This window comes from Lepidochelys kempii, chromosome 1 (genome assembly GCF_965140285.1).
Source record: "Lepidochelys kempii isolate rLepKem1 chromosome 1, rLepKem1.hap1, whole genome shotgun sequence".
Taxonomy (NCBI): domain Eukaryota; kingdom Metazoa; phylum Chordata; order Testudines; family Cheloniidae; genus Lepidochelys; species Lepidochelys kempii.
Genome location: NC_136380.1, coordinates 343,856,273 through 344,070,471, shown reverse-complemented (window position 1 = coordinate 344,070,471; position 214,199 = coordinate 343,856,273). Strand labels below are relative to the sequence as shown.

The 214,199-nt window shown below is 42.1% G+C and overlaps 1 protein-coding gene across 6 annotated transcripts; it reads right to left on the bottom strand.

Annotated features, from left to right (window-relative positions):
• Positions 1–12,439: 12,439 nt before the first annotated feature.
• MKLN1 (muskelin 1) lies at positions 12,440–192,422 on the bottom strand. Of its 6 annotated transcripts, none has more exons than XM_073328850.2 (18): positions 192,308–192,422; positions 156,890–156,959; positions 145,840–145,982; positions 144,168–144,256; positions 128,512–128,621; positions 121,278–121,470; positions 113,667–113,744; positions 112,825–112,890; positions 98,721–98,833; positions 66,492–66,704; positions 64,713–64,934; positions 56,802–56,931; positions 40,766–40,913; positions 39,462–39,576; positions 35,662–35,801; positions 28,274–28,376; positions 16,674–16,728; positions 12,440–15,874 (listed from the first exon to the last, which is right to left on the bottom strand). In XM_073328850.2, the coding sequence occupies exons 1-18, from the start codon at positions 192,409–192,411 to the stop codon at positions 15,753–15,755; spliced, it is 2,214 nt and encodes a 737-aa protein (XP_073184951.1). In that variant the 5' UTR covers positions 192,412–192,422; the 3' UTR covers positions 12,440–15,752. The 6 variants fall into 6 exon arrangements, with proteins under 6 accessions (XP_073184951.1, XP_073184952.1, XP_073184953.1 ...); XM_073328851.1 differs by lacking the exon at positions 192,308–192,422 and adding an exon at positions 163,367–163,445; XM_073328852.2 differs by lacking the exon at positions 16,674–16,728.
• Between the last annotated feature and the right edge of the window lie 21,777 nt (positions 192,423–214,199).

The window sequence follows — 214,199 nt, the reverse complement described above, 5'->3', positions numbered from 1 at the left end:
TTAGACAGGCCCCACCCGTTCCTGCACAGGTGAGCCTGTTCCTCTAATTAGGGCTTTCCTCTCAGTGTTTAATCTACTAGGTTAATTAGCCCATCTGGCCTCCATGAACGCCTCCTAATCCTGTGTGAGGTGGACACCTCACCACAATCCCTGTACAGTGTCTGAAACCCAGAAACATGCTAGTGAATGGGCTGACTGTTCCATGGAGGGTGGGAGGAGTGTCTCCTGAACATGTCACTGTTTGCATTTTATCCCACTTATGCATCTTCCCCCCACCCCCAACTTATGCTCTGACTCTATATTACTTACAAATACAAAAGCTGTGATTGATTGTTAAGCACCAGATCCATGGCACACAGACACAGCTAAACACGGATTTCAGTACTCAGGATACCCTTTCAGCTCTCTCTGTGGCATATAAGAACGCTAGACAGACTTGCCCCAATTATTTTTGAGGAAACCTGTAATACACATTCAGTATGTACCAAAACACTCACAATTTCCATGTGCCCCCTCCAAAAGGTGCGTTCAGTTCCTAAGAGAAAATGGTCCTGGAATGAACACACAGTAGCCAAAATATCACATCCTGTTGGTATATATAATTTTATTAAGAAAAAAATGAAAATACATTCTTTCCATATGTACATTACATACAGTAGAATTCTACATTTTTCATTGTTCACCAGCTCACCCATTCATTTATTCACAGAACAGTGCTTACACATTTATCAACCCAGGAATCATAACATGGCCAAGGGCCAGAGAAGGGAAATTAACATTCCAAGCCGCAAAAAAAAAAAAAAAAAACTCAGTAGCTGAGGTGGTAGGTCAGGAAGAGGTGACAGATGCAGATAGTCAATTCTGTCAGTATCTCGGAGCATTCATTATTACTGTGGTGTGTGTCCTAAGAGCTCTGCATGAGTATTCAGTACGGACCTTGACCTGCTCATGAAAATGTCACTGCAACTCACAGATTGTCTTTCTGCAGGACCCTCGTTGATTCAAATGTTCTCCTGTAACTCACAGTCCAGATCTCCTACGGCAGGGGTTGAAGGTAAGGCAAATGATCAGTGAATGTCCACCTAACAGGACTCAAATGGGCACAAGTGTACTTAGGACTGTCCTAGAAATGCAGCTAGGCACCATGTCCAAGATTAAACAGAAATGTAGATGTGCCAAATTCTTGACTAGGGGAAGTTCAGATCTCAAAGCACCATATGGGGGACAGCTTTTGGGGGCTTAATGTGGGTGGAGGGTAAGGAATGGGGTTCTATTTCAAAGACTATGACAACAGTCAACATATATTCTCTTTGTGCAGGCACAAGTCGTGTTAGCATTCATGGGAACCACGCAATGTAAGATTCAATCCCCCTCCCAGATTATCATGACTATAAATCATCAATTAAGCAGGTGCTACTAACTCAAGATAGCGGGATGAAGGATAATGGCCGTTTGCCCAAATGGTACAAGGGGAAAAGTTTGCGGTGGGCAGCATTAAAATCTCTGCAGTCACTGTCCAAGGTACTGTAAATAACTATAGCCTCTCTATATACATAGGGCTTGGTGCATCTCTGTCCCACAACTGTTGGGTGTGGAGATTTTAATGACATCCACTGAGACTGCCACAGCTTAGTCCAAGCAGCCAGTGACCCTAGAGATACGAAACTTGCTCTAGGTGTTTTAAGGTGAGAGGGAAAACATTTACAAAGACCTGATGCCAGGTCACACCTCAAAAGTTTGCATGTGTAAAATCAATCTGATAATCATATGCAGAAGTTGCTGGAATGAAATCTCGCAATATCCCAGAGTGAACTAGAGAGTCCAAGTTAGTAGACTGAAAACCCAGCCATCAGGCCATTGATTTGAAGTCAGACTCTGCAAACAATGCACAGAACTCATATCAGCTTCACCATGAACTCTGCAGGAACAGTTTGCAAGATTAAGCCCTACAACCAGAGCACAGGGTTGTAGCTGCCCAGAGAATGACATGAGAGGTAAGCAAGGTGCTCACTCTCACCTCAAGGGGGCAACCTTAAGACATTAACCTGCAGCAGATGAGGACAAAAATGAAGACATTACATTTTCAATGCTATTCTGCCTTTTAAAATATCCTGGTAATTGAAAGAATCATAGAATCATAGAATATCAGGGTTGGAAGGGACCCCAGAAGGTCATCTAGTCCAACCCCCTGCTCAAAGCAGGACCAATTCCCAGTTAAATCATCCCAGCCAGGGCTTTGTCAAGCCTGACCTTAAAAACCTCTAAGGAAGGAGATTCTACCACCTCCCTAGGTAACGCATTCCAGTGTTTCACCACCCTCTTAGTGAAAAAGTTTTTCCTAATATCCAATCTAAACCTCCCCCACTGCAACTTGAGACCATTACTCCTCGTTCTGTCATCTGCTACCATTGAGAACAGTCTAGAGCCATCCTCTTTGGAACCCCCTTTCAGGTAGTTGAAAGCAGCTATCAAATCCCCCCTCATTCTTCTCTTCTGCAGGCTAAACAATCCCAGCTCCCTCAGCCTCTCCTCATAACTCATGTGTACCAGTCCCCTAATCATTTTTGTTGCCCTTCGCTGGACTCTCTCCAATTTATCCACATCCTTCTTGAAGTGTGGGGCCCAAAACTGGACACAGTACTCCAGATGAGGCCTCACCAATGTCGAATAGAGGGGAACGATCACATCCCTCGATCTGCTCGCTATGCCCCTACTTATACATCCCAAAATGCCATTGGCCTTCTTGGCAACAAGGGCACACTGCTGACTCATATCCAGCTTCTCATCCACTGTCACCCATAGGTCCTTTTCCGCAGAACTGCTGCCTAGCCATTCGGTCCCTAGTCTGTAGCTGTGCATTGGGTTCTTCCGTCCTAAGTGCAGGACCCTGCACTTATCCTTATTGAACCTCATCAGATTCCTTTTGGCCCAATCTTCCAATTGGTCTAGGTCCTTCTGTATCCTATCCCTCCCCTCCAGCGTATCTACCACTCCTCCCAGTTTAGTATCATCCGCAAATTTGCTGAGAGTGCAATCCACACCATCCTCCAGATCATTTATGAAGATATTGAATAAAACCGGCCCCAGGACCGACCCTTGGGGCACTCCACTTGATACCGGCTGCCAACTAGACATGGAGCCATTGATCACTACCCGTTGAGCCCGACAATTTAGCCAGCTTTCTACCCACCTTATAGTGCATTCATCCAGCCCATACTTCCTTAACTTGCTGACAAGAATACTATGGGAGACCGTGTCAAAAGCTTTGCTAAAGTCAAGAAACAATACATCCACTGCTTTCCCTTCATCCACAGAACCAGTAATCTCATCATAAAAGGCGATTAGATTAGTCAGGCATGACCTTCCCTTGGTGAATCCATGCTGGCTGTTCCTGATCACTTTCCTCTCATGCAAGTGCTTCAGGATTGATTCTTTGAGGACCTGCTCCATGATTTTTCCAGGGACTGAGGTGAGGCTGACTGGCCTGTAGTTCCCAGGATCTTCCTTCTTCCCTTTTTTAAAGATTGGCACTACATTAGCCTTTTTCCAGTCATCCGGGACTTCCCCGGTTCGCCACGAGTTTTCAAAGATAATGGCCAGTGGCTCTGCAATCACAGCCGCCAATTCCTTCAGCACTCTCGGATGCAACTCGTCCGGCCCCATGGACTTGTGCACGTCCAGCTTTTCTAAATAGTCCCTAACCGCCTCTATCTCCACAGAGGGCTGGCCATCTCTTCCGCATTTTGTGATGCCCAGCGCAGCAGTCTGGGAGCTGACCTTGTTAGTGAATCAAGCATAGTGTTAGTGAATCAAGCATAGCTACAGGATGGAAAGGGTTAAAAAAATCCAGCTTCTCACTCAACAAAGCTGCTCCCCAGGCTTCACTAAGTCTTACACGTAGAGTTTAACCAAAGCAAATTAATGAATTCTCTTCACCCCTGCAGCAGAGTCAACATGGCTACAGGAGAGCAAGCTGGCTACTCTCCTGTCTCATGCAGCAGCAAAGCCGACAGCAGAAATAGGTATTGGAGGCAGAAAGAATGGCTGGTGTTTGGATTCCAGAATCTCTTCAGTTAGTCATTTTATGCACTTGTAAATTGAGCAAAGTTCATCAGAACTGAAGACGGACACTTTTTAAAAATCACTTCTCTCAGAACAGAACTAAGTCGTTTCCCAAAGATTTCGAAGATCAAGACAAGAGACTCTGTGAAAAGGCAGTTGTAGCACCCTGCAGCAGTTCTGTGTTTGAAGGAAGTGTGTATCAATTCGTTCAATACCTTGGATAGCGATGTATTAGGTAATTATACAAAATGAATTTTTAAATCAACATTGAGAAACGTGCCATTTAGTGTCTACAAAGCTTGGAACAGTGTAGGTGTGTCCGTGGGAGCTGAGATTTCAGTACAGACCTCTTCTTCTGTTTTCAGTTAAAAGTAGTTCACTTAAGTTAGCCCACTTTTTTTTTGTTAAGCTTTAAGTATAAGGAACCTTAGAACATCTTCCAGTTGGATCTCCCTTGCTTCCAGTTGTCAGATGTATTTTCTAGGTCCTACTTTTCATCTTTCAAGATGGCCGCTTCTGGTTGGTTTGTTGATTATTCTGTATTGCATCTGACATGTCCTAACAGGTTCTAAACAGATTTGCTTCTCTTTGCAGCTGGGCACAGCGAGCGAAAAAGCATGGTCTAACATTATACATCAATTTAATGCTCTCGTGTGGAGAAGAGAGGCAGCAAAGCCTGCCTGAAGTGCAGCCCTGGCCTTTGGAAGATGCTGCTCTTGGACTAATTTCATTTTTAAAAGGGGCCAGGTGGGTAATCTATAAGGAATCTGGATAGTAGGAGGACACATTCATTCCTAATGGTGCAAATTTTAGATTGGAGGTGAAAAGGGAGGGGAGAGGTTTCAAAAATTTTTGCATATGGAACAGCCCAGTTAATAAAGCAGTTTATGAGGCCTACCCTCCCTCCTGTCCCTACTCTATTTCTCTTCCTATTTGCAACAGGGAAGGAGGGCAGAGGAGTCTGCAATTTAGAATAAACCCTGGAAGTTGATAATTAACTGTTTTGACTATTAATATCTTCAGGACACAAGCATAATCCTCAATCCATTATTTAACTTGTTAACTTCAACACAAGATCTCTGTCCTCATACTTCTGCAAAGAGGCCAGCACACTGCTAATGCAATATAAAATCATATGCCACCCTAGGAATGCGGGTTTATTACAGTCTGGGGCCTCTAGGTCCTGACCAGAATGTTGGTCGTTTGGAGGGATGCGAATAGCCAGCTGTCTCCTGTACAGCAGTATAAGTGGCAGAACATAACACTATTGCTGGGGGGATCAGCGCACATGATTTCGTGTCCTTTGTTCTTGGGCCAGTAGGCCTCGAGGAGAGTGTGGCTCAGGGCTGGCACAATCTGTAGCAACTCCTTATTTTAGGAGTGATGTTGAGGCGCTCTGGACAGAAATGGTCACAATGATGCCCTGATGAAAGGAAGGGAATGAACATGATCCACCACAGCCTCCATTCAAGAAGAGTCCCCTTCAGTACATCAGTATCAGGAAATCAGACGTGCACTGGACCTTGGCGAGCAATGAATAGCAACAATGGAGAAGAACATGCTATAGAGTAAGGAACTGGGAAGAAGGCCTGGATGATCAACTGCTGTCCATTGGAATGTGCAAAAAAACTAGCCACAAACATTTTCATTTTCCACATATGTGACTTTAAAAGGTCAATAGTAAAGCAGTTTATCCTGACCTGTGTTCACCTAGTTAATGAATTATGATGCCACACTGATGTTGAATGCTGCTAATGAAATTCAAGCAGCCCTCAAATAGTTAAAACTCCAAACCAACCAATGGAATCTCAGCAGGCTTGTTACAAGGAAACAGATGCAGGGCTGTTCCCCCATCTTGCTCTCCCTCTCACTGACATGCCAAAGCCTGAGTTGAAAGTTCTCTTCCTCTGATGCAATAGGTGATGGCATGCCAACACCTAGAAGGAAGGTGCTCACTGGGGTTAACTTCAGAAACAGAACCCCAAACTCAGGTCACTGCAGGTAGAAAGAGCTTGGAGTTCACCTGCACATAGAAACTGGCCCAAATTAACAGTTTAGGACTCAAAAGTAAAATGGACTTAAAACTAAACAAGGTCGCATCAATGCTAATGTTTACATTTATTTTTTAATGACAGTGTTTGTGAAAGGTGCTGTACTGGCAATCCTGGACATTTAAATCCTCAAGTTAACCTCAGGCACAACATAGACAACAGTAATACAAGGTCCCTGCACACTACTCACTATTGGTAGGACATAGCCCTGTTCTGGAGGCCTAGGGGTGTAACCCCAGGCATACTTGGGTAACCCAGGCTTCATCTCCATTCAATCCTTTGCTCCTCTACTGAGGATGCCAACACAGACCATCTGAACTAATTGGAGTAATTTGTATTGGGGTCACTTGAGACGGTAGTGAGGACTTCATCAGATGGTACCATAACCATTCTCTGCTGGATTTCAATAAGTGTCCTAGAGGTGAAAGATTCTGTGGCCAAACTCCTGAGCCACAGTGTTCTTATGCCATGTTAACAGTTTCCCCAAATTATTATTATTTTTTTTTTGGATCATCAGAACATAGGTGGTTTCCAGAGAGCAAAAATCTTGCATAAAAATTCCGATTACCGCAACCTAATGTTTTTAGCACGACCCTTTCATGACAGTACAGTGATTAAACACACACAGTGCCCATGTTAATAAATATTAAAGAGCTCCTCACTGTAATACTGTGTTACCACACATTTACATCAATCTAATACACCAATATTCACAGCTGTGGCATAAGCTACACCACTGTCAGAACTATAGCCAAAAACAAACAAGTCATGTGCTTCCCCTCCCCTCCTCTTGGGCATGAGGCCTCTCTCTAGTACACCACACATGAAAAATAGTTTTGTCAACGGGTCTAATTCTCCAGGGACTAAACAATGGATGGAAAGGCAGTTTTGCCTTCTCTCGGAGGATGACTAACATTTTAACCTCTCCCTTTCAAAGAAATCAAAGAATGGCACCACTAAAAACACATAGGTTAACATACTGGAGAAGTTGCTGAAAGAGTAGGGCAAGGTATTATCCCTGGTTGTTTCAGACCAGTGTCAATGTGTCACCACTTATTTTCAAAGTTTAGCAAACTGACATCCATCAGTATGGTTAGATGGCACAGACGATATTGGAAGGGAGAAAAAAGAAACCCTGTTTCCCGAACACTTAAATTCACTGAAGTGGCAAAATGATTACCCATCAAAGCAAGACATCTTTTTAAAAGGCCAGAAACCTGGAAGCGAATGACTGATTCCTCAAGTGTCATTAGTATTACATGAGCAAAACAGAGCCTACACCTGGCAACACCGATTACCAAACAAACAATCCTATTTCTCCAGGAATTTGTAGTGCAGGGGTTCTCCAACTTCATTGCACCGCAACTCCCTTCTGAAAACAAAAGTTATTTCATGACCCCAGGATGGGGACCAAAGCCTGAGCCCACCCGAACCCTGCCTCCTGGTTGAGGGGAGCCAAAGCCCAAGTCTCACCACTCCAGGACGGGGGGCCAAGCTGAAGCTCAAGGGCTTCAGCCCCAGGCAGGGGGCCTGCAACCTGAGTCCTGATGCCCTCAGGCTTTGGCTTAGGCCCTGGGTAGTGGGGCTCGGGCTTCAGCAAGCCCTGGTGACCCTATTCAAAGGGGGTTGTGATCCACAGTTTGAGAACTGCTGTTTTAGTGTATATACAGAATCCTCATTTTCCAATTCAATTAATGGCACTAGCCAAGTAAGAGCAATAATTAAATACCTTAAAGCTGATGTCCTTATGCTGCAGACAGTATAAAGCTGCACACAGTATCTTCTAAAATCACATTCACAAATAAACGAACCACGCCCAGTGGTTTTCAGAGGAAAGTGTTAGCCACTGATAATGCACTTGGCCAACTACGCAGTTAAAAAAGTGCTTATTTAGTAAAAATTACCAAGACTCAGGATTTCAAGGAGGGCACTTTACTGAGTTACGTTATGGCTTCAATACTGTATTTTCCTCTTATTCTCTATCCCCTTTGTAATGCGACCCATCATCTTCACTCTTTGGCTCTGAATCAAGCAGAACTTTCTGTTAAGCTGCCGGGTACTTTCCGAGTTAGTTGCAACTACTCTACATGCACATTAGCATCGTCCCAAGCCAAAAGTTAGGGCTAGTCTACGCTACCACGCTACGCTGGTGCAGCTGCATCGCTGTAGTGTCTGGTGAAGAAGCACTATGCCAACAGGAGAGTGCTCTCCCATCAGCATAACTGTCCCTCAATGAGAGGCGGAAGCTAGATCGGCAGGAGAGCATCTCCCACCAACACAGTGCTGCGTGGATATCACTCTAAGTCAATGCAACTTACATTGCTCAGGGAGGTGACTTTTTCACACCCCTGAGTGCCAGAACTTACATCGACTTGAGCAGTAGCGTAGACAAGCCCTTAGTTGCTTATTCCTGTCTTTTCTCTCTACTACTAAACCAGCGTTTGGTCTGTGACAGCTTCCCCTCCTTCCATGCCATAGTTATCAAGATTCCTTAGCAACCTCTTGAAAGATTTTTATAACTTCTTTTGAAGTCCAGATGCAATTATATCTTCCAGGGCTCTCTTAGCCGCTATTTTAAACCCCATGCCCTTGAAAGAGCAGTCGTCTTTGCTTAATTCAACCCCACTTCATCGTGTCTCAATTTCCCCCCACACCCACAGCCACATCTTGCCTCTGCTTCTCCTCCGTCAAGAATAGCTATCATCTTCAGAGAGAACCAGGCCTCAAACTGATGGGAGGAATTTGCTGTAAAGCAGCGTCAGGAGTCCCCATGTCCCAACACCATATAGGAAAAAACTCCATCTCTTTGACAGTGTATCCCTTGTGGCAGCACACAGCGCTTCCCCGAAGCCACAGAGCTGGCTTTTTTTGTGGCGAAGAACAAGGCAACAATACAGTAGCTGGGATTTGGTTTCAAACTGTAAATAAAGGGTCGCTAACGAAATATTTTTTATTTTAAATCCCTTGTTACTAAATCTACCTCAGAATAGTACAGTAAGTTTAACTACCTGTTTTACTCTTTCCCATTTATGCTGACTTAACTTCTCCCCCTACACTCAGCTACCCTCAACAATAAAATTGGACGTGGCCATGGAGTATGCACTTTCCACATATCAATTAGATTCACTTTCTGGTGCTCCTGCACCAATGCAATGGGTATTTGTTTCCCACATTGCTCGGGTAGTGGGGAGGCATTCAACTAAAAAACCTTTGCACTATAACTCCATCAGAAGTGTATTAATATTAGGGATTGTACATTCCTCATTACACAACAGGTATTTTTTATGTAGAAACTTTTTGACTTGTTTCCCTTTAAATTACTGTAATCTGCCCAGGTTACATAAGCAGTTTATTCCCTTACACCAAGTCACCTGCTCTAAATTCCTTCACCAACACCTACTCCCAACTCACTAAGAGATAAATCATTTCTTAACACAGCAAAATTCTACTTGCCCAGTCATCAAGATAAGGCCTGGGGCAGATATACTGCATGCCTGTGCTAGGTAATTTCATGACAATTTTGCTGATGGGAGAGAGCTCTCCCGTCAATTTAATTACTCCAGGCCCTGCCAGTGGTGGTAGAAGATCATCCACTGATATGATGCTGTCCACACCAGCACTTAGGTTGATGTAACTTACGTCACGCAGGGAGGTGGCTTATTCACACCCTCGAGCGACATAACTTATATTAACTTAAGCTGTACTGTGTACATAGCCTTTGTCTAATCACCTCTGAGTGGAGTTTACACTGGTGCTTGTTTTGTAATGCTTTATCATCTGTGTGGTACTCTAACTCAGCTGATAGTGGGCTATAGCAAATTTATGACTTTTTTATACTTCCCATCTCACAAGAGAAATAACTACTGAAGGAAAAAAACGTAATGTCAGACATGCAACCTACTACACTGGATATAGGATTAATTCATGAGCAATGTAAGACTTCCTGGTTTTTGTTCCTAGAAGAAACAGGTGAAAAAAAAAACTCAATATACCAAATCTGTTTCCTCCAGCAACTGATTTTATAAAGTACATTTCCACACACGGGATTACAGATCTTTTTAGCTTCTGGGAAGAAGAAAGGAAAAGCAACGACCGTAAGAGATGTGACAATATCTCCCATCCAGAGATAATGGATTCTTTACTGCACTTCATTCTTAGGAACAGAGCTATGCGAACTTAAAGATGAATTATACTCTGTTCACCAGTTTTCACATGACTGATGTCTCTGGCAAGAAAGATGGTTTCCTCAAGCAACTCCATGGTCAGGGAAAAGAATGCCTAAATTGGATGCCAGCTCCGTGTCACAGTCAAAACTATTCTCAGAGAAAGAAATCAGTGCAGAGGTTTTTCTGAAGTACATTATCAAGGCAGATCTACCTAGAAGATCTATTTGCAAACCCTTTGCAACTGTGTCTGCATGCACTGTTTTTTCAAAATAAATGCTTCAACATGGTTTTGAAAACAACTCCATACACAGTACCTGTGGCCTTACTCATAAATTAACCTGCAATTTACATATACACACAAAATCATAGGCAACCTAACAGATCAGTATTTATTTACATTTCTACTGTTCCCATCTAATACTACATATATGGGGTACTGTGCATGGGAGCAGAGGGCAGAATAAGCACATCTTCTGATTTCAAGGAATGACCACCCTTCACTATGATCAGCAAGAAAAAAAGAGTTTGAATTATGACCAACTATACATTGAAACTCTCTCAGCAAGAGTCAGGATGGATAAGAAATGTAACTAGTTAAAATAATTACCACCCTGCAGACAGGTGTAGACAACATTAATGTCCCACCACTGTAGGAATGCTGCCATTGAGACCTTTCACAACAGATAAGAGTCAAATGGAATGTTGGTCAATTTGATTTCTTAAAAAAATTAAGCAAAAAAAGCTTCATTTTGTCCCTTGCATTTATATGCCTCATGCAAAATATGTTTAAACATATTACAATGGTGCTTTAACCTGAAGATACCATTTCTGAAAGAATCCAAAAGATACAGGTTTACCTAAAACACATGGACATCTATGGATTTCTGCCTTCTGACCCATTGGCAATTGGGGTGATACAGAGATTGTTTCCACTGCCCCAAGTTCATGATCCATGTCTAAGACTATACATTCAACATTGGATTCAGTTTTGGCGATTTGCAGTAGGTAAAAGGCCGTGTTTTCTGAGGAAGATTTATACACAGCTTCTCAGGAACATTAACATAAAACAACCTTTGTGCAAACAAACACTTACCTACTGAGCACCATCCCAAGGACAAACATCCTGAAGACCAATATCAGTACTCATTGGCTCAGTTTGTCTCAGTCTCCACTAGTTAGAAAGCACTGAGAATAGCAGACATTTAAATTATCGCTTCTGATTCTTCAAATTGTTGGTGCAAAGTTTTTTGCCTTATAAATCGTTACAAATAAACCAGCTATGTGTTAAAATAGTCTTTGTTTTACAGACTTCAGTTGGTAGGGAAAAAAGTGTTCACTTAAGCAAATGGGACAAGGTTTATTTTAGAATGCCCAATTTACATTTCCATGTAATGAAGTGGCCTAGAGTTGCAATGTGGATAATATGTGGTAGTAAATTTACGAAGTAGAAATCATGTATACTACATGTTCTTTCATGTGCTCCACGCCGGGAAGCAGGCTCTCTGTTAAAGTGTTTTGAGGCACTTTGTAATCAGCAGGATCAAGTACCGAGATGGTACCAAGTAAAGCATGTGTTCACACTTATGCTGTTATCCAGTGAGTGCCTATATCACGAAATGTCTTCTAAAATGACCCTTCCAAACAAGAAGGTGGATCTCTTCTGTTTGGACTTTTGTATTTCCATAATGCTTTAAGCTAATAAGTTCCTGGAATGACACAACTTAAGCCCACGCATAATACAACCTCAAAATCTAATATCACAATTATACTTTAACAGGCTATTACAGGAATTTCTGTACATTCTCAGGAAACTGAGCAGTAAGTTTTTTTATACTATCTATTTTTATCAGCTATACAAGAGATGCAGTGTATATTATGACAAAGCACCAATCATTGAATTATGATTACTAACCATGAAAATGGCACGGAAGTAGTGGATACCCTTTAATAAATCCATAGGAAATACTCATTTTGGATAAACCTGTCTTGCCACAGGGTGCCTCTATTGCTCCACAAATATACAGCAGCCAATACATTTGCTGTGTCAGGTTGTACATAAAGCAGTTCTTAAAAAGGACGAGAGCTGTGGAAATGGCAGCTGGTTAATCACCAGCTAGAAGCAATAAAGTGCACACTGAGTGGTGTGTGTATGGGGGGGCAGTGTGTGTGTGTGGGGGGGATTGGTAAACCTTGTCTGTGTACACAGCAAAGGTGTGTCAATATTTGATATTCAAGTACTCCCATTAGCTCGGGATAAGAGACAGGATGGTCAGTCACTGTGTAGGAAGTACTAAGCTAGCAAATTTAACTTTCTGCACTTGCAGGCATCCACAACCTCCCCTAGCACAGAGCAGGTTTAAGCCCATGACTGAACATTTGCCGTTGTGTGTCTGTCTATATATAACAGAGAACTTTAAAACTAAGTAGGGGCATAGCGAGCAGATCGAGGGATGTGATCGTTCCCCTCTATTAGACATTGGTGAGGCCTCTTCTGGAATACTGTGTCCAGTTTTGGGCCCCGCACTACAAGAAGGATGTGGATAAATTGGAGAGAGTCCAGCGAAGGGCAACAAAAATGATTAGGGGTCTGGAACACATGAGTTATGAGGAGAGGCTGAGGGAACTGGGATTGTTTAGTCTGCAGAAGAGAAGAATGAGGGGGGATTTGATAGCTGCTTTCAACTACTTGAAAGGTGGTTCCAGAGAGGATGGTTCTAGACTATTCTCAGTGGTAGAAGAGGACAGGACAAGGAGTAATGGTCTCAAGTTGCAGTGGGGGAGATTTAGGTTGGATATTAGGAAAAACTTCTTCACTAGGAGGGTGGTGGAACACTGGAATGCATTACCTAGGGAGGTGGTAGAATCTCCTTCCTTAGAAGTTTTTAAGGTCAGGCTTGACAAAGCCCTGGCTGGGATGATTTAATTGGGGATTGGTCCTGCTTTGAACAGGGGGTTGGACTAGATGACCTCCTGAGGTCCCTTCCAACCCTGATATTCTATGATTCTATAAAAACTGAGAATTTTAGTCCTCGTAGTTTTCAGCGAAATCACAGCAAACACACACCCTAGTCAATTATGTTTGCAAATCTCTCATCAGATCATGCTTTACTTCAGTGAAGTGAATATGTTGTCACTTAATCACAGCTTGATTTGCAAGATATGCTTCTCAATGAGGTTACTACCCCGAATACGTTTGGTGTTTTTATTAGATCCTCCACTAAACCTACTCTTGGGTTGCTATTTAATGTAATTGTTTCACTTTGGGGTTTTTTTGTTACCTTTTAACTTTATTTTTGTTTAAATAAAATTGAACCAAAAAACCCACCAGCTAGAAAAATGAAAATTAGAAAAGTAAATGCTTGGGTAAACTGCTTAGAAAGATTTTTTGGGAAAAACAAACCAACCCAGCCCAAAAAACAAGAATCACCCGCTTGAAGTTGTGAGCAAGTTTGTTTCTGTGAACAGAATGCATAATCATACTCCCAAGATAAACGGCACACAGCATTGTAAACCTCAGTACTTGGACTGAAAAATTTAGTTTAGCTACAGAACCTCAGTGCTATGGCACAGAGCTATTGGAAGCAACAAGATTAACAAAGCCATTATCTAGCAAAGAACCAGAAGGTTACAACATGCAGTAAAAAAAACCTGTGGCATGGCACTTTTTCATGTCACTTGAGAATTTTTTTCTCTTTTTAGACATTGTTCCTTTGGAACATTTAACCAGATTGTATTTGCTAAACTGTATTCCATTGATTTTTTGATTTGCTCTCTGTTAACTACATTAACTTACTTGCCAAACAGTAAGTTAGCGGTAACTTAAAAAAAGCAACATCTATAATCCTTTCAAGAAAAAAAAAAGTCAAGTCTAATCATTTAGTTTTTAAAGTAAATTCAGCCTCTAATGTACTGTTAATTTCTGGGTGTTTAATAGCTTAATAAGATAAATATTACACATTTTTTCTTCATGATTTCCAATGTATTGATACTGGAAATAAAATGTGAGGAAGGAGACTAACTGAATGAAAGCACAAAGATACTAGAACTATGAAAAAATATTCTTGACTGTCATTTCTTTTCATTTAAAAACGTCTAATCCATCATCCCTGCACATACAATACTTCCAGTAAATTCAGTGGAAGTTACTCAGACACAGGAAATTCAGGATTCATGTCCTATGGGCTGCTGGCCCTCTAGACATGAATCTCTACAGTCTTTATATAACTTGTCAACCAGTTTGAACTGCATGCTTTCTGGCACTGCAGAATTTAAGTATATGCTAACACTAGGCGCATGTGTCCTTCATTATACTTTACGGACACAGTGCAGCTCCAAGCCCTTAGGCCTACATACAAAGAATGTTTTCTGCAAGGGAGAAAATAAAGTCCTCTTTCTGGACGTATGCATTCAACTTATTTTAATAGATCCATCCTTTAAATGAAGGGAGAGGCCTTTGTGCATGGAATAATTCGAAGATGCACTTAAACGAGCTGTGCTACATAGGACAAAGACAAAAAACAAGCTGTTGAGAACAATCCTCATTAAATTTCACATTCACACAAATATATGCACAGAGTCAACATGTACGTAAATGCAGACATTCTGCTTTGGAAAACTGCATCCAGACTGAAGTGCTTTAGAGGTGCAGCGTGTGCATGGGGGATGTGGAAGATCCAATTCTGTAGAACTTTACAAGGACTTGCAAAGTGTGTCATGAAAGCAGCACAGAAGAGGCACAGACATAAAACCATCCCTGAAGAAATGCTTGTACCAGCACCTCCTGCACGCTATTTTCAAAGGTTTCTCTGAGGTTCAAACTTGACTGCCAACTTTAAGGCTTCAGAGAATGGAAGCCAGGCATTTACCGTAGCACCAGCTAAATATTTATGTTCACACTCTATAGGAAATCCAATTACACGCTAGTGTTAGTCAGTTTCTCAGTCTAAGAGGGTGGAAAATTTGAGAGACATCCTCCTTCACACTGTACATTACAATTACAGGACTCAAATCAGTGAAGACACATTACCTTAACGAACAGCAGTGTCCTGCTGCCAAGTTACACAACTGCTGTGAATAAAGCCAGTAGGGCAAAGCAAATGTCATGATTAGTTACAATAAAGCAAGGGGCATTTTAAAAATAAAAAAAAAACAAAGTAAAACCATCTTCAGTTTCCAGGAGCCTGAAATATCTTAGCATTTCCCCTAAAAGCAAAAATGACTGCATGATTGATTTCTTCTTGTATTTGCTAACTCTTAAGTCAAAATCAGAAAATATATACATGTCAGTTACATTTTATTAGCCTAATTCAACAAGGGGAAAAACCTCAGGTATTCATTATACAAGTATAAAGCCCCTTTCAAAGACCCAGGGGTCACTATATTACTGCACACAGCAGTCAATCAATGCAGTAAAAAATTAAAATACTGAAAATGGATGCTTTTTTCTTCTTTCACATGTCCAGTGATTTTTCTGTCACAGTGTGATGAGGTCTACCAAGTTGCCTTTAGGAGGAGTCATGTTGTCAGGAAAGAAATTTACTAATGTATCAAAGAGCTGAGTTCTTTGCGCATAGGTATGATCAACATCCGAAAATCCTGGGGGAGTGAGAAAGACAGGAAAAAAGTCAAATTTAAAACATGAAATAAATTAAGCAATGAAATATGCTAAATGTATACATTTGAAAGGAATGCGGAATATCTGCAATTCTCTCTTCATCCCCTTTTCTGAAATGCACATCACTGCACTGGCTGTGACCAAAAGTCTTTCCCAACGTTGCGTCACATCAGCATTAACAGTCCAGGCTGTTTATTCAGCCCTGCTATCCACTGCCACCAGTCTATCCATTATACATACTCTAAATCAGCCTGGAGTTGGTCTGCCCCACATGCAAGCCAACATCGCTCAAGGGCAATGGATTTATATGTAGGGCCCTACCAAATTCGCGGCCATGAAAAACATGTCACGGACCGTGAAATCTGGTCTTTCATGTGCTTTTACTCTATACTGTAAAGATTTCATGGGGGAGACCAGCATTTCTCATATTGGGGTTCCTGACCCAAACGAGAGTTACGGTGGGGTCACAAGGTTATTTTAGGGGGGTTGCTGTGTTGCCACCCTTACTTCTGTGCTGCCTTCAGAGCTGGGTGGCTAGAGTGGTGGCTGCTGACTGAGGGCACAGCTCTGCAGACAGCAGCACAGAAATAAGGGTGGCAACACCATCCCCAGCCATCCTTAATTCTGCACTGCTGCTGGCAGCGGCTCTGCCTTCAGGGCTGGGCTCCTGGCCTCCAGCTGCCATTCTCCAGCCCCCCAACTCTGCAGGCAGCGCGGCCATCAACACCAGAGAAGTAAGGGTAGCAGTAATTCATCTCTGGTTCATAATAATATACTCACCCAGAGTGGTGAAATCTGAACCAGACTTGAACAGCGCTGAAGCAAGAAGCTGAAACTGTGGGAAAAAAACCAAGAACCAAACAAAATTATCCAGATGTCCACGTAAGGCAAACAAAAGCTTCTTAAAACATCAAATTGCATTAAAGGTGGCCTGTGCTGTGTTTACCTAGCACGATGTTCATTCAGATGTATGGTACAGTGGTGGTTGTAACAGAGGCAGGTAGAGTCATACAGGATTTTGTGAAGGCTTTTTTTTTTTTTAAACTATAACCATATAGATTTTACCTGTGTCCATCCCTCCTTTTCCCTTTGTTTTTAAGTGAATTCAGTGTTTAAAATTTAGCATGGATGTCATGAAAGGCAAGAGAGAGAATCCTAGAGATCAAAGTCCTACTTATCCAAAGAAGACACACATCGTAAAGGTAATGGAAGCTCCTCCCGAACTACCTCTCCAGACCATTTCTGTCTTGGAATGGCCCCTTCCAGGTATGAGTTATGAGTGCGACACTGTCTCCATGCCCATTCAATCCTTGGTTGCCCAGCTCAGACAATTAAGGGTGCCAATTAGCACTGAATGAGATAGATGTTTGTGATGGGCAGAAGGAACTCAATTACAACCACCAACTTTTGTTCATAGGCCAAGCAACCTTTAAATGGTTCATAACTTCTGGTCACTACTAACCTGGGCCTGATCATCAGTATCCCAGTGCCAACCCCCATCCATTCAGTTCCATAAGTTTTGCGTTTTTCATTAAAAGATTCTCAGGCTGGGAGCATGAGGCTCAAGAGCGAGAAGGCGATAAATAACTTCAGTGTAGTAATATTTATCCTTCATGTCTGCACCATTCAGCTATTGGGAGGCAGCTCTGAATAGCAATGCCCCTTTACCATATCACTAGTCACCAATTAGCAGAGCTATACAAACAAAAGCCAGTCAGCTGCGAACCAGCTGAGCAGCGAACAGCAGAGAGGCTAACAGAGGGAGTTTGCCTGGGATCTGCCTGAGAGGAGGTACGCTAAGGGCTGCATTAAGGAGGCTGTGTTGGTGAGTATCTGAGTGTCTGTTGTGGGGACAGTTTGACTGTGTGCTTGACTGGTTGTTTGAAAAGTGTGAATTGGGAGTGCTATGTTCCAGGTGAGCCTTGAGTGGGCCTGACCGTTATAAAAAGCCAGTCAGCTGCGAACCAGCTGAGCAGCGAACAGCAGAGAAGCTAACAGAGGGGGTTTGCCTGGGAGTTCACCTGGGGAGAGCCCACTGAGGCTTACATCTTGCCGGCTTCTCTGAGTAGTTACAACAACTCCTGAGGAAGCTCGTAGAAGGAAGGTAATATGGATGGGGAGTGTTCAGCTGTTGTGACCTGCACCGGATGTGCCATGTTAGTCTTTCTTCCACAGGAGAGAAGCAACTTTGTCTGTACAAAGTGCAAGCTGGTCTCCACATTGGAAGAGAACGTTCAAGGTCTGGAGCAACAGGTATCGACCCTGCGTTGCATAAGAGAAACTGAAGATTTCCTGGACAGACATCAGGATATGCTTCTACGGACACAACGTTCTGAAGATTCAGAGCAGGCTGCACTGCGGGGACAGGATGACGGTGAAGAAATTTGGCAGCATGTGACCTCCAGAAGAAGAAAGGGGAACGTCCGTGTACCAACAATGCAGATACAGGTAAGCAACCGTTTTCATGTTCTCTTCACAGGTACTAATGCGGAGAGTGGATTAGATGATACATCTGAGGGAAGGGAACAGAAGGAGACTCTGCCGATTGGAAGGCATGAGATGCACTGTCCTAGGGTTGGGGGTTCCACAACAACCGCTTCCAAGAGAAGGAGGCGGGTGGTGGTGGTCAGGGACTCTCTCCTCAGGGGGACTGAGTCATCTATCTGCCGCCCCGACCGGGAAAACCGAGAAGTCTGCTGCTTGCCAGGAGCTAGGGACGTGCTGGAAAGACTGCAGAGACTCATCAAGCCCTCGGATTGCTACCCCTTCCTGCTTCTCCACGTGGGCATCAATGATACTGCCAAGAATGACCTTGAGCGGACCACTGCGGATCACTACGTGGCTCTGGGAAGAAGGATAAAGGAGTTTGAGGTGCAAGTGGTCTTTTCATCCATTCTCCCCATGGAAGGAAAAGGCCTGGGTAGAGACCGTCGAATCGAGGAAGTCAACGAATGGCTACGCAGGTGATGTCAGAGAGAAGGCTTTGGATTCTCTGACCATGGGATGGTGTTCCAAGAAGGAGGAATGCTAGGCAGAGACGGGCTCCACCTAACAAAGAGAGGGAAGAGCATCTTCGCAAGCAGGCTGGCTAACCTAGTGAGGAGGGCTTTAAACTACGTTCAACGGGGGAAGGAGACCAAAGCCCTGAGGTAAGTGGGGAAGGGGATACCGGGAGGAAGCACGAGCAGGAGCGCGCGAGAGGGAAGGGCTCCTGCCTCATACTGAGAAAGAGGGACGATCAGCGACGTATCTCAAGTGCCTATATACAAATGCAAGAAGCCTGGGAAACAAGCAGGGAGAACTGGAAGTCCTGGCACAGTCAAGTAATTATGATGTGATTGGAATAACAGAGACTTGGTGGGATAACTCACATGACTGGAGTACTGTCATGGATGGATATAAACTGTTCAGGAACGACAGGCACGGCAGAAAAGGTGAGGGAGTTGCATTGTATGTAAGGGAGCAGCATGACTGCTCAGAGCTCAAGTATGAAACTGCAGAAAAACCTGAGAGTCTCTGGATTAAGTTTAGAAGCGTGAGCAACAAGGGTGATGTCGTGGTGGGAGTCTACTATAGACCACCAGACCAGGGGGATGAGGTGGACGAGGCTTTCTTCTGGCAACTCTCAGAAGTTACTAGATCGCAGGCCCTGGTTCTCATGGGAGACTTCAATCACCCTGATGTCTGCTGGGAGAGCAATACAGCGGTGCACAGACAATCCAGGAAGGTTTTGGAAAGTGTAGGGAACAATTTCCTGGTGCAAGTGCTGGAGAAACCAACTAGAGGCAGAGCTCTTCTTGACCTGCTGCTCACAAACCGGGAAGAATTAGTAGGGGAAGCAAAAGTGGATGGGAACCTGGGAGGCAGTGACCAGGAGATGCTCGAGTTCAGGATCCTGACACAGGGAAGAAAGGAGAGGAACAGAATACGGACCCTGGACTTCAGAAAAGCAGACTTTGACTCCCTCAGGGAACTGATGGGCAGGATCCCCTGGGAGAATAACATGAGGGGGAAAGGAGTCCAAGAGAGCTGGCTGTATTTTGAAGAATCCTTATTGAGGTTACAGGGACAAACCATCCCGATGTGTAGAAAGAATAGTAAATATGGCAGGCAACCAGCTTGGCTTAACAGTGAAATCCTTGCTGATCTGAAACAAAAAAGAAGCTTACAAGAAGTGCAAGACTGGACAAATGACCAGGGAAGAGTATAAAAATATTGCTCGGGCATGCAGGAGTGAAATCAGGAAGGCCAAATCACACCTGGAGTTACTCTTAACATCTCTTGCTAGCTGCAACAAGAAGGGTTTCTTCAGGTATGTTAGCAACAAGAAGAAAGTCAAGGAAAATGTGGGCCCCTTACTGAATGAGGGAGGCAACCTAGTGACAGAGGATGTGGAAAAAGCTAATGTACTCAATGCTTTTTTTGCCTCTGTCTTCACGAATAAGGTCAGCTCCCAGACTACTGCACTGGGCAGCACAGCATGGGGAGGAGGTGACCAGCCCTCTGTGGAGAAAGAAGTGGTTCGGGACTATTTAGAAAAGCTGGACAAGCACAAGTCCATGGGGCTGGATGCGCTGCATCCGAGAGTGCTAAAGGAGTTGGCAGATGTGATTGCAGAGCCATTGGCCATTATCTTTGAAAACTCATGGAGATTGGGGGAAGTCCCGGACGACTGGAAAAAGGCTAATGTAGTGCCCATCTTTAAAAAAGGGAAGGAGGATGATCCTGGGAACTACAGGCCAGTCAGCTTCACCTCAGTCTTTGGAAAAATCATGGAGCAGGTCCTCAAGGAATCAATTCTGAAGCACTTAGAGGAGAGGAAAGTGATCAGGAACAGTCAGCATGGATTCACCAAGGGCAAGTCTTGCCTGACTAATCTAACTGCATTCTATGATGAGATAAGTGGTTCTGTGGATCAAGGGAAAGCAGTGGACGTGTTGTTCCTTGACTTTAGCAAAGCTTTTGACACAGTCTCCCACAGTATTCTTGTCAGCAAGTTAAAGTAGTATGGACTGGATGAATGGACTATAAGGTGGATAGAAAGCTGGCTAGATTGTCGGGCTCAACGGGCAGTGATCAATAGCTCCATGTCTAGTTGGCAGCCGGTATCAAGTGGAGTGCCCTAAGGGTCGGTCCTCAGACCGGTTTTGTTCAATATCTTCATAAATGATCTGGAGGATGGTGTGGATTGCACCCTCAGCAAGTTTGCAGATGACACTAAACTGGGAAAAGAGGTAGATACGCTGGAGGGTAGGGATAGGATACAGAGGGCCCTAGACAAATTAGAGGATTGGGCCAAAAGAAATCTGAGGAGGTTCAACAAGGACAAGTGCAGAGTCCTGCACTTAGGACGGAAGAATCCTATGCACCGCTACAGACTAGGGACCGAATGGCTCGGCAGCAGTTCTGCAGAAAAGGACCTAGGGGTTACAGTGGACGAGAAGCTGGCTATGAGTCAACAGTGTGCCCTTGTTGCCAAGAAGGCCAATGGAATTTGGGGATGTATAAGTAGGGGCATTGCCAGCAGATCAAGGGACGTGATCGTCCCCCTCTATTCGACATTGGTGGGGCCTCATCTGGAGTACTGTGTCCAGTTTTGAGCCCCACACTACAAGAAGGATGTAGAAAAATTGGAAAATGTCCAGCGGAGGGCAACAAAAATGATTAGGGGGCTAGAACACATGACTTACAAGGAGAGGCTGAGGGAACTGGGATTGTTTAGTCTGCGGAAGACAAGAATGAGGGGGGATTTGATAGCTGCTTTTAACTACCTGAAAGGGGGGTTCCAAAGAGGACGGATCGAGACTGTTCTCAGTGGTAGCAGATGACAGGACAAGGAGTAATGGTCTCAAGTTGCAGCGGGGGAGGTTTAGATTGGATATTAGGAAAAACTTTTTCACTTAGAGGGTGGTGAAACACTGGAATGCGTTACCTAGGGAGGTGGTGGAATCTCCTTCCTTAGAAGTTGTTAAGGTCAGGCTTGACAAAGCCCTGGCTGGGATGATTTAGTTGGGGATTGGTCCTGCTTTGAGCAGGAGGTTGGACTAGATGACCTCCTGAGGTCCCTTCCAACCCTGATATTCTATGATTCTATGAGTAATGAATGTTTCCATAAAGATTTAATCAGTCCCTTAAGGCCCTTTATCATTTCTGTTGACCTTCCTCCTGTTCGCCTGCATCCCTCTGGTACGGAGATGTGCAGATTCCAAAGGAAGGGTGAGGTATAAACATACATAAAACAGAACTAAATCAATCATTAAGCTTAGTGTGCTTGCAGTGCTAAAGATGAGCTTCATTGCCACAGCAAATGGCAATTTATGAAAAAGTGATTCTGGCCCTGATTCAGCAAGGTACTTATTTATTACTTGTATTATCTTAGGGCCTAGGAGCCCCAGTCATGGACCAGGACCCTCTTGTGCTAGGCACTGCACAAACTGAACAAAGAAACAGTGCCTGTCCCAAAGAACTTAAAATCTAAGTAGAAGACAAGAGTAAACAGACAGATACAGACAGAGGAATATAAGGAAACAATGAAACAATATTAGTCAGTATAAAAGACTGTGGTCTTAGCCCACCAACAGCCTAACCACTGTCAAATTTTTTGATGGCATCAGGCTAAAGGGGAGTTTAAAGAGGGATCTGAAGGAGAACAATAAAGTGGCTTTGCAAATATTTACAGGGACCTCTTCCCAACCTGGAGGAGACCAGCTTTACCCCTGCAGCTCCGGGCTGAAGGGCGCATGCTCAGTTGCTCTGGAGGGATGGCACATGTGCAGTCCAGTCATATTTAGGAGCTATGAGAGGCTCAAGCAAGCTCAGTGTGGATGGACACTTAGATTTTAGCAGCTACCATCTCAGATGTTTCTACTGAGCATGTGTGAACTGCAATTTTTCAAAAGGTCTATAACTTAGCAAAATTTGGGCAGATTTTTGTCGAGATTTCAAAAGGCACATCCCTGACACAAAGATCACCACCTCCCTTTTACCCAGGCCAAATTCAAGTTCTTGTTCCAAAGCATAGCGGTGCTGGAGATCTTCAAAGAAAAGTTCACCGGTATTTATTTTTTTCCCCCCAACATGGGCAAAACATACTTTTCCCTAGCCTTGTTCTCAGAAATGGCTGACCTGTTTTAGCTGGAGTTTTCCCAAAAAATGCAGACTGGGGCACATGGAAAATTTCAGCTCAAATGGTTACAGTTTGGCAAAGTTACTCACACTTGAAAAAATGGTCTTATAATGGGAAGTGTAGGGAAATAATTATAAGCAGATTGACTCAGTCCTGTCTATACATAGCACCACCTACAGCCTAGCACAAAACATTTCCTTCTTTAGTTACAATGCATTGCTCCTTCTACATCTTCTGAGTGTGACTGATTCTCTTCATTTATACGGTTACCTTGAATCTATTTATAGAGTGATTATGTGTCCCCACTCAAGTTCACTTTCCAATGTTAGGGAAGTTTCACGCTCAATCTTGCCCTACAGAATTATTTTACTCTCCATTCCTTAGATACTTGTGTTCTGTGTTTTCTCTAGGTTTGTTTATATCCTCCTGAACAACAGTAACATTCCAAGTATAGTCACATTAAAGCTTAAGAATCTACTGCCTCTGGAGCATAACAGACAAGGAGGACTTGTGGCACCTCAGAGACTAACAGATTTATTTGAGCATAAGCTTTCGTGAGCTACAGCTCACTTCATCGGATGCATGCAGTGGAAAATACAGTAGGGGGATTTTATAAACACAGAGAACATGAAACAATAGGTGTTACCATACACACCGTAATGAGAGTCATCAGGTGAGGTGAGCTGTTACCAGCAGGAGAGAAAAAAACCTTTTGTAGGTATAATCAAGGTGGGCCATCTCCAATAGTTGACAAAAACGTGTGAGGAACAGTAGGGAGGAAATAAACATGGGGAAATAGTTTTACTTTGTGTAATGACCCATCCACTCCCAGTCTTTATTCAAGCCTAATGTAATGGCGTCCAGTTTGCAAATTAATACCAATTCAGCAGTCTTTCCTTGGAGTCCGTTTTTGAAGTTTTTTTGTTGAAGAATTGCCACTTTTAGGTCTGTAATGGAGTGACCAGAGAGATTGAAGTGTTCTCCGACTGGTTTTTGAATGCTATAATTCTTGACATCTGATTTGTGTCCATTGATTTTTTTACGTAGAAACTGTCCGGTTTGGCCAACGTACATGGCAGAGGGGCATTGCTGGCACATGACGGCATATATCACACTGGTAAATGTGCAGGTGAACGAGTCTGCTAGTGTGGCTGATGTGATTAGGCCCTATCATGGTGTCTCCTGAATAGATATGTGGACACAGTTGGCCATGGGCTTTGTTGCAAGGATAGGTTCCTGGGTTAGTGGTTTTGTTGTGTAGTGTGTGGTTGCTGGTGATTATTTGCTTCAGTTTGGGGGGCTGTCTGTAAGCAAGGACTGGCCTGTCTCCCAAGATCTGTGAGAGTGATGGGTCGTCCTTCAGGATAGGTTGTAGATCCTTGATGATGCGCTGGAGAGGTTTTAGTTGGGGGCTGAAGGTGACAGCTAGTGGAGTTCTGTTATTTTCTTTGTTGGGCCTGTCCTGGAGTAGGTGACTTCTGGGTACTCTTCTGGCTCTGTCAATCTGTTTCTTCACTTCAGCAGGTGGATATTGTAGTTGTAAGAATGCTTGATAGAGATCTTGTAGGTGTTTGTCTCTGTCTGAGGGGTTGGAGCAAATGCGGTTGTATCGTAGAGCTTGGCTGTAGACAATGGATCGTGTGGTGTGGTCTGGATGAAAGCTGGAGGCATGTACGTAAGTATGGCGGTCAGTAGGTTTCCGGTATAGGGTGGTGTTTATGTGACCATTGCTTATTAGCACCATAGTGTCAAGGAAGTGGATCTCTTGTGTGGACTGGTCCAGACTGAGGTTGACGGTGGGATGGAAATTGTTGAAATCATGGTGGAATTCCTCAAGGTCTTCTTTTCCATGGGTCCAGATGATAACAGGTGACCTGCTAATGTTTACATGCATTAATAGCACTGTTTTTTTCCCCCATCACAGCAGTACCAGACTGGGAGCTTACAGTCAGCTTCTAATTTTATCATCCTTAGGTCTGAGTCACTCCTTTTCAGATACATGAATTTGGGGACAGCTGTGTTGTTTATATGGAATAGGAAAAATATATATGTACACATTTTTTTGTAATCAGTATTAGCAAATTCCAGTATCTGGTAAGCCTTTCATCTCATTATCTGCCAGGAAGCCATACCACACGCTGGTGCAGTAATCAATAGCTTTCTATTTGCCCTAGAGACCTGCTAGTCACCTCACCTACAAGCATACCACAACTGTCAGGTCTCCAGTCCAGTAACACAGAGACCCATTTCTATCTGATAAAATGATCAACTGCCTGGAGGGCTCTTAAGTGACTTCAAGTGGGATCACCACTAATTTGCGCAAGTCAGAACCGCATTACAAATCCATTGTATTGGTGAGTGACAGCACAGCCAGGACATGTACATTGCCTGTGGGTGGAGTAATGAGCATTCATGTGCTAAATGATGACAAGAGGTTCTCAGCTACATTCCAGAATTAAAAAAATAGAAAATAAAAAATAATTCCCTTAACCTGATAAATTCATAACAAATGCTAAAATTCTGGAGGTGCCATGCTGTCTCTCATTCATACTACATTAAAACAAAATTAGTTACCAAAGCCAGAGCAAGTTTTTCAAGAACAAATTGTCTGTTTTCTTTGGCACTCAACTCAAAACAGTTGAAAAGATATGAAATGAAGTTTAAAAACATGAAATTACTCCTCCTAAGCTAGGATCCTTTTGGGTAGGATTTTACCTTGGTGCAATCTTTTACAGCAAGGCTTACAAACATCTGAAATATGTGGTTCACAACCTGATCACACTATACTATATCAGGGACAAATCCAATCAGCTTGCTGCTTTTCAAGACTGTGACAAGTGAATGTGAGCTGTAGACCGACGAGATGGAGAAGGTAAAGGAGAGAGGAAAGACAGCTGTAAGAGGAGATCTGAAGATAATCAAACTTAGCAGTCCTACAATGCTGAGCTGTATTCAGCACAGAGTCAACAAGATATATTGCCCTTGCTATGAAATAGACCACATCTCTGTTATAAGTGGTGCCAGGGATCATACAGGCATCTGTGCTAGGAAACAATGAAACTTCTTCTATTTTGATCCAAAATATGGCATCAGTGCTGAGACCACTGCACAAGAGCCATTTGGAGATGATGTACCAGTGCCAGAAGCAAACTCAGTGAGATAACCGGAAGGGAAATTGACGTCATGGAAATACACCCAGTCAGTATCAGCGCAGCTGGGGCTTAAAGCCATCTGACTGGCAGCTCTGTTCTGATACAAGTCTATGAGAGTTGAAGCTATTTGAACAGAAGAGATTGTAAAGGAAGAAGTTTCAAAAGGTTTTCAGCAGCTGCTCTAACTCTGCTAAACAGTAAATATTGTTCTGGCAAAGAGAAGCAAGAGGAAAAAGTCAAAAAACTCAAGCATTAGGCCTGAAAAATAATGAGGCGTAGTGAAATTACAACTATTATCCTGAAAAGCCAGAGAGAGAGGCCCTGCACATCAGGATTGAAACCCTTCCCTGGAATTACAGGTTCACATGGTAGCATGGTCAACTCAAAAATTTCATGCTTGCAAGGTAGATAAATTGAATAGCATGCAGTTTACTGTGCGAGTGTCTTGCAGAGACTTTGTGAAAGATTTTGGGATCCTCTATGCACTATATGAAATTTAATTCAAATACTTTTTGGGTTGAAAAATAGCAAGAACTTCCTGTTATTTTTCTTCCTACTCCTGTCCCAAATGAGAGAAAAGATGTGAAGGTAGCTAGTATGAGTCAACTTCAGTGTGAAGCTCATAATTTAAACATGTTGTATGGATACATCTTATAGTTGGCAACATAACCTTAGCATGTCAATTATGTTACTGAAAATGAATTGCAATCTATTGTAAAGTAATTAAACAACAATTTCCAGGATCCTGATACTAGCAAATTATTTTCCAAAGTCCTGTCACCCTATAACCCCAGCACTATATTGCATATGGCCTTCAGTAACAGCCCCACAAAAACAAAGCTTATAGAGGGTATACTTAGACAATTTCTAGTTGCTTAGAACAATTACATGATCTAGCCAGCACACTAAGAGGCTCTGAGCCAGAGACTCCCCAAGTTCTTATCACAGCTTTGATACTGACCTGACACATGAACGAGGGAAAGACATTTAGTTATTGAGCCCAATTCTTGTCTCATACCAGCTTTACAACTGTAGCTATCCACTGATTTCAGTGGAGATACTTCTCATTTGCACCAGTGTAAAGAACACCCTAACCAGTTAAAATGGGGCAACTGAGACAGAGTGATAAGGGTTACATGTTTGTACAGCACTTTGAAGGTCCGAAGTGCTATACATAAGTGCACATAGAAGCAAAACCCAAAAGCTTATCCTAAACTTCATAAATTCGGTAAGTTATCTATGGCTGCTACTAGATTTCCTTAATCCCTTTTGTAAAGTGACACACGTAACGGAGAGGCGCAGTCTGAAATTCCTATCAGCCCTTGGGAGTTTATTGCTTCATTTGTGCTTTGGGAACAAATTTACTCCTAGAAAAACCAAATATATGCATTGAAAAATGTGATAAAGCCATATAAAAGCCCTAGTGATCGACATACATTAAAAAATCCAGAGTGAGAAATGTATATTCTGGAGAAGAGCTCAATTTTTTCCTTCAGAACTACTTAAATATATACAATCCAAATGAAAAAATATGCTGAGATCATCACCTTCAGGGGAGATGTCTGATAGAGTATCCTTTTACATCTTAATACAATACAATAGCAGCATTTCCCTTAATTGGTTGGTTGTGCTATGGAAAGTGCATTGCACCCAATAAACTATAAGCCTGTGCCATTTTATACAGAGTTTATATTTCATTAAAACCCCCACAAGACAGCACATTAGAATTAAATCTAAGGCCACCTCTGCATGCAGTTTTTGTACTGATAGCTATTTTGGTATGGGGTGTGGATTTTTTTTAAAAACAGAAATAGTTATACTGGTACATCCCCTAGCCTAGATGCAGTTATACTGGCATAAAAGTGCCTTACACTGGTGTAGCTATTCCCATATATAAGGGAAATAAGCTATACTGGTATAAGTACCTTCATACCAGTGTAACTGCAACCACATTAGGGAGTTGTACCTCTGTTCTGGTATAGTTAAAGAAATACAATGTGTGTGTAGACAAGGTCTAAGAGAACCTAAGGTACTTCTAAAAGTTCCACAGTATGAACCTTTACATTCTATTACTAAAACAAGGAGGTAGTTTTCACCCTTACCTCTTTTGTCTCCTCAGGGTCAGAATGATCCACAGTCACATACAAGTCATTCTGTAAGTATTTCAGTGCACTGAGTGGGTCAGTTTGGGCCTTTTCTTCAAACCTGTAAAGTGGAAGGAGATAAGACACATTCAAAACAAGCACTATTTTCATTTACTTTGAGCTCAGTTACTAAACATACTCCCTACTCTTTTGTAGGAGCAAAAGTCACACATGCAAATTGTTCAGTGATAGCTGCTTAAAGCACATGAATTCTATGACAGTTCAGCCCCCTCCTGCTAAAAGTCTGGGCTCAGAAGCAGCATTCTAAGGTGCTCAGGGGAAATCAAAGCTAGTGACTTTGATCCCTTTGCTAAAACAACCAAGCATTTCAAAGCTGTGTAAGTTGTTGTTCGTAAGGTACTCTGTACTAAAACAGACAAATAAGTGTGGTGTATCCATTTCACAGATAGATAAACTGAGGCATGAGGAAGTGAAGTCACTTGCCCAAACAGCAGAATCAGAGATAGAACTCAACATTCCTAACATCCACTACCTACAATCAAGACAAAATGTCCAAACCCTGATTTAACCACCTTTAAAAACCAATAGCACATTTTAATCCAAAATATTCCCTTAGGAATGAATACAAGGGCTGCAAATGTCTTAAAAGTATGGTATTCAGGCACTCACCGACCAAAGGGAATAAACCTAGGACTTCAAATTGGTCTGACCCAAAGACAACAAATGGACAGAATCTTGCTTTGGAGATCGATTCTCTGTTACACAGACTTTTCATTCGGTTGCTTGAAGAATTAGTTTGCCCCCCCCATGTCATTAACTGAAAGGCCCTTCCAGTTCTATGGTTTGTAATATCAATCAAAGCAGCTACTCTCAGACAGCTTATTGACAAGTCACAAAAGAAGCTGCTGTGACTCTTCTGTACCAAAAGCACTTAATTGTTATCTACCTTGTTCACTGTGGATCTTGGAAGGACAGAACTTGGGATAATCTGCTTCAGAAAGCACAGGTCTTTTTAGAAGCTGAAGGGAGACTTCACTGCAATAGGCCACTCACACACTTGAGTAGGTCTGACATTCCACCCAGCAGAGGGCAGTGATGACAATCAGTCAACATAGTACTCAGTTTAAAAAGATGCCAAATTGAGAATCACAGCAATTTTTTTTTTCAAACAGATGCAGTTTTATATCTACATTTTTCAATGGGCTGAATCTCCGTGCCAACCCAACTGTGCTATGCTAAGGAGTTTCTTCAGTTTTGGTTTAGAATATCTCCTTTGATCAGGGTGGATAAAACTGGTTTAAAATAAAAAACAAAACAGTTTCTTTACATTGTATTTTATTTATATTAAATGCAATTTTCTTTTTTTAAAATAAATGTATTGGAAATTGGGACAACATATGTTAAGGCCTAAACTTACTACGACTTATTAAAATAAATTAAATAAAAATATTTCAAGTATCACATTTACTGCCAAAGTTTTAAAGAAAGTCAAACTACTGAACGGATGGAAGTCACTGGATAAGCACCTGGAACCAGAGTCTGCTGACGTGCACTAGCCTCTTCTGCAATTGCAGAGAGAATATTTTCTTTATTTCAGCTTATTCAATTCAATGACTAGTTCATTCTAAGTTGAGAAACCGATTGAAAGTTGAAGCTTGTTCTCTTCCACTCTACAAACAAAAATGAGGTAAGGGGACGAGATCTACTAGTTCTAAAATCTTGACGGTCATGGTGGCTAGAAACAACCAGTTCAATTCACTACCTACAGATATACTTCCTCTACTTAATCAATTAGTTTTAAAAGCAAAACATGTTTTGGCTCTTTTTTATGTAGCCAGCACATTTAAGGTAGCATTATTTAACTAACGGAACAATTTGAAAATACTGTTTTTGTCATGAATAAAAAAGATCAACCAATAATTAAGAAATGCGTCATTCACCATTTTCTAAAAAGTAAAAATTAAGAAACGGAATACATTTATGTTAAGCAATAACTGCTTAAATAAAATGTGCATATAATATATTCTTTTGGTTAGCAAAAAGTATCAAGTTTAATGTAAAAGCTACATTTAGTTGCAAATCAATATGTATTAATGGTTGCCAACCAATGAGAATCAACCTTTTTTTTCACAAAAATAAAGATACAAATGCAAAACATGATTATAAAACATTATTTAAATCAAAGTTACTGCTTGCTGATTTAAATCAGTAATATAAATGATTTTGGTTTAAATCAAGTCACTCTGTCTTTGATTATCTCCTTCCTTTAAAAATATACCTTGTAGGAAGCTGCATGGATAGTCCAAAGGCAGAAGTCACCATGAATTAGCAGACAAAGGGTAGGAGAGATTGTTTGATGTGATCTTGACAGTATACCAGACTCACCAGTAATAAGTGCTGGTTAAGCTTCAGCTCCATTTCATATGACTAGAAGCCTCAGTTATTGTACAGTACTAAACAGGACATTCAAGCCCAAATTTTCAAAGTAATTTTCAAACGTGAGCATGCCTGACTATGCAAATCTACCTGTTCATGCACTGTTTTCCACATGGGCATTTGAAAAAAAGAGCTCTTACTGAAAAGCTAAACTGAAACTTTAGCTAACAGTTGCATGATACGAGCACACACTTCTACTGCACAGTACGACATCACAGAATGCTGCCATTTCCCCAAGGGATGGTTCCAATCTCCATTTATAGTAACTACACAAAATGTAGAGCTAGATTCAGGCTATCAACTAATAAATGCAGCCATCCTCAAAAGGATCATTCTGCTAATCAAAATACTAACTGAACTGCAGCTGTCATTTTACCATGAACCTAGACCTCATCTCCCTATCATGAGAATAACCCACACCAAAAAGTAGGACTAATAAAAAAAGTCCCGTCCCCCCCAAAGCCTGATCAACCTAACAGAGCTGGACTCTAGAGAGGAAGCAATAAAGAGAGTTGCTAGGGGAATGCCTCTTGTCCCATTGCCCCCTCGCCTATTTGCTGTAAAGCAGCAGTGACCCTGAAATAGCACAGACCATTTGTAAACCTGTCCTTAACAAATCACTTGTCAGTAGCCTTAAGCATGAGTCTAAGCAAAGATGCCTTTTAGCAAAAGTGAAATAACCCTCAAGCTGTACTATTAGGGCTGGTGGGGAGAAAGAAGTGCACTTACTCCATATGATGCATTAGCACCCTCTTTAAAACAAGAGTTCCAGGGCCCACTCTAGGACACACAGGGCCTAAAACACTTCAGTTAAGAGGCATGTCAATCATCTCTAGACCACCACCAGCAGGAACAGATTTCTTAAGATCTTGTCATCACGTGTATGTCCCCAACAAGAGGGAGAAAAAATGCAGAATCTCCAATTTTATGGTCTTTCGGCAAGTGGTTTCATTTAAGGAAGTTTCTAGCTTTCTCCCTCACTACCATCCTTCACAAGGTATGTTTCACAATCGACAGACCCCCCAGCATGGTTAGCAGAGACGTGCAGAAAATATGTTTCTAGCTAAACAGCAGCAGTGGTGTGAACTAACTCCCACCATGACTATTATGAAGTGTTAAATCTTTGTCTGTCCAAGGCTTTAGCACAGCTTGATGACACAGCAATGCTCCTATCTGCACTACAAAATATAACTGTGTTGGAGATTACATTATGGTTATCAGCTTTAATGAAAACTAGGGCTGTCAAGCAATTTAAAAAATTGTGATTAACCACACTGTTAAACAATAGAATACCATTGATTTAAATATTTTTGGATGTTTTCTACAATTTTCAAATATATCAATTTCAGTTACAACACAATACAAAGTGTACAGTGCTCACTTTATATTATTTTTTATTACAAGTATTTGCACTGTAAAAAAACAAAAGAAATAGTATTTTTAATTCACCTAATACAAATACTGCAGTGCAATCTCTTCATCATGAAAGCTGAACTTACAAATGTAGAATTATGTACAAAAAAACCTGCATTCAAAAATAAAAAAAAAACAAAATTTTAGAGCCTGCAAGTCCACTCAGTCCTATTTCTTGTTCAGACAATCGCTCAGACGAACAAGTTTGTTTACATTTGCAGGAGATAATGCTGCCCGCTTCTTGCTTATAATGTCATATGAAAGTGAGAACAGGCATTTTCATGGCATTGTTGTAGCCGGTGTCATAAGATATTTATATGCCAGTTATGCTAAAGATTCATATGTCCCTTTATGCTTCAACCACCATTCCAGAGGACATGTGTCCATGCTGATGGCAGGTTCTGCTCGATAACAATCCAAAGCAATGTGGACCAACACGTGTTCATTTTCATTATCTGAGTAAGATGCCACCAGCAGAAGGTTGATTTTCTTTTTTGGTGGTTCAGGTTCTGTAATTTCCTCAGAGTGTTGCTCTTTTAAGACTTCTGAAAGCATGCTCTACACCTCGTCCCTCTCAGATTTTGGAAAGCACTTCCGATTCTTAAACCTTGGGTCCAGTGCTGCAGCTATCTTAAGAAATCTCACATTGGTATCTTCTTTGCGTTTCATCAAATCTGTAGTGAAAGTGTTCTTAAAATGAACAACATGTGCTAGATCATCATCCAATACTGCTATAACATGAAACATATGGCAGAATGTGGGTAAAACAGAACAGGAGACATACAATTCTCCCCCAAGGAGTTCAGTCACAAATTTAATTAACACATTTTTTTAACAAGCATCATCAGCATGGAGCATGTCCTCTGGAATGGTGACCGAAGCATGAAGGGGCATACGAATTTTTATCATATCTGGCAAGTAAATACATAGCAATACTGGCTACAAAAGTGACATGGAAATGCCTGTTCCCACTTTCTGGTGACACTGTAAATAAGAAGATAGGATTATCTCCTGTAAATGTAAACAAACTTGTTTGTCTTAGCGATTGGCTAAACAAGAAGTGGACTTGCAGGCTCTGAAGTGTTATATTCTTTTGTTTTTGAGTGCAGTTATGTAACAAAAAAAATCTACATTTATAAGTTGCACTTTCATGACAAAGAGATTGAGCTACAGTACTTGTATGAGGTGAATTGAAAAATACTATTTCTTTTATCATTTTTACAGTGCAAATATTTGTAATAAAATATATATACTTTGACTTCAATTACAACATAATACAATATATATGAAAATGTAGAAAAACATCCACAATATTTAATGTATTTCAATTGGTATTCTACTGTTTACCAGTACAATTAAAACTGATTAATCACGATTTATTTTTTTAATCGCTATTAATTTTTTTGAGTTAATAGTGTGAGTTAACTGTGATTAACCGACATCCCTAACGAAAACCAAATAAACTCCTGTAGTTCAGCTAGCAAATTAAATAATAAACACAAAAGTGGAATGGTGAGAAGATTTCTTTTCCGCATGCAGAGTCTATCAGTTTGCAGTCCTCAAGCATGAAGACTGATATGTTTTGTAACTTTTTGATCCGGTTAACACAGCTGAAAGTGCCGGGGGAAAATGGATCCCTTTACCATGGGGCCACCCTTTCCCAATCACATAACTCTGCAAGGGAGACTTCCCAAACAATATGGAGGCACGAGGACAAGGTGGTATCTTTGCCCTCCCTCCAACGTGGGCTTGGAAGAAAGCTGCGAAGAGAGGCAGGCCAGAGACTCCAGCCAATGGGGGCAGACGCAGCTAAAGCAGAGATTGCTGCACTCAGGGACGGGGGAAAACAGGGCCCAGCCCAGGCCACCCCTCTCTCCCAGCAAACTCCTGGAATGGTACAGTGGAGCAGAAAAGACCCCCTCTCCGCCACGCACTCTGGGGGCACTAGGACCTGATGGTGTCTCCCCTCCCCCAGGCACCATGCTGGCAGTGGCTTGGAAGAAAGCTGCAAAGAGTAGCCAGCCAGAGACTCCAGCCAGAATTGGCAAAGCAGCCAAAGCAGGGATCTTTGGAGAACTTCCCCTAGTTTTGACTGGTCTTTCTCTGCTCTGTATGGAAAGGGTTGGAGTAAACAGCTAGTCTCTTCATCCCAGCTTCACGCTTTTCTTCTCCCATTCTGTCCCCTCACCCCTCTTCCCTTCAGTGTCTCCTCTGTCCCTTCCCTTTAGCTTATCCCCTTCTAAGTAAACCCACCAACCACCCTCCCACCAAAAAATATGGAAGTAACATGACAATTTATCACTTTGCTCAGTCTGCTTGTGTGTTTTGTCCCTTCCGTCACGCTGTGTATATTTAGACTGTAAACTCTTTGGGGCAGGGACTCTGTTCTGTGTTAGTACAGTGCCTAACACAATGAGTCCCTGGTCCATGACTAGTGCTCTTAGGTACTACAGTAAGATAAATAATATTGTTATTTCAATGTTTTTAAATTCTGCTACATTTACTTGGCAACAAGTTACAGAGGTAGCCTTAGGCTTGTCTTTAATCAGTCTTAAATGGGTTGGTTACATTTTAACATTTCAGTTTCACCCCATTGCCATTTTATAGGTCTGAATAAACAGGAGCAGCCAAATGGTTACCACTAAGCAAGTCACTGTTCTATACACCTAGCAGATTCATAGAGCTTAAGGTCAGAGGAAACTATTATGATCTAGTCCAACTTTCTGCATATGACAGGCCACAGAGCCTCACCAATTAACTTCTACATTAAGCCCATAACTTTGAGCTATACCAGATCTTTTAGAAAGATATTCACTCTTATTTTTTTAAAACAGACTTCAAATGGGGAACCAACCAATATCCCCCTAGATAAGTTATTCCAATGGTTAAGTGCCCTCAATATTAAATAATTGCACCTTATTCCTAGTCTGAATTTGTCTAGCTTCAGTTTCCAACTCCTGGATTTCATTCTCCCTTTTTCTGCTATATTAAAGAGCCATCTACTATCAGAAATCTCTTCCCCATGTAAGTACTTATAGACCTTCATCTACTTTCTTCTTAACCTTTTCTTTGATAAACCAACTAGGTCCATATGAATCCGAGAAACATTTACAAGTGAACCAATAAGGGGGTAAATTTTCAGATGTGCAAGGGAATTTGGACACATGGCCTTGTTAACTTGTTAACATTCCTGCTTTAGGAATGTGTCATTGAATTCTTTAAGAGGCAACGAGAATATCAGGGTTTATTTTGAAAAGCAGCAAAATAGGGGAACCTATAACAATTTTCAAAGATTCTCCCTATGTCCCCACAAAACTTCTATCCAGATACTCCATGAATGTTCAGTATACCCTTCTGTATATCTTGAAATATACACAAGTGAAAAATAATTGGGAAACTTATGACCCATTACATAATCAGGGCAATTACATGTCTACAAAATAATGAAAGATAATATTCAAATTCTCTAAAAAGCTTTTGGAAAGGCTACAACTTGTAATTAATGGTCTCAAAAGAAGCCATCTCGGCTATTATACCTGTGCTTTCTTATGAGGTATTTGCAGTGTCTCAACAGGTATTCCTTCGAAGGCCGACAGAGCTTCAGTGACCAGAAGTCATCCAGCCTCATCTTTGGAGAGCAGGATTTGCCAGGATTTCCTCCAAACAAATAATGAACCTATGTAGGCCAGAGACATTTTTTAAGTTGATATGGGCACACGTATAAAACATTTGCTGTACATTTGGCAAGTCACGTCTCTGAAGATGTTATTCTAGTACATACACAGGTGGGGGTTTTTGTAAACCTACTCCAAGTTATTACTAGGCTTGTTTCATTCTACTGAATCTGCTGATTAAGAAATTGAGAAATAGTAATTCTCCTCACGCTTACTGTCTAGCATGGTGAAAAATAAGTCTACTGCCAAAGACTAGTATGTATCTTACTTTAAGATGATATCTTGAAATGATCTCTAATATCCATAAACTACATAACTTTTCTTTAGGTTACTGTATCTATTGAAGAGAGAAGCCCATATTAATGCAACAGCCCTTCAAAGTGAATAGGATAGTGACTATGTGGAAGTAACAGTAGAAACGCAAGCTTTTACTGTATATCGTCTCCCAACACATTTTGCTCATTAGGCTTTTCTGGCACTGCTGCTCAGAAAGACTTATGGCATAATGACCTCCCAACAGTGACAGAGTGCTAATATACTCTCCATTCTTGATCTCCAAGACCCTGACTCTGAAGTAGACTTAAACAGTTATCTGCCAGAGGCAGACCACCAGTATGTGGTAGGGCCACATTAAAGCATAGCTACTGTAGGGCCTAGGGCCCAGGTTCCTGGAGTCAGATGACAGAAGAATCTCTCTTTTGGTTGCAAAGAAAGTCTTGAAAACATAACTTTGCAGGCAGCCTGCAATAATGGTGCTCTGAAGAACTAACTATCCTAGTCTCCTAATGAGTTACCAACTTGGAAACCCACTACTCTGGAAGTGCCATCAACACAGCAGAGGGCATTGGGGGGATCCTCACTGCTACCACTGAATCACGATTCTGATGGAGAGATGCATGCAGCTCTCTGGGTTTGTGAGAGCCAAGTCCTCTCTCTTCTGAGTTAGACCCCAACTCATCTGAAGACAAGGACCAGTGGTCTAGGGCAGTGGTTCTCAACAAGGGGTCCAGGGCCCTCTGGGGGCTGTGAGCAGGTTTCAGGGGGTCCACCAAGCAGGACCAGTGTTAGACTTACTGGGGCCTAGGGCAGAAAGCCAAAGTCCCACTGCATGGGGCTGAAGCCTGGGGCCCTGAGCCCCGCTACCTGGGGCTGAAGCAGAAGCCTGAGCAACTTAGCTTTGTGGTGTCCCCTGCGGCATGGGGCCCTGGGCAATTGCCCTGCTTGCTAACCCCTAACACCAGCCCCAGCTTTTATATGCAGAAAACCAGTTACTGTGGCACAAGTGGGCCATGGAGTCTTTATAGCATGTTTGGGGGGCCTCAGAAAGAAAAAGGTTGAGAACCCCTGTTCTAGGGAGGCCTAAGAATGCTCAAAGGATAGTGATTGTGTGCTGAGCCCAGTCCAGCAGAATGCTTTTAAGAGTAGAGGTATCAGGAGCTACCCACACAAACAGGGATGGGTCTACAGGGACTGCTAAGGCCCCCGATTGTTTTAATATGAATATGGTATATGGACAAATACTCAAGTAGCCTCTTGAAGTACAGATTTGTATTCTCATAACCAGGCTATTATATTTGTATCTTATTATACAATAGCCTGGTTATGAGATGTTCTACATGGTGAACTCCAAGAGGCTTGTTCACTTCAGCTCTTACCTTAACTGGAGGCAAAGCAAAGAGCTAATGGGATAAAGTATCAAATTAGAAAGGATGCATCCTGAAATGAACCAGCCCCACCCATGATTTCATAAGTGATTGTTATTATTGCATTGGAACAGATAAAGCATCGATGATTATTATAATCCACTGTAAAAGAGAGAAGAATTAATTGCACACAGTCAGTTCTAAAGAGTTGGTATGAAAATGGAAGGAAAAGCCAAGACACTGAAAATTAATACATTTGAGAAAGGCCCTGTTCCCATCTCCCACTGTTTTTGATCATCTATGGGTATACAAAAAGATTTAGATGTATAAACAACAAGTATGGTGTACAGTTCACATTCTTCTGGTTTGCATCCTGCAGTACCACAAACTCAGCGTTACAACTTTTAGTCTCTGACATCAGAAGGCAGTACAGGTGAGTCTTCCTACATACCCAAATTATTAGAACCTGTGGCACTAATGACCCGTTAAATGATACAGCACTGGTAAATGCATTACAACATCTCTGCTATAAGCCTCTATTTTTGCCAGCGCTAAGGGCAAGTTTTGAAAAATAAAGTCATGTTGAAAGCACTTCAGGATAACTAAGATGTTTCCCTCTAATTATGAGGACGAGTCCATGACCTCTTTACAACAAGGAGATGTAAAGCACAAGGAAAGTGGAAAGCAAGAAATACCGATTTTTTCCCTTCTTTTACTAGATTTAAAAAAAAAAAACCCACTTATCACCTGACAACTCTCATCTGCTGAATACTAAATAATCCACAGAGGATTTTGCAACTGCAGAGACTCAAAAATTTCTCCTCCTCCTCCATATATTCATTTCCTCACCCAACCCCCAAATTCACTGTTTTAGAGTCCATAGAAGGGAGACTCCTCATTTATATCAGGGGAGTCCAGAAAGGTCATTTGAACAGAGGCTTCTAAATATATGTATGGCTTCTCATACAGAGTGAATTCAAGATAGGAGCCATGATTCAGCAACACTGTGGCACTTAGAATTCTGCTCTCAGTCTTGTGTGGTCTATGACATTTAGGATATGTCTACATTGCAATCTAGAGGTGTGATTGCAGCATGGTTAGACACATGCTAGCTTTAACCATGCTAGCATGGCTACAAACAGCTGTGTGTATGTAGTGGCACATGCTTTAATGCAGACTAGCAATGCAAGTATATACCCAGGGGTCCCCAGCACACTTGAAAGCCTGCGCTGAAGCCTGCAATGCTGCACCCACACTGATGTTCTTATCCATGCTGCAGCTGAGTTCTGGATTGCAGTACAGACCTATTCTTAAGTGACAGCAGTTAATTTTGCTTCACCAGTTGTCTGTTCTGCACAGTATTTTGAATGGCAAGTTTCCCCTGCACAAGCAACGTTTATTCTTCCTAAATTAATACAAGATTTTCAAGTTTGGAGAATTTGAATTACGTGCCTCAAAACTGCGTTGTTTCTCACAACGCCATTTGCTGGGAGCCCACAAATGGGTATGTGAAACAGAAAAGATTGCAACCACCCTCATCGGTACTATGCAATTGAATATGACCGCATAAGACAGCCAGCATGTGCTGCTCCATATGGATTGAGCAGATTGAGACGGAGTGCTGCATGCATGGACTTAGCCTCCATGGGCTTCACCTATGTTTTAAACATGAGAATGATTGTGAGCTAATCTCACTACAGAACTTTATAGGCAGCATTTGTCCCATAGGCTGCTTTTTTGGCTGCCTCTAACTTAGCACTATCATGCCTATTATTATTATAAAGGGAGAAGCAGCTCAGTAACTTGTATGTTGAATTGATACACCATCACCTGCAAATCTTCCCACCACTCATAGGGCCAAACTCTAATAGTAGACGACGCTAAGTGCGTTACACCATGTCATATCATCATCAGCTTCTGCTTTATCACAGGCAAGCACACAACCAGCTTATTTTTTAGAGCTGCAGTTATGCCAGCTAAATACAACTGAAATCTAGCACTGAAAATAGATATCCATACCTTGTGCAACTCATCATACACCAGCTGATGGGCAAACCTCGGGCAGGGCTCCTCCTCCTGAAGGCTTTTACTTGGATTGTCTTTTGCTGCTTGATCATTCTTATAGACACAAGACCTGAAACACAAATATTCAAACATTCTCCCACTAGCAAATCAGAATTAGCTACAGGCAGAACAAGCAGTTAAGTTATTGAAAGAGAAGGTTGCATGAATGTGGGTGGTTGATTAAAACTCATATTGTGTGCAAGGCAGGTATCTGGCTCCTTAACGGAGGGCTGTGGGAGAGTATCAGAGAAAAGGCAGGAGACAATGGCCATTCCCAGGGTACAGGTGGTCTTATTAGTTTCAGTTTGCCCCACCTCATCCCAAATTAATGTACCATACAGGAAATGCTTAACCTCTTCCTTGTGAACCAGAGTTTTATAACAACTGGATGGCAACTTTACTTCAAATCTGGTGTTGTATGAAACACTGTCACTTCCAAAGGGTAATATGTAATACAGCATCAGAATGTAATATTTGCTTTCCACAACCTACTTTCTGTATAACTTTTCACAAGTGATGTACCCGAGTATTCGGATTCTAATATCTAAACTGCATTGTTTAATTTCTTCACCTAAATTTGGTTATTGCTGATTGTGTACTATATGTATTTTAGGACTTTTAAAACAAACTTTCTATTTGCGGATAATCTAAGCACTATAACCAGATGTACAGACATTTCTTAACCTGTGCGTTATATACTTTAACATTAGCTTTAATAAAAAATGTTAATTGGTACTGCAGCTACATTTTGCCTTATGCATGGTAGCTGTTACAGTACTCAGTAGGAAAATGGTTAATTTGAAACTGCTATAACATTTTAATTACATAGGGCAAAATTTTCAAAGTCCTTAGGTGACACGACCCATTCCCATTAATTTCTGTGGGACAAGGGCTTCACCCATTGACTTTCTGGGGTGGGGTAGTGTCACCGAACTGGTATACATCACACTACACAGAAGCAAGAGGAGAGATTTGGATCAAAGATGCTATCTGGGAAGTGACCCTGGACCATAAGTTTTTAAAGGTCTCATTGGAGGCCGCCCACACAGTAAAGCTGCAGGGAAACCAAGTTGTCCAACTCAGTCGGATGGAAGCCTGTGTCAACCCTGCCTGCATCTGAACAAGCTGCAGGGGGAAGAGGTTTTTTAAATATACTACTTTCCTACCATCCCACAAGTACACAATGGAATAGCCTCCTGAATTTGTAAAAATTAGGAACAACTGCACCTTACTTTCAGAGAAGCCTTTAATTTACTTACCAACTGTTCCTCACAATGTCATAAATCCAGAAAGAGTTTCTAACATTCTCTTCCCGTTTCTCTTTGTCTTTACTGAGCCCAGACAACACATGGATTTCGTTCAGTTCCGGATCAATGGTGGCTCTCTGAGTGAAACCTGTCATAGGAACTGTTCAGTAAGAGAAAGTAAATGTTACATCCTAAACAGAACAATGGAGGAGGATACCGGAGAAGGGAGAATTGAAGGAATCTGATATATCATATGAAAATGAAATGTAACCTGCAAGCCCAGAGTCTGCTTGTGAAGCATGGGGACCTCTATTTAGCTAGTTTGAGAGTAACAGCTGTGTTAGTCTGTATTCGCAAAAAGAAAAGGAGGACTTGTGGCACCTTAGAGACTAACCAATTTATTTGAGCATAAGCTTTCGTGAGCTACAGCATCCGATGAAGTGAGCTGTAGCTCACGAAAGCTTATGCTCAAATAAATTGGTTAGTCTCTAAGGTGCCACAAGTACTCCTTTTCTTTTAGCTAGTTTGGTATTCCTTATTTGGCAGGGATTGTTTTTCTCTCGTGTCCTGTACACTGCTGAGACACACTGGGCATTAAATAAATACACAATTTACAGGCTTGCTACAAATACTGTGTCCAAAAGCTGCACTGATAGAGAAGTAGAGGCACACAGGAAAGTATATGCATCGTTGCCACCTGATGTGTAGTGTACAAGCATGCACACGTGAAGTTTTCCTTTTAACAGTTAAGATTTTTAGCTTTGGTTTAGCAAGATCTAGTGTAACCAATCCAAGGAAGAGATGTTACAATTTTGAATCAGAATAGGTTTGAAGCACCAACACAGTGACCAGAAAATGTCCACACCTAGCACATACAACTAAGTTCACAGAATACCTTCCCTCTCTTCTTTTGCAACACCTACTTTGCTAATAGCATCTTTTAGCATACGTGTGTCCTGGGATGTACTTGGGATATTCAGCAGCATGCCAGTAATTAAACAGATATTGAACACCAGTTGTCTAGTGTTTTAAATAATGCCCATGCACATTCTGATCCATTCGGATAACATATGCGATCCTTAAGCCTTCCTTTTGGCCCTTCTGAATGAGTGAACTAATGCAGCTTGAAAATCCTTTGAAGCTTCTTGGTCTCTTAATTTTAAGGTAATAAGGTGCCTCATCTCTGCTAGAGGGAGAAAATTACAAAGAACCAAGGGCAACTGCTTCATTTTGATAAAATTCAATAGGGCACAATTTTTATTTTTTTTAAACCAAGACAAGTTTAAGTGTTTTGTTTTACACAGAGTTGCACCAACTGAAGCTCAAGGTGTGGTTTTAAACAGTTAAATCAGTGCAAAAAGACATTTTGGTTTAAACCAGGCTTATTTTGATTTAGTTTAAATCTATTAGCAACAGGTTTAAGCTAAACTGAAATGCGTGTGCTGGGACAGAGGTTTCTACCAGTTTGTCTGTGAACTATGGCTGCTATATCTCAGCAAGTGAGGTACAAGATACTTTAACTGGATACTTTCTTGCTTGAAACAGTTTGCGTGAATAAGTGTTCTCTTTTAGCAATTTTCTTTCTGGGAATTTTCTTGCTATTTTAAGATATATAGAGAGGTTACACAGAAGATATGTGCAGACTCCTTTTCCCCCTCAATACTATATATACACACACCGCAGATAATTTTAGAGACAACCAAAATACGTATAAAAGTCAAATCAACATTCGCAGTTTGTACCTGCATAATAAAGAGATTAATCTTAATTGAGAGGTGAAGGCCATACATAGTAGAAAAACGGCCTTGAAGATTAAATGTGTAGCAAGGACCTCAAAACTATGTACCAAAGAACTAAAAAGATATAGCAGTCCCTTTACATTATTCACAGATTTCAAAGCCAGAGAGGACCACTGTGATTATCTAGTCTAACATCTTTTCTAAAACAAGCCACGGAACTCCCCCATAATAATTCCTAGAGCATAGATTTTAGAAAAACATTATGTGCTACTACATCATAATTGTGCAAATAACTGCATCTCTTTTCATTGATTTTCTTCCATTTAATATTAAATGTTTGCCTTTTAAAAACATTTAAATCGTTTTAAAATGGCACAAAGTACAAAGACAGCTGAAAAATCATTCTAAGCATTCACCTCTAGAAAATGTGTTTTATGACTGGCTCACCGTAATAAAGGTCATCTGCTGAGGAACCAGGGAGAAACCCATTTTTACTGAGTCCAGGGCCTTAACTACAAGAGCATCCTATATAGCAAATAGCCTTTGTTTAATAAAGACCATCACCTGTGTTTATGTCAATGCTTCCTAGAGGCAGGTATGTAGAAGTAGCCACATTTTACAGAGAGTATGGCCAAGCATGTAGCTACTGCCTCAGATAGGTCAGTGGAAGAGACTTGGATCTCCTAGAAGAGATACTTTAGTTCTACTTCCAAAGATTATGCAAGATCAGTACTGCCAGAGCAGGGTTACCTCATCTGTCAAATGGGGCCTTATGATACATGAAGCCTTAATTAATGATAAGGGCTGTGATGCAAACAGATTAACAGTAGTCAGAAGAGGCGACACTTGAAGTCACGGTCTCTTGACTCAGACTAATGCACTTTCCTGTAAACTATAGCAGGGGTAGCCAATAGGTAGACTGCAGGCCATATCCAGAAGTCAGATGCTTTTGAATGGAGCCAGAAATCTTTTTATTTACTTATTTTTCACTTTTCTCTAGAGTCTGGACCTTGCCTATACCTTGACCAAGAAATTTGGACTATGACAAAAAATAATTGACTACACCCTGGACTACAGGGTACTGTGAGGACATTGTATTTTTTTCACTAAGAAAAATGGTCATGTAAACATCAAGTTATTCCTCTCTTTAACTTCAGATATAGAAACATTGAAATACTGAAGATTCCTGGAGGTTTCATTGTATATAGTTCTCCGAAACAGCGTCATCAAATTAGCAGTTTGGCAGTCCTAACTGTTTGTTGTGTAATTCTTATTTCCTGTTTTCCCAGGCAACCATCCTTTCAAATGCACTCATGACCAACACATGATCTTTGTTTATTGATTCTGTTTGTCTCATTTTTCTTTCTGGGTCAGTTTACAAAGGCTGGTGAAGGTTCCTGGCTCTCAGTCAAGTTGCTTGGCAGGAGAATTCTCAAGGCGCTTACATGTTGCAAATTCTCCCTCCAACTAACTATGAAACTGCATACACGTATATACAATCTTGCTCTTCCTTGGAAGGGAAGCCGTGCACTAACTTCCTTTTTACATTACTATTAAACAATATACAGAATTGCATTTTACAAGCCTGTTTGCAACAGATTTTGGTATTATGCTTCACTGTTTTCATATGCTGGGTCAGGAAAGTAATCTACATTGATTTTAAAAAAATCTGGATGGTACTCATTTCTCTACAAAAAGACAAATAAGCCATTCAGTAAGTCTCATTCAAACCTGTAGTCAGATAAAAACACAGATATACGCAATACATCTAGTTCACACTTGAACATGTACAACCCACCAGTGAAACTGCACATTTGAGCACCACTCATGGTTCTTTCCAGGCTCCAGTTATGCTCCTCACTGGAAAGCACAAGTCCTTGGAGATCTTTAACTAGCCTAGTCTTTCCCTGCTCCTACCCATAGCTTTTGTCTCAATTTCCATGTCAAGTTTATGAGTAAAAGTTTGCCTCTAGCTGGCAGCAATGCACATTTGAGCAGTTTCTGGCTTGTGCATCATCTTTAGTGATGAGTAGAATTTGGTCAGAAATGTCATCACTATCATTTTTGGCCTTGCAACTGAGGCCCAATTGGCCCAAAGGCCCAGTATCTCACTCTCCAGTACCTGTGTTGGCTCTGTAGGACTACCCAGAGTAAAGAACAGTTAAAAAAAATAGTGTATACACAAGACTCTGAGGTCAGAGCTGCATTACAGTACAATTGAGAAGATGATGATGCATGTATTATGCTACTATTCATATTGGAAGTATACGGACTTGTTTATAGAGAGGTAGAGTACGTCAGAAAAATGTGATCTGTGGGGGGTTAGATATGTTAAAGAATCTTTTACCGTGACATTTGTTTTCTTTTAAGGGCTTATGTGAGTGGCTTTTCCCTTACCAGAAATCAGTTATGGTTGCTTCCAATTTTTGTCTTTGTGTGAACATAAATATATTCAGAATAAAAGAGGATGAGAAAACTGGGATCCTTGAAGAACAGAATATTTAGTTATAGCCTCCCTCTTTAAATGTTGCTGTAAAACACCTGCATTGTCCCTTTGGACTAGGGTTGATTCTCTGTAGCGAATGAAGAATACTATATAAAGTCAGTTTATTGTATTTAAATGAGGAAGAAGAAAATCTCTGAGGAAAGGTCACCCTGTAAGAGCAAAGAAAATAAAAAGCTTATTGGCAAAGGTAAAGAACAAAAGGCACTAAGACCAGATGAGATCCACTCAAGGTGAAATTTCAGGGTTCACCTAGAATGAGAATCAAAAATAGATCAAATTCACTTAACACTTTTTACCCCCTCAAAAGTGTCAGTCAACCACCTCCTGACAAAACGTTCAAAATGGAGGGAGTTTGGAGATGGATAGGAGGTAGGCCGCTTGCCAAAGTATTAGCATTTTAACATGGGGAAAGAGGTGGAAGAGATAACCACAGAACTAGAACCTCACACCTTGACCACACACACAAGCTGTACTGCTTCAATTCACTCAGCTTAGAAACTGAAGTGGTTAAACACAGACGTCAGTGTCGAGACAAGGCCTTTTACTGAATCCTTTACAGATGAAGAGAATGAGAAAGTAAAAATATTATTACAACAGAATGCAAAAAGGCTTTGGACTGAACAAGTTCCTGAAAACAACAAAATTGATCAGACAGCAGTGGAACTAGGGCACACTAATTGGAAGATGCTGGGTAGAGTAACATTTCAGCCTAGAAAACATTAAAACTTTTAAGGGTGTTTACCAGATGTTTGTTTGATTTCTATCAATGAGCACAAAAGCATATAAACCACCAACCTGTACTGTCATAACCATACAGCTAAGAATAGCCTAGAACTCCTCCTTACCTGTAAGGGGTTAAGAAGCTCAAATACCTGGTTGGCACCTAACCAAAAGAACCGATGGGCAAAGAAGATACTTTCAAATCTTTTTTTTTGGACGGGGGGGGGGGGGGGGAAGGGGCGGAGGCTTTGTTTTGTGTGTTCTCTTGGGAAGCAGAGAAGCATCAGGTCAGAAAATTCCTCCTCCTATAAACCATCCTAAAAGTCTCTCATATTACAAATATTGTAATTAAAAGCCAGGCAAGGCATGTAGATTATCTTTTGTTTTGCTTGTGAATTTTTCCTTTGCTGGAGGGAGGTTTATTCCTGTTTTTGGTAACTTTGAAACTGAGCCTAGAAGTTCTGCTGTGTTTCTGAATCTTTTGTTACCCTGTAAAGTTATTTTCCATCCTGATTTTACAGAGGTGATTTTTACCTTTTTTTTAAATAAAATCCTGCTTTTAAGAACCTGACTGACTTCTCTATTGTCCTAAGACCCAGGGATTTGGGTCTGTGATCACTTTGTAACCAATTGGTTAGGATACTATTCTCAAGCCTCCTCAGGAAAGGGGGTGTAAGGGCTTGGGGAGATATTTTGGGGGAATAGGAACTCCAAGTGGTCCTTTCCCTGATTCTCTGTTAAATCACTTGGTGGTGGCAGCGTACCCTCCAAGGGCAAAGAATTTGTACCTTGGGGAAGTTTTAACTTAAGCTGACAGAAATAAGCTTAGGGGGATCTTTCATGCGGGTCCCCACATCTGTACCCTGGAGTTCAGAGTGGGGAGAGAACCCTGACATGTATGAAAAACTAACTGTTCCTATAGGAGGTATAACAACTTCATTATCTACGTCTGCAGCACACAATGTATTAAGTACTTGATGGTAATTAAACTATAATGTCGTAACCTCAGTCATTTGAGGGGTACACGAGGGGAGAGCTTTTGAAAAGATGTGTTCTTGGTATTCAGCCAACAAAAGTCTCTTTAAAAGGACATTTAAAAACGTAAGTATATAAAAATATTAAACCTTACTAAGACCACAATTACTTGCTTGGGATCTACCATTCTGACGTCTTAGCATAGCATGTGATGAATAATATGGGGACAGATTCTCTCCTGCAGCAAAATACATTCAAGATAAGGAGAGTGCATAGCTGTTTAATTTACCACAAATGATTATGATCCCTCAAGGAGTATATATGCTCAGAACTGCTGTTCAGAGGTTCTGTTCCCCCTCTCCCTACCTTCTCCCCCACTACACTGGGCGGGAGGCAGCTGACACTGGAGCTGACTCCACGGGTTTCACACCTGCTGAGAATTCCCCTCAGCCAATGGTATCCCTCATGTGGTCAACTACAGCCAGTTCACATTGCCTCTGAGCCACTCACACGGATCAAAGGGTACAGAACTGGGGCTCAGAACCTGGCCCATGAGGTTTTGTGCTATGCATTCACAGAAGCCACTGGGCTCTCAATGCTTAAATCAACACTAAATCAAGGAACTACGCCCACCTAATAGATGGAGGTGGTTTTCATGGATTAACTCCATTATTTGTCAGCTCAGTGTCCAATTATTCAGAAGACGACGACAGCAACAGGTGACTGTGAAACAGTTTTACATTTCAGAATTTTCCTCAGAAACTATAATATAATGGTAAAAACAAAGACTATTAGCATGTACGGTGCAACCCTCCACATCTCGGAAACTGGCATATTTCTGAAACCGGAGGATGTAATCTGAGCTCTGCTGCAGCGAGCCTTGATATTCAGTGGGAGAGGTACACCAACCTACTGGCAACACAGTTAGATACACTGCGTTATCCATGTAAGATTCTTTGTGACGAGATGGCCTGGCCTTCGGAATGGCCAGAGATAGCCAAAAGTACATGGGAAGACAATCTGAATGGTTTGGTTCTGTTGATGTATTAAAGTAAGACTCTAGAATCATCCAATATACACTACTTCTCTACCAACGTACATGTGGCTTCAGAGAGACGAATGATACATTAAGTGACTGATTCAGATGGAATTCAGACCAACTTGGCGAAAGACCTGGTATGCGCTTTCAACATTACCATGTCCCTGTGAAACACTGCATAGGGAGGTCAGCCATAAATCCTTGGCATTCACTCATTCTCCCAGCCAAAGCGATAGCAACTAGAATAGCCATCTTCAGAGTGAGATGAAGAAAGAAGCATTCTGAAAGGGGTTCAAAAGGAGTCGCCATGAGTTTCAAGAGGACAAAGATGAAGTCCCAGGCAGAGGCAGGTTTTCTGACCTGTGGTTAAATATGTAGGAGACCCTTGAGGAATTTCAATATCATCAGGTGGGAAAAGACTAGCACAACCGCATGGCAGATGGGAACACTGAGAATGTGCGAGGTGAACCTTAGTGAAGCTCAGTGAAAGGTTAGCGTGTTTTAGATGCAGCAAGTAGTTGAGGATCTTCAGTATCATAGCCTGCAGAGGATCCAGGCCATGTTGGGTGCCCATATAGAGAACTACTTCCATTTTGCCAAATCATTTTTCTTGGTGGATGTCCCTGCTCTGCACCAGAATCTCCTGAATTTGTCTGGAGCAGTCCCTGTCCATGGTACTTAATCAACCAACATCCAATCTGTCAGATAGAAGGCCTTTGGGAGCTGGATGTAGTACCTTACCATCATGTTGTAAAAGCAGGTCCAGATAGTTCTAACACTTGGCATTGTCCTTTGCAATGAACAGACCACAGGAACCCCAGAACATTTATGTGAATTCTCATGTCTTTTGTGAACCATGTTGGATGCCAAACCTGCCCCTGAGGTGTCTAATTAGAGTCTGTCTTCTTATGTTCTTGGGTTCTAGACACCATCCCAGTTCTGCAGGGATGTGAGATGGCATTAAGCCCATTCTGTCCATCCGGTGATCGATAGGAGAGAAGACTGGCTTGAGCCTGAGTTGCAAGGGTTGCAGGAGAAGTATGGCAAGCGACATCATGCATATGCACACTACCATACTGCCTAACATTCCAAGACAAGTCTGTACACTGTAGCCAGGCTTGATTTTATCTGGAGTAATATCAATTATAAGGACAGGAACTTGTTTGGCAAGTATGCTCTCTCTGACCTGGAATCAATCACAGCTCCCATTAACTTTCATCTGTGATGGGATGAGAAGTGATTTTTCTTAGTTCAGTAGGAGACCCAGATGGCGAGCGAGAGCGTGTGTGTAAGTGTAATCGAGGCTTGTTACAGTCTCCTGCTGGAATCTACCCTGATCAGCCAATCAATTTATGGGTAGATGTGGATGCCCCATCTCCACAGGTGCATGCACCACGACCACCAGGCACATTTTGCAAAAACTCTCAGGCCAATGGAGTGTCCGAAGGGAAGTACCTTGTACTGGTAGTCATTTGGCTGCAGAGTGAATTTCAAGTGCTTTCTGTGGGCCAGTGGATGGCCACTTGTAAGTATGTGTCCTACAAGCTGAGAACCATGAACCAGTTTTAAGTCTGCTGAAAAGGAATGGTGGAGGCAAGCCTTATTCTGAATCTCAGGTGGCATATGTATTTGTTCATTCTCCTCAGGTCTAGGATAGGAGTAAGACTCCCCCTTCTTCAGGAGAAGGAAATATTAGGAGTAGAAACCTATTTCCCTGTACACCTGAGGTACCAGCTCTATGGCTCTTAGATGTAGCAATGGGGCCACTTTTTCCAACAGGCTCGCATGAGAAGGGACCCTGAAGAGGGCTAGGGAAGCAGGTAGGCTAGGGAGTAAGTGTGGAAATGAAGCCGATGGCAGCCATGGGAAATGATGTCCAACATCCACTTTCTGTTGTAAGAGCAGACCAACCCCGGTAGGTTTGACTGAGGACAACAGTGGGTGTCTCCTGCAGTAATGGAATCTTTTTATTGGCAGGTACTCTGCCTGTCTGCTCTGGGAGTAGGACTAGGTCTTCTGCTGTGATTAACATAAGAGCCTGTGTATATTTCCCAAAAGGATCGTAGCGTGGCCCTCGAGCTTTCTGGCAAATGGAGCACTTCATCTAAAGAGTGGGAAGCTCTTCGGGCATAAGGCATATTGCTACAGAGCTACATCCCTTCAAAGGGAAGGTCCTCTTTTGGGATGCCTGATACTAGCTACCATGAAAAATCATGGTCTTATTTAATGGAGTACTTGTGGCACCTTAGAGACTTAGTCGATCTTTTCTTAGATTGCTGACACTGACAGAAACCCAGGATCTGGGCATGCACCAAAGTGACAGAAGTGCTTTGGAGACAGCAGGGTAGCTGTTTTCCCCACTTGCTGATATGCAAAGGTCAGATTAGCCAGGGTCTGCCATAGCCCCTTCACTAGCTTGAATAAGCCCTTGTTGAGCAGAAGGGAGATCCTGGCTGAACTCTCAGACCTCACTATATCAAACAGCTTACAAGACCTTGTCTGCAATACTGTGGTTTCAATGGCAGGGTCTCTGTGGTCTGTGACAGGAGGTCCTGGAAAGCCTTAAAGTTGACCACCTGTGCCAGGGCCACTGCTTCATGTGGGGACTATGACAATTCCCTCGGTTGGGGCTGGGTTTGTTGCTGTCCCTTTGTTGTTTGACTGAGTCAGTGGCCTTCCTATTGATGCTGCTGGGGAGCAGGATATCTTCCTCTTCACTGTGGAACAGGAGGAGAATTTGCTCCAGTACATATAGGATGATAGTCCCCAGTATGGCCAAGGGAGCATGCTATGGGGTACTGGCTAGGCTGAAGTTGGCCAGCCCAGTGCCATTAATATCTTGCTTGAAACAGGGCTTGGAATGGGAGTCCTCCGACAGTAAGGGATAGGAATCCCTACTTGATGCCAGCAAGAACTAATAGGTCACGGAGGGTGATGAGTATTCTTCCTCAAATGGTAGGGACACAGAGTGGTGTTCCCCTAGGGCCAGCTGCTGTTTTGGTGCGGAGCACCTCTCCAGTTCTTCAGTTGAGGTATAACAACTCAGACCCTTGACAGGCTCAGCTACTGGTGCAGGTGTCAGTAGTGAGATTGGCACTGGACCAAAAGCTCCTTGCCTCCTCCAATTTCGGAGATGTAAGGAGTTTGGAGGCTGTGTCTTTGGAAGAGTGGCACTGACGTCCTCTTGCGGGATCTTTCCACGTGGCGCTTGGAGCCATGGAATCATAGAATATTGGGGTAGGAAGGGACCTCAGGAGGTCATCTAGTCCAACCCCCTGCTCAAAGCAGGATCAATCCCCAATTTTTGCCCCAGACTCCTAAATGGCCCCCTCAAGGATTGAACTCACAACCCTGGACTTAACAGGCCAATGCTCAAACCAGTGAGCTATCCCTCCCCGATGGAGCCATGTTTATGCTCCATCTGGTCTTGCCTCTTGAAGCTGCCCTTTGGTGTGACGGGACCAGCATGGTCAGATTCAGTACCAAGGTAACTTGTGCCATTGCTGCCCATGCTGAGATAGTTGGTGTTGAGGTTGCAATGTTATTGGCATCTTCTTTGATGACTTCTTCTCTCCGGAAGCCCAGAGTATGGTGTCTGCTCAAGGGAGCACTAGCCGAAGATTTTTAAGCTCCAGTCTGGCTGTTGGCATCTCCTCAGGGTTCATGGTATCCCACAGATTGGTCTAGAAGATATAATTTGAGCCAACTGTCCCTGGACTTTTGAGTCCCTGAGGAGACAGACTGGTACAGAGCACCTATTGGGGTTATGGTGCTCTCCCAAGCAGAAAAGGCATCAGATGTACATTGGGCTAAAAATATAACTGAATTGTAAGACTTTGGGATCTGATACAACTGAAAACCAGGAGCAAAATGAAAGTACAATGCATTAAAGATACTAACATGTAAATCAGACTAAGGTTTCTAACCATCAGAGGAGTGAAGTTCTGGAACAGCCTTCCAAGGGGAGCAGTGGGGGCAAAAGACCTATCTGGCTTCAAGATTAAACTAGATAAGTTTACGGAGGAGAAGGTATGATGGGATAACATGATTTTGGCAATTCACTGATCTTGAACTATTCAGGCTAAATAGGCCCAATGGCCTGTGATGGGATGTTAGATGCGGTGGGATCTGAGTTACTACAGAGAATTCTTTCCTGGGTATCTGGCTGGTGAATATTGCCCACATGCTCAGGGTTCAGCTAATCGCCATATTTGGGGTCGGGAAGGAATTTTCCTCCAGGGCAGATTGAAAGCGGTTCTGGGGGGTTTTCGCCTTCCTCTGCAGCATGGGGTACGGGTCATTTGCTGGAGGATTATCTGCACCTTGAAGTCTTTAAACCGTGATTTGAGGACTTCAATAGCTCAGACATAGGTGAGAGGTTTGTTGCAGGAGTGGGTGGGTGAGATTCTGTGGCCTGCGTTGTGTAGGAGATCAGACTAGATGATTATAATGGTCCCTTCTCACCTTAATATCTATGAGTCTATAAGCATTCTTAACCACATTTAAATGGATGGGTCAAGTTTATATTAAAGTGGCCTGTCACAGAATTATTTTTACTAAACCAGTGCCTCATTACTAAACATGCTTAAAGGGGCTCCAATCCAGACTTGCTTTCTTTGACCAAAATAATTCTGACAGCATTTGTGGTTTCGAATATAATAGGCCTTTCTTCTGTTCTTGTTAAAAGCAAATAATTCTAACATTTCCTTTCACAAACAAGGGAAATGTTCAAAGTTGTTTATTTACTTTCTCAGACATGAGGACAGCAAACTGGAAATCTATTCATGAATGATTTCTAATGAGTCATTTAGTCACAGTCTGCTATTCAACATTAAAGGGGCTGGAGGGAGGGGGGAAAGAGGGCTAATTATTATGTTCTCACTTGTCTGACTAACTGAAACGTGCAATTAATATACTTGGCCAGAGAAATGTGGCTCATTGTGCTCACTAGTCATAAGACAAGTCTGGTTTCTAAACTCTGAACTCATCACAGGTGTTCATTAAAAAGCACCCCCCCACACACACACACTAAAATGGTTGCCATTTAGATTTTCAAAACAATTCCCCTCAACAACCAAGTGCAAGCAGACTAGTAAAGGATATTCTTTCCTTTTAACTGTGGGCAATGTCTTTTTAGAGGGGGTGGGAGGGAAGAAGGATCCGCTGCAGCTCCAAGCACAGAGAGAACATTTAAATAAGATTGTGAACATAATGCAATCTGGATCTCCCCCAGGAACACAGTGAAGAGAAAAAAAATCACTTTGCAGGAAAAGTATCATGAACTTTTATCCCTTATTTGGAGATTTATTCAATCTTTAGATGACCAAATTAACCCAAGTGAGCAAACAGCAACTTATGAGAGTCTATGATTGAAATAACCAATAACCAATGTACTTGCCTTTTAAAAAAAAAGTGATCAAAATAAGGGGTGGAAGCTTGTTTTTAAACGTGATTTGTTTTTCATAAGTAAACAGAAGGCAAAATTAGCCAATTGCATAAATGAGAAAGTCTTACAAATATACACAATAGTCTCAAAGAAATGTAATGGCACACAGCAGAACAACAGTTTTAAACTTCCCTGCTGAGGGTTGAATGTGACAGGGAATTTCACAATGAAACAACAGGCACTAGCTCTAGAGAGTTATGGCCCTTCCTTTACTTGGCAAGGAAGGCCAAACTGGTGTTTATATACTTTAACACAGTTTGTGCACATACAGAAAATTTCTCCCTTCCTTCGTAAAAAGGGAAATGTACATCAGCAATTTTGTAACTTTACCATAGAGGGGAAAGTAAGTGTCAGACTGAGAAGATAAAAAATGATTACAGTGTTGCTGATTCTGTTATAATCATTCTTGCATGTTCTGTTGTTGTAGCTGTTTTGGTCCCCGAATATTAGACAGAGGTGGTGAGTGATATAATATCTTTTACCGAACCAACTTCAGGTCTTCTTCTGAAGCAGAGCTCTGTGTAAGCTTGTCTCTCTCACAAACAGAAGTTGATCAAAAAAAAAAAAAAAGACATTACCTCACCCACCTTCTTTCTCTAATAATCATTCTTAGGTATTTCTGAAAGCACCCGCCAATAACAAACAACAAGGAGTCTGGTAGCACCTTAAAGACTAACAGATTTATTTGGGCATAAGCTTTCGTGGGTAAAAACCCCACTTCTTCATAGAGTGGAAATCTATCAACTGCATGAAAAAACTTCTTCAAATGGGTTTTTTACCCAAAAAAACTTATGCCCAAATAAATCTGTTAGCCTTTAAGGTGCCACCGGACTCCTTGTTGTTTTTGTGGATACAGACTAAAACATCTACCCCCCAATACAGTCAACATGGCATTCTTGACAAAGGTTTAGAACCAAAATTATTCTCTTTATAGATCATAATAGAGATGGTTGCAAGCCACATGATCCATTCAAACAAACTTGAACTGCAGGATTTCTCTGCCAATGTCAAGGGAAGGAAAAAAGAAAAACTAAGGAAAGACTTACGTAGGAAGTCTTACTAAAAAATGCTAATGAGGCAGAATGGCCCCAATGCAAAATTCACTAAGGCCAGTGGGAGCCTTTCCATTAATGTCAATGGGCAGGAATAGTAACTGCATTGAGTGTGGAGTGCCACTCTATGTGTAAGTCACTGCCTCAACTGCACCTCTGAAGAAATCCTGATCTAGGCCTTAATTTCCTTTTGCCTAGACAATTGCAACTTTTCCCCCCTATGGCTTCCCTGAAACCCCTTTCTCCCCATTCCAAAATACCTTCTACCTGCCTTTCAACAGAGAAAAACTGCATCAAATCACCCACTGATTCTCACACAATTCCATTTGCTTCCCATTTGTTCTACGGATCAGTTCAAAACTGTTCATTCTCCTTGGCAAATTCTACATAGACTTGACCCAGCCTAACTCACAAACCTGTTCTCCTCTACTCCTTTAGTCCCTTCATTTCCTTTAGCATAAAAGTTCTGTCCCATTACAGAAGCTGGTTACTATTGAGCAGCTTGTGTCATCTGGAATACCTTCCCTATAACTCTGCCTCATCAATTCTACAGCTCATTTCTTGTCTTGGCTGACTTTATATATTCCTCAAATCCTGAACTGGAAGAGAGACTCTTTACTGTTTTGGAACATTCCTTGTTTGAAAGACGCTGTAAAAAATAAGAAAAGGAGTACTTGTGGCACCTTAGAGACTAACCAATTTATTTGAGCATGAGCTTTCGTGAGCTACAGCTCACTTCATCGGATGCATACCGTGGAAACTGCAGCAGACTTTATATATACACAGAGAATATGAAACAATACCTCCTCCCACCCCACTGTCCTGCTGGTAATAGCTTATCTAAAGTGATCATCAGGTGGGCCATTTCCAGCACAAATCCAGGTTTTCTCACCCTCCACCCCCCCACACAAATTCACTCTCCTGCTGGTGATAGCCCATCCAAAGTGACAACTCTTTACACAATGTGCATGATAATCAAGTTGGGCTATTTCCTGCACAAATCCAGGTTTTCTCACATCCCCCCCACCCCCATACACACACAAACTCACTCTCCTGCTGGTAATAGCTCATCCAAACTGACCACTCTCCAAGTTTAAATCCAAGTTAAACCAGAACATCTGGGGGGGGGGGGGGGGTAGGAAAAAACAAGAGGAAACAGGCTACCTTGCATAATGACTTAGCCATTCCAAGTCTCTATTTAAGCCTAAATTAATAGTATCCAATTTGCAAATGAATTCCAATTCAGCAGTTTCTCGCTGGAGTCTGGATTTGAAGTTTTTTTGTTTTAAGATAGCGACCTTCATGTCTGTGATTGCGTGACCAGAGAGATTGAAGTGTTCTCCGACTGGTTTATGAATGTTATAATTCTTGACATCTGATTTGTGTCCATTTATTCTTTTACGTAGAGACTGTCCAGTTTGACCAATGTACATGGCAGAGGGGCATTGCTGGCACATGATGGCATATATCACATTGGTGGATGTGCAGGTGAACGAGCAGAAACTGGGAGTGGCTAAGTCATTATGCAAGGTAGCCTGTTTCCTCTTGTTTTTTCCTACCCCCCCCCCCCCCAGATGTTCTGGTTTAACTTGGATTTAAACTTGGAGAGTGGTCAGTTTGGATGAGCTATTACCAGCAGGAGAGTGAGTTTGTGTGTGTATGGGGGTGGGGGGGATGTGAGAAAACCTGGATTTGTGCAGGAAATAGCCCAACTTGATCATCATGCACATTGTGTAAAGAGTTGTCACTTTGGATGGGCTATCACCAGCAGGAGAGTGAATTTGTGTGGGGGGGTGGAGGGTGAGAAAACCTGGATTTGTGCTGGAAATGGCCCACCTGATGATCACTTTAGATAAGCTATTACCAGCAGGACAGTGGGGTGGGAGGAGGTATTGTTTCATATTCTCTGTGTATATATAAAGTCTGCTGCAGTTTCCACGGTATGCATCCGATGAAGTGAGCTGTAGCTCACGAAAGCTCATGCTCAAATAAATTGGTTAGTCTCTAAGGTGCCACAAGTACTCCTTTTCTTTTTGCGAATACAGACTAACACGGCTGTTACTCTGAAACCTGTAAAAATAAGGTGGTATTACACTGCATTGGTTTAAGGAACAAACTACATGTAGGACTTTTGTTTTCAGTATTTGCCAGAGATTGGGACAAAATATTTTAGCAAATACTTTGCTAAGATTCCATTTTTATAGGCTGCAAGATGAGCATTGATCATCTGCCAGAACGAGGGAAATAATAAGTCACATAGCTAGAAGGCCATCAAGACTGTGGTGAATGGTAAAACCTAACAAATTGTGATTTACTTGTAAGCCTTAAAAATAGTACTGGTGAAGATGTCAAATTGACAGCTCTGGAGAATGAAGTCAGCCATTTATTTAACTAACAGGTACAGAGTGGGCAAGGGAGTGCAAGCTCTAGTTGAATGTCATTGTTAACAAGCCATTGTGATCTAACAGGACCACAACCTCTCTCCTGCGTCACTGAGGTCTTATCTGCTGCTATATACCTTAAGTCTTTCATCTATACCAACAAAACAAAATTATACAGTGAAGCTCTTACCCATTCCTGAATCTTTCTTGGTGCCATCTGATATGATATCCACGTGATCGCTGTCAACATCATAGCTGAAGAAATCATTCAAATAAGTCTTCGATCTCTGCCCACCAAATACATATAAACAGCGATTTTTCTGGAGAGGAAGGAAAGCAGATGCTTAACTTTTGAACTGTGCTCTAGAAAACAAATTCTTAGCCCACCAGCGTTCAGTGAGCATTTGCAGAAACATCAACGAATCATGGAAACAAGCAATAGTTCAGGCACATTTTTAGCTGGAGAAGGGAGAATTGTTTACATTAGTTTGGCTATTTGGGCATATAGGAAATGTACAAAAAAAATTAAAATTGTGTTCACAATATATTTTTATTCCTGCCCCCCGCCAAAGATTTCCCCAGATAAAGCAGTTGATTTAATTTGGCAAACAGTTTGCTCTTAAAAGAAACATTTACTGGGGGAACCTTTCAAACATACTATGCTTACAAATCCACTCATCTTTCAGCTTTTTATGTTGTTTTGATGACATGGGTAAACTATGAAGACATTTGTTTAAATAAGCTCTATGAAACTATAAGCCCTAAAACCAGAAGGGACCATAACATCACCTAGTCTGACCTCTTGTCTATCACAGGCCGTTACATTTTAGCCCTTTACCCCTATATTTAGCCCAATTATTTAACTAAAGCATTTCAGTCCTCAATAGAACATGCTGTGCCACAGGCAATGAACACAAGACTAAAGTGCCATTAGTGTCCATGACCTTGCAAAGGCAGGGAATTGACTTGGTGTGATACGCGCCATGATCTGAGCAGGCAATTCCCCACACTGTAAAAGATGATGAAAAAAAACAACCAGGGTTCCTGCCAGTCTGACCTGGAGAAAATTCCTTCCCAAACTCCAACTATGGAGGTTTGACCCTGAGCATGAGAGCAAGATTCACTAATCAGTCATCTAAGAAAGAGGATTCACGGTATCACTTCAAAGAACTGGTCCACCCCACATGGTATCCTGTCTTCAGCTATGGCCCATCTCTGATGCCACAGAGCAAGATAAAAAAAACCAGAATATTTCTGGCCAATTGTATTGGGAATAAAAATTCCTTGTGGACCCCTGCAGGTGACCAGCTGAAGCCCTAAACCATGACAATAAACCATGTTTATGGTCTGAATGTAGAGCTGCAAGTGTTATGACCATGCGGAGGGCGATGTGTACAACCCTATTCTCTCCCAGGCCCATGAAGGAAGGTGATGAACAGGAGGGTTTTGCAGATCCCAAGGCCAGAAGGCTTCACCACAAGCACACAACCCGAAGCTGGACTAAGGCATCTCTTTTACAAATATCTCTAATCTCATTTTAATGACATCAGCGAGGAGTCCACTGTCTCCCTTGGTAAGATGCTGCAATATTTAGTTTATCCTCACTGCTAAGAAACAACATTTTATTTTAAGGTTCATTTTATTTAACTTCAACTTCCACCGACTGGATCTTGTTACGCTCACTGCGTCACAACTCAGATCCAGGGTCAGATCCTGAAAGCCCAGCGTGCGTGTAACTCTCTTGAATTACAAGTTCTGCACATAGAGGTCAGCAATATTGGATCCTACCAATAAATATTAGATCAGCAATGAAGTGATCTAGTAGGAATTTTTCCATGTTTAACTACTATGACCCTGTTCGAACAGGCAGTAAAGCTGCAATGCTGTACTTGCAATATAATCATTCTCCACGGTAAACAGTCTCATAGTTAAATACACAAGATCATGACTTCACTACAGAAACCAAAAGAAAAACTGGATCACGAGAGAGAAAAGTAATCCAAATACAAATGTATTCATTAGACACAAAATGGACAGAAATGACTAGTCAAATATATCAGTTTTATGTTGTTTTTTCCCCCAACCATGACTAATTAAGTCCCTCCATATAGGTACCCTGCTTTTGCTCTTTTTCAAATAATTTTTTGAACAGACAATGGTCTAAAATGTCCATAAGCTGGAGTTTGTGCTAGGGTGGATTTGATTTAAATGACTAGTCAGAAAGACTCGATTTAATCATGAATTTCTACATAAAGGACATGCATGCCAGCCGCACCGCCCTGAGCTCCTTGACGTTTATATGTAGGATCAGGTCTTGAGCCGACCACAGGCCTTGGGTCTTAAAGCTCCCCACGAGTCCCACAACCTAGGTCCAACGCATCAGACACCAGCTCCAACAACGGGGCCCTGTCCCTGAACGGAACCCCTTAGAGCATGTTGTTTGGGGTGGACCACCACTGTAGGGAGGGGAATCACAGAGTCAGGCACGGTGAAGACCTCGTCCATCCTGTCCGTGGCCTGGGAGAACTTCGAGGCCAACCAGAGCTGGAGGGGCCTCATCCTGAGTCTGGCGTGACGGACCACGTACGTGCACACTGACATGTGACCCAAAAGTTGCAGGCAAACCCTGGCTGTTGTCACCAGGAACCTTATGACCAAGTCAATGAGACCTTTCAGGGTCTTGAATCTGTTTGGCGGGAGAGAGGCCCTGGCCGACACTGCGTCTAGAAGCGCCGTGATAAACTCTATGCGTTGGACCGGGACTAACGTGGACTTGGTGTTATCAACAGGCCCAAGGCAGTGCACGTGGACAGAAGGAATGCCACATGATCCCTCACCTGTGACCAGGAGGTGCCCTTGACAAGCCAATCGTCCAGACAGGGAAATATCTGGACCCCCCCCACCATCTGAGGTAGACCGCTACCACTGACATGCATTTTGTAAACACCCTGCGGGCAGTGGACAGACCAAACAGGAGGACCGTGAATTGGTAATGATTCTGCCCCACCGTGAAAGGGAGGAAGCGCCTGTGCCCCTCGAATATGTGGATTTACGCATATGGAAGTACGCATCCTGTAGATCGAGAACAGCGTACCAGACCCTGGATCCAGGGAGGGGATGATGGAGACCAGGGAGACCTTGCGGAACTTGAGTTTCACCATGTACTGGTTCAGACCTCAGAGGTCCAGGATGGGCCTGAGCCCCCTTTTGGCCTTCGGGATAAGGAAATAACGGGAGTAATATCCCTTGCCCATGAACACTTCAGGCACCGCCTCTATCGCTCCTAGTCCAGGGAGCCGCCCCACCTCCTGCTCGAGCAGAGCTTCATGCGAGGGGTCCCCCAAGAGGGATGGGGGTGCGGGCTGGTTCAGCGGGGAGGAAGCAAACTAGAGGGTGTAACCCCGGGAGATGGTGTTGAGGACCCATGGGTCTGAGGTTAGCCTTAACCATTCCGGGAGGAAAGCACACAACCTGTTGGAGAAGGGTAGCTTTATTGGGGGTTGACTAGTGAGGACTAGCGGGGTGCCCCCGAGCGTCCCGTAAAAAAGCCTTTTCCCCACCAGCTTGCCCTTGGAGGGCCCAGACTGGGGGACAGGCTGAGACTGCCTCTGAGAGCGTCTCTTATAGTCCCGCTTCTTCTTATGCGCGGCCTCATACTTCAGTAGGGCAGCCTGGGTGGGAGTCTGCTGCGGCTTGAACTTAGGTTTTACTGAAGCCAGGACACAGAGGCCCAGAGTCTGGAGAGTTGTGTGGGAATCCTTCATGCCATGCAGCCTTGTATCTGTTTCCTCCGCGAACAGAGCCTTCCCATCGAATGGGAGATCCTGCATGGAAGACTGTGCCTTGCTGGACAGCCCAGAGAGCAGGAGCCATGACGCCTGTCTCATGGACACCATGGAGGCCACTGATCATGCGGCAGTGTCTGCAGCATCCGAGGCTGCCTGCAGGGACGCCCTAGCGGCCGTTGCCCCTTCCTCCACTAGCGCCTGGAACTCCTTCCTATCGCGCTCCTGGAGGGAGTCCTCAAACTTGGGCAGGGAGCCCCACAGATTGAGTTCATACCAGCCCAGGAGAGCCTGATGGTTTGCCTCTCGTAACTAAAAGCTCGAAGACTAATAAATTTTCCTTTTGAAAGAGTCCAGTTTCCGAGGTTCTTTGGGGTCGGGGCTGGCTGACCCTGCCGTTCCCTGTGGTTGACCAACTCGACCACCAGGGAGTTGGGCGCCGGGTGGATATACAGGTACTCATGCCCTACAGTGGGTACAAAGTACTTGCATTCCACCTTTTTAGAGATGGGGGCCAACGAGGCTGGTGTTTGCCACAGGGCATCTGAAATCTTAGCCATCCCTTCATGGAGACACAAGGCCACCCTACCCAGTGCCGATGGGGACAACACGTCAAACAAAGTCTGAGGGCTCCTCCATCTCCTCTGCTTGGAGGTGGAAGCTTGCTGCCACCCTCTTTAAGAGTTCTTGGTGGGCCCTGAAGTCTTCCTGAGGGTGGAACCGCAATCACCTCCTCTGGGAGGGGCAAAGAGGCCGGTGCGGTGCTCTGGGTATTGGTCGACACCGGAGGGTCCACCATCTGGTTGGACTCTGGGCACGGTGCCGAGGACGTATGTCCCACCAACTCCTTTCTTGGGGGTCTGGAGAGGGAGGCCGCCGGTGCTTTCCATTGCTCCGGGCACCAAGCGAGCTCCCACCAGGGGCTCACTGGAGGCCACGGTGCCCACTGATACCACTGGGCCGGCCACAACACTTAGTGCCACTGCACCTGCTGTGGCACCGGCGGGGCCGTCTGTTCAGGTTGGCTAGCCTAGCCCAGCCCATTGAAGGACAGCTACAAATGGAGACCGGGCTGGTGTAATATCTCCTGCTGTCTCTGGACCGGGAGGAGCAGCAGTGCCAGGATCTAGGACAGCCACAGGGCCACGATCTTGACGTGGAGGACCGGTACCGACAGTAACAGCTAATCCGCAAACGGCCTAGACAGGCGGACCTGGGACGGCAAGATGGCGGCGACTGATGCCCGGGGCTGTGATGCCTTGGCAGAGACTTGGAGTGGGAGTCCGAGCGGGAACAGCATCAACGACCGTGCCATGACCAACTGGAGTACCCTCGCCGAGACAAGGACCATTAGCAACGCCCGTCACGGTCCTGTCAATATTCGCTCCTTGAGGATGAGCGGTACCAAGAGTCCTGGCCGGCTGGAACCCAGCCAGACAGCCTGGTCAGCGTTTAGGGCGATCCACATGAACTCTGCCCCGAGCAGCTGCCGGGTTGTGAACGGCGTTGGGAACACTCCCTCGACCGGTACTGGGCCAGAGGCGACTGCAGAGATCCCAACAGCGGCTTGCCTCTGGAGCATGGGGCTGACGTAGGCGGCACTCCGGGCACTGGCATGGACATAACGTCCCGGGCCACCTGTAGGGCTTCAGGTGTGGATGGCATCCGGGCAGGTCTGTTCCAAAGGGGCCGGGCTACTCAGCTCAACGTGAGTTGGAGGCCTGGGGCCCGAGGACTACCCGACATGGGCCTAGCCTCTGTCCCAGACTTCCCTCAGTGCCGCTGTAAAGAGGGAGTCTTCCTGGCCCTCTTGACATGACCTGTGGATGGGGAGCAGCGCCAACTGGTCGATGGCATCGGAGGGTCGCCGCGTACCGACACCGCGCCAGGTACTGGTTTCGAGCGCCGTGCCAGAGTCGAGGTCAGCGCCGACTATCAGGATGGCTCAAAGCCTAATGTCCCTCTCTCTTTTGGTCAGACTTAAATGACTTGCAAATCTTGCACCTTTTGCTGATATGGGTTTCTCCCAAACAGCGCAAGCAGTCTGCATGCAGGTCACTTCTTGGCAAAGAACACCTACAAGAGCCACACAGCGTACCCCGGCCCGGGCTCACCGACTAACTAAATGGCTAACTAACTACAGGTACTAACACTGAACGAACCAACAGTTCCGGGGGATGAGCTACAGCAAAACTGGAGCAAAGCAGTTCCGACACCTTTACTGGCGGCAAGAAGGAACTGAGGGTAGTGGGGAGCGTGCAGCTCCCCTTATACCGCGTCAGGTAACTGCCACTCCAGGGGTCACGGGAGGCGCTCCCCACTACGAGTACTGCTGGGGAAAAACTTCTGGCACTGGTGCACGTGGCGAGCACATACAAACATATTGTGGAATACACATGAGCAATCACTCGAAGAAACATTTTTGCTGTTAACAAGCATGTTATCTCTGGAGACAAATCCACAGTTTGAGAACTAAGCATCTGTGATGGTATCTTCTAGACTGAGCACTGAGTCCCACTGGGTAGATGGAAAGATTAACCTAAATAATCTATATAGAAGACACTAGAACCCCATAAAATTGGGTCCCTAATCCATGAACTATTGGAACTCATTTACAAAATGTTTCTTAAACATGACATGAATATTCTCAATACTATAGAATTAGAATTTATAATCCCTATTCCATGATGAGATCTTTGATCTATAATGTATCTATCCTTAGATAGGTTTTTTCCCCTCAAAAAGCATTTTATCAGATTTTTTTTTTTTAATCACTGATTTTTATCCACCCTGGTTTGTGCAAAAATGTATGTGAGCACAAAACATACACAAGTTCACAGAGTTACCTGAAAGTATTTTGTGGAAATAAATTAACAGTTTTTCTAAATCTTTAGAAGGCAATTTGAAACAAAGTGGAACTTTGAAAAAAGTATCTTCTACTAAATGAAGAGAGATAGGAATTCCTACGGGACCAAAATACGAACATAATAAATGACTGCAATTTAAATTATGTTTTCAGTTGGCAGTATTAAGACAGTGAAAAATGTACTACTAAACTATACATACTGTGAAACTCTAATCTCAGAGGCCTGGGATATGTAAAAACCACACTTCAATCAAAGTTCATATTGTCACCAAAATTCTTAGATAAACCTATAGCTGTTAGGCATTTAAGGACACATTTTTGAAAATCCTCAGTACCCACAATGGAGGGGAGATTTTCAAAAAGCTCTGATCACATTTAAGCCCCTAAATAAATACTGTAACCAGTTCTGGTACCCACAATCCAAGAACGATGTTGATAAAGATGTAGGGGTTCAGAGAAGAGCCATGAGAATGATTAAAAGATTAAAGAACATGCCTTATAGTTATAAGCTAAAGAGACTGAGCTGCTTGAATTTAACAAAGAGAAGGTTAAGAGCGGACTTTATAAGTAGCTACATGGGGAACAAAAATTTTATAATGGACTTTTCAACCTAGCAGACAAATGTATAACAAGATCCAATGGCTGGAAGTCAATGCTAGACAAATTCAGCCTGGAGATAGTGCACACATTTTTAATAGTGAAGGTAATTAGCCATTGGAACAAAGATTGTGGCAGACTCTCCAACTTTGGCAATTTTTCAATCATAGCTGGAATGTTTTTCTTAAAGATAGCTTTAACTCAAACAGGAATTAATTCACGGACATTCTATGGCCTGTGTTACACAGGAGGTCACACTAGATGATCACAGTGGTCCCTCCTGGCCTTGGAATTTAGGAAGTAACCCGACTTAAAAGAGTATTCGGCACCCGGTAGCACCTTTCAAGAACAGAAGCTGCTGGGTACTGAACACTTTTGACAATCAGGCCCTTACTTTCTCAATACACTCAAACACATGGATATAATCTGCAAGTCACCAACTGCTTCCATTAACAATATGCATCATCTATCAGGCCAAAGGATCCCAAAATGCTTTACCAACTTTTAGCAAAGATCACTTCAGACTCCACAGAAATGCACCATCGCTGAAGGGGGAGGGAGAGGGGGGAATGCAACAGTTGTTTAATGGCAGCGCACGACTGCAGTCAGTTCAGATGATGACTACCATTTCCAACTAAATCACAAGGTGAATTTTAAAGTATACAAAAACATACATTACTACCACTGTCTCCTACAAACAGTGCCAGTGTTATTAATTATAAGTGGCGAATATCTGTTTTACTTCTCACCCAAAAGACTAATCTGAAGAAAGATTCATGTGCTCAGTGAAGTTAAACAGGTATCACCCCCGAAAATCAGGCATTATGACTTAAAATCCAAAGTGAACTCTTACCGAATGGAATAACATGCAGTGTCCTATCCTGGATTGGATGTCCTCAGGTCCAGCATTACACGAATCTTCTCTCAACAGTTTCCACGTCTGACATTGACAGTCAAAAGCAAACAATCCACTAAATTGAGGTTCACTGGCTCTGCTGTCATCTACACTGCCATTACATGTCAAAATCCTACCTCCAAACGTATAGATCATGTGTTTTTCTGAATCCATACACATCTGTAGGAAGCAGGAGATATACAAACTACATTAGTTTAATCAAGAATACATTAATATTTCATATCAGCCAATAAAAACCCTTAGCTCATTGAGGTAACCAGCAGACCAGCAGTATTCAGCATGAGTTAATATCAGCACATCCTCCTTCCTTAATCTGTAGTAAATGAAGCAGTTTACAGTTAACTCCATGTGTAATACAGATGCAGTGCACAGAGATTACTGGCCCCCAGTTTACAATGTGGCTTGGCTGCGCACATGAAGCAATACTGCATGCCAGGGTCTAGTGTCTCCATTCTCCCCATCTGTGTAAGATGAGGGCAACCACAGACTGCACTTTGATCACCTCTGAGTATTCAATAGCATATTCAAAATTTTATGTAGCAGAGTAAAAATGAAGAAGTCAGTGGCTTGCTTTTTTACTCTGTTTGCAATAACCTGTTATAACATATACTAAAAGCTACCATCTGATAACGGCGAGGCGGGGGAATCAGGATTACTGATGACTGGCCAAGGACTGTACACACAACTAGGATTAAAACAGCCTATGATTTTTGTTACCCCATGCTCAGCTCTGCCCCTCTTCCTCCAGCAGCCTACCTATTTGTCTTATCTACCTGTTATTTCTAAAACAGGGCCCTGACCTTGTAAGGTCTCTAGGTCTTATGGCAATAGAGACATTAAGGGATATGTACTGTTATTAAACAATCTCTAAAGCTTGAAACATAACTGTATTCTACAGCACCCAAACAGTGCCTCTCAGTACAAAGATGACAATGTGATCCCTGTCTCCAAAAAACTTATTTCAGATATGAAACAAACGGAGTTACAAAAAAGTAGGAAAAAGCAAGAGACGCAAGGAAGGAGGACAGATGGAATTACAAAAACATTCCGTGGCTCCTCAGCACAGGTTGGCACAAAAAGTAGCAAAAAAGTATCAATTCAATTTTAATTTGAATTCTGCAAGGTACAATATTCCAAAGGAAAACTGGCAGCCAATTCCATAATGAGTTCCTATGCCTATGAAGTGCATATACGTGTATGCACACGCACACGTGCACACACCCCCCCCCACCCCACAAGTCTTTTTAAATGAAAGGTAGGCCAAATTTTGATCAAAACCCAAGCCCTTTTTCCAATATCTCCATTGTCTCTTGCATTGTTGTCCACAGGAACACCCAACACTGGCTACAATATGGTTGTGGTTCCACAATCCCAGTGATGAGCACCTGTTACTCACTAACAAGACATCACTGTGCAAGACGAGCTTTCCCAGACATAGCTGCATTGTTTCTTAATCTTTATAGGAGATTACAAGATACTAAACAAATAACTTCATGTTCTTGAAAAAAGAGTAGTTTTTTTATACTGTAACATTTACATTGTTAATTAGGAACATACGTTTTTAAAAAATACATCCTATCCATTTCTCCCAATATATTTTTTAGTTGCATTACCTGGTGAAACACTTCTCAATTCTAGTAATGGGCTATGGTAAGAAATGTTTTAAGCAAAGCCCAGGAAATAAAAGTGTACTCAATGTTTCTCTCTACACCTGACCTGATGATCAAACACCAGCTTGGGACCTCCATCTGCTGCAGTGTCTTCACTTAGCAACATCCATGTGTTGGTGTCAATGTCATAGCGGTAGAAATCACTTTTCAGAGATTTACTGTTCCTCACGGAGGAATCGAGATAACGGCCCAGTGTGTAGATTTGCCTTCGCTGAATATCGATGCACATCTTGTGACAAGATCTGGCACTAGGACCATTCTATTAAAAAAGGAAGTCAGAAAACATTTTAATAGGCACAATACATTAGGGCCCCAGATATTTTCTCAGTCAGGGTAAATAAGTACTTAACAATTACATATCCTTATAAAAGAATCTGCTTTAGAGAATACATAAAATTCTTTATTTCCATCCCCAGTGATATTCCCTACAGCAATCTATCCAACCAAGAGGGCTGAACACAATCAAACCTGCATACGCAAGACATAACAACCAACATGTCTATCCTTGGTTGAGAAAACAAGAAAGTTTAAAAATAGATGAAGTATCCACTCTGCTTTCGCAGAGCATAAGCCATAAGGTGACTCCATACTCCAATGTAGGAGTACACATAAAAGTGATGTGTTTGTGTGTGTATATATACAGAGTTGTCAGAATCCCAAGATGTGCCAAGTCTTATTCAAAGTTTCATGTACTTTATTATTCACATCAGATTTTACAAGAAGAAAGTCTATAACCTGGAAGGGCAAAAAATGCCTAACAGTTTATTTGATCTTAACCTTGGCTTGCTCTGAATCACTTGGAACAACATCTGGAAGCGATGTGAGAGCTTAAGACATTTTGCTTTTGTCAGCCATTTTAGCTGTTTGGTGGGGCATGTGAAAGAGTTCCTTGAGTAATTAGAGCATTCTGACAAAAAGAAACAAAAACACTGAATAATATAGCTCTCCAACAAGCTCAATATTAGAGCTGGAGAGTCTAAAAGCTAGGAGGTGAGAAGTACAAATGACCCAAAATGAGAGTGAGTGAGTGTCAGGAGCCAGCACTGATACGCAGAGGTTTAACTAAGAAAGCTTAGCCCAGAAACCTCCATGAGCAGTGAAAAAAATCAAGCTCAAATAAAAAGTGAGATGTTTTAGTCTGTAGTAGTGTGACAGGATTAAAATAAGCCAGTAACAAATCTACCTTTATTGAAATATACAAAAATCCTCTGCCCCGCATGAATTGTGTGTGTTATATAAGCTTTCCCTTATTAAAAGATCAGTTACAGAAGAAAACTAACTGCATCTTATGTACCTCAACTTTAATAAAAAACAATTAGGGAATCCCTCATTCAGAGGTGGAATTAGGACACTTGACATAGCAAGCAGCGTAAATAAAATTAGTCCATTATATAAAATCTTATCTAAAATTTCATAAGACAAATCACAATTATACAATATCAGGACAAGAAATAGTTCTAAAACTACTGCTGAAGTCTTAGCACACAACGTGAAACTGCCTCAGTATATTTTAGAATTAATAATCACAAAACTTAAGTGTTGGCCTCAACCAAGAGACTTAATGTTAGAGTTTTCAAGGACAAGAATTCAAATTGTGTTTAAAAAAAAAAGGAGTGTACTGCAAGCACCATTTCCTGCAACCCTAAATTGTTGAAATGTTATTTAAAAACCTGTACTGAATTTCTCTTGCATTTTATAAATAGGATATGCTATTATATCACAGGCATGAACACAGCTTTCTAAAGATTACACAGCAGTTATATTACCAATAGGCAACAAGATTCTTTTAACTAAAAGCAATATATAGCATTGTGACAATTTGAGTAATCTATACAACTTATTAATTCTGTGTGAGACTGAGCTTTCTGCAGCCAAACTCCAGTTTGAAACATGGGGCTAGTCTTCTAACTTTCAAATGACACTTGAAAAGCAACAGGTTGAGATAATTGACTCTTGAGATTTGAAAGCCATTTTAATACTTCTAGGGTAGCTAGGTGGATCCTCCTTCTGCCCCCACTGTAAGCTAAATGGGGCAGTTGCCATTATGTATCTCATGGTTTGTACCACAGAGTCAAAATTTGGTGATTCCTTAGTTTTTCATTTGTGGAGGACTTATCCACACCTTCGTGCGTTGTTCAAAACGCAGTGGAGTATAGTCCACTGCCTATGAGAAAGACAAAATCCCAGGACTTCTTTTGTTGGATCTTCAATCAGGTCTTTGTTTGAGATGCCATAAGAAGCCCACAATTCGAGCCAGAGTGCTGGCATCCTTTCATTTGGCATGTAGGGTTGACATACGGATCCAGAAAGACTTCCTGGATTTGAGTCAGAAGAATGGCAGTGAATTAAGGTCTGGAGCCATCAGGATCTTGTACTTCCGGACCACAGCAACCTCTCACCTGATGTTGGCTGGCACAATGCCCGCCAAAACTGGGAGCCATAGTACTGGTGTTGATTTGAGAGAGCCAGTAACAATCCTGAGCACAGCAATGATTTCAATGTCAATGAGATTGGCATGGGAGCTGCTTGCACCAAAACTGGTGCGTAATACTCCACATGGGCAAGACCAGGGCTTGTACTGATGTTCGAAGTGTGCATGTATCACAACCCCAGGATGAGTCAGCGAGCTTCTGGATGATTTTAACCCTTGTCTCTATTTTCTTTTTCGTCTGGTCAAGGTGTTGGAGATACCTTTGATTGGATGCTGAGCTAACACCAAGATACCATGGATTGTGGTCAGGCAAAAGCAGCAGACCACAAAAGTCCACTTTCAGCAGCACTTTGGCCTCATGGTTATTTGAGTGGAAGCCACAGATGTGTGTTTCTGAAGCACACTGTTTCAGTTGCCAAGCTCTGAAATACATTACAAGTGTCTGGAGCTCATTGTTCATGACCTTTGATGTGGCCTTTAGAGAGGACGTTCGCATTGTTGGTGCAATGTCATCTGCACAGATGAATTTACAGGATGATGTGGCTGGAATGTCGCTGGTATAGAGACTGAACAGTGAAGGTATTAAAATATACCTCTGTGGGAGGCTGTTCAATTACTGTAATTTGTGGACAGATTTACCAAGGTGAATCTTCGGTTACTCAGCATCTTGGTGATGAGTCTGATGATTGACTGTCATGGAAAAGCTAACAACTTCAGCAGGAGACCTTTGTGCCATACAGTATCACATGCAGAAGACAGATCAATGAATGCTGCCCATTTTAAAATTTCACTGTTAACCAGCTACATAGAATCTGGCTAAGACCAGCACTTGATCACAGCAGTTGCGACTGGTTCTAAATCCAGCCTGCTCTTTGGGGACCAGTTGCTCCAGTATTAGATGCAACCTTTGAAGCATGAGCCACTTCAACAGTTTATAGCAATGGCTAAAGAGGGAGTTAGGCTGGTAGCTTTTTGGATCAGTGGCCTCTTTTCCAGGCTTCAAAATGGCTATGAGCCTGGCTATCTTCCACTCTTTTGGTATTACAGCAGAAGACTGGATGTTGCTGAAAATGTCTGCCAGCCACCTTTTTGCCTTTTGACCAAGTTTCTTCAGGAATTTTGGATATACTCTGTCCATTTCTGCCACTTTCTTGGACTTAGTGTTGGAAAGACCCTTATCCACTTCATTTAGTGTTTAGAGGGTCAGAAAGGGGTGAAGACAACTGGCACGGATTTATTGCGTGATAAAGTTGTTTGTGGACTTACCACCAAATGTTTTTATCCATTGCCACACAGGATTTGGCAATTAACTGTGAGGAGATGGCATCTTCACTACCTGTGGTGGTCTGAAAAGGAGGCATTTTCAAGTATTGTGGCTTGACCTTGTAAAGTCAAGCACCGTCACAGTTTCACACCACCTTTTCCTTGCTGAGTTCAAAGACTCAAGCAACGCTACTGCAGTTTCAGGGCTTTTGTCAGCTTGATATTGCCAGAAGAGTGCCTTGCTCTCTTCCGTCCAGCAAAGGAATGAATGCTTTTCTGAAGCCCCTTGCAATGTTCAATTTGGCACCGATATTCGTACACCTACAAACTGGTGGTAACAAGCCAGATATGGTGGGATTTGGTTTACCGAGCCCTCTACAATCGCCACATAACAGGACCAGTCAGCAGACTGTAGATTCCAGCATGGTTCCAGGAGAGACCAAATAAGTAGAACTTGTAAGCCTACGTAAATCATTTCCAGGTGGTGTTGGCTGTTGGGAAAGTCACTGAGAACTGACCTTGTGGATGGTATTAGGTGGCTGCTGATGTCACACAAAACAAAAGGTCAGGAGTGTAGCACTTCCGCCATTGTGCCAACCTAAACATGCCAGTCATTGGCTTCGTAGAGAAGGTGGTGGTCTTCAGTGAAAATGTGGGGCTAGTTATCTTCCATTGTTCTGTCAATGGCCTAACAATAGAGGGTCATTTAACTTAAATATTCAACTACTGACATTTAATGCTCTAGACAACAGACTGGCTCCCAACCAGGAAAACCTAGGTCACCTGGGCAATGAAGTCTCCTTGTAAGGGAATCTCTGGTCACGTACTGAGGCTGACTAGGGAGTCACCTGACAGATGAGACAAAGGTTCAAAAGAAAGGGAGGAACTGATCTATTCAGGGTCATTTTTCTCCAGCTCAAGAGGAGGGAGAAGCAATCCAGCATGTGGGATCTGGATGAGGCAGAGGACCGCAAGGACTCCCCAAGGAAAGGGTGAGCTAGTGAAAGGCATTATGTTGAGGATGTTCACAGTTTTCTAAATTATCTGTATTCTAATTCCTGTGCTATTAAAGAGAAAGCATGCCTTAGATTTCTATGCAAAGTCTATATGTTAAGCATTCAGACCCACTATGTTGCCCCTTTAAGAGGGAAACCAGAAGAATCATACCTTTGAGTGGAGTTCTAAGCGAGGGCATGTGTAAGCTACAGAAAAGACTGAAGCCTCAGCACTGAGACCAAAGTCTAGGGGTAGCACCCACTCAAGAGCTGGAAGACAGAACATTTGTGTTCGGAGAGCATGCCTAGGGACCCCAAGACTGGGGCAGTGGCTGGGTTCAGTTCAGAATCCAGAGGCTTAACACACCCACTGACCCACCACTGGGTTTCCTTGTAGCAGTCTAGCGAGTTGTGAGAGGGGCACTCAACTGGGATCTGTGACAAGCCTTAAAAGAACATTTCAGCAGTACATCTATGACATGCAGCAAGGTTCACTTTCACGTCAAAGCTTAAATGCCCTTCTCACATCCCTTCTCTGTCCATATTTCTTAATCCTTTTTCCTCACAACGCTCTTTCTGCACTTCTTCCATTCTTATCTTGAGGAAGGACCAGTACGAAAGGGGAGGGAGGGAAAGAAATGCACTACAGCCTGATTATCTATGAGAAACATTGACAACCGTAGCTTCCTGAATGACATTTATATTGAAAGGGCGGGTTTTCCAATTAAACAATACTGAGTTTTTATTAGGACTGTCGATTAATTGCAGTTAACTCATGAGATTAACTCAAAAAAATTAATCATGATTAAAAAAATTAATCTCATTTAATCAGTTTTAATCACACTGTTAAACAATGGAATACCAATTGTAGAAAAACATCCAAAAATGTTTAATTTCATTTTCAAATATATTGATTTCAATTCCAACAGAGACTACAAAGTGCTCACTTTATATTACTTTTGATTAAATATTTGCACTGCAAAAATGACAAACAAAAACAGTATTTTTCAATTCACCTCATACTAGAACTGTAGTGCAATACATAGCCCTTTGACGGGGCAAACTATTTGCACTCCACACCTTTGGCCTTGGAGCGCTGGAGGCCGGGGTCTGCCATATATAGTCATATATATATATATATATATATATATATATATACACACACACACACACACATATATATATCATATATAGAGAGTCTTATAATTCGATTGGATGGTCTTAATGAGCAGGAGCACTATTCTAGATGGACCTTTGGGGTTCAAAATGTCCACCTTGGAATCCTCCTGCTCAACCGTCTCCTCGGCCTGCAACCCCAAGTTCTGGGTGACCCTACACAGTAGCTCCTGGTGGGCTCTGTGGTCTATGGGTGGAGGGCCGGACACCGTTGTACCTGTCCCTGCCTCATCCGGGGATGACGAGGAGGTTAGCAGCTGCTCAACCCCCCTCTGGCTGGTCCTCCTGCTCCCCTTCTCCCATGGAAGGGGCCTCCGGCTTAAGCCGGGGCAGGAGACCTTGGGGCGGCACTGGACTCAGTGCTGGTCTCTCCGGTTTATCCTAGGGGGGGATGCTGGAGGCCTGAATACTGTAGCTTCCGGCACCGTCGGTGCGGAGACCGGGACTGCTGCACCGAGTAGCTCGGCCTGGACAGGGCCCCTTGGCGCTGTTGATAGGTCCAAGGAGTCCAGAAGGGCCAATGACCTGGCGGCCCCCACTGTGCGTGCTAACCCATCTGATGGTCCCTGCTGTCTGGGAGAACGGTGCGAATAACTAACGGACGGAGTCGGCGCCAAACTGTGGCAACGCCAACCACGAAGGCCACGGCGGTGCCAACGACCTGCGCTGGCGGGAGATCGATGAGCGGCTCTTAACTGAATGGGAGCAGGACCAGTACCGATATCCCCGGGACTGGGAACGGGATCTGGACTGGGACCAGCATTCCCAGGATCGGCATCTGCGGGAGTCCTCCGGCAAGGGCTGTCTCGACTCCTCCTGGTGCCAGTCTTTAAGTGGTGCCGGAGAGCGTGGTGCTCCTTCCATCACTTCCTCGCACCAATCCACTCCCGGTACCGCGACTTCCTTCTGAGCTGCGGGTAACTGGGAGTGGAACTCCAGGAACAATGCCGGGACGGTGCCCTCGAACGGCACACCAATGCCAGCTTACCCCTCGACAGCACCCGTGGCATGGGTGCCGGAGGATTCTCCTTATACAGGATGGGGCTCGTCACCAACAGCTCAATGGAGGTCCTTCACTGCCTCAAAGGTGCCAGGCATGGAGAGCTGATCCATTATGTCCTTGAGCCCATTGTCTGCACTGAGCTCACCTAGGCCTGGACTCGGTGGGACTTGTGGTGCTGAAGCCACTGGTGCCAGCATCGGTACAGCGGCCGTCCCGCTCTTATTGGTGCTTGGGGCCTTGGAAGGTGCCGGCCTCCTATGCAGGGAACGTCTGCACCTTCCTTTTGGCTGTGCCGTGGGCCGCACCGGGGAGGACGAGCGGTGCCGGGGCCTAGTCTGGTGCTCTGGGGCCGGCAGCTTTCAGTGTTTAGCTGGTGCTGGGTCTCTCAACAGCTCCGGGGCACTACGCACCGAGGAAGCCGGAGCAGACATTGGGTGCTCTGGGCCCAGTGGCTGCAATGCAGCCTCCATCAACTACTACTTCAAACAAAAGTCTTTCTTTCTTTGTTCTTGGCTTGAACGCCTTGCAAATCTTACACCGCTCAGTTTGATGCTCTTCCCTCGGGCAATGTAGACACGAGTCGTGGGGGTCACTAACTGGCATAGGCTTGCGGCACATGGCACAAGCCTTAAAGCCCTGGGCCTGCGGCATACCCTGCGGCCCAGGGTGGGTGCTGGAAGCCTCCAAGCACCTAATCACTTAAGTGTCCACAACAAAGGTATGCTAACTAACTGATAACAGCTCTCTAACTCTGGGAAAGGCTAAGGGACTGCTCTCATACAAGAGAGACTCAGAGGGGTTCTTCCAACACCGGCACGGACGGTAAAAAGGAACTAGAGGGGATCAGGCGGCAGGGGTATGTATGCATGGCGCAATGGTGCCACTCAGGGGGCCCCCCACTGGCCCAATGGGAGCCACTAAGTGAAAAAGTTTCCGATGCTCGTGCACGCGGCGCACGCACACCTAATGTGGAATGCACATAGACAAACAACTTCTTCTTCAAGTGCTTGTTAGAGCAATTGGCTGAACAAGAAGTAGGACTGAGCAGACTTTAGGCTCTCCAGTTTTACACTGTTTTATTTTTGAATGCAGGGGGTTTTTTGTACATAATTCTACATTTGTAAATTCAACTCTCACGATAAAGAGATTGAAATACAGTATTTGTATTGGGAGAATTGAAAAATACTGTTTGTTTTTTTTTACAGTGCAAACGTTTGTAATATAAAGTAAGCACTGTACATTTTGTATTGTGTTGTAACTGAAATGAATATATTTGAAAATGTAGAAAACATCCAAAAATATTTAAATAAATTGTATTAAATTGTTTAACAGCGCGATTAATTATTTTTAATCGCTTGACAACGCTAGTTTTTATACTTCAAAGAGGTACCCTCAGCCTCTTTGGCAGGTCATCCCTGTAACACAGAAGTGAAAGCCCATCTCTGAGTACATTTATGCAGTTGTGACACTTATGGATGCTCTTTGGCAAGGGGAACAGTAGAACATTTTATGCTTTGTTAAAGAGGCCATTTAGATGGAATGTTAAGATCAATGTCTGTATTTCAAGTAGATGTTTTATGGATCCTCCATTTGTTATGTCACTTGCAAGGGCAATGAAGTCCTTTTTGTACTGAACTGGAGATGATTTGAGTGCCATTTTTGTTTTCACATGAAAGGCTTTTGATGTATAGGCAGAACATACTTCAAAAATTCATGCAGTAATTTAAAGAAGCATCTGCGTCATCAAGATATTGCATCAATTTGCAGTTGAGACAACCAATAATGCTAGGTATATGGATACTGACACATAGCTGGAGAGTCCCTGTCCCCAAAAGTTTACAGTCTAAGGCAACAAGACACAAGAAGCATCTATCCTCATTTTACAGACAGTGAATAGAGGGCACCATGAGAGTACACGATTTGCCCATGGTTACAACGTCTGTGACGGAGCCAGGAATTGAACTCAGATGTTCTAATTTTGAAATTAGTGCTTTGTCCATAAGAACATCCTTCCTCTCAAGTGATATTTCTCTGAAATGTAGAAATAAATCTTAAACCATTGATACCTTAAAATACCAAATTCTTGGCATTGGTACCAATGGTAAAGGAGTTTGTTTACTTTTGAGCAGTACACAACACAATGTTGCAAACCATAAAAAGATTCTTATAAGATAAAAATGAACAGCAGTAACACATTTCATTCCGATTATCTAAATGTAATACCAAAGTAAAGGCACAGTGATCCTTCAAGTCTCAGAATACAGATTTTTTATTTATTTTTTTTTTAAGTACTAATTGCATGTGCTGAATTAACAGCTTCTGTAGACCTAATTCCCCTTTTCATGTATTCAGATAACAGGCACAACAAGGGTAGTAACAATGCAAGCTTCCCCAGACCGATCTCTAACAACATTTAATCTCTAACCTGAAGGGTACACCTTTAGGGAAAGGAAGTTAGTTCATTTCCATGGCTTGTTCCATCTTTTCTACTACAAGCCCTTGCCCCCCAGAAGAGTGCTTAATTGGTAGCTTATTCAAAAACTCAAGTTGTGCATGCATGAAAGCATTAACAACCATGAAAAAGGGTATAAGGAACCCACTGGAACCTTCCAATCAGTAAGTCTACCACTTTTTGGTAGCGATGGAAACAGCTCCTTAGAAATGGCTTTAAACAATGGTGTCGTTTATTTTGAAATCGAAACCAGAGTGGAAAGGTCTAAACCTGCACTTGCTTGAGGGTTACTATATTTGTCTACACGTCCTTGTAATATGAACACACTTCAGTGCGGGACACAAGGTCCATTTATGAAGAAAGATATGTATAGATACTCTGGACAAAAGAAAATGAATAAGACACTTACAGCAACACGTGATGAAATGAATAAAGAGCCTGTGGGCAGTTGAGAATGTTCATCCAAAGAAGTCTACTTCACATAGCTACAATGGCAGGCCTGTTGTCCAGACAAAGAGTACAGTGAAACAGCTTGTTATGGAGAGAGTGACCTGACTGAATTCAAATTGGGAATGAGTTTGCTGATTCTGGAAGTGTTTAAAAATCTTGACTCCTTATTTATTAGGCACCAGGGGAGGAAGAGAGACTGTAGTAGATAAGACTTTCCTTTTAAATTAGTAATGGAAGAGACAAAATAGGGTGAAAGGGCTACAAACGAAAATTTTTCCAGAGTCTTGACTGGCACAAATTTCATGAGTCAAAGGTCACAAGATGGCTAGACCCCACTGAGATTATGCCCACTTCTGAATCTGGGCAGAACCACAAAAACTGCAAACTGATTTATTAAGTATTTAATACTCTCACCACACAGACCCGCTTTGTATGGTGCACATCCATTGACAGAGTGAAATTTTACACATACCTCTCCCATCCATAGATGGGAAAAGAGAAAACTTACGACCAAAAACATACATACCACACTCTTTTGAAACAGATTTTCCAGTGGAAGACAGCAAGGAAGGTAAATCTTGATTAGTTTCTATTCATCACAGCCTCCCACTCAAAACAGAATTGTCAAATAAAAAGGCATCTCTACTGTAAGAAGGCAGTCTGCACTGGAAGGCAGAGCATGGGACTAAGAGACTTTGGGATCCGTGGTCGAAAAAAATTTAAGTATCATGGATAAGTAAATAAACAAAGGTGTTTAAGGCTAACTTCTACTTATCTATTACTTTGGATAGCTAAAGTGCTAGTCAATTAGTAGTAAAGGGCACATATTACATTAAAAATTTCCTCTAAATACCTAGATTTATAATAGTCTCTTTTTAAAAAGTTATTTGCACATGTGAATTACAAGCTTTGTTAGTGGTAATTTCAAAAGAACATGTTAGCTAGTTTAACAGACAATTATGAAATAGGCATCTCACTTTTGACTACTTGCCACACACAGTAACATTTAGTGACTTTTAGCCTACAAACAAATTAACAACAAATGTTAGCTGTGGGAATCTTTTCCATTTTTCTTCCGAGACTTCTGGTGTGCAAACTAAGGAACAGACAAGAATCCAAGTAAATTAAGTGACAAGGATTGTAGCCATCTTGGTCTCAGGATATGATAGAGACAAGGTGGGCGAAGTAACATCTTTTACTGGACCAACTTCTGTTGGTGAAAGAAATAAGCTTTGAACTCCACAGAGCTCTCCTTCAGATCTGGGAAAGGCACTCTGCCACAGCAGAGCTTTAACATGGCTTGTGTGGTCACGGAGCAGCACTGGGAGAGAGCTTTCTCCCAGCGCTCTAAAAAACTACCTCCGCAAGGGGCATGGCTCCCAGCGCTGTTACACTGTCTATACTGGCATGTTACAGCACTGAAACTTGCAGCACTCGGGGGGAGGAGGGCGTTTTTTCACACCCCTGAGCGAGACAGTTGCAGCGCTGTAAAGTGCAGTGTACACAAGCCCTCAGATACATTATGTAATGAAATTAACGTACAAGTGAGAGGTACACCTATGTATTCCTCAAAATAAATATTCTGCAATTTGAATTTGATCAACAAATCTGTAGATTACATATAAGGAAGAAGATAGTCTGCTCTCCCTCTTCCATATCTGTAGTGGCTCTGTAGGACCCAGAGAAAAAGAGAAGTAAAGTCATTTTTTCCTAAGTAAAGCAAGGGGATAGTCTGCTGTGACTAAATTTTGAGTACGAAAGTAAAATTCTACATTCTGAATATATCTGCACTTGAAAGGATTAAATATCCTCCAAGACTTGCAAATGAATAATCTCAAGGGATATGGAAGGCATTGCCATCAATAGTACGATTTTATCTGAACAGTTGCTCTCTCTCCTGGTGAAGATTTGTGCACCAGCATTTTGTACTGCTACCTGTGTCCAGAGATGCCAGATTCCCACACTGATGGAGACCAATATCACCACAGCTTGGATGATTCTCTGAGTTAGACAGTGGAAAAATTACAACACTTCTCTTAATAAAAAGAGCAACTAAAACCAATAGGATCTTACAACATAAGTATGTCACACAGCTGCTTGGTGGCATGGAAAGTTACACAGCAATATCCGATTTGCCATGGAGCAGAAGAATGGTCTGCTGGCTAGGGCAATAGTCTGGGTCTCAGGAGACCTGGCTTCAATTCCCTGCTCTGCCAGACTCCCTCCGTGACCCAGGATAACTCTCAGTCTATGTCTCAGTCTCCCACCTGTAAAATGGGGTTAATAGCACTGCCCTCACAGTGATGAAAAATTAAAAGGCAGTCAGATACTGTTGTAAGGGGGCCATGAAAGTACCTAAGATACACAGGGCCTTCAAGTCCACTATTTCTCCAACAGTGACCAATGCCAGAGACTTGAGAGTGGTTTTTTGGTATTCCTCAAATACCCAACTGTGCCATGCAATGCCGAATCATTGCATATGTTTATGAAAAATATCTTCTGAATATGCTACACCACATTATAAAATACAGTTAAGACTTAACTTCATTTAACTTGCAAATATGGAAACCAATTATCCTACTTAAGGACTAACTTATGAAATATTTTCAAAAGTTCAGATATTTTTGCTCTGGATCACCATAGTGGGCATTACCTATAGAAAATAATTTGTTTCTCTACAAGAAGGAGAAAGGATTGTAATAACTCCTTAGGGTCTGCTCAAACAATTATCTATGCCACAGTTACTATGCATCATTGTAGCAACACAGCCCTGGCATACTACAAGCACAAAAAAATGGTTTTTTCACTTTACATCTTTTAAAAATAAATGTTCACACGAAAATAGATTCATTGTAACAAGGCAGGAGAAAACCAATTCTCCTTCCCCTAAAGAAAAGGCTGCTTGGGGAATCTTAGCTGTTTTTGGATGTCATAACCTCTTGCTAATAAAGAGTTATAAGTGATGATCTGCTGTACGCAGATTGAACCAGATGAGAAGCCTCAGGAGCAGGTCTTCACATTGTTTAAAAATTGGGCAGGGGGAGGGGGATATGAACAGCTAACTATTTATCCCTTTTAGATGCTTTAAAAGACTGAATGGAATGTGAACACTGTCTCCAGTTCAGAAATAAGCATCATGAGATAAACACTCTTGTCCTGAAGCGAACTAGGATGAGGACATTTAAAAAAAAAAAAATCAACTCTTCCTGTATCTCAGATGCAGAAATTCATTGTTCTCCATTTCCCTTAATAGGTTACAATTCATAAATATACAGAGAAGTATAATTTTTTTCCCTGGGGAGTGGAATGGTAAATCATCCACTCAGTGTAAGACTGTGATCCCTTGGGGGTCTGGCACACTAAGGCTATGTTTACACTACAAGCTAGGGGTGTGATTTTCCTGCTAGCGTACATATACTCGTGCTAGTTCTCATCAGGCTAGTGCAAGTATAAACAGCAGTGTAGCCGCAATAGAATGTGTAGGGGCAGCAAAGGCATGGCTTAGCCATGCAGAGTACATACCCACTGGTTTCAAGTAGGTTCACATGTGGCACAGCTAAACTGTTCCACTGCTCCATGCCTACAATCCTATTTATACTCATGTTAGCTAGGTCAATGAGAGCTAGTTGAAGTATGTGTATGTGAGCTGGGGAATCACACACCACCAGCTTGAAGTTATGTCTACGCTATAAGGGGCATTCCCAGGAAACTGTGTACAGGCCAGGGCACACCACAGATCCTGTAAATTCATGACACCATCCCACTCAGCTTAGAACCTGCTTCAAGTCCCTGGAAACCAAGGATACTAAAGACCTAGTAGAAGAATTGAAGTTGGTGCTTCCAAATTGTAGCATAGAGCACTTCTATTAGCACACAAGGCCAAACTATAAAATAAATTGGATGTTGGATAAATGCTAGCGAATTAAATAAAAGCACCATAACATGAATGATTAGCAAGCCTTTTTCAGAATGTTCACACAATGGATACCTAGGGAAGATTGTGATCTGTTACAATGGTGTAAGTCAGGAGTAACTTATGTCTTAAGTGGCTTTATAAAAGTGTAAGACAAGAATCCAGCCAGAAGTTTGTTTTGAACTTGGAAGTTACTCTCATTACAGCCACAAATATGAACTTCACAAACATACCACAAATATGAACATAAGCAATCAAACATGTGACATCCTTTTGCAACAGTTCAAAACCTATAATAATTTCACCCACAAGGTGCTTTTGTCCATCTGTGCTTTTAAAAAAAATTGCAAGTACTGTAGCTTTAGAGGTACTGTAAGTTATGATCTTGAAGTATAAAAAAGGGCTGTAAAGTAGCATGTAAACAGGAAGTCTGGCTAAAATTTGAGACATTTAAAGCTCTCTCTAAATACTCCTTTGGAAAGAATGGTTTGAGACCATTTCCACAAACAGTTTGGGGATTTTTTTAGATTCAGGTACAAAAAGAAAACAAGTAAAATTTTTGCAAGCAACTGTCCACTTACACATCTAGTCACAAGTGAAGGGGAAAGGATGAAGAAATATTCTTCATTCAGGCAGAAAATACAGTACTTTGGCTCTGGCTGATATACTTACAAGTACTCTCATATGCAAATAAACAGGTTTAGTCATGCCTAAAGTCCTTTCTGGGCATCTGACTCAGACATGCAGGAACAGGATTAAAGTCAGACGCAGCTTTTAGCATGAAGTTATGATTTGTTTAGCAGCTCTCTGATTTAAGATGAAAATTAAAAGTAACAGAGGAAAGCAGTATGATACAAGAGAACCTCCTATTAGACTTTATTGTGTGTACATACTAAAGTTTCTTTTGAATATTCAAAGCAGGAATGAATGATTTATAGTCTCACAGTTACACTCAAATACTACTCCTGTGGGAATTCTGAGCAAAAAATTTTAAAATTCTGAAAATTCTACATATTTTATTTGTCAAAAACACACCACTATAATCACACCAGTTTCAATTATTTTGGTAAATTTATTTTAAAATACCTGTCAGCAAATGTCTGCAACAATACAGACAACGAAAGATTCAGGAAATGTTTTCTGACAAATGGATTCCTTACTAGGCATATAAATACAGAACTTTGAGTAATTCATTTGAACTGCAACACAGACCCATATTCTCCCCCACCCCACAGAAGAAGTGCAAAGGCTTGGGGAAGTCAGGGTTAATGCAGGAGCTGACAGAGAGGGAAAGAGACTGGGAGTGACCCTGGATCATTGTTGGGTGTTAGTGGGAGAAATATGGAACAAGGGTTTTTTTTGGAGGAAAGGGAGGGATTGTTAGGGAGCCTCCTCCATGCAGACCCTGGCCTCTCCCATTCAGTCAGGCACATCTGCCCATCCCCATGTGTCCCTGCAACCCGACACCCACTCCCCCCCATCCCCATATGCCCTTGCACCCCACTTAGCCACCCCCTGTTGCTCTGAACCACCCCCCCCCACCATTCCTATGTGTCCCTGTGCCCTCACTCAGTCACCCCTCTTCCCCCATGTGGCCCTACACCCGCTGGCCCGTCCCCAGGTGGCCCTGCATCCCCTCTCCCATCCCCATATGGGTCTCTACCCCCACTCAGCCACCCCACCTTCCCCATGTGGCTCTGCGCCTCCCCCCCTTCCCCATGTGTCCCTGCACTCCCTCAACCAGCCGCACTCCCTCAGCCAGCCCCACCCCCCAGCCCCATGTGTCCCTGCACTCCGTCCCCATAAGGTCCTGTGCCTCCACTCCTATTCAGCCCCTGCCCCAGTCTGTCCTCCCCCAATAGCCCTTACGAAGCCCAGTCTGTTAACCCCCCCGCCCCTGCTCCATGTGCCCCACACTGTCTGTCCTCCCATTTCCAGGCTCCTGACCTGGCCCCACAGGCAGGGCACTGCAGGAAGGCAGCGTCTTCTCTTCCCTATCAGCAGCTGGGGCTGCTCCCACCTGAGAGCAGCTGCTCTGTTCTAGCACCACAGCGGCCCCTGGTGGGCAAAAAGCAGAGCTGCAGTAATTTGGTGGCAGAACGTATTTTCTGCGAAAAAATAATGTGCATGCACAGTGGTGCACAGGTCACCCAGGAGTATAATAAAAATGACATCACTGCTCATAGATTAGATGAAAGACACAAAAGTCCTACTAGGGCCATCTTGTTCCATCTCCCAGGAGGTAGTGAAGGACTAATGCAGTATAGCTGAGCAAATGTGCGTTTTACAATAATATTTACTAGTAATAGTTTTACTAGAACTAAAATTAACAGGAGGGTTAGGAGTAATAGCCAGCTAAGAATCTGAGTTAACTCTGAAGTGAAGACAATCTACAGTTCAGGAAGGATGCTGATAAGTTGGAGGGGGTTCAGAGAAGAGCCACGAGAATAATTAAAAGATTGGAAACATGTCTTATAGTGAGATTTAAGGAGCTCAATCTATTTAGCTTAACAAAAAGAAGGTTGAGTAATTTGATTACAATCTATAAGTATCTACACCAGGAACAAACATTTAATAATGGGCTCTTCAATCCAACAAAAGATATAACATGACCAAATAGCTGGAAGTTGACGTCAGACAAAATCAGACAGGATATTGGGTATACATTTTTACCCGTGAGAGAAATTAACCATTGGAACAATTTACTAAGCGTTGTGGTAGATTCTCCATCACCGGTAAGTTTAGAGAGAAGATTGGAATTTTTTTCTAAAGAGATCATAGACTCATAGAATATCAGGGTTGGAAGGGACCTCAGAAGGTCATCTAGTCCAACCCCCTGCTCAAAGCAGGACCAATCCCCAACTAATCATCCCAGCCAGGGCTTTTCAAGCCTGACCTTAACAACTTCTAAGGAAGGAGATTCCACCACCTCCCTAGGTAACGCGTTCCAGTGTGTTTCACCACCCTTCTAGTGAAAAAGTTTTTCCTAATATCCAACCTAAACCTCCCCCACTGCAACTTGAGACCATTACTCCTTGTTCTGTCATCTGCCACCACTGAGAACAGTCTCGATCCATCCTCTTTGGAACCCCCCTTTCAGGTAGTTGAAAGCAGCTATCAAATCCCCCCTCACTCTTCTCTTCCTCAGACTAAATAATCCCAGTTCCCTCAGCCTGTCCTCATAAGTCATGTGTTCCAGACCCCTAATCATTTTTGTTGCCCTTCGCTGGACGCTTTCTATTTTTTCCACATCCTTCTTGTGGTGTGGGGTCAAAAACTGGACACAGTACTCCAGATGAGGCCTCACCAATGTCGAATAGAGGGGAACGATCACATCCATCGATCTGCTGGCAATGCCCCTACTTATACATCCCAAAATGCCATTGGTCTTCTTGGCAACAAGGGCACATAGCCAGCTTCTTGTCCACTGTAACCCCTAGGTCCTTTTCTGCAGAACTGCTGCCGAGCCATTCAGACCCTAGTCTGTAGCGGTGCATGGGATTCTTCTGTCTTAAGTGCAGGACTCTGCACTTGTCCTTGTTGAACCTCATCAGATTTCTTTTGACCCAATCCTCCAATTTGTCCAGGGCCCTCTGTATCCTATCCCTACCCTCCAGCATATCTACCTCTCCTCCCAGTTTAGTGTCATCTGCAAACTTGCTGAGGGTGCAATCCACACCATCCTCCAGATCGTTTATGAAGATATTGAACAAAACCGGTCCGAGGACCGATCCTTGAGGCACTCCACTTGATACCAGCTGCCAACTAGACATGGAGCCATTGATCACTACCCGTTGAGCCCGACAATCTAGCCAGCTTTCTATCCACTTTATAGTCCATTCATCCAGCCCATACTACTTTAACTTGCTGACAAGAATACTGTGGGAGACCGTGTCAAAAGCTTTGCTAAAGTCAACGAACACGTCCACCGCTTTCCCCTCATTCACAGAGCCAGTTATCTCGTCATAGAAGGCAATTAGATTAGTCAGGCATGACTTGCCCTTGGTGAATCCATGCTGACTGCTCCTGATCACTTTCCTCTCCTCTAAGTGCTTCAGAATTGATTCCTTGAGGACCTGCTCCATGATTTTTCTAGGGAGTGAGGTGAGGCTGACTGGCCTGTAGTTCCCAGGATCCTCCTCCTTCTCTTTTCTAAAGATGGGCACTACATTAGCCTTTTTCTAGTCATCCGGGACTTCCCCCAATCACCATGAGTTTTCAAAGATAATGGCCAATGGCTCCGCAATCACATCCACCAACTCCTTTAGCACTCTCGGATGCAGCGCATCCAACCCCATGGACTTGTGCTTGTCCAGTTTTTCTAAATAGTCCCAAACCACTTCTTTCTCCACAGAGGGCTGGTTACCTCCTCCCCATGCTGTGCTGCCCAGTGCAGTAGTCTGGGAGCTGACCTTGTTCGTGAAGACAGAGGCAAAAAAGCATTGAGTACGTTAGCTTTTTCCACATCCTCTGTCACTAGGTTGCCTCCCTCATTCAGTAAGGGGCCCACACTTTCCTTGACTTTCTTCTTGTTGCTAACTTACCTGAAGAAACCCTTCTTGTTACTCTTAACATCTCTTGCTAGCTGCAACTCCTGGTGTGATTTGGCCTTCCTGATTTCGCTCCTGCATGCCCGAGCAATATTTTTATACTCTTCCCTGGTCATTTGTCCATTCTTTTTTGTGTTCAAGATCAGCAAGGATTTCATTGCTTGTAGATATGTTCTATGAATTAATTTCAGAAAGTTCTACGGCTTGTATTACACAGGAGGTCAGACTAGGCCATCACAGTGGTCCCTTTTGGCCTTGAAAGCTATACATCCCATATTTTTAATATTCGCAACAAAATGCTTACAAATCACCTCCAAACCAACAAGCATTCACTAGGTGAAATTAGAACCCTGTGGAAAATGAGAACAATTGCAACCTGTTCAAACCATCACAACCTAACAACAAAAATTAGGACATGTTTAATGATCTGCTATAAGCCACTTGCCCAGCTCCAATTCCAACAACACTATACAGCACTTTGCCCTGTTAGTTCCATGGCAGTTAGACTGGTAGGTTAGGGACCAAGCACGTGATCAATCATTTTGATGTTCTCACCATTTGTTCATAGTGGCAGCAAACAGAGAGAGAGAGAATTGTAAGGGGAGAATGGCCCTTCAATGTGAGACAGTGGGTGGGTTTTTCTTTAAGATGTCTTTTTCAACCAGCTCTAGGGGTCACTACCCAGCCAACCAACTACATGCATTTGATCACCATCATCAAGTATCACAGAGAGTGGGACAACACTGCCATATAGTGGGAATATGGAAGCCCGAGGCTGGATTGTATGGTTGTGGGGACTTTGTATTCTCAATCTCTGTTGTAGCTGACAAGGAGAGAAGGTAATAAAATTTGTAAGGTGGTTTAATTTCTGTTCCAGTGGTTTCACCTCAGGAGGTAAAGTTGTCAGGAGACAAGGAACCTGGCCTTTGTTCACAATTATTGGTTGGATGGTGGGAAATCAACCAACCATCTATCATTTAATAAAAGATGAGACCCCCTCCCTGACTTTGTGTACATTACACAGACTTTGGTAGATGCTGCTGCTGGGCCAGTTTTAGTTTAGCTATCAGCTGCTGGGTAATAGTACATCATAAACCAAGGGGGGGGGGGGGAGAGGGAAGAGAAGAATTCAGTGGAAAGGAGGTGTGACCATGTTGATTGCAGCCAGCCTTAAACATAGGAGCTCTTCTCCAAAACTGGATCTGATACAGTATTTCAACTTATATGAGAGTCAGAGGATGAGATTAACATGGGGCTGGTATTTGTGTATCACTTGCACCATGGTACTACCAAGTCACTTCATGAGCCAACTAAATTCCTCACTACAGGGGCATTAGAATGTACAGATTGATGGTTCTCAGCAACTTCTGAGAATCTTTTAAGACAGCTCAGGATTTCCTGGTCACCATGACGACCATGGGACTATCCCAGGTAGGTACTGGCTCACCTCATACAGCTGGTCACATTTTGGAACTGGTTTTTGGACTTGGAGTGAAGGTTAGGCAACTGGATCCTAAACCTGTATCATGGACCAACCATTTCATCCTGCATTTTGAGGAGAGGGCTCATCCCTCCTGTTGGGGCAAGAGGTTTGTTTTGATGGTTTGCTCTCAAAGATTAATGGAACCAGAGATTCTAGAGAGCAAAGGAAGAAGAATCATGTTCCACAAACAGACCACTCCTTCAGTGGGTTGGTAGGAAACATATAATACTCCCATTTTGTCTCTCATTGATGGGGTGCCATCTTGGCCAGCTTCATTTTCACAGGTTACCCTGATTTACAGATCTGCAACAAGTGAAGACAGCTAGAGCACTGAAAGTGGAAGCCTCGTGCCATGGCTGATCAGTTGCAGCATAAAGACTTTTTAAACTCTTACAACATAGCTGTGTAAGAGACCAAAAAAAAAAAAAAACACCACCTTTCCCTCCATCATAGCATCTGCAAAATTTCAGATAGATTTGTTTCAGGTGATAATCTGGTAAATCTGGATTGTCTCCACTCAGATGCTGATCTGAGTCCCTCCCACTGAGAAGAAATTGTTTTGTGGACAAGATTGATCATTTTAGGGATTGGCTGTCTATTTCTGTGATAGAGTAAGGTCCTAAGGGAACAAGGGCCTTCTCTTCTCCACAGTTTCAATCAGTGATGCTCCATGAGACACTGGAAGTGTTGGAAGAACTTCACCCCACCACCTGTACTTTGGATCCATGTCCTTCCAGGCCAGTGGGGAAGTACTAGCCTTTACTTGTGGAGATTGTCAGTGCCTCTCAGAGAGAAGGTAGGTTGCCTGCTGCTATGAAGGAAGCAATTACAAGGTCTTTCCTTAAAAAGTCATTGCTTTCACTAATCATCAAAAAGTATCACATCTTACTTTCTGGGTAAGACTGTGGAGAAGGTTGTGAAATAATTCAGATGCATTTGATCTCTCTGACCCTTGTCAGTCTGAGTACAGACCTGGCAATGACACAGAGACTGCACTGGCCAATGATCTCCTGGCAATGCATAAAGATGTCCAATGCTGGTATTAAATCCATCAGCTGTTTTCATTACCATGAGTAGGGCTGCGTGTCTGTCACGGAGGTCACGGAAGTGATGGATTCCATGACTTTCCGTGACTTCTTCAGGGGCCAGCGTGACTGACTCTGGGGCCAGTTGCTCAGGTGGCCCCAGGAACAGCCACACCAGCCGTGGCCCCTGGCTGGCCAGAGCGTCCGTGGTCTGTGACTCCAGGCAGCTGGTGCCCCTGGCCTCATGCATCCCTCCCAGCAGCACCTCTCGAATGCTTCCCCCCCCACCCCCAAGATTATTTTTAGTATAAGGCCATGAATTTTTGATTTTTGCACGTGATCTGTCCATGACTTTTACTAAAAATACCCGTGACTAAATCACAGTCTTAATCATGAGGGGTCACTAACTCACCTGTAGACTCCGGAGGGGTTGACGTTCAGCAACTTAGTTCTCTTCTCAAGGAGAGCTTAATGTATAGTTGTAAGCAACTGCTCTTACACCCAAAGAGCTCAAGTGCAGGGTGCTACAGGGTCCCATTCTGTCACCTCTCCTGTTCAATATGTATATGGGGCCAGTAGAAAGTTTAGTAAACAGGCACAGGGTTTCGAGTTTTGAATAGACTGATGACACCCACTGTATGGTTTCAGAGTAGCAGTAGTGTTAGTCTGTATTCGCAAAAAGGAAAGGAGGACTTGTGGCACCTTAGAGACTAACCAATTTATTTGAGCATAAGCTTTCGTGAGCTACAGCTCACTTCATCAGATGCATTCCTGTATGTGTCTATCGCATCAGATTTAGGTAACATAGAACAGCACCTCAGACAGTGTCTAACTGATGCTTGGGCATCGAGGAGAGTTAGCTGTCTGAGGCTCAACACAGACAAGTCTGAGGTAATGATGGCCAGTTGGGAGAAGAAGCCGGAGGAGGTATCACCACCCTCCGTGGACTGCAGAAGCACATCCGCCATTAGTTAATAGTGTCTACAAATGAAGGGGTAATATTAGACCCCCTGGCAGTGTTGGACAATCGTATCACAGCAGTGACTCAGTCAGCTTTTTACCATCTGCATCAGGCTAGGAGGCTGCAACATTTCCTTTCAGATGTGGACCTTGCAACTGTTATCCATGCTTTTGTTGCCTCAAGATTAATCTACTGCAATAAACGCTACATGGGGCTATAACTTAAGCCATTTGGAAATCGAAGGTGCAGAACACAGCGGCTCACTTACGTAAAGGGGGGCATCTTGCTGGAAACAAACAAAACTGCACTTGCTGCCCACTGAGTGGAGTTTAAGGTTTTGGTTATGACCTACAAAGCCCTAGATGGCCTGGGACTGCATCTACCCCATGCCACACTACCACAGCTGTGGTCAGCATGGGTGCTCAAGCTAGAGTCCCTCGTTGTAAGTGAGAGAGACTGGCACACAAGATGTTTCTCTGTGAGGGCTCAAACTCTGGAACTTGCTCTCTTCACAATAGTCTGAAATAGCCCCAACTTGGCAACCTTCCAGGCATGCTGCAAAATAGATGTTTGATAGAGCCTTTGGAGAAGGCTGAGGGTTCATTTTCTAGATGAAAAGTAGCTGGCTGGCTGATCAAATTCCTGTGGAACTGATTTTAGCACTGCTGAGGTTTAATCTAATTGTATTTATTATATGATTAAGTTAGCATGCCTAGAGCTCTGGATAGGCATCAATTTGAAACCTACATAAATAATTAAAATAAATCAAATAACCTGCAAGTTTCATTGTAGATAACCCTAAAAAGTGAACACAAATGTAAGATCCCTAAGCTGGTTCCAAAAACACCAATTTAGAACCTAAAAATGGAAGGTGACAAGAATCTGGATCACTTGTCTCATAACAGAGTAACCCATCTGCTCAATCATACAGGCTAACAAGAACATATCACTCTAGTGCTTCACTTTCTTCACTAGCTCTCTAAGGAAGATCAGGTAAAATTCAAGGTTTCAATCCTCATCTTCAAAACACTGTTACAAAAAGTTACCCTCACCACAGATGATCATGCCCTTCCATGACAGATAGATTGCACTGGAACAATGGAGCTATCAACTTAAAGCATTAAACCTTTGCACCCAGGAGACTTGTCTCAGAAACTGCTCAGAAGTTTTTAACTCACTCCAGTAAACATCAGAACCATGGTGATCATTAGCACTGTTAAAAACAAAATACCACTTCAAGAAAGCCTTACCATGACACCAAACGAATAAAATATCAAAGTCCTGCTCCCTGAATAAAAACCTAGACAAATTTTCATTTAATAACTTCCTTTGGGAATGATTAACTTATGTACCACTGAAAGATAAAGTTCTAATTATCATGATAATTACACCTTTGCCTGCTCTACCTGCAACAGGAGGAGGCAGGACACATCGAAGAACCAGACTTCAAAAAAAACCCATCCTTGAAGTAATTCAGATTACACTTCAACACAAAGCAAAGTAACTGGCCATAGCCTCACTAGTTTACAGCATGATGAATAACTTATGAAAAATGCAAAACCCTATGAAGATTAGAAACATCCATTTCTAAAACAAGTCAAGAAAGAGGTGAGGTGGACTGGGGTTCTCAACCCTTTCTCTCTCTGAGGCGCCACAAACATGCTCCATGGCCCACGTGTGCCACAATAACTGGTTTTCTGCATATAAAATCCAGGGCCGGCATTAAGGGGTAGTAAGCAGGGCAACTGCCCAGGGCCCCACGCCACAGTGAAGCTAAGCTGCTCAGGCTTCTGCTTCAGCCCCAGATAGCGGGGCTCAGGGCCCCAGGCTTCAGCCCCATGCAGTGGGACTTCGGCTTTCTGCCCCGGGCCACAGCAAGTCCAACATTGGTCCTGCTTGGCGGACCTCCTGCAACCTACTCTCGGCCCTCCAGGGGGACCTGGACTGCTGGTCGAGAACCACTGATCTAACAGATGCTTTTCTACCTCTAACTTCTATGCAATACCACCCCTCTCAAAGGAAAAAGATGTTAACAGGTACTACAGTTAATAAACTGTAATAATAAAGCGAGTTAATAAACTGCAAAAGTTATTAAACGTTTAACAGATGTTTAAATGACCATAACAGTATACAGAAGAAAAAAGATACGTCTTCTGTCCTCAGGAGCTGAAAATTTTACATATATAAAACACACAGAAGACATTGTAGGGCACGAATGTATGAGAGGGAGGGTCTGGGAAATAACTAACGATGACAGGAGTAGGGGGATTTCCCAAGGAGGTATACATTGAGTAGAGAGGATGCTCATAGCACTTCCATTTTTCTACACATTTTGCATGTATAACTAAGCCAAAATCACAAGGACGTTATGAATAAGTGTTATTTTACCGATCGGGAAGATGTGAAGGGCTGTCAAATCACACAGCAAGTCAGCACAGTGCTAGGATTAGAACTCAAGAATTCCTGGCTCCCAACATTAAAGTCAAGCTTCTTGCCCATGTTACCTCTTATGGTGTCTAACCAATCACATGCTTGCTATGGAACATTCATGGATTAAGTTCTATTAAACATACTGGATCTCTTTCAAAGCCTAAAATCCTGTGCGGGGGGGGGGAGGAGGGGGGGAGAGATGATGATGCTCTTTCAAGCAGCATGTGCTATAGGGAGATGCCAACAAACTTAAGAAACTGAGTTGGTTGAACTTTAATACCTCACTAACCACAAACTGAGTATAATCATCTTAATACACAATTATACCCTTTCCTGCCAACAAAGTCACAAGAGATCAAGAAAGAATATTGTTAAATTGAAGGTACATTTCATCAAATTAGCTTAGTATCTGTCTACAGCTCTGAAAATCAATGGTTCCTCCTTTTTACCAAATTGGGATTGCTATTAACTTCACTTCTGTCAAATCTCACTAATCTGTGCAATTTTAGTTGTTGCATGAGTCCAACACAAGGACTCTACTAGTCAGAAGAAATGCAAAGACGACTGAAATTTTACAGACAGATCGGAACGCTGTTTTGGAGATACGTTCCCCCTGACAAGCAAGAAGTGTTTTTTAGTCTGGTTGACTTTTGTTAGTCTTCACATTGGCTTATAGACCACCAACGGTGCTGAAGAAATTTGTTCTCATCTACTGTGCGCACACAGAACAAGGGGAATAGCCTTTGGCACCAGCCACTACTCAGAACTAGTGCCTGTCAATACTAAAGTTAACATGCTAAGATTCCCCTCTAGCAGAAATTGGAAAGATCTGCTCCCCTCTTAAAAACTGTCTATAATAGCCAGTTGAAAATGCTATAATACTTTTAAATGAAATCCAAGGGTCTTCTGCTCTGCACAAGGAGGCATCATGAGGAGGAGTTTCAGTTTATTGCAGAATCCTTAAGATACAGAAAACCGATAAGTGATCTTCCAAATAAGGTCAGACAACTAGAACAAGACTACTATTCTGTGGTGCCTCATCAGGAACATAAACCTTAAGATCTAACAGAGACCACTGTTTTAGTTGTAAGACAAGCTTTTCAGAGAAATTACACATGCCACATGTGGTATTACACACACATAAAAGAGTGGCTCTTAATTTAGCATGTCATAACTTATGCTACCACATATCTTTTATGCCACTTGAGTATGCAACCTTAGCCTAGACACAAACGATTGAGCCCTCTCAGAAGAAGGATGATCCATGTGGAGAACTGGTTCCTTCACAAGATCTCCAAGGATCAAGGTTTGGGACCCTTCACAGCATGATGCATAATGCATTTATTTAAGTATTCTCTTCTCTGTGAAGCTGCTGTGAAACTCTCCATGTTTCAGTGGAAAGATGTTTATTTTGGACATTTGGAATTTTGAAAGTGCCTGAAGTTTGGATGCTATTATGCAGTTTTCAGAAGTGGGAACTGTAAGTGCCAGGTGATGGAGAGCAGTGGAGTGGAAGCGAATAGCTCTAGGTACTTAGTTGGGCTGGGAGAAGCAGGGGTGAGCTTTTCTTCAATGTTGTAGGGTTAGAAACCTTCATAAAAACACGGTGGGGTTAACAGAAATCATAGCAGAGGTTACAAGTAAAAAAATAAGCAAGGGCAATAGTAAAATTAGTCCCTGATCTTGCAAACAATTACCTGCATGAATAACTCATGCGGGTAAAAAGTATTCACTTGCATATTTGCAAGATCAGGGCCTACACGGTCAACTCTCTGGGGCAGTGACCATCTCTCCTTATGTGTTTGTAAGGTAGCTAGCACAACAGGCACCCGATACTAATTGAGGTATTTCTGTGCAAACTGCAACAGAAGTAATACCTGACTCTTAAATTATTTCATTTATTTACATTTAAAGTCTACAAAAATCACTACACAAATTTTATGCACCTTAACAATTAAAAACTCACCATCACTTAAAATAACTAATCTGACATGCTTGAAAAAAGACAGAAGGGCTAATATTAGGGATGGGTTACTTTCCCATATACTGTGAGCAGCGTGACTATGAACTTTTCTTTTATAAAAGTTTGTATTGTGCCCATGGTGACAGATACCACAAATCTCTGTGTACAGGATTTCTAGATTTTAAAAGATTTAATGTAATCTGTCAGACAGCACAAAGCTGCAGCTCTCTATGGGACCCCTTTGTGCTAGGCACTGTACAAATTCATAGCAAGAGAAAATCCTTGTCCCAAAGATCTTACAATCTAAATGGAAGACAAAGGTTGGGAGAAAGGGAATATTATCTTTGTCGCCTCCAATGAGCCTATTCCCATGCTTAGAGTTAGGCATGTGCCTAAATACCTTGCTAAATCAGGGCCCTGGTGAGGAAGGATGCTCTTATGGTTAAGGCACTACACAAGGAGTCCAGAGATCTGGGTTCAGTTCCTCGCTCTGCTGAAGACTTTCGATGCAATCCTCAGTAAGTTACTTAATTCCTCTGTGCCTCAGTTCTCAGTCTTTTGCTTATACATTGCATAAGCTCTTACCCTTTTTCTGTCTTGTATATTAAGATTGTAAACAGGATTTTAAAAGGTTCCTGTGACTGTACAGCATCTATGACATTGGAGCTCATATCAGTTGGAGGTCGCCAGAAGCTACTGTAATACAAATAAATTGGTTAGTCTCTCAGGTGCCACTAGTACTCCTTTTCTTTGTGCAAATACAGACTAACACGGCTGCTACTCTGAAACTTTAAATACGATCAGCTTACAACAACTGCAGTCTTTCATACAGCTACCCAATGAGCCAAAGCTTTCCTCCTCTAATTACTTTCACTAAATTCACGTATGACCTCTTCTAGGAAAACTAAACAAATCTGATATTTGAAAGTTATTTGTTACAGTGCCAGTTTCTAAGCAAAACGCAAAAACAAGAAATATTTCATACTTATCAATTGATAGTAAAACTAGAGACCAAGCAACATACAGATATTTAATGCAAGAATTAACTGGATATTGGGTGAATGAGGATAACATGACAAATGTGATAATATAGGCTCGAAGACTCCGATTTTCAAAGTTGTCTAGACGATTTGGGTATCAGATTTCCATTAAAAGTAATGGGTATTGGGTGCCCTGATCCCCTAGGAAGGTTTGAAAAATCTCAACCTAAAATATATTAATATTAAGCATTGTATGGCTGCTAATTATACCGTCAATTGATTGTTTGTAGGCAGTGTATTCAACACAGTTCAATGTAAGACCCATGATAAGGCTTCCTCATGAGGTAACATGTTTGTAAAGTTACCATATATGCAGAAACCCTGTTACAGGGGGAGGAAAAAAGACGGAATGGATGCTGGGTCCAGGTGGTGGTCAGGGGCTCCCCGGAGATGGAGGGACCTGCCCTCACATGGTGCTCTCAGAGTGGGAAGATGGGCCATTGGGTCCATGCACTGAATCCATGATAGGGAGAGGGGGAGTTAGCTCAGCCCTGCTCACTCCACTCCGCTTCAGCTGCTCTGGCAACAGCTTGCTTGTCTACTCCCCAAATTCTGAGCACAGTATCATCTGCTGCTGCCATGTTGCTGTGTGGGCCTAATGCTTTAAAACATTAATGTTCTGTTATTTTGGCCAGCCGCCCAAATTTTGCTGACAGCACCAGCCATAGAATAGAATTTTCAACAGTTTATAACTCAGCTAAACATGAATGGAATTTAATGGGACAAAGAAAAGGCATTTCTCTAGCCTGATGGCGCTCTCACTAATGAATTTGACAGGACTGCCGCAAACAATTGAGGCAATACAACTTCTTAAAAAAACCCAACACAATATCTTTCATAAAAGAAACGCTAGGCAACCTAAATATATGGACCACTACTGTCTCCCTTATAGTTACACCTCTTTGTCCTAGAACTGGTTTATTTTATATTACCCTTGAGATTACAGGGATAAATGGGATATGTTTATTGCATTCTGCTCATATTTTAGCTCAACACTTTAATTTATTGTGGATAGCTAAACCAGTGCCAAATTAATAAGCACTAAAGGCACAGAAATAAAATACATACATACATACTACAATATGAAGGGCAAATAAGATTTTAAGTTCTCTTGGGAACTATTGGAATATTTTCAGCAATTCCATGTCAGACTATTGCTTATAGTGACTTGTTTATGAATATTCTGACCTTTTTCGAGGAATATCTGAAGTGTCTTCTTTAGCATACCTATCCAGTTGAGATGCTAACCTTTCCATTTTTCACCTCGTTTTACCCATAGTTCATAAGAAAGAAGGGCATTATTAGTGTGTAAAGACATATATTATATCGTATATACTGACAGTATATTTTATTTTATTTTCAATCAATAAAATCCCCACATCACACTGTAAACCTCCCTCTGCTTCAAATTGCCCTCAAAACTTTGCATGAAGTCTTCCCAGATTTCCCCATAAAACTACCCTAATGTCTCTTTTCTCCTCCAAGCCATTTTTTTCCTCTTAGTTCTGATTATCTCTCCCCCGCCCCCCAAAACCAGTCACTCCTTTCCAAGATCCATCCTCCTTACACTCCCCCAGTCTCTCCCTTTCCCCAAATTTATCTCATTCTCTCCCCCTCATCCCCAACCCTTACTTTTCTCCTCAAACTGTTTTTTGGTACCTGTCTCCTTTCCCTCTTCTATATTGAGCCGTTTTCTCTTTCCTCAATAGCTGCCCCCTAACATCTAGCACCACTAGTGCCTGTCATCTCAGCGGTTTCCTAGGGACTGTCCTCCCATAGTACTTTGTCATCACAAAGTGTCCACCGTCCATAGCTGTCGTCCTCCACTATATCCATGCCCCTCACAGCTCCTCCTTCCTCTCCCGTTAAGGCGAGAAAGGGGAAGTGGAGGAGCAATTAACTCAGGCAGAAGCTTCTACCATGTTCCAGCCAGGCCCCTCTTGCCCTACGGATGCTCAGAGCTAGCAGTAATGGTGTCCAAACAAAGACGGAACGAAGGAAATGAGCCCAGTGCAAGCATGAGCTAGAGCTATAGGCTCTTATTTGTCCAGCAGGAGGACATGGCATAACTTTCCACCTATCCCTCCCTCCCCACAGCACAAGACAGGAACTGCATCCTGCCTATTAAGCTATTAATAGCTAATCAGCAGCCAGCAGGAGGAAAGAGGGGAGAAATAGAATGCTGAGCATCGCTGCAAAAAGCAACTTCAGAATCTCTTCTCTGCCCTCTCTACTGCTTTCACACCCTCCCCTTTACAGCCTCCAAAAGTTGGAGGAGGGGGGGAGAGAAGTATGAAAGATATTCACCAATCCTGCCTGGTAATTATGCCCATGCCTCATTATCTTCAGTTGGGTTGCACAAGTATGTGAACCATGATGCACCATAGGTACTGCATTTCAATACAGACAAATGGGAATTTATACATGTAGAAACAAGGAATGCAGGTCATACCTATAGAATGGGGGGGGGGGGCTGTATCCTTGAAAGCAGTGATTCTGAAAAGTACTTAAGAGTTATAGTGAGCAAGCTTCTCAACAAGAGCTCTCAGAGCAATGTTATGGCAAACAGGGCTTATGTGATCCTTGGATGTATAAACAAGGAGTTGCAAGTAGGAGTAGGGAGGTGATTTTACCTTTGTATATGGCACTGGTGAGACTGATACGAGAGTACTGTGTACAATTCTGGTGTCCATATTTTAAAAGAGATTTTTAAAAATTGGAGACTGTCCAATTGAGAGCCACAAAATTGATTCAACCACTGGAAAAAAATGCCTTACAGCAGAAAACTTACAAAAAACTCAACCTGTTTAGATTATCAAAAAACAACAGTGCATAAGAACCATCATGGGGAGAAAATACTGAGTGATAATGGGATTTTTAGAAAAGACAAAAACCATGGCTTGAAGTTAGAGACAAAAACTCACATTACAAATAAGGCACGGATTTTTAAACAGTGAGGCTGATTAACTTTTGGAACAAACAAGAGAATGGTGGATTTTCCATCTCTTGATTGGAAGACATCAACAATGGGTGCCTTTCTGGAAGATACATTTTATCTAAACACAAGTACTTTGGTTTAATACAGGGGTAAATGGATGAAATGTAATAGCCTATGATATATAGGAAGTCAAACTAGATGATCTAATGGTCCCTTCTGGCCTTGAACTATGAATCTATAAATCTTATTGCTGCTTTCTACTAGCCCAAACTGCAGCAGGTCCAAAAGCTTCATGCATCAAACAAAGCAAAAACAGGATGAAGGTCATGGTGCAAGCAAAACCACTAAAGTTCTTAGGATTCCAAAGCCTCTGGCACTCCTCCCTTTTAGTTAGGTTCAAATTTTTAAGCGTCCCTTTTATTTGTGTAGCTGAAAGAAGCTGAAGGAAGTAACAAGTTCTTTCTGTACTGATGTCACATTCCAGCACTGGTTCCGAAGCTACAGTAGGCAGACTGCTTGTTCAGTGCTGTCAAATTATTTCTACACATGCTACTTGCTGAATTCCATCTTGTTGTATGAAGAAGAATTTCTGGACAAAAGAACCACAAAACCAATATATATATATATACACACTGTATAATACATTGATGATGATTTCATCCACTGGACAGATAAACTTCCTCATTGATTTCCACCACAACTTCAACAACCACCACCCATGCATTAAACTCTTCTCTGGACCACCCACACCAGCATCAAGCTCCTGGACATCATGATTAGCTTCAACAATGGAACCCTACTGACAACGATCTACAAAAAAATCCCTCAGATCACTACACCTACCTTCACAGATGTAGTAACCACCCCAAACACACCAAGTAACCTGTTATCTACAGCCAGGCACTCAACTATCACAGAATATGCTCTGAGGAGAAAGTCCGGCATATACACCTAAACATACTCAAAACCACCTTTACCAAACAAGAACACTCCACCAGAGAAGCAGATTGCATCAGTGAAGGGGCCATCCAAATACCCTGATAGAACCTGCTTCAATTACAGATATGAAACCCCCTCTGACCGCCCACCCTTAGTTGTCACCTTCCACCCCACACTGGAACCCATATGGGTAACATCTAACAACTACAGCCCATATTCAACGGGGACCCTATCCTGAAAGAAATATTTCCTGAAACTCCCGCCCCCCCTTCTGGCCTTCAAACAAACCCCAACCTCATCATCAAAAGCAAGCTCTCCACAGACCAGGGCACACCAGTTCAAAATGGGACCAGACCCTGCCAGAACAGATACAAAACCCGCAGTCATATCTCCACTGCTACAATGATCAACATCCCCCCCGAACACATCTTTCAAGATCCATAGGTCTTACACATGCCTATCACAACATGTGGTGTACCTCATGCGGTTCACTAAATGCCCCAATAAGAACTATGTGGGTGAAAACAGACAGACACTCTCTACGCTCTCGAATGAACTCATGTAGGAATATGATAAAAGACAAAAACACCCATCGCCTGTGGGTAAACACTTTTCATAAAGCGATCTTTCTGTATCTGACCTTTATGTCATCTTCAAATGAAACCTGCACAACACTTTCAAAAGATATACCTGGAGTTTAAATTCAAAATCATGGTTTTAATAAAGACCCTGGATTTACAGATTATTACAACAATCTGTAGCCCAACCACCCCCATTTTTATCCTATGACTAAAGAGGTGTTAAAAGGCCACATCACCTTGAATGGTCCTTTAGCATATATTCTAACTACTTATGCTAAACCTGTTCAATCTTTTATTTAGCTGTGACACTGAGTGCCTTTCCCAGACCTGAACAAACACTGTGTAGCTGGAAAGCCTGCCTCTCTCATCAACAGAAGTTGATCCAATAAAAGATATTACCTCACCCACCTTGTCTCTATCTTGTGGGTTATTCTGCTATTGACAAATAAAACCACTTCTTCCCTCCTCTACTCTGAAAAGTTTGAGGCTGAGAAGCCACTTTATTTCACATTCTCCAATATAAGCACTGCAAAAGTCCAGTAGATCAGCAGCGTCTGAAATCTGAACCTTAATGTAAGCAATACTCTAAACACAAGTATTACAGAAGCATGACCAATTTTGTAACTAAGAGAGGACACATTTAATCAGATACCAGTAATATGAATGTTTGGGGGAAATTTACCTCTTTTTCGGTATCTCTGGATATACAGGTCCACTGGTTTTCCTTCACACTGTATGCCCAGAAGTCAGCCAGATCCTGAGTCCCATCCCAGCCACCGAACAAATAAACAGTTTCTATAAAAATGTAAGAACATACATGGATTTTAAAAAACACAAAGCCAGTTAATTTGAATGCCTTGAAGAGGTATGATCTACCTAGGATGAAAAGACAGCACGCATTAATCAATTTCTAAGTCAGTGGACATGAAAATTCATACTAATTTCAAGCCAGTTCCTTTCTGGATACAATTCTCTCTCACCTGTTAATTGAAAGAGCAATGGGAAGGAGGTGGTTTATCTAATAATTTAGGTTTTCAGAGGGGCTTGACGCAGCCCCCTTAGATATACAGCCAATTTTCTAGGCTATTCTGATTTTATTTATAATGTCTGTCTCTATCTCAGAAGGGAGAATCAAATCCAGTATTTCACTGTATAAGAACTGGAGAAAAAGGACAAAAATTTTTTTTTTAAAAATCAACCAATATTCATGTTCAGGATACTGTGAATAAGTACCGCTTGTTCAACAGGGTGTTAGGCTTTTGTATTGTATGTGGTGCAGGCTATCAACTAGAACCTGAAATTGGGTTCTATTCCAAGCTCTGGCAGGCCTGATATTCGACATGGACTCAGTTACAAGTGTTCTAGCTTAGTCTGCCCTTCTGTAAAACAGATATACTTCCCTTAACAGTGAGGTAATTACAATTTATGAAGGGCTCTGAGATTGACAAGTGAGGAAGGCCACACAAACAAATTAGTAGCAGAGACAGAAAATTCCATGACTTCAAGTTCCAAGCCGATTCCTCCAGAGCTTGCTACCCCCAAGAGTTAAATGTCAGAGATAGAGGCATATTAAAACTATGACCCCATCAACCAATTAATGCCCAACATAATGGGCTCCAACAGACATCCATGCTCAGATGTAAATGAACGACTCTTCTGGGTGTGGGAGGCATAGAGTCTCTGCACAAAGGAGAAGTGAAAAAGAATCTCAGTGCTCTGATAGGAGGAGTAGGAGTAGGAAGCATCTAGTCTTACTGGCTTGGTAGCTTTGAAGTCTCAAATCTCCTCAAAAGAAAATTTGATTTTAATACCAAAAAGCAATCAATTAGTGAACTAGAATTCAAATTTATTTTTCTCAAAATGTAAGAGCATTTCTAGGGGGGGCAACTTTCAAAACCCTTTAAGTATTTACTTAAGTACTTTTCTTAAAAAATTGTGCACTAGTTTACTATAACTGTCTGCCAACTTTCAATCCGGTACCAATTAAACAGCACAGTTAAAAATGTGATATAGAATTTAAATGGCTATTGACCCTTGTCTATAATTGTGCTAGTGGGCACCACCATGAAAAGGTTATCCTGGTTCATTAACTTTAATTACCCTTCCTCTTGGGCTCAGGGCTCCCAATGTTCCCTGCGAAGAGCAAGTCCCTTTGTGCACATAAATTCTCACAGTTCACAAAACCCACATTACCACAACAGCTTCATTGATAGCTGAAGAAAATAAAAGATTTGGCACAGACCACGTATCCTATTGGGTCGCTGCCAAAATGTCATGCCTGCCTATGAAGGCTTTGTTGCTCCAGTTGAAGTTTAATAGCAAACCTGAATAAATCTAATGAAAGCTAAACCTTTCATCTACCTTAAAAAAACCTGGTAAAATGAAATAATCTTGCAAGCGTTCAAAAGGAGTGAAATACCATCATAAAGTAAATGCCAATGGTAAGCACCTCAGTGCTTACAAGTGGCAATGAAAAGACAAATGTACACAAACAATGTCAAATTTGCTTTTATTCTTACTGCATAACCACATTCCAGCTCAGCAATAAAGGCTCCATCATTACCCAGTCCAGAATGACTAACATTCCTTCCTTTCTACTGGCTTTTTAGCTGATGCACAAAATAAAACCCAACATCTTTTATTATTTATTGTATTGCCAGCACAATTTTTGTATTGTAATTTATTTATTACAGGATTTTTTTTAGAAGGACATCGGTGTTTCCAAACACAAATTTATCTGCCGCCAAGAGATTCATGGTTACTTTTTTTTTTTTTTTAATGTTTTTTTCTAATGTTTACAACTATTCTTCCAAGGTTTAAGTAAAATGTATTTTTATCCTTCACCAAAAATCCAAAGTAACTCAATTTTGCAGCAACAGTTTCACTTCCTAGCTCCCTTTATATATGTGCACTATTCCACCATCAAATTGGATATCTGTGACATTCTCCATAACTCTGTGCTTGCCATTAAGTCATCAATTTTATTACATTCATAGTCTCTGTCATACTGCATTTATCTCTGTTCACAGCGTAACAAAACACACTGTGGTATTGGAAATACTGTGGTAACAGTTGGTAAATGATGATTATGCTGCATTGGCTGTTCAGAACAATCACAGTATCTGTTTTCCCTAAACACACTTACACATACAGCTACTAGGCCTATGATTGCAGTGAAAATGTTTCAGCAGGATCCAAGATTTGTGAGGGAGGACAAGTCTGGTGAATGCATTTGGAGCAGTCTGATGGTGATACTGACCCTCTTAGTCTTGGCTTAGGCAACATATCATACTTATGGGTACAGAGGCTGCACTTTGAAACTTTCAGTTGACCTTTAGAAAACACAATACTAGTATTAGTGGTATTCCCCATTTTAAGTAAATGGACTAGCTAGTCAGGACAGGGACCACATGTTCCTATGTGTTTGAAGACTGCCTAATGCAATAAGGCTCCAATTCCAATTGAGACCTCTTGGTAATCTAGTCAATTTAACATTTAAAATGGCAAAAAAAAGTAATGTGTGTCCTAAAAGTACAAAAAGGTAAAAGGAAGCTTCACATACAGCCATTATAGGGAAACAATTCAATCTCACAAGGATTTGTGAGACTGAGGAGAGAAGATAAAATTGATCCATTCCCAGTGGTGCTATTCTGATAATACAAGTTAAAAGATGAAAATACAGAAGTGCAGGTCGTAGCAAACCTCATCTTCACTCAATTCTTCAGATACTTTAGATACAACTGAGAGTCAGACAGTATTCCAGGACAAGGTCTGCAAGTCTGATACAGCATTCCAACCTCTGTGTCCAGAAAGGCTCACTGGCAGCCTTATCGTTCTGTCTGATGCGATTAAAGATCACTAAAAGTATTAATTCTAAGGTGGTACAAAAGAGCTATAACTACATATAAGAACACGAACAAATTCATCCCAGGCAAGGAATCCTATATTCTCACTTGCTCCCTCAGAACTCTCAAGCAGACCAACCAGACATACATAAGATAGCAAATGTCCAAGTTAAAGCTGCTTGTCTTCAATTACTAAGGAACACTGCAACTCTTCAAGGACGCATGCTGCTTCCACTGGGCTGCTTTTCTAAATATCAAATATTTGTACTCTGATCAAGACCAGTTTTGCATGCAAAAGGCAGGAGAGGAAGTGTCTACTGTGTATCAAAGTTTAACAGAGACTGATGCAATATCAGCTTACATAGTAGATATTTTCTACCATGTATCTGAGATGTGAACAATCCTTATGTTTAGTACTATGGTAGCACCAAAAATGTGCTAGACGCTGCACAGACATATAGGGAAATGATCTGTGCCTCACAGATTACAATCTAAAGACTAAAAACAAAGGGGAGAAAGGGGCACTGTCTTATTGTTTCTTTGTGCTCCCATGTCTGTAACCACGTACTGTCTCTTGTCTTATACTTAGACCGTACGCTTTTGGGGAAAGGGGCCATCATCTTTCCCCTCAATGCGTGTACAGCACAATGGAGACCTGCCAAGACTGTAGAGCTCCCACAACAACAACATACAAGTAAAGTGATCAGAGAAGATAAACCAAATTACTTTACATTTTTTCTTTTAAAATGTCATTTCTTGCAGGCATTGCAATGGGTACTGAAGATAAATCTGAATGGACAGAGGGCAGTGGCCTGGCATGTCAAGGTAATTATATTGTAGTAGCACCCCAACAGCGCAATCAAGATCAGGATTCCACTGTGCTACATGCTGTAAAAATATATAGGGAAAGACTCTCCCTGTGCCCAATAATATGTATTAGAGATAATGCTGCATCATGCCCAGCTCAACTCTGCCTTTCCTACTCACGGCCCAAATTTAGAATTTCTCTAGGTCAACTAGTGAACATTTGCAAGAGGCTATAGCACTGTTACATCCATCCAAAGCCCTTATCAGATATAATTTGGAGGTCAGAGTTCCCTACTGTTCTTGCCATGCCCCAAACTCAAAATTTAAGTATTTCTTAAGAGAAACTATATTCAAGAGCACTTCTAAATTGCTTATTCTGGCAAAAAAGCAGTCCCTAAGAGGCCTACTCTGTTCTCCCACTTTCTTCCCTTACTCTCAATACTGTTGCTATTGTCAACAACTCCCCTTTCCCAAGATGGCAAGAAGCTGCTAGACTACCACTAGTCTGTCCATCCTTTACCACCACGCCTTAACCTAGATACTGCCTACCAACTTCTCACTAAGCTTCTCTTTTTCAGAGGAGGTATTTAGTAACCCTCTCCCATCACCTGCTACACAACAAATCAGTCAGGTCTATCTCCAGAGAACTTGTGCATTTTACACATTGCAGCCATTTTCATGTCATTATTAGTCTGCACAAAAGATTACACTCCTCACTGGAAGCGTAAATCGAGGGCAATGTAACAATCTCATACTAAGACGACTCTGGGTAAAATTTTCAAAAGTGCTTAAGTCACTTAGAAATCTAAACCACACTGAATCAATGAGATTTAGGCACTTTTGAAACTTTTACCTTTTTTCCCCCCCACACAATATACTGCAGTGTATTTAATAGCACTAATACATTATGAATCACAGATCAAATTAAAATTGAACTAGAGTTGTCAAAACAAACATTGTAATGAGTTACCCTTGCTCTTTCATTAAATTTGTCACTTGCTATCTCACAAGAATCACAACATGGCTCCTCAGACAGTTTGAATTAGCTAGATTCTAATGTACTGAAAAGGAGAACAATCACGAGGTTCACTCATACATCATAAGGTACCAATGAAGTAGTTCCCCCTCCCCAAATTCTCTCAAAATGCTTACCAACTTTTCAATAGGGTAGGCAAATACTTAGACAACTAGGGGGAGGGGAAGATTAATGTTTAGTCATATTAATTGTGTTACAGTAATGGAACCAAACAAAACGCTTCTCCCAATACCTTTGATTATACCTTGTGCGCCCTTCTTTCCCCCTCAACCAAGTAAACTCATGTCTTATTCTCAGCTTTCACGTAAGCATCCTGAGACAGAAGCGCTTTTATTGGAGTAAAAGCAGCATTTTTCTCTCCTTCCTTTCTCAACTTAAACCTCTCATCTGCCTCCACCATCCCTACCCCAACCTTGGTGTCAACCTCTGCTTCTTTTCCTGTAATTCCTTTGTCTGAATCTGACTCACCAGATCTCTGCAGCATTGCCCATATGTATTGCTGCCTTGATTCCATGTCTGCTGGAACCTTTAACTACGCCTTCATCTGTGGTCAGCTGACTATTGCAATTCCCTTTCCATTGACCTTCCCACTGCTTAGCTACCTAGTATAATTTGCCTGCCTTCTCCAATATAAAATGGTGGTCCTTCCTGAAGGACAGCTTGGTTTCATTCCCTTGAGAAACAATGGGAGGTGGTATCCATTTTCAAAGAGAGCCATTCTTTGTTTATCTGCTTCTCCATAAAGAAGAAGCTTTCACTCACAACACTGTAGTCTACGCATGAGATATTAGTGAGCTTTACCTTTGCAATGTCTGAAGTGTCTGTTTATTTAATTGAGATCATTAGGAACAAAAATACAGTGACACTGACAGCTACATTTCATAACGGAAATATTTTTAATTAATGTTAACTTCTAAACCAGTTAATGATTTTACTTGTAAATCATCAGAACATTCATTCTATATTCAAGAAGCAAATGCTGTAATTTGGGGGGACACTACATCATATGCTTCATATATAAAATGATTGAATCCTTGCTTTTAGTGCAAAACTCAACTCAACCCAACCTTAACTATGGGGCTGCAATGAATGATTCCACAACAAAATGTGCATTGTATTCCTGTCAAAGATAGGTTTCAAGGAATAACAGTGCATGTTTGGTATCCTGACATTAAGTAGCAGAATTTCTTCCTCAAAAAAGAATATAAAAAAATTAAAAAGTGTTGTTGCTATGCTGAACCAGCCTCTCGTTTGCTCAATAAAAGCCCTGACAAAGCATGATTAAGGTCATTTTGATACAGATACCAGCAGTAGATGTCTGAATCCTCTTACAAAATGCATCAAGGCAATGACTCTGCTACTTGCAGCTCTGTTCAGCTGGGAATGCAGCACCGAAATTAAAGTCTGTTTGGGTATTTTGTCAGAATCTACATAAGTAAGAAGGTATTGTAGTCCTGTTACAGAACTAGGCAGAGCACTTACCTCTAATATCCTTGGGTGAGGACACGTTTCCTTATATTAGAGCTTCCCAAATGCAGTCATAACTTTCTTCCTCTAAAAAAGATACAGAAAACTGTCCTGCTTCCCATATAAAGAGTTATTTAAAAATACTGTAGGTCCTTCTTGCAGAAAAAATGGAAATGGCACAATATATTCTATTTTAAACGGTATGTGCCTGTGGATGTACAAAGTTATTTTCCCTGATTTAAGTCGGGCATGACCTGGTTAATGAATATAATTCTGTATAGATATGTTAAGAGTGACTGCTGTGGTGTTCTGTATTTGACTGGAATACTGTCTGGTCCTAAAAAGATTATCTCACCATAAAGCTACAGTTACCTTAAGTCAGGAAGGACATTATGGATTATAGCATGAGCATCAGACCTTTCTGCACCATGCATATCAGACTATACTCTTGGGATACAGAATTGAGTTGCCTGTCCCCTCCATCATGCCACCTTGTGCGTAAAAAAAAAACAAAAACACACACACAAAAACACAACACACCCAGATTATTACACAAGAAGTAATTTTAGCCTCCAGCTTCACTCTCAGTGTAGCATTAGAGTAGTCCAACCAGTTTTAATCACCCATTCCCTTAAAGGAGAGGTAACCTAGTAACCCACAGAATCTTTAGTTAACATATTAATGTATTTATCCACTTTCATGTCCACTCACCAAAAGTCTATTCCCAGAAATACTTGTAAGAGGGCAGAGTTAGTATTGACTTGTCCTGCATGACTAAATTGTTAGAAGCAACTGAGACATGGAGCAAGCCACTTAACCTTTTCCTACCTCCATTTTTACAGTCGGTAACAAGGATAATGCCAATCTTTGAAAGGCACTTGGATCCAGTGATGAAAAGTGCTAAGCGCAAATTATTATCCCCTCTCATCCCCAGGTCCTCTCCAAAAATGATGTGGACAAATTGGAGAGAGTCCAGTGGAAGGCAACGAAAATGATTAGGGGTCTGGGGCACATGACTTACAAGGAGAGGCTGAGGGAACTGGGGTTATTTAGTCTGCAGAAGTGAAGAGAGAGAGGGAATTTGATAGCAGCCTTCAATTACCTGAAGGGGGTTCTAAAGAGGATGGAGCTAGGCTGTTCTCAGTGGTGACAGATGACGGAACAAGAAGCAAGGGTCTCAAGTTGTAGTGGGGAAGGTTTAGGTTGGATATTAGGAAACACTATTTCACCCGGAGGGGGGTGAAACACTGGAATGGGTGACCTAGGGAGGTGGTGGAATCTCCATCCTTAGAGGTTTTTATGCCCGGCTTGACAAAGCCCTGGTTGGGATGATTTAGTTGGGGTTGGTCTTGCTTTGAGCAGGGGGTTGGACTAGATGACCTCCTGAGGTCTCTTCCAACCCTAATATTCTATGACCTACGTGATAACAGCTCAGCAAGTGGGGCAAGGCATATGTTCTTTTTTTCCTTTTTACATTAACATTAGGCATGCTTGAGGCTGCCCAGAGAGACTAGCTTCAGTTTGTAAAATACATCCCAAAGCCATGCCTAGACAAATTCCCACAGCTTTGATAAATGGGCCCAAGCACAAAAGGAAGCTTGAGCAGCCATTAGTAAAAGCAGCAGGTTTTACAACACAAACAGAATCAGCAACCTTCCTGGCTTTCTCATGAGCCAAATTAAATACCAGAAACACCCAGAGCTTCCTCATGAGCAAAACCACCACCACATAAAACATACTGACTTTGCAGGCCGAAACAGGCCCTGAAGCAAAACGGATTACAGCCTCCCAAGAAGCTTACAGGGAATCTCTGCTCCAGAGCCGTAAGAATGATTCAAAGTTACCCTCTGTCACTAGAAGGCATAAACCTTGGGGGTGAAATTGACTAAAGGAATGGGAGGAAGTCCAGGTCTCCCAGAAAACAAAGTACATGTGTTTAATTTAGTGAGTTACTCGCTAGTCAGTTTAAGAAACTGGAAGACTGACTCAGTTTCACTGCCTTATTTAATATCAGAATGATCTCATAGGTCAAAGCCTGAGCTAGACAACTTGCTCTGAGTGAGGGAGGAAGAATCACACTTACCAATGCATTCATTCCAAAAATGTTTCATACATTTCCTGGCAAAATGCATATATCCCTCTGTGGAGAAAGAGGTGGTTAGGGACTATTTAGAAAAGCTGGACGTGCACAAGTCCATGGGGCCGGACGAGTTGCATCCGAGAGTGCTAAAGGAATTGGCGGCTGTGATTGCAGAGCCATTGGCCATTATCTTTGAAAACACGTGGCGAACGGGGGAAGTCCCGGATGACTGGAAAAAGGCTAATGTAGTGCCAATCTTTAAAAAAGGGAAGGAGGAGGATCCTGGGAACTACAGGCCAGTCAGCCTCAACTCAGTCCCTAGAAAAATCATGGAGCAGGTCCTCAAGGAATCAATCCTGAAGCACTTACATGAGAGGAAAGTGATCAGGAACAGTCAGCATGGATTCACCAAGGGAAGGTCATGCCTAACTAATCTAATCGCCTTTTATGATGAGATTACTGGTTCTGTGGATGAAGGGAAAGCAGTGGATATATTGTTTCTTGACTTTAGCAAAGCTTTTGACACGGTCTCCCACAGTATTCTTGTCAGCAAGTTAAAGAAGTATGGGCTGGATGAATGCACTATACGGTGGGTAGAAAGTTGGCTAGATTGTCGGGCTCAACGGGTAGTGATCAATGGCTCCATGTCTAGTTGGCAGCCGGTGTCAAGTGGAGTGCCCCAGGGGTCCGTCCTGGGGCCCGTTTTGTTCAATATCTTCATAAACGATCTGGAGGATGGTGTGGATTGCACTCTCAGCAAATTTGCGGATGATACTAAACTGGGAGGAGTGGTAGATACGCTGGAGGGCAGGGATAGGCTACAGAGGGACCTAGACAAATTGGAGGATTGGGCCAAAAGAAATCTGATGAGGTATCAATAAGGATAAGTGCAGGGTCCTGCACTTAGGACGGAAGAACCCAATGCACAGCTACAGACTAGGGACCGAATGGCTAGGCAGCAGTTCTGCGGAAAAGGACCTAGCGGTGACAGTGGACAAGAAGCTGGATATGAGTCAGCAGTGTGCCCTTGTTGCCAAGAAGGCCAATGGCATTTTGGAATGTATAAGTAGGGGCATAGCAAGCAGATCGAGGGACGTGATCATTCCCCTCTATTCGACATTGGTGAGGCCTCATCTGGAGTACTGTGTCCAGTTTTGGGCCGCACACCACAAGAAGGATGTGGAAAAAATAGAAAGCGTCCAGCGGAGGGCAACAAAAATGATTAGGGGTCTGGAACACATGACTTATGAGGAGAGGCTGAGGGAACTGGGATTATTTAGTCTGCAGAAGAGAAGAATGAGGGGGGATTTGATAGCTGCTTTCAACTACCTGAGAGGTGGTTCCAGAGAGCATGGTTCTAGACTATTCTCAGTGGTAGAAGAGGACAGGACAAGGAGTAATGGTCTCAAGTTGCAGTGGGGGAGGTTTAGGTTGGATATTAGGAAAATCTTTTTCACTAGGAGGGTGGTGAAACACTGGAATGCATTACCTAGGGAGGTGGTAGAATCTCCTTCCTTAGAAGTTTTTAAGGTCAGGCTTGACAAAGCCCTGGCTGGGATGATTTAATTGGGGACTGGTCCTGCTTTGAGCAGGGGGTTGGACTAGATGACCTCCTGAGGTCCCTTCCAACCCTGATATTCTATGATTCTATGATTTGTATTAGCATCACTCCTCCTGCTTTGAAATAAGCATTCAATCTTGAAAACTATATTCTATGGCCACTAGAGTGCGCATCACAGCTTTCGTTTCACATGGTAGTGCTTCTCTCAACACAATCTCTAATGAGGCAAAAAGAAAAGGAGTACTTGTGGCACCTTAAAGACTAACCAATTTGAGCATAAGCTTTCGTGAGCTACAGCTCACTTCATCGGAAATCTAATGAGGCAAACTTATCTTCATAGATCTTCCTCAGATTCTTCTACCTCTCTCCAAGAAGAATGTTTGCCAGCCTCATACAAACGGAGTACTTCCTCTCTGGGGCAATAATTATATATTGGATGACAAAGGTCTAGAACTTTATCAACTCAGGAAACCATAATAAAAATTCATGGTGAACAGGAAAGTTATTTTTAGGGCTGTCAAGCGATTAAAAAAATTAATTGCACTGTTAAACAATAGAATACCGTTTATTTAAATATTTCTGGATGCCTTCTACATTTTCAAATATATTGATTTCAATTACAATACAATACAATACAAAGTGTACAGTGCTCACTTTATTTTTGATTACAAGCACTGTAAAAAAAACAGAAATTTTCAATTCACCTAATACAAGTACTGTAGTTTAATCTCCTTATCATGAAAGTTGAACTTACAAATGTAGAATTATGTACAAAAAACTGCATTCAAAAATAAAACAATGTAAAATTTTAGAGCCTGCAAGTCCACTCAGTCCTAATTCTCGTTCAGACAATCGCTCAGACAAACAAGTCTGTTTACATTTGCAGGAGATAATACTGCCAGGTTCTTGTTTACAGTGTCACCTGACAGTGAGAACAGGCGTTCTCATGGCACTGTTATAGCCGGAATTGCAAGATATTTACAATCTTTATTGCCAGATGCGCGAAAGATTCATATGTCCCTTCATGCTTCGGCCACCATTCCAGGGGACATGCGTCCATGCTGATGACGGGTTCTGCTCAATAAGAATCCAAAGCAGTGCGGACTGACATGTTCATTTTCATTATTTAAGTCAGATTCCACCAGCACAAGATTGATTTTCTTTTTTGGTGGTTCAGGTTCTGTAGTTTCCGCATTGCAGTGTTGCTCTTTTAAGACTTCTGAAAACATGCTCTACCACCTCACCCCTCTCAGATTTTGGAAGGCACTTCAGATTCTTAAACCTTGGGTCAAGTGCTGTAGCTATCTTTAGAAATCTCACATTGGTACCTTCTTTGCATTTTGTGAAATCTACAGTGAAAATGTTCTTAAAATGAACAACTTGCGCTGGGCCATCATCTGATACTTCTATAACAGGAAATATATGGCAGAATGCGGGTAAAACAAAGCAGGGGACATAAAATTCTCCCCCAAGGAGTTCAGTCACAAATTTAATTAACTTTTTTTCCCCAACAAGCGTCATCAGCATGGAAGTATGTCCTCTGGAATGATGGACAAAGCATGAAGGGGCGTACAAATGTTTAGCATATATGGCACGTAAATACCTTGCCATGTTGGCTACAAAAATGCCATGCAAATGCCTGTTTTCACTTTCTGGTGACATTGTAAATAAGAAGAGGACAGCATTATCTCCTGTAAATGTAAACAAACTTGTTTGCCTTAGCGATTGGTTAAACAAGAAGTAGGACTGGGTGGACTTGTAGGCTCTGAAGTTTTACATTGTTTTGTTTGAGTGCAGTTATGTCACACAAAAACATCTACATTTGTAAATTGCACTTTCACAACAAAAAGATCGCACTACAGTACTTGTATGAGGTGAACTGAAAAATGCTATTTCTTATCATTTTTACAGTGCAAATATTTGTAATCAAAAATATACACTTTGATTTCAATTACAACAGAATACAATATATAGGAAAATGTAGAAAAACATCCAAAATATGTAAAATTTTAATTGGTATGCTATTGTTTAACAGTGCAATTAAAACTGCAATTAACAGAGATTAATTTTTTGAGTTAATCCCGTGAGTTAACTGCAATCAATCAACAGCCCTAGTTATTTTGACAGCCCTAGTTGTATTCTGTCCTCATGCCCATGCACCTCAACTTGCTACAGCCTTCAACTCCCTATCTATATGCCCACAACCAATATAGCCACTCTCAGCTCCCCCAGATTTTCAATAATAATCCCACATTCCTCCTTGCCCCTCAAAGGGTATCACACTGTAGCTGGGGGTATGATTTGAAAGCTTTCATGGACATACCCATGGTAGCTTTAATCCAGCTAACCCGCTAAAACTAGTAGTGAGGACGTGGCAGGCAGCATGGTCTTCAGTGCAGGCAGCACAAGTACCTACCCATAGGGGTAAAACAGGCTCGTGCAGCCCGCACTGCCACGTCCTCACTGCTATTTTTAGCAACCTAGTTAGATTAAAGCTAGTGCACGCACAACTACAGAAGCTGCAAACTGCACCCCGACCTGTAGTCCAGATGTACCCAAAGGCTTGGCACCCGTCCCCTCTCCCCACTAACTGTAAGTCACCTTTATTTCACTGTATTAATCGTATGGGTTAGGTAGAGAGAGGGTTAGAAACCATGTTTGTTAGGAGTATTTAAATAAGGAGTTGAGGGCAACATGAAGTCTTTTGACTGGTAACAGCAAGGGTAACCAGCAATTGAAGACAGTGTATTTTATTACATATCAACCTATCAAGATATGGTCACTCAAAACCCTAACCATCCTACTTGCATCCCCCTTTCCTCTACCCTTTGACAGACTAAGTTATTTGTGGCAGGGACTGTACCATTCTTGTGTGTTTACATGGAACCTAACAGGTTTTCTTCCTCCATAGCAATACAAAGTAGCTACAGGGTAGGGATTTGTATATTTATTACAATTAGACAGCCACAGTGAAAAGGTTGTTAAAAGGGGGGAGAGAGAAAAATTGTTCTTAACCTCTGAGAATAGGACAAGAAGCAATGGGCTTAAATTGCAGGTTTACGTTGGACATTAGGAAGTTTTTCCTGTCAGGGTGGTTAAGAACTGGAATAAATTGCCTAGGGAGATTGTGGAATCTCCATCATTGCAGATTTTTAAGAGCAGGTTGGACAAACACCTGTCAGGGATGGTCTAGATAACACTTAGTCCTGCCATGAGTGCAGGGCACTGGACTAGATTACCTCTTGAGGTCCCTTCCAATCCTATGATTAGGCAAGGAGGTTTGGGGATTTCCTCCAATGCTCCCCACTCCCATTCTCCATCCATTGTATTGTAGTTTATATAAACTACCTAAATAATTGAAGCCAGCATGATTATACTGCATTTTGACAAATAAAATATGCAGAATTTTAAAATATTGTGCACCATTTTAAATGTTTTGGTGCAGAATTCCCCGAGGAGTAAGTTCCTAGAAAAGTGGGGCTCATAGCACATGGCCCATCATTTTAAAAAAAATGATTGCTTAAGTTTTAAGATCCCCAGCTCCCTTTCTCAGGAAAAACCCCTGGCTCTTAATTAGAAGGTTCCTAGGTTATCAGTGTGAGTTAGGGACCAGTAATACTTGGCCAGCAAAGGCTGAGACTGCTTCTAGCCTTAAGACCTGCAGCAGGTAGGGGCGAAAAGGGCACCTGTAACACATCCTCCCCCAACCCAAACATCAGCTCACCTATGAAAGAAGTCACTCCTGCATCAACAAAACAAGCAGACTGAAATCTAGAAAAGTGGAGTAGGGCTCCACAGAGGGAAAGCAGAACAACAATCTAGATGCACTAAGAGCAGAGTTTTGTCCAAACACTAATAGAAAAAAATAATATACAAAGGAACCAGATACGTTTGCATATTTATAACTGAGCTGGTATCCACTCAACATAATTAAGTCCCAAAATAAAAATAGGACAGAACTTTCTTCTTAAAGAATAAATGACCATTCACCTGTCTGTACATCAATGACCATCTGATGGCCTCCTCTCATTCCTGGTCTGCTGTCTTCTCCATCACCTAGTTAAAGACAAAGGAAAGATTTTCTATTATACATTATTTTTTAAAAAATTATAATTCATTCATTCATGCCATAAAAGCTGAGTGGAGGCAGCACAACTTAAATAGCCCACAGTCCTTCAAACATTCAAAACATACATAGCAATTATCTGGAGAACAGCATGTTTATACTCAAAGCAACCAAGATGTTTTTTTTTAATTGTCCAATTGCTTTTTGTGTTTATCTTCCAGAGAAAAATCATTGTCATATGTAAATCAGTGAATACAATGCTCTCATTCAGTACATGGAGTCTCTTGCAAGAGGAGACCTTAACAGTCCCTGGATGTGAAAACATATCCTCAGGTCCATAAAAACTGTTGAGCTTAAACCAACCTTTGCAACCCCCAATGCTGGGGACAGCCAAAGGCTAGTTCAGTTCCCAGCATGATAAAGAGCAGCCTCAGAACTGCCTGAAGACAAGTCAGCTAGAATGGCACCTTAAATGCTACTCCACCACCCCAGAAAAGCCATCTTGTATAACTTTTGGTTTAAAGCTACTGTTTTGTGAACGGTTCCTTACTGAACTGTACATTCACATAATTATTTTAGTATCTGAAGATAAATGCATCGTGCCAGAGTGAAAAGTAAATGACATCAGTTGCACCTGTAAAAAGCAGGATTAAGCTGTCCTATAACCTACCTTTTATCACCTTCATGCACTGTATCCACAAATTACTATAGTGGCAGTTACTAATGCATGGGTAATTTTTAACAGTGTTTCCATTTAGACTCTTACCTTTGGTACTTTTGGGGATAATCTGACCCCACCGCGGTTTGTATTCCTGCTGACTGATGTACTGATTGAACAAGCCATCTGCAAACACAGGAAAAACAACTTATTGCTGCATGTAATGTTGGCAGTTACATTATGTTGTAGCAGAAATTTTTCAGATTAAAGTAAGATGCTCTCACTCAAACCTAACTGCTACTCTAGAGCTCTCTTCAAACAACTGTCATATGCATGTCAGTTTCTAATAACATTTTCATAAATCATACCTGATTCAATTTGTATTTTGACAAAATAAAGAGAGTAAACATTAGTCACTATATCAATCAAGAATCAACCTAGCTTGATTGCCATGTCATGCCAGTTATCCATAAATCTGTAGCGTGACAGGTTTTAATTAAGAATGGGTTCTATTTCCGTTATTTAAGCAAGAAGGGAGAAAGTTGCAAGTGCTTATAAATTCAGCCATTTCGGCTCATGTTGAGCTGAAACTGCGTCAGATGGTGTCTCCAGAGCTTCATCTAAGAAAAAAAGGCAAAGGCAGACTGCTGTAAATGCTGAGAAGAAACAGGCACTGGATCAAACTAGAAAAGTAAATTAGTCTTAAATCCCATCTCTCTCCTCGGTTTACCTGAGGGTGTTTTTTGTTGGTGGACTTCCCCCCCCCCCTTCTTTTTGGAGAGGAGGGGGCAGGGACACAAAAATGGGACTGGTCTTTTGGGGCCCTTGATAAAAAGCAAATTTATACAGGGTTAGATTATATACATGCTTCCTGAACCACAGGATGAAGTTTATAAATCTAAACAAAAAAACTTAACACCCACTTAAAGAAAAGGAGTACTTGTGGCACCTTAGAGACTAACCAATTCATTTGAGCATAAGCTTTTGTGAGCTACAGCTCACTTCATCGGATGCATACTGTGGAAAATACAGAAGATGTTTTTATACACACAAACCATGAAAAAATGGGTGTTTATCACTACAAAAGGTTTTCTCCCCCCCACCCTCCACTCTCCTGCTGGTAATAGCTTATCCAAAGTGATCACTCTCCTTACAATGTGTATGATAATCAAGGTGGGCCATTTCCAGCACAAAACCTGGATTTGTGCTGGAAATGGCCCACCTTGATTAGCATACACATTGTAAGGAGAGTGATCACTTTAGATAACCTATTACCAGCAGGAGAGTGTGTGTGTGTGGGGGGGGGGGGGGAGAAAACCTTCTGTAGTGATAAACACCCATTTTTTCATGGTTTGTGTGTATAAAAACCATCTTCTGTATTTTCCACAGTATGCATCCGATGAAGTGAGCTGTAGCTCACAAAAGCTTATGCTCAAATAAATTGGTTAGTCTCTAAGGTGCCACAAGTACTCCTTTTCTTTTTGCGAATACAGACTAACATGGCTGTTACTCTAACACTCACTTATTCATCCCTACCCTTTTTTTTTTTTTTTTTTTTTAAAGTGTGGAGACCATCAGTCTGGGGTGGTTGGGGGGGGGTATTTTTCCCTATTCAGGAGCCCAGGCATCTTGGGGTAAGGCAAGGACTTTAGAAGTTATGAACTTAGCTGATAGGCATCCACTTCCTAAAAATACAGCTGTAAATTCAGAAGTGTATTTACCTACCCCAGATGGCTCTAAGTGGAAAAATTAAAATCAAAACTGTATAAGCTCTTAATTATGTGTTGTACATGACAAACTTTCTCCACATCATATTTTTAATTTTTTTCTGGTCTTAATTTGTCAGGACTGAGATCTAGGTTTAATTATATGCTTAATTCTGTAAGTCAATGAGTGCTTCCTGGAAGAGGCTGAGCGGTCTAAGGTTCTGAAGTCTGGTCTCCCCAAACACTACACAGCATTTACAAACTCAAACAAGAGTTACGTTGGTCAATTCTAGCTAGAAAAAAAAAACTTTCAAATGTTTTCAGGCATTTTGATTCGCTCCAGAGATACATGCACAGTATATGTTCTGTTATTTGACGCTAGTAAAAAATTCCACATTAACAGAATCAGACACATTTTACTAGCCACAAACAGGTAGAAAAAAACAACATTCTTTTACGGAACATTAGGATGGTTTGGTCTTCAAGAAAGGAGCTAAACAGCATCATCAATCCCTTTGGCAGCAAACAGATTATTGGACACACAGAACAAGAGGATGAATTGCACCATATGACCTGAAAAGGGTGGTTTTAACTTCTCTCTCATACTCAACGCCCACAGGCTGCACTTGTCAAGACAACAACACTTCTCCCCTGCTGTGCCTTCAGCTTCTTTTAATAATGCTTCTTTTCTTCCATGGGACACTGGTTTGGAGATACTCCAGCTCTCTTCCCAGAAATGTTTCTTTCAGCTGGGAGCAGTTCCACATTCATTCTACTTGTGCTATAAATCAGCAGTGGCTTGTTTTGGAAGCTGAACCACTCACTAGTGGTTTGGCACATAGGCAGAAAGGGGCCTAGGTGGATCTCCTACCGGGTATCTGATCTATTCTCGTACCTTGCTCATAGTTCTTGTTTTATCAGCTAAACTGACCTGACACATCTAAAGAAAGACAACGTACTGCACAGGCCCTGTGAAGGATCAGATCTAGGCCAGATTAGGTTTTTATCATCTGTTTCCAATGAAACAGTAACAGTGGTTTAGAACAATATTTTCAACTCCATTGCACAAACAATTTTTAAGAGCGCTTACTAGTTTTAAAGGAAAATCAATTTCTAGAGCCCATGAGGCCTTTCACATGGGTCAATGCCCACGTCTACTCTACAATTATGTCCAAAGATTATTCATTATGTACCATTATCTATTAACTCCTTTACACCTACACTGTGATGCATTTTGCATACAGTAACATCCAACTCCTAGAGATTACAGGTTAATCATCAGTTAGGTACAATTTACTAATATTAGAGACTTTATTTTGTCAGCCAGTTGAATGTTATGTAGCAAGAGATTTTACAGAATAACCAAATGAAGGGAGTATGCATGGCTTAGTATTGCCCCTCAAAACTGCAGTGCATCTAGAACTTCCAGGAAGATTCAACCATTCCCTTCTTATACACCCTAAGCACTTTGAGCACAGTCAACAAATATTATAAGACTTTTCGCTAGTGACTTAGTGGATGATCAGACATCAGATATTGACATGAAAACAGCCAGATGGAACACCTCCTTGAAAAAAAGTGAAACCAGAACACTACCTGTAGCTTGCACGGAGAAATCTAATCTGTAAGTATGTTTTGCAGTAGTTTCATGCAGTTCCATTAAGAAACTTGGATTCTGCATTTGCTGTACAGGAATATTAACCAGACTTGTCTCTCAGAGTGTAGGCTGTCTGCAAGATGCAGGAATGAATCCAAATGTGAGGTATTTGAGCTATGTCTGAGCACCCAATTGAGATTTAGGGAACCTTTTCTTTTTGAGAGGCAGTCAACCAGTTGTCAGAGTTCAATATGCCCATTTTCTGAGCATAATGCACATGAGTAAGTCCTAAGAATCTGTGGGAAGAGAGTGATTGCCTGCCAAAAAGTTCTCAAAAGAAATTATCCAGTGAGGTAGGGTGGAAGGCATCAGTGTTCAGCACTAGGAATACAAAAAAAAAAAATCTACTTCCACTAAAATTCATTCTCATCCATGCAGACCCATTCTTGCCATCTAATAATATGGTGACCACCTGCAAGAGGTATGGCATGTCACACTTTAAAATCTAGCGTTACAAATATTTGCTCCCTATTTAAGTCAATTTGTGCTAAACTAACTGCGGCATCCGTGTTAAGAAAAATGTAGTGGTGAAATGAAGTTAAGGCCATGAACCTCAAGATCAACATGCAGTCAAAAGTTCATATGCCCAGGTTTAGGCTATGTAATGTCCAGGAGAGTTCAGAGTCTCTGAAAGCCTTGAAAGTTAACTGCGCATTTATATATATATTTCTCTTTACATGTACATTTGCACATCATTGGAAGTATACACAACACTATACTGACCAAAACAGACTTATTTGAAAAGCTAATACACAGGACAAGAGTTCAGGAATGAAAACGCCCCAAATTCTGCGTAAGAAGAAATTACTGTAGAAAGGTTTCACAAAAGTTTTAAGCAGGGAACTTAAGAGTGAGGTGCATGAGAAGGCATTTCAAACACAGAAGACAGCATGAGAGTATAAAAGAGCTTGGTGAGCAGGTGGTGGTAGAAGTCCAGAATGAAACATAGTAGGCCAGAATGAAGTTGTTTGGCCTTGAAGGTCAATGACAGGAAGGATAGTCCAGTGGTTCAGGGCACTAGCCTGGGACCCTGGAAGTACAGATTCAATTCCCTGCTCTGCCAAAGACTTCCTGTGTGACCTCAGGCAAGTCACTTAATGTGCTTCAGGATAATACTACTTCCCCACTTCACAAGGAAGTTGTGAGGATAACTACACACAGGTAATGTGGCTACACAAAGAAGGAAAGCTAGATGGAAAGATGGGTGAAAAGTGGGATTGAGGAGCTGCAACCTAATGTGAAAGCCAGGGAAGCCAGCGAAGGGGTTGAGGGATAACGTGGCCAAAGCAACAGAAGGGGAAGCAGTAGAGGATAAGAAGGGAATAATGCAAGTTAAACATTACTGTTGACAACACCAGCAAACCTTCAGTTAACTAGGAGCTTCAATTAGCCAGGTATTGGATATTAGGATTATACCATAAAAGTATTGATATCAGATTTATAATATCCCTTCAGAATCACTGACAGAATGTAGAATAGCATGTGTAAATAAAAATTAATGCTAAGTCATTCAAATAGATTGCTAGTGAAAGGGATAGCTCACTATAGTTTTATAATCTGGAACAAGAACAAAGGACACAAGACCACAACATGCCTAACGCTGCAGGTGTCAAGTTAACTACGGCTATGTCTACACTACCACTTATGTTGGTATAATTTATGTCACTCAGGGGTGTGAATAAGCCACCCCCCTAAGCAACACAGTTACACAGACATAAGGGCCGGTGTGGACAGCACTATGTCAGTGGGAGAGCTTCTCTCATTGATGTAGCTAACACCGCTCGTTGGAAATGGATTAATTAAGTCGACAGGAAAGCTCTCTCTCATCTTAGAGCAATTACACAAGTAGAGAGCTTGCAGTCGCAGAGCTGCATCAGTGCAGCTATGTCACTAAGCTCTCTATAGCAGAGCCATAGCCTAAACGCCAGGTATACACCAGAAACTTTTGCCAACAGTGTCAGTTTACAAGTCCTTAAAAAAAAAAAAAAGCAGCAGCAAATTTCTATATTGGCAAAAGCCGTAGCGTAGACGCAGTTATACCAACATAAAAGTGCTTTTCCCAGATTAGTTTATTTTGCTCAAGGAACCAGTATACACTATGTCTAACACTGGGAGCATTTCCCAGTATTGCCATACCAGCAAACCTCTTCTAGTGTAGACCTGGTATAGAGTTAGAGTGCCAGAGTTCTTTTGCACATTGCATAGGTGCAATTGAAGCAAGCAATCAATTGTTCAAGGCCATTGCTCTATGCCAATAGATGTCAGAAGCCAATGCAAACCTGACATTTAAAACTGTGTCAGAAACTAGGCAGGTTAACCGTTCACCACAAAAAGATTATTAAACTGGAAAGCAACAGTGATTTGTTAACCAGTGAAATACAGGATCTAGGAATCGTGTCCTTTGCCAATACTTCTACACTGGATAAGCGGGAGAACACTGCAGCAGTTACAAATCATTTGTTCAAGCAAGAGAAAGTACTCAACACTTCCTAGAAAAAGTACAATCTAGAAGGCTGGAGAAAACAGAGCAGTCCCAGAGGAGTGGAAAACAGCACAGCAAAATCTCACACAGTAAACAGAACATGTTATTTGATATACTTGATTTTTAAAGGAGACACAAACTATGAGGCTATCTTTAGTTACGCTTCTTTTCACTCCCACTATACCCCAGGAACCAATCACTACTTTGATAAAACTGTATTACTGATATTGCCAGCAGGCACACACTCACTTCTGGAAATTGTGTTTATTAGCAGCAGGAGAGTTTAGCCCAGAAAGACTAAACTCTGGGCCCGACTTGCCATCATGCTACGTTGCTATTATGCCACTGAAGTCAAAGGAGTTACTCAAAGATTCTCTTTTATTATGCCAGTAGGAGTTTCACCTAGACCAGAGGTGGGCACACTTTGGCCCAAGGGCCACATCGGGGTGCAAAATTGTATGAAGGGGCAGGTAGGGAAGGCTGTGACTCCCAAACAGCCTGGCCCACGCCCCCTATTTGCCCCCTCCCACTTCCCACCCCTTGACTGCCTCCCCCAGAATCCCTGACCCATTCAACCCCCCCAACTCCTTGTCCCCTGACTGACCGCTCCCAGGACCCTCTGCCCCAATCCACCTCCCCCAGGACCCCACTCGCTATCCAACCCCTCTGCTCCCTGTCCCCTAGCCACACCTCCACCCCTGACAAACCTGCCCAGGACTCCCACACCCTATCCAACCCCCCTGTTCTCCAACTGCCCAACCCCCAGAACCTCTGCCCGATCCAACTGCCCCCGGGATCCTCTACCCCTTATCCACCCTGCCCCCCTTACCATGCAGCTCAGAGCTCACAGCCCCGGGACCCAGACAGAGCCAGCCGCACTGTCCACAGGGCAAGCTGAGGCTCTGGGGGAAGGGGGACTATGGGGGAGGGGCCAGGGGCTAGCCTCCCCAGCCAGGAGCTCAAGGGTCAGGCAAGGTCAGTCTTGCGGGCCGGATGTGGCCCACGGGCCATAGTTTCCCCACCTCTGACCTAGAGAGAGCAAATGAACATAGAGCACAATACTGAGAGTCAGGAACTGCTGAGTTTTAACCATGGCTGTGCTCCAAGCTTACTGTGTGGGGAAAAGACACTTCAACTCTGCTACTCAAGCTCCCTCTGCACTCTAAATAAAGCGCTAAATAAGGGTTTATCTTAAATTTATTTACAATGAACCTAGCCACTGGGCCTCTGCTCCAAAAGTCAGAGCCTTTCTCCCGCACCTACCTCAGTGTCCTCCTGTAAGCTCCTATTACAAGGCATATTGTCCCTACTCCCATTCACAAAGCCACTAGCCTAATTCAAATCCCTCCTAAAATATTATTTCTGCTGTGTTGCCCAACTAGGTGGGTTTAAAAAGAACAATCCACTAAATTTAACAAAATTTATCATAATGAAGAGATGGCCTTGCTAATTGGTGAGTCTTACTGAAATTTTGTCCTTCTCTTACACTCCTCCCAACTTCTCTTATTTATTACATTCTCTTTTAGTGTTGTCTGACTTTAGGTTGTCAGCTATCTGGGTCACAGACCTTGTCTTCACTTGTTCCTGGAAGCACCTTTTAAACTCTTGGGGGGTAGGGGCTTCAAAGTAATAGAATGAAAAGGGAAAATGTTAGTACATCTTGTCAATCTTTACTAACTCTTCTCATGCAGAGTATAATCATGTGTCCAGCAAGAGTTTACAAGGCATCATGCTTCAGATACTAATAGCTCCCCTTACATAATGCAAAACAAAAAGCTATCACAATACAGCTGTGTACATTTTAATGTACATTATGGAAAGAGTTTATACATCAATAGGCTTTCTAGCCAAGATGCTGCTTTGGAGTCACTTACCATTTACAGCTTTTTCTATCAGTTCTTCACAAGCATCAAAGTCTCCTTTCAGCACTAGTTTGTCATGCAGATCTGTCAGCATTGGGTGCTCTAGCGCAATCTTGGTTTTCTTCTGCAGTGATTCAAAAGCCTCAGTGTAGTTGTGCTGGCGAAAATGCTTTAGACATAGACGAATGGCTTCCTGTTCACGGTACTACTGGAACACAAGAAAACCTATGAGAAGGGTAGATTTCCCTGGCTGGCACCAGCAGGAATTTCTCACAAATTTGTTGGGATGACAGGAAAGTGGAAGCTCTCATACATGTTGCACAGGTTAACTGTTCATAGCCTACAAAGCTATACTAAACGTAATACACTTTCCATGGCATCTGTCTCCCAATGAGATGAGACAAAATGATGTGCTATTTCTTTCTTTAAGATGATTTAATTTGATACAGTTACAAGATGTGATTGCACACTTCACCAAAAAACCAAATCTTTAAAATCACTGCCATTCCTTTATCATCTCTTTGGTCTTGCTGCTACTGAATTCTACATGAAAATGGAAAAAAGTGGGAAAAAACCCTTCACTCCCAAAGTTATGTGAGCATCAAATTATAACACAAAATACTTTAGAACAGTAAGTAGGTCACAGCTTCTCTAAGTGAAAAAACATAAGGAAAAAGAGTATTAAACAGAATATACACTATATACACACACACACACAATGACCATTAACCACCATTACTTGAAAACAAAGACAGAGAGCATGAAAACCCATAGCCTCAAAAGCCCAGCTGTCTTGCATAACTGTATTTGGAAAAAACTGGTGTACATGTCAAAACTAGCACTGCAGGCTATTCCCTCACACCAACCCCCTCATCTCATCCCCCAGTATATCAATGCTGCCCACCTGCCATCCAAGAGTGCAGGATTTTGACAATAAGGCCTGGAGGAGATCCAGTGAGTTACAGTACTCAAAACTCAAAAGACAGCATACAGCATCTGAAAAAGCTACCGTTTTAGTTGTCAGAGAGAGGGAAGATCATCATCATTAGGGCTGACAAGCTATTAAAAAAAGAATCGCGATTAATCGCACTGTTAAATAGAATACTACTTATATAAAAAAAGTTATGTTTTCCACATTTTTAAATATATTGATTACAATTACAACACAGAATACAAAATGGACATTACTTTATATTATAAATATTTGCACTGTAAAAATAAAAATAGTATTTTTTAATTCACTTAGGTACTGTAGTGCAATCTCTATCATGAAAGTTGAACTTACAAAAGTAGAATTATGTACAAAACCGCATTCAAAAATAAAACAAATGTAAAACTTTAGAGCTTACAAGTCCATTCAGTCCTACTTCTTGTTCAGACAATTGCTCAAATAAGTTTGTTTACATTTGCAGAAGATAATGCTGCCTGCTTCTTGTTTACAATGTTACCTGAACATGAGAACAGGCGTTTGCATGGCAATGTTGTAGCCAGAATCGCAAGATATTTAAATGCCAGATGTGCTAAAGATTCATATGTCCCTTCATGCTTCAACCACCATTCCAGGAGACATGGGTCCATGCTGATGACTGGTTCTGCTCAATAAGAATCCAAAGCAGCGCGGACTGACATGTTCATTTTCGTTATCTGAGTCAGATTCTACCAGCAGAAGGTTGATTTTCTTTTTTGGTGGTTTGGGTTCTGTAGTTTCCGCATCGGAGTATTGCTCTTTGAAGACTCCTGAAAGCATGCTCTACACCTTGTCCCTCTCAGGTTTTGGAAGGCACTTCCGATTCTTGGGTCGAATGCTGTAGCTATCTTTAGAAATCTCACATTGGTACCTTCTTTGCGTTGTGTCAAGTCTGCAGAGAATGTATTCTTAAAACGAACAACATGCTGGGTCATCTGAGACTGCTATAACATGAAATATATGGCAGAATGCAGATAAAACAGAGTAGGAGACATACAATTCTCCCTCAAAGAGTTCAGCCACAAATTTAATTAACACTTTTTTGTTTTTAAAAAACAAGTGTCATCGCATGGAAGCATGTCCTCTGGAATGGTGCCCAAAGCATTAAGGGGCATATGAATGTTTAGCATATCTGGCACGTAAATACCTTGTAATGTTGGCTACAAAAGTGCCAAGCGAACATCTGCTCTCACTTTCAGGTGACACTGTAAATAAAAAGCGGGCAGTATTATCTCCCGTAAATGTAAACAAACTTGTTTCTCTTAGCGATTGGCTGAACAAGAAGTAGAACTGAGTGGACTTATAGGTTCTGAAGTTTTATATTGTTTTGTTTTTGAGTGCAGTTATGTAACAAAAATCTACATTTGTAAGTTACACTTTTACGATAGAGAGATTGTGCTACGGTACTTGTATGAGGTGAATTGAAAAATACTATTTATTTTGTTTATCATTTTTACAGTGCAACTATCTGTAATAAAAAATAATATAAAGTGAGCACTGTACCATTTGTATTCTGTGTTGTAACTTAAATCAATATATGTGAAAATGTAGAAAAACATCCAAAATATTTAATTAATTTCAATTGCTATTCTATTGTTTAATAGTGTGATTAAAACTGCAATTAATCACGATTAATTTTTTTTGAGTTAATCACTTGAGTTAATTGCGATCAACCAACAGCCCTAATTATCATCAGCTTTAAATATGCTAACAGCAATAATTAGATGGAAGGAATTTAGGGAGACATTTTCCAAAGTGTGTAAACAATTTAGCACACCCACTTTCAATGAAACTTGTGCTCCCATATCTCCTTAATGAGATTACAAGTTTGGTTGCAAGGCATCTGACTAAGTACCACATGAAATTTTGATTAATAAAATAGAATACAAAATTAACATGGCACACATGAAGTGGATTAAAATATGGCTAATTAATAGGTCTCAAAATTTAACTATAAATGAGGAATCATCATAAAAAACAAGTGCGTTTCTAGTGGGATCCTGTAGGGATCAGTTCTTGTCCCTACACTATTTAACACAACCTGGAAGAAAAAAATCAGAGAAAGTTTGCAGATGACACAAAAATTGGGGGAGTAGTAAATAGTGAAGAGAACAGATCTCTGATAAAGAGCAATATGGCTCACTTAGTAGCAGGGCACAAGCAAACAATGCACGTTTCAATATGGCTAAATGTAAAAGTATACATCTAGGAACAAGAACATATGCTATACTTACAAGATGGGGGATTCTATCCTGGGAAGCAGTGACTTTTGAAAGATTTGAGAGTTGTGGTGGATAATCAGCTGAACATGAGCTCATAGTGTGATGCTGTGACTAAAGACCTAATGAAATCTTTGGATGCATAAACAGGGGGATCTCAAGTAGGAGTAGAAAGGTTATTTTGGCTCTGTATTTGGCAATGGTGCAACTGCTGCTGGAATACTGTGTCCAGTTTTGGTGCCCACATTTCCAGAAGGATGCTGATAAATCAGAGAGGGTTTAGAGAATTAAAATGATTAAGGGACTGGAGAACATGCTTTACAGTGAGACCCAAGGGGAACAGTCTAACTTAAAAAGAAGGATAAGTAGTGATTTAATCACCATCTATATGTGCCTTTATGGTGAACAAATATTTAATAACGGGCTCTTCAACCAAGCAGAGAAAAGTAGAACATGAGCCAATGGCTAGAAGTTGAAATTAGACCAATTCAGATTACAAATAAGGTGTGATTTTTTTTTTTAAACTTGGTGATTAATTATTGGAACAATTTACCAAGGGTCACAGTGGGCCCTCCACCACTGGATTTATTTATTTTTAATTCCAACTTAAATTACAGGTATGCTCTTGTTCAAAAAGTAATTTTGGTGAAGTCCTATGGCCTGAGTTATACAGGTCAGACTAGATCACAATTGTTCCTTCTTACCTTGAAAGCTATGAATAAATCACATAGGCACTTTTGAAATATAGCTGAATGTAAGAAAAAACAACATAGAATCATAGAACATTAGGGTTGGAAGAGACCTCACGAGGTCATCTAGTCCAACCCCAGGCCCAACCACAACTAAACCATCAACTTAAAAACCTTGAAGGATGGAGATTCCACCACTTCCCTAGGTAACCCATTTCAATGCTTCACCACCCTCCTAGTGAAACAGTTTTTCCCTAATATCCAACCTAGACCTCCCCCACTGAACTTGAGACCGCTGTTCCTTGTTCTGTCATCTGCCACCACTGAGAACAGCTGAGCTCCATCCTCTTTGGAACCCCCCCACCCTTCAGGTAGTTGAAGGCTGCTATCAAATCCCACCTCACTCTTCTCTTCTGCAGACTAAATAACCCCAGTTCCCTCAGCCTCTTCTCATAAGTCATGTGCCCCAGACCCCTAATCATTTTTGTTGCCCTCCGCTGGACTCTCTCCAATTTGTCCACATCCTTTCTGTAGTGGAGGGCCCAAAACTGGACGCAATACTCCAGATGTGGCCTCATCAGTGCCAAACAGACGGGAATAATCACTTCCCTCGATGTGCTGGCAATATGCCGTTGGCCTTCTTGGCAACAAGGGCACACTGTTGACTCATATCCAGCTTCTCGTCCACTGTAATCCCCAGGCCTTTTCTACAGAACTGCTGCTTAGCCAGTCGGTCCCCAGCTTGTAGCAGAGCATGCGATTCTTCCATCCTAAGTGCAGGACTCTGCACCTGTCCTTGTTGAACCTCATCAGATTTATTTTAGCCCAATCCTCCAATTTGTCTAGTTCACTCTGGACACTATCCCAAAGCTCCAGCGTATCTACCTCTCCCCCCAGCTTAGTGTCATTCACAAACTTACTGAGGGTGCAATCCATCCCATCATCCAGATCATTAATGAAGATGTTGAACAAAACCAGCCCCAGAACAGACCCTTGGGGCACTCCGCTTGATACCAACTAGACATCGAGCCGCTGATCACTGCCCGTTGAGCCCAATGATCTAGCCAGCTTTCTATCCACCTTATAGACCATTCATCCAATCCATTCTTTTTGTACTTGCTGACAAGAACAACACTGTGGGAGACCGTATCAAAGCTTTGCTAAAGCTGAGATATATCATGTCCACTGCTATCCACAGAGCCATTTATCTCATCGTAGAAGGCAATCAGGTTGGTCAGGCATGACTTGCCCTTGGTGAATCCATGTTGACCTTTCCTGATCACCTTCCTCTCCTCCAAGTGCTATATATACACACACCATATAACATCTTGGTTTCTAAGAGTTAAAGTTAGAACTTTAGAAGTGTTCACTTGTACATCAGTAAAATCTACCGAGTTTTAAGGTGAAACCAATATAGAAAAGTCCTAAATTATTAAGTGATGGAAGTATAAAAAAGCAGACTGGAGCACATTCAACTCCCTAGTTTAGTCATAAGGCCAAATTCAACCGTGGTGTAACTCCACTGAGGGCATTAATACATTTGATGTATTCAGTCCATAAAGTTTGAAATTAATGTTGCTAGTTTTGACGGTCAATATTTACAGTGAAATGCTCCTATGAGCATAAATGGTTATTTTAAAACACCAAGCAGAGGTCCAGCACAGCTTTTATTGAGAAAAGCTATGAATACACTACACACTTTATATATTTCATTATCTCCCGCCCTTCATATGTTGCTCATCTTCTTAGACTGCAAGATCTTTTATACACAGACAGTGAGCACATCTTCGCTGGTACAGCTTCTAGTACAACAGGGCCCCATTCCTGGTTGGGGCTTTTGGGTACTATTATGAAGACCCTGTTTAACTTGCAGTATTTGTGGAAATTGTGGATTCTGCAATATTAAGCTTCCATCGCAATGTTGACAGTGGGGGCCCTCACTCTCAGCCCTGGACAGCCAACAGCAGAAAACTGCAGAAAAGTAATAATGGACTTTATTACTGCAAATAAAGCAGGTCCATTAAGGTCCATTATTACTTTTCTGAAATTTTCTGTGGCTTGTCTGCAACTCAGCTGCACATTTTTTTTTTGACAATCATCCCACAATTCAAGTGGCGCCTTAATCACGATATGAATGCTAGAGACTAATTTAAATTGGTTAGTCTCTAAGGTGCCACAAGTACTCCTTTTCTTTATATAATTGTCAAGGTCCAAGTAGACAACCCAGAGTATAGCTGTAGACTGGCTTTTAACAAACGTCTCATAATTTACAGACCAGGATAGGAAGGCAAAAAAAGAAATCATGTTAAACAGTCCATTGCAGCTAACCTTAAAGTTTAAGTAGTATCAAAAGTGTTCTACTATTCACTAGCAAATGCAGGAATGAGAACAGGAAATATAGTCAAGCAAAAGCAATCTAGAAAAATGCTCTGATGTTGATGAGTGTGGCTAATTGAAGTAGGAAATGTGGAGAGGAGTTTCACTTTTTTTTTTTTTTTTTTAAAATAAAACTTCATTTAGAGTCCATAAAAGTAACAGGGTTTGAGGCTGACCTATCAAAGTAAAGTATTATAAAGATGTAATGACAACACTGAGAATTCAAGAACCTAGTGACGGGAAGAATGACAGATGAAAGGGGAGGTGAAAAGTTGCATGGATTACTATTTGGATTGACCATTATCAACCATTATTGTTTCCGAGAAGAGAGACCGTGTGTGCACAAGTTCATGCACAAGCACATACTTTGTTGATGTTTTCTATATAAACTGCTCTCTTGTACACAACGATCACATCTCACCATACTGACAAAAGTGTGTATGAAAACGTGTACATCTACATACACGCACTTGTCTTGGTCAGTATGACAAGATTTGAAATTACTCTATAATAGAGCACTTTACATGGAAATGTAAGTTGAAAACCACCACCAAAGATCTTTATGTGTTTAAGCTTGAGTGTTTTGTCCTGGAACAACAACTTTTACTGTGGTTTGTGTTATAGCAGTGCCCTAGAACAGATCACGTAGTCCCTCTCCCACCACGCTGAAGCCTATGCCTACAATTATCCTGGCATGTGTAAAGCCATGAAAACCAACTAGTCCATTTACTTCAAATAACCAAGTGTTCAAGTTTATACAACACCCTTTAAAGAAAGGGTAATATAGGACAAAAAGTCTGAAATCAAGCTTCCGCACTTGCCTTTAAAAATAAATAAATAAATAAATAAAAATAAATAAAAATAATAATGTCTGTTTAAACAGTTGATACCTGCGGAACAGAACAGAAATAGTGCAATTCCACAAGAGTAAATTTTACAGTGTTTTGAGATTACACCACTCTCAAAGCAAACAGTCATTTATAATGCAGGCCTACCTTGCTGTACCAGTTGAGGCAGGGTTGGACCACATCTGGATCATCAATGCCATTAAGTTCAACATACCAGATACTAAAATTGAAGCTGGGCCCCCATGATAACAGTGGAACTGGAGGGGTAGAGGGTGGGGAAAAAAAGAAAGATACATAAATGTCAAATACTTGTTAGATTATTGATCAAACCTACAACACTATTCAAAAGAATGCATTTTTAGCTCAAAGAGAATAATGATTTAACAAGAATAAAATTCTCTTCCTTTACACACACATTTTTGGTTATTGATTTTCTGTAAGGTTAGAAAAATTACCAGCCATACATCATATTAATCTGTGGCTCAGAACAGCTTGCAGTGGGGAAAAAAGATGAAGACAGCAGCTCTTTACAGACTAGACGCTTGTACACAGGTAGACAAAAGTAGGGTCAGAATGCTGGAATCTGAATACAATAGCTCAAATGGCCAGTGGGTTTTGACACCGATGGACATTACCTGGGCAAACTGAGGGCAGTACGGGATACTTAAAGTATGTGGTTTATTTCATTTTTACCAGCAGTAGAACCACCACCCCCTGGTTAAGAAAGAGGATATCAAGTTTGGTTATTTTTTACTTTACATGATTTGCAACAACCTCTTGGAAGCTTGGAGGCGGGGTGGGGTGCTTTTTCCAGGTTCACAACTTTCATCCATACTATATTTCTATCTAATTGCATGTGAAACCAATTTGGCTTTCTGGCAGTTTTACTTCCACAATTGTGTACCTCTCTCCCTAAAACTCCCCCCATCAAATACTATTATTCTCTCCCACCCCATTTCGAACATCAAGGACATCAGGTTAGCTGGCAGCCTGCTTAGAGCTCCCCTTGTGCCCTCACTCCAAGTTTGGGCAAACACACTGTAGTGACATAACTTCACTGCATTTGGCTTTTCCCTCAACAGCAGGCAGCACTAGTAAGAACTACCACCACAGCAGGTCTATACCATGGCATACTCCTGGGGGAATTCTGTGCCACTGTGCAATGCAGAATTTGTGCAGAGTTCCAGGTTTCCCCTGCAGAATGGGGGCTGCAGAGCTGCTGAGCACCACTAAGGGACACTGGACTCTAGAGCCCAGCTTGCAGTGAGCAGACTGCGCAGCCCAGTAGGGATGGAGGCTCTGCATGCTCTGGCTACCCAGCTTGATCCTCCTACTCCCAGGGACAGGAGAGGATCTGGGAGACCCAGCTAGGGCAAAGGGTGAGGAAGGGCAGAGTTGCACCACACGACATACCCCAGCGGGAGAGTAAAGAAGATGCAGGGAGTAAAGGCTCTGAGGGTGCAGGTGCCTGGCCAAGAGAGTGCGCTGCAATTGGGCTCTGGGGGGATGGAAGGGTGCCATGTGGCTGGGCTCTGGGGATAGGGGAAATGCAGATGGCTGGGCTCTGGGGGTGCCACACAACCCCCTCCAAAAACCCCTAACTGGGTTGTCATAAGGGTTTCTTTAACTCTACTCCTGGGGAAATCTTTTTTGTTACCTGTATTGTTGACATACTTGTTGCAACATATTTTGAAATAAATTACCAAAAATAATTGAATGGAGTGTATATTGTGTTATTTTGACATATAAAGAATTCTAAATTTTCTGCACAGAATTTTTAATTTTTTGTTGCAGAATTCCCCCAAAAGTACACTGTGTTCAAGCCCACAGCAGCAGAGAGCTGCTAATGAAGGTTAAGGAATAAATAGTACACACATTTAGAAAATGTGAAGCACTACACGAACAGTTACGGAACATGGAGAACGTCCTCCTTAATTTTCAAGGTACAATAAGATAGCTTTGGGGCCTAAACTATTTGATACTATCCCTTTAAAAGTGGAAAGAGCTATTAAAATGTTACACTTTAAGGAAAAGTGACATGTTTTCTCTTAGGAAGAGCAAAGGATGCCAAAATCCAGGGCAAAATTTGAACAGCAGGTCTGTAGGCAGATCTAATATGAATAAAGTGTAATGCTGTAGATCTATAGCATTTAGCTATGTTAACTATACAACACAAGCCAAGACAGAGGACTCTACACTGAAGTTGCAGCATAGATCTGAAACTATGGAGAGATACAGGAGGTACAGAAACTCCATCCCAACTGATCATACTAGTGAGTAAAGGAATCATTTAATCCGTTTTATGAAAAGATGAGCTGCCAAAATCTTAACCTGTTCCCTCCTCATCCCACGAGGGGGGCATTGCCCACCCCCCTCCGGGACTCCTGCCCCATCCAACCCCCCCACGTTCCTTGATGCCCCCCCCCAGAACCCCTGCCCCATCCACCCTCCTCCCCATCCCCTGACTGTCCCCAGAACGGGGCAGGAAGGTCTCATGGGCCACCATAGTGGGTACCCATCCCGCCCCGCCCCTAAGAGCCAGAGGGACCTGCCAGGGGGCGAGGTCAGGAGTCCCGGAGGTGCTTACCTGGGGCAGCTCCCAGGAAGTATCCGGCAGGTCCCTCTGGCTCCTAGGGGCGGGGGAACAGCCGCTCCCCCACCGATCACATCAAAAGTGGCGCCATAGGTGCAGACTCCCTGGGTGCTCTGGAGATGGAGCACCCACGAGGAAAATTTGGTGGGTGCAGAGCACTCACCGGCAGCTCCCTGCCCCGCGCCTGGTCCCAACTCACTTCACCTCTGCTCCACCTCTTCCCATGAATGTGCCGCCCCGCTCTGCTTCTCCACACCCCACACCCCGCGAATCAGCTGTTCGGCAGGAAGCCAGGGAGGGCTGAGGGCGATGGCTTCCCGCTCAAGCCGAGGGTGGCAGAGCTGAGCAGGGGCAGGGAGCGGTTCCCCCTACATGCCTCCCCCGCCCCGGTTACCTGCTGTAGCACAGGCAGCCCTCCTCGCAGCCCCCCGCCCCAGCTTACCTCCATCTCCCTGGGCCTGCACAGGAAGCCGCAGCCTGCTTCTCAACCCGCCCCGGCTTCCTGCGTGAACAGCTGATTCGCGGGAAGCCTGGGGAGGGGGAGAAGCAGAGCGGGGCAGCACGTTCAGGGGTGGAGACAGAGCGGAGATGAGCTGCGGCCGGGGGTGGGGTGGGGAGTTGTCAGTGGGTATTCTGCACCCAGCAAATTTTCCCCTTGGGTGCTCCAGGGCTGGAACACCCATGGAGTCAGCCCCTAAGGTGCCACTTTTGGCCGGTTAAATTTAGAAGCCCTTTTAGAACCGGTTGTTCCATGAGGGACAACCAGTTCTAAAAGGGCTTCTAAATTTAACAACCGGTTCTAGTGAATTGGTGCAAACCGGCTCCAGCTCACCACTGATTTTATGTACACAGTTACCATATGTCCCGATTTTATAGGGATAGTCCTGATTTTTGGGTCTCTCTCTTATATAGGCTCCTATTTACCCCCAACCCCCGTCCCGATTTTTCCACATTTGCTGTCTGGTCACCCTAGTTACAATCCTGATATCCTCTGACCGCTTGTGGTAATTAAAAAAGTGTTACTGCACTCTTAAAAACAGGAATATTGACACTTGTGTCCTAGCCAAATTCTCACCTGATGGATCTTTAGTTGTGCAATTGTAACTATCTGTAGTTTAAACTTAGACTTCACTTCCTCTCCTAAATAGCATTGTTTTTAAAAAGTGTTTTTTGGTAGATACACAAGCTCCATACAGGAAGCCAAACATACCAAGTCAACATAATATACTATGTTTAGAGCTTGCTGGGAATTTTCTGTCCAAAATCATTGACTGAAAATGTATTTTCTGGAAATTTCTGATTGACATTTTTTCAGTTTTTCTCAGAGAAAAACTGAAACAAGGTGTTTAATTTTGGCATTTCAACACAAGTAAAAATATTTTGGTTTGCTTAACTGCATCTTTCTATACCGCCACGTTGCATCACAGAAGTTGTAATTCAGATGCCTCTTGCCCCTAGTCTCCCTATGAAGCAGGCTCCCTGGCCAGACTACATCTCATGATGCAACATGATCTCCCTTGACCACACTGTGTGGTGTATCATGGAAGTCACATGACTGCAGATGTATCACAGAAGCCGTAGTCTGGGCAAGGAGTCCAGTCCGTAGAAGAAAGAGGGCATCAGGTACCTGCTCTATAACTCCTATGAGGCAATGCAAAACTATAAAAATCTCCCTAATGTTGAACTGACTCAAAAAGTGACACATTTTGGGTCAGTTTATTTAACTGACATTAAACATTCCAATTCAGGAACATCAAAATGTTTTGTTTCAATTTAAAATTTCAAAATCAAAACACTGCTATTTCCAAATGAATTTTTTTGTGGACTAAAACGTTCTGAAAAAATCTTGAATGTTTTGTCCCAGTTCAGGACGTGGGGGGGAGAGAGATTACATTGTAATCAAAATAAAAGTCAATCCTTTCCAAAGAAACACCAGAACCAAAGTACCTGATACCACAGCAAATAGCTCTCACCAAAAAACAAAAACAAATATCACTGCATGAAAGGGAGCAACTACCAAACAAAGGAGAGGGATGAAAGTGATTGCAGGGAAAGGCAACCTCTCAAGCGGGAAAAAAGGGAAAAAAAATAAAATCTTGTCCTTGCCAAAATTAAAATACTCCTTTCTGATTGCCTTTCAAGACATGATGAAAAATGGTTTAGGCTCCTGGGCTACTTCTGCGCTGCCCTACAGCTCAGACTTCTAAGGCGTGAATTGCAGTACGCAGCAAAATGCTGAGCCTGTGTGAACACTGCAGGCACAAACTAAAAAATTCCCAACTCACTTTAAGACCATGTTAATGCGAACTAGGAATCTTTTTACTCACTCCCACAGCATCCACATGGAGAAATTTAAGTGCAGTACTTCAGTATTCACACATCCCACTCCACCCCCATAGTCCAAACTGTGGGGCAGCACGGAAAAACCATGGGTTTGCCGGACTAAGGAAGTCCTGGCCCCATTCCAGACTGATCGTACGGAGAGCAGATTTGTCTCAACTGATTGCCCAGCAGTTGCAGGCTCACTTAAGAATATTTATACGTGACAAGAAACAAATGGGTGCAGTGTGAAAAAACACAAACAAACGGGATGCAAAGCAACTACTGAAATACGCAATGCCTAGATTTTACTATGTCCTTTCAGAACTTTCCAGATGAAAATTGTTACCCAAGATTCTAGGAATGGCCATCGAAGATTGTTACTTCATAGGTTTCTAGGGGAGATCTAGAGGGTCCTCAGCAGGTTTTGATTTTTATTACACCCTCTCTTTCCCCATCACTGAAACCCTCGCTCTTCACTCAAAGTCTCAGACTCAATTAGGACATTTTCTGAAACATAAAAAAAGGGGCTACCTCCAGAGTCCTGGACACCTTTATGTCCCTCAATTGAATATATCTTAGTATCCAAGTGCTTCTCCTAGTTATTACAAAGGGGAAAATGGCTGCAACATTTGCATATGTTGTTCAAGTGCTAATCTGTGACACCTCTAGTAAATAAAGTGCTATAGAAAACCAAATTCTACAACACGAAGTTGAAGGTTTTTTTATACGTGCCTCCATTCATTGTTTTTGACTATTTTCATTACCAAAGATGCCCTATTAAAAACTGGTTTCAGAGTGGTAGCCGCATAGGCACCGACTTTGTGGGTGCTCAGCGCTGGAGCACCCAAGGGGAAAAATTGGTGGCTGCTCTGCACCCACTGGCAGCTCCCCACCCCGCCCCAGCTCCACCTCCTCCCCCGAGCATGCCGCATGCCCGCTTCCCCCCCCCCCCACAGCTCTCAGCACTTGCGCTGTGAAACAGCTGTGGCAAGTGCTGGGGGGGGAAGAGGGGGAATGCGGCACGCTCGGGGAAGAGCTGCAGCAGGGATTTAGGGAAGGGGTCTAATGGGGCGCAGAAAGGGTGGAGTCAGGGCGGCGCCGGGGGCACGAGCTCCCACCAGCACCTGGGAAAGTTGACACCTACAGGTAGCCGTGTTGGTCTGTATCAGCAGAAACAACGAAGAGTCCTTGTGGCACCTTAGAGGCTAACAAATTTATTTGGGCATAAGCTTCCATGGGTGAAAAATACAGTAGGCAGGTATAAATACACAGCACATGAAAAGATGGGAGTTGCCTTACCAAGTGGGGGGTCACTGCTAACAAGCCAATTCAATTAAGGTGGAAGTGGCCTATTCCCAACAGTTGACAAGAAGGGGTGAATACCAAGGGAGAGAAAATCACTTTTGTAGTGCTAAGGAGGCCAATGCAATCAAGGTAGCCCATTTCAAACAGCTGACAAGAAGGTGAGTATCAGCGGGGGATATTAGTTTTTGTAGTGACCCATCCATTCCCAGTCTTTATTCAGGCTTAATTTGATGGTGTCCAGTTTGCAAATTAATTCCAGTTCTGCAGTTTCTCAGAGTCTGTTTTTGAAGTATTTCTGTTGAAGACTTGCCACTTTTAAGTCTCTTATTAGGTGTCCAGGGAGACTGAAGTGTTCTCCTACTGGTTTTTGAATGTTATAATTCTTGATGTCTGATGTATGTCCATTTATTCTTTTGCTGTTCTCCTCACCACACTGCATGGCTCTTAATCTTTCATTTGCCAAATGCCTGCAGGCTATGTATTACGCCCATTTTATTTTGAAAAATAAACATTCCCATAAAGTATTTTTTTTCACGTCTTCCAAGCTTTTGCAATCAAGACCTTTGGGTTGCCTTCCTCCATTCTTCGCTAAACTTGCAAATACAACCTGAAATCACTTCACAGAGTACAGTCCTCCCACCTCAATGTTCAAATACTTTGAAAGTTAAAAACCTCTAACAAAAAATCCAAACTGAGAAGATATTACACAGTAGCTACTCCCTAGTGCAGCACTAGAACCTGCCCCCTACTCTGAGTGGGGCATACTACAGCAGTATCAAAGCTATGCTTGTGACTTGATAACTTGTGGAATTTGCAACATGTATGACATAAGCCTTCAGGCCATCTGTTCAAATTCATCAGTTTGGAAAGTGACCCATCATCTGATGGCTTTTCAGAGTTCCAAGAGAGTTACTCTCAGTCCAATTCCTAGTGGATAGACGTCACATCACCAAGCCAGTATCTTTGTTGGGTACCACAGATGAGGCAAAAAGGATTGAACAGCAAAAGCCACCTCTAGATACGAGACAATTTTTCAGGTCAGAACTGATCCACAGTGCAGGTGAAAGTTAAGACAGCAGGAGCAAACTATATTTGTCCTTTGAACAGAGGACTTTAGTAACCAGTCCTGTTAGTCAGCAATCACTACTAACATTCTTCTCTTGATTAGAAGTGGATTTAATCCAAGAGCATACATAGCAATTTATCAAATTCTCTCACACAGATTTGCATTTAAAAAAAATTAAGGATTAATAAAAGTTTTATATGATTTCATTTAGTTCCTTCTCTACAAGAAAAAACAAAACATTGCTCCCCATACTACAATTTTAGAGTCTATAAAACACAAAATAAAAAGCACCAACAGCACTTAATAGCTTTTAGGTTGTCTATCCACCACAGCCCCCCGAAAGGAAAAACAAGTAAGAGCCATGAAGACCTGAAAATGCTAGAACTGGTGTACCATTCAGCATCCTCTCTACTAAGCAAGTCAGACCATCAAGAACATTCCACCCCAAGCATCTTCCTCAGAACTAAAAAGAAAAGGAGTACTTGTGGCACCTTAGAGACTAACCAATTTATTTGAGCATAAGCTTTCGTGAGCTACAGCTTGCAGAACCACCTGATCAACATCCTCTACAGCAAACAGGGAAAGATTAAGAATGAGCTCTCAAAAATGGATACTCTTATAAAAAAACAACCTTCCACACAAACTTCCTCATGGCTGGACTTTACTAAAACTAGACAAGCCATTTACAACACACACTTTGCTTCTCTACAAAAGAAAAAGAACACTAAACTTTCTAAACTACTACACGCCACAAGGGGCCACAGCAATGCTTCCCTCAACCCACCCAGCAATATTGTTAACCTATCCAACTATACTCTCAGCCCAGCAGAAGCAGCTGTCCTATCTCGGGGCCTCTCCTTCTGCCCCTCCACCCCCACGAACACGATACAGTTCTGTGGTGACCTAGAATCCTATTTTCGATGTCTCCGGCTCAAGTGAGCTGTAGCTCACGAAAGCTTATGCTCAAATAAATTGGTTAATCTCTAAGGTGCCACAAGTACTCCTTTTCTTTTTGTGAATACAGACTAACACGGCTGTTACTCTGATTCCTCAGAACTAGTTACCTACCCAGTTCCAAGTCCAATTCAAGGCATTAGCTATCATTTGCTAAATAAGGGGCTGTGGCCCATTTATCTCAACAGTTGCCACTTGTCCCTCACACTGAAACATGAGCTGATGGTTGGAAAGCTGTCAGAGCACAAGGTACATCTCACAGGACTGGGACAGAACTTCCCAGAGAGTTCAAACTGTAGCACTGGCTTCTAGCAAAGATTTAACAGCCCAGGTTTAACACCTGACTCAGAGAAGACTACTTCTCCTTACACAGGCATTTTAATTGAATAGCAGGTTCCCCACCTTACCCCACTTTACTTGGAATCATGCTCTGGGAGGCCATGAAATAGAGGATGCGGTTGGACAGCTAAAATCCCATTTAGGGATAATACTTATTTATGTACATGTCCTGTACATTTATGTACAGCTATTAGGGTGACAGGTACTTCAGAAATGCGAACCATAAATACCACAAGGATGTAAGACCACCAACAGTTCAATAGCTCTATTAAACATTCAACAAGGTCTTACATTTGTTCATAAATAAAACAGAAAACAGATGAGCAGTGGTGTTTTTACTATCAGAGTTCCATCATGCAGGATCATTCTATTTCAGAAGAATTTAAAAACCAATTAGCATTAAAACAGAATTTATACCACATATGGTAAGGATGATAGACGCCTCGCAGGGGCTACAAAGCCCAAGAAAATTTAATTAGATATTTTAAAGTTGCTCCAAAAGATGAAAATGGAGGGGGATGGGGGGAGAGTATGAGTTGAATGGCAGGATAACCTGTTCTTTAACCCTAAAACATACGACATTTTAAGATTCCTTTTCCATCACTCTAAACGTATCTCCTCAGTCTTGAATCTCTCCCCTGGTTCCCACTCTCCTACATTAAGGGCAAGCTTCTCATCTTCACTTTCACACCTTTCTGCTCTCTCATTTATACAGCTCCTAGAGATGTGCACAGCATTTCAGACAAATAAAATGTCATATGGTTGGGGTAGCAAGCATTTAAATTAGACATGACATAAGGAGAGACAGACGGTGGGATGCAGTTTGAAAGAGCGGTGAGATTCACACAAAATAAGGTCACGAGGGTAACCCTGTTTTTGTTATGTACTGAGCTAGTTTTCTTTTAAATTTATTTTATTCGTAATTTTGTGCAAAAGCAACAAAGTAGCAGGCTTTGAGGAGGGACCAGGAGGAGGTTAAATCCTATGTCCCATCTAAGTTCTTTTCCCAACCGTTCCCTTTGTTTCCTTCACCCACCCCGGACCATGTATCTTCTTCTGTGTTGCCCTACAAGCCTGTAAAACCTTCCCAAGTATTTGAGAAGTAGCCCCTGTAAAAATGAAGTCCAAAGATTTGTTCTGCAAAGGTATTCTCACTGCAGTGGCCACACCCTATTATGTGTATGTTCTGTACTGGATTATGCTGGGCACTCCCATCCCTTTGGGGTAGAGCTTTAGTTATCTTTGACTCATTCTAGCCACAGTAAAAAACTTCAGAACTCTACCTAAAGATTTTCAGCATATTTTGTTGCAAGTGCTACAGCAGTCAGTACTGAACATGTAAACAATAGTTCAGACCAACTGAATTGCTGCTACACAGTAACAAAAAACTGGTGCAGAGCAGAAATCAATATACTTTTTGTAGTAGGAATAGAGCCTGAGACATAAGCCCTTGTATTAGAGGCCTGGTATGAGGCAGGACCTGCTCACAGAATCTGGCAAGAACAGGGCTTATACTGCAAAAATACACATTCCCAAGAAGTGTTAAGTACAGAGTACACATGCAAACACATCCTGATATCAACAATGGTACAAAAACGTTCCCCAAGGATAACAGAAACACACTTATCCTAAAAGATAAGGTCAGGATGACAGTACGTAACTTGTTTGTATCAGGGTATAAAGATGAATCTCAAAGGGATTATCTTTGGCCAGCCTAGGGAGCAGTGGAAACTCCCACCATTGACTGAGCTGCCTCCACTTTCATGGGCATCCATGTCTTAATATCCTCATGGAGTCTGCCAGGTGCTATTACCCGTGCTTTGTCGATAATAAACTTGGCTGGATGCCTTCACACGTTAACGAATCTTGTGGTCATTGGGCGCTTCACTCAAGGTCTGCTGTGCCAACTGTCTGTGCAGAGCTGGAACAGCCAACCGGGAAAACACATACACGCAGCCAAACATCTGACCACACTTTTAACAAGATCAAAAGCAGTGCAGATATTTAGGGCACTTACAAAACATACAGGTATTTTTACTGGCACTAAGGTTCTTTTGTTTTCATAAAACGATGTAAGAACAGGCCTACTGAGGGAGCATATGATAGAGGATGGAAATAAAACCAACATTCAAAATAATTATGCCTGGGGAAATGTGAATCAAGTCCGAGTTCATCTATTTCAAACGTAATCTTAAATTATCTACAATTCCTACAGCAACCTTAACTGTACCCTTGCAGGCCAACATTATGGTACTTGCCCACACAACATACACATATACAGAAACATATGCTACAAGGCACAATTTAGATAACATTACAGTCAACTTATTTACAAAGACTTACCAGAGAAGCAACAGTAAAGCAAATATAGTTCCATTCCATTATACCAAAGCTTATGGCACATGCGGACTGATTAACACATGCCAGTTATTTGGTATGTCAGACGCTCCTCTTAATAAGTTTTCACCATAACCACAATAGTCACAACACCCTCCCACACCCTCAATGAAGAGCTTTCCCCAATCACAGCTTCCTGAAACCAGGGAAGGTAGAAGGGCCAGAAATGAAAGCGTTGAGATAAAACATGAATATATGAGTTTTCTATTGGTATAGGACATGTCCAAGTAAGCTGCTTCCCTCACCCACGCCCAGTCTTTCAATGAACAACTAGGCAAAACAGAATTTTATTATAAGGGTTAAACATGTCCCATTGCTCTGTTGCATGGCCTATGAAGTCTGAACAACGTCAAGTGGCCAGAATTATAAAAGTGAAGCTCAATCTAAAAAGAGATTTTTTTTTAAAGTTACCTTCTTATTCAACTGCTCTGCTCCTTTCAAGTTAGGAGGCATGTCTGAACACTTAAACAAAGGCATTTGACTGGGTTTTTCCCCCACACTGTTTTCCTTCTGCTAACAGTATAAGCCCTGTTCTTGCCAGAGCTCATTCAACTACAGGAGTGGAAGTTTGAGTCTATCGTGGCATGCTTATTAATAGAATTGTTAACCAAATTCCAACCACAGAGGCAAATTATGTCTTCATTTACACCTGTGCAACCCCACTGATGAAAACGGGTGACTTTGTTGGAGTCAGGATTTCACCCAATAGGCTCATATAAGAGCAAATTTTGGCTTACAGAATCTTGATTGGTGATGTCACATGAAACACAGCATAGCATTCCTATCCCAAGTTGAATTACCATGGCTAGCAAGTAGGGAAAAGTTTACTTGTAAATTGAGCACATTTGATCTGTAACCATGAAAAAATAACGGAATTTCACACCACCATTTTCACAGTAATTTCATAGTAGAAACACTTTCATGTCACATTATTATATGAACAATGCTGCATAAAACAAAATAGGAAGTATTTTAATAGGTTTCAGTCTAAAGGCCACTTGTAGTTTTCAAAAGCCTAATCTTTCTCAAGTGCTATGTAGACTTTCATCAATTTTCCAAAACCAAAATTTACTTCTGGGCATGCAGCAAGCATAAAAAATTCATCCCAAAGATAGAGGAATCAAGAAATTAAGGTACTAAAAAAGGGGGCTTAGAATGGAGAGTCCCATCTCAATCAATGTAGAAAGGTAAAATGCAGATTCTCTGTGTATAAGCAGCATTATAGGCAAGGTTGTTCTCATGCTAAGACTTCTAGCTATACTCTAACAGTCGTGCACAAAACCAACAGATTCTTTTTTCCTCTGATATATTTCATCCAAAGACAGACCAGACCTAACTCTACTTAGCTTTTGCCTATTGCATATGTTTACAAGTCCAGAACAGCATAGATCCATTCTTCTAAGTTATCCAGCCACTGTTTCTTCAGCAGTGACTTTTGACACCCCACAGTTTATTCACTCCCAAGTCCATGCACGCATCTGTTATGTAATTGTTACATATCACTAAACTAGTGAAGAGTTGAAAAGCTGAGGATTGTTGCAAAAATAAAATGTTACACGTTAATCACAGAGCAAAATACCATGCTCTTTACAAAAGATACACTATCTGGTATCAAGACAGACTTCAAAGCTCTTTGACTGGCATGTCCTACGCCTGGGGGAATTCTGCACCAAAACATTAAAAATTCTGCATATTTTATCTATCAAAACAACAATATAATCATACAGGTTTCGATTATTTTGGTAATTTATTTCAAAATATCTGTCAGCAAAAAAAAGATTCTGATAATTACCAGGCGTGTTAGTACAGAACTTTAATTTAAATTACAATACAGAAGTGTGTTTCCTGCACCCGTCAGAAGCAGTGCAAAGGCTTGGGGGAGTGAGGGGTAACGGAGGAGCTGAGGGAGAGGAAAGGAGCCTGGAGTGAACCTACAAGTTTGTTGGGTGTAGGTGGTAGAAGTATGGAACAGGTGTTTTTTGTTTTGTTTTGTTTTGTTTGGGGGGGGGCGGGGGTGAGGGGGAATTGTTAGGCAGTTCAGAAGCCTCCCCCATGCAGACCCTTGCTGACCCCAAGTTCTCCCATTCAGTCAGGCACACCTGCCCCTCTTCCCCAACCCCCATAGCCATGTGTCCCTGCAACGCTCCTCCCCTATCCCCATGGGGCCTTGCACCCCCCAACTCCCATTCAGCCCCTGGCTCAATGCCATCACCCCTCCAGCTGATGAGCCTACACCCCAGTCTGTCCCCATCACTAGCCATTCTGAATCCTAGTCTGTGATCCCCCCGCCCCAGCAGTCCCATGTGCCCCACTCTGTCTGTCCTAACCTGGCGCCGCAGGCAGGGTGCTGTGATGGACTTCTACTCCTGGGGGAATCCTGCACCATTCTGCATTCACAGAATTCACCCGCCCGCAATCCCCCGCAGAAAATACACTGTGCCCAAGAAGTGCTGCAGTTCCACCTTTCACCCACCATTGGCTATTCTGGTGCCACAGCAGCCTCCGGTGAGCGAAAGGCAGAACCGCAGCTCTTCCTGGGCAAAATGTATTTTCTGCAGGGGGGGAAAAATCTGCAGGACACACAAATTCTGCATGTGCACAGTGGCACAGAATTCCCCCAGGAGTAATGTTCAAATCATCCTACACCTGATCTATGAAAAATGCTGGGAATAAATATTCACTTGTGGGCATTCCAAACCCCTCTCTCTGGTGCACGCATAAATTAAAGTACACACATTCCACACGTAACTGTTAGATATTCATAACCTATCAAATCAGTTTCCTTCAACCACAGAAAAGCACACATTCAGAATTAGCTTACAATAACGTATGTCAAGCGTGACTTTTTAAAAATAGCCATTTGTAAATTTGAGCTCAAAAATCATTTTCTGAATGGCAAAGCAGCACACATTTAATGCTCCAGTCACTCAAAAAATGACCAAAAAGTTACTGGTGTTACTTTTTACACCTTGTATCACAACATATGAAAAGTAATACCATAATATAACACTTTTATCCTGAGACAAAATAAAAAGGCCACCGCATGTTTAAGGGCAATAAAACTTTACTAATACATTCAAATATTCTATACTCAACACAGTATTTGTGTTGCTTTACCTTGCTCTTCCATCACTAAGTATCTCAGAGCCAAATTTGCAGATTATATGGCCAAGATCATAGGGGGAAAAAAAAAAGATAGTTAAAAAATACACTTGCACACTTATGGGAATTAGGGCTCCTGGTTATCACACAAATGACAGATTTAAATTCCTGGGCCTAAGTTTTCACTTCCCTGGGTGCTGGCACACACTGGAGACAACATCTTCACAAAAACTCTACAGCAGAGGTATGAGTGATATAAAGGGATTCCAAAAGGAGCCCCATTCAGACAGTCGCAGCAAAGTCTGGGTGAGCGAGGTAAAATAAACCAGGACCTCAAGATTCACAGTATATGAATTATGTAGCTTGAGTAAGTTATATTAGTAAACTGTCTCATTCCTCCACTTTTCTGCAAGTATGTCCTTGCTGTTTTCCTTTCAAAGAACAGCCACTACAGCAAAGCAAAGAACATAAGAACATCAGAATGGCCATAATGGGTCAGACCAAAGGTTCATCTAGCCCAGTATCCTGTCTTTCAACAGTGGTCAATGCTAGGTGCCTTAGAGGGAATTAACAGAACAGGTAATCATCACATGATCCATACCCTGTTGCCCAGGCAAACAGAGGCTAGGGACACCATCCTTGCCCATCATGGCTAATAGCCATTGAAGGACCTATCCTCCATGAACTTATCTATTTCTTGACCTGAGAGTATGTGTAATACCACAATACAAGACCAGTAGCAGAGCCACAGCTGGCCCCAGATCAGCCTTGTTCGGCTCACAGGACTATAAAATTGCTATGTAAAATATTTGGGCTCAGGCTGGAACCCAGACTCAGACCCCACAAGAGGGGAGAGTCTCAGAGTCTTGACTCCAGCCCAAACATGTACTCTGCAATTTTATAGCCCCACAGCCAAAGCCCTGTGAGCCTGAGTCAACTGATCTGGGCTCAGACTCAGTGCAGTGAGTTTTTTTAATTGCAGTGTAGACATACCCTGAGGGACCAGATAGGTCAGCTAATCCATAAATTGGAATCTTTCACCTCTAGGTCACTCACTGAAATGCAGCAAAAAACAGTGACCAAGTGTTATTTTGCTTGGTAGCCCAGGTGAAATGAGGAAATGACTCAGTCCAGTTCTCAGTGGACAAATGCTCCCATTGCAAAAACCACCAACACAAGTGGCCTTAATTGTTAGGCTAATGACTCAGAACATCATGGGGACTGACCTGCCGCTTCCCCCAGATATTGTCTCTTTAGTCAAGGTGAGTCTAGGTGGTATGGAAGGGGCAAGGGAAGCTTCTGTTCCTGCTAACCATGCTGTATCTGTTTTGGGAATAGAAGAATTCAACTCTTTTCAACCTTGAAGGCTGTCAATGCTGAACTTTTTACCAGCAGTAAACTTCTTGAATTTTTTTTAAAGCTCTGTACTGTAATTCATAGTAGGACAGTAAGCAGCTTCCCCAGCAATATTACTTGGCCACATGATCACATTTCTTTAAGTTTGTATTCTACTTTGCTTGCAGTCCATAGGATTTAAAATATTAAGCTATTACTCCTTGGCTACAAGGCTTCACTGTGTTCTAGTCTAACCAGTCTAAAAGACCATGAAATGGAACAGCTATTTTGAATATTTTGCCTGAATACAGCATAGTCACAAGTGCCAAGACTGGCACATGTATAAGAAGAGATTATTTTCTACTCAGAATGCTGAAAAAATGCATTTACCTATCTTAATGAATCGACAGGGGAACATCTGTTCATCAATTTTATGCTTCAAGGAGAATGTTTCTTTGTTATAATCATTCTTTAAGCCACTGTGGAAAAAATAAATAAAGTTACTAAATCTTACCTTGTATTTTAGAACTAACTAGTAAATGCAACCTAGGTCATGTCTGAAATGTGATGGTTTCATTTTACTACTGATTCATAAGTATGCATGTTGAACCAGTGTCTGGATTGAATCAGCCACTTTACCTCCCAAGGAGGTAACATGTCTAGTGATATGAGTAGGGAACTGGAGTCAGGAGATATGGATTCTGTTCCAGTCTATGCGGACTCAAAATGTAACTTTAGGCAAGTCACTTCTCTGCAACTCAGCTTTCCCATTTGTAAGCCATAGATAGTACTTGCCTACCTCACAGGAGCATTATGAGAATTAACTGATTTTAAAAGTGCTCTGTGATTTCCAGATGAAAAAGTACTACATGAAGTGCAAGGTATCAAGATTCGTAATAAAATAAACCTGGACTTTAGTATAGTTACATCAAAAATAATACATGAAGAAATAATTCCTGAAAAATTGAGAAGTCAAATGACACAGACTGCTCAACTATACCAGCAAACTACTAGCATACTATTTCAGTCCTTCCCTCTTCCTATCAAGTTGCCCCACAATTCAAGCACTAAGCAATAGCAATTTAAAATTACTAAACTGGGGCAGCTCAAATCTGAAGATGCTTTTGAAATCCTACTACATGGTCCTGTAGGATATCTATGCTAGGTTCTTCATGTCACATGGTTTCACCTGGTAAGGCAGCACTAGTCTGATTCTTTGATCAAGGAAGTGCAGCCAACAAATACTGACTACTTCAACAAACCAGCACACACTCCCTATAACTGGGCTTTCCTGTTGCTGGCCTCCAATTAACATTGGCTCTTGCTGTATGGCTCCTCTGCACTTGAAGTGCAGTGAGTGATCTAAATATTATCTCTCCCTTTCAACTTAGGAGGCAGAAGACTGGCTAGGTGGCCTTCTCAAATTTAAATTAGTAATTATTTTAAGATCTATGATAAGTCTAAAACTGGTAATAGGCTGCCTTCCGTAAGATACCTACCACTGGACTACCAAATCAAGTGATTTAAGACAAAGAAGAAATTAGTTTTGTACTCTACCCTTTGACAGAGCAATCAATATGAAGGTAAAACAGCTGAGTAGTTCAGACCTGTATTGTTATAATGAGTTTCTATACATATGCAGTCGAGAACACTTACTACACAACTCCTAAAGAACTATTAAAAGTTTTCCACAACTGTAGCTCAAATTTAGGGGCATGTCTCAGGTATGCAGAAGAAAGGAATCTCAGCCCACAAGCATTGCACCCTGGCTCTTCAAAACCTCCAGGAGCTCACCCTCCACAAATCCTCTGTGGTTAGAACAAGGTAGGGAAGGCTTCCCAGAGCTAAATTTTGGCATATATGCTCCTTGGCCTGACCATATCACATCAGTTATCTGCGCAGGGGCTGTACATGGGGCCACAGGAGCCAACAGCAGGCTTACACTAGCAGCCTTTTTGCACTGTTAACCGAGTGCCATCTGGGAGAAAAGAGGGAGGGAAGAACACTGTGGTCCAGCCTTTGATTTAGGATGGATTTACAAGTTGCTGAAATCATCTCTTACCTGGATAATAGGTCTGTCATGTTTTCTTCATTCATCCCACCAAAGACTTTAAACTTCTTTAAATTGCAGACATGAGTCTTCTCATATTTGCCAAAGGTGATACTTTGGACTATAGCAGGTCTTTCAAGTTTCAGAATCAAATACTGTGAAAAGAGGAAAAAACGAGAAAATTCTGAGTACAAAAATAAATGCTGCAGAGCATGCACCTAGAAGGAGGAAAATTACAGCCTTCAAATTTTCATAGGTAACGCCAAGGCTGAAGGACAACAATTATTAATGTTGGTACTCCAAATTATATGGTCCCTGCCTGTGAATGAGATTAAACAGCCTTATGTGGGCTGCATATTAGGAAGTACTCCTTTAAAAGAAATCTACACAAGCAGAAAATAAGTCATACCCAGTATGCTATTCAAGACCTCATGTATTCCTTCTGGGAGTTGGAAGAAAGACTCCAGAAGGCATTGCATAATATGGCCAGGTGCTGGATAACTGACTCAGCTATGCACTAATGCTTGAACTGAAGCTTAACTCTGGAGTACATTCTGTTGATTCAATCTCTTAGATGCTAACATACAACTTCCATTAACTATGTCAGCTCAGAGACTACCTGGTCCCAGAGAGCAAAATGAGCCACTAAAAGCTTGGCTCATAGGTAACAGGTGAACCAATTGCCTAAAAAGCATATAAAATTATATTTGGCCATTTCATTTGCTATCAGGAGCTTCTCCTAGTCCATAAGGAAACTGATCAGAAGGGTTTGGCTCATGAGGCTCTCCTTTCAGCTGTTCCCTGTGCGCAGAGGGGTTGGCATACTTCACATTTTCTGGCCCTATCAGTCACCTTAACCAGCACTGCCTGAAGGAAAGAATCCTGCTTAAGTGCCTCTGAAGAGAGATGTTCCTACTGAATAGTCTGGTTGGATACCAGGAATCAAGACATTTAAATATTGAATAGCTGAGAGTAAAAAACAACTCCCTTCTCCCTCTCTCTCCCTCCCTCTGAGAGAGGATCAAAAGAAGGGGTTTTTTCCCCTAACAAAAGCAGAACAATCTAGAATTTACTCCAGAGTAGCAGATCTTGTTCGGCTCCCTACTTTCACGACGAAGATCTACAATAGGCTTGTCATGCCCACACAACAGAACAAGTGAGAAGAGGTTGGAAAACGTACAATAAACTTCACATACACTACCTTCCCCTTGAGTCTGTCACAAAAATCTCAATAGAAGCTACTATATGAGCAGACGTACGATGTTCTAGAAACCTTTTCGCTACAAGCTACACAGGGGGGCCCTAGTCCAACCGTAAAATGGTGCAGCAGATTCAAACATGACTAGCATTTTAAGCTGAACTATTTTGATAGTAAGTGACAGACTCCACAGAATTTAAATACAAGTGACTGCTTTCAAAGATCACAGATTAGAGACTGAAGTCTTAACTATCCACAAAGCAAGTACAGCACAGAAAACGGCCATGCAAACTTTGTTGAAACTGCCCTGCCACCATGCCTCAAACTTGACCTAGAATTACAACTTCCAGGGTGATGGAGGAATTTGTTCTCCACAACCAGTCAGATAGACAGACTTTGGTCTTTCTGCTGTGACTCCATCATACAGTGTCTAACAGTCCCTAGAAACTGGACTGAGATCAACATCACATTGTAACTAGGGCAGTAAAATTGTGAATTTAGACTAAGTTCCTGACGGCAGGAACAGGCCCACACTATGTGTTTATACAGCACCTAGCACAATGGGACCATGATTTCAATGGGCACCTCTAAGTGCTACTGCAAAACACACAGGCTTGAAAGGATTAGACTAATGACAAAAAATATTTCCATTAATAATCATCGAAGTCTACAGATAAGCAGAGTAAGAAAGGAACAGAGTTTGATTTAAGGATACTTACTTTGTATATTTTGACATGTTGACAATTTGCGTTTTAATGGTTATAAAAATTTTAAAAATGTTTGAGTCTCATCTGCTGTCATTAAACAATTATGGTCTGACCCCATACAAAATTTCCCACAACTGAAAACTGAAATAGCTAACATTAAGAAAACTGCTTTAAACCCATAATTTTGCACTAATTATAAAAAATACAGTTGAATGCTGCCAAACCTAAATACACATCATAGCAGTGATTATGTATTTTTAAAAACTCACATATCTATGCACTGTGTCACTACGCTAACTAACACAACACGAAGAAGCATTCATGCTAAAGGCATTACTATAAAGCATCTGGTTAACACTAAATGAGGGAATCTTTAAACATGATTTGGTTAGTTATTTTTTAGTAGTTCAGGACAAAAGAGGTATGCCATCCATCACATTGCCATCCACCCACACACCTCACAAAAGAGGTATGCCAATAGCTAGTTACAACACGAGGTGAGGACATGGTGCCTTTCCAGTAGTTCTCTGCAAAGCCTCACAACTCAATACCATATTTCAACACAAGTCTCTCTCTAGCCACCAGCACATTTTTAATTACATTTACATGCCTCTTCATCAGAGTATCCCAAAGAACTTCACAAACCATATAAATTCAGCAGCACTGAACTCCAACTTTTTCTGGAATGGACGCTAGTCAGCAAGCAGAGCGAACTAGTGTTTGGCATACTTGAAGAACAAAGGAGTAGATGGGGGACTTTTGGCCAAGGACACTAGCACAAATCCCATGTGATCTTATGTTCTTTTCCAAAAATCTCGTACCATAAGTTACGTATTACACAGTTTTACCTCAGAAAGTTGGAGGACTGGAATTGACCTTATCAAGATTTGAACTTGTGGTTCCAAGGAATTTAAGAATTCCATATCAGATGCTTAGGTTACTAAGATACACCCTCTGGCAAATATTAATGCCAGATTTTCAGAAGAGCCAAACTCACATGTAGCCTACATGCTTATTAAATGCTGTAGTTTTTATTATTTTTAGTCCAAAGGAAGGGAGAGAAACAGTGGGGAGGAGACATGGATTTTAGTCAAAACCAGTCTCTGCACAACATGTGCAGGGCATCTTAGTTGGAAGGGCAGAGACATCTAGAAATGAGGTGTGGTAGTTGCGGACACGTTTACTAACCGCTTTAGAAGCTCTGCAAAAGGTTTCATTGGGAATGAGCAGTCTTGAAGGTTCTACACCCCCACCATCGGAGAGAAGAGCCAAAGAGAGCTCACGGGGTGAAAGTTATAAACATAGGAGCTGGAGACAGCCCTGTGGACTCAGTGGCTGACCAACACAGGATCAAGAAATGCATCTGCTGTGAAGGCTGCATTCCAATACCTCTACCACTTTAGATACAGGCTGCATATTCCTAATCTTGTTGGAAGAGGAGACAGACTATTACCTCAGGAACTGAAATTGCTGCTGATTGTGAAGATCTCCTGACTGTTGTGCTGAGAAGGTTCTGAGGTGTTTAGAAGGGAACTGAGGCTCCCATTTTCCTTTGGCTCTGGAGGATCTAGGTGACTGACACACACACACACACACACACACACACAGAGTGATGCCACACTACAGAGACTGAAAAAATCAGAGAGAAGATCAGAGCAGAAAGTATAAAAGGGTATATGCGCTCTGTTGAAATCTTGCACTGAATTATATGTAAAGGTAACAAAGTGGGAGAGTTTGTACAAGGAGCACCAGTAGCTTCAGTGCCTAACATTTTTATTAAACCAGTTATTCAAAAGTATTCCAAAGGGTTTTGTTTCGATTAAATGTTTGTTCTCTAAGAAAATCATACAGTACTTTCCCTGAGGCTGACTGACAACTGCTAGTAGCACCAACATTCAGGGGACTGCATTATAATCCTGAGGTTTAACTCAGTTTAATTATTTTTCTGAGAAGTCCTAAAACCGCAGAAACTTCGGCCTGTGCTTCAGCAGAGAAATAAACCGAGGTACAGTGGAAAAGGGGAGTGTAACGAAAGTTATACATATTACCTTAGCATCCACTACCCAGTCACATAGGCATCAAAAAAACGTGACCCCAAGTGTCATAGCGAGAACTGAGTTCTTTTGAAGATCTGGCCCATGCCACATGTTGAATGTACATTGTGTTTAACACATACAGTTGAACAAGTTTTAATATACTTTAAATCACTCCCTGATATGATCTGCACAGCAGGAGAAGAATCAAGAGGTAACATTTTGGGATTAGGCAGAAGAACAAAATCTGCCTTCACTCTGCAGGGATAGAAAAATCTTTTGAAACAGATGACTGTTTATGTACTTGGCAAATCAAAGTTGCTCCTTAGGAAGTTTTATTTTTTATAAGGATAGTTTGAGCTAATACAGACCAGAAGTATTATATGAATTCTCCAGAACCAACAGGCTGAATCAAACATTTAAAGTCTTATCTACCTAATATTACCCCTGCAATTTGATTCACAACATACTCTGCTAGTTTTTCAACATAAACAATTTCACTTCATTAATAAGCAGTTGTCACAGTTTCACCCTGGAGGTAAATGCATTTCATTAACACACGAGGAACTGTATATAAAAAAACAGAAATACAAGATCATAACTTTTTTTTTTTTTTTTTTTTTTTTAAAAGTCAGGCATAGTGACTGCGGACAGTTCACTGCATTAAAGGCTTACTCTATGTTTATAACAAGGATTATATCTAAAAACCTGTTCTTTTATATATTAACTGTCATCAACCACAGAAATCCATATCATTGTACATACATAGTACTTCAGAATAGAATCACAGCTAAGATTCTCTTTCATAAAATGAAAGTCTGGTCTCCAATGCTATCAATTTTATTACATTTCCTTTGTAAACCTCGAACTAGTAGGAAAATAGAGAATATACCAGCTTCTGCCTAAGTAGACTACTACATCACAGGTTTACCATTGTACATATAATTTCTGTCATTCTATTTCAAGAGTGAATCCAGAAAGTATCCAGTTTAACAAACAGCTGAAGTGTATTTCCTTTTGCTGGCACTCATTCATAATCAACTCCTGGTCTTCAAGGCCACAAGAGCCTTTTAACTCTACCATAACCACATGGCTGGAAAACCCCTTTACTAAATATAACCCAAGGGGTAGTATTTCAGATGTTTCAGTGGTATGCTGAGGTTTTAGACTTCCACTTTCAATTTCTTTTTCAATGAACAACCTGACAAACACCCTACTGCACCAATCAAATGACATTTTATTTCCCTCAGCTACTCTGCAAATTGGTGGATTTTCTCCTGTTCTACTCAGATTCTTTATTATGCCCATAGACTAGAAGTTCATAAAATATCAGGGTTGGAAGGGACCTCAGGGGCTCATGTAGTCCAACCCCCTGCTCAAAGCAGGACCAATCCCCAATTTTTGCCCCAGATCGCTAAATGGCCCCCTCAAGAACTGAACTCACAACCCTGGGTTTAGCAGGCCAATGCTCAAACCACTGAGCTATCCCTCCCCCTTATGCGCTTTTCAAATTAAGAAGTTTCTTATGGACCATTCCTTTTTTCCAGCAACAAGGAGGAGGAAGAGAAGAGAAGAAAACGCATGTGTAATTCAACATAAAGAACAATTAAGTGGTGAAGATTCACTGAGCAGACTTTTTAGCCTGTGAATCAGCACAAAACTAGTGCCCCAAAATGGCATTAGAAAACACTGATTTTGAAGGTGCTGCCTTTCTGAATAGACAAACCCTACTGGTCAGGACTAGAGCTGGGCAAATAATGGATTTTTCAGTTTGCAGGCAACTTTGGGAGAGAGGGAAAAAAAAAAAAAGTAAGTAGTAATTTGGGGACAAACAAAAAATGATGTTTTTATTTGCTGAAAATTTTCAAAAAGTGTAAATGTTATTGAAACAAAAAATTGAGTTGAAATGTTTCAGCTATGTTTCCCAAAACAGCAGGAAGAGAAGGAAGTAGTACCTTCCTTACAAGCTTTAGCCCAGCAGTTGGAGGCATCAGCTGGAATATAGGAGGCCTGATTTCAATTCCCCCTTCCACCCACATGGAGAAGGAACTTGAACTAGGGTCTCCCCCGCTTGCAGGAGAATGCTCTAACCACTAGGCTATTCTGGAATGGGACTCAATCTCTGCTCTTGAAGCTGCTCCACTTTCTGTAACTACATATGTACAATAGTTGTAGCTATGTTGGTCCAGGGATATTAGAGAGACAAGGTGCGTGAGGTAATATCTTTTATTGGACCAACTTCCATTCAAATTAATAGTTCACAGTCAATGAATAGTCTTTGGGCCAGGGAAAGAGTTTGAGAATGACTGCATTCATTCATTCATCTATCTACAGGCTGCTAGTTAGAGCGCTCACCTCGGATGTGAGAGACCCAAGTCCTAGCTCCAACTACTTTTTAATTTATAGAAAGTAGAGCAGCTTCAAGAGCAGAGACTGAGAAAGCCCCATTCCAGAATAGCCTAGTGGTTAGAGCACTCTCCTGCACAGGGGGAGACCCAATTTCAAAGCTCTTCTCTACATCAGGCAGAGGATGAGCTGGACCCAGGTCTCCCACATGATTACCTTAACTGCTGGGCTAAAGCTTACAACTATGCACCGCCATCTATCTGCTGTTATGACCAGCTTTTACTTGCTTTTGTCAAAATGCCTGAGATTCAAAACAAAATATTTTATGTTGAAATGAAATGTTTCATTTTGGCATTACTGAAACATTATACATATAAAACATATAAAGTGTTCTATAATGTTAAGTACTCAAAAAAAATCAAGGCCTATGTGCTTCAAATTGGGCATCCTAAATTAGTGGATACTTCGGACCTTAATTTTTCAGTTCCAACCTGTAAAATGGACCAGGACCCCATTGTGCTAAGCGGTGTATAAATGAACAAAGGGATGGCCCTTGCCCCCCAAAATGTTATAATCTAAGTATAAGACAAGAGACAGATTGGTAGACAGACAGATGAGGAAGATCAAGTAAACAATGGGACAACAATTGTCATCTTGACAAGCAGAGGTATCAGTAACTCATCTCCTCCACCAGGGGTATTGTGACTATAAATTCATTAACATTTGTGAAACAGTCAGATACTATAGTGAAAAGTGCCAAGGAGAAGCCCATGAGGAAATTAATAATGCTGTCTTCAGAGCAAGGTTTGCATAGTGTATAATAAATAAGGCCTGGGGCTACACACTGAACAAATGAGGAGAAAACTAAATATTGAATAGCTGCTCATTAAATTGAGTACTGGCCATTCTGTGCACTGAATGAGGCAGTGGTCCAAAAGAAAAAAAACTGTGTGATCATGTAATTAAAGACAATCATAATGTACACAAATGGCTGAATTAAGGGACAAGGAAACAGGGTTGGGGAAGGGAACCTTAATTATAGCTTTTCCTAACTTCTGTGTGCTTGACTTTTCAACGCTGATATTTTTAAACACAGTTTTGTGTGTAATATTATATAAGGCATGTTTGATTCCTTGGAAGTGAACAAAAAAGCTTCACAAAAAGAACACCCCAAAATAATACTGATACTTGCGATCTCTACCACACAGCTCTCATTACATGCACACAATTGATTAGCCTTTACTATTGTGACCCCAAAATTATAAAGCTTCTTGGCTCGCCAAGTTCAATGAAATGAAAGGGCTTTATTTCCTCATACCTCACTTTTAAATGTTAAACATGGATGAGCAATGCCAATGAAAACTTGCGCTAGTTACATTATATATGTAAATACAATTAATTTCTTGAAAGTACAATTTTGCTTCTTTCATCTGTGCATGTTTCAATATCCTACGGCTATCAAAACAAATTTTTACGTTACAGAAAATTTACTGTACTAGATTGTGTTTGTCCACAGGAATTTTCTTGCTTTAGACTCTACACAAGAACCTGTTAAAGTATTTCTTTTCTGAAAACTGGGCTTGTGACTCAGATCCACCATTCCACACTGATAATATATCACAATTCTTGAGAGTCACATGGAATTCAGCTTATCAAACAGAATTCTAATGCCAAAATTCATTTCACTACAGGCATGTCGAGAGAAACAGCAAGGAGGAACAAAACTAAGTTTTTCAGTGCCAAACCATCCCAACCTTTCTCCCTCTCACATGCACGTGCAGTAACCCTCCTCAAGCCTTGCACCAAAGGACATCTATACATAAGCGGTATCCTGATCTTATTAGGAGGTCTGACTAAAAACTATAGCCAAGAGAAAAATATTTTAAATTGATTTAATGGCCGACTTCATAAGAAAAATCAAGCTCACTTCTAACTAATCCAGTTTTGACAGAGCTTAACAAACTAAGGCAAAATATGTCAGAGAAAGAAAAAAGTTCACTGTAGACAATCCCTTCCCCAAACCAGACATCCCTTTTTATTACCTGTTAGAAAGAATTACTAGGCAAAGAGGAAAATATCTCTACATTCTTAGTAACCATATTAAGCTTAAGAAATGGTTCTTACTCAGCTGGATTCCAATTTGACCCTGTGGTCAGAATATTTTCTCTCAGTGTTTGCTTTTTTTTTTTTTTTTTTTTTTTTTTTTTTAACAGTTATGAAGTCTCTCAAAAACATTAGGAGGCTGAATGTTCCATCTACTGATGTCAGTTCTGAAAATAGGAATGAGTAAACTTCTAATTACCCTTCACAATGAGAATAAAGGTGCCTAAGTCTGAAGGGTCTAAGCTATAGAATCAAAGTGAAAAACACCTATGGGATAGGAGCTTAATTTCAAACAAAGTTTTTGACCCCAAGCCATGACAGAAATACGAGTCTCCAGTTGCAGAGAACTAGATTCTTGCCAAACACTCTAGGAAAGAAAGTGAGGCTGAATGCTCTGAATATACCACATGATATTTCCTTACTAATTGATACTACGAAGTAAGAATATGCTGCCTGCCACAGCGGTTGTAAGGAGGAAAAAAGCAGAAGATTATTTGCTATCTCAATTTTCATTACCCTGTAAACATTCTAGGATGGATTAAGATTGCTTGGAAGTGGGGAACAAAAATTTTTTCTACATTTACAAAATACATTTGTGCTATACAAGATAAAAAACAAGTAATTTTAAACTGAGCAGATGTACTGGGGATCAGAGGAAGTTGGTATGTGAAATATGCATGATTTGGTTTTCCTTAAATCTCTGGCCTTGTAAAGTCAGAAGACAACACAGACATAACAACCAAATAGGTAAAAATTAATGTTCCCAAAACCAGAACAGGTGCTCATAGTTCAGTGATGTGGCCGTGTATGTACCTAAATAGCAATCCCAGAACAGAAACCTTGGCCAACAGGATCCAAAAGGAATCAGTCATTCTTCATCATAGCTGGATGGCACTGGAAAGAGCAGCTTTTGACAACTGTGAAATGTTTCTGAACTCCAAAACCTTATGGTGTATAAGACTTCTTGTAGATTAATTTTGTGCCAACGGAGGTCATTGAAAATACTTTTTGCTGAAAGGCCCTAGACTTGTAAACTTGAGGACTGGAGACAAGGTATTCACATTGGCTGATCTCACTGCTGTAGAACACTGTCAGTCCTGTGCATGTTCGTTAGCCTTCAGACTGAAACAGAACATTCATCTTTCCAGCCAAGCATTTGCCCCAAACAGACTAAATCTTGCACTGTTTTCTCTTTTGATTAATTTTCTGATGTTCCTTGGGTGGGTAAATGGAGGGTTACTATTGCTGCACATTATAAACATTCATAAATCTCTTGTGTGGCAGCAGGGTACCTTATACGCTAATTATATGAATTTAAAAGCAAATCATAAACAGAAAAAAAAAGAGAAGTTGTGATCCAGTGAGGTAAAAGTGACAAGGAAGTTTGTGAATAATACTGGTCCTGGGGGAGAAAAGAAAATCTCTTGTTGCCTGGATCAGGAAAAATGTAAACTCAGAGTAAAACAACCAGGCTAGAAAACAAAGAAAACAAATGCAGCCAAAAGCACTGTGAGGTCATAAGTAAGGTTAAGACTGTGTCATGGTTATTTTTAGTAAACGTCAGACACGTAACTGTTTGTTAAAAATAACAGTGACAAAATGTGGAGGGAGGGGTCCAGCACCCACCACTGCTGTTCCCAGGGTCGCTGGAAACTCTGGGTGGATGTGTCTGCCACCTAACAGCTCCAGTCCCACCGCCTGAAGCAGAAAATGTCATGGAGGTATCGAAATTACAGATTTTGTGACTTCCGTGACATAATCTTAGCCTTATATATAAAGTAGGACAAAATCTGTGATCTTAAAGTGGTCCCAGAAGACTGATAAAAAGGAGCACTTTCTACCAATATTACTAGACTGTTTAAGAAGTAAGCGGGATAGCAGAATTTGCAAACATGCAAATCTATTTGCTTAACAGGAGAGCTTACATTTATTGGAGAAAAAGCCGAACAAATATTTTGAAAGAAAAGTGGTAGGATGAACAGATTTTACATCTCTCAGAAGTTCCAGAAAGCAAAATACCATAGTATAGGGAGGAGTTCAACACTAAAGTTGTGACATTAAGACAAGTGAACAAACAGAACCATGTTCTAACAAAGTAATCAGGCAAAAGAAAGGGAAATACAATTTACTGTTTCTAACAGCTTCCATGTTTAGAAGTCTGGCAGTGTTTAAGTGATGAATATGAAGAGTATGTGGTCTATTCTAGAAGACAGAATACCCTCACTGAAACAAGACTGGTGAGCACAGGAAATCTATCACAGCTTCTCATAGTGCTGAGGAGATGGGGCCTGCATGGCATATTCCCACCAATGCTCAATGACAGCATAACTTGAATCACTTTTAGTTGGATTCTTGAAGTTTGAAATGAAGAATTAAAAAGATACCTGCCAAATTCACTTGTGGTAACATGACATTCTGCCCCAAAAAGGAAACTGTTTTAAAAAAACAAGGAGGCAAACATGCCCTTGGTGGAAATGTAAATATTCCTGCCAAGAAGAACAGAGACAGAAAAGCGAGTAAAGTTTTAGGTATCAGATCACTCAGTCCATACCAACATGAATAACCCAGTTGTTTAGATTAACAACAGTCAAGATGTAATATAAGTTGCAATTTAAAATCTGGGCCTTTGGAAGCCACAACAGGTCTAAGTACTAATGTAGAATTAAAATGCTTACCTGGGGAGGATAGTTGCTTTCTGAAGACCACCTTGAAGACTGATCATTAGGCTTGTCCACTAAAATATTCCTAAAAAATGAAAAACAAATGTAAGTTTACAATACTAATTTTTAAACCCCAAACGGTTAATATGCAGAGAAACTACTACACTTTAGCCAATAGCTCCTGTAGTTTGAACACAAACACATATGGCTCAGTCAACAATGCATTTATGAAGCTACCTATGTTGCTATATAGTTGTTTTTTGAATTTGCTGCATAATAGTGTTGCAGAATCTAATTTTTTTTTAAAGATAAGTCAAGCCTCTAGTGCTTGTGGTTGTGAAGATAATTTCACATGAAAGCCAACGCATTTATGTTTACTCAAGTCTGCTGACAACTCGAAACCTTAACTCAGAGAGGCATGGACTGTCTCATTCACTTCAACAGGGCATGAATTTTAAAGCCCAATGAGGTGATATATGATAACATTAACCATTTAGCTAGATTATGCTAAAATGATAGTCAGTGAAAGTATACTTCTATTTGTTAGACACTAAGTACTGGAATGGAGAGGAATGGAGAGCAATGGAGCTGCTACCTTGCTTTCAAGTTTTGCCACAGTGGGGAAATTAGAAATTCAACTCACCCTCAAATTTGAAGTCACCTTCACCCCTGTCAATAAGTCTAGATTGATGCACAGGATATGAGGACTCATAAAATGCTTAACCTGCATTGCCTTCCCATGCATTAAGAGACACCTGTGACCACTGTGTCCTCCTTTGTAATTTAGCGTACTGAACTACTTTGGCTTGAAAAGAAAGCTATATGAATGTGTGATGGTAAGAGGCACAAAGACCAAGTTAGGTGCCTGAACCTCAGTGGACAGAATTTATCCTATTCGATTTTTTCCTTTACTCAGGCGGAGACCAGCTGAATTCTGATCTGGGAAGCCCCTAGTAGGCAAAGGAGGAGGATGTAAAAATATTTATTTTTTCTCCATCTGCCATGTAGAAGGAACTGTAATATATACTGACTAGTATAAAAGATTGGAGAAGGGAAAGTTTATGTAAAAGCTTCAAGGGAAAAGGTTAAATGAGAAGTTTAACAGGGTCATTCAAAAAGAGTAGCTCTCTCCACATACTAGAAACAGGAAGAAACACCAACATGTAAGGAGCCACCAGGCAGTCCAGTACAGGAGTAATGTTTAGGAAATACGCAACAGATGGTCTAAGATAGATGCCTGAGTTTGAGGACATAGCAAAGTAATCTGGGTACATCAATTCCCTAAACCAGAGGTGTTCAACCTACGGCCTGCAGGCCGTACATGGCTCACCAGAATATTTCATAAGGCCTGCAGCTTGCTTCAATACAATATACTAAAGACCGTTTCATTAGTGTTTGTTCTCATATTTACAGCATTTTAGTATGCACAAGTGTGTAAACAGACAATACTGTACATAGAAACAACCTATCTAAATACATGTGGAACAAGCTGAATTTAAAGTATTAATACAGCTGACTTTAAATATTATGAAATATGCAGAATCTGTAGACTAAGGGGGGGGAATATGACAGAAGTCTATAAAATCACGACTGGTGTGGAGAAAGTAAATAAAGTGTTATTTACTCTCTCATAACACAAGAACTAGGGGTCACCAAATGAAATTAACAGGCAGCAAATTTAAAACAAACAAAAGGAAGTATTTCTTCACACAACGTAGTGGCAACCTGTGGAACTCTTTGCCAGAAGATGTTGTGGAAGGCTAAGACTACAGAGTTCAAAAAAGAACTAGATAAGTTCATGGAGGTTAGGTCTATCAATGGCTATTAGCCAGGATGGGCAGGGATGGCGTCCCTAGGCTCTGTTTGCCAGAAGCTGGGAAAGGGCGACAGGGGATGGATCACTTGATGATTACCTGTTCTGTTCATTCCCTCTGAAGCACCTGGCATTGGCCACTGTTGAAAGACAGGATACTGGGCTAGATGGACCTCTAGTTTGACCCAGTATGGCTGTTCAAGGTTGTGCTGAGGTTTATGTGGCCCTCCTGTCATAAGGTTGGGCATCACTACCCTAAACCCACTGAAGTCCCAAGAAGGAAGAGTACACGATTGCACTGGATGGACCCTCCAAAAAACGTCTGAAAATTTTTTTTAAAAAAGTACCTCAATAAAGAGTGACTCACAGATTAGGGAGAACAAGTGAAAACACAGCAGATAGTAGGGAAGAACCAAAGCCAAAGAAAATCAACTGAGCATCAAGGCGGACAGTAGGGGAGTTGATCTGAATTTAAGGCCAAGACAAATGATCGGATATCTACGATTATAGCAGGGGGAAAAAAAAGGGGGGGTTACAGTGGTTTGCTCTCAAATCAGTGTTAGAAATTGGCCAAGGAGAAATAATGAAGACACAGAGCTGCAGAACTGCTTGGCACTAAAGGGGGGGGGGGGGAGGGTTTAGGAGAGCGAGAGAGATTAAATCTGATAAAGAAAATAGAGGGGAAACATTAGAATTAAGAGATTGCCTGAAAACGCAGAGGGAGGAAACCCAATATGGGCAGAATATTTTAAACATGTACCTTTTCAGATTAAAGATCAATTTCAGGATAAGGAAGGACAGTTTCTCATTAAAGGACACAACTACTGGGATATTAACAGGGGGCTCAGTGTATGCCCCCAATCAAAAGCAAAAAGCTTTAAGCCTCTTTAAGAATTTATTGAAAATATTACAACATTTTGGGGAAGGGAAATTATACTTGGAGGAGACTTCTATTATACACCAAATTCCTTACTGTCCCAGATCTGAAGACAACATAGGAGAGAAGGAAACAGGCGCAGCATTAACTTTTCTATGACAACTCAGTTGCTCAGATTTCTGGAGAGAACTGCACCCATGGGAAGGAGATAATAAGTTTTATTCACACCCGCGTTTATACACTAGAATAGATTTAATGTTAATCTCTAAATCCTTATTGAAGGAGATCTGGTCTGCAGAAATTGGTGCTATTACATGGTCAGCTCATGCCCATTCAAAGTAATATTTGCTAAAAGGGATGGACGGATCCCAAAGATCATTTTTATGGGAAATTAACTGTTTGCTGCTCCAGGTCAAAGATCCGGTTGCAGCAATTAAAAAGGATATTGTTGAATACTTCCAAATAAATGATAAAGACAAATATAAAGTGAGATCTTCTATGAAAGGCAGGAAGTTGTATTTAAGAGTCAGTTGATTGAAAGAGCTCAAGAAAAAATTAAAACTAACAGGAGATAAAAAGGTTGCAAGGGATTCGTACAAACAGGTTCAAAAAAGTATATCAATAGGGAGTAACCAGTGTTTAGACACCACTGAGAAAGATTTTGCTAGACGACAGTGGAAATTTCTGTTTGAAGACCTGACTCAAAGCATACGTTTTATGAAAAAGGAAATAAAGTGACAAGTTATTGGCCCAAATGCTTAAAGAGATGAGAGCAATACATTATTTCACCAACTAAGAACAATCAGCAAAGGTAGCTACACACCCTATTGAAATATGTGCAGATTTTCCCTGCTTCTTATAAAAACCTATGTTGTGATAAATGAAGCGGGGATAGCTCCCTTTTATGGACACACAGCCAGTTAGCTACAAAACCCCTGTTAGTAGCTGTTCTCTACTTGCTTTACCTGGACAGGGTTAAAAAAGCCCATAGGTAAAAGGAAGGGAGTGGGAACTTGACCAAAAGAGCCAATGAGAAGGCTAGAACTTTTTTAAATTGGGAAAAAACTTTCCTCTGTGTCTGTCTATTGTTCTCCGGAGAGAGAGGAGAGAACAGCAATGCTGTAAGAAGCTTTAAACCAGGTATGAAAAAAAAAAAAACCCCCACCAAATCATACCTCAAAACTACTTATCGAAACCCCAGATATGTAAATAGATCAGGGAATACGAAGAGGTGATTAGGTTTCTCTTATTTCTTTATGGCTTGTGGATTCCTCTGTGCTAACCCCAGGTGCTTTTGTTTTGATTGTAACCTTTAAGCTGGACCTCAAGAAAACCATTCTTGATGCTTTATTATTATATTTGCTCTTTTTTAAATCTAGCAATAGCCTACATTCCAGATGTATTTTCTTTCTTTTTGTTTAATGAAATTTACCCTTTTTAAGAACAGGATTGGGTTTTGTGTCCTAAGAAGTTTGTGGATAGGTTGTTTAATTAGCTGATGGCAACAGCTGATTTCCTTTGTTTTCTTATCTCAGCTCTTCTCCAGAGTGGGTGTGAAAGGGCTTGAGAGTACCCCACAGGGAGGAATTCTCAAGTGTACCTTCCTGGGTCCAAAGGGAGTTTTTTTGCACTTGAGTGGTGGCAGCATCTACCCATCCAGGGCCAGAGAAAAGCTGTAACCTTGGGAGTTTAATACCAGACTGGATTGGCCAGTATTAATTTTTAGAATCCTTGCAGGCCCACACCTGCACTCAAAGTGCCAGATTGGGGAATCAGCCTTGACATATGTACTTCACATACTCCAAGCTATGAAGTTATTCAAAAACATCTGTAAGCAGCTGGCTTGCCAAAGATAAACAAAATAGATAAAGAAGCTTCAGATAAAGAAATAACAGAAGACTTCTTATAAACAATCATAAGTATGAAGAGGGGTAAAACTCCAGAACTTGATGGCTTCCCAGCAGAATTTTTACAAGATATTTAAAGAGGTATTAACAAGTCTGTGGAGGGGTACCTTTAATGACATTCTGTTAAGGGAGGAACTTACTCCATGAAAGAAGCTACTAAAGTTGGAAAGACTTTATCATGATTAGCAGTAACAAGGGCCTATAAAGAGGTGCATATGGTAAAGAATTTAGAAAAATATTACCTAACCAAATGTACTCCACGTTCTTGGTTTACATAAACTCAGATCAAACCGGATTAACTGACAGACAAGTGTCAGATAATACTATATTCTCAGAGTACTTGGACTCTTCCATGGTGCCACACCAAAAGAGATATTTTTCTTCTATCACCTGATGCACAGAAAGCTTTTGATAGAATAAAGTGGAACTTTCTGTTTGAAGTCCTGTCCCATAAATGGATAACTTCTCTTTATACCAGCTGTAAAACTGTTGAGTGAATCAATGGGGTTAAATTTTCTGTTTGAATTACACATGGAAACTAGGCAGGGATGTCCATTGTTTCCTTTATTTTCCGCACTGGCCATGGAACCTTTTACATACAGGAAAAGCAATAATGAATTCATCATAGGGATAAAACTTACAGGGACACATCAGAAATTAGCTTTATAGTCTGATGACACAGTATTTTTTAACTAAATGAAAATTTCCTGGCTTTAAAGTAAATTATGCCAAATCTGAAACATTAGCTCTATCTTTGCTAGGCTCTAAAAAGTCATCCCTCCAGAAAACATTTAGTACAAATGGACAAGTTCTATAAAATACCTGGGGATTCAAATATAAAACAAAACCAGAAGAGCTGTATAATTTCAATGTCAAAATCACGACTTCAGCAAATGAAAAAAAAATAGAGTGTGCTGGGAAAATTATACAGTTTCACGGTTAGGTAGAAAAGTCACAGTCAAAATGACTATTTTGCCAGAGATATCTTTCTTGTTTCAAAGTCTTCCTATAATCATCTCAGATAAAACTAGCAGGAATGCAAAGAATAAAAGAACTTATATGAAATAAACAGACCAAGAGTGAGTGGAGATACTCTGTAAGCACCCAACAACAGGTGTTCCAATTATATAGTAATATCAAACCAGACAACTCAAAGCAATAACAGTTTAGGGGTGCTCGAATCCAGCGGTTCTCAAACTGTGGGTTGCGATCCCAAAGTGGGTTGCAACCCCATTTTAATGCGGTAGCCAGTGTTGGCATTAGACTTGCTGGGGCCGAAGCTCAAGCCCAAGCTCCACTGCCCGGGGCCAAAGACCAAGGGCTTCAGCCCAGAGTGGCAGGGCTCAGGCTTCGGGCTCCCCCCTCCTGGGGTCGTGTAGTAATTTTTGTTATCAGAAGGGAGTCGTGGTGCAATTAAGTTTGAGAACCCCTGCTCTAATCCACCCAAACACTTGATCTTTATTCGGCAAGAAAATTGTGGCAGAGTATATACTGCTAGGTTACCTGGGTTTAATTTAAAAAAAAAAAAAAAAAAAACACACACCACACACACCAACCAACCACCCCCACACCTCCAGAAAGGTATAATTACCCCTCTGCAAAGGCTACACTACGATTTGGGCTAGAACTAGAGAAAAAAATTCCCTTTGCCAATGTTTAACATTTGCAAATTATCCAGATTTGAACTTAAACCACAAACCATTGTGTTTTAAAGATTGGAAGAGCCAGGAAATACATATGCATGGCAGGGTGTCTAAGAATTTTATCCTATTTAGAAATCAAAAACTTGTCTAGATAAATTGTTTCATACAGAAAACTAACTTTAGTACAAGCAATGGCTTCTGATCCATTAGGAAACAGAGTTATAATGTATATCAATCACTGCAGACACCTACCCAAAAGAAGAAATGTCCATATAGGGCACTGTGGGAAAAGCATCTGGACAGACATTACCTCACAGGTATGGGATTCTGTCTGGAAAAGAGGAGACCAACCTGAGTCTGCAGCATGATAAAATTTCTTTAAGATACTATTTGAATGGTACCTTATAGCGTCAAGTAAAATATATAAAGACTGAAAGAGGATAAAACGTTGGAGAAATTGTGGTAAAAAGATTTTATGCATATATGGCAGACATCTCCAGTCAGAATGTATTGGAATGCAATTCATAATAAAATCCAGCAATTTGTAATGTTTGGTTATCAAATGATCTTGTGATAATCTTCCTGGGGCTTCCTAGCCAGGGTGGATAAAAATCAATGATTAAAAAAAAGTTTAAATATTTATTTAAATAGGTTTTTTCCTCAAAAAGCATCTTCAAAAAAATCCGATCTAAAGATAGTTTTAATTAAGATACATTATAGGTCAAAGATATCTCACCATGGAATAGGGATTATAAATTCTAATTCTATAGTATGAGACAATATATTCATGTAATGTTTAAGAAAATATTTTGTAAATGAGTTCCAATAGTTCATGGATTAGGGACCTAATCTTATGGGGTTCCAGGGGCTTCTATATAGATTTAGGCTAATCTTTCTATCTACCCAATGGGACTCAGTGCTCAGTCTGGAAGATACCATCAGGGATGCTTAGTTTGGCAGTTCTCAAACTGTGGATTTGTGTCTCCAGAGAAAACATGCTTGTTAACAGCAAAAATGTTTTTAAATAAATAAATAGAAGTGAGAAATAACAGACCTCAACCTTATTGTCCTCTGCAAATTTATGTACACAGAGTCAATCCCTTACTTCTCTCTAAAAGTGCAAAGTTTCAAAAAGCTCAATGAATAGAAGATTGTTGAGGACAGAATAGATTTAGACAAGGAGAAGAAGTCTCCAGATAAAGGTGAGAAGGGAGGGAAAGGCAGTAGAAACAAAAGTGGAACTGTTCAAGCAGCATATTCCAGAATTCTCGAGGTCTTTCTGAGTATAGCCTCCATTGATTTGAAATCTTCCATACCATTCTCTCACTAGAAGGGAAAACCTATAATGGCAGCAGGCCATAAAAGAGAACCAGTTTGGGAATATTTTATGAAGTTCCTCTATCTCTGGGTAAGACAGGCATGCGTGCAAAATGCAAACAGTGCAACAAAGAAACGCAAGGCCTGGTTGCCAGAATGAAAAAATATCATAAGTGTTCCTTCTCAGGAGGAACATACGCTGAAGATGAAAGGAACATGTCTGAACATTCAAGATCTTCAGGTTAGTAAACTTTATTTCATTACTTTTCCTAAGGACTGCCTGTCTTCCTTCTGGACTATTCTTGAATTCTCACTTTTGAGCAAAAAATATACTTGTTACTCTATGATACTATCAATTTAGATGCAGCTGTGATAAAAAAAATGGCTGAAACAGGCAGATCTTCCTTTTACAGTTTCACTTTTAAAGTAGTACTGAGTGTCCGTGAATGCAATGAGTAATACTAAACGAGCGGTATGGTAATAACAACTGCATTGACTTATTTTATTTAGGAGAAGCCATCCTCAACATACAGGATTTTGAAGACTATCCACCTTTGCGATCACCATCATTTTCTATAGTTTCAGCATTATCTGCCAATCATAGTGTTTCAGTCACATCATGTATGTCACGTAGCCATAGTATATCACCCGTAGCCAAAAAAAAAATCTCCATTATCCAGAAACAATCATAGATAAGTGTGATAAGAACCATCAGATTACAAAAAGAAGTAACTGATAAAAAAAATCACCCAGTTTGTTTATGCAACAAACTCTCCTTTGCGTATGATTGAGAACCCACACTTCATTAACATGGTTCAGTCATTAAGACCAGGATACAGTCCACCCAATAGAGCAGATGTCGCAAGCAAATTGCTGGATAAAGTGTATGAAAGAAGTTGAGCAGTGTGCAAAAGGGTAAAATTGTTAATCTGAGTCTTGATGGGTGGAGCAATGTCCACAATGATCCTGTAGTATGTGCTTGTGTGGCAACAGAAGAAGGGAATGTCTTCCTTACAGAAACAATGGATACATCAAGAAATGCACACACAGCAGAATACTTACAAGTAGCAGCAGTAAAAGCTTTAACAAACTGCGAAAAAAAATTCAAATGTCTAGTATGCCGTTTGGTCACAGACAATGCTGCAAATGTATCCAAGATGAGAAGAAACAGAGAATAGAGTCCCAAGCTAAAAACATACAGTTGAAGTGCTCATTTGATGCACCTTCTAGCCAAAGATTTCAGTGTTCCAGAAATAAAGGCTAATGATGTTGAAATTGCAAAATACTTCTGTAACAACCACTTTGCAGCAGCTGCTCTGAAAAAAGTGGGAGGAACCAAGTTAACTCTCCCATAAGACGTGCAATGGAACTCAGTGGTGGACTGTTTTGAGCACTAGATCAAGAACTGGACTAATCTGATGAGTTTGTGAACAAAATCGTGAAAAAATAGATGGCACTATCACAGCCAAAGTTCTCAACATTGGGCTTAAGAGAAATGTTGAACACATGCTGAGTACCCGGAAGTCTATTTCCGTAGCCTTGAACAAAATGCAGGGAAATAGCTGTTTTATTGCTGACGCTGTAGAAATTTAGAAGGAACTGAGTGAGAGCTTAAAAAGAGAAATATGCAATGACTGAGTTAAATTACAAGCATGTAAAAAACAAATGGGACAAGCACTATCTCCAGCTCATTTTCTTGCAAATATTCTCAATACTCAGTACTGGGGTCAAACCTTAACTGCTGAAGAGGAGGAGTTGGCTATGACATGGAAATCCAGCAATCATCCCTTCAGAATGCCAACTATTATAAACTTCAGAGCTAAGGGTGAACCATTCAAGAAACATATGTTTGCTGATGATGTTTTAAAAAAAGTCACACCAGTGAACTGGTGGAAGTCACTTAAGCATTCGGATTCCAAGACTGTTGAAGTCATAATCTCAATTTTTAACAGCAGTAGCTTCTTCTGCCAGTGCAGAAAGAATATTTTCTTCCTTTGGATTAATTGATTCCAAATTGAGAAATCGTTTGCGACCTGAAAAGCAGGAAAGCTTGTTTTTTCTTTTCCAGATTACGAACAAACAGGAAACTGAAGGTGAAGACAGAGTTAGCTACAGAAGCCAAAATTTTAAGTTTCTCATGTTGACCTGGCTGATATAGTAAATTTAATTTGTTTTTGTTTTTAAATTCATTTAACTATTTTAGTTAACAATTTAACAAACCTGATTTCAAAAAACTAGAATGTTTTAACAAAATAAGCATATGAATTCTTGAATTTAGTTGTTTATTATATGTTTGCTGTTGAAGAAAAAAAATCCAGAATACATAGCGTTGTTTTAGTTAATTAAAAATTTAAATGTCTGTCCAGAGCTGATCCAGAGAACAGAAGGGTGTGCTGTCTGTCGGGTGTTAAGATGTGGAACTGAGGCAGAAGAGGATCCTAACAGGACCGGGAAAGAATCCACTGATGGTCATATAATTTGTTTCCACATGAAGGACAAGATTCTCACTGGACTGTATCAGGGGAGACTATGCCAGGCTGGGGAAGGCACTTAAGGAAATCGAGGCTCAGGTGACCTTCAGTGGGACTCTGCCTGTTCCTAGAAAAGGGCAACAAAGATGTGACAAGGTGATGATGAACAGATGGCTCAGGCAGCGGTGCTATAAGGAGGGCTTTGGGATGTATGGCCACTGGGAGGCATTTATGGACAGAGGACTATTCTCTCAGGATGGACTTCACCTGAGTAAGGAGGGAAATAGACGTCTAGGATGGAGGCTGGCACAACTGATTAAGAGAGCTTTAAACTAGGAATTTGGGGGAGACGGTTGGGAGATGTCCAGGTAATCTCCATGCTGGATTTTAACACTGAGCGGTAAGAAAATGAAATAAGAAAGGATACAGCCATGGGTAGGAGAATGGACATAAGGAGGAAGGGTAGCATAAATACCAGTCTAATAGGTGATACTGGCAGTAGAATGTCTGGGCCTAATCAGGTAAAAAATGTGAGCAAAGCCAAACAGCAAAAATTAAGATGTTTGCACACCAGTGCGAGGAGCCTAGGTAACAAAATGGAGGAACCAGAGTTACTGGTGCAGTAAGTGAAATCAGATATTATAGGGATAACAAACATTGTGGAACAGTAGTCATGACTGGAGTACAGGTATTGAAGGGTATGTGCTGTTTAGGAAAGACAGAAATAAAGGTAAAGGTGGTGGAGTAGCATTGTATATCAATGATGAGGTAGACTGTAAAGAAATAAGAAGTGATGGAATGGATAAGACAGAGTCTGGGCAAAAATCACAGTGGGCAAGAAAGCTCCCCTGGGACCGTGCTTGGGGTGTGCTATATACTGCCGGGACCCGATTTGGATATGGATAGAGACCTCTTTAATGTTTTTAATGAAGTAAATACTAATGGAAATTGTGTGATCATGGGAGACTAACTTCCCAGATATAGACTGAAGGACAAGTGCTAGCAATAATAATAGAGCTCAGATTTTCCTGGATACAATAGCTGATGGGATTCCTTCACCAAGTAGTTGCTGAACCAACAAGAGGAGATACCATTTTAGATTTGGTTTTGGTGAGTAGTGAAGACCTCATAGAAGAAATGCTTATAGGGGACAACCTTGGTTCGAGTGATCGTGAGCTAATTCAGTTCAAACTAAATTAAAAGATTTAAAAAAAAAGATCGGTGACTAGGATTTTTTATTGCAAAAGGGCTAACTTTAAAAAATTAAGGAAATTAGTTAGGGAAGTGGATTGGACTGAAGAACTTGTGGATCTAAAGGTGGAGGAGGCCTGGAATTGCTTCAAGTCAAAGTTGCAGAAACTATCAGAAGCCTGCATCCCAAGAAAGGGGAAAAAATTCATAGGCAGGAATTGTAGACCAAGCTGGATGAGCAAGCATCTCAGAAAGGTGATTAAGAAAAAGCAGAAAGTCTACAAGGAGTGGAAGATGGGAGGGATTAGCAAGGAAAGCTCCCTTATTGAGATCAGAACATGTAGGGATAAAGTGAGAAAGGCCAAAAGCCATGTACAGTTGGACCTTGCGAAGGGAATTAAAAACCAACAGTAAAAGATTCTATAGCCATATAAAGAAGAAAACAAAGAAAGAAGTGGGACAGCTAAACACTGAGGATGGAGTGGAGGTTAAGGATAATCTAGGCATGGCCCAGTATCTAAACAAATACTTTACCTCAGTCTTTAATGAGGAGCTTAGAGATAATGGCAGATGGGAATGAGGATATGGAGGTAGATATTACCACATCCGAGATAAAAGCCAAACTCTAACAGCTTAATAGGACTAAATCGGTGGGCCCAGATAATCTTCATACAAGAATATTAAAGGAACCGCCGTATGAAATTGCAAGCCCATTAGCAAGAACGTTTAATGAATCTGTAAACTCAGGGGTTGTACCGTATGGTTGGAGAATTGCTAACACAGTTCCTGTTTTTAAGAAGGGGAGGGGGGAGGGAAGTGATCCAGGTAACTACAGGCCTGTTTGTATGACATCTGTAGTATGCAAGGTCTTGGAAAAATTTTTGAAGGAGAAAGTAGTTAAGGACATTGAGGTCAACGGTAATTGGGACAAAATACAACATGGTTTTACAAAAGGTAGATCATGTCAAACCAATCTGATCATCTTCTTTGAGAAGGTAACAAATTTTTTTAGACAAAGGAAACACAGTGGATCTAATTTATCTCTATTTCAGTAAGGCATTTGATACTGTTCCACATGGGGAATTAGTTAAATTGGAAAAGATGGGGATCAATATGAAAACTGAAAGGTGGAAATGGAACTAGTTAAAGGGGAGACTAACAGGTCATACTGAAAGGTGAACTGTCAGGCTGGAAGGAAGTTACTAGTGGAGTTCCTCAGGGATCAGTTTTGGGACCAATTCTATTTAATCTTTTTATTACTGACCTTGGCACAAAAAGTGGGACTGTGCTAATAAAGTTTACGGATGACACAAAGCTGGGAGGTATTGCCAAAACAGAGAAGGACCGGGATATCATACAGGAAGGTCTGGATGACCTTGTAAACTGGAGTAATAGTAATAGCATGAAATGTAATAGTGAAAAGTGAAAGGTCATTCATTTAGGGATTAACAACAAGAATTTTTGTTATAAGCTAGGGACTCATCAGTTGGAAGTAACAGAGGAGAAGGACCTTGGAGTATTGGTTGATCACAGGATGACTATGAGTCTCCAATGTGATAAGGCCATGAAAAAAGGTAATGAGGTCTTGAGATGCATCAGGCAAGGTATTTCCAGTAGAGGTAAGGAGGTGTTAGTACCATTATACAAGGCACTGGTGAGACCTCATCTGGAATACTGTGTGCAGTTCTGGTCTCCCATGTTTAAGAAGGATGAATTCAAACTGGAACAGGTACAGAGAAGGGCTACTAGGATGATCCGAAGAATGGAGAACTTGTCTTATGAAAGGAGACCCAAAGAGCTTGGCTTATTTAGCCTAACCAAAAGAAGGCTGAGGGGAGATATGAGTGCTCTTTATAAATATATCAGAGGGATAAATACCAAAGAGGGAGAGGAATTATTTAAGCTCAGTACCAATGTGGACACAAGAACAAATGGATATAAATTAGCCATCAGGAAGCTTAGACTTGAAATTAGACGAAGATTTTTAACCATCAGAGGAGTAAAGTTCTGGAACAGCCTTCCAAGGGGAGCAGTGGGGATAAGAGACATATCTGGCTTCAAGACTAAGCTTGATAAGTTTATGGAGGGAACAGTATGATAGGATAGCCTAATTTTGGCAATTAACTGATCTTTGACTATTAGCGGTAAATATGCCCAGTGGCCTGTGATGGGATGTCAGATGGGGTGGGATCTGAGTTACTACAGAGAATTCTTTCCTGGGTGTCTGGCTGGTGAGTCTTGCCCACATGCTCAGGGTTTAGCTGATCATCATATTGGGGTCGGGAAGGAATTTTCCTCCAGGGCAGACTGGAAGAGGCCCTGGGGGTTTTTCGCCTTCCTCTGCAGCGTGGGACACAGGTCACTTGCTGGAGGATTCTCTGCACCTTGAAGTCTTTAAACCATGATTTGAGGACTTCAATAGCTCAGACATAGGTTAGGTGTTACAGGAGTGGGTGGGTAAGATTCTGTGGCCTGCGTTGTGCAGGTGGTCAGACTAGACGACCATGATGGTCCCTTCTGACCTTAAAGTCCATGAGTCTATGTTCTCCTCCTAATACAGCATGGCAAGAAAATCCTCTATATATCAATGATTAACCTGCTGAATTGGAGATAGTTCACCTCCCAATGACTTCATAAATATCTGCTTCAATGACCTTTGGTAAACGAAACAACCAACCGTTCATTTTCTATTATAGCTATAAAACTAATCTGAAAATTTTTCTAAATAAATCACTTTAAAAATGTATAGTGTGTAACTTCTAAGAATGAAACCTACATCTGAGTTGTGAAGAATATATATTTAGGTTATAACCACCAACAAGAATGCACTTTTATATAGAAATCCATGATTAAATTGAGTCTTCCTGACTAGTGATTTAAATCAATTTGATCGAAATCAAATCCACCCTGTTCCTAGCAGAAATGATCACATACCAAAATAAATAAATAAAATAAATAAATAAAGGCATAATCATTTCTCATTCGCTAATAGCAATGAGACTACTAATAGCATTTCAATGAAAAGGGGAAAAAAGTCCAAAAGCAGCAGAATGGTTCCAAAAAAAAAAAAAAAAAAAAAAGATTATGGAAAAGTTATCAATTATGGACCCAGCAAATTAGACAGAGGACAAACAAGTACTTCGGTATTTAGTTATCACTTATTCACTACTCAAAGTCTATTTTCCTGCAAGAGAACAGCACACCAGTGAGTACAGTCAGTATTTACACTCAATTTAATAAAATCACAAGAAACAACATCTCCTGGATGGGGTAAAGATGCTCTCTCTGTAATGTGGTAACATCCTGTTAAAGGGAGATTTGCTATTGCTGCACAATTTGTTTCTCTTAAAAAAAAACAAAAACACCACCACATACACACACAACCTTCAGGTCATAATGATTACCATTTTGTTTGATATTCACATAGCAAAAAGATTTGTAAGGCTGTTAAAACTTCCTAAATAGTTTCAAAAAGGAGTAAAATCACAAGAAAAAAAGCAACGTTTTTATATCTCCCCATCTGTCAGAAAGGGAACTTTTATATACTGTCTAAAATGACATAGAAGGATATTAGAGAACTGAACGATGATTAATTCCTGCAACAGTCTAGTGGTGCAATAATTCATTCTTTTAACATTTGGTATATTTCATTTAGTAAATGAACTAGGATTAACTATTACCCAAAGGCCTTTTCTATAGAGCAGTAAGTAAACCACTACCGGCAAACAGCGATCTCTATACATTGGACAAAACGCCTGCTCACTCATGAAACAGGCAATTTGATTTTTAAACAGCACTTAGTAAACTTCCAGGCTCATTAGAACTACCTAAAGGCCTGTCATATGATGGGATAAAAATCAATAAATCCTGTCAGTCCTGATTATTCTGCATAGCAAGCCATATTTTTAAGTTTCAATGTCCACATTTAATGTTTTTGCCCATTTTTATATAGTATCACTCCACCTCCTGATCATTGATTTAAGGGTTGTTTCCCTCAACTTGTAATAAGTTGCAAGAAAATCCAATTGTTTCTGCCAAAAAATAAAATGAAGTAAGAGAACGTGTGTGTGCACACATACTGTATGACATACAAGTGTAATCTGAATATATCCACGTTGAGAGGCGTTAGTCAAATCACATTTAGTAGCAATGGACAAATAATCCACTCACTAACTCAAGGAGGTGCAGAAGTTGTGGTAACTGTCTGGTTTGCATACATGGGGAAAGTAACTGGGAAGGGGATAGCATTACTTAAAATTCTTGCTGGCAGATTCCTATCCAACAGTGATACAATGGTTATAAATATAGTGCCAAATCCGAAACCAATTTCAAAGTATTACACAGACAGACAGTCTGACTCTACATAGTTAAACACCTCAGCATCTAGGGAATGAGCTGGTGAAGCATTGGATTGCTCGACTGCCATATTGGTCATGTTGCAGAGGATTCCAGCATGATCATTTAAACAAAAAAAACCCCAGGTTTTGTTTTTTTACTGTATTCCCCTTTACTCAAAAATCCCTTATGTAGGACAACATTTTCTAATCTAACATTTTTCAGAGAGTTTAGGAATTCCTGGCACGTAAGGAAAATTGGCTTAAAAATGCTGAAATAGCGCAAATCTATGCCCAGTTTTTCACAATCATAGATTATCAGGCTTGGAAGGGACCTCAGGAGGTCATCTAGTCCAACCTCCTGCTCAAAGCAGGAACAATCCCCAACTAAATCATCCCAGCCAGGGCTTTGTCAAGCCTGACCTTAAAAATCTCTAAGGAAGGAGATTCCACCACCTCCCTAGGTAACTCATTCCAATGTTTCACCACCCTCCTAGTGAAAAAGTTTTTCCTAATATCCAACCTAAACCTCCCCCACTGCAACTTGAGACCATTACCCCTTGTTCTATCATCTGCCACCACTGAGAACAGTCTAGATCCATCCTCTTTGGAACCCCCTTTCAGGTAGTTGAAAGCAGCTATCAAATCCCCCTTCATTCTTCTCTTCTGCAGACTAAATAATTCCAGTTCCCGCAGCCTCTCCTCCTAAGTCATGTGTTCCAGTCCCCTAATCATTTTTGTTGCCCTCGGCTGGACTCTTTCCAATTTGTCCACATCCTTCTTGTAGTGTGGGGCCCAAAACTGGACACAGTACTCCAGATGAGGTCTCACCAATGCCGAATACAGGGGAATGATCATATCCCTCATTAGCCTTCTTGGCAAGGACACACTGTTGACTCATCCAGTTTCTCGTCCACCGTAACCCCTAGGTCCTTTTCTGCACAACTGCTGCCTAGCTGCTCAGTCCCTAGTCTGTAGCAGTGCCTGGGATTCTTCTGTCCTAAGTGCAGGACTCTGCTCTTGTCCTTGTTGAAGCCCATCAGATTTCTTTTGGGCCAGTCCTCTAATTTGTCTAGGTCCTTCTGTATCCTATACTGGAGGGTAGGGATATCTACCACTCCTCCCAGTTTAGTGTCATCTGGGAACTTGCTGAGGGTGCAATCCACACCATCTTCCAGATCATTAAATGATATTGAACAAAACCGGCCCAGGACCGACCCTTCGGGCACTTCGCTTGATACCGGCTGCCAACTAAACAGAGGGAGCAGTGCAGTGGGAGAAGCTGTTTCAGACAGTCAGGAACCAAGCTAATATGCATGTGCAATTATGGCCTTAATAACATGGGACCTGCCAATTTCAGAAGTCACATCTCTCCTTCTGTCATATTACCAAAAGTTATGTCAGCGGATGTACACAAGCTGAGGCCCCCTCAATTTAAAAGGGAGGAAGTTGTTAGCAGCATGCTATCTGAAAGCAGCCCTGAACTCTGAGTTCACGCCTCTCCCTTCAACTTGTCCAAAATAGCCCACATCTGTCCACCTGCAAGGCATGCTGCAAACCCCATTTATTTTCAGAGGCTTTGGGAGAGACATGAATGGAGTCTGTGCACTAAAGATTGAAATCTCTGGCAGAGGTGGCTTTTTCACTTCCTTTGCTTGGCTTCCAGGTCTCTGCTGAATGTGTGTGTGTAGTTAGCAGTTGGCTTGTATTTTATGGGGCAAAAGCAACTAAAGATAGATTTTTTTGTTTCATGTATACTTAAATACAATAAATTAATTCAGTTAGCCATACGGGATTAGAGATTTACCCGCTATATGGGAAAGCAGTTAAAGGGCTTGCCTCCACTTAAAATGGCGCCACTGTAGCACTTCAGTTTAGACACTACCTACGCTGACGGGAAAGTCTCTCCCATTAGGGTAGGTAAAGCACCACCCCAAGAGGCAGTAGCTAGATCAACTGAAGCGTTCTTCCGTCACCCTAGCGCTATCTACATGGGGAGTTAGGCTGGTTTAAAAACACTGCTCAGGGATGTGGATTTTTCACACTCCTGACCATCGTAGTTAAACCAACTTAATTTTCTAGTGTAGACCAAACCAATGCAAAAGAAGTCACAAATCAAACTCTTCATCTTTGTAACCACTTATGCCTCAATTAGTCTTCATTCAGCGTTCAACCTGACAGCTTATCCCATCACACTTCCATAAATTCAGAAAACAGGACCAATTTCTGTCAAACTTTGCAACCTACACAAGTTTGCATTTTCTTGAGCATTCCTGTGAGTACATTATATGACTTGCAAATTTCTTAACACTGTAGGAATGGGAATGGGCAAAGCAGGATCAAAGATTTGTCACAGCAGCAGAAGCAAGACAATACACTGAAGAATACAACATAGTACTTACAGTTGCTACAGGTGAAGACGAATAAAATGAACATACTAAGGGAATTCTTTACCATATGACTGTCATACAGAAAAAGGGAGCATTTTCACCACAGGATAGCAGATGCACATTACTTATTCCACTACAAAATCATAATGGAGACAAAGCACTGTTTAGTTTTTACCATGTGGTAGCTAGGAGAAACTCCACCCTGGTTGACTTTGGAGTAAAAATGACAGTGCCTTGTCTCCACCAGGATTTTACAGCAGGATAGTAAATGGGAGTTGTCCCCCGCTTAAGATAACTACCATTTTTTTGCAGCAAATACGTAGCCACAGACTATTCACCATCAAAAATAGGTTCCATTTGACTTGCAGAGGTATCACTCATTAGGTCTTCAAGAAGGATATAGAAAAATTGGAGAGGGTTCAGAGAAGAGCCACAAAAATGATTAAAGGATTAGAAAACATGCCTTATAGCGAAACTCAAAGAGCTCAGTATAGCTTATTGAAGAGATAAAGGGTGACTATCACAGTCTATAAATATCTACATGGAAAACAAATTTCATAAAAGAGCTGTTCAACCTAGCAGACAGAGTATAGCAACATAACAGGGTTCAAAAAAAAGAACTAGATACGTTAATGGAGGATATTCCATTCAATGGCTATTAGTCAGGACAGGCAGGGATGGTGACCCTAGCCTTTGTTTGCCAGAAGTTGTGAATGGGTGACAGGATGAATTACCACCTGTTCTGTTCATTCCCTCTGGGGCATCTGGTATTGGCCACTGTCGGAAGACAAGACCCTGAGCTATATGGACTTTTGGTCTGACCGAGTATGGCCGTTCTTAAGTTATTATATGACTGGAAGATGAAGCCAGATAAAAATCTGGGCCATATTTCTAGTCTGAATTTATCACGGAGGGCAATTAACTACTGGAACAACTTACCAAGGGTTGTGGTGGATTCTCCATCACTGGCAATTTTTAAAATCAAGATTGATTTTTTACTAAAAGATATTCTTTAGTTCAGGCACAGCTATTGGACTTGAAGCAGGAATTGACACAAGGAAATCCTATGGCATCTGTTATGCAGGAAGTCAAACTAGACTTTCATGACCAGTCCCTTCTGGCCTTAAAAATCTATTCATCTATGAAAAATATCTTATCACAGTCCCCAAAATGAGAAAAATCTACATCAGCAAATCCATTAGAGGAGCAAAGAATTAAATGATGCCCCCAAAACATTGACACAAAGTGACCATCACATACATTTCTTCAGTAATCCACAGCTCCCATTTCTCATCTCCACCAACCCAAAATCCAGTTGGGAAGCACTGCGCAAATCTACTCTGCCACCCTCCCAGCCTTGCCCCTCAATCATCCAGGACATAGGAAAACAGTGTTGTGATTCTGTTCATAAATGTTGGTAATACAATGAGAGCTTTTACCTTTTCCTCAGCAATTAACTGACGTAAAAAGTAAAAAAAGGGTTAGATTAAAATATGGATTTTTTACCTTGGAGTTAATTAATGGAAAAATACAAGCAGAATAATTGCAGACTAAGAAATGCATAGAATCATAGAATATCAGGGTTGGAAGGGACCCCAGAAGGTCATCTAGTCCAACCCCCTGCTCGAAGCAGGACCAATTCCCAGTTAAATCATCCCAGCCAGGGCTTTGTCAAGCCTGACCTTAAAAACCTCTAAGGAAGGAGATTCTACCACCTCCCTAGGTAACGCATTCCAGTGTTTCACCACCCTCTTAGTGAAAAAGTTTTTCCTAATATCCAATCTAAACCTCCCCCACTGCAACTTGAGACCATTACTCCTCGTTCTGTCATCTGCTACCATTGAGAACAGTCTAGAGCCATCCTCTTTGGAACCCCCTTTCAGGTAGTTGAAAGCAGCTATCAAATCCCCCCTCATTCTTCTCTTCTGCAGGCTAAACAATCCCAGCTCCCTCAGCCTCTCCTCATAACTCATGTGTTCCAGTCCCCTAATCATTTTTGTTGCCCTTCGCTGGACTCTCTCCAATCTATCCACATCCTTCTTGAAGTGTGGGGCCCAAAACTGGATACAGTACTCCAGATGAGGCCTCACCAATGTCGAATAGAGGGGAACGATCACGTCCCTCGATCTGCTCGCTATGCCCCTACTTATACATCCCAAAATGCCATTGGCCTTCTTGGCAACAAGGGCACACTGCTGACTCATAACCAGCTTCTCGTCCACTGTCACCCCTAGGTCCTTTTCCACAGAACTGCTGCCTAGCCATTCGGTCCCTAGTCTGTAGCTGTGCATTGGGTTCTTCCGTCCTAAGTGCAGGACCCTGCATTTATCCTTATTGAACCTCATCAGATTTCTTTTGGCCCAATCCTCCAATTTGTCTAGGTCCTTCTGTATCCTATCCCTCCCCTCCAACGTATCTACCACTCCTCCCAGTTTAGTATCATCCGCAAATTTGCTGAGAGTGCAATCCACACCATCCTCCAGATCATTTATGAAGATATTGAACAAAACCGGCCCCAGGACCGACCCCTGGGGCACTCCACTTGATACCGGCTGCCAACTAGACATGGAGCCCTTGATCACTACCCGTTGAGCCCGACAATCTAGCCAGCTTTCTACCCACCTTATAGTGCATTCATCCAGCCCATACTTCCTTAACTTGCTGACAAGAATACTGTCAAGTTCAAGTATACTTCCGAAGTGTTCCATGAAACAGCAGCACTCACCATAAATTACTAGTGACAACATTTAACAAAACAAAGCTAGCACAGTATTTGCTACTGCAGCGATTTCAATCCAGAATTGCATACAGACTGCCTCTTATAAAAAAAGAGGTACCATAAGTTTCTGTACCTTATAAAACTTGTGTTGTGACCCAATTATGCAGTTCCTTCTTAAAGGACAAACCAAGTTTAGCTTCACAGGGAATTTTATAGACCGATTCCTAATTTCTTATTGATATGAACCAAAACAAATAGGTGGCTTGTAGTTACAATGTTTTTCCATAAACAAACTTGCTGCTCAGAATAGTAGAGCTTGTGCTCACATTTTGCATTACAGCTAAGAGGTTTCCAAGAGCACCTTCAGAGTTAACTCCTCACTAGTTCTTTCTTTTCATGGACCCAAATAAATTTACTGTAATTTATGTAGCTTCAAAGCTGTGATGCACATTTACAAGCATTTACAAGGCTTGTTTTATTTTTAAAATTAATCAGATTAATGAGGTTTACATTGTTCTGTGTCACTCTGAATAAAGATGAACACAGTATCAATTTAGACAAAGGGATAACTAATGTTATTCCTGACTTACACCAAATGAAGTTACTCCTAATTTACACCAGCAAGAAAGGAGAATCAGGCCCCTAGAGTCTTTTTTTGACATAAGCTTTATCTGTTTGCATTCTCTTAAACCTCTACTAATAGTTTAGGCTCAACACAGAGTCATGACATGTTTAAGACACTACAGGACTGTCTAAGCTATGCACTTCCATTCTTACGTTTCATCTATACAGAAATGATCTCTTGGTATCGTCTGTTGCATTACTATGGTTTTCTGGCAACATACACCTGTGTGGATCTCCAGTTATTCTTTGCACAATTTTGTAAGATCTCCAAAGAAGTTGGGCAACTGTCAAACAAAAATATCCATAAAGTAAGCTTTTAATGAAAGCGAAGAAAGAATTTTAAGACATTCAGCAGTGATTCTGCAATAGTGTAGCATTGTTCTTACACAAGCATCACAATACTATTAACACTTCACTACATAGGAAGGTGTGAATTCCTGCTTTCATAAATCTCACTGCAGAGCTGTTCACTTGTATACAATCTCTCTGCCATAACCACACCTGTTAATATGTACCAGCCTTATAGCTCACTCTTAACTCCCCCAAATACGGTGCATGCTCAAGACTTGCCTATAAAGCACTTAGAAACAAACATGTACAGTAAAACTCATTTACAGAAAACTGATACAGTGAAATTCTAAGTACAGTGAAGTCAAATTTAAGTCCCCAATGTGCTAAAATGTGCAAACTAATTCTGAATAAAGTGCATTTCCATCTGTGAAAACATGACCTCACTCTAGGAGTTACCATATTTAACGTTATTTTAAATAAAATGTTAGATACAGTTATGTTCAATTACAATGAAGTTATGGTTGTGTTTTACTTTGTTCAATTGGATTTTGAACTCAAAAAATTCCTGGAAATTAATTTCATACCAGGTTGTCTTCAGTAAAGTGTACTTTGGACATTTCTGCCACACAGTAAGGTTTGTTCCACCCTTGTTATTTTTACCTGGAGACAAGCTTTCCCGTGCTTTGAAATCCGCCTTAATAAATAGCTTGAAAACTCTCTCTCTTCTCCGCAACTAGTCAAGAGAAAATTCAGGTAAAATATAATAACTCACGGGAAGAAGTTGCAAGATCCCCTGTCCCCACAACCCACCTTTAAATTTATACTTGACCGTTTTCTTAGCAGGTACATCTTCAGAAATAGTACAGATTAAGGTGATTAATTGATCGAACTCAGCCATGAAAAGCAAATACTTCAAGTAAGTTATCCTTACTCTCACAAGCCAATTAACTCTCATCCAGAACTGGCTTTTCTTAAATCTTAATGATGCTTTTGTATCACCAATGAAGAGATGCTACTGGAAATCCAGCAACTCTAAACTTTGCAGAGTACGATGAAGTAATGTAAGAATATCTGTGTAATAAGAGGAAAATACTTTCAAGTATTACATGTGCAAAAGAGGAGACCATAAGTAACCAGGAGCTGGAAATTCTTCATAAACCCTGCAGGTTTTGAACCCATATTGCTAATTTGGTCCCTAAATAATCAGTTGGTGTTGTTACACAGTAAGAAACGCAGCCATCTTTTTAAGAAAAATGTTCCAATTAAAATTTAACCACAGAAAAGGCTGATCATCAGAATAATTGGGCCCACCATATTGGATCAGATCAATGTACTAACTGGATCAGTAACTTGTTTCCAACAGCAGCCTGTACCAGATTCTTGCTTTTCCTCTGAAGTATCTCTTTACCAATTGGAAAGTTTCTTTCTGATCTGGTCACTTAGTGGCCAATTCTACACTGAATCGTTAAGCTTTGGACTCTAGTAATGTAACTGTATGTCCTCATTATCCAGAAATGGAACATTTTTTTTTTTTAAAATCCTGCTAAGCTCTTGGCCTCAATATACAGCAGCCATGACTGCCGGAGGTTAATTGTTCATTGCATAAAATCGTATTTACTTTTATCAGTTTTAAGGTTTCCACTTTCCAATTTCATTAGCTGTTCCCTTGTTCATCCATTATCGGAAAAGATAAGTAAGCACAACTAACTTACCTTCTCTGAACCCCTCAATAGTTTTGTATACTTCTATCATGTCCCCTTTAGTCATCCCCCTCTTTAAAGAGTCCTAATATTTCACTCTCTCCTCATTAAAAAAACTCAAAAAATAATCATTTTTGTGGCCTTTCCTTGAACCACATTTATTTCTACTCTCTTTAGATGGGGTAACCAGAATTGAACACAGCAGTCCTGGTGAGGGCTACCTTCAATTTAAATATGACTTTTTTTATTCTATTCTTTATACATCTCAACTTTGTTTGCTTTTTTGACCATTGCTAAGCACAGAGCAGTTGTTTTTAATAGAGCTGAATACGATACCCAAGTCTTTCCTGTGTGGTTACAGTTAGTTTGGAATATAGTGACATTTACAACTTATTTAAATTATTCCTCCCCATGTTGACCTGGCATTTAACCACAATGGATTTTCATTCGCCATAACATTGTCATTCAGTTAGCTTTGCTAGATCCCCTGAGGTTCTTCACACATTTCTAATCTTTAATATCCTAAAGAATATTACTAATTTATTTTACAACAGCATAAAAAAAGGAGGGATTGTGGTTCCACTGCACTAGGTGATATATAAATGCAGAGAGTCCCTGCCTCAATGAGCCTCAGTCTAGAGCTCTGAACCTGTAAGCACTTATGTTTTCAACTTGGACAGAATGGATAAAGGAATTTTACAGCTGGACTATAGAATAACTAGACTTTAAAGTCTCAGTAACTCCATTTCCTTTTGTAGAAACACACTTCAAATTAAATGTTCTTGATTGTTCTCCAGTTGAAAAAAGTATTAATGAATACAGTTTCATTTTATATCAGTTGTGTATAAATGCCTAGTTTTAACAGCATTCTATGAATAATTAACAGATTTTAACACCAGAAGGGACCCACGTATTCTGGCCTCCTGTATGACACAGGACACAGAATACCACTACAGTGACTCCTGCTACAAGCCTAATAAATCATGATTAAACTAGAGCGTACATTGTAGTACCCATCATTTTGGGGGGAACCTACCATGTCTCCAGGTTTAAAGAGATCCAATCTGGGGATATTTTTAAGAGCTTCCTGTATCATTCACCAGTGTTCGGAAAGGATCACATGCATGTAAAAAGACAAAAAAGATAGGGGATTGATAGCAACAATGAAATAGCATTCTGAGAAGTGGGTTACTGACATGAAGGATGACGGCAAAGATAGTGTGTCACTCAGGTAGTCATAACTAAAAAGTAGAAATCACTGGCCAGCCACATTGGTCATGAGTTAATAGAAGTGACAATCCTGCTTATGTTCCAGGAGGAGTCTGTTCTAAAGGTGTTGAAATTTCGTTTCCTAAATTTGGACTACTTCATCCTAATCTGAGAAACCAACTGGATGTAGAAAATGCAAGGGGAGGAAAAAAAAAACAGTCTATCTTTAAACTTCCACCTCGTTTTTGTTCATTGCTTAGCAAAGGAAAAGAAATATAACACTTGCTAATTTATATTTGTTAACAATGAAGTCTCTGAAGAAGTGTAATTTAGTAGAACAAGCCACTGATTAAAGAAAGCAGGTATATATTACCAGACAGTATTACAATCTTTCAAGCAGTTATACTTTTAATACATCAAATAGGTAAAGCTAAGACTGTTAGAGAAGAGTTAAAAATTTGTTTCTAAAATGTGTACTGATTTTATTTAAAGTCAGTATACCCCAAATATAAAGCTAACAGTGATATAGCCACGCAATTAAATGGAACATCAAATTTTGCATTATCTAGGCTAATTCAATTAAGAGTATTGAGGGGGATACTTTCCTAAAATCTCTCACTATAAGCGTTCATCCTAAAATTGTCAGAATCTTCTCTCTCAGACCAACCCAGACAGATGTGACGGGGAACTGTTCCAACACTCCCAGAGCATTCATCTACCAAGTCCAGCAAAGCTCTACCCTGTCCCCCATCTTACTGCAGAAACTAACACTTGGGAATCTGGCAAGACCCTACAGTCTAAAATGTCAGCAATATGAAGAGGATACCCAGCTCAAAACATCCTTCAAATCAGATGTAAGCATCACTATCTCCTAGACTTCCCAATGCCTTTAGAAGACCCACCACCCCGGTTAAAGCGAACCCAGGTAAGGCTGGTGTTCAGAAAAAGCAAACACTTTGAAGAATTTGCCTACTCCATAACATCCCTTTCTATCAACGGCATGGGCCCACTGATAATGAAGCTTCTTGCAGCTTTGTGAACCTCCCAGACACTTCAGTGCTTTTATTTAGTTTTTCCATGGATGGGACCTCTCTAATTTTTTTTCAATTCCTAGGTTAGTTTGAAGTATTCACATAAAGATAATATTTAAAATGTTTTTGATGCTATAAACATCAGGTTCCAACTTCAGTCTGTGACTGAGAAATTACCAAGTCTAAAACAGAAGTTATTAAAAAAGCACAGTATTTTTATAGGACTACTAGGAAACAATAAATCAATTTCTAGAACTGTCTGGGGCAGGGAGGGAAATGGGTGGAGTCACTGGAGAGAGCAGGGCACGACTAATGGGCAAAATCACTTTTCATTGGGTGTTGAAAAGGAGGAAGAGGGTAAAGTCCTGAACTATTAAAAGCACATTGCTTGACAGAATCAAAGAACAACTTCAAGGTGGGTTGTGCATCTGATAATGTGATAAAGCTCACTAGCTCATCTTATTTTTCAGTAGTCAGTATCAGAATTCACTGTATGGTTGTTTCTGATTCCAACAATAAATGTTAAAGCTGCTGATCAATATTGAAAGCAGGTCATTAGTGCATAGGGATTACCAGACATTATCAAATAGTGTGTGAATTTATTTAACTCTGTATTCAAAATTGAAGGAAGAAGTTGGAAACAATCAATTGAATAAACTAAAGAAATAAAAACATATGTTTTCAAAAAGTAAAATGTAAATGTTGACAAAAGCTGTTAAGTAGTAAGATGGAAGACGTTCATTCTCATATCAAGGAAAAAAATAATCAGATGCTTTGGATAACACAAGGTCAAATTCATTATTGAAGGAAACTTGTCTATTGACATAGAAGACCAGAACACAGAGTTTTTGATGACCCAGCAAGGGATATGCCACTATCAAAATATTGCCAGGATGATTTAAAAAAAAAAAGTGTCTGGTTCCAAGTTTCCAGTAGCAATTCCATGCCAACTGCATTCAGGAGTGGTCTCCATTCATCTTCAACACCCAGAAGTACAGTAAAGATTAATCAGTAATTATGCCATAAAAAAAGACAGACTTGAAGTTCGAGCTGCAACTTTCTTTTATAACCTTCAGTGCAGCACACACAAAAAATCCATTTATTTAAATTATTCAGACACTTTGCCCTGGATATACTCTTCCAGACTGATTTAAACTTGCTGGTTCACTACTAGATGCAGCAACAGAAAAGCTAGGGAAAGAACAGAGGAATAAAAGAATCAGGTACAATAACGCATATCACTTACTGGGTCAATTCTCATTTTCAGCAAGTATTATAAAATCTCTAAAGGGAAAAATGCGCTCCTATTTAATAGAAGTGATTCTATACATTAAAAGGAAAACCTCATTAGCATACAAGTCACTGAAGATGCCATCTAAGAATGCCGACAAAAGCATGATATGGTCTTTTATTTACTCTGAAAACAAAAATGAATTAAGGATGAAAATTTAGGTACAACCACCTAAACTTCTGACACATGAATGGAGAGCACACTTCAGCTCTCTGAGAAAGTATTAAGACCTAAAGTGATCTAAAGCACACTATGGTGGTTCAGAGTAGCAGCCGTGTTAGTCTGTATTAGCAAAAGGAAAAGGCGTACTTGTGGCGCCTTAGAGACTAAAATTTATTTGAGCATAAGCTTTCGTGAGCTACAGCTCACTTCATCGGATGCATTCAGTGGTACTGAATGCATCCAAGGAAGTGAGCTGTAGCTCACGAAAGCTTATGCTCAAATAAATTTGTCAGTCTCTAAGGTGCCACAAGTACTCCTTTTCTTTATGGTGGTACAAACATTCTTCCACAATTGCCATTAGCAGCATAATTGAATGAAAGAGGACAGATGGACGGTTGAAATGCAGAGACACTCAGGAAAACCGTTTCTCTACATCTGCATCCAACTGTCATTAAGTATGTTGACATTTGCACTGTGTACAAGGATGACTGATCAAAATATAGCATGCTTTTTACCTAATGGACTCTACATAACAGCACTAAATATATACAGTAGAACCTCAGAGTTACAAACACTAGAGTTACGAACTGCGCACTCAACCACACACCTGATTTGGAACTGGAAGTATGCAATCCGGCAGCAGCAAATATAGAAAGTAAATACTGTACTGCGTTAAATGTAAACTACTAAAAATATAAAGAGAAAGATTTTAAAAATGCTTTAATAAGGTAAGGAAACGGTTTCTGTGCTTGTTTCATTTAAATTAAGATGGATAAAAGCAGCATTTTTCTTCTACATAGTAAAAAGTTTCAAAGCTATATTAAGTCAATGTTCAGCCGTATACTTTTTTCCAAAACACCTATACATTTTGTTTAGATTTAAGAACATGTCAGAGTTACAAACAACCTCAACTCCAGAGGCATTCGTAACTGAGTTCTACTGTAAAGCCAACAAAGGTATTTTCAGAGGGACCTGACAGACTGCAATCTGATGACACTACTGTTGCAGTCCCAATGGAAATCTGCTTTCATCTAACAAACAAACTGGAATTACTTAAGCAAAGTCCAAAAACAAGCTTCAGGAACTTCTCAAACTTAGTCTTGACTGATCACAAATCAAAGGTGAGTCCAGTACAGGAATAAAAAGTTGATTTGTGACCAATGGAACATAAGTGAGTTCCTCCTTCTACCATTTAAAATTAGAATACAAATTCCGACTCAGTCTAAGAAGCAGCTTGTCACATCAGTTATTTAGAAAAACTGTGGAAATATAATCTCAAAAAAATAGGACAGCTGAATTCATAATGTTACCAGTTTTCAAAAAAAAAAAAAAAAAAGAAAAAGCCACTCCAGCCAGCTTAGAATCAATCAAGAACATTCTTAGCACTTTGACTGTTCTGATCAAAAAATTTTAATAGGTTAGATTGTGAAAAAGCAAGTATATACATATCTAATGGTAAATACAAGAATGGTAGGTAACAGTTTACTCCTGGGGGGAATTCTGTCTCAAAAAATTTAAAAATGCACCAAAAAATTAAAAATTCTGCATATTTTATTTGTCAAAACACCACAATATAATCACACCAGATTCAATTATTTTGGTAATTTATTTCAAAATACCTGTCAGCAAATATGTCTGTAACAATACAGACAGAGAAAAAGATTCAGGAAATGTTTTTTGACAAATAGATTCCTTACTAGGCATATTAATACAGAACTCTGAGTAACAGTTTATTTAAAATTACAATACAGAAACATATTTCCTGCAACCCTCAAAAGCACTGCAAAGTCTTGAGGAGTCAGAAGTAATGGAGGAACTGAGGGAGAAGGAAGTAATTGCTGGGAAGGAGCCTGGGAGTGAACCTGGAGGGTTGCTGGATGTCTGAGAAAAGTACGGAAAAGTACCTTATATGGCAGATGAGCCAGGTACTCTCTGTTCTGGTGCCACAGCAACCCCTGGTGGGCAAAAGGCATAACTACAGCACCTCTCCATCAGAATATTTTTGGGGGGCGGGGGACGCACAGAAAAGACAATCAGCAGGGGACATGAATTCTGTGCATGTGCAGAATTCCGCTGGACTAAAACAATTCTGGACAATTTATGCATTTTTGTGTCTAAGGAATATATATGCTTATGAAGTGAAACACAGCACACCTTTTCTGTTTCACTTAATAAAAACCCTGAAGGGAATTTTCTAGTTTTATCACTTTACAGGAAAAAATATGGCATTTTTAGGGGTGGAAAAAAGTCACAACAAACCAGTCAGCAACATGAGACAGGCCTTTCTTCCCAGGGGGCTGAGCCTGTCAACTCTTTGGCAATGTCAGTCTACAGTGAATCAGAGCAAGAGATGGAAGGAAAAACTGGATTTTCCTTCTTGTGTTGCAGATATCAAGCTACTCCAACACCATAAAATGACTAAACTAGGCACTATTTGGAGGTTCAGGCCGCTATGTGCTAGAAAGAGCCACAGTGGAATACACTTATGGGACATTAAAAGGTACCAATGTCTATCCCCTTCTTTCCACATACTATATTTAATACACACCAGGATGTACTCCCTTAAGAAGAATTTTCAACAAATCCAGCTCAGATCAATAGTGACCAAAGTCATTGCATAAATCACAGAAACAACCATCTGATTGTAAAGTGAGTTAGTGGTCCTTAGTGCCATTTGCACCTTGCTGGTATTTCAGTCCATGCTTTTTCACACTCTACCCAAGCAGTTCATATAGATGAACAAGATGGGGAAGCAAGCGAGAGGTACGAAAGTGGAAGATCAGGTGCTCAGCACAACTCTCCAGGTGCAGCCTCATCCAGCTGAAATAGCATTAAGATTACTTCAGTCTATCTTGCTACTCTCTGCCACATCTGAGGCAAGACAGCAGAATTCCATGATTGATCTTATCAAATCCTACAAAGTGGTCCAGCAATGAGTGTATGAATTTGTTCTCGACTCCATTTTCCTAGCAACAGCTCATAACTTTCCCAAGAACCAACAGAGTCAATTACATGATTCCTGGATTCTTGAAGCCCTTGCTGCTGCACATGGAGTTCCGAATAGCAGCAGCAAAAGTGTCCTGATCATTATTAACTTCATTTGACTGCTTGGGAAACTCAGGAACAGCTTTAAAAGATGCTGGAGCTGTCGTCCTGCAAATTCAAGAGTACTTCCTTGGGTGATATTTGGAAGTTTCTCTATAAACACATAGACTTAACCTATTTTTAAAGAATCTGAACTCAGATTCTGCAATAACTAATAGTTTTGCAATCACCAACCTACAACAAAAAACAAAAAAAAAGTCCCCAGAGAAGATGTCCCTATTGTCAATGCCAAACAGGTGAGTAGATTGCCAAGTACTGGCTGTACTTCCAGCCTCTTGGCCCCAGCCCCATATTAACAGAAAGCAACCAGAGAGTTATCTGAATGCTACCTATAAATATTTGTGTAACATTCAGGGAGAATACCTAGAATCATGTTAACTGTTTAAAAATTAAACTTCAGTTCCAAGCCTTCTATATTTTATCCATTTAGCAGTTTAAGTCAACAATGGATTCAGCTCCCCACTAGCATTCAAAAAGCTGCTGCTAGCAGGGCTCTAGCTGGCCAGCAGGGACAAGGATTTTGCATTTCATAATTTTGTTTCACATTTAAAATCATGCTGAGTACCGAAGGTGAGTCACTAAACCATGGTTTTGTTAGTAGAGTCCATGAGAGATGAACAGAAGAAATCCTGTCCACACTAATACTTCACCACAACTGTAGTAAGCATGGTTCTATTCCCAGTGACAGGCTAATCATTTTGAGGAAACCAGCATTAATTCAATCCATAACACAGTAGCACAGAGTCTCCTAGCATGCCCCATTATGGTTCAAATAATTCAGATTTACAGTGTAGGCAGGACTGGACCATGTTTTAACTGTGGGCCCTAGCAAATTTCTGGACCATAATTTGGTCTGGTCCTGTCTACTTTTAAAACAAGCCACATTTTAACTGTGTCATGGAGTACATCCTGTAATTGCATCATCTCCACTCCCAAAGAATTTTTTCAAAATTTCAATACTCCCTCCCATGCTGATTCCACTTAACATTTCGTCATTTAAAGAGTGGCAGAATACATTAGCCTGCAGCGAAGGGAAATTACTGTTCCTTGCCTTTACATTTGGTATCATGTTTAAGTTAAGTCTCCAAACAGTTAGCGTGAATTCACCAAGTGATGTGTTTTAGTCCATTACCACTAGGATCATTCTCAGCCCAACTATTCAATATTTATCAATTATCTGGAAGAAAACACACAAACATTAGCAGCAATGATTTTATACAACAGAAAAATTACGAGAATAACTGTAAGGACGTGTCACCTATACAGAGTAACCCAGATTGCTAGTAATCTGGGCACATTAAAACATATACTTTAATTAGGGCTGTCGATTAAGCGCAGTTAACTCACATGAGTAACTCAAAAAAATGAATTGCAATTAATCTCGCTGTTATACAACAGAATAGCAATTTAAATTAAATATTTGTGGATGTACTCAAAAATAAAACAATGTTAAAGTTTAGAGCCAACAAGTCCACTCAGTCATACTTCTTGTTCAGCCAATCGCTAAGACAAACATGTTTGTTTACATTTACGGGAGATACTGCTGCCTGATTCTTATTTACAACGTCATCTGAAAGCGAGAACAGGCGTTTGCATGGCACTTTTGTAGCCGGTGTTGCAAGACATTTATGTCCCAGATATGCTAAGCATTCATATGTCCCTTCATGCTTCGGCCACCATGCCAGAGGACATGCTTCCATGCTAATGATGCTTGTTAAAAAAATGCATTAATTAAATTTGTGACTGAACTCCTTGGGGGAGAACTGTATGTTTCCCGTTTGGTTTTACCACATTCTGCCATACGTTTCATGTTATGGCAGTCTCAGACGATGACCCAGCAAGTTTGTTTTAAGAACACTTTCACTGCAGATTTGACAAAACGCAAAGAAGGTACCAATGTGAGATTTCTAAAAATAGCTACAGAACTGGACACAAGGTTTAAGAATCTGAAGTGCCTTCCAAAATCTGAGAGGGACAAGATGTGGCGCATGCTTTTGGAAGTCTTAAAAGAGCAACGCTCAGATGTGGAAACAACAGAACCCGAACCACCAAAAAAGAAAATCAACCTTCTGCTGGTTGCATCTGACTCAGATGATGAAAATGAACATGCGTCGGTCCGTTCTGCTTTGGATCATTATCGAGCAGAACCCGTCATCAGCATGGACGCATGTCCTCTGGAATGGTGGTTGAAGCATAAAGAAACATATGGATCTTTAGCACATCTGGCACGCAAGTGTCTTGCAATGCCAGCTACAACTGTCCCATGCGAACACCTGTTCTCACTTTCAGGTGACATTGTAAACAAACAGCAGGCAACATTGCCTCCTGCAAATTGTAACCAAACCTGTTTGTCTGAGCGATTGGCTGAAGTAGGACTGAATGGACTTGTAGGCTCTAACATTATACACTGTTTTATTTTTGAATGCGGTTTTTTTGTACATAATTCTACATTTGTAAGTTTAACTTTCATAATAAAGAGATTGCACTACAGTACTGGTATTAGGTGAATTGAAAATTATTATTTCTTTTGTTTTTTTACAGTCCAAATATTTGTAGTAAAAAATATAAAGTGAGCACTGTACACTTTGTATTCTGTGTTGTAATTGAAATCAATATATTTGAAAATGTAGAAAACATCCAAAAATATTTAAATAAATGTTATTCTATTATTGTCTAATCGCGCAATTAATCACAATTAATTTTTTTAATCATGCGGTTAATCACGATTTATTTAAGTCGCTTGACAGCCCTAATTTTAATACAGTTATATGTAAGGTGCCACATCCACAAACATAAGTCATATTTACAGAATAGGATATCGTATCCTGAAGAGCAAAGACTCTGTAAAAAACTTAGATCAGCGTTGTAGATAGCCTCTAATCACAAACACCTGGGAAGATGCTGTGGCAAAGAAGGCTAAGAGGATAGTTGGCTGTATAAGCAGAACTATTCAGTGGGGAGTTTTTACCTTTGCAAATAGTACTGGTGAGACCAGTACTGACATACTACGTTCAGTTCTGGTATCAACCCTGATGCTTCTCAAATTTTTTTTTAAAGCAAACAACTACAAGATTGATTCAAGGTCTGGAAAACAAGCCTTACAAAGAGAGAGTTTAGTCTATATGGCTTATCAATGGGAAGGTGAAGAGATGAGTTGGTCACAGCCTAGGAGTAAACATACACAGAGCAGATATCTGACACTACAGGAATCCAGACTTGCAAAGGCATAATCAGATCCAATGGCTGGAAGTTGAAGTAAAAAATTTAAACTGGAAGTAAAACACTTTTTAAAAAAACCTGTGTAAACGTAATTAACCAATGGAAATAGAAAGGATGAGAGAAACTCCATCACTTGAAGTGTAAGTCAAGACTGGATGTCAGTCTAGAAAATATGCTCAAGTTCAACCAGAATTTAAGGGCCTGTTTCATGCAGATGGTCAGATTGCTTACACACAAGGGCACTTTACAGAGAACCAGAACGGTCACTCTGGCCTTCAGTTTTGAATTTTTCATAGATTTTGAACTGGCACACAGCAGACACCACCAAAGAATAAAACCAGGTCACACTATTTGTATGGTACTTATAAAGTTTATACATTTTACTGTCAACAGCCATCGGAATTTAACAGGTCATAACTAGGGGGCAGGGTGACCTAGATTCGCAGTCACCCAGACTTCACCACTTCGGTATGAACGGATGAGGCTACGCGAATAGGGTAAAATGCAACTTCGAACTACCGCACTCCAAGCCTGGATCAAACCTTAAAAAGCCTACTTTAAACCCCCCCCCCCCCCACACACACACACACACATACTTTAAACAGGGGAACAGAACACGCTAACCCCGAACAACCACCCACCCTCTCCTGCAGGGCTCGCATTTCAGGGGCTCGGCGAGCGAGGGGAAGGACAAGGCCACCAGGAGGAGGACGACGAGCGACGCCGCAGGGCTCGGACACAGCCCCCGGTTTTGTCCCGTGCTGTCAGGTGGGCCACGGTTAACCGGAGAAAGGATCAGGTCACTCCCTGCCCCGGGTTAAAGCTGGTGTCCGCCCCCAAGAGGCCGCTGTCCCCTTCCTTCAGCCGCCGCTCCTCTCTCCTCAGGACAGCGCGGCCCGAGACCCCCCCCAGCCCCGGCCCCGGCCCCCGCCGGCCTCTCTCCTCAGGACAGCGCGGCCCGAGACCCCCCCCCCGCCCCGGCCCCCGCCGGCCTCTCTCCTCAGGACAGCGCGGCCCGAGACCCCCCCCCGCCCCGGCCCCGGCCCCCGCCCCCGCCGGCCTCTCTCCTCAGGACAGCGCGGCCCGAGACCCCCCCCCCGCCCCGGCCCCGGCCCCCGCCGGCCTCTCTCCTCAGGACAGCGCGGCCCGAGACCCCCCCCCCCCGCCCCGGCCCCGGCCCCCGCCGGCCTCTCTCCTCAGGACAGCGCGGCCCGAGACCCCCCCCCGCCCCGGCCCCCGCCCCCGCCGGCCTCTCTCCTCAGGACAGCGCGGCCCGAGACCCCCCGCCCCCGGCCCCGGCCGGCCTCTCTCCTCAGGACAGCGCGGCCCGAGACCCCCCCCCCCCCGCCCCGGCCCCGGCCCCCGCCGGCCTCTCTCCTCAGGACAGCGCGGCCCGAGACCCCCCCCCGCCCCGGCCCCCGCCCCCGCCGGCCTCTCTCCTCAGGACAGCGCGGCCCGAGACCCCCCCCGCCCCGGCCCCGGCCCCCGCCGGCCTCTCTCCTCAGGACAGCGCGGCCCGAGACCCCCCCCCGCCCCGGCCCCCGCCCCCGCCGGCCTCTCTCCTCAGGACAGCGCGGCCCGAGACCCCCCGCCCCCGGCCCCGGCCCCCGCCGGCCTCTCTCCTCAGGACAGCGCGGCCCGAGACCCCCCCCCGCCCCGGCCCCGGCCCGGCCCCGGCCCCTCTCCTCAGGACAGCGCGGCCCGAGACTCCCCCCCCGTCCCGGCCCCGGCCCGGCCCCGGCCCCTCTCCTCAGGACAGCGCGGCCCGAGACCCCCCCCCGCCCCGGCCCCGGCCCGGCCCCGGCCCCTCTCCTCAGGACAGCGCGGCCCGAGACTCCCCCCCCGTCCCGGCCGGCCTCTCTCCTCGGGCAAGGCGCGGCCCGACGGAGCCCAGGCTGGGCAGCGGGGGGTGCGGCCGCCCTGCCCCGGACTCCTCTGGCCCCGGCGCGGCTCAGCCGAGGTGGCCCCGACGACCCCCCCCCCCCGGCCCGGGTCCCGCCGCGCCAGCCCGCTCTGCCCCGCGGCCGCCTCGCCCTCCGGCCCTGCCCCCGGGGCCCGCGCAGGCCCCCGGCGGGGCGGCGGGGCGCGGACGCCGCGCTCGGCCCCTGGGGCGGCGGCGGCGGCGGCTCGGACACTCACTCGGGCAGGTAGGTGGAGGAGAAGCTGCTCCAGCGGTGCAGGGTGTAGCCCAGCACCCGGCTCTCGGGCCCGGCCGGACCCGCGGGCCCCGCCGCCGCCGCCATCTTGTCAGCAGCAGCAGAGGGGGGAGGGGCGGGGCAGCCGCTCTTAAAGGGGCCGCCGCCCTGCGGAGCCTGCGGGGAGCCGGGGGCCGGCTGGGGAGGCGAGAGACTGGCCGGCCTGTCGGTGCAGAGAGACAAGCGGGGACACAGTGCGGCCAGCTGACAGACAGACAGACAGACAGGCATGACAGACCACCAGGCAGCGAGACAGACAATCCGACGGACCCACGGCAGGCAGACGGGCAGAGATTGCCGACACAGTCAGACCCGCTGCAGACAGACATTACAGACCGCCAGACAGACATTACAGACCGCCAGACAGACCGCCAGACAGACATTACAGACCGCCAGACAGACATTACAGACCGCCAGACAGACCGCCAGACAGACATTACAGACCGCCAGACAGACATTACAGACCGCCAGACAGACCGCCAGACAGGCATTACAGACCGCCAGACAGACCCGCTGCAGACAGACATTACAGACCGCCAGACAGACCCGCTGCAGACACACATTACAGATCGCCAGACAGACATTACAGACCGCCAGACAGACCCGCTGCAGACAGACATTACAGACCGCCAGACAGACATTACAGACCGCCAGACAGACCCGCTGCAGACAGACATTACAGACCGCCAGACAGACATTACGGGCCACCAGACAGACCCGCTGCAGACAGACGGGCAGACACTGCAGACAGACCCACCGCAGACAGACATTACGGACCACCAGACAGACATTACAGGCTACCAGACAGACCCGCTGCAGACAGACATTACGGACCACCAGACATTACGGACCACCATTGCAGACAGACGGGCGGACACTGCAGACAGACATTACAGACCACCAGACAGACCCATTGCAGACAGACGGGCAGACACTGCAGACAGACACGTTGCAGACAGACGGGCAGAGATTGCCGACACAGTCAGACCCATTGCAGACAGACGGGCAGACAGTGCGGACAGACATTATGGACCACCAGACAGACCCACTGCAGACAGACAGGCAGACACTACAGACAGACACGCTGCAGACAGACGGGCAGAGATTGCCGACACAGTCAGACCCATTGCAGACAGACGGGCGGACACTGCAGACAGCACAGGCAGACATCACAGACAAGTAGACAGCCCCTCGTTGCAGACATTGCCGGCAGACAGACCGACACAGCAGACAGCCAGACCCAGGCTACAGCCATTGCAGGCAGCCTCGGTCACATTGCAGAAAGACAGATGTTGCCGACAAGCAGACAGACATTGCAGACATAACAAACAAGCAGACAAACGTTGCAGACAGGCCCACACTGCAGGCAGCTATTGTAGATGGGCAGGGCAGGCCGGCAGTTCAGTGAGTCTGGCTTTACTGGCTGTCCGATGGGACTGTCTCTCTCTCTCTATGTGCTTACCTTGTGCTCTGGCATGCAGGCACTTCCAGGATGAGGACAGAATTGAACCCTTGGCCTACTGCACGGATGGACAGACGGGGCAGGGGCTCACAGACACATGCTGAGATCCAAGACCAAGTGGTTTCTGGCAGGCCAAGCTCTGCTCCGTCCCTGGGTTGCAATGTGGTGGCGTGTCTGCTAGGAGCCCCAGTAATAGAGTGAGGACCTGCCTGGCACTGGGCAGCAAAGAAACGGATACAAAAATAAACTACAAGAAAAGGGCTTTGTCCCTTAGGATTATTTGTCATCACCACCCATTGCTGGTTCATGGCTGCTGTGTGCCATCTCATTTATGTTTTCTGATATCACAGATGTTAGAGATGGAGAGGCCTGTTAGACAATCAAGTCCATCTCCCCTTGGCCACTGTAGGACTGTATTTGATAGTGTCTTGTCTAAGATCTTCAGAGCAGGGGTCCTTTTTGTTTGGTGTTTGTACAGCACCTAGCACAATGGGGTTCTGGTCCATGATTGAGGCTCCTATCTGCTACCACGGAACAAATAAGTCCCATGTGATGGGGTTTCCACCACATCCCTTGGTAGACTATTCCACAGCCTAGTGCACCTCAATGTCAGAGTGATATTCAGCCTAACTTTCCCCTTTCTTAATTTCATATCATTCCTTTACCCACTGCTACTAAGCTAAAGAATTCCTCTCCCTCCCTAAAAAAACAAAAGGAGTACTTGTGGCACCTTAGAGACTAACAAATTTTCTCCTTTTCTTTTTGCGGCTACAGACTAACACGGACGCTACTCTGAAACCTCTCCCTCCCTAGTCATCACTTAGCCTGGCTGGGATGATTTAGTTGGTGTTGGTCCTGCTTTGAGCAGGAAGTTGTCCTAGATGACCTCCTGAGGTCTCTTCCAACCCTAATATTCTATGATTCTAAGTAGGACACATTCTGTTCTTGTATTCTTTGCTGAGAAGTCAGTCCTTCCAGTGCCAAGATGTTTTTTATTCATCTTCCCTAAATCCCCTCCAGTTATTCAGTATTATTAATAGTATTTATTATTTGTATTACCATAGTACCTAGGGTCCCTAGTCATGGACTAACACCTGATTGTGCTAGGCACTGTGCAAACAGAACAAAAAGGACGGTCCCTATCCCAAGGAGCTAAAAATCACCTTCTGGTAATGTGGTGCCTAGAAGTGAATGTATTGTTTTAGGTCGGGTCAGTCCACAGCCCTTTAGAGAAGACATTTTACCTCCCTGCTCTTGACCGTGTGGCTTTTTCATAAGCAGTCCACCTCAGCATTGGCCTTTTCCTTGTGACCAAATCACCACTGCAAATTCATAGCTAACTTGCTATGTAACACCATTACTGTTTTGCAGATTTCTCCCTTCCATTGAATATCTGTATTTCAAACCCTCCTCCCCCGAAAAGTTGAAACTAGACAAATTGAGACTGGAAATAAGGCGTACATTTTTAACGGTGAGAGTAATTAGCCATTGAAACAATTTACCAAGAGTTGTGATAGATTCTCCATCACTGACCATTTTTAAATCAAGATTGGATGTTTTTCTAAAAGATCTGCCCTGGGAATGATCTGGGGGCAGTTCTATGGCCCATGCTATATAGGAGGTCAGACTAGATGATCACAGTGGTCCCTTCTGGCCCTGGAATCTGTGAAAACATAGCAGTCTGCATTTCTGCTGAATTTAACTGCTTTGTTTGCTGAACTTCTGTCCATTTCTTTAATCCACCTTTGTGTTATTTCTGAGTGCTCTCCACACTTCCACACAGGTTAGAGTCATCTGCAAATTTCATAAGTGTGCAGAGTTAGGCTTGCAGGATGTTTTCTAAGGTCAGAGGGACAGCTGGTACTACCTATCTAGGTACTTATATGACCCATGTCACTGTCTGAGCACCTCACAATCATTAATGGATTTTATCCTCATAACACCCCTGTGAGGTAAGATCCCCATTTTACCCAGGTCTCTTGAGTCCCAGTCCAACACTCTATCCACTAGACCTTCCTTCCTACACTGACTCTTATTGTCCAAATGTGCTGCAATATATTTCAAGTAGATACCACAGTGAGGAGTATGTGCGGGACAGAGAGAGTGATAATTCATTCTTGCTTCCTTTTCCAACCGAGATAGCTGCAGCCTCAGATGGTGGGGCTGAAGGAGGCTTTATTCCTTGAGTAACTTCTTTGGACGTGATGGTGGAGACATATGCAGAAGTTACTGTGCACTGACTGGTGGATCTTGTGGCGCTATCAGCTGATGTTATGAGCCTTGTTTCTGTGATGCCCCAGTAAAATTTTATGTTTGATTTAGGGTTTGGAATGGCGAATTTAAAGGCACCATTGAACTTATCCAAGTAAATAACACAATGCAACAGTTCCTTCATATATTTTACATTGGTTCTGAGCAGAGCTACTGTAGGTCAGGGGTAGTCAATTGTTTTTTGTCAAGGTCCAAATGTATTGGTCAAAGTATAGTCAATGTCCAGACTCCAGAGAAAATAATACAAAAATAATAATAATAATAATGATAAATAATAAGTAAATAAAAAGATTTCGGGGTCAGTTCAAAAGTATCTGGTGGTCCGGATTTGGCTCACGGTCTGCCTATTGACTACCCCTGCTGTAGGTATCCCTGGAAGCCATGCACATGTTTTTCATGTGACCCGACAGAACATTTTAGTGTGGGCTGTGGTGAGGAAGTGCATGCTCTGCTGCTCCAATGCACCCAAGACTGAGGGTTGCTGGGATTTCATTCGATGCAACATGTGTGGGAAAAGTGGACCTGTTTACAGGCAGTGCCTAAAGGCATGGCACAATTGAGAAAAACATCATTCCTAGCCTCACAAGGACCCTTCTTTGCCAGGGGATCAAAGGATGCCAAACAACTCTGCAAGAATTGGTGAAAGCCCCTGTCATAAATATAAAGGGAAGGGTAAACCCCTTTGAAATCCCTCCTGGCCAGGGGAAAGCTCCTCTCACCTGTAAAGGGTTAAGAAGCTAAAGGTAACCTCGCTGGCACCTGATCAAAATGACCAATGAGGAGACAAGATACTTTCAAAAGCTGGGAGGAGGGAGAGAAACAAAGGGTCTGTGTGTCTGTCTATATGCTGGTCTTTGTCGGGGATAGACCAGGAATGGAGTCTTAGAACTTTTAGTAAGTAATCTAGCTAGGTATGTGTTAGATTATGATTTCTTTAAATGGCTGAGAAAAGAATTGTGCTGAATAGAATAACTATTTCTGTCTGTGTATCTTTTTTGTAACTTAAGGTTTTGCCTAGAGGGGTTCTCTGTGTTTTTGAATCTAATTACCCTGTAAGATATCTACCATCCTGATTTTACAGGGGGGATTTCTTTATTTCTATTTACTTCTATTTTTATTAAAAGTCTTCTTGTAAGAAAACTGAATGCTTTTTCATTGTTCTCAGATCCAAGGATTTGGGTCTGTGGTCACCTATGCAAATTGGTGAGGCTTTTTATCCAACATTTCCCAGGAAAGGGGGGGTGCAAGTGTTGGGAGGATTGTTCATTGTTCTTAAGATCCAAGGGTCTGGGTCTGTAGTCACCTAGGCAAATTGGTGAGGCTTTTTACCAAACCTTGTCCAGGAAGTGGGGTGCAAGGTTTTGGGAAGTATTTTGGGGGGAAAGATGTGTCCAAACAGCTCTTCCCCAGTAACCAGTATTTGTTTGGTGGTGGTAGCGGCCAGTCCAAGGACAACGGGTGGAATATTTGGTACCTTGGGGAAGTTTTGACCTAAGCTGGTAAAGATAAGCTTAGGAGGTTTTTCATGCAGGTCCCCACATCTGTACCCTAGGTTCAGAGTGGGGGAGGAACCTTGACAGCCCCATTTTGAGTGGCAGGGCCTCCCTACTTTTGGAGGAAGGACTGACCTTGTACTTTACTGATACAAGATTGGGAAGGGGTCAAGGTAAGGGAGTAGGAACCACTGAGAGCCAGGACAGTAGAGATGGGACATGAGCACTAGTAAAGTGGGGGACACAATCAGAGATGGAGTGGGGAGAGAATAAGAGAAACTGGGGAAGGAAAATCCACAGGCAAAATTTGTTATGCAGGAATCCTAGCCACCATAGAGGGATTAGCAGGCTATCGGTCTGGCAGACCCTACAGCTGGGAAATAGGATTTGATGTGCTTAACTTCAGAAATAGAAGAGTTTATTGAAATCGCACATGGAAAGAGAGGATCCAGGGAGACAGCTGGGCTTATAGTGACTGAGAGTGCCCTACAACTGTCCAAACTACACAGCATTTTCTCAGTTCCAACACATGACAGGTTTCCTGTATTAGGTGCTATTGTGGATGAGGAAGAGAAGAGAGAGGAGTCTGTGGGTGCGTCAAACATGCATTCATTGAGGGAAAGGGACCCATGAGCTATTGGGTCTCAGCTACTTCAAAAAGAACTATCAGAAATGGGATCAAGATCTGGGGACACAGGAAGTCTCCCAGTTTGTCAGAAATGAATGAGTCAGCAAGGAAAAAGTGGGTAAACAAAAAAGAACAAGAGAGGAAGGTAAGTCAGATGGTTTAATAGCAACAACAAGGCAGTCAACTGGATGGGAGCCACAAGTAGCTACAAACCTTTGTTTAGATGATACTGAAAATTGCAATTTAGAACATGTGCTCCATCCTGAGTGTGCGCCAGGGGCAGATGATCTTTCAGTTTTTGGATGGGCAGGATTTGGTTCTAGTGGATATCCAGGAAATGAGACAATGTTCTACGTGTGACATTTTGTAGCTCAGAGGAACTGGAGGAGAAGCCCATCTTTTTTGGTCCATTGAGCTCATGGAGTAGGGGTAGTTTTATACTTATGTGGCATCGGTGCAGAAGGTGGTAGAATTACAGCCAGGAGAGGGTTATTAGTGGATTTCAGTTATTTGAGTGTGAAGCATCATTGTATCACATCTGTGGCCCACAGCGTCAGAAGCTGAGGAAAGATCTTTTTTATAGAGGTTGCTCCTTTTTCATTAATGGCTCGACAGTTGTTTTTAATGGGGGATTTTAGTCATTTAGCTGCAGTGGCTGACAGAGCAAAGCAACTCAAAGAATTATGAGCTGTGGAAACTTACAATCAGTGTGTGATTCCACTGAGAGTGATGTTTTGGGGCATCCTAATTTAAGGAAGAAGGGGGCATTCATATTTTTTGGAGGGGAAATGGTTGGTTGATTGGACAGGGTGTTTGGGAAACTGATCTCAGTGAGCGGATGCTTCAGAATGCAGCCTCTAGAGTTTTCTTATCTCTGTCTTGGTCCGAGTTAAACTCAGGGAGTACAAAACAGTGAACTTTGGCCATGGTTACAGGAAACTAAATACGTGTTTATTTAATAACGCAGTGGCATGTGGAAAGGTCAAAGGCATCTTTATGGAACAAGAGACAGTTCATGAGTTTTGTTCATCCCAGACAGAATGGTGGGAACTGACTGAGAGGAACCTGGTGACCTCCCTACATTCCTTTTCATGACATCTGTATACATCTGATTATAAGCATTATTTAGTATTGCAGAGCCATCTGAGAAATCTTCATAGTCGACTGCAAGCTGGGGAACACATAGATACAAGCGTCTTAGAGAAAATTAAGAAGGAAGTGGTTCAGTACTGAAGGAGATAGCTGGAATGAGATAAATTTGCAAAGGACTTCAGGACAAAAGGTGGGGCAGCCTGCTGTAATGTATTTGCAGGATGTGAGGAAGAGACTGCAACAGGATATGATGGTGTTATGGGATCCTAGTGCTGGGCATGTCCACAGGGACCCTGCTGGCATGGTGAGGATAGTTCAGGAATATTACAGTGAGATCTTTTGGGAACAAATCATTCTGCCTTTCCAGCAGCAGCAGTTTTTGGATAGTATCACAGATTTTCCAACATTGGCAAATAAGGAACAGGACTCATTTGTGAGGCCAATAGAAGAAATGGAAGTACATGCAGATATCTAGTTACTGCAGAAGGGAACTTCCCCAGGAGTCGATTATTTGACAACAGAATTTTATGAGAGGTTTATAGGTCTCCCACTCTATGGTACTCTCATGTGTTTTCAGTGATGGATTACTCTTGAGGGCATTCTGCACCAAAAAATTAAAAATTCTGTGCCAAAAAATTAAAAATTATGGCACACAATATTTTAAAATTCTGCAAAATTCTGAACGTTTTATTTGTCAATAAATAAATGCAGAGGCTCCAGCATGGCATTGGCTGCATGGAGGTAGGAGATCACCCTGAAGGGCCCTGCTACACCCCAGACAAGGATGCAGCGGTGAGGCTGCACCAAACCCTGACACAGCACAAGACCTGGGCTTGCCCCAGAAACACCCTGGGGCCCTGCTCCTCTGAGCCAGGGGCACCAGCTGTGGACAGGCAGACTCAACCAGGTAGGATCTAAGTGTGAAGGGGCTCGGTGTGGGGGGAGAGGGTTCTGTGTGGGACAGTCTGTATGCAGGCAGCTCAGTGCGGGGGTCTAGGTGTGGGCAGGATCTGGATGCACAGAGACTTGTTGGGGAGGGTTCCAGGTGCAGGGGCAATGGGACACTGCAGGGATTTCCAGGTGAAGATGGTTAGGTCTCAGTGCGGGGGGTCTGGGGGGGTGGGGGTGGGGCTTGATGAGGTGGGGTCTGGTTACAGCTAGTTCGGGGCCAGTGGCGTGGGGAGCTGGATATGGGTGCTCAGGGTGGTGCAGGGGGGTGGAGCTCATCAGGGTGGGGGTATGAGTGCAGGGAGCTCAGTGGGGGGTGGTCTGTGTGCAGGGGTGGGAGCCCGGAGGCAGGGGGTCTGGATGCAGGGGGCCTCCAGATGCAGGGTTTGAGGTTCAGTGGGGTGGGGTTGGGGTATGGAGTGCTAGGGGGGTTCTGGGTGTACAGGGTGAGGTTTGGCGGGGGTGTCTGGGTATGGGAGCTCTGGATGCATGGGGGTTGTGTGGATGGGGGAGCAGCTTCCCATACAGTGACCCCTTCCCCCGCAGCTGAGGAGCGATGGGGGCAGGAAGCAGGGGAGGATGCTGAGCTTCCTACAGCTGGGGGAGGTTTCTGGGGGTGAGTCTGACACAGCCCCAGCCACTCCTTGCAGGGGAAGAGGAAGTCCCGTCTTCTCCCACCTCCAGCCCAGCTGGGACTAGAAGCTGATCCTGGCACAGGGTAGGAGCCACTGGCTGAGGTGTCCCCAGGCCCGCGGTGATTTATGTCTCCACTGGCTGCTCCAGGTGCCTGAAATTATGTACCTGAGCTGCTAGGGAGGGGTGTGTGAGTGCTCTTGCAGCTTCCCTTTGCTTCCCTGTCAGAGAAGCAAAGAAATCTATGGGGAACATGAATTCTGCGCACGCACAGTGGTGCAAAATTCCTCCAGAAGAAATGGCTTGACTAGAAGCACATTGGCCTCTTTTATGAAGCCCTTTTGATTTTTTTGGCAAAAAAAAAAGGATATTTGGAAAATATCAGGAACTAGACGCCTATTTCCCTTTGAACACGAATTACAAAATTTTGACTTCTATTGTAGCCAAGAGATTGGGGAAAATAGCAAGGAAATGACTGTATCCCAGTCAGTCTAAGGCACTTAAAGGTCATATAGTGGTAGGTACTTTGTGTAGTTTGCGAGAAGTATTTGAAACTGGGCAATGGGGAGAATGACAGGGTTATGTTTTGGCCTTAGATCAGGCGAAAGCTTTTGATAGAGTGAACCTGCCTTAATTATGGTTGGTCCTTCCTCAATATGGCATTCCCTTACAGCTTATTAACTGGCTACGGCTCTTGTATGTTCATACCCTATGAATCCCTTTAGCGAATGATGGGGAAAAGGGGGGCTATACAGATGCTTTCTAGGGTACAGCAAGGTTGTCCTTTGAGTCCACGATTATATTGTTTTTCTTTGCACCCTTTGCTGTAGAGAGTGTTTGGTAACAGGGAATTTCAGGGCTTAAATACAGTAGGTGGATTAAGGGGGAGAAGAATTTCACTCTGTCAGTGGCCATTTTTGCCCATGCCGATGATGTCACAGTGCTGGTGGACAGGACAGATTCTAGGATTATATTTTTTGACAATTAACCAGCTGCAGCCGAAACTGCAATTAACATGTAGAAGAGCAATGCTTTGGGTATGGGGATTAGGGGTTGCTCTTTTGTTCTTCCAGATTCGTTGCAGATTGTGATGAGCCCTCCTGGGGCCATAGAGATATTTTGAGACTCACCTTCAGTGGTGAGTCAGTAGCTGAGTTGAACTGGGAGAAGCACTTTGCCTCCTGCCAGGGTGAGGTGATGCGGCGGAAGATATGGTTCATTAAAACATTCCTGTTACCCCTTTGCATTTATGTGACTTATGTGTATCCTCCCCCTGGAAAATTGTTGGTTATTGTTTCAGATGCTCTGAAGGAATAAATATAACCTAATGAAGGGAAGCATAGACTACCTGCCAGCTAAAGAAGGGAGGTTGGGCATGGTTTTATACATTCTATAGGGTTTGCGCTGCTGGGGGCAGGGTATGGCCATTAATTTCCAGTGTAATTGGGAACTGTCACAGGGGAATAAATGGAGTAATTGGTGGGAAAAAGGGGATGCAGCTCCCAAAATGGTATTTTCTCCTGCAATAGCCCACTTACATGCAACTTGCTTTAAGATGTATTTGCCATTGGCAAAGTCAGGCAACAGCATTCCAGCGCGGTGGCTTACAGTTTAGGAGAGTGCTGTACCAGAGGGTGCTTAAGGAACATTTTCAGAACACCATTTAGCACGACTGAATTGCCCAGAAGATTGTCTCAGTGGGGCATTATTATATTTTCAAAATAAAAGAGTTCCCTTCCAGAACAGGGATATATGGTGGTGGATATTTTATGTATCAGAGGGGTAGCCGTGTTCGTCTGTATCCACAAAAACAACGAGGAGTCCGGTGGCATCCTAAAGACTAACAGATTTATTTGGGCATAAGCTTTAGTGCGTAAAAAGCCCACTTCTTAAGATGCTAGAGGTAACCTGTGGGGGAAGCATATAGTATATGAAGAGTGTCCCCAGGAAGCATGCTCTGGTTCAGAGGAGACAACAGAGCACCTTTTTTTATTCTGTTTCTTTAGCATCCACATTTGGGATTTGTTGGCTTCAAAACAGTGAGTCCTGCTGTTGTGTGGCCAGACTTATGTACTGGCTTCTGAACTTTTTTAGACACTAGAGGACTCAGCATCGTGCCTCGATCACGAAGGACCGATATTTGCCATATTTTTTTTATTTGAGACTCTGGCAGTTGTTAACACTGGTTTTATACTACTTATGGCAGAGCTGCTGGTCAGCTTGTCTTCAGACACTGAACAACACCCTTGAAACTCTGGTTTACGTTATTGGTGTGGTTATTTGGTCACTGGCAATAGTGGAGAAAAAAGAATGAGTTTGGTGGAATGGTGGGTGGCATGAAGGCCTATGATATCAGATTGATCTTCTTGTTTTCAGGACAAAAAGTCTAGAGTGGGGAGAATTTGGCTGGTTTCTTTGATAATCTGTGATTCTGATTGTGACAGTAATTTGTGGGTTTTGTTTGGAAGTTTTTATTTCAATAAACATGAACAGAGAAAGAAGGTTTAGATTTTTCTGTGCTGTTTGGGCACCAGTAGAACAAGGTCATCTGAGTACAGTAGATAATTTATCTCAGATTTATTTATTGGTGTCAGAGTAACAGCCGTGTTAGTCTGTATTCGCAAAAAGAAAAGGAGTACTTGTGGCACCTTAGAGACTAACCAATTTATTAGAGCATAAGCTTTCGTGAGCTACAGCTCACTTCATCAGATGCATATCGTGGAAACTGCAGCAGACTTTATATATACACAGAGAATATGAAACAATACCTCCTCCTGCCCCACTGTCCTGCTGGTAATAGCTTATCTAAAGTGATCATCAGGTGGGCCATTTCCAGCACAAATCCAGGTTTTCTCACCCTCCACCCCCCACACACAAATTCACTCTCCTGCTGGTGATAGCCCATCCAAAGTGACAACTCTTTACACAATGTGCATGACAATCAACTTGGGCTATTTCCTGCACAAATCCAGGTTTTCTCACATCCCCCCCACCCCCATACACACACAAACTCACTCTCCTGCTGGTAATAGCTCATCCAAACTGACCACTCTTCAAGTTTAAATCCAAGTTAAACCAGAACATCTGGGGGGGGGGGGTAGGAAAAAACAAGAGGAAACAGGCTACCTTGCATAATGACTTAGCCACTCCCAGTCTCTATTTAAGCCTAAATTAATAGTATCCAATTTGCAAATGAATTCCAATTCAGCAGTTTCTCGCTGGAGTCTGGATTTGAAGTTTTTTTGTTTTAAGATAGCGACCTTCATGTCTGTGATTGCATGACCAGAGAGATTGAAGTGTTCTCCGACTGGTTTATGAATGTTATAATTCTTGACATCTGATTTGTGTCCATTTATTCTTTTACGTAGAGACTGTCCAGTTTGACCAATGTACATGGCAGAGGGGCATTGCTGGCACATGATGGCATATATCACATTGGTGGATGTGCAGGTGAACGAGCCTCTGATAGCGTGGCTGATGTTATTAGGCCCTGTGATGGTGTCCCCTGAATAGATATGTGGGCACAATTGGCAACGGGCTTTGTTGCAAGGATAAGTTCCTGGGTTAGTGGTTCTGTTGTGTGGTATGTGATTGTCCTTGCAACAAAGCCCGTTGCCAATTGTGCCCACATATCTATTCAGGGGACACCATCACAGGGCCTAATAACATCAGCAGTATATAAAGTCTGCTGCAGTTTCCACGATATGCATCTGATGAAGTGAGCTGTAGCTCACGAAAGCTTATGCTCTAATAAATTGGTTAGTCTCTAAGGTGCCACAAGTACTCCTTTTCTTATTTATTGGTGTGTTTGGGATGGATTGAGTAACACTGAAATATCACTTTTAATTTGGTAATTAAATAATTTTGAACAGATTGAAGGTTTAATTCCAGTCTTACTCTTCTTTTTTATTTTGAAAGCATCTGTTTGCATGTTGTAGGGTTGCCAGTTTGGTTTGGATGTATTCCTGGAGATTTCATTACATGACATAATCTTTAATTAAAGATTGATCTTTTAATTCCTGGAGACTCCAGGCCAATCCTGGAGGGTTGGCAACCCTAATGTTGTTTGTTTTTATCCTGCAGTAAATGGATTTGTACATGGATTTAATTATGTCATATGTTTTGCTTCCTGTTATGTTTTACAATAATTTAAAGTCATAGCTCATGGCGCCAGACTGAGCTAAAGGCTTTTAAAAATATTTTTGCTGGTGTGTAAGTAGGTGAAGGAGCCTCATAAACTGGTGAATACTTCCCTGCTGGACCAGAACCTTTGCTGCTGTATCTCAGGATATGTCAGTGAAGCTATCTGATGTCAGTTTTCACCCGCTAAGCTTCTGGCCCCACATTTCTTAATATTTTGTGATCCATGTCAAACTTTCTTTCTTTCATTCTGAGGAGTTGAATGGATTAGAGAACTGTTAGAGAAGAACAGGTAGGTCACTGCTGTAGGTGTTGGAACAAGTTGGAAGTGAATCTGCCTCCTTCTTTTACCCCTCTCTTTATTCTTTGAAGACATGCGTTTGCATGTTTATTTTTATCCTGCAGCTGATTGATTGGTGCATAGATTTAAATTATGTCACATGCCTTGCCAACAGTTCCATTTGGCTGCAGTTGAAAGTTGAGCCTAAATTGCTAGAGTAAATAACAAGGGTTTTTTTAAGTCTACAAAAAACGCAAATATCTTTCCTCATTTTGTTGTTGTCTGTATGTTTATTGATAAGCAACTGCGTTGTAAATGTGTGCTCTGTGGTTTGTATTTTGGGAAGGGATTCAGTATGACTCTTATGTATTGTGGCGGGTATATTGTTAGGTAGTGTAGTACTTTTCTGTTGAATCTACAGAATAATTTATTGATTTTGCTGTTAACCCTGATACCTCTGTAGCTTTTTGAATTGAGATCATCAACATATTTCTGGACTAGGATGATAGCTCCTCTGACCATATCTCAGAGAAACATCTGTCATAGAGAATGAGTTTAGACAGTTCTCAGACAGATGTCCAGATTTACACAGTAGTGATTTTCATCGTTTTAGCTCACGTATTACCCAGACCACAGGATATATCAGGTGTAAGTACCTGGAGGCTTTCTTTGAAGTCCCGTGTAGTTAAGTAAGTGTCTACTGGGTTTGGCAATCTTTAATAGATTTTTCTAGCAGTTGTTTTAGAAGTCTGTTTGTTCTGATGACACAGAGGCGATAGATGGAAGAGAGATGGCTCCGTCCAAGCCTGAGAGATACAAAGAGGGAGGTGTTTTATACTATGAATAGTGGAGGGAAGGTGTTTAGGATGTTCTAGGGTACATCTGTATTGCAATAAAACACCCATGGCTGGGCTCCAGCCCAAATGTCTACACTGCACTTTTATAGCCCCACAGCGCAAGCCCTGCAAACCCAAGTCAGGTGACACAGGCCAGACATGGGCATTTTATTGCAGTGAAGACATACCCCCAGATGCCTCTGGAATGGAAAAGGGAGACAACTTGGGGCAAGAGGCAAGGCAAAAGAAACAGACATCTCCTTAAAATGACCAGTTGGAGAAATAGGCCTGGCCAGTTATGCCACAAAGATGCCTGACTAGATTAAGTTAACACACACAATGTATATTTTAACTTTATTTTAGGAAAATGAGTCAGAGTGCAGCAACAAAAGCCAATTGCAAACAAAAAATTGACTCCGCTTCCTTGAAGGCTAAAGAATATTGACCAAGTTTTTGAAAAGTGATGAGTGACTTTGGGGGGCCTAATGTGAGATATCTTAAAGAGGCCTGATTTTCTGGCAGAGGGTCCTCAGCATTTTTTACTATATCAAAACAAAACAGCTCAGCAGTACCATGCCAACAGGTGCACGTTAGATACAAGCTTCTAGAGCTTCCTCGGTAATTCTGTTACAAAGTTTGAGTGTGTAGCACCACTGATTTAAAATTTATCTAATCTAAATTCCTGACTGAAAACTGTTTATTTTATTCAATTACTATGAACAGTAAAAAGTCTTTTGAAACATTTATAATAATGTATTACCAATCCCAGAACAAGAGACACTGCCTCAAATTAAAGTCTGACTAACAAGTCTGTCCCAGAAGTTCTTAGTGATCCCAAATAAAACCTGAGAGCTCTCAATATGAAGTGTGTGGAGTTAAATGGGAAAACTCATGCAGTGGCTCTGCAGTAGTCCCAGTCCTTCCTCCATGGTGGACCTATTCATGTCAGGACATGGGGAGAGTAGTGTATAAAAAAAAAACCTGTGAAAATTACAAGCTATCACTTTAAGAGTAAGATTTCCTGGTCCTGCTCACAGGCTCGGGGGCTCTGTTGGGAAGTGTGCAATCTAAATCTTCAGTAGTTAGTCTGCAAAGAACCAGCTTGGAGTAAGGTAGGAGTGAGTTGTGCTTCTCGAACTTAGGGAGTAGCCAGCTTTGTCTTGCTCTGTTTTAGGTTCTTGTATGTGAGGGTTGTGGATTCTAAAATATAGTGTTACATTGCAACCTTCCAGAAAGGGTATTGTATGTTTTTATCTAACTTCTCGGTGAGTGCTGTGAACATAAGAGTCATGGGACTAGCAGGGACCTCGAGAGGTCATCTAGTCCAGTCCCCTGCACTCATGGCTAGATTAAATATTATCTAGACCATCCCTGGTTTGTCTAACCAACTCACTCACCGGTCTCTCAGGCAGGGGATGGATCTGGTGGTGATGGCCAGAGTGATAGCAAAACATGCCCTCTGCTGGTGAGCTGAACATACTGCACATCAGATTAGGCCTGAATAGAGACCGGGTGTGGTTGGGTCATTACAAAACCGAAACCTCATTTCCCCAATACTAGTTTCTCCCTACCGTTACTCACACCTTCTTGTGAACTGTCTATAAGGGGCCACTCCAAAAGAGATTTTTCCTCCCTTGGTATCCTGCTGTTAATTGATTTATCTCATTAGATTGACCTCACACTTGGTGAAGCAACCCCCATCTTTTCATGTATTTATACATGCTCCTGTGTTTTCACTCCATGCATCTGATGAAGTGGGTTCTAGCCCACAAAAGCTTATGCCCAAATAAATTTTTTGGTCTAAGGTACCACAAGGACTCCTTGTTGTTTTTGCGGATACAGACTAACACGGCTACCACTCTGAAACCCAGAATCTTGTTTTTCTTAAATATGCTTGAAATCCACTGAGAGCTAGGGGATTTGACAGTTGTTTGTGTCTGTCCTTATACAAGCATTTTGGCCTTAATTATAAACTTGCTTATCTTGTGTGTGTTTTGAGTTTCCTCATGAAAATGTGTGTGAATGTGGATGTGAAAATAAATGAAGTTAGTGTGCCAAGTAGTGACAAAACCATTAGGAATACAAACAAACCCATAGCCTACAGCCACTTCATCTCGGGCTCTGATCCAGCTAGATGTCAAGAGCTGCAGAGCTGGTCAGAAGTTGGACTGGAGACCTTCATGGAAAATCTAGGCAGGTGATTCATTACACAGCATTCTTCCCTCCAAGAAAGGACTGAGCCAAGGATGTTTGGTGGAGCTGTGTTAGAGGTACAATCTTTCAGATAAGTAAAAGCGAAGTCTTGTAACTAAAGATCCTATGGCACTGTTCATAAAAGTAGAGTATTCCCCTACTCAAGTACTGTTGTGTGATTTTGGTAACTATTTTCTGCCTAACTAGATTCCCTCTGCAAAATCCTTGGCTTGTCTTAAATGTAAGAGAAAGCCCACCCGCCCCCAGCCCCCGTTAGGAAATGGGGCTTCAACTCAAATAGGAGGAGCAGGCCCATTTGCATAGAATGAGTGCAGTTTGGAAATGTGCCTTCAAGAGGCCTCAGTCACAGAGGAAAGATGCTATTTTTATATTCCTCTTTGATGACACTGTAAGGCACCCAGCATGAATTCCCTAACACAGTACAGGAGACAATGCAAAATAAAAGTAGATTACACAGAAAATGAGTAACCATCAGGTAACACAACAGGAAGCTTGGTTACAAAAGAGTTAAGGATATAATACCTACAATCCATTCTCTGTGGCTGGGACCTCATGGTATTTGCACACAGAGGAGGAGAGAGAACAGGTCACATGGCAATGCCTCTTTTACCCCTCCTCCTTAGCTCCGAGATAGAAAGTGTAGCAAGGTGACGACTCACTGGTGCAGCGCTCCTGCTGATTCTCCTGAGAATTAGCTCTTCCAGCCCATAGTGCACTCTAGCAGGCCAGTGTCTTGCCTGTCACTGCCCCCCTTGTGTCCCTCCCAGACCCTAGTGCCCTCTGCAGTACCCCCACAGTTTCTGGGTCTCCCCTCCCCAGGGAACCCCCTACCCTCTATCCCCACCTTGCCTCAATAGCTACTGCCAGTCATCTAACCCCCTGCTCACTGGGGCAGACTGCAGTCTGTAAACCAGTCATCATCGGCAAGGGGGATTGGACCAGCTGCCTCTGCCTATTCCCAGGCTACCCCTCTGTAACCCCAGTACCTTTCCTGGCCTTTAGCAAGGCCTGCAGCCTGGGGGTTTTCCAGGCTGGAGCTCCCCAGCTCCTCTGGCCTTCCCCCAGCCCTGCTCTACTCTCGGCACCCTGCTCAGCTCCCAGGCAGCCAGGTCCTTCTCTCTCTACAGCTAGAGAGATTCTTGAGCTCCTGGCTCACAGCCCTTTTATAGGGCCAGCTGTGGCCTAATTGGGGCATGGCCCCAGCTGTGGCTGCCTTCCCAATCAGTCTAGGCTTTTCTCAGCCCCAGCCCTCTCCAAGGGCTGGCTTTAACCCTTTCGAGGCCAGGGTGGGGTGACCGCCCACAACCCCCCCCCTCAAGACCACCTCCCCCCGGGGGTAGGGGGGTCTCCCAGCCTGGACCAGTCACCCATGTGCCTCCAGAGCCACTCGCTTCTTTTCCGACTCTTCCAGCTGCTTACGCAAGCAGGTCTCCTCATCTACAACAGTCGCACACTCTTTAGCAAGGTCCAGGGCTCTCACTTTGACCTCACAGCACACCTGCTCTGCTGCCTCTAGCCGCTCACACAGGCCAGACTCCCCTGGGCCCTCTTCCTTCAGGGTCTGGGTGCCTACTGCGACCTGCTCCACAACAACCTGGGTCCTGGCCTCTTGCTGGGCCCACTCTGTCCCAGTCTTTTTCCACCATCCCCTGTGGGTGGCTCTCAGGCAGGTCTACTGCCATCTCCGCAGCAGCTACCTGGCCAGGCCTTGACCCGTTTGGGTCCTCAGGCCCCTCCACCTGAGTTTGCCCTCTTCCGAGGGGGCAGTCCCTCTTTATGTGGCCCCATTCATGGCAGCCAAAGCAGGCTCACCACCCCTTTGCTGCTTTGGGTCCCGGCTTCTTCTGTTGGTCCTTCTCAGGGCCAGCCCTCCCTGGGCTGCTGTGGGCCGTGCTCCTTGAGGCAGGGCACTCCCTCCATAGGTGCCCCCACCGCCCACAGGCCCAACACCTTCTTTGCCTCCTGACTTCCCTTGCCAGGTGGCCTCTCATAGGGGCTTGTCCCATCCCAGGTGAGGCTCCCTGCCCCCATCCCAGTAGGGACAATTCACCCTTACATTTCTGCGCCGCCCATAGGTGTAACAAGCCCTGCACTCTGCCCCAGGCCTCCTGGCCCCAGCACTGGGCTTCTCCCACCAGTCTTGGGTGTCTTTTTGGAACTCCCTCTGCAGGAGTTTCACCAGGGCCCGCTGCTCCTCCGCTAATTTCCCCAACTGTGCCTGCAAGGCCCACCATACCTCCCACTGTTTCTTCTGGTTCTCCCAGACCACATGGAGCAAGGTCTCCTGCCTCCCCTGTGTTCCATCAGTCCCCTTCTCTCAGGGCCCTGGCACCGGAGACCAGCCAGGGATGGCACAAGAGCCTTCTGCAAAGAAAATCTCAGTATATGGTGGGTCCATTGTCCCCTCCTCTTTCAAGCAGTAGTCCTAGTCCTTCCCTGCTCGGCCATAGTCCCAGTCCTTGCCTTACCCCTTGTATCGGGGGCAGACTGCCTATGCCCACATTCTCCACCACCTTGTAGCAAGGCAATGACTCACCAGTGCAGCACCTCCTGCTCGTCATCCTGGGAATTAGCTCTTGCAGCCCATAACACCCTCTGCAGGCTAGGGTCTTGCCTGCCACTGGCCCCCATGTCCCTCCCAGACTCTGGTACCCCTTACCTCAGGGTTCTGCCCTCTGCAGTACCCCCACAGTTTCTGGGTCTCCCCTCCCCAGGGAACCCCCTACCCTCTATCCCCACCTTGCCTCCGTGGCTACTGCCAGTCATCATCTAAGACCCCACTCACTGGGGCAGACTGCAGTCTGTAAACCACTCATCATCAGCAAGGGGGATTGGACCAGCTGCCTCTGCCTATTCCCAGGCTACCCCTCTGTAACCCCAATACCTTTCCTGGCCTTTAGCAAGGCCTGCAGCCTGGGGGTTTTCCAGGCTGGAGCTCCTCTGGCCTTCCCTCAGCCCTGCTCCACTCTCAGTGCCCCACTCAGCTCCCAGACAGCCAGATCCTTCTCTCTCTACAGCTAGAAGAGACTCTTGAGTGCCTGGCTCACAGCCCTTTTATAGGGCCAGCTGTGGCCTGATTGGGGCATGGCCCCAGCTGTGGCTGCCTTCCCAATCAGCCTAGGCTTTTCTCTCAGCCCCAGCCCTCTCCAAGGGCCGGCTTTAACCCTTTCAGGGTCGGAGCGGGGTGACTGCCCTGCTACAGACAGGAACTGGTTGCACCTCCATTCTCATAACATGATAAGCTGCATTAGCTCATGTAGGCCCTGTCCAGCAATCTGAACTGAATCAGTAAATCATTTAAGTGCAGGCTTATGTCCCACACACTACACATTGCAGATTCAGAGACTGTTAAAGTCCTAAATCACTGAAAGATCTCACTGGCAATCACAGGGGCTCTGGTGAGGTTGAAAATGCCCCTAAATTCAATCCCCTTTCTTCATATGTGTGTACACACTGAAAGCAGTGTTCAAACCAATTTCAAACTGGTGGCCTTTTCAAAACATAATATTAAAAACGAATGCCAGTAACAGCCCTCTTTCACAGACTTTCCATCCACAAACCAGTGGGGCTGCATACAAAGGAGGGAATGATGTGGGGTAAGAAAGTGGACGTTAGCATTTAGAGTATTCAAGCGGCCACAAACTCCACTGAGGAAATGAAAATCTCTCTGCAGTGTCTTTTTAAACAGGCAGGTGAGATATTCCCAACTGTACTGCAAAGGCAAGACAAAAGAAGCCAAAAATATTAGTATTGTCTGTTCTCCTTCCAATACACGCATGAGTCAGTGCAGCTCAGTTCACTGCATACCACAAAGACAGAATATGCCCCTTCACAATTAATCGCTTTAAACGCTTTTCTCTTTAAAAACAAAGTACATGTGTATGTTATGATTATCTGTTGTGAATTACCCAAAGAGGATGCTCTGTCCTGCAACTCAGATGTAAAATATGGTAGGTAATTCAACGGTTGCTATAGTGCCTTAGTTACACATTTGTATGAAATATATAGCCACTGAAAGGCTAGAGCTCTTTATTATACCTGAACCAGCCTCAGTCTTTATATTTTAAAGATTTTCTAGGACATACCTTACTTGTGCACTGAAATGAGTTATGAGTTTGAGAAGGAATGTCACAGCTCAGTTTTCTGAGGTTCTGAACCTTGGAGACTTCAATATGCAGGTTGATGTTGGCTCAAAAGGAGAAATAGAGACAGAGAAAGAGAAAGGGTTGTGATCTGAGCACGGGTCTAGGAGCCAGGAACTCCTGAGTCCTAACCCTGACTATGACACTGTTGCCCTCTATGGCTTTGGACAAGTCACATCACATCGTGCCTCATTTGCTCCATTTGTAAAATGGACATAAATATTTAATTACCCACTTTGCAGGGAGATAGTGAAGATAAGTAGCTAATGTTTGTGTAATGCTTCTCTTCTTCAAAGTGCTAACTATTATTACTGTTATCAGATAGGCCAGCACATGTCTCCTTGGAAGTGAGGGACTTTGGGAGCTTTATAAGAAGAGCTCCAACAAGACTGGTCATGTGCTTAACTTTGTCATCAAGTCTGATGTTCAGGCTCTGTTGAGTGTTATCATCTAGTTTGTTGACTAAGAAGTAATTGCGGGAGTATGTGATAGTTGTCTACAAGTATTTGAAGGAGATAAAACCCCACAAAGGTGAAGAATTGTTTAAAGTGCAAGAGACTAGCACTAAGAATAAAGGGATGGAATTCAGAAAGATAAAATGTAGACTTAATATCAGGGGAAATTTTCTAATAGTGAGCTCTGTTTGACTGTCTTGAGAGCACTGATTATGCATGTGTTGGTAGCATGTCTAGTACAATGAGGCCATGATGCTAAATGAGGCGTTTGGACACTACTGTGATATAAATATTAATTAGCAGTAGACGATGAAATAATCTCCAAAGGGATTTAATGGAAGCCCATTGCTTGAGACATTTTTAAAATTATATTGGACAGAGAGAACACACTGGAAAATATACTGTAGAGATAAGTCCAGTCCTGGTCCCAGAATGAATGAAGTAGACTTGACCCAGTAGGAATTGTACATCTCTAATTTCTATGATTCTGTGAATTATGGTATGGATAATATTTCAATCGTTGTCACATCTCCTGATCATAACAGGTGAGATCTCAGTTATGCTTCCTAGAAGTTAAATATCTCAGAATCACATTGTTTGGAAAGTGTGTGCTTCTTAGACCAGTGCATTAACTCTCTTGTGTTCTTTTGTGCTTAATGTAGAATGAGTGCCTTAGAGTGGTACAATTAAGAAAGCTGATTTTGGGCTTATGCTTTAGATGCTTTAAAAACACAAGCAAAACATTGGGTCTGGTCTACTGTTGCTGGAATGAGAATGTTAAAAAAAATTCTGAATAGTTGCTAATTATTTTCCTGATTTCCAAACAAACATTTTTACCGCCCCCCCCCAGTTGTATTTTAAATTAATGCTTGGAAAACATCACTGCCTTCGCAAATTCCAACTTTGGAAAACCTAGAAATCTAGCCAATAGCACTATCTAAGAGGGAAACTGTTTATGGTGAGGAAGCACTGTTTCCCTGCAGTTGTTTTAGAACTCAGCCAGTATTTCTCATGCTTTTTTGCATCCTGGAGACAGTCACAGTCTTAGGGTATGTCTACACTGGCAGAGTTACAGCGCTGGTAGTTACAGCACCGCTCAGAGAGCACTGAAGGGAATCCGCTGTTGTGTGTTCACACTGTCAACTGCCTGCGCAATAGCGTGTTCACACTTGCGGCACTTGCAGCGGCATTCAGAGCGGTGCACTCTAAGCAGCTATCCCACAGAGCATCTCTTCCTCTTCT

What these genes read in the sequence shown, in the direction of transcription:
- MKLN1 (XM_073328850.2), bottom strand. Translation starts at nt 192,411, where the DNA reads ATGGCGGCGGCGGCGGGGCCCGCGGGTCCGGCCGGGCCCGAGAGCCGG. An exon ending in TCCTCCACCTACCTGCCCGA is followed by an intron (nt 156,960 to 192,307) that starts GTGAGTGTCCGA and finishes TTCATTTTTTAG; the next exon opens with GAATATTTTAGTGGACAAGC. An exon ending in AAAGCAACTATCCTCCCCAG is followed by an intron (nt 145,983 to 156,889) that starts GTAAGCATTTTA and finishes CTCTTTTCACAG; the next exon opens with TATTTGATTCTGAAACTTGA.